This window comes from Aythya fuligula, chromosome W (assembly GCF_009819795.1).
Source record: "Aythya fuligula isolate bAytFul2 chromosome W, bAytFul2.pri, whole genome shotgun sequence".
Lineage (NCBI taxonomy): Eukaryota > Metazoa > Chordata > Aves > Anseriformes > Anatidae > Aythya > Aythya fuligula.
In genome coordinates, this window is record NC_045594.1 from 865,629 (window position 1) to 1,153,986 (window position 288,358).

The following is a 288,358-nucleotide window of genomic DNA, read 5'->3' on the forward strand; positions in this document are numbered from 1 at the left end:
TAACAAGAGCAAGTGTAGAGTCCTGCACCTGGGAAGGAACAACCCGAAGTATCAGTACAGGCTGGGGGACGACCTGCTGGAGAGGAGCTCTGAGAAGGACCTGAGGGTCCTGGTGGACGACAGGTTGACCATGAGCCAGCAGTGTGCCCTGGTGGCCAAGAGGGCCAATGGGATCCTGGCATGCATTAAAAGGGAGTGTGGCCAGCAGGTCAAGGGAGGTGATCTTCCCCCTCTACTCTGCCCTGGTCAGGCCTCACCTGGGGTACTGTGTCCAGTTCTGGGCTCCCCGGTACAGAAAAGACAGGGATCTCCTGGAAAGAGTCCAGGGGAGGGCCACAAAGATGATACAGGGCCTGGAGCATCTTCCCTATGAAGAAAGGCTGAGAGACCTGGGTCTGTTCAGCCTGGAGAAGAGAAGACTGAGATTTATTCACCAATGTGTATAAATACCTGAGGTGTGGGAGGCAGAGGGATTTGGCCAACCTCTTTTCAGTGGTTTGTGGGGACAGGACAAGGGGTAATGGCCACAAGAAGGAGCACAGGAAGTTCCGCACCAACATGCGAAAGAATGTCGTCACAGTGAGGTTGACTGGAGCACTGGAACAGGCTGCCCAGGGAGGTTGTGGAGTCTCCTTCTCTGGAGATATTTAAGGCCCATCTAGATGCCTGGGCAGCCTGTCAGCCAGTCCTGATGTTCTCATGCAAATGCTTCTCTGTCATTGACAGACTCTGTCATTGACAGATTCTGAAGGGCAGAGGAGTCCAGGAAGGCTGGGTGCTCTTCAAGAGGGAAATCTTAATGGCGCAGGAGCGGTCTGTCCCCACGTGCCCAAAGACGAGCTGGCGTGGAAGAAGTCCAGCCTGGCTCAACAGAGAGTTGCAGCTTGAGCTTAGGAGAAAAAAGAGGGTTTACAATCTTTGGAAAAAAGGGCGGGCCACTCGGGAGGACTATAAGGATGTTGCGAGGCAGTGCAGGGACAAAATTAGAAAGGCCAAAGCTCATCTGGAGCTCAATCTGGCTACTGCCGTCAAAGACAACAAAAAATCTTTTTACAAATACATCAACGCAAAATGGAGGACTAAGGAGAATCTCCAGCCTTTACTGGATGCGGGGGGGAAATTAGTTACAAAAGATGAGGAAAAGGTGGAGGTGCTTAATGCCTTCTTTGCCTCAGTCTTTAGCGGCAATACTGGTTGTTCTTTGGATACCCAGTACCCTGAGCTGGTGGAAGGGGATGGGGTGCAGAATGTGGCCCTCAGTATCCATGAGGAAATGGTTGGCGACCTGCTACGGCACTTGGATGTGCACAAGTCGATGGGGCCAGATGGGATCCACCCGAGGGTACTGAGAGAACTGGCAGAGGAGCTGGCCAAGCCGCTTACCATCATTTATCAGCAGTCCTGGCTATCGGGGGAGGTCCCAGTTGACTGGCGGCTAGCAAATGTGATGCCCATCTACAAGAAGGGCCGGAGGGCAGACCCGGGAAACTACAGGCCTGTCAGTTTGACCTCAGTGCCAGGGAAGCTCATGGAGCAGATTATCTTGAGAGTCATCATGCGGCACTTGCAGGGGAAGCAGGCGATCAGGCCCAGTCAGCATGGGTTTATGAAAGGCAGGTCCTGCTTGACGAACCTGATCTCCTTCTATGACAAAGTGACGCGCTGGGTGGATGAGGGAAAGGCTGTGGATGTGGTCTACCTTGACTTCAGCAAGGCTTTTGACACCGTTCCCCACAGCATTCTCCTCAAGAAACTGGCTGCTCATGGCTTGGACAGGCGCACGCTTCGTTATGTTAGAAACTGGCTGGATAGCCGGGCCCAAAGAGTCGTGGTAAATGGAGTCAAATCCAGTTGGAGGCCGGTCACTAGTGGCGTTCCCCAGGGCTCGGTGCTGGGGCCAGTCCTCTTTAATATCTTCATCGATGATCTGGATGAGGGCATTGAGTGCACCCTCAGTAAGTTTGCAGATGACACCAAGTTAGGTGCGTGTGTCGATCTGCTCGAGGGTAGGAAGGCTCTGCAGGAGGATCTGGATAGGCTGCACCGATGGGCTGAGGTCAACTGCATGAAGTTCAACAAGGCCAAGTGCCGGGTCCTGCCCTTGGGGCGCAGTAACCCCAAGCAGAGGTACAGGCTGGGAGAGGAATGGTTGGAAAGATGCCTGGCAGAGAAGGACCTGGGAGTATTGGTTGATAGTCGGCTGAATATGAGCCAGCAGTGTGCTCAGGTGGCCAAGAAGGCCAACAGCATCCTGGCTTGCATAAGAAGCAGTATGGCCAGCAGGGCTAGGGAAGTGATTGTCCCCCTGTACTCAGCTCTGGTGAGGCCGCACCTCGAGTACTGTGTTCAGTTTTGGGCCCCTCGCTACAAGAAGGACATGGAGGTGCTCGAGCGAGTCCAGAGAAGGGCGACGAAGCTGGTGAGGGGCCTGGAGAACAAGTCCTACGAGGAGCGGCTGAGGAATCTGGGCTTGTTCAGCCTGGAGAAAAGGAGGCTCAGGGGCGACCCTATTGCTCTGTATAGATACCTTAAAGGAGGCTGTAGCGAGGTGGGGGTTGGTGTGTTCTCCCACATGCCTGGTGACAGGGTGAGGGGGAATGGGCTAAAGTTGCACCAGGGGAGTTTTAGGTTGGATGTTAGGAAGAATTTCTTTACCGAAAGGGTTGTTAGACATTGGAACAGGCTGCCCAGGGAAGTGGTTGAGTCACCATCCCTGGAAGTCTTCAAAAGATGTTTAGATGTAGAGCTTAGGGATATGGTTTAGTGGGGACTGTTAGCGTTAGGTCAGAGGTTGGACTCGATGATCTTGAGGTCTCTTCCAAACTAGAAATTCTGTGATTCTGTGATTCTGTGGCATACACGCAGCTGCTTCTCTGCAGCTTGAGCGACAGGACAAGGGGTAATGGCCACAAGAAGGAGCACAGGAAGTTCCGCACCAACATGCGAAAGAATGTCTTCACAGTGAGGTTGACTGGAGCACTGGAACAGGCTGCCCAGGAAGGTTGTGGAGTCTCCTCCTCTGGAGATATTTAAGGCCCGTCTAGATGCCTACCTGGGCAGCCTGTCAGCCAGTCCTGATGTTCTCATGCAAATGCTTCTCTGTCATTGACATTCACGCAGCCGATTCTCTGCAGCTTGAGCGACAGCAGGATTTCCTTGTGTCTCTTCAGGGCTGGCTAATTGTGCAGTAGCCCAAGAGCACAGAGCTCAAGCAGTGCTGGAGGAATTCAGCATTGAGCACTGCTGGGCAGTTTGGCCCCCTGATATGGGGGCACACACAAATAAGCTCGAATCTCATAAAAAACTGACCTGCAGCTTGATGGCTTTGCTTCCTCTGAGGTCTGTAAATGCTTTTTGATTTCCTTTCAGTTATTCCTCTGTTATTTAGGATAGTTGCTGATAGTTGCTCTCTGTACTGCTAGGGGAACAGCTGAGCACTCCAAGGTGGATCCAGGAACTCGTGAAACCCTACTTCTGCCTTTTCACAGCTTTCCATGTCACCTGCATGGGCCATTTAAGGACAGATGGTTTAGGCAGTGAGGCACAGCATATCACTGATTGAGTAGGTACCAGTCTGCTTTGGGTCTGGAGCTTGCTCCCATAAAACCTTCATCTTCTTGTGGCTCAGTCTCCCAGGGTGCTACAGGGATGCCCCAGGCCTCTGGTACCCTTCAGGCTGTGAGGGACTTGGGTGCTGTGGCCATGAGCTATACATGCACTATCCCTGCATGCTGCTGCCCCGGGAGAGGGTCAGGGCTCTCCATAAGGAAGCTGTGGCAGTCCCCATGGGTAATGCATGCTGGCCCTAGCATATGCTGAGGTCAGCAAGAGCCTTGCACACTGCTTGTGTGCAACTTTGCAGTGCATGAGCAACGTCGTTTGTGTCCTGTGGCCATTTTGCTACACAAACCTGTGACTCATAACTTGAAGTCCACATAATCAAAAGCCTTTAGATATATATCTGTCTGGAGACCCTGCACATATCCACTTTGCACAGGAGAGTAGCTGTATGGCACAAATCCAGCTGTCTGGGAGTATTACATCACAGGTAAAAACAGTTCTAGATCCTGGACAGACATATGGCAATCTTAGACACCAGCACTTCTTGGAGAGCTAGTCCAAACAAGCCAGCAGTAGACCTAAACAGCTCAAATCTTCTGTTGTTAAACCATTTTTCTTTATTTTCAGTGAAATAACTTTTGGCTTGCATCAAAGTATGTGAAAGCTCTATGTAACAGCAGGATTGCTGAACCCCAAGGTCAAAGAGATGGGGGTTTTCTTCTTTTTGCTGCTCATGGCCATGTATCTCCAACCTTATTTTTGTTGTGTAATGTCACTTTTCGTGATCTCTATCTTTGGCAGTTGAGGGAGAAAGGAGAGACGTCAGCGTAGTTATGGGTTATTTTAAGTTGAAGTCAATTCTCAGTGCTCAGGATGAAGCGTGTTTAGTATGTGAAATGGAAACACTGGCAATTGGAGCAAGAAAATGGCCCATTTTAAGAAAATTCAATAGTACTTCTGAATTATTTCTAAAGCGCAAGTCTCATCCTGTGAGATGCTGAAGTGCTGCCTGGGGGATACTGCACATTGGCTGGGACTGGCTTTGACTTACTAGTTTCTCCTTTGAAGATCTGTATAACAAAAAAGGTTGCCCATGTTTGAAAGTGGTGTAAGGCTGTTTCTTATTGCAATGCCAGGGGTTTGGAGAGAGGCTGGGGAAAGAGCTTGGAGGATTTTTTTTGTAATCAATAACAATCAAGTCACTGAGCTAAATGTTCCTCTCCTGAAATAAATCTGTTATTTTTCCTTTCAATTTGCTGTTTTCTGGATATAACTGAAATCTGAATCTGGCCAAGCAAAATGGTTTCAGTGGTGCCTTATTTTACCCTCTTCCTTGCATTTCTCCATGGTGGCACAGTTATGTTGCTAGAACTGCTTTGTGTGAAAGCTTTGCATCATCCTCTTCCTCATGGACAGGTTATGTCTGTACTTCAGCACCCACCACCCCCTTGCAGTTTGGGCTTTCCTCCTCCACAGCCCAAGGAGTACATCATTCCCTGCCCTAGGAAATGCCTGATGCATGGGAACGAGGAGCCCTGATTCAAATCTTCAAAGGACTTGCATTTTGGGGAGATCTGTGATTGCCTGAATGTGCCCGTTCAGCTTCCACAGCTCCTCAGAGCCAGAGTCTCTGCTTTCTTCCACACCTTGCAGAAAGCTGTTTGGCACCGAGGAGTGGGTGCAGCATAGTGTTACGGCAGCCCCTCAGGCTGCTTGACTTGCTTTTCCTCCACATTTCTTTCTTTAGTTCTCCTCTGCAGATTCCTTTCCATGCACATGATTTAAATCCTCTCCAGAAATCTGGGGGATCCTTAGAAATCACCACTTCTTTATGTGAATGACAGCCCCGGAAAAAAAGGCAGAGCAAGCTCACACTAGCTGGAGCCCCGTGGGAATGCGCTGCTTTCAAAGCATACCCTTGGCAGTGCCAGTGAGGGAGGCTTTTTGGGATGCTCTGATTATCCCAGTCGTGGCTGGGTCCAAGAGCAGGCCAGCCAGCCTGCAGCCACTCCTGCAGAGGCTTTCGGTGCTCGGCCCCCTGCCGTAACTGATTACAGCTGCCTGCTGATGGGACCAGCGTGGACGCTTGTCCTGCAAGTCGTCTGAGGGTGAGCTGCTCTTTCTCTAGAGTTCCCTGACCAATTTCTGAGTGCTGGCTCTGCCGCAGAAGTTGGCCTTGAGAGAGAGCTGGGACAGTCTGGATATGCACACAGGGACATGCAGCTTCTTAAGTCCCCTCTCCAAGCAGATGATGGAGAGAGAGCCCATGCAGAAGCACCCCCGCCAAGGGGCAGGGAGGAAAACGGAGCCGTCTGCACCCCGTGACTCTCCCACTTGTTAAACCAAGGTATCAACGAGGCTTTTGGTGTTTTTCTCTAGAAGAGGTGAAAATTGAGGGGAAGGAAGTTCCTGAGGCATCCCTGGGGCTCTCTCACCCCAGCCCAGCACACCCCAGCAGAGATTTCCTTAGGCTGAGGGAGGGAAATTTGGGGTGCTGTTGTAGTTTAATCTGGCCAGCAGCTAAGCACCACACAGCCGGTTGCTCACCCTCCCCCCTCCCTCTCTGGGATGGGGGAGAGAAACAGGAAAATGGAGCCTGTGGGTTGAGATAGAGACAGTTTATTAGGACAGAAAAAAAAAATAATGATAATAGTACTACTACTAATAATGTGTACGAAACAAGTGATGCACAATGCAATTGCTCACCACCCGCTGACTGATGCCCAGCCTAACCCCGAGCAGCCGGACCCCCCTGCCCCGGTCAGCCCCTCCACATTAATTGTTTAGCATGACATCAGATGGTATGGAATATCCCTTTGGCTAGTTTGGGTCACCTGTCCTGGGTCTGTCCCGTTCCAGCTCCTGCTGCACCCCCAGCCTGCCCGCTGGCAGGACAGAGCGAGAAGCTGAGACGTCCTTGGCTTGGTGTAAGCACTGCTCTGCAACAATTAAACCATCGGGGTGTTATCAGCACTCTTCTCATCCTAAGCCAAAACATAGCACCCTACCAGCTACTAGGAGGAAAATTAACTCTGTCCTAACTGAAACCAGGACAGCTGGCTTGCTGCGGGACTGCAAGTGGCAGAGATGTGACCGCTTCCCCCTTCAGACTCTGTGCTGCCCCTGCTTGTGCCTCTGCCTGCCTTTGCATGTATCCCAGCATCCAGCGCTGACTCTCCATGGGGTGTAGCCAGGACCCTGCCAACATGGGAAGAGATGGAGCCTGATCCTAGATGAAGAAGAGGTAGTTCCAGCGTGACTCCAGGGGCTGGGCTGTGAGCAATGGTAGGAAGAGAGCCAGGGGACTGGCACAGCTGGGATGTGTTCGTGTAACAGAGCCCTGGCAGATTTGCCCCAGGGCACATAAGGAATTGGTTGAAACAGCCTTGCAGTTCTTCACCATTTGGGTGTTTGATTTGGGCTGGTACAGTAGGGAACTGTCAGAGGACAGAAGGAAGGACTTTTTGCCCATTCTCAAGATGACAACAAGGCAGGAGAGAGTAGGCTGCCTAAATTGAATGATCTATTCATAAGCACTGGAAAATCAAAGAACAGCCAGTCTAGTAAGGCTTTAGTAAGACCATATCATATAAAGCTGATCTAATACAGTTTTTGGAAGTAACAGGCCTGGTAGATCAGAGGAAGGAGACGTAATACATCTGTACAGGGTGACTTCAGGAACACTGTTGGCACAAGCCTATAAGGAAACTACAAGGCGGGTGAGAAGGTAAAAGTGGCACAATGGAAATCATTCTCAGTAGTGTGCAGCACTGCTAAGGATGCTTCAGGGACAGGGGCTGGCACTGAAACTCAGCAGTAATTGTGGTGGGACTAAGTGGGCAGGACTTAAAAGTGCTTTGGTGCCAGAACTGAAACTCTAAACGAGCTCGACAACCTCAGCAGCAATTTGCAATCAATGAGATGTGTTGAGGGATTTTTGAAACAGCAAAGACCCCATGACTTGCTGCAGCTGAGCAAACCAAGCTACCAGGACGACTATGAGAAGTTCCGATGACAGTGTATCCACATCGCCCAATTGAGGAATTTAGAAAAATATTGTTGCCAGCAGCTGGCTTCAAGGACGGGATCTACGTGACTGCTAATCACAACGGGGTTGTTTTCTTGCAGGTGGGGTTGTTTTCTTGCAGTTGTTTGTCTGAGTGCTTTTGACCAATAATCTTGTGTGAGACACTATCCGCTCCTGTTAAGTTTGCTATAAAAGTCAAGCTATTTGGGTAATAAAGGGAGAGCATGATCTGGCCATACTAGTGTCCGTCATGTTTTTGTCCGTTCTTCCTGCAACAGAGATGAAATCCAATAAAAACGCAAACCAAATGTGCAGTGGGAAATGAGCACTCACTGGGGAAGCAGCAGGACCGTAAGGCAGGCTGGGGCCAGGTCTGACCACACTGCTGTGCTCTCACCAACACCGCAGCTGTGCTTCTGAGTCAAACCCTGGCAGATGCAGGGACAGACACCCCGTAAACACGAGCAGGGCTCAGGCTGGACTTTGGATGCTGATCTTTAAGGAGGGGTCATCCCTGGTATTACAGAAGGGATTGCAGCATAGTACAGAGGTACTGGCTGTTATCAGCCTAGCATCACACGAGTTCAGTGCAGATTAGTTTTTCTGTTTGGCTTTCACTTTTCAGAAGTGATCTGAAAAGTAACAAATTAAATTTGGTATAAAACTGAAGAGCAAAAGGAGGCTTTGTGAGGAGGTGTGAGAAACATTAGCTCAGTTTGTGATTCATTCCAAAGCATGCTATTAATGTTAAAGAGAAAAAAATAAAAGAGTCATGGGCAACATGAGGAAATCATATTAGACCAAACTGAAGTGCAGACAGCTCTAGGGTAGCATATATCAGCCATTTAGCACCAGATAACAGCTTTCAGGAGTGTGCAGGACCAAGACATGAAGAAGATTACCCTAATCACTGAGACTGCCAGAGCAAATCTGGTTGGCAGGAAGTAGTGACTGACAAGAAAATTAGCTCAGATAAACAAGCACTTCCTTCCAATGTGACAGGGTTTTCTGTGGAGGTTAAATGGTCCTCAGCCTGTCTGAATGAATAACAGCTCTCCCGCATGCTGAGGCTTTGGTTTCTTACTGAATTGTGAGAATTGAGTCAAATCAGCTGAGTGTGATGCTGTTTTCCTACCATGTCAAATCATGAACGACCCAGTTCTTAGTGAACGAGGAAGAGCAGAGAGATGCAGCCCTAAAGTGAAGCCCTCCCCTCCACCCCCATGTTAAGCCAGGTGGCACAGACCTTCTCTTCCTTGCTGTGTTGCACACTTTGGAGCAGCAGGCTGCAGGGCAGAGATGCTGCAGGGCTGAGGGATGCTCTTGGTCCTCTCCTGCACCCCAGAACATGCAGCCAGCCCCGGCTGACAAAGCCCACCTGGCTGGGCCCAGCGGTGGGACTCCTGCTCATCCTCCTGAGCTCAAAGCTACCTCTGAACATGCCTGTAACAGAGCTGGAGTGAATCCTGCTTCACTAGCATGAAAGTGCAATGAACACCCATGCATTTGTAGGCCTGCCTGGTGCTGGTGTCAGGTAGCAGAGGATCAGCATTCCTGTGTCATCCTTGCAGAAACAGGGAGGCAACGAAGGTTTTCTGAGCCAGGTCCCCTTTCCTCCTGTGGAGCCCCTGCCTGCCCTGTGTGTTGGATGTCTTACAACCCATTCAAATTACACATGTAACTTGAAAATGTCCTCCTAGAGAAAATTAACTATACTGGAGCTGCTCCTCAGACTGGCCTGGCAGCAGTGGGACTGTAGCAATGGCATAAAGTAAGTCCTCCAGCACGTGGCAGCTCGGCCTCGATGCAATCTGGGGCTGCTTTACCTGCCCAGTGCCTTTAGGATGCACTGGAGCTAGACAAGGGTTCGGGGTGACCTGCCAACTTGTTAAATATATTACTTGAGAATTTGAAACGAATCATCTGTGGAGTTCACTAATGGATGAGGTATCATTATTCAGTCAAGAAAATGAGGGAAATCCATCACACAGACAGTGAAAGCCAAGCAAAGAAAGAGATGTCAGCTGGTAAAGGGCAGAACGATATTAAATCACCCCTCACCTTTTGCTCTTCCACTGATTTTATTCTTTGTTGCCAAGTTACCAGGTACATCTGCTTTGTTCTTACAAACATCCATATATTTCCCCCAGCTTTGTTTCTGGTTGCTGCCAGGTTGTTTTTGAGCATGCTGGCATTGTCCAGACCAGTGCTGGGGGATGAAGGCTTGTAAACCCAGGAGAAAAGGACAGAAAAGGCTGCATCCACTGCAGACCCAGCTTGCGTTTGAGGCATGCAGTAAAGAACAGAGTAGGTCAGGGTAGCTCTTGGGTTCTCCTCTTCATGGTCCACAAATGTCAAGTTGTTTCTTCTGCTGGCAGAGAGCTTGGTTGCTTTTGTATGGTGCTGCTTAGAGGGTGCAGCTCGCCCCTGGATCTGCTGACATTTCTTTCCCTGCTGCTGTGCTGCAGGACAGGGGGGACAGCAGAGTGTAAGGACAGAGGGCTCCAAGTCTCCTTGGAGCTGCTGGAAGCTGCTGGGCAGATGAGAGCTCGAGATGGCTTTCAGGCTGAAAATGCAGCTTGCAGAGCAGGTGGGGAAAAGTGAAGTGTTCAAAACACTGAACATGGTTTGATGCTGGAGACATGGTAATAGCCTTGGATTTGTACTATGCCAAGCTTACAGAGTGGCCATGAGGAGCCTCACTGGAGAGTCCCTGGTGTGTGATGAGAAAGTACATGTAGTGATTTGATACAAGTTTCATGCTCTTTAAGCTTTTATAGTGTACTGCTGTCAGATTTCAGATAATTCCTAGATTCAAATTGTGGGCATGGCCACAACATTGAAATAATACATCTCATCTGGCTCCTAAGTGCTGGTAAACAAGATACAGCTGGCAAGAGATATACAAGTAGTTCAGTCCTGATTTCCCCTATATTCCCACTGTATTTGTTAGCTTAAAATAATCCCTTCTTTAGCTTTTCTGAAGACAAAAAAGGGGAAAGAAACATAAAGCTGAAGGTGTGCATGATGGATTCAAGGTGTAGAGGGGGAGGATCACCTCCCTTGACCTGCTGGCCACGCTCCTTTTAATGCATGCCAGGATCCCATTGGCCCTCTTGGCCACCAGGGCACACTGCTGGCTCATGGTCAACCAGGTGTCGTGGTTTAACCCGGCCGGCAGCTAAACACCACACAGCGGTTCGCTCACCTTCCCCCCTCCCTCTCTGGGATGGGGGAGAGAAACAGAAAGTGAAGCCCGTGAGTTGAGATAAAGACAGTTTAATAAGACAGGAAAATAATAACAATAATAATAATAACAATGATGATAATAGTACTACTAATAATAATGTGTACGAAACAAGCGATGCACAATGCAATTGCTCACCACCCACAGACCGATGCCCAGACTAACCCTGAGCAGTCCGGCCCCCACCCCCCGGCTAGCCACCCCTATATATTGTTTAGCATGACGTCAGATGGTATGGAATACCCCTTTGGCTAGTTTGGGTCACCTGTCCTGGGTCTGTCCCCTCCCAGCTCTTGCTGCACCCCCAGCCTGCCTGTTGGCAGGACAGAGCAAGAAGCTGAGATGTCCTTGGCTTAGTATAAGCACTGCTCTGCAACAATTAAAACATCGGGGTGTTATCAGCACTCTTCTCATCCTAAGCCAAAACACAGCATTCTACCAGCTACTAGGAAGAAAATTAACTCTGTTCTAACTGAAACCAGGACACCAGGACACCCCCCCCTCATTCAGCAAGGGACCCACATTATCCCTAGTCTTCCTTTTACTATTTACATACTTTAAAAAAGCCTTCTTATTATCTTTTATCTCTTTTGCAAGGGAATAGCAATACGAGGCTGCAAAGCAGTGAGGTTCTGGATCAAGCACCCCCCTGTCTGTTCACATTGTCCTGCCTCAGTGCCAGCCCTGGACCTGAGCTGCACCCCACCACAGCTGGGTATAGACAGGACCAGAACAGGGTTCCTTGTCTAGAAAGCTTTGTGTGCGGTGTGTGCTTCTGGAGAGGATGAGGAGGGAGCACCCTGAGGCCCCAGGAGATAGAGATGGAGGCAGTTGATAGGGATAGGCTGAAGAAGAGATTTCAGACACTCTCCTAATGGATATTGGCTGATGTGACAAGGCACATGGCACACGCATGTGGATAGGAAGGCTCAGTCACCCCATGTGCCCTCGCCTGTCCCAGCACCTTACAGTTTTGCAAGGTGGTTTTTATCTTGGTTAAGGGTGAGCGAATTAGAAAAAGCTATTGTAAATACATTAAAGAAATAGAAAATAGGTTTGATAAGTTTGCAAAAATAGTACTCTAGAATCAAATAGCATTAGATTTATTAATAACTTTATAAAGAGGAGTGTGCACTGTAATTAATACTAGTTGCTGTGTATTTGTAGATCAAATGGGACGAATATGACTGATCTCAAAAATATTTGGGAAAGAAAAAACACAACAAGATCCTACATAGAGTAGCTCAAGATGACACTTCCTGGGGATTTAAAAACATTTGGGAGAAACTAATTTTGTGATTACCTGAACAGATTTGGCTCAAACAACTATTTGTTGGTATTATAATAATAATGGCATTGTATATCTATCATCCCCTGTGACATCCGAAGATAGAATATTGCACCTTAATGTTGGAAAAACTCAAGATTGTGGTGTATGTGAAGAGGTGCAAAAACAACAATAGGAGTAAGAAAAGAAGAGGGGAGAATTGTGAGAAACAAAGTTGTGTTTTTGCAGTAGAGAATTACTTTTCTGTATTCCAAGGTAGTTGTGTAGTCATAATAAGGAGAAATGCTAAGTAGATAAGTGGACAGTAGAAGGCCTCACTGTTCCAAAATAAGGAGGAAGCTTGAGAAAAACAGGATGAGCAGTGTAAGAACAGTAAAACAAAGATCACAGGTTTTCAAAACATAAGAAAGGAGAAATTAAAGGGTTGAAAGAAGAAAAATTGTACATATATGGTATAGAGGAGCGTTGAGTAGCTTGTGAACCTGTAGTACTCAGCCAATGAGGAAACAGGGGAGGTGATCAGGCGTCGGGTAATAGGGAATAAAAGGTTATGATTTGTTTACTAAAATATGCTCCTGATTGACAGGACGCCCGCCATTGCAATCGCGAATAAAATAGCTTCACAGAAGATCCCGTCTGAAGAAAATTATTTGAGATGTTTCTCACAGAGGCAAACTCGAAGCATTGCTCAAGTAGGATTCCCACTGGCACGGACCTCAGACCTACGGCACTAATAATCAGTGACACAGATCTGCCACATCACTAACTGCACAGTAATGCGCATTTCGCCGTGACTCCAGTGGGAAGAGTGGAAGTTATTCAAGAGAATGTGTTAACCTAACATTGTCTCCCAATAATTGCAGTTAGTTCCAGTCATTGGTAGAGCCTCCAAAGGCTAATAAAACATGACGTTTCTCTCTTCCCTGGTGCTGAAGTGAGCACTCTCCAGCATGCTGCACTCCCACCTTGAATCCATCATGCACACCTTCAGCTTTATGTTTCTTTCCCCTTTTTTGTCTTCAGAAAAGCTAAAGAAGGGATTATTTTAAGCTAACAAATACAGTGGGAATATAGGGGAAATCAGGACTGAACTACTTGTATATCTCTTGCCAGCTGTATCTTGTTTACCAGCACTTAGGAGCCAGATGAGATGTATTATTTCAATGTTGTGGCCATGCCCACAATTTGAATCTAGGAATTATCTGAAATCTGACAGCAGTACACTATAAAAGCTTAAAGAGCATGAAACTTGTATCAAATCACTACATGTACTTTCTCATCACACACCAGGGACTCTCCAGTGAGGCTCCTCATGGCCACTCTGTAAGCTTGGCATAGTACAAATCCAAGGCTATTACCATGTCTCCAGCATCAAACCATGTTCAGTGTTTTGAACACTTCACTTTTCCCCACCTGCTCTGCAAGCTGCATTTTCAGCCTGAAAGCCATCTCGAGCTCTCATCTGCCCAGCAGCTTCCAGCAGCTCCAAGGAGACTTGGAGCCCTCTGTCCTTACACTCTGCTGTCCCCCCTGTCCTGCAGCACAGCAGCAGGGAAAGAAATGTCAGCAGATCCAGGGGCGAGCTGCACCCTCTAAGCAGCACCATACAAAAGCAACCAAGCTCTCTGCCAGCAGAAGAAACAACTTGACATTTGTGGACCATGAAGAGGAGAACCCAAGAGCTACCCTGACCTACTCTGTTCTTTACTGCATGCCTCAAACGCAAGCTGGGTCTGCAGTGGATGCAGCCTTTTCTGTCCTTTTCTCCTGGGTTTACAAGCCTTCATCCCCCAGCACTGGTCTGGACAATGCCAGCATGCTCAAAAACAACCTGGCAGCAACCAGAAACAAAGCTGGGGGAAATATATGGATGTTTGTAAGAACAAAGCAGATGTACCTGGTAACTTGGCAACAAAGAATAAAATCAGTGGAAGAGCAAAAGGTGAGGGGTGATTTAATATCGTTCTGCCCTTTACCAGCTGACATCTCTTTCTTTGCTTGGCTTTCACTGTCTGTGTGATGGATTTCCCTCATTTTCTTGACTGAATAATGATACCTCATCCATTAGTGAACTCCACAGATGATTCGTTTCAAATCATAAAGTTTGTATGTGGGAAGAAGCGTTTAATCCCAGATAATTGGGACATTGGGGAAGAAGATTAGGAAAAGATAGTAAAAACCTGCAATAAAAAGGTTTGCGTGGAAATTGAAAGAAAGGACAGTAACTAGTAAGGAATAGTAATAAATAAATAAATAAAAGGGAATGGGAAATCAAGGAAATGGGTAATATCCAAAACAAAGACATTTTAAATAAAGCCTTCTTGGGTGCATATTGGCACATTGGAAGGATATTGTTAGAACTGGGGGCACAGATAGCGAGAGGACTTTCACTCAATATTGCAATCAGTGGTGGTCGCTATATAAGCTAAATGGCCACTTTATGGATCAATCGACTATAACACTATCTTGCAATTAATGTTGTTTTTGAGGAGAGAAGGAAAATGGGATGAAATGTTGTATACTGATATGTTGTTTCAGTATCTTGGAGGGAAAAGGTATGGAATTAAGTTGGCTACTGACAACAAGGAAATCCTGCTGTTGCTCAAGCTGCAGAAAAGGGGCTGCGTGAACATCAATGACAGAGAAGCATTTGCATGAGAACATCAGGACTGGCTGACAGGCTGCCCAGGTAGGCATCTAGACAGGCCTTAAATATCTCCAGAGGAGGAGACTCCACAACCTCCCTGGGCAGCCTGTTCCAGTGCTCCAGTCAACCTCACTGTGAAGACATTCTTTTGCATGTTGGTGCGGAACTTCCTGTGCTCCTTCTTGTGGCCATTACCCCATAATAACGAGAAATGCTAAGTAGATAAGTGGACAGTAGAAGGCCTCACTGTTCCAAAATAAGGAGGAAGCTTGAGAAAAACAGGATGAGCAGTTTGAGAACAGTAAAACAAAGATCACAGGTTCTCAAAACATAAGAAAGGAGAAATTAAAGGGTTGAAAGAAGAAAAATTGTATATATATGGTATAGAGGAGCGTTGAGTAGCTTGTGAACCTGTAGTACTCAGCCAATGAGGAAACAGGGGAGGTGATCAGGCGTCGGGTAATAGGGAATAAAAGGTTATGATTTGTTTACTAAAATATGCTCCTGATTGACAGGACACCCGCCATTGCATTGCCTGCCATCTATCCACCCCTTATTCCATACCATTTATGTCATGCTCAGGTTACACTCTTTCCCATACATTCTAATTAGTCACCATTTTCATCTAGGGTATATAGTAGTCATGGTAGTGATGACATACAGTATTATATAGTAATTAACATGATACAATTCAATTCATGGGCTATTCTCACCCAGTATTAAATCCCCTTGTGGTACATACTGGACTGCTCCGTTCTTTTGCATCACCCACCAAGTGTATCCAGGTCCCTGAGCAAAAGCAATTCCACGAATGGGTTTGCCTTTTCCTGAGGTTTGATTGGACAGGTCCAGCTCGGTTGGCAGATCCCCTAGTATTGACTAACCAGGTGGCCTTTGCCAAATGCATATCCCAGTTTTTGAATGTCCCAGCGCCCATTGCTTTCAATGTAGTCTTTAACAGTCCATTGTATCGTTCAGCTTTCCCGGAGGCTGGTGCATGATAGGAGATGTGATACACCCATTCAATACCATGCTCTTTGGCCCAAGTGTCTATAAGGTTGTTTCGGAAATGAGTCCCATTGTCTGACTCCATTCTTTCTGGGGTGTCATGTCACCATAGGACTTGCTTTTCAAGGCCCAGGATAGTGTTCCGGGCGGTGGCATGAGGCACAGGATATGTTTCCAGCCATCCGGTGGTTGCTTCCACCATTGTAAGTACGTGGCGCTTGCCATTGCGAGTTTGAGGGAGTGTGATATAATCAATCTGCCAGGCCTCTCCATATTTATATTTCAGCCATCGTCCTCCATACCAAAGAGGCTTTGACCGTTTGGCTTGCTTGATTGCAGCACGTTTCACAGTCATGAATAACCTGTGCTATAGCGTCCATGGTCAGGTCAACCCTTTGATCAAGAGCCCATCTGTATGTTGCATCTCTACCTCGATGGCCTGAGGTGTCATGGGCCCATCGGGCTATAAATAATTCACCTTTATGCTGCCAATCCAGGTCCACCTGAGCTACTTCAATCTTAGCAGCCTGATCCACCTGCTGGTTGTTTTGATGTTCTTCAGTAGCCCGATTCTTGGGAACATGAGCATCTATGTGGCGTACTTTCACAGCCAGGTTCTCTACCCGAGCAGCAATATCTTGCCACAATGCAGCAGCCCAGATGGCTTTGCCCCTGCGCTGCCAGTTGTTTTGCTTCCATTGCTGTAACCATCCCCACAGGGCATTTGCTACCATCCATGAATCGGTGTAGAGATAGAGAACTGGCCATTTTTCTCGTTCAGCAATGTCTAAAGCCAGCTGAATGGCCTTCACTTCTGCAAACTGACTCGATTCACCTTCTCCCTCAGCAGCTTCTGCAACTCGTCGTGTAGGACTCCATACAGCAGCCTTCCATCTCCGATGCTTCCCCACAATACGACAGGACCCATCAGTGAACAGGACATATTTCTTCTCATTCTCTGGTAACTGGTTGTACAGTGGGGCTTCTTCAGCACGACCCACCTCCTCTGATGATGATATCCCAAAGTATTTGCCTTCTGGCCAGTCCATAATCACTTCCAAGATTCCTGGGCGACTGGGGTTTCCTATTCGAGCCCGCTGAGTAATCAGTGCAACCCACTTGCTCCATGTAGCATCAGTTGCATGATGCGTAGAAGAGACCCTTCCCTTGAACATCCAGCCTAGTACCGGCAATCGGGGTGCTAGGAGGAGCTGCGCTTCAGTACCAACCACCTCCGAAGCAGATCAAAATCCTTCATATGCTGCCAATATCTCCTTTTCAGTTGGAGTATAGCGGGCCTCAGATCCTCTGTATCCCCGACTCCAAAACCCCAGGGGCCGACCTCGAGTTTCCCCAGGTTCTTTCTGCCAGAGGCTCCAGGTGGGGCCGTTCTCCCCGGCTGCAGTGTAGAGCACATTCTTTACATCTGGTCCTGTTCGAACTGGCCCAAGGGCTACTGCATGGACTATTTCCTGCTTGATTTGTTCAAAGGCTTGTCGTTGTTCAGGGCCCCATTCAAACTCATTCTTCTTACGGGTTACTTGGTAGAGCGGGTTTACAATCAGACTGTAATTTGGGATGTGCATTCTCCAAAACCCCACAACACCTAGGAAAGTCTGTGTTTCTTTTTTGTTAGTTGGTGGAGACATAGCTGTTTTTTTGTTGATCACAACCATTGGGATTTGACGACGTCCATCTTGCCATTTTATTCCTAAAAACTGGATCTCTCGTGCAGGTCCTCTGACTTTATTTTGTTTTATGGCAAAACCGGCTTTCAGAAGGATTTGGACTATTTTCTTCCCTTTCTCAAAAACTTCCTCTGCTGTGTCACCCCACACAATAATGTCATCGATGTACTGCAGGTGTTCAGGAGCTTCCCCTCGTTCCAGCGCAGACTGGATCAGTCCATGGCAGTAGGGCTGTTTCCACCCCTGGGGCAGCCGATTCCAGATTTATTGGACATCCCCCCAAGTGAAAGCAAATTGTGGCCTGCACTCTGCTGCTAGAGGGATGGAGAAAAATGCATTAGCGATATCAGTTGTGGCGTACCACTTGGCTGCCTTCGATTCAAGTTCGTACTGGAGTTCCAGCATGTCCGGCACTGCAGCACTCAGTGGTGGTGTCACTTCGTTCAGGCCACGATAGTCCACCGTTAGTCTCCACTTACCATTAGACTTTCGCACTGGCCATATGGGACTATTGAAAGGTGAATGAGTCTTGCTGATCACTCCTTGGCTCTTCAATTGACGAATTAGCTTATGGATGGGAATCAGGGAGTCTTGGTTAGTGCGATATTGCCGCCGGTGCAGAGTTGTGGTAGCGATTGGCACTTGCTGTTCTTCGACCCTCAGCAACCCCACAACAGAGGGGTCCTCTGAGAGACCAGGCAAGGTAGATAACTGTTTAATGCCTTCTGTCTCTAAGGCAGCTATACCAAAAGCCCACCGGAACCCTTTTGGGTCCTTGAAATATCCTCTTCTAAGATAGTCTATGCAAAGGATACACGGAGCATCCGGGCCAGTCACAATGTGGTGCTTTTGCCACTCATTCCCAGTCAGACTCACTTCAGCTTCCAATACAGTCAACTGCTGAGATCCCCCTGTCACTCCATAAATACAGATGGACTCTGGTCCTTTATAGCTCAATGGCATTACAGTACATTGTGCACCGGTGTCTACTAAAGCCTTATACTTCTGTGCATCTGACGTGCCAGGCCATTGAATCCACACAGTCCAATAAACTTGATTGTCCCTTTCCTCCCCCTGGCTGGAGGCAGGGCCCCCCTAACCCTGGTCAGAATCTTCTTCGTTTCTGTGTTTGAATTGATCCACTTTATGGATCAATTGACTATAACACTATCTTGCAATTAATGTTTTTGAGGAGAGAAGGAAAATGGTATGAAATGTTGTATACTGATATGTTGTTTCAGTATCTTGGAAGGAAAAGGTATGGAATTAAGTTGGCTCCTGACTGAGCCTTTGGTGCTGGTATTAGAAAAGTACAGGCTGGAGAAAGATAAAGGAAGGGTTAAAAGGGTTGCTGAAGGTGTTAAAGGTGTGGCATGTAGTATTTAACAGAGCTCTTTGAAGTTGAATGAGCAGGGAAAGAGGATGTAGGAATGGTAATAGTTCTGCCTCAATAGGAGGCTGAGATCTCAAAATCAGGGGTGTGAGCCCTCTGGGGCAGAGGGAACATGATGGGTCGGGTCAGAGAGAGTTGTCATGTTAACAGAAAAGCAGCTTACTCTTAAAACAACCTGAGTTCATGTGTGAGCTCAGAGGTCCCATTGGCAATCTCAGGGAACTTTCAAAGAGAAAATAATAATAATAATAATAAATGTATAAATAAAAAAAAATTGAACCTGGCTTCAGAAAACAAACAGAGGCAATTGATTAGCCCCTTTCTAGGGCAATCAGCCCCTGATATCAGAAAGAAATTGTCTTAGATTGCAGGATAAACTTACTTACAACAGTCAGGAATGATGGGGATGGGACCTGGGGCATCTAGCCTAGCAGGTCCACTGGTTGAAATAAAGCTAGGGAATGAAGAAGTGATGCTTGAATTTTTTGTTGGTTACGGGAGTTTCTTTCTCTGTGTTAATTAGTCTTTAAATGTAAATGTAATAGGAGCAACTGGCCAACAGGAAAAGGCTTTTTTTTTTTTTTTTTTTTTTTGCAATACTTGGTATTTAAATTGGGAAAAATGATTGGAATTACAAAATGAGAAAAACAGTTGTTAGAAATGGCTCAATCTTCAAAATAGGATTAAACTAAAAAAATAGGATTTATTAAAAGAATAGAGGTAAGCAAACAGCGCTGGGTGCACCGGGAGCCTCTGCTCCACCAGGACGCACCCCAGTTACATCAAGTAGCTGATTTTTATGCTCCTAGACTAATACATATTCATTACTACTTCTAAAAAAAATAGATTATTATAATTAGCTTCCGGGGTCCAGTCCCTCCTACTGGAGCATGCGCATCAGTCTCCGGTGGTCCCTCTGGGGGTCTCTAGGGGTCTTTCATGCTGAAGGCTCATAGTCTTCCTCTCCAAGTTTTTTTCTCGTCCTTCCCCTTTGTACTCGTTTGGCACCGTATCAAGTTTATACAGCATCCCCTGCAGGTCTTGTCTCCTAGCCATCCTTCAGCTTCTTTTTTTTCTTCTTAATCTCTTGGCCACCTGGCCAGATATCAGAGGCTTGCATAGTATCCCATAACAGTCACTAGTTGTTATCAGTTGTTCTGAAACCCCCAGACATCAAAGACTTCATACAAACACAAATAGCTTTCTTATTGACACTTCACCAGTAATTCTTCACCAGCCATTCACAGGGACAGTCACACCTATAGCAGTGTTAAGTTAATCTCGAAGAAGACAAAAAAAAAGGCTGTAACTGTTAGAAATAGAAGTCCGGAATAACAAAAGCAAACAGGTTCATAAATTTGAGGAGTATTTTCTGAAGACTTGATAAATTGACTAGAATGAGGGGGAGACTGGGACACACTGCATCTGTGGTTCAAGAATTAAATTGCCAGTGCAGGACCCAGCAGCAGACAGGACTGTTCTTTATGGACACGAATTGTTAAAACATTCCTAACACAGTCAAGTTTGGTTCATGGTACTAGATTTAAAGGATGCCTTTTTCTGCCTGCCCGTGGCAACTGAAAGCCAGAGACTCTTTGCCTTTGAATGAGAAAATAATAATAGAGGACGGAAAACTCAACTTACTTGGACAGTGTTACCACAGGGGTTCAAGAATAGCCCCACCATATTCGGGAACTGTGATTTTGAAGTTTGAAAGACCTCTTCGGGAAAAGGGGACACTGTTGCAATACGCAAATGATAGCTACTGACGAAGAAAAGGAATGTGTATAATGGACTATTAGTTCACTAACCCAGCCTCTTTCCTCAGTAACAGAGTTTCCAGATCACCCATTCATGATTGCATCAAGACCATGGACTCCAGCTGACCAGACTTAAAGGAAACACCCCTAGAAGATGCAAACGATTGTTGTATAGATGGCAGTAGCTTCGTCCACTAGGGATTTCGCCTCACAGGATATGCAGTAACAAACATCAGCCCAAAAGGTGGAAATCATCACCTTGATAAGAGCTCTTGAGCTGGCAAACATTTGGACAGATTTGAAATATGCCTTTGGTGTGGTGCACGCACACAGGGCAATTTGGAAGGAGAGAGGACTTTTATCTTCCTCAATTAAACATGCAGAAGAGGCTGATAGCAGTTATTAGGGAAGAAGGAAAAAGGAGGCCTAGACAGGAACAGCCCCGGCTAGGCAAGGAGCAATGTGCCCTATGTAAGAAATTTGGGCATTGGAAAAAGGAATGCCCAGAACGGAAAAGAAATGGAAAAGGGAACCGGAGAAAGGAGGTGGTGGTCGCACATGCAAAAGACGACCAAAGAGGACCGGGAAATCTACCCCAGCAGATCCACTGGTTATAAAAATGGAGCTGGAGAAGGAGGGAAAAGAGGTGGAACTTATGGTAGATGCAGGGACAACATATTCAGTTTTAAATAAAGCATTAGTATCAGTGGGGAATTATTACATTGTAGTGAAGGGGGCAACTGGCCAATCTGAAAGAGCATATTTCTGCAAACCATTGAAATATAAATATGGGAAACAGTGGGGCATTCACAAGTTCCTAGACATGCCCAACTCCCCGGAGTCACTCCTAGGGAGACATTTATTGCAAAGATTATAAGCAACCATTTCATTTAAAAATGGGGAGACTATTCTGGAAATAAATGATCAAAGATATGTGGAAGTGTTGAGTGATATTGACAGCTATTGAGACCAAAGAGGAAATTATGAGGAAATCCTAAGTCAAGTGTTTTCCGGAGTATGATCTTCTAATGCACCAGGGAAGGCGAAAAATGCACTTAAACAGTACCCCTTGAAAAAGGAAGATAGAGAAGGAATTAGCCCGATAATTGATTAACATGCTTAACACCAGAGCTAACTTGTTTTACCGTTTTAGACCTGAAGGATGCCTTCTTTTGCCTCCCTCTCCATGAAGCCAGCCAGAAAATCTTTGCATTTGATTGGAAAGGCCCTAAGAGTGGGCACAAAACACAGCCCACATGGACAAGGTTGCCTCAGGGCTTTAAGAACTCACCCACCTTGTTCAGAGAACAACTTACAAAGGACTTGGAGACCTGGGAAGCCCCATCAGGAGAAGAAAGGCTATTACAGTACGTAGATGACCTCTTAATAGCCACCCAGACAGAAGCATGTGTGGCCTGGATGGTAATCCTCCTAAACTTTCTGGGACTACAGGGGTACAGGGTATCGAAGAAGAAGGCTCAGGTGGTAAAGCAGAAGGTGAGTTACCTGGGTTACGAGGTTAGTGCCGGACAACAGACCTTGAGGCAAGATCGTAAAGAAGCAATATGTTAAACCCCAAAACCTGAGACAATAAAAGAACTGCGAACCTTTTTGGGAATGACAGGGTGGTGCAGATTGTGGATCTATAATTACAGATCGCTTGTAAAACTGCTGTATGTGCTCATTGCAAATGGGAACAGGGACCTCCAATAGACAAAGGAGGCCACGCAAGCTTAGGACCAACTAAAGAAGGCTCTTATGTCAGCTCCAGCTTTGGGACTTCCAGATGTGAATAAACCATTCTTCCTTTTCTCCCATGAGAAACAGGGGATTGTCCTGGGAATACTAGCACAGGACCTGGGCCCATATCGAAGGACAGTTGCTTATTTTTCTAAGCAGCTGGATGCTATCGCCAAGGGATGGCTGGGATGCCTCAGAGCGGTTGCAGTAGTGGTGCTAAATATCCAGGAAGCACGCAAGTTTACCTTAGGACAGAAGATAACTGTGCTAGTGTCTCACACAGTGTCCACAGTGCTGGAAGTGAAAGGTGGTCACTGGCTTTCCCCACAAAGGGTCCTGAAATCAGCAGAAACCAAGGGGAGCCAGTACACCATGACTGCCTGAAGACCATTTAAGCTACCTACTCCAGCCGTCCAGATCTGGAGTACACTCCTTTTGATGATGTGGAAATTTTCCCCCTGTACTCGGCTCTGGTGAGGCCGCACCTCAAGTACTGTGTTCAGTTTTGGGCCCCTTGCTACAAGGACATCGAGGTGCTTGAGCAAGTCCAGAGAAGGGCGACGAAGCTGGTGAGGGGTCTGGAGAACAAGTCCTACGAGGAGCGGCTGAGGGAGCTGGGCTTGTTCAGCCTGAAGAAAAGGAGGCTCAGGGACGACCTTATTGCTCTCTACAGGTACCTTAAAGGAGGCTGTAGCGAGGTGGGGGTTGGTCTATTCTCCCACATGCCTGGTGACAGGATGAGGGGGAATAGGCTAAAGTTGCGCCAGGGGAGTTTTAGGTTGGCTGTTAGGAAGAACTTCTTTACCGAAAGGGTTGTTAGACATTGGAACAGGCTGCCCAGGGAAGTGGTGGAGTCACCATCCCTGGAGGTCTTTAAAAGACTTTTAGATGTAGAGCTTAGGGAAATGGTTTAGTGGGGACTGTTAGTGTTAGGTCAGAGGTTGGACTCGATGATCTTGAGGTCTCTTCCAACCTAGAAATTCTGTGATTCTGTGAAATATGGGAGCAGCTACGTCATCCGTGGAAAACGACATGCTGGGTATGCAGTTACCACTTGCAAAGACATAATAGAATCTGGAAAATAAACATCTATAGGGACTAAATAATGAGATTATTGGAAGCAGTTCAGCTGCCTGAAAAGGTAGCAATCATGCACATTGAGGCACACCAGAAGGTGAGCTCAGAATTGGAGGAAGGAAATGATCTGGCGGACAGAGAGGCAAAAGAAGCAGCAGAAGGTGAAGTAGCAATTGAGGGAGCCCTGATTCCAGACAGGCTAATTCCCCTTGAAGGTAAGCTTGTATATAACAAAAAGGATAGAAAATTAATTGAAAGTCAGAAGGGAAAATATAACCAAGAGGGATGGGCTATTACCAAAGAAGGGAAGGGGAAGCTAGTCATCCCCTCCAATTTATTGTGGTCACTGGTAAAGTAGGAACACCGGAAAACACATTGGGGAATAGACGCTTTGTATAACTACCTAATTGAAAAAAATATTGACAGGAACTTAGATGCTACCATCACTCAAATAACTTAACAATGTGATCTTTGTCTCCAGACTAACCCCAAAAATGCCCCCAAACCAAAACTGTGTCAAAGTGGAAAAGGCCATGGGCCTGGGCAACAGTGGCAAATTGACCTTTCTGAACTTCCAAGAAAAGGGGGGTGTCGATATTTACTGGTGTTAACAGATATCTTTTCAGGATGGCCAGAGGCTTTCCCCACTAGGACTGCCAAAGCCTGAGAGGTAACTAAGTCTCTTGTAGAGAAAACTTTGAAACCACAGTGGGAAGGACTATATCAGGTGCTCCTTACAACCCCCACCTCAATTGAGATCAAGGAACAGAGTGCCTGGACTCACCATTCTCAAGTGAAGAAAGCTCCAGAACCCCCTGGAAAGTAACGGCAGGTGATGGTGAACTGAAACTAAAGCTCAGTCGAGTAAAATGAGGACATCATGGTCAGGAGTATTTAGTAATATAGTTAGTTAGCAGGAATTTAGTTAACAGAATTGTTTTATTTCTATGGCTTATAAGTTGTAATTGTGATTCAAGAAGGTGCCTCTATGATAATAGAGAATGGTGAGTGGCCTTGGTCCGAAGCCGTAACAACAGAGGATAGAGCATTAATGGAAAGTTAGTAGTTGTGGTTATTTGGCGAACAAATGGTGACCATTTATATACATTATAAGAATGGCAAAAATTAGGGGAAGAATGGACACACCAAAGAACTGTAGGGGACAAAATTAAAATAGGGTGCTGAATGATTAATGGAACGACCCATGAGAAAGTAACGGGGATTTTAGTAAAACCAATTTCCAAAAGTGGCCAACAAGAAGGTTGCATCTGCCCAGGTAAATCAGATTGCTGTTATAATTTTATATTAACACAGACTGAAGTAATTAGCTGTTTTTGGCTGTACTTCCTACAACAGTGGGACAAAACTAAAACAGCCCCTACAGTCATCCTTATTGGCATTGGGAACTAGCCAATGGCAAGTTTCAAAGGTGTTACCAAGATGGGAAAAGGCTGAAGACCAAGACCACAAACTAATAATAGATGCACTTAGTATGGTTCAAGATAATGTATTTTTAGCTCTTTGTTGTATACAAGCACAGTTATGGATGCAGGCAACAGCTGCCTTGATCATTAGGGAAGAAAGTGAAGGCATTTTTCCAGCTGAAGTCCAAAAGGCTGTTTGGGACAATGCCAATGATTTTGAGAAGTTCCAGTCTTGGTGGACTCTGGTAAATTTTACCTATGATCCCATTGTTAACATGGCTACTGCCTTTGTGCTTACTATAAGTAATGCCACAGTTTATGTTATCCACCCCATCATTGCACTAGGATTAAACCATGAGGAGACAGTGCTCTATCCTTCGGAGCATAAAACATGGGCACGGATGGAGAATGGGAAATGGCAGTCTGTAAATCTAGAATCATGTGTTACCCGGGAACAACAAGGATTTATTTGTGAATGCAACACAATTGATGCTCAGGATGTATGTCTTGACACGGAGCAAGGTGTCTGCCACTTTGAAATTCATCCAAATACTAGTCAATAGACTGTGCTTGTATATATTGGTCAAGGCTGTGTGTGTTTAAGAACTGCTTGTGATTTTGTAGAAGTAGATAAGGAGAACATAACTGTCCCTAGCAAAAATCATTCTAACTTTTGTATTTGTAACTTTGTTAGAATCGTCGGGTGTGATTTTCTATATTTGGCACCAGTGGTATACCACCAGTTGATCAAGTGTAACAACACAATGTATACTCTAATCACTGTCCATCATGATACAAAGGCAAAGAGTAAAACAAGACACAAATCACAACTGGTGGGATACACTCTTTGGATGGTCGCCAACTGCAACTGGGATTTTGAATACATTGTGTCACCCAATTATTGTTTTATTGATATTAGTTGGTATAAGTTTAATACTGTATTTTGTAATACTTGTTTGGAATTGGAAATTGTTACAATGAATGTCTATATTAGCTTCCTTGACAAAAGTGCATAGCCAAGGAATTGAGGGGTACATATCATAGAGACTGGGAAGAAGAATTTTTGTATTAAGTAAAAGAATTTACTAGATTTTCCAGAAAAGGGGAGACTGAATCATTGGGATTAGAAATTAGAGAATGATAGATTAAGAATGAATAGGTGCTATATTTGCAATGTACTGTGCCTGTGCTGCGCTTAGGCCTCCAGATAACAGGAGCCCCTCGGACCCCAAGAACCAGATCAAAACAACCTTATGGCCCAGATTGTGACCAAGGCCCCAGAGAGCATGTGCAAAGAGATGAGGTGAAAAGTTCAACCCTGATGAAGACATCTTACTTCATCCCCACGACCCTCAGCGCCCACCACCACAAATCACCGCGCAAGCGCAGTCAAGAGGAATTTATGGAAATGACTTCTTGTAGCTAATTTTAATACTAAGCGGGGACAGGTTATGCATATGTATAGGCATATTGGGAAACTTCATGCATATGTAACTCTTTACTGCATATAACCACGGCAAGTTGCCGCGTAGGTGCACACGACTTTGGTGGGACTACCCCCCGTGCTGCCCAGCGCTGAATAAACATACCTACTTTACAATCTTACTGATTGTGGAGTCAGCTTTCTGTGAGTCACATGCAACCTCCCTTTTTTTTTTTTTTTTTTTTTCTCAGCAGTGGGGCATTCAACATCTGATGGGTATACCTCATTCTCCCCACGGGTCAAGCAATTATTGAATGGACCTGCGGTACCCTAAACTTATGCTTCTAAAAAAAAAGGGGGGGAGTATCTAAAGCATGCTATATTCTTAAATTCTATTCTTATTCTATATTCTTAAATTTTTAAATCTGTGGACAGAGGAAGGCCCTCCAATTCACAAACATTTTAATCACAATACTTTAAACTCGGTTAAAGAAAAGACAGATCTGGGAGACAGGTTTGGGAGAAACTCAGTTAAAGAAAGGGCACAAGTCATGGCAAAAAAATTAAATCACCAATCATTGGGAAGGGCCCTACTCTCTAATAACTTGGGGCTGAGGTTATGCTTGTGTTTCAACAGGAGCCAGTCCATCCGGCTGTCTCATCATCTGCCTTAACATGATCACAGCACTCTCCTCCGCGGTATGGACTCCAGCACAAAAAAAAAACAACAAACGTATGGGAGGGTCCCGCTGGCATGCAGGACCCACAAACAAGGACTCCAGGAGTTGGAGGGGCAGCCAAAGTCCCCCCGGCTGGGCAGCACTCAGTGCCTGCCTCTCCCAGGGATGTGGTTACAAAGTTTGTCAAAGACAGAATTAGTGTGCCTGGTAGTTTTTCTGTGTTTTAGTTTGTGTTAATTGTGATTTCTTAATTTGTGTTAATCGCGCTTTTTTATGTAAATAAAGAAGGGGGAGATGTGGGAGTGTGGCCATGGGGGTCGACAAGCCCTATGGTTAGTGAAACTCCTGACTCTTAACAATGTGGCCATCAGGAATGTAAAGAGTTTAGAAGGAACAAAGAAGGGTGATTCAGGAGACACCTTGCTGTCTCTGACTGCTGGTTCTTCAGCTGTTAAGGCATGGAAGTTGCTGGGTGTTTGCTGTTGCCGGGAAAAGTTGTTGACCAAAGAATAGTTAGTGGAAAAGTACTGCTGTACAGCAAATGGTATAAGAAGGGAGCCTGTCCTCAATAAGAGAGTTGAAGTTATGTCATCAATAAAGTAGTAGCAGTTACTGATCCTGAAAGAACCCTGGTGTCCGTGTGGTCGTTACGCCACATTTAAGTATTTAAAACAGAAATCCTGCCCCCTCTGCAGTCCCAGGTCACCACAGAGAAACGCTCAGATCTATCGTCTCTGAAGCTGTTAGTCCAAACAAACATGGATAACTACAGCACCACGCTGGAAGACAAGGGCTACTAGAAATTAGCTCTGCTAGGGGAAGTGCAGGATAGGTTATCCAGCCCACAGCTATTCCTATCTTAACCCTTTTTGCAAGCCCTGTTTTGCCTGGAGGAGAGTCAGATCTTGTTTGTTTCTTTATGTTTCATAATGGCTATGTTACATATGGAGTAGTAATTCGTGTCAAGAAAATGGTTGATATTAATAAAGAAGGGGGAGATTTGGGAATGTGGCCATGGGGGTTGGAAAGCCCCGTGGTTGAGAGAACATTAGACTCTTAACGATGAGGCCATCAGGAATATAAAAGAGTTTAGAGGGAACAAAGAAGAGTGATTCAGAAGACTCCATGCAGTCTCCGGTTTCTTGTTCTCCAGATGGTTCTCTTGTTCTCCAGCCATTAAGGCATGGATGTTTCTGGGTGTTTGCTGTTGTTGTTACATTCAACGTTGTTTGACCAATGAAAAGTTGTTTTGAAAAGAACTGCTGTGGAGAGAAGGGTATAAGAGGGGAGCCTGCCCTCAAGAAGAAAAAGAAAAGAAAAAAAAAGTCAACACGATGAAGTTACATCTTCAGTAAAGAATCAGGAAAAAGAAATGAAGAGGAACAGGCTGGCAGAATGGAGACCAGAACGGGAACAGGCACTTTGATTGCCTCATAAAGATAGGCTCGGCCAAACTCAGCAAACCGCTCAAAGAAGCTCGCACAGAAAGTCACTGGAAATAGGCACACCAGAGCTAGAAAGAAGCTCAAGCTGAGAGAAGCGGACCCATGCACACAACTGCCTCTCGCTGGTAAGCAGTTGCGCATTATGGGGAATCATACGTCCTTAGGAACAAAGACTGTCCTGGTAACCTTACAGCTTATTCTCCTTATTAACAATTGGACAGTTTATGAGCCTGAAATATGGGACCAAATTGAGGTCAAGGTGTGGGACTCTGCAACTAAAAACGACAAGGTTGCAGTGGGATTGCTCGGCACCTGGTGAGCAATCTCTGAGGCCTTAAAGAGTCATGTGGGGCCACAATCACAAATGTGTGGCTTGCCAGACAGTGAGGGAGCTGCGGGCTCCTTTACTGATCCGACTGCTACGCCATGGGCCCCTCTGCTGCTACAGCCATCGAAGGCTTTTGCTGTTACGCCCCCTGTTGACCTAGATGTGCCTTTTGACCCAGGCCTATTGGCCTTGAAAAGGAGATGGATATGCTTTTCTTCGATCTGGGAAGAACAGGATACATAAGGCCTGAAGACCGAGTTGCTTGACAACTTAAAGCAAGACATATTGTTCAAAGGGAATGGAAAATGGAGACTTGTTAGTAATCAAGAAAAGGAATGGAAAATGGAGACTGTTAAGTCATGGAACTTAAAGGATTGTTTGTTACCTTTCCTGATTGTACATATGTATAGGCATACTCGGGTTTAGTATGTAAAAGCAATGTTCTTTATATTTAGAATGTTTGATGTTTGTGTGTGCATGTTGGTGGAGCGTAGACTTCCTGCACACCCAATGCTGTTTACTTGCCTTTTATACCTTTTAGAAATATTTGTTTTATAAATATTACAAAATTCAGATTGAGTTGAAACCTCATTTATAACAGCTAGATGCAACAGCTGGAGCAGAAAGTACTTCAAATGAACAGTAGAAAGCTGACCTCTGGTGTTGGGAGCAGAGGTACAGAGAGAAAACAGCAAGGAAGCCACACCGGTGCTCCTGAGCACTGCTTCACGGTCTGTGTAATTCTCCATTAAGATTCATGCACTAACATCCCTTGGGACAGTTGCATAAAACAAGCTGATGAATGAAAGCAACATGTAGCAACACGCTACAGCGCTTGGCAGTAGTATTGCTGTTTTCATTTCTGTGCTTTCATGTCAATTCTTCCTCCACAAAGCATCTAATCGGCAGATGATGTGCAGCATAAAATTAATGGGTTTGTTCATTCAGAAAGCTGCCTCATGACGCCAGACAGTACGGTGGGGTTGTTTGTAAATATTTGATTAGGAAAAGAAATCAAAATAGGCATGGAAACATGCACAAACTAATGCTTCTCCACTATCTGATCGGGATATTTATAATACAGAGGAGGAGGTGATGCCAGACAATATGAATGTTATAAATGAAGATACAACTCAATCTGAATTTAGTAGTATTTATAAAAGGCAAGTAAACAGCGCTGGGTGTGCGGGGAGTCTATGCTCTACCAACATGCAAACACTAACATCAAACTTTCTAAATATATAGAACATTACTTTTACATATTCATAAGAAACCCGAGTACGCCTATACATATGTACAATCAGAAAAGGTATCAATTGAAACATAAACATGGCAAAGTTTTCCGAATTCTGGCAAGTGTTTAACAAACCTTTAAGTCTATTACTATCAGTGTCCATGACTGGGGGAGCATAGTTGGAGTTGGAAATCCCGGTTGAAGTGCTCCTATATCTTCCATGACTTCATTAATTTTTCTCAGATCATATAACAGTCTCCATTTTACATTCCTTTTCTTGATTACAAACACCGGAGAATTCCAGGGCTAGTCGTGGGAACAATATGTCTTGCTTTAAGTTGTTAAGCAACTCAGCCTTCAGGCCTTATGTATCCTGTTCTTCCCAGATCGAAGGGAAACATATCCGTCTCCTTTTCAAGGCCAATAGGGCCTGGGTCAAAAGGCACGTCCAGGTCACCAGGGGATGTAACAGCAAAAGCCTGGGATGGCAGTAGCGATGGGGGGCCGATGGTGTAGCAGAAAGATCGGTGGACGAATCTCCAGCTCCCTTGCTATCTGGCAAACCACACGTTTCTGACTGTGGTCCCACAGGGCTCTTTAAGGCCTCAGAGATTGCTTTCCAGGTGCCAAGCAGTCCCACCACAACCTTGTTGATTTTAGTTTCGGAGTCCCACACCTTGACTTCAATTTGGTCCCATATTTCAGGCTCATAAACTGTTCAATTGTTAATAAGGAGAATAAGCTGTAAGGTTACCAGGACAGTCTTTGTTCCTAAGGACGTATGATTCCCCATAATGCACAACTGCTTACCAGTGAGAGGCAGTTGTGTGCATGGGTCCGCTTCTCTCAGCTTGAGCTTCTTTCTAGCTCTGGTGCGCCTATTTCCAGCAACTTTCTGTGCGAGCTTCTTTGAGCGGTTTGCTGAGTTTGGCTGAACCTATCTTCATGAGGCGATCAATGTCCCTGTTCCTGTCCTGGTACCTTTTATGCTAGCCTGTTCCTTTTCATTCCTTTTTCCTACTTCTTTATTGATGACATAACTTCATTATATCGTGTTATATATGGAGTGGTAATTCATGTTGAGAAAATGGTTGATAGTAATAAAGAAGGGGGAGATTTGGGAGTGTGGCCATGGGGGTTGGAAAGCCCTGTGGTTGAGATAACATTAGACTCTTAATGATGAGGCCATCAGGAATGTAAAAGAGTTTAGAGGGAACAAAGAAGGGTGATTCAGAAGACTCCATGCAGTCTCCGGTTTCTTGTTCTCCAGATGGTTCTCTTGTTCTCCAGCCATTAAGGCATGGAAGTTTCTGGGTGTTTGCTGTTGTTGTTACATTCAACGTTGTTTGACCAATGAAAAATTGTTTTGAAAATAACTGCTGTGGAGAGAAGGGTATAAGAGGGAAGCCTGCCCTCAAGATAAAAAAGGAAGGCAACGTGATGTGATGAAGTTATGTCATCAATAAAGAAGCAGGAAAAAGGAGTGAAGAGGAACAGGCTGGCAGAATGGAGACCAGGACGGGAACAGGCACATTGATCGCCTCATGAAGATAGGTTCGTCCAGACTCAGCAAACTGCTCAAAGAAGCTCATACTGAAAGTTGCTGGAAATGGGCGCACCAGAGCTAGAAAGAAGCTCAAGCTGAGAGAAGCGGACCCGCGCACACAACTGCCTCTCACTGGTAAGCAGTTGAGCATTATGAGGAATCATCGTTAAGAGTCTAATGTTATTTCAACCACGGGGCTTGCCGACCCCCATGGCCACACTCCCACATCTCCCCCTTCTTTATTAACATCAACCATCTTCTTGACATGAATTATTACTCCATATATCACATTAAGATATGTGGTATTACACCAAATCCGTTCTCCAGTGACTCTGCCTTACAAAGCCAGAATTTCTACAAATGCAGCCTGTAATCAGCTGATAGACAAGGATATATTGGGTGTTACATTCTGCTCCATCATTACACATACAAAAGGAAGAATGCAGGAACATCCCAAAGCCTTTGTGCATACCCTCAGCCTTCTCTTTGCTGATTGAAGAAGGGGACGGGGCTCAGGTTAGCAATGCTCCCTGCTTCTTCAGTACTGTGTCCTTTGAAAATTTCCCAACCAGGAGCAAAGAACACAACCGGTCATTAACCCAGGATGTTTTCTGTGGATGCTTTCTTGCAGCAGAACCCTAATTTGGAGAGGCATTACCTTGCAGGTGTCTCTCTCCAAATAAAAGAACCTAAGTAAGGTATAGTCTGTGATGAACTTAAAGACTCTGCATATACATCTACAAAAGGAATTAAAAGGTCCCTGCTGCCATAAGGAGACTCTCCTCCAGAAGGATGTGTCCTTGCCCTAACACCTGTCTAAAGTTGGAAATCCTTCATCTAGCTTCCAGTCCAAGCTCTGGTCTTTTACTTCTGAAGTTCAGATTTGGAGACAAAACAAACCCTGTGGCAAGGAGTGTCAGGTGTTATAAATGAAGTCTCAACTCAATCTGAATTTAGTAATATTCATAAAAGGAATATTCATAAAAGGTATAAAAGGTATAGAAGGCAAGTAAACAGCGGTGGGTGTGCAAGGAGTCTACGGTCCACCAACATGTACACACAAACATCAAACATTCTAAATATACAGAACATTGCTTTTACATACTAAACCCGAGTATGCCTATACATACGTACAATCAGGAAAGGTAACAAACAATCCTCTAAGTTCCATGACTTACTAAACTCGAGTATGCCTACACATATGCAGGCGTATGTCTAGGACTCTTGCTATGGAAAATTCAAGCTATGTTAATAATGTAACCTTAGTATTTAGCAAGGAGGGAAAATATAAAAATAAACAAATACTGTTTCCTGCACTTTGGCCACAATAACCCCATGCAACGCTACAGGCTTGGGGCAGAGTGGCTAGAAGACTGTGAAGAGGAAAGGGACCTGGGAGTGTTGATTGATAGTCGGATGAACATGAGCCGGCAATGTGCCCAGGTGGCCAAGAAGGCCAACGGCATCCTGGCCTGTATTAGAAATAGTGTAGCCAGCAGAAGCAGGCTTGTGATCGTCCCCCTGTACTCAGCTCTGGTGAGGCCACACCTCAAGTACAGTGTTCAGTTTTGGGCCCCTCACTACAAGAAGGACATTGAGGCCCTGGATCGTGTCCAGAGAAGGGCAACAAAACTGGTGAGGGGTCTGTAACACAAGTCTTATGAAGAGCAGCTGAGGCAACTGGGGTTGTTTAGTCTGGAGAAGAGGAGGCTCAGGGGAGACCTCATTGCACTCTACAACTTCCTGAAGGGTGGTTGTGATGAGGAGGGGGGTCAGCCTCTTCTCTCAGATAACTAATGATAGGACTTGAGAAAATGGCCACAAGTTGCGCCTGGGGAGATTTAGATTAGATATCAGGAAAAACTGTTTTCTCTCAAAGAGTGGTCAAGCACTGGAATGGCCTGCCCAAGGAGGTGGAGGTGCCATGAGATATGATTTAGTAGCTTAGTAGGTAGTACTGGTGATACGAGTATGGTTGGACTAGATGATCTTGTAGGTCCTTTCCAACCTTGTGTTTTTATGATTCATTATAACAAGTAGTTACACCAAATTAAGCATCACAGGTCTTACCTATATGCAGTGAGATTCCTTCAGTGTGAGTCCCAGTCCTTCTGCCTGAATTATCTCCTCTATTACTTAGGTCCCCTGATCTACGGAGAGGGTAAATGTCTTGTCAAAGCTGCCATCCCTTCTGTCAGGATGACTGATGAAGTAACTGTGCTGACAATGTGAGAAAAATCTCAATAATTTTCTTCAGACAGGATCTTCTGTGAAGCTATTTTATTCCCAATTGCAGTGGTGGGCGTCCTGCCAATTAGCAGCACATTTTAGTAAACAAATCATAACCATATATTCCCTATTACCCGACACCTGATCACCTCCCTTGTTTCCTCATTGGCTGAGTACTACAGGTTCACAAGCTACTCAACGCTCCTCTATACCATATATGTACACTTTTTTTTTCTTCAGCCCTTTAATTTCTCCCTTTTCCTTTTTTTTTTTTTTTCCGTTTCCTATGTTTTGAGAACTTGTGATCTTTGTTTTACTGTTCACACACTGCTCATCCTGTTTTTCTCAAGCTTCCTCCTTATTTTGGAACAGTGAGGCCTCCTACTGTCCACTTATCTACTTAGCATTTCTCCTTATTATGACTACACAACTACTTTGGAATACAGAAAAGTAATTCTCTACTGCAAAAACACAACTTTGTTTCTCACAATTCCCCCCTCTTCTTTTCTTACTCCTATTGTTGTTTTTGCACCTCTTCACATACACCACAGTCTTGAGTTTTTCCAACATTAAGGTGCAATATTCTTTGGATGTCACAGGGGATGATAGATATACAACACCATTATTATTACAATACCAACAAATAGTTGTTTGAGCCAATTCTATTCAGGTAATCACAAAATTAGTTTCTCCCAAATGTTTCTAAATCCCCCGGAAGTGTCATTTTGAGCTACTCTATGTAGGAACTTGTTTGTTTTCTTTCCCAAATATTTTTGAGATCAGTCATATTCGTCCCATTTGATCTACATATACACAGCAACTAGTATTAATTACAGTCCACGCTCCTCCTTATGAGGTTACTAATAAATCTAATACCATTCGATTCTAGAGTACGATTTTTGCAAACTTATCCCCTTTTTCTTGCTTCCAGACTGTTATTTTCTAGTTCTTCAATTATAGCTGAGATATTTACGATAGCTTTCTCTAATTCACTAACCCCTAACCAAGGTAAAAACCACCTTGCAAAACTGTGAAATGCTAGAGGATTTTACTAGAGGATTATCTGGAGTCCACTTAATTCTGTATGTGGTCTCAAGGGGGCTTTGGCTTTGTGGGTCTTCAATAATAGTTACATTTGTAATTATTGCCTCCAGGGTGCAAGCTCCCTTCCATCCTAGGGGCAACACCTTCCTGGCTTTATTGCTACATAGCCAGTGTCACCCCTTGCTGTTCAGGACAAGCCAACTCGTTACTGGATTCTCATGTTGTATCTGATGTGCATTATGTATATTAGCATTCCTGTAGCTACAATATTCGGTACAGTATAGATTATTCCCTACTTCATGGATACTATTAACACACCCAGGGTCAGTAATATTGCCCCCTGAGTTTCTATCATTGATGTTTAAAAGGCACCTTTGATAGCACAGTATATTGTAGCCAGGACTATGTGTAAGGAACTCAACTTCAAAATCTAGTACTTCTTGGGACCAAGTATGATCTGTCTTTTTTAGAAATCTAGAGAATCCAGACAGAGTTGCTGCTGGAAATAGAAATTAGGGACAAGGCCTCTTCTTTCTTTCTAGGCATCTGGTTGCAAATCCAACAATTATTTCGAGATAGAACTCGAGAGATGTTCTGGATTAATTGGAAATGCTGATTTTTCCCTCCATCCTATCATTAATCCATTGAGAATAGCTATTAGATAAAGATAAAGATAATATAAAGTTAAATTACATCATTTCTCTCTCTATATATACACCCTTACAATAATTAAGAAATAATAATTAAGAAAAACAATAAAAATCAGAAACTGATAAGGATTATTCTGTTGGGGATTGAATATCCCCCTTTCTTTTTCTCTCACTAAGGAGAAGTTAAAGGTTTACAAAATATAGTTTTAACAGTTTTAACCTTAAAAGTCTTTGTTAAGGCAGTCTCTCTGGTATCAGGGTTAACTGATGCTTTTACCCAGGAATGAGTCCACCCTTTCTCAGACGTTCTTACTGTCATCTCAGTAGTCAGGAGCACTTGGAACAGTCTGTCCCACTCAGGTTGCAGTTTCAGTTTTCTCTATGTTGGCATCAAAACACAATCTCCTGCTCAGAATAGATGGATCAGGGCTTCCAAGGGTGGGGTTTGAGCTAACAGTCCATAGGTCCTGAGAGATGACAAAGAGGACAACAGCCCAAGTATATAGTTCTTAAGAAAAGCATCTTTTGTCTCAAATTGAGGTAATTCATTCCCTTTGTCCATGTACACCAATCACCATATGAAATGTTATTTGGAAACTACCACATCTTTTCTTGGTGCAGTTTGAATTTGGAAAAGTGCCAAAGGTAAGCATTTCGTTTGGGGAAGCTGAGTTTCCAGAACATAGTCAATTGCTTCTTTACTGTCTGATCCATTCCACCCTTCCAAAAGAGGAAGGATGCCGAGGAGTGTGAAATTTCCACTTCATTCCTAGAATCCACATTAGCCCTTGAAATATTTCTGACATAAAGTGATTTCCTTGATCAGAGTCAATATTTTCAACAATTCCATACCTGGGAGTTCTTTGTTCTAGAATTACTTTAGTTACTATGTTCACAGTAGCAGATACTGAAGGGAAAGCTTCCACCCACCCTGACAAATGATTGACCAAGACCAATAAGTATTTACATCTACCTATTCTAACGGGTTCTGTAAAATCTACCTGTACATTTTGGAAGCGTTGAATTCTGTTGAGGGATTTTTGAAACAGCAAGGAGGCCATGATTTGCTGCAGCTGAGCAAACCAATCTACCAGGGCAGCTCTAAGAAGTTCCCATGACAATGTTCCCATATAGCCCGAGTGAGGAATTAAAAAATATCGTTGCCAGCAGCTGGCTTCAAGGACGAGTTCTACATGACTGCTAATCACAAGGGGGTTGTTTTCTTGCAGGTGGGGTTGTTTTCTTGCAGTTGTTTGTCTGAGTGCTTTTGACCAATAATCTTGTGTGAGACACTATCCGCCCCTGTTAAGTTTGCTCTAAAAGTCAGGCTATTTGGGTAATAAAGGGAGAGCATGATCTGACCATACTGGTGTCTGTCGTGTTTTCAGCCATTCTTTCTCCTGCTCTTTCAGGAAAGTAATGGATTTGTGAATTGACTCATTATGATCAAAAAGGTTTAAACAGTACATTCCTTTAAAGTCCTCACACCCATTCCTTTGGGCCAAAAACAAGTAGTCAATAGCAGCTTGATCCTGTAAAGCACATGTCGCAGACTATTTTGATCTGGTAACATCTCCTCAAGTATCTCTGTCGTGGCATAGGCTTGCTTCTCGGCCCAGCATACCAATTTTTCTAAATTGTTACCTGCGGCCGCAGATGCCACTCCAGGCACTAAAATTGCCAATGCCGCTCTAGCTGCAACCCCACACAATTCAACATTATCATTGCAATCCGGTGCAAGCAATGCCCATTTATGTCTGGTGATCTCACGCAACTGTAACAAGCTAGGAGCAAATACAATGAGTTTATCTAAGTAACATGGACATCTGATAGCATTTGCAGGGATACCTTGCTAGGCCCTATCCCCACAAATCAGAAAAACATCAGGAGGTAAGGCCAAAGCTGTACAATTGTTCCAAACACTGTAGTTGTTACCCCTTGTCTCCGTGCCATAAACCCCTAAACCCTGCTTAGCAGCGTCATTGTAATCACAGGTGTTATTTGTATTTCTGTACTCGTATGGCCCTTTCCAGGTTCCTGTAGCAGGATTCATCTGATAGCCACGGCTACGTTCACATTTGTAGCCACCTTTCAGGTTGATACAGATTTGACTACAGATACCAGGGTTTTGGCATTCATCGATATCTCCACAGTTTCTCTTGTCTACAAACTCAAACCCAGCTGGACAGTCACATTCATAGCCAATGTTGCATTCCTTCAGGGGCTCATCACCCCAGTCCTTGCAGTCTCTCTGCTGGTTACACACTTTATTGATATCTATGCATTCTCCACTTCTGCACTTGAATTTGCCAGGTCCAGAGCACTGAATAACATTGTTACAGTTGGCTTCATCAGTGCCATCCAGACAGTCTCTCACACCACTGCACTGCCTACTCCCATGGACACAGTAACAGTCTTCACATCTGAACTGGTCTGGCCTGCAGGTCCGAGAAGGGCAGTTAATTTCATCACTTCCATCCTTGAAATCAGGATCTCTGTCACAGTCTTTTTCACCATCACATTTCCAGGACACTGGGATACACTGAGTTGACTGAGGACCACAGCTGATTTCATTTACCCGGCATGTTCTCATATGACACAGCTCAGCACTCTCGTCAGACCCATTTTCACAGTCCGGATCCCCATCACACTGCCATCTGTTTGGCACACACTGACCACTGTTGCACACAAAGTCAGATTCAGCACACGTCTTCTTCACACAAGCACTCTCATCACTGCCATCTGAGCAGTCTTCACATTTTGCTCTAGCACCGTCGGCAGCAGTGCACAGGCCAGCGAGGGCGAGCAGCAGGCAGAGTGCCCCGCAGCGCGGCAGCGCCTGCCGCCGCCCCGCACCTGTGTCACTTATACTACTCCTATTACCCATGCTGTTAGTGTCAGTGGCATCCTCCTGGTACCATTTCTGTCTTTGTCGCCCCTTACTCTCCCCCTTTTCTTTCTGCCACTGACCATTCACCACAAATGGATGAGACACATGATTACTAGTTAGGAAAGAGAGTGTAACGTCTGCTATACGGCTGCAGGCAGTGCCGGCTGCAACCTTAGAAGCGGATTGTGAAAGAGCCTGCCGGTGGTCATTTGGCAGTGTAATCTGCGTCTCTGCACTCCTGCCCCGCAATAGAGCTAAGTCATCATTAGTAATCCATAGAATGTGGCAACCCCACGGAATGTTATCCAGAAACATAGTTATAACACCGATCTGGGGACGAATAGTCTTTTTTTGCATTGCAAGATAAACCTCTTATAAAAAGAATGCCAGAGAGAAGCAGCACAGCCGCTGCTGCCGCTGCCTCCATGGTCACGTCAGACAGGCTGCAGGGTCCTGATCTCCGCCCCTCTGCTATGTGCCGACTCGCCACACAGTGAGGGTCGGCTGCCGTTGTCCACTGACGCCTCTGGTCTCCCGTAGCAACTCGATCTCGGATGTCCCGCTTCGCACTGCGATTACTTCAATTTCCCGCGTTTTCCGCGGCTCCGTTTCCCGCGTCCCCCCGCGGTTCCGTTTCCCGCGTCCCTGCGCAGCTCCGTTGTTCAGGTCGGTGTGTAGAGTTTTTCAGCGTCTCTCAGGTGTTCCGGCGTCCGCCAGGTCTGTCCTTGTCTCTCGTAGTTGGCCGTAGCCCTGCAGCGTCAGTCAGTGCTCTCTCCGTGCGGTGGTAGGCTTGCCGTGTGCCTCAGGTCTCCCGGCGCCACTCCGATGTCCTGGCTCCGCTCCGATGTCCCGGCGCCACTGCGATCCTTCTGCCTGTGTGGGTCTCAGCCTGTGTGGGTCTCAGCCTGTGTGGGTCTCAGCCTCTTCGGGCGCCATATTTTGCTGGAAGCACGGCCGAAAGCACGACAGACACCAGTAGAGTCAGATCATGCTCCATTTTATTGCCTGAATAGCCTAACTTTTATAGTGAACTTAACAGGGGCGGATAGTGTCTCATACAAGATTATTGGTCAAAAGCACTCAGACAAACAACTTCAAGAAAACAACCCCACCTGCAAGAAAACAACCCCCTTGTGATTAGCAGTCACATAGACCTTGTCCTTGAAGCCAGCTACTGGTAACAATATTTTTCTGAATTCCTCAATTGGGCGATGTGGGAACACTGTCATGGGAACTTCTCATAGTTGCCCTGGTAGCTTGGTTTGCTCAGCTACAGCAAGCCATGGGATTTTTGCTGTTTCAAAAAATCCCTCAACACAAAACAAATAAAGGCTATGTGGAAGTGCAGAGGAAAGAAATTACTCTCTACTTCCCACAAATGAGCGATGCTTGACCACGTCCTTGAAGCAGGGCCTCAACGCACATAGCCGGTGTTCGGGAGGAGGACCGACGTTTTCACAACGAGAGCCCACCCCTCCCCTCTTCTTCCTGTTTCCACCTTTTATTGCTGAGTGTGACACCACATGGTATGGAATATCCCTTTGGTTGGTTTAGGTCAGCTGTCCTGGTGATGTTTCTTTTCTCACTTTTTGCCCACCCCCTAGGAGGGTTAGAGAGTGTCCCGATGCTGTGCCACTGCTGCTCATCAGTAGACACAGCCCTGGTGTGATAACTGCTATTCCAGCTACAAGTGCAGAGCATAGCACTATATGGGCTGCTGCAGGGAAAGTTAACGTTTAGAGGGGAGGGGTGGGCTCTCATTGTGAAAACATCGGTCCTCCTCCTGAACACCGGCTACGTGCGTTGAGGCCCTGCTTCAAGGACGTGGTCAATCATCGCTCATTTGTGGGAAGTAGAGAGTAATTTCTTTCCTCTGCACTTCCACATAGCCTTCATTTGTTTTATTTGTTTGTTTTCCTCCTTTTTTTTTTTTAATTTCCCTTCCCCCCTCCCTTTTCCCTTTTCCCTTTTCCTTTTTATTTCCCTTTAGTTAAATTGTTTAGTTCATAATAATCTTTCTTTAATTATTATTATTATTTCCCTTTAATTAAATTATCCTTATCTCAAGCCCTGAGTTGTTCTTTGCTTTACTTCTCCCCCTCCTCATCCAAGGAGGGGGAGTGAGAGAGTGGTTGTGGTGTTTAGCTGCCTAGCATGGTAAAACCACCACACTGTCAGACCCCCTACTGTTAACTAGCCAAGTGGCTTCTGGTAGATTTATGTCCCATTGTTTCCATGTCCCAGCACCCAATGCTCGTAATGTAGTCTTTGACAGTCCATTGTACCTCTCAACCTTCCCAGAGGCTTGTGGGTGATAAGGGATGTGATACACCCACTCAGTACCATGCCTCTTGGCACAGGAGGTGACAAGATTGTTTCGGAAATGACTCCCTGTCGTGGTTTAACCCGACCGGCAGCTAAACACCACGCAGCCGTTCGCTCACCCTCCCCCCTCCCTCTCTGGGACGGGGGAGAGAAATGGAAAGTGAAGCCCGTGAGTTGAGATAAAGACAGTTTAATAAGACAGGAAAAGAAGAAAAAAAATAACAAAAATAATAATAACAATAATAATAATGATGATACAATGGTGATAATACGAAAGTAATAATAGTATGTACAAACAAGTGATGCACAATGCAATTGCTCACCACCCGCTGACCGATGCCCAGCCTAACCCCGAGCAGTCCGGCCCCCTCCCCCCGGCTAGCCACCCCTATATATTGTTTAGCATGACGTCAGATGGTATGGAATACCCCTTTGGCTAGTTTGGGTCTCCTGTCCTGGGTCTGTCCCCTCCCAGCTCTTACTGCACCCCCCAGCCTGCCCGTTGGCAGGACAGAGCAAAGGCTGAGATGTCCTTGGCTTAGTATAAGCACTGCTCTGCAACAATTAAAGCATCGGGGTGTTATCAGCACTCTTCTCATTCTAAGCCAAAACACAGCATTCCACCAGCTACTAGGAAGAAAATTAATTCTGTGCTAACTGAAACCAGGACATCTATCCACCCCTTATTCCATACCATTTATGTCATGCTCAGGTTACACTCTTTTCCATACATTCTAATTAGTCACCTATAGTAATCATGGTAGTGATAACATACAGTATAATATACTATTTAACATGGTGCAATTCAGTTCATGGGCTATTCTCACCCAGTATTAAATCTCCTTGAGGTACACACCGGACCTCTCCGTTCTTTTGCATCACCCACCAAGTATATCCAGGTCCCTGAGCGAAAACAATTCCACGAATAGGTTTGCCTTTTCCTGAGGCAGGAGTAGCCCAGACTGTTTTACCCAGCATATTTCTTACATGCACTACAGGAACTTTATCCCCATCTACAGTACGTAACAGGTTTGATTGGGCAGGTCCAGCTCGGTTGGTAGATCCCCTAGTATTGACTAACCAGGTGGCCTTTGCCAAATGCGTATCCCAGTTTTTGAACATCCCAGCGCCCATTGCTTTCAAGGTAGTCTTTAACAGGCCATTGTATCGTTCAACTTTCCCGGAGGCTGGTGCATGATAGGGGATGTGATACACCCATTCAATACCATGTTCTTTGGCCCAAGTGTCTATAAGGTTGTTTCGGAAGTGAGTCCCATTGTCTGATTCTATTCTTTCTGGGGTGCCATGTCGCCATAGGACTTGCTTTTCAAGGCCCAGGATGGTGTTCCGGGCGGTAGCATGAGGCACAGGATATGTTTCCAGCCATCCGGTGGTTGCTTCCACCATTGTAAGTACGTGGCGCTTGCCATTGCGAGTTTGAGGGAGTGTGATGTAATCAATCTGCCAGGCCTCTCCATATTTATATTTCAGCCATCGTCCTCCATACCAAAGAGGCTTTGACCGTTTGGCTTGCTTGATTGCAGCACATGTTTCACAGTCATGAATAACCTGTGCTATAGCGTCCATGGTCAAGTCCACCCCTCGATCACGAGCCCATCTGTATGTTGCATCTCTACCTTGATGGCCTGAGGTGTCATGGGCCCATCGGGCTATAAATAATTCACCTTTATGCTGCCAATCCAGGTCCACCTGAGCTACTTCAATCTTAGCAGCCTGATCCACCTGCTGGTTGTTTTGATGTTCTTCAGTAGCCCGATTCTTGGGCACATGAGCATCTACGTGGCGTACTTTCACAGCCAGGTTCTCTACCCGAGCAGCAATATCTTGCCACAATGCAGCAGCCCAGATAGGTTTGCCCCTACGCTGCCAGTTGTTTTGCTTCCATTGCTGTAACCATCCCCACAGGGCATTTGCTACCATCCATGAATCGGTGTAGAGATAGAGAACTGGCCATTTTTCTCGTTCAGCAATGTCTAAAGCCAGCTGAATGGCTTTCACTTCTGCAAACTGACTCGATTCACCTTCTCCCTCAGCAGCTTCTGCAACTCGTCGCGTAGGACTCCATACAGCAGCCTTCCATCTCCGATGCTTCCCCACAATACGACAGGACCCATCAGTGAACAGGGCATATTTCTTTTCATTCTCTGGCAACTGGTTGTACAGTGGGGCTTCTTCAGCACGACCCACCTCCTCCTCTGATGATATCCCAAAGTATTTGCCTTCTGGCCAGTCCATGATCACTTCCAATATTCCTGGGCGACTGGGGTTTCCTATTCGAGCCCGCTGAGTAATCAGTGCAACCCACTTGCTCCATGTAGCATCAGTTGCATGATGCGTAGAGGGGACCCTTCCCTTGAACATCCAGCCTAGTACCGGTAATCGGGGTGCTAGGAGGAGCTGCGCTTCAGTACCGACCACCTCCGAAGCAGATCGAACTCCTTCATATGCTGCCAATATCTCCTTTTCAGTTGGAGTATAGCGGGCCTCAGATCCTCTGTATCCCCGACTCCAAAACCCCAGAGGCCGACCTCGAGTTTCCCCAGGTTCTTTCTGCCAGAGGCTCCAGGTGGGGCCGTTCTCCCCGGCTGCAGTGTAGAGCACATTCTTTACATCTGGTCCTGTTCGAACTGGCCCAAGGGCTACTGCATGGACTATTTCCTGCTTGATTTGTTCAAAGGCTTGTCGTTGTTCAGGGCCCCATTCAAACTCATTCTTCTTACGAGTTACTTGGTAGAGTGGGTTTACAATCAGACTGTAATTTGGGATGTGCATTCTCCAAAACCCCACAACACCTAGGAAAGTCTGTGTTTCTTTTTTGTTAGTTGGTGGAGACATAGCTGTTATTTTGTTGATCACATCCATTGGGATTTGACGACGTCCATCTTGCCATTTTATTCCTAAAAACTGGATCTCCCGTGCAGGTCCTTTGACTTTATTTTGTTTTATGGCAAAACCGGCTTTCAGAAGGATTTGGACTATTTTCTTCCCTTTCTCGAAAACTTCCTCTGCTGTGTCACCCCACACAATAATGTCATCGATGTACTGCAGGTGTTCAGGAGCTTCCCCCTGCTCTAGTGCAGACTGGATCAGCCCATGGCAAATGGTAGGGCTGTGTTTCCACCCCTGGGGCAGCCTATTCCAGGTATATTGGACTCCCCTCCAAGTGAAGGCAAATTGTGGCCTGCACTCTGCTGCTAGAGGGATGGAGAAAAATGCATTAGCGATATCAATTGTGGCGTACCACTTGGCTGCCTTCGATTCAAGTTCATACTGAAGTTCCAGCATGTCCGGCACTGCAGCACTCAGTGGTGGCGTGACTTCGTTCAGGCCGCGATAGTCCACTGTTAGTCTCCACTCGCCATTAGACTTTCGCACTGGCCATATGGGACTATTGAAAGGTGAATGAGTCTTGCTGATCACTCCTTGGCTCTCCAATTGACGAATTAGCTTATGGATGGGAATCAGGGAGTCTCGGTTGGTGCGATATTGCCGCCGGTGCACAGTTGTGGTAGCAATTGGCACTTGCTGTTCTTCGACCCTCAGCAACCCCACAACAGAGGGGTCCTCTGAGAGACCAGGCAAGGTAGATAATTGTTTAATGCCCTCTGTCTCTAAGGCAGCAATACCAAAAGCCCACCGGAACCCTTTTGGGTCCTTGCAGTATCCTCTTCTAAGATAGTCTATGCCAAGGATACATGGAGCATCCCGGGCCAGTCACAATGCGGTGCTTTTCCCACTCATTCCCAGTCAGACTCACTTCAGCCTCCAATACAGTCAACTGCTGAGATCCCCCTGTCACTCCACAAATATAGATGGGCTCTGGTCCTTTATAGCTCGATGGCATTATAGTACATTGTGCACCGGTGTCTACTAAAGCCTTATACTTCTGTGCGCGTGATGTGCCAGGCCATCGAATCCACACAGTCCAATAAACTCGATTGTCCCTTTCCTCCCCCTGGCTGGAGGCAGGGCCCCCCTAATCCTGGTCAGAATCTTCCTCGTTTCTGTGTTTGAAGGACTGTCTGCTGGAAGTTGGAGCAGCAAACTTTTCGGAGAATCCCTTTTTCCTGATTGTTTTCTTTTGCAACTCACGTACCCGTGCCTCTAGGGTCGCGGTAGATTTTCCATCCCACTTTCTCATGTCCTCTCCATGGTCTCGTAAGTAAAACCACAGGGTGGCACGGGGTGAGTACCCACCATATCGTCTTCCTTGTGTGGGTGAACGCCTACCCCTGACAGCTGAGACACTGCTTTGTACAGGTGCGAAGGAGAATAATCTCTCTTCAAGTTGGTGAACCTTTTCAGAAAGTTTCTCCCAAGTGTTCTCCTTTGGTCGGTGGGCACTGGTTGGTTCAGGTGGGGAGGACAATAGATTCTCTTCAAGTTGGTGAACCTTTTCAGAAAGTTTCTCCACAGCTGAGACGCAGGCCTGTAAGGAAGAGGAGAGACTTTCTTCGTACTGCCGGAGTTGTTTAGCCGCTTCACCCACTGTGGGTTCCTCATCCTCTTTCCAGGCCATTATTGCCAATGAGCTGGCATATGATGATGGTGCACTCCGTACAAACTTCCGCCACATGGGTCGTGTACACTTGACTTCATCTGGATCTGTGGATGTTTGTTTGAGGTCTGGATCCTCATAAATCACTTCCCGTACGGCTAATTCCCTCAGGTACTGGATTCCCTTCTCCATAGTGGTCCACTTGCCTGGTAGACATAAAATATCTTCCTTGAAGGGATACCTTTCCCTCACAGCTGAGAGGAGACGCCTCCAGAGGCTGGTGGGTCGTGCTCCATCTGCAATTGCTTTGTCAATGCCGGCGTCTCGAGCAAGGGATCCCAGCCGCTTGGCTTCCCTGCCGTCTAATTCCACACAATTGGCTCCAGAGTCCCAGCACCGGAGCAGCCAGGTGACAAGCTGCTCACCTATACAGCGACCAAAATCTTTTCGCACATCTCGTAGCTCGCGCTCGTTTAGGCTTCGGGTAGTTACTGTTGCTCTTTCGGCATCCTCATCTTCCTCCTCCTGAATCCTTGACGGCCCAGCGTCGTCATCATCTTCGTCATCTCTATACTTAGTTTTGGCAGAAGCCTTACCTGGATTGGCAGAAGACTCTCTGCGTTCTAAACGACTTGAATTTCTATACCATATTTTCACCTTCTCTACAGGGGCAGCTTGCACTGCTACTGCTCGTTTCTCTGACTTTGTTACAGGGTCTGCCACAGGGGTTGGAATGCCCTCTGCAGGGTCAACTTGCACTGCTACAGCTCGTTTCTCTGACACGGCCACAGGAGCTGGAGCGGCTACAGGAGCTGGAGCAGTTGCAGGAACCGGAGCTGTAGCGGCTACAGGAGCTGGAGTTGGAGCTGGAGCAGTTGCAGGAGCTGGGACTGGAGCAGCAGTAGGAGCTGGAGCTGGAGCGGCTTCAGGAGCTGGAGCTGGAGCGACTTCAGGAGCTGGGACTGGAGCAGTTGCAGGAACTGGGACTGGAGTAGCGGCCGGAGCTGGAACTGGAGCGACTGCAGGAACTGGGACTGGAGCAGCTGCAGGAGCTGGAGCTGGAGCGGCTTCAGGAGCTGGAGCTGGAGCAGCTTCAGGAGCTGGGACTGGAGCAGTTGCAGGAACTGGGACTGGAGTAGCGGCCGGAGCTGGAACTGGAGCGACTGCAGGAACTGGGACTGGAGCAGCTGCAGGAGCTGGGACTGGAGCGGCTGCAGGAGCTGGGACTGGAGCGGCTGCAGGAGCTGGAGCTGGAGCGGCTGCAGGAGCTGGGACTGGAGCGGCTGCAGGACCTGGGACTGGAGCGGCTGCAGAATCCACCGTAGGGGTCACAGTGGCCGTTGGATCTGTCACAGGGTTTGGAGTGGTCGCAGGGTCTGTCACTAAGTTGACAGCAGTATCAATGGCAGCTCGATAGGCATGAGCCAGGCCCCAGCACGTTACAATGATTTGTGTTACTTTGGAACTGCCAGAATCATTACACCTTTTTTTCAAGCATTCTGCCAGTTTTTGAGGATTTTGCCATTGTTCAGGGGTGAATTTCCAACACACTGGGGGTGCCAACTGCTCTAGATGCCTGCCCATATCCACCCATACTCCCTGCCACCCACAACTATACTGCCTCCGGGCAGATCTCCGGATGAGCTTCATAAGTAGTTGTTTAACTTTAAGCAGAATCTGAAGTGCATTCATGAGGCAGAACAACAAGACTATGGTATTCTGAGTATTCCAGAAATATTCAATATCTTGGAGAGCTATTGTGACAAGCTCAGGGGATAAGAGGGTGGTGAAGGAGGAAGGCAGAGTGACCCAGGAGGATACAGGGGTGGTGAAGGAGAAAGGGAGAGTAAGCAAGTAAGGAAAAATATCCTCCCCTTTCCCCTCCACAGATTGACTCTCTAATGGAGAAAAACAATAGGTATAATTGCTAATAGTTCCCAAGATGCTGTTTCCAAAGTACAGAGTCCACGATGTTACTGAGTATAAATACCAAGTTAGAGTCATGACCAGATATCTTATCGTCTCATAAGCCATTGCTATAACACTTAGTACCATAATGGTCTGAAACCAGGGCCCGGAGAGGAGAAACAACACTACAGAGAGCAAATACGGAAAATAATGTACTATAATACTCAATTTGGAAAACAGGCGCAGCAGAGTTGTGATTAAAGCAATCAGCATCATGACAAGTGACTATTAAGCAGGTCTAATCCTTACACCAATTTTAGTTTAACACACTCTGATCAGATCTGCCGTTATCTCAACCTTTCGGGCCCCACGTTGGGTGCCAAAAAGACTGTCGTGGTTTAACCCGACCGGCAGCTAAACACCACGCAGCCGTTCGCTCACCCTCCCCCCTCCCTCTCTGGGACGGGGGAGAGAAATGGAAAGTGAAGCCCGTGAGTTGAGATAAAGACAGTTTAATAAGACAGGAAAAGAAGAAAAAAAATAACAAAAATAATAATAACAATAATAATAATGATGATACAATGGTGATAATACGAAAGTAATAATAGTATGTACAAACAAGTGATGCACAATGCAATTGCTCACCACCCGCTGACCGATGCCCAGCCTAACCCCGAGCAGTCCGGCCCCCTCCCCCCGGCTAGCCACCCCTATATATTGTTTAGCATGACGTCAGATGGTATGGAATACCCCTTTGGCTAGTTTGGGTCACCTGTCCTGGGTCTGTCCCCTCCCAGCTCTTACTGCACCCCCCAGCCTGCCCGTTGGCAGGACAGAGCAAAGGCTGAGATGTCCTTGGCTTAGTATAAGCACTGCTCTGCAACAATTAAAGCATCGGGGTGTTATCAGCACTCTTCTCATTCTAAGCCAAAACACAGCATTCCACCAGCTACTAGGAAGAAAATTAATTCTGTGCTAACTGAAACCAGGACACTCCCATTGTCAGACTCAATTTTCTCTGGTGTACCATGTCGCCACAGCACTTGTCTTTCCAGGCCCAAGATAGTGTTTTGGGTGGTGGCATGGTTTACGGGGTATGTTTCCAGCCACCCAGTAGTTGCTTCTACCATGGTCAGTATGTACCGTTTGCCTTGGCGTGTTTGTGGGAGTGATCCGATATAGTCAATTTGCCAGGCCTCACCATATTGAAACCCTAGCCACCTCCTCCTGTTCCAGGAAGATTTTCCCTTCATGGCTTTCTTGATTGCAGCACAGGTGTCACACTCATGGGTGACCTGTATGATGGGCTCAATGGTCACATCCACCCCTCGATCACGAGCCCATCTGTATGTGGCATCCCTCCCCAGATGTCCTGATGTTTCATAGGCCCATTCAACTACAAAGCCTTACGTCCCCAGTCTAGGTCCACCTGAGACACTTCAGTTTTTGAAGCTCAATCCACTTCTTTGTTGTTCCGATGTTCTTCAGTAGCGTGACTCCTGGGCATGTGGGCATCTACATGATGTACTTTTACATCCAGGTTTTCTACCCAGGCAGCAATATCTTGCCACAGGGTAGCAGCCCAGATAGATTTACCTCTGTGCTGCCAGTTGCTCTGTTTCCATTGCTGCAGCCACCCCCACAGAGTATTTGCCACCATCCATGAATCAGTGTAGAGATACAGTACTGGCCATTTTTCTCTTTCGGCGATATCTAGGGCTAGTTGTATGGCTTTTACTTCTGCATACTGACTCAACTCGCCTTCCCCTTCCATGGCCTCCACAACTCGTCGTGTGGGACTCCACACAGCAGCTTAACATTTCCGATGGCTCCCTACCACATGGCAGGATCCGTCAGTAAACAACACATACTGCTTTCTGTCTTCTGGCAACTCATTATATGGTGGTGCCTCTTCAGCACGGGTTACCTCTGCTGTTGGCACTCCGAAATCTCTGCCTTCCGGCTAGTCCATAATCTCTTCCAGGATTCCTGGGCAATTAGGTTTTCCCATTCGAGCCCACCATGTAATTAACACTATCCACTTACTCCATGTAGCATCAGTCGCATGGTGTGTAGTGGGAATTTTCTCTTTGAACATCCAATGTAACACAGGTAGCCGTGGGGCCAAGAGGAGCTGTGCCTCTGTACCCACAACTTCTGAAGCAGCTCGAACACCCTCATATGCCATGAGTATCTCTTTTTCAGTTGGGGTGTAACTGGCTTCTGATTCTCGGTAGCCCCAGCTCCAGAAACCCAGAGGCCCAACTCGAGTTTCTTCTGGGGTTTTCTGCCAGAGGCTCCAGGTGAGGCCATGATCCCCAGCTGCAGTGCAAAGTATGTTTTGCACAGCTGGTCCGGTACGGACAGGCCCAAGGGCTACTGCACGAGCTATTTCTTGTTTGATTTGTTCAAAGGCCTGTTGTTGCTTGGGGCCCCACTCGAAATAGTTTCTCTTTCGAGTCACTCGATATAGAGGACTCACAAGCTGACTATAGCCTGGCACATGCATTCTCCAAAATCCCACAAGGCCTAGGAAAGCTTGCGTTTCTTTTTTTGCTAGTTGGAGGAGACATTGCCGTTATTTTATTGATCACATCCATCGGAATATGGCAATGTCCATCCTGCCATTTTACCTCCAAGAACTGGATTTCCTGTGCAGGCCCCTTGACCTTATTCTGTTTAATGGCAAAACCAGCTTTCAGGAGAATTTGGATTACTTTCTTCCCTTTCTCAAAAACTTCTTCTGCTGTGTTGCCCCACACGAGGATGTCATCAATGTACTGCAGGTGTTCAGGAGCTCACCCTAGTTCCAGTGCAGACTGGATCAGTCCGTGGCAAATGGTAGGGCTGTGTTTCTACCCTTGGGGCAGTCGATTCCAGGTGTATTGGATGCCCCTCCAAGTGAAAGCAAACTGCGACCTTCATGCTGCTGCCAAAGGGATGGAGAAAAATGCATTAGCAATATCAGTTGTGGCGTACCACTTGGCTGCCTTTGACTTTAGTTCGTACCGAAGTTCTAGTATGTCTGGCACTGCAGCACTCAGCGGTGGCATGACTTCATTCGCCTCGATAGTCCACTGTTAGCCTCCACTCGCCATTAGACTTTTGTACTGGCCATATAGGACTATTAAAGGGTGAGCGAGTCTTGCTGAACACTCCTTGACTCTCCAGATGGTGAACCAACTCATGGATGGGAATCAGGGAATCTCGGTTGGTGCGATATTGCCGTCGGTGCGCCGTTGTGGTAGCGATTGGTACCTGCTGTTCTTCAACCTTCAGCAATCCTACAATGGAAGGGTCTTCTGAAAGGCCAGGCAGGGTAGGCAGCTGCCTAATCTTCTCTGTACTCAAAGCAGCTAATCCAAAAGCCCACCGGAGCCCTTTTGGATCCTTGAAGTACCCTCTCTTGAGGTAGTCTATGCCAAGGATGCACAGAGCCTCTAGGCCAGTCACGATGGGGTGCTTTTGCCACTCATTCCCAGTTAGACTCACTTCAGTTTCCAGTACAGTTAGTTGTTGGGATCCCCCTGTCACTCCAGAGATACAGATGAGTTCTGTCCCTTGGTGGCCTGATGGCATTAAGGTACATTGTGCGCCAGTGTCCACTAGAGCTTTGTATTCTTGTGCTTCCGATGTACCAGGCCATTGGATCCACACAGTCCAATAAATCCGGTTATCCCTCTCCTCTACCTGGCCAGAGGCAGGGCTCCTCTAGTCCTGGTTGGAGTGTCTGCCACTTAATTCTTGCAAATGAGAAGCAGAGGTCCCTTCATCAGGGTCAAGAATAACATCAGCTCTTCTACTGCCTCTGGGGAATAGAAACTGGAGCAGCATTTTTCTTAGGAGCCCCTCTTCTTGCTGCTGTATTTCCTTTCAGTTCCCGTACCCGAGCAGCTAGGGTTGAAGTAGGTACACCATCCCATTTCCTCATATCTTCCCTGTGGTCACACAGATAAAACCACAAGGTGCCACGTGGTGTGCGTCTTGGGTACTCTCTCTCTTGAGCCGGCAAATGCTGATTCTTAGTGACTGAAGTATCACTCCGTTTAGATGAGGGGGAATATGCTCGTTCTACGAGGTAGTCAAGTCTTTCAGACAGTTTCTCCACAGCTGAGACACAGGCCTGTAGTGGAGCAGAGTTAACATTCCAGCCAGACCTAGTACAACTTTGGAAGCAAAAGGGTTGAAGATAGCCCCAGAGGAGGTTCAGCGGAAACAGCCATGGCTATACATCCCATGGCTATGGGATGGAAAATATCAGACTCTACTATTCGTCCACAGAAAGGTGATATAACTACAGTGTTACACAATTTGACAGATGAACAAATGTTCCTGGATAATATTCAGTGGGGTTGCCACATTGTACAGATTACTAATGACAACTTAGCTATATTACTACCTTTATTGCGGGGAAGGAGTGCAGAACCGCAGATTACACTGCCAAATGACCATCGGCAGGCTCTTTCACAATCCACTTCTAAGGTTGCAACCGGCACTGCTTGCAGACGTATAGCAGACATTGCACTCTCCTTCCTAATTAGCAATCATGTGTCTCATTCATTTGCGGTGATTGGTCAGTGGCAAAAAGAAAAGGGGGAGAGTAAGGGGCGACAAAGACAGAAACGGTATCAGGAGGATGCCACTGACACTAACAGCACGGGTAATAGGAGTAGTATAAGTGACACAGGTGATGGCAAGGGTGGAATGATAGGGCAGCATTTTCGAGTTCTGGAATGGATTTTCCTACCGATTCAGCCAAAAATGAGTGTTCAAACATGGGCGGAAGCTATCGCAGAGTTAGTACATGAGGGTTGCTCTCGGAGTATTGAGATCAGCGGGCAGGAACCAGGAGATATTAGTCTGCCGATGACTCAGGATCACTTGGAATGGTGTTTACAGCAATCCATATCACTACAAGAAGCTGTGTTAGATTACCCGGGATTGGTACATCCCCGAACTCCAAAGGGGCCTCTCTGGCAAGTTATAAGATCATATAAATGGCAGATAGTACCACGGCTTTCGTCCCGATCAGTGGTGGGTCACACTGTATACACTGATGCAGGTGCGGCAAGTAGGAAGGCTGTGTGTGTGTGGTACGAGAATGGAAGTTGGGAGAAATACATAATTCCGGGGGAGACAGGGGATTCATTGCAAACATTGGCATTGTCTGCAGTTGTTTGGGCTTGTCAGTGCTGGATGCATGAGCCAATTAATTTCGTCTCAGGCTCTCTGTATGTTGTCAACATGGTAAAACGGACAGAGGATGCCTTGATACGGCACACTAAGAGGGACAGATTGTTATTATTTCTGTGAGATGCCATTCAGGGGAGAACTGCACCTTACTGTGTTATCCATATACGTAGTCATCAGTTCTCAATCGGGTTAGCAGAAGGTAATTCACAAGCAGACAAATTGGTGAGTATTGATACTTTTTTTAGATTCATATGGGCAACGGCGCAGGGGGGAGGAAAAGCACACCATGTTTGTAAACATCTGATGGTGTGTGTTGCCATTATGAGAGTGCCACAGCAGATCAAGATGGACGATGGTCCAGCGTATGTTAGCAAAAGGGTTAGAAAATTTATGAAAATGTGGGGAGTAAAGCATATCACAGGTGTTCCATATTCTCCCACGGGCTAAGTGATGGTCGTACGATCACATCAGGTTTTAAAGGAACAATTAGTGAGATTAAAAGAGATCAAGAACATCGATGAGTGATTGTCCGAGGCATTGGGTGTCTTGAATCACTTATCTTTGACTAGGGACCGAGAAGACCCTCCTGCGAGTATTCATTTTCAAACAATAAATATAGCAGCACTAAATGTGTTACCACAAATAAGAATGAATTACCGAGATCCTCCTACAGGAACTTGGAAAGGGCCATGCGGGTACAGAAATACAAATAACACCTGTGATTACAATGACGCTGCTAGGCAGGGTTTGGGGCTTATGGCATGGAGGTAACAACTATAGCATTTGGAATAATCGTACAGCTATAGCCTTACCTCCTGATGTTTTTCTGATTTGCGGGGATAGGGCCTGGCTAGGTATCTGTGCTATCGGGGGTCCATGTTACTTAGATAAACTTACTATATTTGCTCCTAGCTTTTCACAGTTGTGGGAGATCACCAGACATAAATGGGCATTGCTCGCACTGCATTGCAATGATAATGTTGAATTGCTTGGTGTTGCAGCTAGAGCAGCACTGGCAAGTTTAGTGCCAGGAGTGGCATCTGCAGCCGCACGTAACAACAGCTCGGCTGCGGGGATCGGCTGCGGTGTAGACGCCCCTAGGTGCACCCTGAGCGTTTTGTTCGGAGGGGACTCCACTCTCAGCTGCTCACCGCAGGAGCAAAGATCTCCTGAAGCTGCAGACAAACAGTATGTTTTCAGCTGCTGGAGGGATACTAACTGGAGTGTTAATAATTGTGTGTGTTATTCTTAAATGTCCAGGTATTTTGTGTTGAAAGTATTTGTGTAAGGGTAAGGTTTTAAAACAAAGTGTTGCAAGTCGTTTCACGAGGAACACAATGAGAGACAATACTTGTTTGTTTGCTTATCATTCTAAATTATATTCTTGTAGTATGACTGAGGTTGTGGTATGATTGAGAGTGAGATGTGCCAGAGGCCTCTGGGTGTGCGATTGTGCTCTGTATGTGTGATTGTGCTGTGTACTGTGTGAGTGAGAGCGCGCTTTTGCCATAGTGCAGGTTATTGCCATAGTGCAGGATCCCAGGATATTGCCATAGTGCAAGCTAAAAGCATAGGAAATTGGTGCCGGCAAAAATCATAGAAAAATGGATTTATTACAGCGCTTTTTAGAAAAAACGGGGAATCGATTGTAAGCAACTAGCAGGACTAGTTGCGATCGTTCGAGCAAAATCAAGTTTCACAAGTACGGAATCATTGTTTGAAGTAGCCACTTGGAGAAATTTAAGGGAATGTACTGTTTAAACCTTTTTGATCATAATGAGTCAATTCACAAATCCATTACTTTCCTGAAAGAGCACATGAGAAAGAGTCAATATGGTATCAATCCTTTCAATCAATGGTTCACTGATTTGTTTGAAACAATGCATAGATGGTTACTGGGATTAATCAAAGAGGGATTAAGGATTCTGTTCGCTGTGGTGTCAATCATCATTGCATGTAGTATTGTGATAAATGTGGTTAAAGGGTTACTTGCAAAAATGTTATAGAGATTTTGAAGTGGTGCCAGAAACAGGTACCCAGTGGATCACTGCAAAGCGGACTGAAGTGGCTTTAGAATCTGCACACGCTGAAGACGACCAGGAAGAGGTTCCTGATAATTATTCTGACAATGACGTGGGCTGTGACACCTCAAGGACTGTCAAGAACAGCCTTCGATCACCATCAAGTGATTAGGTTTAAGTGTGTTACTATTAAGTTGTGTTACTTACTATTAAATTGTGTTACCATTAAGTGCTTACAGTAATTGTAGTGTTATTAGGGTTAAGTTGTATAGTTGTGTTATGTTATGTATTTGACATCTGATGTAAAACCAAGTACTGTTTGTACAAAAAGAAAATGGGGGAATTGTTGCGAATTGGCATACAGGACATGGACATGTGCCCGTGGAACAATTGTTCAATTTGAGCTTGCTTTAAGCAACCAGGGGTAGGCCTTAGAAAATCTCAGGGCCTGCTGTAGCTGAGCAAAACAAGCTACCAGAGTAACTGTGAGAAGCTCCCACGGCAATGTCTCCCACATCGCCCAATTAAGGAACTCAGAAATATATTGTTACCAGCAGCTGGCCTCAAGGACAAGGTCTATGTGACCGCTAATCACAAGGGGGGTTGTTTTCTTGCAGGTGGGGTTGTTTTCTTATAGTTGTTTGTCTGAGTGCTTTTGACCAATGATCTTGTGTGAGACACTGTCCGCCCCTGTCAAGTTCACTATAAAAGTTAGGCTATTCGGGCAATAAAATGGAGCAGCATGATCTGACTCAACTGGTGTCTGTCGTGCTTTCGGCCGTGCTTCGCAACATGATAGGTCCTAAACCCCCTGCAAGACACTCTTACAAAGGTAACCAAGGGCTGCAGGGAATTGCCATAAGTAAAATTCCTAGATGGGTCAGAAAAAATCAAAGACCAAGGACCAGAAGGAAGGGAGCGAAATACCAGATATACCACCAGAAAGTCCATTAGGAATAATGATTAGAAATTGGAACAATAGGGGCCCCAGAAAATGAAAGAGTAAATTAAAAATGATCCAGTATTATATGATAGAATGACCAAAAGAACCCTTAAGACCCCATGTATTTTGATTGATATTTGGGTCCACAGAGGACGGGGTTGGGTCTGTTAGGCTTCAAACATTAATGTTAATAGTAGAATACCCGTGGATCCGGAAGAGAGCAAGTATGCTGTAGCTGAAACATTGGAATTAGAAATTAGAGAGCAATTGATTAAGAATGAATGAATATGTGCTACATTTGTGATGTACTGTGCCTGTGCTGCGCTTAGACCTCCAGATAACAGGAGCCTCTCGGACCCCGAGAACCAGATCAAAAACAACCTCATGGTTCGGACTTCAATCAAGGGGTCTGAGATAAGGAGGACTGTTCACAAAGGGACAGGTTATGCATATGTATAGGAGTGTTGGGAAACTTCATGTATATGTAACTCTTTACTAGATATAACTAAAGCAAGTTGCCATGTTAGGCGTGCACGACTTTGGTGGGACTACCCGCCCCGTGCTGCCCAGAACTGAGTAAATATACCTACTTTACAATCTTACTGATTGTGGAGTCAGCTTTCTGTGAGTCATTTTGGTGAGCCAGGCAGGAGACACTCTGCTCGGCTGCGGGATCGGCTGCGGAGCGGACGCCCCTAGGTGCACCCTGAGTGTTTTGCTCGGAGGGGACTCCACTCTCAGCCGCTCACCGCAGGAGCAGACAAAGATCTCCTGAAGCTGCAGACAAACGGTATGTTTTCAGCTGCTGGAGGGATGCTAACTGGAGTGTTAATAACTGTATGTGCTATTCTTAAATGTCCAGGTATTTTGTGTTGAAAGTATTTGTGTAAGTGGAAGGGTTTGAAACAAAGTGGAATAAGTCACTCCATGAAGAACACAGTCAGAGGCAATACTTGTTTGGTTGGTTATCATTCTAAATTATATTCTTGTGGTATGAATGAGATGTGCTAGAGGCCTCTCTGTGTGATCGCGCGATTGTGCTGTGTGAGTGAGACACAAAGCGAGTGCAGAGTTCCGATCCATATTCTCCGCAAGGGGAGTGGGCGGAGATGAACGAAGTGTGTGACAGACTGAAAAGAAGTGCTGTTTTATCCAAGTTTTGAGTGGTGGTGCCTAATATATGGGCCTGACAGTGTATCTTGTGATCCTATTTTTGCTCTTAAATGCTTTCAGTGTGACAAGAAAAAGGTGGGAGCATGATCTGACTCTACTGGTGTCTGTCGTGCTTTCAGCCATGCTTCCTGCAACATATGGCGCCCGACAGGCTGAGACCCGAACAGGCTGAGGCCCGCACAGGCCGAGACCTGGACTCGCTGAGACCCGGACTCACTGAGACCCCAACAGGCCGGGAGCCCGGAGTGGCGCTGAGAGACCAGAACAGCGCCGGGATACCCGAGGCACACAGAGGGACTACTGCCGGATGGAGAGAGCTCTGAGAGACGCTGCAGAGCCACGGACGGCTCTGAGAGACACAGAGTAGACCTGACAGAAGCCGGAACACCTGAGACATTGAGAAACTCCAAGCACCGACCCGGACAAAGGACTCGTGGTGAGACACGGGGAAAAGAAAACGCAGGAGCCGCGGAAAACGCGGGATCCACGGAGGGACGTGGGAGCCGCGGAAAACGCGGGAAATTGAAGTAATCGCAGTGCGACGCGGGACATCCGAGATCGAGTTGCTATTGGAGACCAGAGGCGTCAGTGGACAACAGCAGCCGACTCTCACTGTGTGGCGAGTCGGCATATAGCAGAGTGGCGGACATCAGGACCCTGCAGCCTGTCTGACGTAACCATGGAGGCAGCAGCGGCTGTGCTGCTTCTCTCTGGCATTCTTTTTATAAGAGGTTTATCTTGCAATGCAAAAAAGACTATTCGTCCCCAGATCGGTGTTATAACTATGTTTCTGGATAACATTCCGTGGGGTTGCCACATGCTACGGATTACCAATGACGACTTAGCTCTATTGCGGGGCAGGAGTGCAGAGACGCAGATTACACTGCCAAATGACCACCGGCAGGATCTTTCACAAATAGCTTCTAAGGTTGCAGCTGGCACTGCCTGCAGCCGTATAGCAGACGTTACACTCTCTTTCCTAACTAGTAATCATGTGTCTCATCCATTTGTGGTGAATGGTCAGTGGCAAAAAGAAAAGGGGGAAGGGGGCTGACTGATTATCAAAGCAGAATGGAGAGAGTCATTTCTTTGGTGGTTCAGGCTTGAGCCCTGGGAATTTCGTAAGAAGGGGGAGAGCGAGTTTATTTAGGCATCAATACCTTTTTAACCCCCATATTGACGGATACACAGGAGTGATTCCTTGTTTTGTATAGGCTTACTAACAAAGTGCATGAGAAAAATTCGGCTTGAAATTCGGTCCTGTTGAAATGTAAATTTTTGTGAAAAAGGTGATAATGTTTGTCTAGAAGACTGAAGGCTGCGTGCTTCTTGAAACGAGCACAGAAAGCAAGGGGACTTTCACTAAGTATTGCAATCAGTGGTGGCCACTATATAAACTAAATAGCCACTTTATAGATCAATCGACTTTAACACTATCTTGCAATTAATGTTGTTTTTGAGGAGAGAAGGAAAATAGGATGAAATGTCTCATACTGATATGTTGTTTCAGCATCTTAGAGGGAAAAGGAGTGGAGTTAAGTTGGCCCCTGACTGAGCCTTTGGTGTTGGCATGGGAAAAGTACAGGCTGGAGAAAAATAAAGGAAGGGTTAAAAGAGTTGTTGAAGGTGTTAAAGGTGTGGCATGTAGTATTTAACAGAGCTGTTTGAAGTTGAATGAGCAGGGAAAGAGGATGTAGGAATAGTTCTGTAGTTAATAGTTCTGCCTCAACAGGAGGCTGTGATCCCAAAATCACCAGTGTGAGCCCTTTGGGGCAGAGGGACCATGAGGGTCAGAAAGTTGTCATGTTAACAGAAAAGCAGTTAACCCTTAAAACAACCTGAGTTTATGAGTGAGCTCAGATTGCCAATGGGACCACTCAGGGAACTGTTGACAATTGCATTCCCCTGACCGACTCCATGCTGAGACTATAGTCACCCTGGAAATAATGAACGGTAAATACCAAAATCTGGTTAAATTGGGAATGGAGAATCTGTTCCGACAAGGTCCAAAAGAAACCCCTATGGAATTTTTGACAGACTCTGAAATGCAATGGAAAACAAAACAAAACAAACAAACAAAACTGGAGAAAATAGGGGCTAAATTAGAACAAGGAAAATGGACACTGCCAGACAGGCAGGAGATATTGCCAAAAGCTTATGCGAAGCAAATATTGGGACGTTTGCATGCACAAACACATTGGGGTACAAAGGTGTTAAGTGATCATTTACTAAAACAATTTGGTTGCATTGTGTTTTTTTGTTTGTTTGTTTGTTTGTTTTGTTTTGTTTTGTTTTTTTTGTTTGTTTGTTTTTGAAATAGCAAAGCAAATTACATAACCGTTGCTTAACTTGTCAGAAGATAAAAAGAAAGTGTTTCAACAAGCAGCCACGGGAGCGAGAAACAAAACAAAACAGCTTATAGGGCTTTTCAGAAAGTACAAGTTGATTTCACTGAATTGCCCAAAGTAGAGAGGATAAAATATCTATTGGTAATAGTAGATCATTTAATACAATGGGTAGAAGCTTATCCCGTAGCATGAGCTACAGCACAAATGGTGGTAAAAATTCTATTAGAACACCTGATACCTAGATATGGGATAATCCAGTACATTGATTCTGACCAGGGCACACACTTTACTTCTAAAATAATAAAATTATTATGGCAATCATTAGGTATTCAGTGGGAATACCATACTCCGTGGCACTCACAAAGCACAGGGAAAGTAGAAAGACTGAATCAAACAATAAAACAACAATTGGCTAAATTAATGATCGAGACACAAATGCCCTGGACGAAATGCTTACCATTAGCACTTTTAAACTTAAGAACTAAACCATACAGTGAGACTGGATTATCACCATATGAAATGTTATATGATATGCCTTATTCTCAAGGGATGACTCTAGGGAACAATGTAGTTGAGGATCGTAGCATCCAGAAATATATAATTACTCTTGGAAGGAGATTACAAGAGCTGAGAAATTGGAATAATTGGAATGATGGCTCAAACACCACGTTTAGGATTTGCTATTCATAAAATACAACCAGGAGACAAGGTCTTAATAAATAAACCTGGAGGGAAGAATCACTGAACCCCTGATGTGAGGAACTGTACCTTGTTTTACTTACTACTGAAACAGCTGTGAGAACAGCAGAAAGGGACCCATGCATCCAGAATAAAAGGACCAGTAACTACTGAAACTTGGAGGGTTGAGTCCGCTCCTGGGAAACTGAAACTCAAGCTAAGGGAGAACTAATATTCTGGCAACGAGGCTCTGCATGAATTAAGGATGCTAAATAAAGGGGACAAGTCTGAAGGGAGGAAAGGGAGAAGGCAAGACCGGGGCAGGACCCTCCACTGCGGTGTGTATGGTCTACCGAGGGAGGCAACCCCTATGGGTATTGATTGCCGAGTGAGAGGGCCTTGACCGGACTTCTCCTACACTAAGGTCAGGTTGTCCCGAGAAAATAACATAAGAACCTCTTTTTTTAAACCCATATAAAATTGTGATTCGTTTTCCAGGAGCTGGATCACCCTGACAGGCCGAACGGTAACACAAGCCTGAATCGACCCTGAAAGCGGGCCCAACCCCTTGATTGAAGTTGTTTGCCTATTATGATCCAGCTACATGGGCAGAAGACGGATCCTAGGACCCCAGTATATATATATACTTAATAGAATAATTAGGTTGTTAGCTGTAATATAAATAGTTATAAATAAAACTGGAGATGCACTTGGATTAATTGCAAAGGAAAATACCAAGATGAGAACTGCTTTGTATCAAAATTGCCTAGCTTTGGATTATTTACTAGCACAAGAAGGAGAAGTCTGTGGAAAATTTAACTTTAGTAATTGCTGTTTAAAGATTGATGATAAGGGTGTTTCTTCCTAGTAGCTGGTAGAATGTTATGTTCTGGTTTAGGATGAGAAGAATGTTAATAATATGATGATGTTTTAATTGTTGCAGAGCAGTGCTTACACCAAGCCAAGGACGTTTCAGCTTCTCACTCTGTCCCGCCAGCGGGCAGGCTGGGGGTGCAAGTGCTGGGAGGAGAGCCGGACTGTTCGGGGTTAGGCTGGGCATTGGACAGCAGGTGGTGAGCAATTGCATTGTGCATCACTTGTTTCGTACACATTAGTACTAGTAGTACTATTATCATCATTATTGTTATTATTATTATTATTATTTTCTTGTTTTTATCTCAACTCACAGGCTTCACTTTCCCATTTCTCTCTCCCATCCCAGAGGAGGAAGGGGGGAGGTAAGCAAGCGGCCGTGAGTTGTTTACCTGCCCCGCTGGGTTAAACCACAACAGAAAGAAAAGCTGTAAATGAACTTGTAAAGGAAATGAAGAAAATTGCACATGTCCCAGTTCAAATTTGGAATGGAATCGATCTAAGATGATTATGGAAGGGGACTTTATGGGTGGTGATTGGTTTGCTAAAATAAGGATGGTTGTATTGGGGATATGTGGAGAACTGTTAATAATTCCATGTTTAATATTACCCCAGACTAATACACTCGGTTATAAAAGGAATGCAAATATCTGCAGTACCTGTTGACCCAGAACCAGGGAAAGAGAAAACCCATTCTCTGATGATAATAAAAACAAATAAAGTTGGAGCAGCAAACTTTTCAGAGAATCCCTTTTTCCCGATTTTCTTTTGCAACTCACGTACCCGTGCCTCTAGGGTCGCGGTAGATTTTCCATCCCATTTTCTCATGTCCTCTCCATGGTCTCGTAAGTAAAACCACAGGGTAGCACGGGGTGAGTACCCACCATATCGTCTTCCTTGTGCGGATGAACGCTTACCCCTGATAGCTGAGACACTGCTTTGTACAGATGGGGAGGAAAATAATCTCTCTTCAAGTTGGTGAACCCTTTCAGAAAGTTTCTCCCAAGTGTTCTCTTTTAGTTGGTGGACATTGGTTTGTTCAGGTGGGGAGGAAGATAAATTCTCTTTAAGTTGGTGTACCTCTTCAGAAAGTTTCTCCACAGCTGAGACGCAGGCCTGTAAGGAAGAGGAGAGACTTTCTTCGTACTGCCGGAGTTGTTTAGCCACTTCATCCACTGTGGGTTCCTCATCATCTTTACAGACCAATATTGCCAATGAGCTGGCATATGATGATGGTGCACTCCGTACAAGCTTCCGCCACATGGGTCGTGTACACCTGACTTCATCTGGATCTTTAGATGTTTGTCTGAGGTCTGGATCCTCATAAATCACCTCCTGTATGGCTAATTCCCTCAGGTACTGGATTCCCTTCTCCATGGTGGTCCACTTGCCTGGTAGACATAAAAGTTCTTCCTTGAAGGGATACCTTTCCCTCACAGCTGAGAGGAGACACCTCCAGAGGCTGTGAGATTGTGCTTCATCTGCAATTGCTTTGTCAATGCCTGCGTCTCTAGCAAGAGATCCCAGCCGCCTGGCTTCCCTGCCATCTAATTCCACGCACTTGGCTCCGGTGTCCCAGCACTGGAGCAGCCAGGTGACAAGCTGCTCACCTATGCAATGACCAAAATCTTTTCGCACATCTCGTAGGTCAGGCTGGTATAGGTTTTGGGTAGTTACTGTTGATTTTTCGGCATCCTCATCTTCCTCCTCATGAATCCCTGATGGCCCAGCATCGTTGTCTCTATACCTAGATTTGGCAGAAGACTCTCTGCGTTCTAAATGACCTGAATCTCTATACCATTTTTTCCCCTTCTCTACAGGGGCAACTTGCACTGCTACAGCTCATTTCTCTGACCCAGCCCCAGGAGCTGGAGCGGCTGCAGGAGCTGGAGCTGGAGCAGCTGCAGGAGTTGGAACTGGAGCAGCTGCAGGAGCTGGAACTGGAGCGGCTGCAGGAGCTGGAGTGGCTTTAGGGTCCATCGTAGGGGCTGGAATGGCCATTTGGCCTGTCACAGGGCTTGGAGTGGCCACAGGGTCTGTCACTAGGTTGATAGTAGTATCAATTGCAGCTCGATAGGCATGAGCCAGGCCACAGCACGTTACAATGATTTGCATCGCTTTGGAACTGCCAGAGTCATGACACCCTTTTTTCAAGCATTCTACCAATTTTTTCGGATTTTGCAGTTGTTCAGGGGTGAATTTCCCAAAACACTGGAGGTGCCCACTGCTCTAGAAACCTGCCCATATCCTCCCAGACCCTGCCAGTCACAACTAGCCTGCCTCCGGGCAGATCTCCGGATGAGATTCCTAAGTAGTTGTTTAACCTTAAACAAAACCTGAAGCGCATTCAGAAGACATAACAATATCACCATGCTAGTCTGAACATCCCAAGGATATTCAAAATCTTGGAGAACTATCGTAACAAGCTCGGAGGATAAGAGGGTGGTGAAGGAGAAAGGGAGAGTGAACAAGTAAGAAAAAATATCTTCCCCATTCCCCTACACAGATTGGCTCCTTGATGAAAAAAGGCAATAGGTGTAATTGCTAATAGGTTCCAAGATATAGTTTCCAAAGTATAGAGTCGATGACAGTGCTGACTACAAATACCAAGTCAGAGTCATGACCAGAAATTTCATCGTCTCATAAGCCACTGTTACAACACACAGTACCATAACAATCTTAAACCAGGGCCCGGAAAGGATAAACAGCACCACAGGGAGCACATACAGAAAGTAATGTGCTATAATATTTAATTTGGAAAACAGGCGCAGCAGACTCGAGATTAAAGCAATCAGCATTATGACTAGCAACTATTAAGCAGGTCTAATAGTTATACCAATTTTAGTTTAACACACTCTGGACGGATCTGTCGTTATCTTAACACTTCATGCCCCACGTTGGGCGCCAAAAAGGACCGTTGAGGTTTAACCCAGCTGGCAGCTAAACACCACGCAGCCATTCACTCACCCTCCCCCCTCCCTCTCTGGGATGGGGGAGAGAAACGAGAAAAATGAAGCCTGTGGGTTGACAGAAAATGAAATCTGTAATCTCGTTTCTGAGTCTGCAAAAACAACATTTCTATTCCCACAGTAGGGGTCAGTCAGGGCTATGCAATCATTTACAGTTCCCTGAACCATCCCACTGGTAATCTGAGCTCCCATATGAACTCAAGTTGTTTTAAGAATTAGCTGCTTTTCTGTTTCCATCATCTCCCCCAACATTAGATCAATGTCTTCCCAGTCTGGATTCTGATTTTTTTTATTTTTTTTTATTTTTTCTCCATTAAGTCCACCATTGGTTACCATACTTAATTAAGGATTTAGGATTAACATTGTGGGAATGGAAATGTTTTTGCAGAGTTACATTGTTTAGAAGGAAGGAATGTGGTATTTAGATATGCTTACAGTGATAAGAAAGCTTAGCAGGCGACCTTGTAAAATGCAGACAAACAGACTCCTTAGGACAATTAGGTGAAAATCATGGTGTCAAGTCAAGTCAGATAAGTGAAGAAACATTACCACTTCAAGCAGTAAAAATGTCAAAAGAAATTTGAAATGTAACAGGCCGGCAACTGAAGGCCATGCATTGTTTGTGAAGCATCAGATAGATTGTGAACCTGGATTACCCACTCAGTGGGGAAACAGGGGAGGGTCCTGCCATGAAAAGGTATATAAACTGTGTTTTGGAACTAGTAGATGCGCTCTCTCCTGCTTGTGGGGTGCCCACCATTGCAATCGCGAATAAATTACTACTTCACTGAGATCCTCGCCTGAGCCTAATTTATTGGCTACAGAGTGTTTCTCACAACAATTCGTCCAGGTGGCCCACCAGTGCCCTTCCAATGGGCAAAGATGCAACCCAGAGGGGTCTTTTTATAAATGGTACCCTAAATTCTTCCCATTATGGTGCCTTTTCTCAATCTCTTACTCTTTGTCCATCTCCGGCCATATTCCTCACGGAATAGCCAACTGCGGATCAAGACTCCGCACTCACTTCTCAGCGATGCTGCGTCTCATTCACACAGCACAATCACACAATCACACAAAGAGGCCCCTAGCACTTCTCATTCATACCACAATAATATATCACTTAGAACAATAACCAAACTCGTTTGTATCGTAAATCATGAACCAATAACCGTTTGCCTCAGATCCTTATCAACCATTTTAAGTCAAATCATAATATACAGTACCAGACTTTTACAACAGATGACAACACTTGGCAATGCTGCACACAACTCCTGCTATTATAGCCAAGAGAATCGAAGTTACCATGCCACAGGGTACAGCCCTTATTCTGCTACTGCCTTATTCATAGGATTCCACAGAATATACCATACACCACATATCCTGCTACTACCTTATGGGAATTCCCAACCTAGGGCAAACATCAGCGCTCTTTATCTCGTGTATGACGTCTCCTCACAATTTACAGGTATCCCTTTATTTTACAACATACCTGGTCCGTCTTTGATGGTCCTTTTCTGTCCCTGTGGTGATCTGAATGAGTAGGGAAGTCCTCCCGAGAACTCTTGGGGGTGCCCAGAGGAGTCCCATCCTCAGCAGGTCCCGCAGCCAGACAGAGAGTGTCCCACCTGGGGTGCCAATTGAGTTGTGGAAATCAGACTCTATAACCTCGGAATGGTTATAAAGCAGGTATGTTTATACAGCGCTGCACACACACGCCAGGCACAAGGGGGATAGCTCCACCTAGCTTGCACACCAAGGGTTACTGGCAGTGTGCTTATATTAGTGGGACAAATATATATTCATTTCATTTCCCATAAGTCTCTTGAAAATTCATCAGGTCTCCAAAGAATCATTAAGGTAGGTTCCTGCCACTATTCGCATGTGTACTGGAGTCCTTGGGTGGTCAACTGGCATACTCTGATGTTTTTTTTAAGAAGGCCAGAAGTCTTCCTTGCTGTTAAACTTCTGACCTTTCTTGTCTTTGACAGACTTCAGCAGTCAAGCCAGTTCTTGCTGGTTCCATTATCTATGCATACAGTCCATTACTCCTTTATCTTTGGGGTCATTAATATACAGTTGTGGTAGCTAAGACCTACGGAATCATCATCCTTTATCTTGTTCCCTGTTTCATAATGATAATAGTACTACTAATAAAAATGTGTACGAAACAAGTGATGCACAATGTAATTGCTCACCACCTGCTGACCGATGCCCAGCCTATCCCTGAGCAGCCAGTCCCCCCACCCCAGCCAGCCCCCCCATATATTGTTTAGCATGACGTCAGATGGTATGGAATACCCCTTTGGCCAGTTTGGGTCAGCTGTCCTGGGTCTGTCCCCTCCCAGATCCTGCTGCACCCCCAGCCTGCCCGCTGGCAGGACAGAGCGAGAAGCTGAGACATCCTTGGCTTGGTGTAAGCACTGCTCTGCAACAATTAAAACATCGGGGTGTTATCAGCACTCTTCTCATCCTAATCCAAAACATAGCACCCTACCAGCTACTAGGAGGAAAATTAACTCTGTCCTAACTGAAAGTAGGACAAAGGGTTTCTGTTCTCTTATTGTTGCACACATCCAGAAAGAGCTCTCACTGTCAGACTCCCTCACAGATCACTGGGTCTTGCCCCAGGACCTCAATCACAACTTCACAGCTCTGAGCCCTTGTTGAGGGATTTTTTGAAACAGCAAAAATCCCATGGCTTGCTGTAGCTGAGCAAACCAAGCTACCAGGGCAACTATGAGAAGAAAAATATTGTTACCAGTAGCTGGCTTCAAGGACAAGGTCTATGTGACTGCTAATCACAAGGGGGTTGTTTTCTTGCAGGTGGGGTTGTTTTCTTGTAGTTGTTTGTCTGAGTGCTTTTGACCAATAATCTTGTGTGAGACACTGTCCGCCCCTGTTAAGTTCACTATAAAAGTTAGGCTACTCGGGCAATAAAAGGGAGCATGATCTGACTCTACTGGTGTCTGTCGTGCTTTCGGCCGTGCTTCCTGCAACATATGGCGCCCGAACAGGCTGAGACCCACACAGGCAGAGGGATCGCAACAGCGCCTCTCATCGCATCCCTGGTATATTTGACGAATCTCTGCTAATTAGAATAGATATAATTAATCCAATCCACATTTTTATTGATTGTTACCCACCAGAACAGTGACTCAAACCCTGCAGCAATTTGACTCCTGGCTTTATGTTTATCCAGAACTCCTCTAGGTACCCCAATAGAATCTATGTATACTCTATCATCAAATGATATTCCTAAGCCTCTTTTACTTCTTCTGGGTATTTGTGATGTTTCTCTTTCAAATGCCAGGGTGAAGGGTATAGCTAATTGAACAAGTGCACAAGTGCCTTCCCAATTAAATGGTAGGGTGGACCGTAAGATCTTCACTCCACCGTACCACCAGAGATCTGCCCTGGGGATCTCTAGTCTTGAGCAGTTTCCCGTCAAGTCCTTGGTAGCACAAGGCAAATTCTCCCAGATGCCAGGTATCACTCACACCCTGCCATGAGAGGCAAGCTGTATGGTTGCCTATAGCTGTAGAGAATGCAGGGGGAACCGCAATATTGCTATCATGCAAGGAACAGCAAAGAGAGACTTACAGGCCTCATTTCCCCAGGCAGTCTTCTCTTGGTACAATGCAATCATACATCGCATCCCTTGGGAGTCTTTGGTCCACCCTGTAGTGGGTTTACGTGGCAAGGTTTTGGTAGCAGGGAGCCATAGGGGTGGTTTCTGTGAGAAAGATCTAGAAGCTGCCCCATGTTTGGGAAGGGCCCCATTGTTTTCCAGATCCGAGCCAATAAGCGATGTTGTTTTGCGCCTCTGTGAGAGCATATTTAAGACAGGGAAAAAACGCTGCGCCACACAGCAGCCGGGAGAGTCAAGGGAGTGGGAGAACAGCCTTGCACCAAGGTCAGTGTAGAAGGAGGGGGAGAGGTGCTCCAGGCGCCGGAGCAGAAGTCCCCTGCGGCCTGTGGTGAGGACCATGGTGAAGCAGGATGTCCCCCTGCAGCCCATGGAGTACCACGGTGGAGCAGGGTTCCACGCTGCAGCCCGTGGAGGAGACCACGGTGGAGCAGGTGGCCCTGCACCGACGGAGGCTGCCGCCTGTGGAAGACCCCTGCCGGAGCAGATTCCGGGCCGGACCTGTAGCCCGTGGAGAGGAGACCACGCAGGAGCAGGTGATCTGGCAGGAGCTGCTGCCCGTAGGGGAGCCAGGTTGGAGCAGTTTTCTCCTGAGGGATGGACCCCGTGGTACGGACCCATATCTGGAGCAGTTCTGGAAGAGCTGCTGCCTGTGGGAAGCCCACGCCGGATCAGTTCATCAAGGACTGCATCCCGTGGGTGGGACCCCACAGCACAGGGGACGAGAGTGACCGAGAAGGAGCGGCAGAGAAGAAGTGCTGTAGACTGACCATAACCCCCATTCCCCGTTCCCCTGCGCCGCTCGGGGGGAGGAGGTGGAAAAGGGTGGATGGGGGGGGAAGGTGCTTTTGGTTTTTTTTTCCTTTGTTTTCTCACTTCTCTCGCTTGTTAGTTGTAGGCAATAAATCTTACTATCTCCTTATGCCGAGTCTGTTTTGCCCGTTACAATAATTATTGCGTGATTTTCTCGTCCTTATCTCAATCCTTGAGCCCTTTTCACATATTTTCTCCCCATTCCTCTTTGAGGAGGGGGAGTGAGAGAGCGGCTGTGGTGGAGCTCGGCTGCCCACTCGAGCGGAACCTCGACAGTCTTTTTTGGCGCCCAACGTGGGGCTCAAGGAATTTGAGATAAGATGATAGTTAGTAGAAGTAACGGGCAAAAATATGTGCAGGATGATTGTTAGGAATGTACAAGTTGTGAAGAATTAAGAAAGCAGTAACTGTGATATGTTAGTGTGGTGAAGGGACGAGTGGTGGTGTGTGTGTAAAATGCCCACCTTGTCGGTGCTGTGATGATGTTATGTTTATTTTGGTGTGGTGAATTCTTTTTCGTTTTGATTTAAGTGAATTTCGTGAAGGTTGTTGTGATAATTGTAAAGTAAGAGTATGTTGTGAGTAGTCTTAAATATGCTTTTAACAGAGGCGAGGGGTGGAATGTAGTGGGTTTACGTGGCAAGGTTTTGGTAGCAGGGAGCCATAGGGGTGGTTTCTGTGAGAAAGATCTAGAAGCTGCCCCATGTTTGGGAAGGGCCCCATTGTTTTCCAGATCCGAGCCAATAAGCGATGTTGTTTTGCGCCTCTGTGAGAGCATATTTAAGACAGGGAAAAAACGCTGCGCCACACAGCAGCCGGGAGAGTCAAGGGAGTGGGAGAACAGCCTTGCACCAAGGTCAGTGTAGAAGGAGGGGGAGAGGTGCTCCAGGCGCCGGAGCAGAAGTCCCCTGCGGCCTGTGGTGAGGACCATGGTGAAGCAGGATGTCCCCCTGCAGCCCATGGAGTACCACGGTGGAGCAGGGTTCCACGCTGCAGCCCGTGGAGGAGACCACGGTGGAGCAGGTGGCCCTGTACCGACGGAGGCTGCCGCCTGTGGAAGACCCCTGCCGGAGCAGATTCCGGGCCGGACCTGTAGCCCGTGGAGAGGAGCCCACGCAGGAGCAGGTGATCTGGCAGGAGCTGCTGCCCGTAGGGGAGCCAGGTTGGAGCAGTTTTCTCCTGAGGGATGGACCCCGTGGTACGGACCCATATCTGGAGCAGTTCTGGAAGAGCTGCTGCCTGTGGGAAGCCCACGCCGGATCAGTTCATCAAGGACTGCATCCCGTGGGTGGGACCCCACAGCACAGGGGACGAGAGTGACCGAGAAGGAGCGGCAGAGAAGAAGTGCTGTAGACTGACCATAACCCCCATTCCCCGTTCCCCTGCGCCGCTCGGGGGGAGGAGGTGGAAAAGGGTGGATGGGGGGGGAAGGTGCTTTTGGTTTTTTTTTCCTTTGTTTTCTCACTTCTCTCGCTTGTTAGTTGTAGGCAATAAATCTTACTATCTCCTTATGCCGAGTCTGTTTTGCCCGTTACAATAATTATTGCGTGATTTTCTCGTCCTTATCTCAATCCTTGAGCCCTTTTCACATATTTTCTCCCCATTCCTCTTTGAGGAGGGGGAGTGAGAGAGCGGCTGTGGTGGAGCTCGGCTGCCCACTCGAGCGGAACCTCGACACACCCCCATGGGAAGGGCACTATCTGGGCAATCGGTCATCCCGAGGCACAAGCATAGCAGTAGCTACGGTTGAGATTCTGGACGGTATATTTGACCCATTCTATCCAGGCATTCACATCCCCATACCCTGTTTGAATCTCAAATGTTTGAACTGCCACATTTCAGAGGGCCTCCTGTTTTCTCTCCTGTTTTCCCCTTGAGTTTCTCCCTTTCTCTGATGGCAATAGAGGATTGTTTCCATACAGCTATTCTCAATCTGGCTGTTGGGTCTCTCCCAGTTATTTGTTCTCTCTGCTCAATTGTCGTTGGGCATTTAAATCTCCACAAGCTAACACCTCACAAACATCAAACGTTACAGATTGTGGTACATAACCCTCTGTCACAGTCACCCATATTTTGATGGGCTATCCCGTTTTTGCTATTATCTGGTCATGCCTTTTCCAAGTTACCAATTGACCAAGGCCTTCTCTGAGGCCTACAATCACTAAAAACAAAATTAGTAATCAATTTTTCCCTGTCATTATCTTTAAATCTTAAGTTTCCAAATAATTATCGATACAAAAAAATAAGATGTACACTACTACTATAACAACCCCCCCCTTGGGAGCACTGCAATTCGCTATAGGTCTGTCCTTTCTCTCGATCACAAGTCACACTCATTAGTTACCTGTGAAAATAAAAGGTTAGTTTACAATTGTAAGCTCTTATCCCACTCAGAGTCCACTATGAGATTTTTCTCTTTGATTTCAACTTCCAACAAGTCTTTTGTAGGAACAGCTTCCCAGGTACTAGTGTCGACGGATGCCTTCACTCGAGTATAGTGAGTCCAACCTTTTTCCGCAGTTCTTACGGCTGTTTCAGTGGTCAGTAATTGTCCTTCCCATTCAGGCCGGAGTTGACTCTTTCCAGGTCCGAATAAGGACCTGGTTTCCTGGGTGATGGTGGTGAATGGGGAATTCCAAAGGCGGGGTTTGAGCCAACAACCCACAGGTCCTGAGAGATGACAAAGAGGAGGACAACCCCAGAATACAGTTCTTAAGAAAACTCTCTTGTTTTGAATTGTGGTATCTCATCCCTTCTGCCCAGATAGGGCAATCTGAACAGCGTCTCATATGGTGAAATTCCTATATCCTTTCTTGGTGCTGTTTAAACCTGTAGGAGTAAGCATTTTACCCAAGGAAGTTGGGTTTCTAACACTAGTTTAGTTAATTGCTTCTTTAATGTCTGGTTCATTCCCTCCACCTTCCCAGAAGAGGAGGGGTGCCAGGGGTTGTGAAAATCCCACTCACTCTCTAAGGCCTGCTTTAACCCTTGTGTGGGAATAGAAATGTTGGTTTTGCAGAGTTACATTGTTTAGAAGGAGGGAATGTGGTACTGAGATATGCTTACAGTGATAAGAAAGTTTAGCAGGCGACCTTGTAAAATGCAAACAATCAGACTCCTTAGGACAATTAGGTGAAAATCATGGTGTCAAGTCAGATAAGTGAAGAAACATTACCACTTCAATCAGTAAAAATGTCAAAAGAAATTTGAAATGTAACAGGCCGGCAACTGAAGGCCATGCATTGTTTGTGAAGCATCAGATAGATTGTGAACCTGGATTACCCACTCAGTGGGGAAACAGGGGAGGGTCCTGCCATCAAAAGGTATATAAACTGTGTTTTGGAACTAGTAGATGCGCTCTCTCCTGCTTGTGGGGCACCCGCCATTGCAATCGCGAATAAATTACTACTTCACTGAGATCCTGACCTGAGCCTAAGTTATTGGCTACGGAGTGTTTCTCACACTTGCAGTAGAGCATACACCCATCTAGTCACGTGGTCAATTAGGACAAACAAGTAACTCAGTAAAGTTTACCTGTATACTTTGGAAAGGTCAAACCCCTGGCTCCTGTCCCCCTCCAGATGGGTTACAGAAGACCTTTTTATTTACCTTTTGACATATGGTACATCCTCTACATACGTGCTTCCCTAAAGTGTATATTCCTACACAGACATACTTTCTTAGCGCAACATCACACATTGCTTGCACCTCCCAATGACTCTTTTGATGTAAAACAGTTAATATTTGCCTCATTATCACTTTATTCAGCATTTGTCTCCCATCAGGGAGTATCCATTTTCCTTCAGACTTCATGGCTCCTGATTCCTTAAAAAAATCTTTCTTTTAAAACTTTTTAGTTCTTTCTTAATTTTCAACAATTCCCTGAATCGTCTCTGCATTTATTCTTTGTTTTCCTTCAGACATTAGATGCCTTAAATACCTGACTTCTCTTTCTCCATATTGTACTTTATTTTCCAATACTCCCAAGCCCTGCTTTCCCAGAAAGTTGAATAGCTTGTTAGTAGCTTTCTTCACAACTCTTTTCTCCTGTCCTGACAATAGAAAACGATCCACATATTTGTTAACATTAATACCTCCTTGGGAGGTTGTAATTGCTCCAAAAATTTTTTTAGAACTTACCCAAATAGATAGGTGGCCCTGTAAACCCCCCAAGGTAAAATTGTCCACCTATATTGTTGCTTCCGCCCCCATTTCAGGGTCTTTCCAGTCAGAGGTGAATATACATGTATGTTTGCTCTCAGGGCCTGAGAGCACTACATTAATAACACTGTTATTCCAGTCTAATAATTTACTAGTTGAATGCCCAATTTAATCATCAAATCCCTTCCCAACAAGTTAGTCTCTGCCTTGGATACATACAATAATTGCCCAGCGATCATTTTATTCCCTAGTCTTAGCTTGGTATCCCCCAAAACTGGCACTGTTAATCCAGCCCCTTCTACCCCCATCACTTTTTAGGGTTTCATTAGTTAATTTAATCCCTGATACTTTACAAGTCAGTAATGACCTAGCTACCCCAGTGTACTGGGTTTGATGGCAAGGTTTGGGGGCTGTGAGTGGGGGGGTGGGAAACTGCAGTGGCAGCCCCCGTGAGAAAAACCCAGAAGCCTCCCCGTGGCAGATAAGGGACAATTTCATCTGGCCCCAAAGGGGCCCACTGCTGCCCAGAGCCAAGCCATGAACAATACAGTCCGTGCCTCTGTGAGAGCACATCCACGAAAACAAACAAACAAAGAAACAAACAAAAACCTGCTGCTCAACAGCAGTTGGGAGAGCGAGAAACCCCCCCGCAGACACCAAAGTCAGTGCAGAAGGAGGGGGAGGAGGCGCTCCAGGCGCTGGAGCCGAAGCCCCCCTGCGGCCGCTGGAGAGGCCCCTGGTGGTGCAGGCTGTTCCCCCACCATCCCCCTCCCGGATGTTTGGGAAACTGACACCACAGCAAATATACCAAAACTTCTTAGACTGTTACTTAGATAATGCCTACATCCCCTTTCCCTGCTCATTCAACTTCAAACAGCTCTGTTAAATATTACATGCCACACCTTTAACACCTTCTGCAACCCTTTTAACACTTCCTTTATCTTTTTCCAGCCTGTACTTTTCTAATACCAGCACCAAAGGCTCAGTCAGGGTCCAACTTAATTCCATACCTTTTCCCTCCAAGATACTGAAACAACATATCAATATAGCATATTTCTTCCCATTTTCCTTCTTTCCTCCTTCTTCCACTCCAGATATTCCTATTCGAAGTGGCCAGCCTGGCCACACTTAAAACATCCCATCAAAGCCTGTCTCTGCTAGGACTCAGGCCACAACACAGGCAGCCTTCTTTGCCTGCCATTCCTTCATCTCTCTTCCTCTCCTTTCCATCCTGGCCCTGACTCCCCCTGAAGATTTTCTTCATCTTTCTCCAACCCTCTGCCTCACTACCTGCTGCACTGTCAATGCCATTAGTTTTGATCTCTTTTTTTTTCCTTCCTATCTCCCCTCCGGACACACACCTCCAGGGCCTCCCGCAGGAGGGTCCCCCAGTGACTGTTCACTACATCCCCCCACCTTCTGAAGCATTTTCTGCGTATTTTGCCAGGCTTTAATCACACAATGAACTTTCAAGAGCCCTTGGGATACTGGGTCATCAGGTCTCATCCCCAAGTACTTTCTCATTCTGACCCCAAGTCTCTCATATGATTTCTGTGTTGCACACTATTATTATTCCAGCCAGGATTGGCAAGTGGGTATTTCTGCCCTGCCGGTATTACCCCTGGTCCTGGAGGATGAGCTCTTTCCCATTCTTGTATAGCAGCTCTCCTCCTGATCATTCCCATTTCTTTCCCTGTAAACAACATACTTATAGACATAATTCCCTCCCCCAAGAGTATAAATCAGGTCGTAGGAACTGGTCTAATTGTTCAGCTAGGCTGTTGGGGTCCTCGAATAAAGACTTCCTCTCCTTCTTAAAAGTCCTAACCTCTCTGCTGGTAAGGAGGAGGGGGTAGTTCACCTAAGAGGATACACAGTTAGTGTTAGTACTATTAGTATCAGGGAAGGCAAAATTCTCAATATATCTTCTACCTTGTTCTAATTCTTGCCAGAGCCTAGAGTACGATCCTTCTCTAGGGACAGTGTTAATTACAGTCCCTATCTCCCTTCCTGGAGTGACTGCTGCTGCCACCAGTTCAATATTAAGATTATAGGGAGCATAACTTGGCTCCTTCTCCGAAAAAGGAATCTTATTGTTTACACATAAATTTAAAGCCTGAATTTTCATCAGACCCGTATTTTGGCCAAAATACTGCTGTTTCCTTAATTGGTTCTTTTGTCCGGACTGATACACAATATTTAACCTTTTTAAATTATTTTTAAATTATTTTTCTTTTACAATCCCTCTAATTTGGGGATTATGTTTCCAATTTCTTATCATTCTTCAGGAAGAACTATTAGTAGGCACTCCCCCAGGGATATCTCCCTGTCCCCTGGAACTCATATTTCCCATCTTTCCTAACCCTCGCCAGTATGTGCTACAGAATTTTCCCTTCTGCAGTGTACCACACATCAACGTACTGAAAGATGGGGGTGTACCGCAAAGCACTTCCCTGTGCCAGCGTTACCGCACACCTATGAGTTTACCAGATTCCCTGGTGTACTTCCAAGCACTTCCCCGTGCAAGGATTACCGTACACCAGATTCCCCTGGTGTAGTGCCAGCACTTCCCCGTGCAAGGGCTTACCATACACCAGATCACCCGACCCCCAAGGCAATACTTAATATTTCTTACCTTGGTCTGTGCACAGAGTTACCGGATCGATTCTTAAAAACCCGGAGTGCCTACCTTCTTCCTTTCCCCACTACTTCACGGATCCTGCCTCTTTAACCAGTCTCGGGCCCTCTGTCAGCTTTCCGCAGAACCGCCACCGTCGATGCACAGGACCGCTGAAATCAGCGGGGCATGCCTTCCTGCTGCTGCGGCGGTGGGGCTCCCCAGTAGGTGACTGGATCCCGGACGAGCCCCCAAATTGTGAGAAACACTCCATAGCCAATAACTTAGGCTCAGGTCAGGATCTCAGTGAAGTAGTAATTTATTCACGATTGCAATGGCGGGCGCCCCACAAGCAGGAGAGAGCGCATCTACTAGTTCCAAAACACAGTTTATATACCTTTTGATGGCAGGACCCTCCCCTGTTTCCCCACTGAGTGGGTAATCCAGGTTCACAATCTATCTGATGCTTCACAAACAATGCATGGCCTTCAGTTGCCGGCCTGTTACATTTCAAATTTCTTTTGACATTTTTACTGCTTGAAGTGGTAATGTTTCTTCACTTATCTGACTTGACTTGACACCGTGATTTTCACCTAATTGTCCTAAGGAGTCTGTTTGTCTGCATTCTACAAGGTCGCCTGCTAAGCTTTCTTATCACTGTAAGCATATCTCAGTACCGCATTCCCTCCTTCTAAACAAGGTAACTGCAAAAACATTTCTATTCCCACAGGGGGACGCGGGAAACAGAACCGCGGGGTGACGCGGGAAACGGAGCCGCGTAAAACGCGGGAAATTGAAGTAATCGCGGTGCGATGCGGGACATCCGAGATCAAGTTGCTATTGGAGACCAGAGGCGTCAGTGGACAACGGCAGCCGACCCTCACCGTGTGGCGAGTCGGCACATAGCAGAGGGGCGGACATCAGGACCCTGCAGCCTGTCTGACGTAACCATGGAGGCAGCAGCGGCTGTGCTGCTTCTCTCTGGCATTCTTTTTATAAGAGGTTTATCTTGCAATGCAAAAAAGACTATTCGTCCCCAGATCGGTGTTATAACTATGTTTCTGGATAAGATTCCGTGGGGTTGCCACATGCTACGGATTACTAATGATGACTTAGCTCTATTGCGGGGCAGGAGTGCAGAGACACAGATTACACTGCCAAATGACCACCGGCAGGCTCTTTCACAATCCGCTTCTAAGGTTGCAGCTGGCACTGCCTGCAGCCTTATAACAGATGTTACACTCTCTTTCCTAACTAGTAATCATGTGTCTCATCCATTTGTGGTGAATGGTCAGTGGCAAAAAGAAAAGGGGGAGAGTAAGGGGCGACAAAGACAGAAACGGTACCAGGAGGATGCCACTGACACTAACAGCATGGGTAATAGGAGTAGTATAAGTGACACAGGTGCGGGGCGGCGGTAGGCGTTGCTGCGCTGTGGGGCACTCTGCCTGCTGCTCGCCCTCGCCGGCCTGTGCACTGCTGCCGACGGTGCTAGAGCAAAATGTGAAGACTGCTCAGATGGCAGTGATGAGAGTGCTTGTGTGAAGAAGACGTGTGCTGAATCTGACTTTGTGTGCAACAGTGGTCAGTGTGTGCCAAACAGATGGCAGTGGGGATCAGTGGGGGTCAGTGGGGATCCGGACTGTGAAAATGGGTCTGATGAGAGTGCTGATCTATGTCATATGAGAACATGCCGGGTAAATGAAATCAGCTGTGGTCCTCAGTCAACTCAGTGTATCCCAGTGTCCTGGAAATGTGATGGTGAAAAAGACTGTGACAGAGATCCTGATTGCAAGGATGGAAGTGATGAAATTAACTGCCCTTCTCAGACCTGCAGGCCAGACCAGTTCAGATGTGAAGATGGGAACTGTGTCCATGGAGTAGGCAGTGCAGTGGTGTGAGAGACTGTCTGAATGGCACTGATGAAGCCAACTGTAACAATGTTATTCAGTGCTCTGGACCTGGCAAATTCAAGTGCAGAAGTGGAGAATGCATAGATATCAATAAAGTGTGTAACCAGCAGAGAGACTGCAAGGACTGGGGTGATGAGCCCCTGAAGGAATGCAACATTGGCTATGAATGTGACTGTCCAGCTGGGTTTGAGTTTGTAGACAAGAGAAACTGTGGAGATATTGATGAATGCCAAAACCCTGGTATCTGTAGTAAAATCTGTATCAACCTGAAAGGTGGCTACAAATGTGAATGTAGCTGTGGCTATCAGATGAATCCTGCTACAGGAACCTGGAAAGGGCCATACGGGTACAGAAATACAAATAACACCTGTTGTGATAAATTAGTAGGGGTTTGTTCATTGTCCTTGAGAATTTAAAGAATCTACTGAGGAGATAAGGTTTCACAACTCACGGCATTGTAACATGGGGACAAAGCAAGACATCCTGTTTTGACCCCACCTGAACACAAGCACAACGCATGATCACCGGAGGAAGAACAACGACCCCCAACAACAGACTGCGCAATCTCAGGACAGGTCTCGACAAGTCGACAGGTCTCGACAGGTCTCGACAAGTCTCGACAAGCCGGAACTTCAATGCTATAAAACAGCGACACTGGAAAGGGGAAGTTGCGTGCTGTGGTGGAGCAGAGACCCCCCAGCCGCCCAGCGCTGTTTTGCTTGTGTCTGCTTACTTGATTAATAAAATAATTTCAATAGACCAGTAAATTGTGTGGTCTAATTTATAACACCTGTGATTACAATGACGCTGCTAAGCAGGGTTTAGGGGTTTATGGCACGGAGACAAGGGGTAACAACTACAGTGTTTGGAACAATTGTACAGCTTTGGCCTTACCTCCTGATGTTTTTCTGATTTGTGGGGATAGGGCCTGGCAAGGTATCCCTGCAAATGCTATCAGATGCCCATGTTACTTAGATAAACTCACTGTATTTGCTTCTAGCTTGTTACAATTGCGTGAGATCACCAGACATAAGTGGGCATTGCTTGCACCGGATTGCAATGATAATGTTGAATTGTGTGGGGTTGCAGCTAGAGCGGCATTGGCAATTTTAGTGCCTGGAGTGGCATCTGCGGCCGCAGGTAACAATTTAGAAAAATTGGTATGCTGGGCCGAAAAGCAAGCCTATGCCACGACAGAGATACTTGAGGAGATGTTACCAGATCAAAATAGTCTGCGACATGTACTTTACAGGATCAAGCTGCTATTGACTACTTGTTTTTGGCTCAAAGGAATGGGTGTGAGGACTTTAAGGGAATGTACTGTTTAAACCTTTTTGATCATAATGAGTCAATTCACAAATCCATTACTTTCCTGAAAGAGCACATGAGAAAGATTCAATATGGTATCAATCCTTTCAATCAATGGTTCACTGATTTGTTAGAAACAATGCATAGATGGTTACTGGGATTAGTCAAAGAGGGATTAAGGATTCCGTTTGCTGTGGTGTCAATCATCATTGCATGTGGTATTGTGATAAATGTGGTTAAAGGGTTACTTGCAAAAATGTTATATTGGGCATGGTTTGCTCAAAAAAAGAAAAAAAAAAAGGGGGGAATCGTTGAGGGATTTTTTGAAACAGCAAAAATCCCATGGCTTGCTGTAGCTGAGCAAACCAAGCTACCAGGGCAACTATGAGAAGTTCCCATGACAGTGTTCCCACATCGCCCAATTGAGGAATTCAGAAAAATATTGTTACCAGTAGCTGGCTTCAAGGACAAGGTCTATGTGACTGCTAATCACAAGGGGGTTGTTTTCTTGCAGGTGGGGTTGTTTTCTTGTAGTTGTTTGTCTGAGTGCTTTTGACCAATAATCTTGTGTGAGACACTGTCCGCCCCTGTTAAGTTCACTATAAAAGTTAGGCTATTCGGGCAATAAGATGGAGCATGATCTGACTCTACTGGTGTCTGTTGTGCTTTCGGCCGTGCTTCCTGCAACAAGCCCTCATGCCTGTCCTTCTTTCTTACCTTCAGCTTTCCCTGGTCAGTTACGGTATTCTGGTATGCATTCCGGTTGTTGTTGCTTTGGGGTGCTTCTGGACCAACTATTCTAACCCCCGTCTCCCTGCACAAAGATCAAATAGTTTTACTTCCTCCTTCCTTCCTGCCCTGGTAAGGAAGCCCCCTTTGCTAAGTGCTGGCATGGCGTAAGGATGCCTGAAAGCTGGATTCTCAGGGGCTGTGAGGGCACTTCACTGTGAGGGTGACAGAGCACTGGAACAGGTTGCCCAGAGAGGTTGTGGAATTTCCTTCTCTGGAGATACTCAAAACCCACCTGGATGCCATCCTGTGCATTCTTCTCATCCTAATCCAAAACATAGTACCCTACCAGCTACTAGGAGGAATATTAACTCTATCCTAGCTGAAACCAGGACAGATCCATAGTTCCATAGCTCCGCGAGTGGCGCGGCCAGAGACGGATAAGAGAGTGTGACATAAGAAAGAGAAAGGAAGAGTCTCGAGAAATTTGGTGTACGGTACCACTTGCACGGTATAGTGCTTGGCAGTACACCCCCATTTTCCAGAATCGGAACGTTAGTGTGTGATACCCTGCAGGAGGTCAATTTCTGTAGCAGCACACTGACATGTGCTAGGAAAAATGGGAAATATGAGTTCCAAGGGGACAGGGAGATATCCCTGGGGGAGTGCCTACCAATAGTTCTTCTTGAAGAATGATAAGAAATTGGAAAAATAATCTCAAAAGAAGAGGAAATGATAAAAGAAGAAAATGAAAAAAAAAGAAAAAGAATAAAAATATTGTGTATCAGTCTGGACAAAAGAGCCAATTAAGGAAACAACAGTATTTTGGACAAAATATGGGTCTGATGAAAACTCAGGCTTTAACTTTATATGTAAACAATAAGATTCCTTTTTCGGAGAAGGAGCCAAGTTATGCTCCCTATAATCCAAATATTGCACCGGCGGCAGCAGCAGTCACTCCAGGAAGGGAGACAGGGACTGCAATTAACACTGTCCCTAGAGAAGAGCGTACTCTAGGCTCTGTTAAGAATTAGAACAAGATAGAAGAGAGATTGAGAGTTTTGCCTTCCCTGATACTAACAGTACTAACACTGTGTATCCTCTTAGGTGAACTACCCCCTCCTCCTTACTGGCAGAGAGGTGTTAGGGGTTTTAAGAAGGAGATGAAGTCTTTAATTGAGGACCCCATCAGGCTAGCTGAACTATTAGACCAGTTCCTAGGACCTAATTTATACTTTTTTTTGGGGGGGTAATGATGTCTATACTAAGTATGTTGTTTATAGGGGAAAAAAGGGGAATGATCAGGAGGAGAGCTGCTATACAAGAATGGGAAAGAGCTCATCCTCCAGGACGAGGGGTAATATCGGCAGAGCACCCACTTGCCGATCCTGGTTGGAATAATAATAATGTGCAACACAGAAATCATATGAGAGACTTGGGGTCAGAATGAGAAAGTACTTGGGGATGAGACCTGAGGACCCACTATCCCAAGGGCTCTTGAAAGTTCATTGTGTGATTAAAGCCTGGCCAGATACACAGAAAGAGCTCCAGAAGGTGGGGGGATGTAGTGAACAGTCACTGGGGGCCCACCTGAGGGAGGCCCAGAATGTGTATGTCAGGAGGGGAGATAAGAAGGAAAGACAGAGAGCGAAACTAATGGTATTCACAGTGCACCAGGCAGTGAGGCAGAGGGTTGGAGAAAGGAAGAAAATCTTCAGGGGGAGTCAGGGCCAGGATGGAAAGGAGAGGAAGAGAGATGAAGGAATGGCAGGCAAGGAAAGCTACCTGTGTTGCAGCCTGAATCCTAGCAGGGATGGGCTTTGATAAGATGTTTTAAGTGTGGTCAGGTTGGCCACTTCAAATAGGAATATCTGGAGTGGAAGAAGGAGGAAAGAAGGAAAATGGGATGAAATATGCTATATTGATATGTTGTTTCAGCATCCTGGAGGGAAAAAAAAAAAAGTATGGAATTAAGTTGGCCCCTGACGGAGCCTTTGGTGAAAATACAGGCTGGAGAAAGATAGAAAGAAGTGTTAAAAGGGTTGTTGAAGGTGTTAAAGTTGTGGTATGTAGTGTTTGACAGAGCTGTTTGAAGTTGAATGAGCAGGGAAAGAGGATGTAGGCATTATCTAAGTAACAGTCTAGACGTTTTGGTATATTTGCTGTGGTGTTTGGTCAGTTTCCCAAGGAGGTAAGGACATAACACAGCCTCCACCAAGGGCCTCTCTATGGGCTGTGGGAGGGCTTCGTCTCCGGAAACTGGAGCATGTCCTCCCGTTCCCTCTTGTTTGTTTTTTTTTTTTTTCTGACGCTGTGATGTGACAGTGACAGAGGCATAGCGGAGGTGCTGCTGATTGGGGACACGGGAATGTGGGCACGGAGCGTTAGGGATGCGGTGGTGACGTCACGGGTCCGTGTTTGGTGTCGTCTTCGCGGCGTCGCCCTGCCCCCTACCTGCCGCTGTCTGTCACCCGCCTTAGCCGGCATGGCAGTCCTCCATCCCGGCCTCCTCTCCACCGGAAGTTGACTCCAATAGCCATGGAAACGCGCCGAAAGCGCTGCAGTCGAACTATCTCCCCTTGCCGAGCTATTACGCGCTCTGGCTCCGCCCACTGCACCCCCGTTCTCATGAATATGCAAATGAAGGGGGCGACGGCGGTGGTGAGCCCGGAAGCTGCGTGGCTGTGTCACGGCGGTGATGAGGTTGCGGTGGGCGTTGGTGTGTGTGTGAGCGAGGAGTCGGGAGTTTTTGTTTTTCTGCTGTGTCCTCCTGCTCTTCCTCCCTCCCTGCCGTCACCATGATGGAGGAGATAGACCGGTTCCAGGTGCCTGCTGTGCGCGCAGAGATGCAGCTACTGGTGAGCGGCGGGCGGGGACGTAGTGGAGCTTGGCTGCTATCTCTCCTGCGGGAACGGGAGCGGGATTGGGGTTAGGGAGGGGAAAACGGTGGCGGAGGCTGGCCTCGGGGCTGTAACATAGTGGCTGTCCCCTGCTGTGTCATGGCAGAGGGTATGGGGGGGCGGTGGCCACCACAAAATGTGGTTCCCCACACCCCCGTTGTGGCTCGCCTACACTCAGTGGGTGGATGGGTGGGTGGGAAGGAGGTATGGCCAGCCCCGGGCGTTGCCAGTTGGCTGCCTGGTAGCCAATGGCTTCCTACATGTGTGTGGCTGGCCTTACTCTGGGGCCAAGGGCTTGCTTCTGGCATGTGTCCCAGCTATGTGCAAGCATTAGGGTGGGTGTCTGGCCCTACATCCTGCCTGGTAAAGGTCCTGCATCTTTCTCTCCTCCTTCCTTGCCTTCCTCTCTCCTTCCCCATTTTCCTCCCTTTCTTCCCTGCCTCCTCAAAACTCATGACCTGTTGGCATCATGGTCAAGGCAGGTGGCTTCAATGCACCAGCTCCTGTTGGCACCTGGAGGAAGCAGATCCCATCCCAGCACCTGGTTGTATGGGGTGAACTGCTTGGAGAGGTATGATGGACTTGACTGAAATGCCTGTACAGATCTCCTGGCAGCGGGAGCAAGACTGTTAGTGGCAGGTTCATGTTAGCCCTGAAGGTGCTCCTGAGGCTTGTGGTGTATTGAGCTGTTGGCTGTCTAGAGTTGGTGTGTGTACCTTGTTTTTTGTGGCAACTAATGTTTATCAGCTAAATAAAAACTGAGAACACAATAATTGGCTTGCGAACAGGAGGGCTTTACTATGCTGGTCTCCAAACTGATTACCTCCCAGTGACAAGAAAACGCTTTGGTGACAAATCATGGAAATAGTTTCAGGCTGATTCTTTCTTTCTTTTTTTTTTTTTTTTAATGGTTTGATATTTTAGTCTGTAACCTTTGTGATGGGAAGAGAACTGTCCCTACGAGATGCTGAGAACTTGCATGCTTACTGTGCGTTTTTGTTGAGCATGGTGAGGCTGGCCCTGTTATACCTGCTGGTGAAGGCAGTAGGCATAGTATTCAGACGAGCAAGTTTAGAAAAGTCATTGGCAGACCAAAAAAAACCCAGAACTCTTGAATACTTCCTAAAGCAGTTGGGATTTCTTATGCCTAATAAAATCCCGTAATAGTAGAGGGATGGAAATGGTACTTATGCAGCACATGTTTGTGGAGACACAGAGTGGGCAGAACCTGAAGAGGTGACTTAGTCCAGCCCTGCTGTCTCAGGGTAAGATGTTATATCATGCAGCAATGGTAATAAGCTTAAGAAGGCTTCCTTCCCGTCCTCAGCTGCCAAAATTATGAAAGTTTCACAGTGGAATTTCACACGTTTTTTTTTTTTGTTTGTTTGTTTAAAAAAAAAACCTCCGAACACAGCTAAAGTTTTTCTTTTTTTTTTTTTTTTTTTCCCCCCTATGATTCAGGGTTTCTGTGTTTTTTTTTTTAAACGAAGTTCATAGTGAAAATGTGTGCATGCGAGGGACTGCTGCAGCAAGTGGATGGTGGGGGATTCTTCCACGTGCCTGGAAATGCTGGCGTCAGTCTCAGGAGTAGGGCAGATCTAGTCTGGTACAGCATTTCCAGTGGCACCACCTGCTTGTAGCTCCTGGTCAGCACCTGGCACGCAGGCACTGGTGCTTGCAAGGCTCCTTGCAGTTCAGAAGCTGACTAGGGTTCGTAGCAGTTGGCTTGTGTGGCCCAATTCTGCCCCATGCTGCCTTGTTGTTCTATGGTAGCTACTGCTTGTCCCATTTTTCTTCCCCCCCCTCCCTCCTTACCCCATTTCATGTTTTTAAGTACAAAATAACCTGTGCATCTCAGGACTTTTTTTTTCCCCCCTCAGTGGAAAAGATTCAAATTCCACATGGTCCCAGGGACAGCGGTCTGTAGAATCTCGTTTTCCAGGTGTAACCTGAGAGCCAGAACTCCTAAAATTTAAGAGAGAGGTACAGCTGGTAAATGCTTAAGGAAAGCCATTCTCAGAATGTAGTCTGAAGCCTTTCTAATCCTATAAGTATCCACACCTGCCACCAATACTGGCATTATTGTTCAGTTGTCTGTCAGAGGTGACAGAGTTAATAAATAGTGAAAATGTAGGTGGTTCTTTGTTTCTGTAGCTTTTAACTCTTGTGTTGGGGGGAAAAAAAATCTATACAAGCTGATGTAGACTTGTTCTATGCCCTACTTGTATGTATAAATTGATCCACTTGCTGAGGCAATCAGCTCCAGGGCAGATGCGTTCTGCAGTGGAACGGGGGATTGAGATGGGCAGGGTTTTTATTTCCAGCATCGAGGCCACTTGAAGCAGCCAAGGTAGCTGCTAGGACCTGGCAACCCTCGTGAGGGAGGCTGACAAGGTGTAGGCAGAGCCAGCAGTGCCCCCTCCATGGCTGATCAAAAGCAGCCCCTAGGGAGCATGAGTGACCAGGGTGTGGTGTGTCAGAAGGGTGTGGTGCGTCAGTTTGTGCAGACAGGGCACCTCGCCACTCTTTCACAGCAGTCTTTCCCATCCGTACTTGTAACCTGCTTGCGAGGAACCTGGCCATGGTATCAACTAGGCAGAAAGCCATGACCTCCACATCTCTTGCGGCCTCTCCAGCCACAGTCACCGATGTGACTACTCAGATGGAGGGCTCGGGGAAACACACCACCGTTCAGGTCTTGGGCTGCAGGGTGTGCCTGAGTCTCCTGTTGGTATATGACAGCAGCAGCGAGGGGTATGCCTGTGGGAGGTGTGCCCGAGTTGAAGAGCTGCTCAGCCAGGTAGTGGAGCTTTGGGAGGAGGTGAGCAGGCTCAGGAGCCTCAGGGATTCAGAGCAGGAAATTGACTGGTGGAGGTGTACTCTACCCTCTCTGAGACAGACTCAGGAGCCTGCCGCAGCACAGGTGCCTCCTGCTACGCAGAAGACAAAAGTTCCCTCATCCCACCAGGCAGCAGGAGGAAACCTAGGTGTCGTGGTTCCGCTCGAGTGGGCAGCCAAGCTCCACCACAGCCGCTCTCTCACTCCCTGCCTCAAAGAGGAATGGGGAGAAAATATGATGAAAAGGGCTCAAAGGTTGAGATAAGGACGAGAAGATCACGCAGTAATTATTGTAACGGGCAAAACCGACTCGGCATAGGGAGACAGTAGGATTTATTGCCTATTACTAACAAGCTAGAGAAGTGAGAAACAAAGGAAAGAAACCAAAAGCACCTTCCCTCCCCATCCACCCTCTTCCACCTCCTCCCCCTGAGCGGTGCGGGGGAATGGGGATTATGGTCAGTCTACAGCGCTTCTTCTCTGCCGCTCCTTCTAGGTCACTCTCGTCCCCTGTGCTGTGGGGTCCCACACACGGGATACAGTCCTTGATGAACTGATCTGGCGTGGGCTTCCCACAGGCAGCAGCTCTTCCAGAACTGCTCCAGATATGGGTCCGTACCACGGGGTCCATCCCTCAGGAGCAAACTGCTCCAACCTGGGTCCCCCATGGGCAGCAGCTCCTGCCAGGTCACCTGCTCCTGCGTGGTCTTCTCTCCATGGTCTACAGGTCCGGCCCAGAATCTGTTCTGGCAGGGGTCTTCCACAGGCGGCAGCCTCTGTCGGTGCAGGGCCACCGTGGTCTCCTCCACGGGCTGCAGCATGGAACCCTGCTCCACCGTGGTAGTCCATGGGCTGCAGGGGGACATCCTGCTTCACCATGGTCCTCACCACAGGCCGCAGGGGACTTCTGCTCCGGCGCCTGGAGCACCTCTCCCCCTCCTTCTCCACTGACCTTGGCGCCTGCAAGGCTGTTCCTCACTCCTCTCACTCTCCCAGCTGCTGTGTGGCACAGTGTTTTTTTCCATCTTAAATATGCTCTCACAGAGGCGCAAAACAACATCGCTTATTGGCTCGGCTCTGGTCAGCAGTGGGGGCCAAGGGGGGGAATGGAGGCAGGTTCCTGTTCAGGGTGGTAGGCGAGCCCTGTCCCTGCCCACCTCACCTTCCCATCTACCCTTATGTACAGGTATGAGGCTCTAGAACACCATAGTCAGAACAACGAAGTAGATGAAAGCCTGTCCCAGTTGGAGAGGGTGCCTAAGGCAAGGCAACCTACCCCCCGCATTGCTACATCATCTGTCAAAAAAGAAAGAAGGGTTATTGTCATGGGGGACTCTGTTTTGAAAGGGACAGAGGGCCCAATATGCTGACTGGACCCAACCCACAGGGAAGTCTGTCGTCTCTCTGGGGCTCAGGTGAGTGAGAGACTTCGTTAAGAAAGTCAAGCGCCTGGTATGGCCCACCAACTACTACCCGTTACTGATCTTTCAGTCTGGTAGTGATGAGGTAGCTAGGAGAAGTCTGAGAGCATTCAAAAGGGACTTCAGGGCTTTGGGGCGACTACTTAAAGGATCAGGGGCACAGGTTGTGTTTGCCTCTGTCCTTCCGATAGGGGGCATTGCCGCTGACAGGCAGCCTCATCACATTAATGCGTGGCTTTGGGACTGGTGCAACCGGCAGAACTTTGGGTTTGTCAATCACAGGAAGGTCTAAGTGACACCAGGCCTGCTGTCACCAGATGGGATGCCCCTCTCTCAGAGAGGGGTAAGGATTTTTGCTCAGGAGCTGGCAGGGCTGCTAGATAGGGCTTTAAACTAGAGTCGAAGGGGGAAGGGGATAAAACCAGGCATGCTGGTGATGAGCTAAGGGATGGTGCACTAGAATCAGGGACTGTGTGCCAGTGAGGTCCTTCGGTCGGCTCCATAAGGTGCTGCGTGTAGGGGGGTGCATTTGAAGTGCTTCTCCACAAACGCGCGCAGTATGAGGAATAGAATGAATGAGCTAGATGTCTTGGCCCAGTCCCACAGCTATGACATCACTGGCATAAGCGAAACCTGGTGGGATGAGTCCTGTGGCTGATGTACTGCAGTAGATGGTTACAGGCTCTTCAGGAGGGACAGGCAGGGTAGGCAAGGTGACGGGGTGATGATGTATGTGAAGCATGGGCTGGACTGTGTGGAACTTCAAGTTGGGGATGGCAAAGTTGAGAGCCTCTGGGTAAGGATTAAGGGATGAACAAATAAAGGGGATGTCATTGTGGGAGCCTCTTACAGACCACATGGCCAAGATGACAACGCCGATGAATTATTCTTTGTAGAACTAAGAGATGCATCGAGATCAAGTCCCTTTGTCCTTATGGGGGACTTGAACTTGCCAGACGTCAACTGGGATCACCACACGGCCGACATGAGCAAGTCCAGGAGGTTCATAAAGTACCTCGATGATAACTTCTTGGTGCAGGTGCTAAGGGAGCCAACTAGGAAAGGTGCCCTCCTAGATCTGTTGCTAGAGAACAGAGAGGGTCTTGTGGGAGACATGGCAATTGGTGGCCATCTCAGTCATAGTGACCATGAAGTGGTTGAGTTTAGGATTTATGGTGACAAGGAAAACTGTCACCAAAACTTCAGCCCTGGATATGGGGAAAGCAGACTTCAGGCTGCTCAGGAAACTAGTCAGCAAGGTCCCCTGGGAAACTGCTTTTGAAGGCATTGGTGTCCATCAAGGCTCATCAGTCTTTAAGCACTGCCTCCTAAAAGCACAGGATCAGGCAACTCCAAAATATCAGAAGTCAGACAGGTGGGGCAGAAGGCTGGCCTGGCTGACCAGGGATCTTCTACTGGAGCTTAGGCAAAAAAAGAAAGTGTACGGCTGCTGGAAGCAGGGTCAGGCGATGAGGAAGGAATACAGGGATGCTGTTCGTGTTTGTAGGGAGAAAATTCGTGTGGCCGAAGCTCAACTAGAGTTGAAGCTGGCCATGTCTGTGGGAGACAATAAAAAAGGGTTTTTAGGTATGTGAACAGAAAAAGGAGGACCAAAGAAAACATAGGTCCACTACTTGATGGGGAAGGTCTCCTCACAGACATAGGCAAGGCAGAGACATTTAATGCCTTCTTCGCCTCTGTCTTCAACACTGATTATGAGCTTCAGGACCCAGGGTGCCCTGAGTGGGAGGACTATGACGGTGGGAATGACAAACTCCCAACCGACCCTGAACGCGTGCGGGATTTGCTGCTCCACCTGGATCCATACAAGTCCATGGGTCCGGATGGGATTCATCCCAGGGTGCTTAAAGAGCTGGCTGATGTCATCGCAGGACCTCTCTCAATTATTTTTCAACGACCTTGGGAATCTGGAGAGGTCCCAGTAGACTGGAAGGTGGCAAATGTTGTGCCAATTCTTAAGAAGGGTAAGAAAGAAGATTCTAGCAACTACAGGCCTGTCAGTCTCACGTCAGTGCCTGGTAAAATTATGGAGAAGATGATTCTTGAAGTTATTGAAGTGCACCTGCAGGACAATGCAGTCATTGGTCCCAGCCAACATGGGTTCATGAGGGGTAGGTCCTGCCTAACAAATCTGATTTCCTTGTATGATAAGATCACCCGTCTGGTTGACCAAGGGAAACCAGCTGATGTGATCTTTTTGGACTTCAGCAAGGCTTTTGACATGGTTTCCCGTAGGATCCTACTGGACAAAATGTCCAGCGTACAACTTAACAAAAATATCATCCGATGGGTGAGCAATTGGCTGACAGGCAGGGCTCAAAGGGTTGTGGTAAATGAGGCCACATCTGGCTGGTGGATGGTCACTAGTGGGGTCTCCCAAGGCTCCGTTTTAGGGCCAGTCTTCTTCAGTGTTTTTATAAATGATTTGGATGTAGGACTAGAAGGTGTCCTGAGCAAATTTGCTGATGACACCAAACTTGGAGGAGTTGTGGACTCGGATGAGGGTGGAAAGGCCTTGCAGAGAGACCTGGGCAGATTAGAGAGCTGGGCAAACACCAGCCACATGAAATTTAACAAAAGTAAGTGCCGGGTCCTGCACCTGGGACGGGGCAACTCTGGCTTTATGAGATGCTGGAGAGCAGCCCCGCAGAGAGGGATCTGGGGGTCGTGGTTGACAGCAAGTTGAATATGAGCCAGCAGTGTGCCCTGGCAGCCAGGAGGGCCAACCGTATCCTGGGATGCATCAAGCACGGCATCGCTAGTCAGTCAAGGGAAGTGATTGTCCCACTCTACTCTGCGCTGGTCCGGCCTGACCTCGAGTACTGTATGCAGTTCTGAGTACCACAGTACAAAAAGGACATTAAACTGTTGGAGAGTGTCCAGAGGAGGGTGACAAAGATGGTGAAGAGCCTAGAGGGGAAGATGTATGAGGAGCGGATGAGGTCACTTGGCCTGTTCAGCCTGGGGAAGAGGAGGCTGAGGGGGGACCTCATTGCAGTCTACAACTTCCTCGCGAGGGCGAGTGGAGAGGCAGGTGACCTATTCTTTGTAAACACCAGTGATAGGACCTGCGGGAATGGTGTTAAGCTGAGGCGGGGAAGTTTAGGCATCAGGAAAAGGTTCTTCACTGGCAGGGTGGTTGTACACTGTAACAGGCTCCCCAGTGAAGTAGTCACTGCACCAAGCCTGTCTGAATTTAAGAAGCGTTTGGACTGTTCACTTAGGCACATGGTCTAAACTTTTGGGCAGACCTGTGTGGTGCCAGGAGTTGGACTTGATGATCCTTATGGGTCCCTTCCAACTTGGGATATTCTATGATTATATTTTTGCCAAGCAGAAGCACAAGTCTACCTCCTGGGAGATGTCAAAAGCCTCCTGAGCAGCTGTCTCAGGGTGGTACTGCTTGAGCTTGAGCTGGGGCTTGGAGCAGGTGACCTCCAGAGGTTCCTGCCAACCTCAGCCTTTGTGGTGGTGCTCACAGAGTGTGCATCATGACACTAATAGTATTGTAATCACTGAGCAGGGGTAGAGTACTTGGCCCAGCTATGACTTTTTGCCCAAATCCTTAAAGTTCAAATGTGTCTGGAAGGGGAACCTTGTCTCATGTCCAGCTAAGGGTTATGTTGGTGTCTTAGTACAAGGCTAGGGGCTGCCCCTAACTGGAGTTGTGTGGAGCATCACTTGCTCTGACAAAGCCTGCTGGGATCTCTGGTTGCTGCAAGTTGCTTCCAGCTAATAATGGGGTTGGTCAGGGGTTGTGTTGCGGAGCAGATAAGCGTTTGTTGGGCTGGCCAGCTCTGTTGTGATTTCCCTACCCTTCTCATCAGTTGCAATGATGTGGAGGTAGGAAGGTGGCCAGTCATTTCCTTCTCTCTTCAGCCTGTTTGGATAAGCAACACTGAGTCAGGCAAGCTGTCTTGATTCTGCTTGACCTCTGCAAACATGGATTATGAGAACTGCTGCGTACTAATGCTGACCAAGAAAAGGTTCAGTGCAGGACTTAACGAGAGGGATTTGCTGCAGAGAAATGGACGGGATGGCCTACAGACCGTGGATCAACACTGGCAAGTCAAGGCCCAGTGTTTCACATCTCTGCAAGATGTATTATTCTGCATGTCTTGATATTATGGCACAACTCAGTACACATTCCTTCTGGAACACGTGACATCTTTCTATAATATTGGAATGGCTTTGATTCTGATTTCCTGTCTTGGATACTGGTTGTGCTTGACTTCCATCCCCAAAATACCTGCCCCTTCAAATTAATTAATATACTAATTTACCTGGGGTCTTGTTTACTCCTAATGCTTAATATCATGTCTTCCCTATCAACGTGATGCGAACTCAACTGTGGAAACTCTGTTCTGCTTAATTTCTCTTTGATCTCTGCCTGGTCACAATCCTTCTGTGCTCACAAAAAGGGATCTCTTCAGTAGCTGCTGGGCAGCAGGCTAGTTTCAGAGACAGCAAAGTTCCAATGTTGCTGGGGCATATGATGTGATGAAGCCTGAAACACTCTATTTCTGGGATGCTTATGCTCTGTGGGTAGCTGTCTTTGCTGATGTGGTTGGGATTTGATGTGTTAACTTGCAACTAGAGAAATACTGCAAGCCTTTTGTTGCATTATTGTTATGATTGATGCGGGTTTTTCTCCAACTTCTTTTTTGTGTGTATGTGTCTGGAAGGGTTCATAACACATCATTCTTGTTGCAGAGATAGGTATTAAACAGAGGGAAAAGTGGAGGGAGGGACGTTTGCCTGGTGAGGATGCCCCAGGGGAAGAGCATTAGTCCGGAATAGGAATGGGGCAGCCTGTACCTATATGTGGACCTATCGTAGCAAAAGTTCAGCACAGGAACCTCATGCTCTTCCCATGACTTACAAGTTTGTTGCGTTGGCTAAACTCTTGCAAAATCCTTCCTATTTTTGGTAGAATGGAATATACCAAGCACAGTGTGGTGGGGTTGTATCTTGAATTTTGGTGGTATGTGGAAACCCTCCTGAGCCCGGCTGGTGTATGGTGGCAAACTGACAGATGACAGTGTTGGATTGCACATCATTCCTATATGCTAACGCAGGCAGTTCCTGTTCTTAGCATGAAAATGCAAGTAGAATAGAAGTGCATTTGTCCACATGGCATCGGTACCACTTTTCCTGAGGAAAAAGTACCTGCCAAAATGCAGCAGCTTCAGAGGAGCTTTTCCACAAACTGCTGAGACTTTAGCTTGATTTCTGTAAGTGGCAGCTGGAACACAATATTTTAATTTCCCAGTTCTCCACCTGCTTGAAAAAGGGAACTCCTGTGGTGGTTTTACTCAGGTGGGCAGCCGAGCTCCACCACAACCGCTCTCTCACTCCCCCTCTCCTCAAAGAGGAAGGGGGAGAAAATACAACATAGAGAACTCGAGGTTTGAGATGAGAAAGGTTTAATTAAAGGGAAAGGGGAGAAAAAAAAAGAAACAATCAGTCCGCATGGAAGCACAGAGAGAAGGAAAAAGAATTATTCTCTACTTCCCATGAACGAGCAGTGTTCGGCCACGTCCTGGGAAGCAGGGCCTCAAAATGTGTAGTGGTTGTTCAGGAGGAACAGCCCCCTCCCCCACGAGAGCCTCCCTTTTTATTGCTGAGTGTGACATCAGGTGTTATGGAATATCCCTTTGGTTGGTTTAGGTCAGCTGCCCTGGTAATGTCCCCTTCCCATCACTTGCCCACCCCCAGCCTGCTGGCTCTTTGGGGGCTTGGAAGGAGTCCTGATGCTGTGCCAGCACTACGCAGCAATAGACCCAATGCTGGAGTGATATCAGTGCTGTTCCAGCTACGAGTGCAGAGCACAGCACTGTGTGGGTGTGGTGGTTTTACCGTGCTGGGCAGCTAAACCCCACAACTGCTCTCTCACTCCCCCTCTTTTAGATGAGGAGGGGGAGAAGTAAAGCAAAGAACAACTCACGGGTTAAGATAAGGATAATTTAATTAAAGGGAAATAATAATAATAATTAAATAAAGATGATTATTATGAACTAAACAATTTAACTAAAGGGAAATAAAAAGGGAGGGGGAAAGGGAAAAATAAAAAGAAGGGAGGAAAACAAACAAATAAAATAAATGAAGGCTATATGGAAGTGCAGAGGAAAGAAATTACTCTCTACTGATTCAAAGATTGAAGCCGAAATTCTTTTAAGTGGTATATTCTTTATTGCAGCGCTGGATGCACAGGGGATCTCTCCACCTATTGTGCATACCCAAAGTGGAGAGCAGTCTTGAATTTATACAATCAATCTATCAATATTCTACAAGCACCTATACATATGCATTACCTATCCCCGCGTTCCCTCGCTTCTCATGCTAATTAGCCTTTTGGCACCTTGCGCCTGCGTAGAGCCTCCCAAGAATTGTGGGCAGGGGTCTTTGGGAGGAAGACCCCGAGTCTTCCTCACAGTGTACTTTTCACCTTTGGTCAGGAATCAGCTGAATTGGCATGTTTCTTAATTGCAAGAGCTGGTTGTTGCTAATTCTCGTTTGTTGTATCTTTATAATGAATTCCAATGTCCAGTTTTGAGATTTATAGTCCTTACATTTGTTTCTCTGTCCGTCTGCCGCTTCCTTATCATGAGTTCCAGTGTCTTGTTTCGAGATATACAGTCCTTGTCTGGGGATTGTCCTTGCCTCCCCAATACCTCCTTAATCACTACTTCCCACAAATGAACGATGATTGACCACGTCCTTGAAGCAGGGCCTCAACGCACGTAGCTGGTGTTCGAGAGGAGGACCGACGTTTTCCCAATGAGAGCCCACCCCTCCCCTCTTCTTCCTGTTTCCACCTTTTATTGCTGAGTGTGACATCACATGGTATGGAATATCCCTTTGATTGGTTTAGGTCAGCTGCCCTAGTGATGTTGCAGGGAAAAAGTGTTATAAATTGCTCAGTCTTCAAAATAGGATTATAATCAAAGTTTACAAAGGAATAGAGGTAAGCAAACAGCACTGGGTGCACTGGGAGTCTCCGCTTGTAGTGGGTTTACGTGGCAAGGTTTTGGTAGCAGGGGGCTATAGGGGTGGTTTCTGTGAGAAAGATCTAGAAGCTGCCCCATGTTTGGGAAGGGCCCCATTGTTTTCCAGATCCGAGCCAATAAGCGATGTTGTTTGCACCTCCGTGAGAGCATATTTAAGACAGGGAAAAAACGCTGCGCCACACAGCAGCCGGGAGAGTCAAGGGAGTGGGAGAACAGCCTTGCACCAAGGTCAGTGTAGAAGGAGGGGGAGAGGTGCTCCAGGCGCCGGAGCAGAAGTCCCCTGCGGCCTGTGGTGAGGACCATGGTGAAGCAGGATGCCCCCCTGCAGCCCATGGAGTACCACGGTGGAGCAGGGTTCCATGCTGCAGCCCGTGGAGGAGACCACGGTGGAGCAGGTGGCCCTGCACCGACAGAGGCTGCCGCCTGTGGAAGACCCCTGCCGGAGCAGATTCCGGGCCGGACCTGTAGCCCGTGGAGAGGAGCCCACGCAGGAGCAGGTGATCTGGCAGGAGCTGCTGCCCGTAGGGGAGCCAGGTTGGAGCAGTTTTCTCCTGAGGGATGGACCCCGTGGTACGGACCCATATCTGGAGCAGTTCTGGAAGAGCTGCTGCCTGTGGGAAGCCCACGCCGGATCAGTTCATCAAGGACTGCATCCCGTGGGTGGGACCCCACAGCACAGGGGACGAGAGTGACCGAGAAGGAGCGGCAGAGAAGAAGTGCTGTAGACTGACCATAACCCCCATTCCCCGTTCCCCTGCACCGCTCGGGGGGAGGAGGTGGAAAAGGGTGGATGGGGGGGGAAGGTGCTTTTGGTTTTTTTTTCCTTTGTTTTCTCACTTCTCTCGCTTGTTAGTTGTAGGCAATAAATCTTACTATCTCCTTATGCCGAGTCTGTTTTGCCCGTTACAATAATTATTGCGTGATTTTCTCGTCCTTATCTCAATCCTTGAGCCCTTTTCACATATTTTCTCCCCATTCCTCTTTGAGGAGGGGGAGTGAGAGAGCGGCTGTGGTGGAGCTCGGCTGCCCACTCGAGCGGAACCACGACAGTCTTTTTTGGCGCCCAACGTGGGGCTCAAGGAATTTGAGATAAGGATGATAGTTAGTAGAAGTAACGGGCAAAAATATGTGCAGGATGATTGTTAGGAATGTACAAGTTGTGAAGAATTAAGAAAGCAGTAACTGTGATATGTTAGTGTGGTGAAGGGACGAGGGGTGGTGTGTGTGTAAAATGTCCACCTTGTCGGTGCTGTAATGATGTTATGTTTATTTTGGTGTGGTGAATTCTTTTTCGTTTTGATTTAAGTGAATTTTGTGAAGGTTGTTGTGATAATTGTAAAGTAAGAGTATGTTGTGAGTAGTCTTAAATATGCTATTAACAGAGGCGAGGGGTGGAATGTAGTGGGTTTACGTGGCAAGGTTTTGGTAGCAGGGGGCTATAGGGGTGGTTTCTGTGAGAAAGATCTAGAAGCTGCCCCATGTTTGGGAAGGGCCCCATTGTTTTCCAGATCCGAGCCAATAAGCGATGTTGTTTTGCGCCTCCGTGAGAGCATATTTAAGACAGGGAAAAAACGCTGCGCCACACAGCAGCCGGGAGAGTCAAGGGAGTGGGAGAACAGCCTTGCACCAAGGTCAGTGTAGAAGGAGGGGGAGAGGTGCTCCAGGCGCCGGAGCAGAAGTCCCCTGCGGCCTGTGGTGAGGACCATGGTGAAGCAGGATGTCCCCCTGCAGCCCATGGAGTACCACGGTGGAGCAGGGTTCCACGCTGCAGCCCGTGGAGGAGACCACGGTGGAGCAGGTGGCCCTGCACCGACGGAGGCTGCCGCCTGTGGAAGACCCCTGCCGGAGCAGATTCCGGGCCGGACCTGTAGCCCGTGGAGAGGAGACCACGCAGGAGCAGGTGATCTGGCAGGAGCTGCTGCCCGTAGGGGAGCCAGGTTGGAGCAGTTTTCTCCTGAGGGATGGACCCCGTGGTACGGACCCATATCTGGAGCAGTTCTGGAAGAGCTGCTGCCTGTGGGAAGCCCACGCCGGATCAGTTCATCAAGGACTGCATCCCGTGGGTGGGACCCCACAGCACAGGGGACGAGAGTGACCGAGAAGGAGCGGCAGAGAAGAAGTGCTGTAGACTGACCATAACCCCCATTCCCCGTTCCCCTGCGCCGCTCGGGGGGAGGAGGTGGAAAAGGGTGGATGGGGGGGGAAGGTGCTTTTGGTTTTTTTTTCCTTTGTTTTCTCACTTCTCTCGCTTGTTAGTTGTAGGCAATAAATCTTACTATCTCCTTATGCCGAGTCTGTTTTGCCCGTTACAATAATTATTGCGTGATTTTCTCGTCCTTATCTCAATCCTTGAGCCCTTTTCACATATTTTCTCCCCATTCCTCTTTGAGGAGGGGGAGTGAGAGAGCGGCTGTGGTGGAGCTCGGCTGCCCACTCGAGCGGAACCACGACACCGCTCCACCAGGACGCACACAAGTTACATCAAGTAGCTGATTTTTATGCTCCTAGGCTAATACATATTCATTACTACTTCTAAAAAAAAAAAAAAAAAAAAAAAAAAAAAAAAAAACCACGGATTATTATAATTAGCTTCTGGGATCCAGTCCCTCCTACTGGAGCATGTGCATCAGTCTCCGGTGGTCCCCCTGGGGGTCTCTGCGGGTCTTTCATGCTGAAGGCTCGTAGTCTTCCTCTCAGGTTTTTTTCTTGTCTTTCCCCTTTGTACTCCTTGGCAGCATGTCAAAAGTTTACACAGCGTCCCCTGCAAGTTTTGTCTTCTAGCCGTCCTTCAGTTTCTTTCTTTCTTCTCCTTAATCTCCTGGCCACCTGGCCAAATATCAGGGGTCCCATTCAGAAGCCATAACAGTCACTAGTTGTTAGCAGTTGTTCTGAAACCCCCAGGCATCAGAGACTTCAAAGAAAGAACATACAAATACAAATAGTTCTCTATTGACACTTCACGAGTAGTTAAAACATTCCTCACAGGCCATTCACAGGGACACTCCAGTCACATCTATAGCAGTGCTAAATCAACCACAAAGAAGGCAAAAAGGCTGTAACTGTTAGGAATAAGAGTTCGGAATAACAAAAGCAAATAGGCTCATGGATTTGAGGAATATTTCTGAAGATTTGATAAATTGACTATAATGAGGGGGAGACTGGGACACTGGGAGGAAAGGGAAGAAACCACATCTGTGGAAGAATTAAATTGCCAGTGCAGGACCCAGAGACGGACAGAACTGCTCTCTATTGACACGAATTGTTAAAATATTCCTTTGCAAGGTACAAGAACTATATACATTAACCATTCTGTTTTTCTTAGACTTGTGGTTATACAAGGGTATGTAAGAGAGAAGGTCACATTCATCATACCATGCGGCCCAAGCACTGTTCCATACTGACACGAATCAGATGAACATATATAACAAAGGTGACTCCAGTTCAGACAGACCCTACACATCTCTTTGCAGAGAAATTGGGTTAATGGCTCTTATATCTACTTCTGAAGCATTGTGGCCAGGTTGGTTCCTTTAAGAGGTTAGTACAGAGTTAATACAGGCTTCAGAGACTGAGTGGGTTTTTCCCACCTCCAGCACCCCTCCTCTTCTGGGGAGGTGGAGCAAAATGTTAAAATGGTATACCCTTAGCACACTTCCAGGTTCAAACAGCACCAAGAAAGGATATAGGAATTTCACCATATGAGATGTTGTTCGGATTGCCCTATCTGAGCAGAAGGGATGAGACACCACAATTCAAAACAAGAGAGAGTTTTCTTATGAACTGTATTCTGGGGTTATCCTCTTCTTTGTAATCTCTCTGGACCCGTGGGTTGTTGACTCAACCCCTCCCCCCCCCCCCCCCCACCATCAACCAGGAAACTGTGTCTTGATTCAGACCTGAAAGGAATCAACTCTGGCCTGAATGGGAAGGAGGACCATTCCAAGTACTACTAACCACTGAAACAGCTGTAAGAACTGCGGAAAATTGTTGGAATCACTATACTCGAGTGAAAGCATCCGTTGACTCTAGTACCTGGGAAGTTGCTTCTACAGAAGATGTGTAGATAGTTAAAATCAAAAGGAAAAATCTCATAATAGACTGTGAGCAAGATGAAAGCTTACAATTGTAAACTAACCCTTTATTTTCACAGGTAACTAATGAGTGTGACGTGTGAATGAGAGAAAGGACAGACCTATAGCGAATTGCAGTGCTCCCAAGGCGGGGGGGTGTTGTTATAGTAGTAGTGTACATCTTATTCTTTGTACTGATAATTATTTGGAAACCTAAGAGTTAAAAATGATGACGGAAAAATCAACTATTAATTTTGTTTCTAGTGATTGTAGGCCTCAGAGAAGGCCTCGGTCAATTGGCAACTTGGAAAAGGCATAACCAGACAACAGTAAGACAGGGTACCCCCATCAAAATATGTGTGTCTGTGACAGAGGGTTATGTACCACAATCCGTCACGTTTGATGCTTGTGAGGTGTTAGCTTGTGGAGATTTAAATGCCCAACAGCAAATGAGCAGAGAGAACCAATATCTCTGTCCTGAACCTAAGACTAGTGGGATGTTTGAAGGACCCCCTTGCCCATCATGGACTAATGTATGGTGGATGACCAATCATAAAGGGTGGTTGCATACACCCACCTCAACTGTTGACTTCATAAGGTTTAAAAAAAAAACAAACAACAAATTAACATATTGAAAGGAACTGTTCAGCCAAATTTTCGGCATCTATAGTGTAATCCAACAACTATAACAATAAGTCAGGCTGATTACATTACTAACCTTACTTCAGGTCACAGAGAAGATGTAACTGGGAGAGAGACCCAACAGCCAGATTGAGAATAGCTGTATGGAAACAATCCTTCATTGCCATCAGAGAAAGGGAGAAACTCAAGGAGAAAACAGGAGGCCCTCTTTGAAATGAGGCAGTTCAAACATTTGAGATTGAAACAGGTATGAGGATGTGAATGCCTGGATAGAATGGGTCAAATATACTGTCCAGAGTCTCAACCATAGCAATTGCTATGCTTGTGCCTTGGGATGACCGATTGCCCAGATAGTCTTTCACATTGGAGTGGACCAAGAGTTCCCAGGTGATGCGATGATTGCATTGTACCAAGAAAAGACTGCCTGGGGAAATGAGGCCTGTAAGTCTCTCCCTTTGCTGTTCCCTTCCTTGTGTGATAGCAATATCAGGGATCCCCCTGCATTCTCTACAGCTATAGGCAACCACACAGCCTGCCTCTCACAGCAGGGTGTGAGTGCTACCCGTCACCTGGGAGAATTTGCCTTGTGCACAAGGACCTTGAATGCTACCAAGGATTTGATGGGAAACTGCTCAAGACTTGAGATCCCCAGGGCAGATCTCTGCTGGTACTGTGGAGGGAAGATCTTATAGTCCACCCTACCATCTATTTGGGGAGACACTTGTGCACTTGTTCAATTAGCTATGCCCTTCACCCTAGCATTTGAAAGAGAAACATCACAAATACCCAGAAGAAGTAAAAGAAACTTAGGCATATCATTTGATGACAGAGTATACATAGATTTCATTGGGGTGCCTAGGGGAGTTACCTGATGAACAGAAAGCCAGGAGTCAAATTGCTGCAGGGTTTGAGTCACTGTTCTGGTGGGTAACAATCAATAAGACTGTGGATTGGATTAATTATGTCTATTATAATCAGCAGAGATTCATAAATTATACAAGGGATGCGATAAGAGGAATTGCTGAACAACTAGATGCCACCAGCAGAATGGCTTGGGAAAAGAGAATAGCATTAGATATGATGCTTGCAGAGAAATGAAGTTTGTATGATACTGAGCAACCATTGTTGCACTTTTATACCCAACAATACTGCCCCAGATGACACAGTAACTAGAGCATTGGCTTACCACCCTTGCCAGTGAATTGGCAGAAAACTTAGGAACAGGCACTTCCACCACCAGACGGTTGGAATCTTGGTTTGGTAAATGGAAAGGGGTGGTAGTGTCCATACTTACATTCTTGATTGTAGTAGCAGGAATTTTGACAGCCTTTGGTTGTTGCATTATCCCTTGTGTAAGAGGACTAGTCCAGGGGTTAATTGAAATGGCACTATTGAAACAAATAACCATGGAGCCACCACCCTACTCAGATAAGAGGATGATATTAGATGAAATGGAAAGCAAAGACAGTGAAGAGGAAGATATCTACCAAATTACACCTTAGAGAAAAGTTTTGCAAGAATCAACAATTTATAAAGAAGAAAAGGGGGGAATTGTGGGAACAAAAATGTTGTATTTGCACAGAGTTACGTTGTTTAGAGCGAAGGAATGTGGTATTGAGATATGCTTGCAGTGATTAGAAAGCTTAACAGACAACCTTATAAAATGCAGACAACAACTGGACTCCTTAGTGCAGTTAGGTGAAAGTAACGGTGTCTGAGTCAAGTCAGGTAAGTGAAGAAACATTACCACCTCAGAGTTTGTTTTTTTTTTAAAAAAAAAAAAAAAAAGAAAAGAAAAAAGAAATTTCTAAAATAACAGCCTGGCAACTGAAAGCCATGTATTATTTTTAAAGCATTGGATAGATTATGAACCTGGATTACCCAGTCAATGGGGAAACAGAGGAGGGTCCTGGTTGTTGAGAAATTAAGTACATGTATATAAACAGTACTGTGTGACTACTAGGTGAGCTCCTGCTTGTGGGACGCCCGCCATCGCAATCGTGAATAAAAATGCTACTTCACTGAGATCCTCACCTGAGCCTATGTTATTGGCTACAGAGTGTTTCTCACACCTCCCAGGAGCTTGTTATCTGTAGCTCGACTTTAATATCTACTCAGACACCAACTCATGGTACAGAAATAGCCATGTGCTCTTTCTGCTGGTAGTAATGGTAGGCCCGCAAGGAAGCAGGCAAGGTGAGCAAAATGCCAGTGCAAGAGACGAAAACAATGTGTAATTTTAATTCTGCAATTCTTCATTTAAAGTAAGCTCTGCACTCACCTGCAGGGCTGTAGGTATATGTGGCATTCCTGGAGCTGCCTCTTCCTTGCTGTCCAACTGAAGATTGAATTTGATAATAAAAGAGGAGGTGACCCTACAGCTGGCCTTGCCTGTGGGGTAGGAGGTAAGTGGGGAGCTGGCGAAAGGCACAACAGGGATTTAGTCAGTCATGATGGTGTGCCTGTTTTTTCCAGACATTTTAAGACCTTGGCTGGAGCAGTTGTCTTTCTGCTTCTATTCAGATCAATTATCTGTCACTTTCCACAGACTGCAGAAATGTCTGCTTTCACCCCATGCTTGCACGCATTGTGTATCTTCTGTGAAGCCTTGCACCATTTTGAATATAAGGTCCTGGTGGGTTATTCGGTATCTGTCACTAAAATTGACATCTTAGTGATGCAGCCACTTGCAACTAGTAAATCTGTCAGTTCCATTTCTAACCTCGTGTGGTCTTCCTGACCATTATTCTTCTTTCTGAGGTTTAAATTGTAGTCTTGTTTGGTGGATCGGCTGGACCACTTCTTTTAGACTATGCGCTGTGTGTGTGTGTAGGTAGATGAAACATTACTCATCAATGATTTGGGAACTGCTTTGCTTACACGCTTATCAAAAGTTGCTTCCAGAAAAGACTGTTGGATCTTCTCTGTCATACTTTGGTTTCCTTCTGCATTCAGGGTCCTCAGACACAAATCCTTTCTCCCTGGGTATGGTATGATGTGTCATCTCATGCTTGTGTGACACTGTTTCTCTCACTATCTCTTCAGTGTCCTTCCTGATTAATTAATACAAGCAGCTGATCTTTTGGGCTCTGCAGCATTCAGTCTAACAAATCCTGTACAGTCTCCCTTCCTAAGAACCCAGACATGGCAGTGATATTCTAATGATCATTGTTTCTCTGTCTTGTGCATTTTGCTGATTACATGCGAATGTAGGTTAATGATTTAGTACACTTGTAAGCACACAGCTTATTTGAATACTGTTGTGGTTTAACCCGGTTGGCAGCTAAACACCACACAGCTGTTTGCTCGCCCTCACATTTAGACTTTCCCACGGGCCATATGGGACTATTGAAAGGTGAATGAGTCTTGCTGATCACTCCTTGGCTCTCCAATTAATACATTGGCTTATGGATGGGAATCAGGGAGTCTCAGTTGGTGCGATATTGCCGCCGGTGCACAGTTGTGGTAGCGATTGGCATTTGCTGTTCTTCGACCCTCAGCAACCCCACAACAGAGGGGTCCTCTGAGAGACCAGGCAAGGTAGATAATTGTTTAATGCCCTCTGTCTCTAAGGCAGCTGTACCAAAAGCCCACCAGAACCCTTTTGGGTCCTTGAAATATTCTCTTCTAAGATAGTCTATGCCAAGGATACACGGAGCATCCAGGCCAGTCACAATGCGGTGCTTTTCCCACTCATTCCCAGTCAGACTCACTTCAGCCTCCAATACAGTCAACTGCTGAGATCCCCCCGTCACTCCATAAATACAGATGGTCTCTGGTCCTTTATAGCTCGATGGCATTACAGTACATTGTGCACCGGTGTCTACTAAAGCCTTATACTTCTGTGCGTCTGACGTGCCAGGCCATCGAATCCACACAGTCCAATAAACTCGATTGTCCCTTTCCTCCCCCTGGCTGGAGGCAGGGCCCCCCTAACCCTGGTCAGAATCTTCTTCATTTCTGTGTTTGAAGGACTGTCTGCTGGAAGTTGGAGCAGCAAACTTTTCAGAGAATCCCTTTTTCCTGATTGTTTTCTTTTGCAACTCACGTACCCGTGACTCTAGGGTCGCGGTAGATTTTCCATCCCATTTTCTCGTATCCTCTCCGTGGTCTCGTAAGTAAAACCACAGGGTGGAACGGGGTGAGTACCCACCATATCGTCTTCCTTGTGTGGATGAACGCCTACCCCTGATAGCTGAGACACTGCTTTGTACAGGTGGGGAGGAAAATAATCTCTCTTCAAGTTGGTGAACCTTTTCAGAAAGTTTCTCCACAGCTGAGACGCAGGCCTGTAAGGAAGAGGAGAGACTTTCTTCGTACTGCCGGAGTTGTTTAGCCACATCATCCACTGTGGGTTCCTCATCCTCTTTCCAGGCCATTATTGCCAATGAGCTGGCATATGAGCAGGCCACGTGGGTCGTGTACACCTGACTTCATCTGGATCTGTGGATGTTTGTCTGAGGTCCTCATAAATCACTTCCCATACGGCTAATTCCCTCAGGTACTGGATTCCCTTCTCCATGGTGGTCCACTTGCCTGGTAGTCATACAAGTTCTTCCTTGAAGGGATGCCTTTCCCTCACAGCTGAGAGGAGACACCTCCAGAGGCTGTGAGATTGTGCTCCATCTGCAATTGCTTTGTCAATGCCTGTGTCTCTAGCAAGGGATCCCAGCCGCCTGGCTTCCCTGCCATCTAATTCCACACAATTGGCTCTGGTGTCCCAGCATCGGAGCAGCCAGGTGACAAGCTGCTCACCTATGCAATGACCGAAATCTTCTTGCACATCTCGTAGCTCAGGCTGGTATAGGTTTTGGGTAGTTACTGTTGATTTTTCGGCATCCTCATCTTCCTCCTCCTGAATCCCTGATGGCCCAGCATCGTTGTCTCTATACCTAGATTTGGCAGAAGACTCTCTGCGTTCTAAACGACCTGAATCTCTATACCATTTTTTCCCCTTCTCTACAGGGGCAGCTTGCACTGCTACAGCTCGTTTCTCTGACCCAGCCACAGTAGCTGGAGCAGCTGCAGAGTCCATTGTAGGGGTCAGAGTGGCCTTTGGATCTGTCACAGGACTTGGAGTGGCCGCAGGGTCTGTCACTAAGTTGATAGCAGTATCAATGGCAGCTCGATAGGCATGAGCCAGGCCCCAGCACGTTACAGTGATTTGTGTCACTTTGGAACTGCTGGAGTCATGACACCCTTTTTTCAATCATTCTACCAATTTTTTAGGATTTTGCAGTTGTTCAGGGGTGAATTTCCAAAACACTGGAGGTGCCCACTGCTCTAGATGCCTGCCCATATCTTCCCACACTCCTTGCCACTCACAACTATCCTGCCTCCGGGCACATCTCTGGATGAGATTCCTAAGTAGTTGTTTAACTTAAAGCAAAACTTGAAGCACATTTAGGAGATGTAATAACAAGACCATGCTGGTCTGAGTATCCCAAGGATATTCAGTATCTCGGAGAACTATTGTAACAAGTTCAGAGGATAAGGGGGTGGTGAAGGAGAAAGGGAGAGTGAACAAGTAGGAAAAAATATCTTCCCCTTTCCCCTCCAGAGATTAACTCCCTGATGAAAAAAGGCAATAGGTGTAATTGTTAATAGTTTCCGAGATACGGTTTCCAAAGTATAGAGTCGACAACATTGCTGAGTACAAATACCAAGTCAGAGTCATGACCAGATATTTCATCGTCTCATAAGCCACTGTTATAACACACAGTACCATAATGATCTGAAACCAGGGCCCGGAGAGGATAAACAACATGACAGAGAGCACATACGGAAAATAATGTGCTATAATACTCAATTTGGAAAACAGGCGCAGCAGAGTTGAGATTAAAATAATCAGCATTATGACAAGTGACTATTAAGCAGGTCTACTACTTATACCAATTTTAGTTTAACACACTCTGGTCAGATCTGTCGTTATCTCAACCCTTCGAGCCCCACGTTGGATGCCAAAAAGGACTGTCGTGGTTTAACCCGACTGGCAGCTAAACACCACGCAGCCGTTCGCTCACCCTTCCCCCTCCATTTCTGGGTTGGGGGACAGAAACGGGAAAGTGAAGCCTGTGAGTTGAGGTAAAGACAGTTTAATAAGACAGGAAAATAATAATAATACAGTGATGATAATAGTACTACTACTAATAATGTGTACAAACAAGTGATGCACAATGCAATTGCTCACCACCTGCTGACCGATGCCCAGCCTAACCCTGAGCAGTCCGGCCCCCCTCCCCCCGGCTAGCCACCCCTATATATTGTTTAGCATGTGTGGTGGTTTTACTCAGGTGGGCAGCCGAGCTCCACCACAGCCGCTCTCTCACTCCTCCTCCTCAAAGAGGACTGGGGAGAAAATATGATGAAAAGGGCTCAAAGGTTGAGATAAGGACGAGAAGATCACTCAGTAATTATTGTAATGGGCAAAACAGACTCGGCATAAGGAGATGTCTGCGTGGTCTCCTCTCCACGGGCTACAGGTCCGGCCCGGAATCTGCTCCGGCAGGGGTCTTCCACAGGCGGCAGCCTCTGTCGGTGCAGGGCCACCGTGGTCTCCTCCACGGGCTGCAGCATGGAACCCTGCTCCACCATGGTAGTCCATGGGCTGCAGGGGGACATCCTGCTTCACCATGGTCCTCACCACAGGCCGCAGGGGACTTCTGCTCCGGCGCCTGGAGCACCTCTCCCCCTCCTTCTCCACTGACCTTGGCGCCTGCAAGGCTGTTCCTCACTCCTCTCACTCTCCCAGCTGCTGTGTGGCACAGCGTTTTTTTCCATCTTAAATATGCTCTCACAGAGGCGCAAAACAACATCGCTTATTGGCTCGGCTCTGGTCAGCAGTGGGGCCCTTACCAAACATGGGGCAGCTTCTAGATCCTTCTCACAGAAACCACCCCTATGGCCCCCTGCTACCAAAACCTTGCCATGTAAACCCACTACGTTCCACCCCTCGCCTCTGTTAAAAGCATATTTAAGATTAATCACAATATACTCTTACTTTACAATTATCACAACCTTCACAAACTTCACTTACATTAAAAAGAAAAAGAATTCACCACACCAAAATAAACATCATCACAGCACCGACAAGGTGGACATTTTACACACACACCACCCCTCGTCCCTTCACCACACTAACATCTCACAGTTACTGCTTTCTTAAATTCTTCACAACTTGTAACAATCATCCTGTCCATATTTTGCCCGTTACTTCTATCAACTATCATCCTTATCTCAAATTCCTCGAGCCCCATGTTGGGCACCAAAAAAGGACTGTGGTGGTTTTACTCGGGTGGGCAGCCGAGCTCCACCACAACCGCTCTCTCACTCCCCCTCTCCTCAAAGAGGAAGGGGGAGAAAATACAACATAGAGAACTCGAGGTTTGAGATGAGAAAGGTTTAATTAAAGGGAAAGGGAATGGGGAGGAAAAAAGAAACAAAGGAAACAATCAGTCCGCGCGGAAGCAAAGAGAGAGAGAAAAAAAATTATTCTCTACTTCCCATCAGCGAGCGGTGTTTGGCCACGTCCTGGGAAGCAGGGCCTCAAAACGCGTAGTGGTTGTTCAGGAGGAACAGCCCCCTCCCCCACGAGAGCCTCCCTTTTATTGCTGAGTGTGACATCAGGTGTTATGGAATATCCCTTTGGTTGGTTTAGGTCAGCTGCCCTGGTAATGTCCCCTTCCCATCACTTGCCCACCGCCAGCCTGCTGGCTCTTTGGGGGCTTGGAAGGAGTCCTGATGCTGTGCCAGCACTACGTAGCAATAGACACAACACTGGAGTGATATCAGTGCTGTTCCAGCTACGAGTGCAGAGCACAGCACTGTGTGGGCTGCTGCAGGGAAAAGGTGACTCCAGCTCAGACAGACCCAACACATGCTGTTTTAATGTAGCCCAGCTCTCACATGCACCCTTGCCTTCTACCAACCTAGCCGATGAGATACTCCCAAGCAGGTCCCGGAAGAGGTCAAAATTGGCTCTCTGAAAGTGCAGGGTTACAATCCTGCTTTTAGCCTTACTAAAAGCCTTACTTTTCACCAATCATAACTAAGATATGCTTGACTAGGGTCACTCAAGCTCCACCTAAAATATAGAAAATAATATAAATTTGCCCAAGAGAGAGGGGATGTTAGGAAAGATACCACCATCAGGGGAGATACCGTCCCAAGGGAATACAACATCCTTAGGACCTCCTGACTTTTGGGATCAGTCGACAGGCTGAGCCTCTCTTCCCCCCCCCATTGGGACACCTTTGGGTGAGATTTGAACACTTGGTTATAAATCTTTCTAGAATCTTTGATCCTTTTAACGCGTTTATTTCTAGGCTGCGCACCTGTAACACCTGTAACACCTGTGTATTTCATGCATGCTAGCTTGCTTTTGCAGACAGTCACTATCGCCGGCAATCCAAAGAACCTGGTTATCTGTTGCTGTAATAAATCACACTTGATTGCATTGTTATAGCTCTCATTAAGTGCAACTAGGGTAAGGGTGGTTATACGTTATTGGTGAATCTGTGACCGTGATAGTTCAGTGTTCTGAATCCAACCAGACCCCAGACGGTTAACACGTTATTGGTGAATCTGACTGGACCCCAGACGATTAATGCGTTATTGGTGAATATCCGACTGGACCCCAGATGGTTAACGCGTTATTGGTGTATCCGACTGGTTCAGTACCCTGAATCTGACCGGGCCCATAACGGTTAATCAGCTACACCCCTTAACGCGACAGTAAAATTGGTGTAGTCGGCAGGATTGCTATGGATAAACTGCTACAAAAATACAAATGTGCCCCTTCCCAGGCAGGTAAGGAGTTTTCCCAAAAGTTTTGGAAAGATGAGGAGAAAGTGGTAGAGTGCATTGAGTAGTGTCAGGCTTCATGAAAGATTGGTCAAAGAAAGGGTAAAGGTGCGATTTGTGCTGTGTTAGGAGCCTGTTTGTCTTGTGCTCAGCAGGAAGCTAAGGAAACTCCTGCTCCCAAACTGATCTCTGATGTGGAACATACAGCTTTGAAATCAGAGAATGAGGTATTGAAGTCATCATTGGCCTTTGAAAGGGAGACAGGAAAAACATTAGGAATCAGAGTGGATAAACTTGTTACTGAAAATGACAAACTTGTGAGTGAGAATAATCATCTTAAACAACTGCTGGAGAGGGTTAGTCATCTGTTAAATAAAGTACAGCCTTGCGCTACAGTCAAGCATGTTATAAATGGCTCAGGATTCAAATTAGGATTAAATAAAAAAAATAGGATTTATTGAAAGAATATAAAGGAATAGAGGTAAGCAAACAGCGCTGGGTGCACTGGGAGTCTCCGCTCCACCAGGACGCACACCAGTTACATCAAGCAGCTGATTTTTATGCTCCCAGACTAATACATATTCATTACTACTTCTAAAAAAAATAGATTATTAAAATTAGTTTCCGGGGTGCAGTCCCTCCTACTGGAGCATGCGCAGTCTCCTCTGGGGTCTCTTCTGGGGGTCTCTAGGGGTCTTTCATGCTGAAGGCTCGTAGTCTTCCTCTCCCCCTTTGTACTTACTGGGCACCATGCCAAGTTTATAGAACATCCTCTTCAAGTCTTGTCTCCCAGCCGTCCTTCAGCTTCTTTCTCCTTCCTCTTTATCTCTCGGCCCCCCCTAACCAGATACCAAAGATCCACATAGTATCCCATAACAGTCACCAGTTGTTATCAGTTGTTCTGAAACTCCCAGACACACGAGTAATTAAAACATTCTTCCCCAGCCATTCACAGACACATCTATAGCAGTGTTAGAAATAGAAGTCCGGAATAACAAAAGCAAACAGGTTCATAAATTTAAGAAGTGATAAATTGACTAGAATGAGGGGGAGACTGGGACACACTGCATCTGTGGTTCAAGAATTAAATTGCCAGTGCAGGGCCCAGAGGCAGACAGGATTCAAACAGAATTGTTCTTTATGGACACGAATTGTTAAAACATTCCTCACAATCCCTTATCTTCTTTTTAATATCAACACTTCGTGTCACTTCTGTTGTTAATAACTGGATTTCATCAGTCCGTTCTTGGAGGGTCCAATTCTTAAACATCATAATTGACATATCCCCTTCCTTTTTTAATGAAGTTATTACAAATGTACTATTTATCACCCGGTGTATTAATAACGTAAGGCAAGGTATCATACAAGGTATATACAATAACATAATTACACCACATGACAATAAAAATAACACTCTTTTAACCCATGGTCCACCAGGCAGCCATGAAAATAAATCCCATTCCATATCCTTCCAGGTTTGTGTTTCCTCGCTCACCTCCCCCCTCCTTCTCTGGGATGGGAGAGAGAAATGGGAAAGTGAAGCCTGTGAGTTGAGATAAAAACAAGAAAATAATAACAATAATAATAACAATAATGATGATAATAGTACTACTAGTAATAATGTGTACAAAACAAGTGATGCACAATGCAATTGCTCACCACCTGCTGTCCGATGCCCAACCTAACCCCAAGCAGTCCGGCCCTCCTCCCAGCCTGCCTGCTGACAGGACAGTGAGAAGCTGAATTTGGCTTGGTCCCTGGCTTGGTGTAAGCACTGCTCTGTAACAATTAAAAACAATTAAAACATCATCATATTATTAACATTCTTCTCATCCTAAACCAGAACATAACATTCTATCAGCTACTAGGAAGAAACACCCTTTTTATCAATCTTTAAACAGCAATTACTAAAGCTAAATTTTCCACAGACTTCTCCTTCTTGTGCTAGTAAATAATCCAAAGCTAGGCAATTTTGATACAAAGCAGTTCTCATCTTTATAACTCATTTAGATCAGTTCTCATCATTTATAACTATTTCTATTACAGCTAATAACCTAATTATTCTATTAAGTATATATACTGAGGTCCTATAGCCCCAGGATCTGTCTTCTGCCCACGTAGCTGGATCATAATAGGCAAACGCCTTCAGTCAAGGAGTTAGGCCCGCTTTCAGGGTCACTTCAGGCTTGTGTTACCGTTCGGCCTGTCAGGGTGATCCAGCTCCTGGAAAACGAATCACAATTTTATATAGGTTTAAAAAAAGAGTTTTTTTTTATGTTATTTTCTCGGGACAACCTGATCTTAGTGTGGGAGAAGTCCGGTCGAGGCCCTCTCACTCGGCAGTCAATACCCATAGGGGTTGCCTCCCTCGGTAGACCATACGCACCGCAGTGGAGGGTCCTGCCCCGGTCTTGCCTTCTCCCTTTTCTCCCTTTAGGCTTGTCCCCTTTATTTAGCATCCTTAATTCATGCAGAGCCTCGTTGCCAGAATATGAGTTCTTCCTTAGCTTGAGTTTCAGTTTCCCAGGAGCGGACTCAACCCTCCAAGTTTCAGTAATTACTGGTCCTTTTATTCTGGATGCATGGGTCCCTTTCTGCGGTTCTCACAGCTGTTTCAGTAGTCAGTAAAACAAGGTACAGTCCCTCACATCGGGGGTTCAGTGATTCTTTCCTCTCGTGGCTGCTTGTTGAAACACTTTCTTTTTTATCTTCTGACAAGTTAAATAACAGTTATCTAATTTGCTTTGCCGTATGGCCATTTCCAGGTTCCTGTAGCAGGATTCATCTGATAGCCTTTCAGGTTGATACAGATTTGACTACAGATACCAGGGTTTTGGCATTCATCAATACCTCCACAGTTTCCCAGCTGGACAGTCACATTCATTTATGTTGTATTCCTTCAGGGGCTCATCACCCCAGTCCTTGCAGTCTCTCTGCTGGTTACACACTTTATTGATATCTATGCATTCTCCACTTCTGCACTTGAATTTGCCAGGTCCAGAGCACTGAACAACATTGTTACAGTTTGCTTCATCAGTGCCATTCAGACAGTCTCTCACACCACTGCACTGCCTACTCCATGGACACAGTTCCCATCTTCACATCTGAACTGGTCTGGCCTGCAGGTCTGAGAAGGGCAGTTAATTTCATCACTTTGTCGTGGTTTAACCCGACCGGCAGCTAAACACCACGCAGCCGTTCGCTCACCCTCCCCCCTCCCTCTCTGGGACGGGGGAGAGAAATGGAAAGTGAAGCCCGTGAGTTGAGATAAAGACAGTTTAATAAGACAGGAAAAAAAATAACAAAATAATAACAACAATAATAATAATGATGATACAATGGTGATAATACGAAAGTAATAATAGTATGTACAAACAAGTGATGCACAATGCAATTGCTCACCACCCGCTGACCGATGCCCAGCCTAACCCCGAGCAGTCCGGCCCCCTCCCCCCGGCTAGCCACCCCTATATATTGTTTAGCATGACGTCAGATGGTATGGAATACCCCTTTGGCTAGTTTGGGTCACCTGTCCTGGGTCTGTCCCCTCCCAGCTCTTACTGCACCCCCCAGCCTGCCCGTTGGCAGGACAGAGCAAAGGCTGAGATGTCCTTGGCTTAGTATAAGCACTGCTCTGCAACAATTAAAGCATCGGGGTGTTATCAGCACTCTTCTCATTCTAAGCCAAAACACAGCATTCCACCAGCTACTAGGAAGAAAATTAATTCTGTGCTAACTGAAACCAGGACAACTTCCATCCTTGCAATCAGGATCTCTGTCACAGTCTTTTTCACCATCACATTTCCAGGACACTGGGATACACTGAGTTGACTGAGGACCACAGCTGATTTCATTTACCCGGCATGTTCTCATATGACATAGATCAGCACTCTCATCAGACCCATTTTCACAGTCCGGATCCCCACTGACCCCCACTGATCCCCACTGCCATCTGTTTGGCACACACTGACCACTGTTGCACACAAAGTCAGATTCAGCACACATCTTCTTCACACAAGCACTCTCATCACTGCCATCTGAGCAGTCTTCACATTTTACTCTAGCACCGTCGGCAGCAGTGCACAGTCAGGTGAAGGCGAGCAGCAGGCAGAGCACCCCGCACTGTCACCTGTGTCACTTATACTACTCCTATTACCCATGCTGTTAGTGTCAGTGGCATCCTCCTTTTCTTTTTTGCCACTGACCATTCACCACAACTGGATGAGACACATGATTACTAGTTAGGAAAGAGAGTGTAACGTCTACTATACGGCTGCAGGCAGTGCCAGCTGCAACCTTAGGTTTGTGAAAGAGCCTGCCGGTGGTCATTTGGCAGTGTAATCTGCGTCTCTGCACTCCTGCCCTGCAATAGAGCTAAGTCGTCATTAGTAATAGTTATAACACCGATCTGGGGGCTAACAGTCTTTTTTGCATTGCAAGATAAACCTTTTATAAAAAGAATGCTAGAGTGAAGCAGCACAGCCGCTGCTGCCGCTGCCTCCATGGTTACGTCAGACAGGCTGCAGGGTCCTGATGTCCGCCCCTCTGCTCTGTGCCAACTCTCCACACGGTGAGAGTCGACTGAGTCGACTGCCGGTGTCCACTGACGCCTCTGGTCTTCCGTAGCAACTCGATCTCAGATGTTCCGCAATTACTTCAATTTCCCCGTGTTTTGCAGCTTCTGTCAGGTCTATTCTGTGTCTCTCAGAGCCGTCCGTGGCTCTGCAGCGTCTCTCAGGGCTCTCTCCGTCCAGCGGTAGTCCCTCCGTAGTTTCTCTGGTCTCCCAGCGCCGCTCCAGTCTCTCGGCGCCGCTCCGGTCTCTCGGCCTGTTCAGGTCTCAGCGAGTCCAGGTCTCGGCCTGTGCGGGCCTCATATGTTGCAGGAAGCATGTCATATCATGCTCCTGCCTTTTTCTTGTCACAGTCAAAACATTTAAGAGCAAAAAATAGGATACACAAGATACACAAGATACACCGGGCACCACCACTCAAAACTTGGATAAAACAGCACTTCTTTTCAGTCTGTCAAGCACTTCATTCGTCTCTGCCCACTCCCCTTGCAGAGAGTACGGAACCATGGATCGGAACTCTGCACTCGCTTTGCAGCAACGCTGCGTCTCACTCACACAGCACAATCGCACACAGAGGCCTCCAGCACATCTCATTCATACCACAGGAATATAACTTAGAATGATAACCAACCAAACAAGTATTGTCTCTGACTGTGTTCTTCGTGAAGTGACTTGTAACACTTTGTTTCAAACCCTTACACTTACACAAATACTTTCAACACAAAATACATACAATATGCAAATATTACAATATACAAGATTTCAACACAAAATACAACACAAAATACATACATAAAAACACATACAATTATTAACACTCCAGTTAGTATCCCTCCAGCAGCCGAAAACATACCGTTTGTCTGCAGTTTCAGGAAATCTTTGCTCCTGCGGTGAGCAGCTGAGAGTGGAGTCCCCTCCGAGCAAAACACTCAGGGTGCACCTAGGGGTGTCCACGTGTCGTGGTTCCGCTCGAGTGGGCAGCCGAGCTCCACCACAGCCGCTCTCTCACTCCCCCTCCTCAAAGAGGAATGGGGAGAAAATATGTGAAAAGGGCTCAAGGATTGAGATAAGGACGAGAAAATCACGCAATAATTATTGTAACGGGCAAAACAGACTCGGCATAAGGAGATAGTAAGATTTATTGCCTACAACTAACAAGCGAGAGAAGTGAGAAAACAAAGGGAAAAAAAAAAAAACAAAAGCACCTTCCCCCCATCCACCCTCTTCCATCTCCTCCCCCCGAGCGGCGCAGGGGAACGGGGGAATGAGGGTTACGGTCAGTCTACAGCACTTCTTCTCTGCCGCTCCTTCTCGATCACTCTCGTCCCCTGTGCTGTGGGGTCCCACCCACGGGATGCAGTCCTTGATGAACTGATCCGGCGTGGGCTTCCCACAAGCAGCAGCTCTTTCAGAACTGCTCCAGATATGGGTCCGTACCACGGGGTCCATCCCTCAGGAGAAAACTGCTCCAACCTGGCTCCCCTACGGGCAGCAGCTCCTGCCGGGTCACCTGCTCCTGCGTGGGCTCCTCTCCACGGGCTACAGGTCCGGCCCGGAATCTGCTCCGGCAGGGGTCTTCCACAGGCGGCAGCCTCCGTCGGTGCAGGGCCACCTGCTCCACCGTGGTCTCCTCCACGGGCTGCAGCGTGGAACCCTGCTCCACCGTGGTACTCCATGGGCTGCAGGGGGACATCCTGCTTCACCATGGTCCTCACCACAGGCCGCAGGGGACTTCTGCTCCGGCGCCTGGAGCACCTCTCCCCCTCCTTCTACACTGACCTTGGTGCAAGGCTGTTCTCCCACTCCCTTGACTCTCCCGGCTGCTGTGTGGCGCAGCGTTTTTTCCCTGTCTTAAATATGCTCTCACAGAGGCGCAAAACAACATCGCTTATTGGCTCGGATCTGGAAAACAATGGGGCCCTTCCCAAACATGGGGCAGCTTCTAGATCTTTCTCACAGAAACCACCCCTATGGCTCCCTGCTACCAAAACCTTGCCACGTAAACCCACTACACCACGCTGCAGCCGATCCCACAGCCGAGCAGAGTGTCTCCTGCCTGGCTCTCCAAAATGACTCACAGAAAGCTGACTCCACAATCAGTAAGATTGTAAAGTAGGTATGTTTACTCAGTTCCATGCAGCACGGGGCAGGTAGTCCCACCAAAGTCATGCACTCCTAATGTGGCAAATTGCTTTAGTAAAGAGTTACATATACATGAACATTCCTATACATATGCATATTCCTAACCTGTCCCTTTGTGAACAGTCCTCCTTATCTCCTGGCTGTAGCAGTACAGAAAGCAGCCTGCATTCAGGTGATATATGAAAGAGATGAATTAAGGAAATCCCCGATGTTAGCTCCTATTGACCTGGTTCAATTAACCTCTTTCATCCGTGGACTCCCTGATTGTCTTAAGATGTTTGTAGAAAATACCCAGGATCACATACTAGCTGCTTGTAGGGATGATGATAGTGGTTGTAGGCGAAATCTGAACTCCCCCATTCCCACCTGGGGTGAATTGGTACAAGACATAGATAAGTACAGATGCCAAATGGGCTGGATAAGTTCAGCCAGTATTAAATCCCAAGACCACTCTCAGCGAGTCCGCCAAATCCACACTCAAAATCCCAGATACCCCAAATTCAAAGAGAGGTTCAAACCTAATAGGGAACGAGGTGAGTTGTGGTGTCAGCAAAAAAACTCCTATCCCCGGGGAGGGCAATGAGCCACCCTGCTCAGCGGGTATTAGCAATTCAATGGCTCTCTAATGAACACTCTGACCCTATCATTGCCATTCCTGTTGAACCCCCAAAAATATTGGTACATTTTCTTATTGACACCAGGACCCAAATGTCAGTAATTACACATGAGACGGCACAAACCCTGAGCATAACACCTGGTCAACGCAGGGTTAAATTCACGGGAATCAATGGTGTGGAAAAACAATGCCCCACTGCAAAAATTTCACTCTGGTTGCCAGAGGAACAAAAATTAACCAGGATAGAAGTATTAGTTGGTGCTGCATACACTAATACTTTAGAATTTGACATACTGCATGGTCATATGTGGAAACTACCTGATGGAACTGTGTGGAGTTTTGCGACACATCAAAGGGATTCAGGCACCGCGAGACTGAGCCTGTTACAAACATCCATACCCTTATCCCCTGCTAAAATCATTAATGATCAGCAATATCTGTTGTCAGCAGCAGCACTTATGGGAATTGACGGGGTGGTAGCAGAATTGGAAAAAAGAGGCATTATTAAAAGGACTCATTCACCTTACAATTCACTGGTGTGGCCAGTAAAGAAACCAACCAGGCAATGGCATTTTACAGTGGATTACAGACAGTTGAATGCTAACACTATACCTTTGACTGCCGCAGTTCCAAACATGGCAGAGATAGTGAAAGCCTTCTGTGCATCTAACAGTAGTAATGGTGCTAACTACTCCCAAATATTTCTATGCATGGGATTTTTTTTTTTTAGATTAGGTGAAAATTAGTTAGAAGGAGCAATCTATTTCACCCTCCTTCTAACACTGCCAGTTGAATACAACCGAGCATATTTTATTTTCTTTTGTGTTCACAGGAACCCTGAGCAAACTGTATATGGACAGCTGGAGGATGACAAATCAACAGTTTAGATTAATAATGCTATACTTTACCCTGACCTTGATGCAATTACAGACCTTAAAGGAAACTTAGCTACTGTGGTTGTGCATGGAGCTGAGGTGTTTCACCATGGCATCTAACCATGTATTGTCACAGTATAGCACAATCACTGGAACATCTCAAAACAGAAAGGACCTAAATCTCTCTACTTTAGTTCTACATGGAAACAATATTTTCAAAAGATGAATGGAGTTGGAATGATTCTCTAAGAATGGCTGAACTTTAAGCTACGTCTGGCCAGACAATACAAATTGGTTGCTGAATAACTAATGGATCCACTTATAATCAGCCGACTGAAATTAAGACAGTTTCCAAAATAACTGAACCAAATTTTGATTGCTGGTACAATTTTACTTTCACCAATCCTATAATTGTGTACTGTCTTTGGGGTTACAGAGGCACAAAATTACAGCAAAGGATAAGAAGCCTCTGTCCCTGCAGATATTTGAAAGTGAACCTACTCAGCCTCCCATTGGTCTAACTCCTTCCATCTTCAACACAGGTCCTTACATAATTAGAAATGTGGGACAACAACAAATTCTCTTTAACCCCAGTTGGTCCCTAAAAAGGGTAGAGCTAGCGCTGCACATTAAAATCTCCTAAATCAATTCAAAATGTACTACCTTTTTGGGCATGGTTACACGGACATTCTCTGAAACAATCTCGGTGCATGCCACGGGATGCAATTAGGTTATTTGGAACAGGATTAGGTATATTAAATAGCATTGATGCTGAGGTCCTAATGAGTAGACTAACTGCTACTACAGATGACCTAAGGAAACTGGCATCAATTAATTGTAAATGCCCTTGGAAAAACCCAAGGCAATACCTCCCTTGCCTTGAGCTGCATCTAAGCGCAGTTATAGATACAATCTGTAGCAGCAGCTATTATTAGAGAGGGAGAAGGAGGTCAACTTTACCCATTATGCAGAAAATGATAAAATTGTTGCCTTTATACTTACTATAAGTAATGCCACCGTATACAATGTATATCCAATCATTGCATTAGGACTCAATCATAATGGAACTATACTTTATCCTTAGGATAAAGCATAAAGTATGGGCCCATCAAAAGGGAGGAAAGTGGCAAACAATTGATGTAAATGCATGTATTGTGCGTGAACAAAAAGGTTTCATCTGTGAAAGTAACATGCTGGAATCCTAAGACATTTGTCTTGACACTGAGCAAAATATTTGTCACTTTGAGATACATCCTAATGAAACCCTTGAAACTGTACTTGTATATATTGGGAAAGGTTGTGTTTGCATGAGAACTCATTGTGATTCTATAGTCGTAGATAATACAATGGCAGATACCAGTAATCACTCTAATATTTGTGTTTGCAATTTTACCAAAATTCTAGGATGTGATTTTAAATATTCAGCTCCTGTCACTTCTTATCAACATCTAATTACATTCTGCTTCATGAAATGCTGCCTACTAGAGTCACTCAAGCTCCACCTAAAAGATAGAAAATAATATAAATTGGCCTAAGAGAAAGGGGATGTGAGGGAAGACACCATCGTGGGGGATACCTTTCTGACTTCCAGCATCAGTGGATGGGCAGAGCCTCTCTCCCCCCCCCCCCCGCATTGGGATGCTGTGAGGTAAGATTTGAACACTTGGTTATACCAGGTGTCTCCACAGAAACTTAGAAATCTCTAGAGTCTTTGTGCCTTTTAACATGTTAATTTCCAGGCTGCGCACCTGTGTATTTCATGAATGCTAGCTTGCTTTTGCAGACTGTAAATTATCACCAGCAATCTGAAGAACCTGTGTACCTGTTGCTGTAATAAGTTTGTTCCTAGGAAGGAACAAAACACAGCATGGTAGGGGTAGGTTTATACAGCCCTGGTTTATCCTAGAGACATCACAGGCAATGGCAGATCCTGTATTTATGCAAAAGGAAATATAGGAGGAGGAACGACTTAGGGAAACTGGTAAGTGGCTATAGTGGCTGTAAGGTTTTGTAGTTTATCTGGCTTACGGTACAAAACATTCAGGTGACAAAGCAACAGATGCTCCCCTGATTCACGAGCCAGTGGTGCAATGAAGCTGAACAAAGCCAAAACATCCCTTTCACACCACAGCACTATTGCTCAGGGTGCAGGTGAAGGAACCAGGAGCGCGAATGCATACCCTGCATTTGTCCTGTTCACAGGATAAAAGACTGTAGTGCTCAAAGATCAGCCTAGAAATAATGCAAACTCTTTCAAACAGTGAAATGTGATACTGATGACAGACACAGAGCTTAGCCTGGAGTCCCCTAGCACTAATCTGTCCAGGCTGGGGAAAGCCATATTGCAATGCAACCTAGCTGCTGCCCCCCAGCTTTTCTGGGGCCCATCCTGGATGGGATGGCAGAGGCTGTATGTCCTCAGGCTCTGACCTCTGTCCAGATGCCCTGAGCATGCTTGGCACTGCCTCTAACCATTCGCTCCCTCATCCTTCTTAAGAGAAGAGGGACCCACTTCTGAGACAGACTCATTTAGGCAGAACACCAGTTAACCGTGGGAACGAGAGGTTATCCAAATTTCCTAATCACTTCCAAGGACTACAGCTGGCTGTCACCTTCTCTCTGGGAGATCTGGAGAAAAACATGTTTTTTTTCTAAGTCTCACACGTTGAAGGAACTCTAGACTTGCACAGTGACCAGAGCAGAAGGCTCCCAGGACATCGTGGTCAGCACTTTTCATCAGCATGTGCACCTTTCATTAACTGCTTGTCTTAGCATAGCCACTTTATACCTAGGGAAAATAAGTAGCATTTTGGTGACACAGTGAGTGATGCACCAAAATACACTATGATAGCTACTGACTCAGTTTCAAAAAAGTAATAAACAACAACTGTTTATTGACATTCCACTAGCTCTGCCAATGCACCAGTTACAACACTGCTTGTTTTATTTCCTGAGCAACTGCTGAACAAATCTTATTGAATAATAACAAAGCAGGCCTGCAATACCCACTACAGGATCCAGGTTTCAAACACAATTCATTTATAAGACAAACCAGTATTCGAAGCCATTTTTTTCATCAACTGAAACCAGCAGAGTTAATATTGCTGCATGATTAAAACCTCAAGCCTAATTAATTAAATTCAGCCAGAACTGCACTGGCATTACATTCTACTGTGCACACCCACAGTAGGTAAAGCTTAATCCTCTGGCAGGTAACAAGGAGATCAGGTCTTTGCTTTGTTTAAAAGAGGTCCAGAAGAGAAATGCCAGTCTGCCTTCCTGTGCCACCGTGCTTGTTGACATGCTCCCATGAAACCCTGTAAAAGGACTGCCTGACTTCCATGTTCAAGCTGAACAAAACGCAACAAGCAGAAAGACGTAAGCTGTGGAAAGCGAACAAGAAGTTTCAAATGTCTGTTTTCCTAATCAGAAATGACATTTGCAGCACGGGGAAGAAAGTCCCTTTTTTTAGATGATGATGGACTAATCCTGGGAGTCCACAGTAACAGAGGAAGCACCAAATATGTAAGTAGACCAAATGCTTTGGGAAAGCAACTGAGGGACAAGGAAGAAAAAGGGGAGTAATTACATGATTTCTGTTAGATTTCCCTCAGAGAAGCCAGCAGCACAAGCAGCCCCTGGTCCTTTCAATCATGACAGAGTATATTTAACACTATTTCCCTCCAGACTCTTTTCACACACAAGCACCAGCCATCCCTTTTATCACATGCATTTATAGGTTTGGTATCTTGTGCTAACTTTACAGGACTTAAATTGGATCATTAACATTGCAAATTACAGAAATACCACATTGCACTCCCCACTGCCTGCAGCACTTGACAAGTGGCTGGCATGCAATAACTATTTAAAACCATCTATTAACTGAGGTATATATTCAGAATGTTTCAACATATTTCCTTCCATATAAAAGTTATATACATGAGGGCATTATACTGTTCCTTTTGTACCTCTGATTTTACATTCACAGCTCTGAGGACCAATTAGACATGATTATTTAAGGCAATAAAGCATCACAAATTCCTTGGTAGCTGTTTTTAAGAGTCAGTTCAGCAACTGGCATGTGGCCAAACCAGGACCTCAAAACCAACTAAGCAACTTTACAATTGTTTTCTAAACCTCGAATCATGAGGAAGGATATCCTCAAAATGAAAGACCCAAGGTGTGTTTGAAGGCTGGGGGCTGGAATAGGTGCCTGGGCTTCTATAGGCAAAACCTATAAAAAACTGCAGTGCTCAGCCACAGCATTGCCCCTACGGGACAACAGCAGGAACTTTTAGGGACTGAATTCATGCTTGTTGGTAAGTTTCTAGAGCTTCTTTCAAAGGTGTGCCCCATTCCTTCAAGGCTTTAAGGACACATCATCAAGAGTAAAACTATTTAAAAAAAAATGAGTTTTCCACTAGAGAGGATCTATGCTTCCATCCCATGCACAGCCCTAACACCCAGAGAAAAAAGCTGAGAACGAGAGCGCTGTTATCTTTCACATAGTGCAGCAGCCTGAGTAAGGACCAGAGCATGCCTTAAATACTGAGGTAAACCTGGCTTGGCAGGAGCTGTTTGAAATAAAGGCAAGCAGACACTATTTAACAGCATTAGAGTGCTTTTAAGGGGAGATTTGTTTCTCTCCATGTTCCCTGCAATGGAGCTTGTCTCCATCTGGCCCCAGCTTGTCTCCTCAGCCTCCTGTTGACAGTGCCAGAAAGAGATATCAGACCAGACAGCTTCTGCCCCGCTTCTCCTTTGAAGGCAGCCCCTTTATCAGCCTAAATCAAGCCATCTGTCCCCGGCCCCCTCCAAGGTGATGCAGCAGACTGCGGAGGAAACACTGCACGAGGTGGGACCAAGAGGTCAAGGAAGCTCCTCGCACGCACAAGAAGCCAAATCAGATCCTCTTCCCCCAGCGCTGGGGGGAAGCCGTTTAGCTGGGAAGGGAGATGAAAGGGTGGCCGCTACCATCAGCACTCCCAGGGACGGGCTCAGACACATGCTCACCGGCCCCTGCTGCTCAGCTCCCTCTGGGCTGCTGCTCCTTCTGCCGCGGAGACGTGGAACAGCCCCAAAGCCCTGCATGGGGCCTCCTGAAGGCTTGCTGGAAGGCAGGGTGCTGCAAGACACGCAAGGTTTTGCTTACTGAACATGACTGCCCAAATCTTTTTGTTTTTGACAGTTGTTTTTTTTTTCATTTGCCAAATGTCTATCTCTGGGACAAAATTCTGCACTCCAGATAGTTCTCAACCTCATTAAAAAATAAATATATATATATATAATGTAATAAATATAAATACACCTTTTTTTTTTTGCTGGGGTGGGGGTGCTGGGAATGTATTTTGTCATCTTCAGCCCTCCCTGCTAAGTGATAACTCCTCAGCAATTGCAGCCTGAGGGTGATGGTAGGCAGAGTCTGCTGGTAGGACTTGAGCTGGATGGGGATGGGGGAAATGGATAGGATGGCTAGCTACGAGGGGCCAAAGGATGTTCTTGGACAGGTTCAAGAAGACAAGGAAGAGTCAGGACGGGGACAGTGAGCATACCATTGCTATTACTTCCCCGGCTGTGTTAAGCTCTAAAAACCCTCCTGCACTGATAAGAAATCAGCAGGGTTTAGTAACCTTGCTTATCCCTGTGGCCTGAGCTTAGCTACAGCTAGTGACACAGAGCTGAGCACTCAGATGGCCCTGATCCCTGCTGCTGCTGCTGTGCCAGATCATGCTGGAATTCCTTTATAGGCCATTTTCCTCTGTTAAAACTGCAGGGAACTGACATTACAAGAAAAAAAAAAACAAAAAAAACAAAAAAAAACAGCAGGGCTGGTTAGCCAAGCTCTGAAATACAGCGACTGCAGCCTAATTTGAGTCCCTGCAACCTATGTGCTATAAAACAGTCTTTAATGACACACTCACGTGGCCTCTTTTCCTTGGTAATTCAGGGGACAGTACAGACCTATGCTAGAGATGAACCAGGGTTAAGCAACCAGGGAAGAGAAACCTAAGTACGTTATTTCTTGCAGAAGCTGCAAGTCATGTAGGGAGCAGGGAAACAGAGTGCACAGGAGGAAAGATGATCTTGTGGTTATACAACCCAGGGCTGTCCTAGGGAACTGGGACCTTTACTCTTGAGCTTTTATGTGAAGTGTGCCAAGCCTCTTAAATCAGATTTCCCACAAAGGGTCACTAATAAGGTCTTTGACCTGCTGTGAGCAACTAGACAGCCTGGCAGGTGCAATGAGACTACAGCAAAATACAAAAAGTGTTGCTTATGAACAGATCGAACCCTATCCATCTGAACAGAGAAATGGTCTTGTATCACAAGACCATGCACTACTCACAGTACATAAGGTATATAGTGGGGAGGAGGCTTAACTTGGCAGTTTGTAAGTAGCTCTGGGCATTCTCGGTAGCCATTAACTCTCCCCTTTTGGCAAGCAGAGCCTTGTGCCAGTGGGTCCATAAGACACAGGAATGGATTCACATCCCAGCCTCACCCCCTCACCCCAATATAACTCAGCTTTGGGATCTGTGTTGTTCAGCCTCACTAACTTCTGTTTTGGAGTAGCAGTCTGGGTACCCATGAAACCCTTGTCTCCTTTTTCTACCTCCTTGATTATTTTCCTCCTTTTAGTACGCAGATGTCTACGACATCTTTTTGAAGGTGGGTGATCAGAAACACATGCAATGTCCCAGGCACCGCGCTACTGATCTAGAACGGCTTCACAGTATCTTGTCTACTCTCTGCTCCCTGAACTTTTGTTCACCTTTTTGTTTTTGTTGCCACAAAACCTAGATAGCTTAATTCGAGTTCCCGACAGTGATGCTGAGTTCTTTCCCACGTGTCTCAGCTATCCTCCTTTTCATCTTTCAAAGCATTTTTAGAAGTGTCTGAATCATTATCCCCATTTTATATTTGGGTAAGCTGAGATACAGAGAGGTGAATCTGTTCAACACAAGAGCAGGAGAGCTGTGTCCTCCTCCCTGATTTTGTCTCTGAGATAAGAGCATTTTCATAAATGCATTTCTACTGAATCCACTTGATAGCATGCACCAGAAAGCAGTGAGTACCAATATTACTCTTCAAACTACACTGCAGGGGAAAGTGGTCAGAAGCTGCAGTTCCAGGACTATATTACAGTCCTGAAAAGTGGTTCCTTCCTACAAGTACTTGATATTAAGCAGAAAATTACATAAAAAAATCGAAAGTCTTGCAAGCCACATCATTCCCCAGACATTTTAAAGGTTGAGTTCAGTATACAGGCTTGTTTCTTTTTCTTATAATCTTCTTTTTCCAGCATTTTTTTTTTCCAGAATTGCCTTGCAAACAGCTTCATGCTCTTTGCTCATTTAATTTTCTCAGGAACTTACTCCTTTCTCATTATCATCCAAACTACTGTAATTCAGACAGAGCTCCCCAATGTGCCAATTATGTCACACATCCCCGATCAATGTAAAGAGTCACCTCTCTACCAATCTGTCACATCTGACAATTTCTGCTTCCTGTGAGTCTCATTTATATAAGGAGATCACAATTAAGAACAACACACGAGCTTAAAAAGAAAATAAAAAATGCACAACTTGCCTTAGTATATTCCCCTAAGGTACCTTCTCAATTGTAGATGTTGAAGCTAAGTCTACACTTGCATCTGCTTCTTTTGCTTTGTACAGAGAAGTGGAGACTAGAAACGAGTCAACAAAACAGAAGAATGGGATCTTTTGGAAGGGTTTCAATTTGATTTGTAAGTTGCCTATAGAATTAATGCATGGGGAAGCATTAAGAAGACCTCCTATTAACACCAAAGTCTTTTTAACTTCATGAGGATGACATAGAAAATACATCCAGATACAGGAGAGACGGTTCACAAAAACTTTCTGTAAGAAAGGTCCCTTGAGCCTGGTTCTACCTCTTTGTCTTCATGGCTTTCAATTAACACTGTGCACAGAAACACTTTCACCTCATTATTTTATTTTCAAATTGTCCTGGTTTCAGTTAGGACAGAGTTAATTTTCTTCCTAGTAGCTAGTAGGGTGCTATGTTTTGGCTTAGGATGAGAAGAGTGCTGATAACACCCCGATGTTTTAATTGTTGCAGAGCAGTGCTTATACTAAACCAAGGACGTCTCAGCTTCTTGCTCTGTCCTGCCAACGGGCAGGCTGGGGGTGCAGCAAGAGCTGGGAGGGGACAGACCCAGGACAGCTGACCCAAACTAGCCAAATGGGTATTCCATACCATCTGACATCATGCTGTGTTGGGTCTGTCTGAGCTGGAGTCACCTTTTCCCTGCAGCAGCCCACACAGTGCTGTGCTCTGCACTCGTAGCTGGAACAGCACTGATATCACTCCAGTGTTGTGTCTATTGCTACGTAGTGCTGGCACAGCATCAGGACTCCTTCCAAGCCCCCAAGAGCCAGCAGGCTGGCGGTGGGCAAGTGATGGGAAGGGGACATTACCAGGGCAGCTGACCTAAACCAACCAAAGGGATATTCCATAACACCTGATGTCACACTCAGCAATAAAAGGGAGGCTCTCGTGGGGGAGGGGGCTGTTCCTCCTGAACAACCACTACGCGTTTTGAGGCCCTGCTTCCCAGGACGTGGCCAAACACCGCTCGCTGATGGGAAGTAGAGAATAATTTTTTTCTCTCTCTCTTTGCTTCCGCGCGGACTGATTGTTTCCTTTGTTTCTTTTTTCCTCCCCATTCCCTTTCCCTTTAATTAAACCTTTCTCATCTCAAACCTCGAGTTCTCTATGTTGTATTTTCTCCCCCTTCCTCTTTGAGGAGAGGGGGAGTGAGAGAGCGGTTGTGGTGGAGCTCGGCTGCCCACCCGAGTAAAACCACCACAGTCCTTTTTTGGTGCCCAACATGGGGCTCGAGGAATTTGAGATAAGGATGATAGTTGATAGAAGTAACGGGCAAAATATGGACAGGATGATTGTTACAAGTTGTGAAGAATTTAAGAAAGCAGTAACTGTAAGATGTTAGTGTGGTGAAGGGACGAGGGGTGGTGTGTGTGTAAAATGTCCACCTTGTCGGTGCTGTGATGATGTTTATTTTGGTGTGGTGAATTCTTTTTCTTTTTAATGTAAGTGAAGTTTGTGAAGGTTGTGATAATTGTAAAGTAAGAGTATATTGTGATTAATCTTAAATATGCTTTTAACAGAGGCGAGGGGTGGAACGTAGTGGGTTTACATGGCAAGGTTTTGGTAGCAGGGGGCCATAGGGGTGGTTTCTGTGAGAAGGATCTAGAAGCTGCCCCATGTTTGGTAAGGGCCCCACTGCTGACCAGAGCCGAGCCAATAAGCGATGTTGTTTTGCGCCTCTGTGAGAGCATATTTAAGATGGAAAAAAACGCTGTGCCACACAGCAGCTGGGAGAGTGAGAGGAGTGAGGAACAGCCTTGCAGGCGCCAAGGTCAGTGGAGAAGGAGGGGGAGAGGTGCTCCAGGCGCCGGAGCAGAAGTCCCCTGCGGCCTGTGGTGAGGACCATGGTGAAGCAGGATGTCCCCCTGCAGCCCATGGACTACCATGGTGGAGCAGGGTTCCATGCTGCAGCCCGTGGAGGAGACCACGGTGGCCCTGCACCGACAGAGGCTGCCGCCTGTGGAAGACCCCTGCCGGAGCAGATTCCGGGCCGGACCTGTAGCCCGTGGAGAGGAGACCACGCAGACATCTCCTTATGCCGAGTCTGTTTTGCCCATTACAATAATTACTGAGTGATCTTCTCGTCCTTATCTCAACCTTTGAGCCCTTTTCATCATATTTTCTCCCCAGTCCTCTTTGAGGAGGAGGAGTGAGAGAGCGGCTGTGGTGGAGCTTGGCTGCCCACTCGAGCGGAACTGTGGCAGAACACTTCTTCCAAGCTCAGGATCGGTGCATCCTGAAGAGTAGGAAATCGGGGAAGGGGGCAGGAAACCTGCATGGATGAGCAAGGAGCTCATCGATAAGATCAAAAGGAAGAGGAAGGTCTATGAAATGTAGAAAAAGGGCCTGTCCTCTTGGGAGGAGTACAGAAGTGTTGTCAGGGCCTGCAGGGATGCAACGACGAAGGCTAAAGCCCACCTAGAGATGAGGCTTGCAAAAGAGATAAAAGATAATAAGAAGGGCTTTTTTTAAGTATGTTGTCCTGGTTTCAGTTAGAACAGAATTAATTTTCTTCCTAGTAGCTGGTGGAATGCTGTGTTTTGGCTTAGGATGAGAAGAGTGCTGATAACACCCTGATGGTTTAATTGTTGCAGAGCAGTGCTTATACCAAGCCAAGGACATCTCAGCCTTTTGATCTGTCCTGCCAACAGGCAGGCTGGGGGTGCAGTAAGAGCTGGGAGGGGACAGACCCAGGACAGGTGACCCGAACTAGCCAAAGGGGTATTCCATACCATCTGACGTCATGCTAAACAATATATAGGGGTGGCTAGCCGGGGGGAGGGGGCCGGACTGCTCGGGGTTAGGCTGGGCATCGGTCAGCAGGTGGTGAGCAATTGCATTGTGCATCACTTGTTTGTACATATTATTATTACTTTCCTATTATCACCATTGTATTATTATTATTATTGTTGTTATTATTATTTTGTTATTATTATTTTCCTGTCTTATTAAACTGACTTTATCTCAGCTCACGGGCTTCACTTTCCATTTCTCTCCCCCGTCCCAGAGAGGGAGGGGGGAGGGTGAGCGAACGGCTGCGTGGTGTTTAGCTGCCAGCTGGGTTAAACCACGACAGTCTTTTTGGCACCCAACGTGGGGCTCGAAAAGTTGAGATAACAGCAGATCTGACCAGAGTGTGTTAAACTAAAATTGGTGTAAGTATTAGACCTGCTTAATAGTCACTTGTCATAATGCTGATTGCTTTAATCTCAACTCTGCTGCACCTGTTTTCCAAATTGAGTATTATAGTACATTATTTTCCATATTTGCTCTCTGTCATGTTGTTTATCCTCTCCGGGCCCTGGTTTCAGACCATTATGGTACTGAGTGTTGTAGCAATGGCTTATGAGACGATGAGATATCTGGTCATGACTCTAACTTGGTATTTGTACTCAGTAACATCGTCGACTCTGTAGTTTGGAAACTGTATCTTGGAAACTATTAGCAATTATACCTATTGTTTTTTTCCATTAGGGAGTCAATCTGTGGAGGGGAAAGGGGAAGATAATTTTTCTTACTTGATTACTCTCCCTTTCTCCTTCACCACCCCTGTATCATCCTGGATCACTCTCCCTTCCTCCTTCACCACCCTCTTATCCTCCGAGCTTGTTAGAATAGCTCTCCAAGATATTGAATATTCTTGGGATACTCAGACCAGCATAGTCTTGTTGTTCTGCCTCCTGAATGCGCTTCAGATTCTGCTTAAAGTTAAACAACTACTTAGGAAGCTCATCCGGAGATCTGCCCGGAGGCAGTATAGTTGTGGGTGGCAGGGAGTATGGGAGGATATGGGCAAGCATCTAGAGCAGTTGGCACCCCCAGTGTTTTGGAAATTCACCCCTGAACAACTGCAAAATCCTCAAAAACTGGCAGAATGATTGAAAAAATGTGTCATGATTCTGGCAGTTCCAAAGTAACACAAATCATTGTAACATGCTGGGGCCTGGCTCATGCCTATCGAGCTGCCATTGATACTGCTATCAACTTAGTGACAGACCCTGCGGCCACTCCAAGCCCTGTGACAGATCCAACGGCCACTGTGACCCCTACGGTGGACTCTGCAGCCGCTCCAGTCCCAGCTCCTGCAGCCACTCCTGTTCCAGCTCCTGCAGCTGCTCCAGTTCCAACTCCTGCAGCTGCTCCAGTTCCAGCTCCTGCAACTGCTCCAGCTCCTGCAGCCGCTCCAGCTCCTGTGGCTGGGTCAGTGAAAAGAGCTGTAGCAGTGCAAGTTGACCCTGCAGAGGGTATTCCAACCTCTGTGGCAGACCCTGTAACAAGGTCAGAGAAACGAGCAGTAGCAGTGCAAGCTGCCCCTGTAGAGAAGGTGAAAAAACGGTATAGAGATTCAGGTCGTTTAGAACGCAGAGAGTCTTCTGCCAAATCTAGGTATAGAGACGACGGAGACGACGACGACACTGGGCCATCATGGATTAAGGGGAGGAAGATGAGGATGCCAAAAAATCAACAGTAACTACCCGAAGCCTAAATGAGCGTGAGTTACGAGATGTGCGAAAAGATTTTGGTCGCTGTATAGGTGAGCAGCTTGTCACCTGGCTGCTCCGATGCTGGGATACTGGAGCCAATTGTGTGGAATTAGAGGGCAGGGAAGCCAAGCGACTGGGATCCCTTGCTAGAGACACAGGCATTGACAAAGCAATTGCAGATGGAGCACAATCTCACAGCCTCTGGAGGCGTCTCCTCTCAGCTGTGAGGGAAAGGTATCCCTTCAAGGAAGAACTTGTATGACTACCAGGCAAGTGGACCACTATGGAGAAGGGAATCCAGTACCTGAGGGAATTAGCCGTACGGGAGGTGATTTATGACGATCCAGACCTCAGACAAACATCCAAAGATCCAGATGAAGTCAGGTGTACACGACCCATGTGGCGGAAGTTTGTACGGAGTGCACCATCATCATATGCCAGCTCATTGGCAATAATGCCTGGAAAGAGGATGAGGAACCCACAGTGGATGATGTGGCTAAACAACTCCGGCAGTACGAAGAAAGTCTCTCTTCTTCCTTACAGGCCTGCGTCTCAGCTGTGGAGAAACTTTCTGAAAAGGTTCACCAACTTGAAGAAAGATTATTTTCCTCCTCACCTGTACAAAGCAGTGTCTCAGCTATCAGGGGTAGGCGTTCATCCACACAAGGAAGACGATATTGTGGGTACTCACCCCGTGCTACCCTGTGGTTTTACTTACGAGACCACGGAGAGGACATGAGAAAATGGGATGGAAAATCTACCGCGACCCTAGAGTCACGGGTACGTGAGTTGCAAAAGAAAACAATCAGGAAAAAGGGATTCTCTGAAAAGTTTGCTGCTCCAACTTCCAGCAGACAGTCCTTCAAACACAGAAACGAAGAAGATTCTGACCAGGGTTAGGGGGGCCCTGCCTCCAGCCAGGGGGAGGAAAGGGACAATCGAGTTTATTGGACTGTGTGAATTCGATGGCCTGGCACGTCAGACGCACAGAAGTATAAGGCTTTAGTAGACACCGGTGCACAATGTACTGTAATGCCATCGAGCTATAAAGGTCCAGAGCCCATCTGTATTTGTGGAGTGACAGGGGGATCTCAGCAGTTGACTGTATTGGAGGCTGAAGTGAGTCTGACTGGGAATGAGTGGGAAAAGCACCGCATTGTGACTGGCCCGGGATGCTCCATGTATCCTTGGCATAGACTATCTTAGAAGAGGATATTTCAAGGACCCAAAAGGGTTCCGGTGGGCTTTTGGTACAGCTGCCTTAGAGACAGAGGGCATTAAACAATTATCTACCTTGCCTGGTCTCTCAGAGGACCCCTCTGTTGTGGGGTTGCTGAGGGTCGAAGAACAGCAAGTGCCAATCGCTACCACAACTGTGCACCGGCGGCAATATCGCACTAACCGAGACTCCCTGATTCCCATCCATAAGCTAATTCGTCAATTGGAGAGCCAAGGAGTGATCAGCAAGACTCATTCACCTTTCAATAGTCCCATATGGCTAGTGCGAATGTCTAATGGCGAGTGGAGACTAACAGTGGACTATCGTGGCCTGAACGAAGTGACGCCACCACTGAGCGCTGCAGTGCCGGACATGCTGGAACTTCAGTACGAACTTGAATCGAAGGCAGCCAAGTGGTACGCCACAACTGATATCGCTAATGCATTTTTCTCCATCCCTCTAGCAGCAGAGTGCAGGCCACAATTTGCCTTCACTTGGAGGGGAGTCCAATATATTTGGAATCGGCTGCCCCAGGGGTGGAAACACAGCCCTACCATTTGCCATGGGCTTATCCAGTCTGCGCTAGAGCAGGGGGAAGCTCCTGAACACCTGCGGTACATCGATGACATTATTGTGTGGGGTGACACAGCAGAGGAAGTTTTCGAGAAAGGGAAGAAAATAGTCCAAATCCTTCTGAAAGCCGGTTTTGCCATAAAAAAAAATAAAGTCAGAGGACCTGCACGAGAGATCCAGTTTTTAGGAATAAAATGGCAAGATGGACGTCGTCAAATCCCAATGGATGTGATCAACAAAATAACAGCTATGTCTCCACCAACTAACAAAAAAGAAACACAGACTTTCCTAGGTGTTGTGGGGTTTTGGAGAATGCACATCCCAAATTACAGTCTGATTGTAAACCCGCTCTACCAAGTAACCCGTAAGAAGAATGAGTTTGAATGGGGCCCTGAACAACGACAAGCCTTTGAACAAATCAAGCAGGAAATAGTCCATGCAGTAGCCCTTGGGCCAGTTCGAACAGGACCAGATGTAAAGAATGTGCTCTACACTGCAGCCGGGGAGAACGGCCCCACCTGGAGCCTCTGGCAGAAAGAACCTGGGGAAACTCGAGGTCGGCCCCTGGGGTTTTGGAGTCGGGGATACAGAGGATCTGAGGCCCACTATACTCCAACTGAAAAGGAGATATTGGCAGCATATGAAGGATTTTGATCTGCTTCGGAGGTGGTCGGTACTGAAGCGCAGCTCCTCCTAGCACCCCAACTGCCGGTACTAGGCTGGATGTTCAAGGGAAGGGTCTCTTCTACGCATCATGCAACTGATGCTACATGGAGCAAGTGGGTTGCACTGATTACTCAGCGGGCTCGAATAGGAAACCCCAGCCGCCCAGGAATCTTGGAAGTGATTATGGACTGGCCAGAAGGCAAATACTTTGGGATATCATCATCAGAGGAGGTGGGTCGTGCTGAAGAAGCCCCACTGTACAACCAGTTACCAGAAAATGAGAAGAAATATGCCCTGTTCACTGATGGGTCCTGTCGTATTGTGGGGAAGCATCGGAGATGGAAGGCTGCTGTATGGAGCCCTACACGACAAGTTGCAGAAGCTGCTGAGGGAGAAGGTGAATCGAGTCAGTTTGCAGAAGTGAAGGCCATTCAGCTGGCTTTAGACATTGCTGAACGAGAAAAATGGCCAGTTCTCTATCTCTACACCGATTCATGGATGGTAGCAAATGCCCTGTGGGGATGGTTACAGCAATGGAAGCAAAACAACTGGCAGCGTAGGGGCAAACCCATCTGGGCTGCTGCATTGTGGCAAGATATTGCTGCTCGGGTAGAGAACCTGGCTGTGAAAGTACGCCACATAGATGCTCATGTGCCCAAGAATGGGGCTACTGAAGAACATCAAAACAACCAGCAGGTGGATCAGGCTGCTAAGATTGAAGTAGCTCAGGTGGACCTGGATTGGCAGCATAAAGGTGAATTATTTATAGCCCGATGGGCCCATGACACCTCAGGCCATCAAGGTAGAGATGCAACATACAGATGGACTCGTGATCGAGGGGTGGACCTGACCATGGACGCTATAGCACAGGTTATTCATGACTGTGAAACATGCGCTGCAATCAAGCAAGCCAAACGGTCAAAGCCTCTTTGGTATGGAGGACGATGGCTGAAATATAAATATGGAGAGGCCTGGCAGATTGATTACATCACATTCCCTCAAACTCGCAATGGCAAGCGCCACGTACTTACAATGGTGGAAGCAACCACCGGATGGCTGGAAACATATCCTGTGCCTCATGCCACCGCCCGGAACACTATCCTGGGCCTTGAAAAGCAAGTCCTATGGCGACATGGTACCCCAGAAAGAATAGAGTCAGACAATGGAACTCATTTCCGAAACAACCTTATAGACACTTGGGCCAAAGAACATGGTATTGAGTGGGTGTATCACATCCCCTATCATGCACCAGCCTCCGGGAAAGTTGAACGATACAACGGACTGTTAAAGACTACATTGAAAGCAATGGGCGCTGGGACATTCAAAAATCGGGATACGCATTTCGCAAAGGCCACCTGGTTAGTCAATACTAGGGGATCTGCCAACCGAGCTGGACCTGCCCAATCAAACCTGTTACGTACTGTAGATGGGGATAAAGTTCCTGTAGTGCATGTAAGAAATATGCTGGGGAAAACAGTCTGGGCTACTCCTGCCTCAGGAAAAGGCAAACCCATTTGTGGAATTGTTTTCGCTCAGGGACCTGGATACACTTGGTGGGTGATGCAAAAGAACGGAGAGGTCCGGTGTGTACCTCAAGGAGATTTAATACTGGGTGAGAATAGCCCATGAACTGAAATGTACCATGTTAATTACTATATAATACTATATGTTATCACTACCATGACTACTATAGGTGACTAATTAGAATGTATGGAAAAGAGTGTAACCTGAGCATGACATAAATGGTATGGAATAAGGGGTGGATAGATGTCCTGGTTTCAGTTAGAACAGAATTAATTTTCTTCCTGGTAGCTGGTGGAATGCTGTGTTTTGGCTTAGGATGAGAAGAGTGCTGATAACACCCCGATGGTTTAATTGTTGCAGAGCAGTGCTTATACCAAGCCAAGGACACCTCAGCTTCTTGCTCTGTCCTGCCAACAGGCAGGCTGGGGGTGCAGTAAGAGCTGGGAGGGGACAGACCCAGGACAGGTGACCCGAACTAGCCAAAGGGGTATTCCATACCATCTGACGTCATGCTAAACAATACATAGGGGTGGCTAGCCGGGGGAGGGGGCCGGACTGCTCGGGGTTAGGCTGGGCATCGGTCAGCGGGTGGTAAGCAATTGCATTGTGCATCACTTGTTTGTACATATTATTATTACTTTCCTATTATCACCATTGTATTATTATTATTATTGTTATTATTATTTTGTTATTATTATTTTCCTGTCTTATTAAACTGTCTTTATCTCAACTCACGGGCTTCACTTTCCATTTCTCTCCCCCGTCCCAGAGAGGGAGGGGGGAGGGTGAGCGAATGGCTGTGTGGTATTTAGCTGCCGGCTGGGTTAAACCACGACATATGTAAACAGTAAAAGGAAGACTAGGGATAATGTAGGTCCTTTGCTGAACAAGGGGGGTATCCTGGTAATGGGAGACATTGAGAAGGCTGAGATACTGAGTGCTTTCTTTGCCTCAGTCTTTGTTTCAAGGACCCCCCCCCCGGGACTCCTTGACCCTGGAGGAAGGAGAAAGAGTCTGGGAAGTGGAGATCTCCCCCCTTGTTGACAAGGGAGTGGTTCGGGAGCGTCTGAGTGGGCTCAAAGCACACAAATCCATGGGTCCCGATGGGATGCATCCACGTGTGCTGAAGATGTTGGGAGAGGTGATTGCCGAATTGCTCTCTATCATCTTTGAAAGGTCCTGGAGAACAGGAGAGGTTCCTTAAGACTGGAGGATAGCCAATGTCATTCCAGTCGTCCAGAAGGGCAAGAAGGAGGATCCGGGAAACTACAGGCCAGTCAGTCTCACCTCTGTTCCTGGAAAGGTGTTGGAACAGCTTGTTCTGGATGCCATCTCCAAGCAAGTGGAAGAGAAGAAGGTTATGAGGAGTAGTCCGCATGGATTCACCAAGGGGAAGTCGTGCTCGACCGACCTCGTTGCTTTCTATGATGGCATCACCAGCTGGGTAGATGGGGGAAGAGCAGTGGATGTCATCTACCTTGACTTTAGCAAGGCTTTCAATACTGTCTCTCATGACATCCTGATAGCAAAGCTGAGAAAGTGTGGGATAGAGGAGTGGACAGTGAGGTGGGTTGAGAACTGGCTGACTGGCCGAGCTCAGAGGGTGGTGATCGGCAGCGCAGAGTCTGGCTGGAGACCTATGACTAGCGGTGTTCCCCAGGGGTCGGTGCTGGGTCCGGTCTTGTTCAACATCTTCATCGACGACCTTGATGAGGGAATAGTGTCTGCCCTCAGCAAGTACGCCGATGACACAAAGCTGGGAGGAGTGGCTGACACCACAGAAGGCTGTGCTGCCATTCAGCGAGACCTGGACAGGCTGGAGAGCTGGTCAGGAAGAAACCAAATGAGGCTTAACAAGAGCAAGTGTAGAGTCCTGCACCTGGGAAGGAACAATCACATCTATCAGTACAGGCTGGGGGACGACCTGCTGGAGAGGAGCTCTGAGGAGAAGGACCTGGGGGTCCTGGTGGACGACAGGTTGACCATGAGCCAGCAGTGTGCCCTGGTGGCCAAGAGGGCCAATGAGATCCTGGCATGCATTAAAAGGAGTGTGGCCAGCAGGTCAAGGGAGGTGATCCTCCCCCTCTACTCTGCCCTGGTCAGGCCTCACCTGGGGTACTGTGTCCAGTTCTGGGCTCCCCAGTACAAAAAAGAGGGATCTTCTGGAAAGAGTCCAGCAGAGGGCCAGAAAGATGATACGGGGCCTGGAGCATCTTCCCTATGAGGAAAGGCTGAGAGACCTGGGTCTGTTCAGCCTGGAGAAAAGAAGACTGAGAGGGGATCTCATCAATGTGTATAAATACCTGAGGTGTGGGAGACAGAGGGATTTGGCCAACCTCTTTTCAGTGGTCTGTGGGGACAGGACAAGGGGTAATGGTCACAAGATAGAGCACAGGAAGTTCTGCACCAACATGCGAAAGAACTTCTTCACAGTGAGGTTGACTGGAGCACTGGAACAGGCTGCCCAGGGAGGTTGTGGAGTCTCCTTCTCTGGAGATATTCAAGGCCTGTCTGGACGCCTACCTGGACAGCCTGCTCCAGGGAACCTGCTTTGGCAGGGGGGTTGGACCCAATGATCTTTTGAGGTCCCTTCCAAACCCTTCAGTTCTGTGATTCTGTGAAAAGTTTTCTGGTCTTTATTTAAAGGTATAGGCTCTGAGAAAGGTATTTAAAGGTATAGGCTCCAAGGAGGATCTGGATAGGCTGCACCGATGGGCTGAGGTCAACTGCATGAAGTTCAACAAGGCCAAGTGCCGGGTCCTGCACCTGGGGCGCAATAACCCCAAGCAGAGCTACAGACTGGGAGAGGAATGGTTGGAGAGCTGCCAGGCAGAGAAGGACCTGGGAGTGATGGTGGATAGTCGGCTGAATATGAGCCAGCAGTGTGCTCAGGTGGCCAAGAAGGCCAACGGCATCCTGGCTTGTATCAGGAACAGTGTGACCAGCAGGGCTAGGGAGGTGATCGTCCCCCTGTACTCAGCTCTGGTGAGGCCGCACCTCGAGTACTGTGTTCAGTTTTGGGCCCCTCGCTACAAGAAGGACATGGAGATGCTTGAGCGGGTTCAGAGAAGGGCGACGAAGCTGGTGAGGGGCCTGGAGAACAAGTCCTACGAGGAGCGGCTGAGGGAGCTGGGCTTGTTCAGCCTGGAGAAGAGGAGGCTCAGGGGCGACCTTATCGCTCTCTATGGGTACCTCAAAGGAGGCTGTAGCGAGGTGGGGGTTGGCCTGTTCTCCCACGTGCCTGGTGACAGGACGAGGGGGAATGGGCTTAAGTTGAGCCAGGGGAGTTTTAGGTTAGATGTTAGGAAGAACTTCTTCACTGAAAGGGTTGTGAGGCACTGGAACAGGCTGCCCAGGGAAGTGGTGGAGTCACCATCCCTGGAAGTCTTCAAAAGACGTTTAGATGTAGAGCTTAGGGAAATGGTTTAGTGGGGACTGTTAGTGTTAGGTCAGAGGTTGGACTCGATGATCTTGAGGTCTCTTCCAACCTAGAAAATTCTGTGAAATTCTGTGATTCTGTGAAATTCAGGGCGCGTGCTCAGTGAGGGGTGGTCACACCTTGGAGGCGGGTAGCTTTTGGGATGGAGGTGTGTTTTTTTGTATTATAATGATATTATAATGAGAAAAAGTTCACTAGAGTACAGCATTTTGTCAAAAACATGACAGGTCATCGGCTCAGGGTAACAAATGTGCAGCTTTCGGTCCCGGTGTGCACCAGAACAGTCGAGTCCCCCTCTTGTCACAGAGCCTAGCCGCGGTGTCTCCGCTCCGCTCTACGCTCTGTACTGTTTCATAGAGTCAGCACACCAGGTTCCCCTAGTGTGGTAACATCTAAGATTGGAAGCCTAGGGAATGCTCAGGTAATGCAGCTACACCCTACCCTGAAAGCCTCTTCAATGCTGTACATTTTCTTTAAAATGTGAATAGTAGTTTAAGTTTCCTAGTCACTTTAGGCAATTACTCCACAACATCTTACTTGAAATAATGGGCTCCAAAACAGAATGTTTAAGCTGAAGCCCAAGGGATAGAGAGGAGAGCATGAGAGACTCTTTCATGAGGTTTGCAGGTTACATTCCTGCCGTACATCCCTCTGTGACACTTCCCTTTCTCTTCCAGAATATGCCGTTACTGACCATTGTTCGGCCTGACTCAGTATAAATCTCACATCCTTTATCCCTCTACTTTTATGCTTTCTCACATAGATCACACAAATCTGTGCACATCTTGTACATCTCAGTTCCCAGTGTTTTTTTTGTTTGTTTGTTTGTTTTATACTCTATGCTTATAGATATTTCATGTTTATATTGTAGTGGTACCTAGAGGCTTCAGGTCTGTTGTCTAAAATACTGTGAGTCTGTGCTTTTACATACCTACCTATGCACATCAGAGTCCCTTCTCCGCAAGCATGCCATCCACAGCTACATTCATCAGGACAACCTTGTGTGTCACAGCTTGAGGCAGAGCCAATCTGCAAGTATCATATTGTAATAAATGACTGAGTCCCAAATAGGATTGCAATTAAAGTTTACAATTTATTAAACGAATGGAGGCAAGCAAACAGTGCTGGGTGCGCCGGGAGTCTCCGCTCCACCAAGACACACACAAGTTTCATCAGGCGGCTGGTTTTTATGCTCCTAGGCTAATACATATTCATCACCACTTTTGGAAAAGGCAGGGTTATTATAATTAGTTTCCCGGGACCCGAACCATCCCATGGACGCATGCGTATCAGTCTCCGGTGGTCCCTCTGGGGGTCGCTGATACTGAAGGCTCGTAGTCTTCCTCCCAGGCTTTGTCCTTTGGTTGTTCTTCAGCTTCCCCCCTCTCCTTATTTAGTAGTCTCTGGGCTGGATGTCAGAAAGTTGTCTCGTGCAATAGGCAGCAGTTATCTCAAAAAACTCACCCCTATTCTCTTATCTTCCAGACCCGAGTCTCAAGGTTTACCTTTCAAACCCTCTATCAACATGAACTGCTAGACCATTCTTTTGCCAGATACAAGAACTATATACACTAACCACTCTGTTTCTCTTGGACTTGTGGTTATACAAGGTGATGTAAGACAGAAGGTCACATTTCATCATGAGGCCCTAGCATTGTTCCACATTGGCATGAATCAGATTAATATATTTCACAATATGATTTCTGTTCCCAGGGCAGAGAGACTGAAGATGTGAATACCTATTAGTGGGAGCAACGTTCTAGCCCAGGAGCCTGGGATGACAACATGGGAATGATAGAAACTTCTCAGTGACCCAAATGTATACCCTGCATTTGGGGTGCATGAGTTTCTCACTTGTTTTTGTGCTAAGTCAGTTTCTCATGCACAGAACATCTATCACATTTTCAAGCTCATTGTTTTATGTGGGGAAAAAAAAAAAAAAAAAGCAAAACACTTGGGCTTGTCCTTTCCATGGCCCTTTCTATGTGATCCACATGGGCAGCTTCAGAAAGCAGGAGTCTGCTGGGCTGCAAGTGCTTGCTGTAGGCCGTAACGCACACATTGGTACCAGGACTTCCAGCATCTTTAAGTTGGACAGAAGACAGAACACACATCAGCAGCCTGTATTGGAGAGAGACAAAGCTAACTGGATGATATTCTTGAGCAGCCAGATCATAATGATTTAGCTGCTGATAATCAGACCGATGCCTCTGAACTGAGGAGAGAAGTGATGGGTACAGCCTTGTATGTTGGGTCTTTCCGTGAGATCAGAGGGTGAGAATGTTGTCTGTAGGCACTCTTCCCCCTCTGCTTTATTAAAAAGCAGAGCTGCTTTAATGATCACAGAATTCCCCACGGAGAGCAGAGTGGAGAATGTCTTCTAGTGACTGCAAGAATGACTGATCTTGAGGGTTGGAAGGGTGGGCAAGTAGAGGCATCTCAGTTACCAGCCCTGTTCTTAAGGGGCAGCTGAAGGCCACAAAAACTGCATGCCCATTCCCTTCCACGTGCACTAGGGTCCCAGAGGAGTCATGGTGCAGGCTTGTTAAGCTCACAAGATGTCAGAGGTGTTGACTGTGAAGGATGTGAAAGGAAGCTGCTTTTCCAAAGGTGCTTCAAGGGTGTATTTGCACCCAGCTCCATTGCTCAGGGTGTAACACTGCAGTTTGGTGGCTGTTTGGGGTTATTCTTCCCCATAGTCAGTGTGGGCTACTGGGAGAGGCAGGCAGTAAGAGTAAAAAGACTGTTGACCTGGAAAGGGGAAGAAGAGTGGAACAGAGAAAGAACAAAAACCCTACTCGGCACCCCCTGATTTAAGTTTAAAGTGGTTTCAGCTCCTCTCCATGCTCCTGCATACCAAGGATTCACACTGATGCTGTACCATGAAGGTTCATTGGAACTAATTTCTGATGTTCAGACACGGCACGTTGTACTCACTGCAGGACGTGGCTGTACCTAGCAGGAGGCAGAGTTTTCATGGTCTGTTGTGTTGAGCCCAGAAGAAGAAAAAAATGATAAGGAAATGCCCCACCATTCAAATGCTACTGTTACCTATGCCCAATTAAGCTGTGAGCATGTGGGGAGAAAACTTTGATTAAACTCTGGCCCCAGCCAAATGTTCATGCAGCAGTCTGATTGAATGTTTTTGTTTTTTTTTTTTTTCCCTAGGAGGCATAAAGAGGTCTCAGGAACAGCCAAAAAAAACCCAAACAATCAAAAAAAAACCCCTAAAATGTATTAATTTCTCAGAGCCATTTTGGAGCCACTGCAGCCACTTGCCTTTTTATTGGGAGTGTTATTTGCCTCCCAGGGAGCAGAGAAATCACATCACCTGGCCTGGGACAGGTCACACCGCATAGCTGTGGCCCTGATGCTGGGGTCCAAGCTGAATGCATTGTCTAAGGAAGGCTTGTAAAAAAGGATAAAGCCACAAGTGAATTCCAGTAGCAAAAGCACATGGTGAATCTCGGTCTGCTTGTAGGCATCCACAAACAAAGGACTAATTAGTCGAGTAAATGTTTCTCTGGGTAGATTTACTATAGAGAGAAATGTGTGCATTCAGTATGCACGGAGGCAAGGGGGCAGCTCCAGCTGAGCCACAAGAATGCTGTCGTGCTCGTGCTCATGCGGAGCCCTGCGCATTGCTGCAGAACCAGGGTTATGCCAGTGCCACAGACAAGGCTCGCTCATGCTGGGGACGCTGTCTCTGGCCCAGATCAGTGTCCTTTTGGTTCAGTTTTGCAATTCAGAGGGAGCAGGCCTGGCCCGTGCACCACAGCGGTGGTTGCTCGGTAGTCAGTGGTGGGGGAAGGAGCGAGCTCTCCAGGGACTGATTCATCAGCTGGGCATTTGAGAGATAGATCACATATTGCAAGGAAATCAGAGGAGCTATTCTGAAGTTGAGACCATAAAATAGCTTCTGACACAAAAAATAAGGATGACTATTCCGAGTCCGATTAAAGGCCTCACCTACCCCTTCATCGTGTCCCTGTAAGAATGAGAACTGGGTGAGCCCTGCCTCCCTGGTTCACTCCCTCCAGTGATCTGTGCCTCTAGGGCTGCCTAAGCTGGCAGCAGTTCTTTAGTATTTGATAGTCCTGATGGATATCCCTTCCATGCATTTATCTCACCCTTTCCTGAGCCCCTTTTAGCATCCACAGTAGCCTGTCACCTGTAGTATGTAGAAGTACCGAGTTTGTTTCCAGCTGTTGCATGTTAACATTTGATAGCCCTTTGTTGTAGAAAATAAAGGCTGGCTGATCCCTATTCGCCTTCTCATCCCATTCAGGATCATTTAAACTTGTAGTTTAAAGTAGAAGAATGCTGTTACCCTTCTACTCTTCATTGCTGATTCACCTTCAACTTGGTGTCCTTGGTGTCCTGTCAACTTGACTCCTCGGTCCTTTTCTTCAGAACTTACTGACTGAAGGAGAACTCACTGAGCTCACAGACTGATTTCTTTCTGTGACAGAAGAGCAACAGTCCCTTGCTTTGAAACTCACTGACTGTCTTGCATTGCATAGAATCACAGAATCATAGAATATCCCGAGTTGGAAGGGACCCATAAGGATCATCAAGTCCAACTCCTGGCACCACACAGGTCTGCCCAAAAGTTTAGACCATGTGCCTAAGTGAACAGTCCAAACGCTTCTTAAATTCAGACAGGCTTGGTGCAGTGACTACTTCACTGGGGAGCCTGTTCCAGTGTACAACCACCCTCTCGGTGAAGAACCTCTTCCTGATGTCCAGCCTAAACTTCCCCTGCCTCAGCTTAACACCATTCCCGCGGGTCCTATCACTGGTGTTTACAGAGGATAGGTCACCTGCCTCTCTACTCCCTCTCATGAGGAAGTTGTAGACCGCGATGAGGTCCCCCCTCAGCCTCCTCTTCTCCAGGCTGAACAGGCCCAGTGACCTCATCCGCTCCTCATATGTCTTCCCCTCTAGGCCCTTCACCATCTTCGTCACCCTCCTCTGGACACTCTTCAACAGTTTTACATCCTTTTTGTACTGTGGTGCTGTGGTGGTTCCTCTCGAGTGGGCAGCCAAGCTCCACCACAACCGCTCTCTCAATCCCCCTCCTCAAAGAGGAACAGGGAGAAAATACGATGAAAAGGGCTCAAAGGTTGAGATAAGGAGATCACGCAGCAATTATTGTGACAGGCAAAACAGACTCGGCATAGGGAGACAGTAGGATTTATTGCTAATTACTAACAAGCTAGAGAAGTGAGAAACAAAGGAAAGAAACCAAAAGCACCTTCCCTCCCCATCCACCCTCTTCCACCTCCTCCCCCCGAGCGGCGCAGGGGAACGGGGGAATGGGGGTTATGGTCAGTCTACAGCGCTTCTTCTCTGCCGCTCCTTCTAGGTCACTCTCATCCCCTGTGCTGTGGGGTCCCTCCCATGGGATGCAGTCCTTGGTGAACTGATCCGGCGTGGGCTTCCCACAGGCAGCAGCTCTTCCAGAACTGCTCCAGATATGGGTCCGTACCACGTGGTCCATCCCTCAGGAGCAAAATGCTCCAACCGTGTTTTCTTATCATAAAAGGAAATCAAATCTGTTAGGCAGGACCTACCCCTCATGAACCCATGTTGGCTGGGACCAATGACTGCATTGTCCCGCAGGTGCGCTTCAATAACTTGCATTGCATACAGGTGTCAGCGCCAAATCATAGGTTGCATTTTTACTAGAAAATCTGTAGAAATCTCCAGAAACTGAGAGATGGACAATATTATTAGCTACTTTGGAGTGGTATTTATCGATATTTAGTTTCTCACGATTTGTTCTATTTCTACAAAGTGATGGTTTCGTCAGATATTGGACTTAATGCTGGATGTTTTTCCCTGTGCAGGTGTACCTATTATAAATCAGAATTCATATACCCATATTTGTATATATACATATGCATGTTCAATTTAGTTTCTAGCTGGGAAGAAGCAAACACATTGGAAAATCAGTGGTGCTAAATAGATATAGGTCCAACAGGTTTGAAATTTGACATGAAAGGATTTTAAATACTTTCATCAGTGCTGGAGCCAAGTGAATTGGTAGCTTATCTCTGTGTGAATGCTCTGATGCACTGTAACACTGAATACAGCACTACCTGGATTAGGTTGTCTGCAAGTGTATACGATGGAGCAGATATAAGTTTTGGGAGCTTTTGTTTTAGGGGGATTCCAGTGAAAATTTCTGTGCTGACAGATACTAAAATTAAATCTTCCCATTTTGCCACAAAATAGGTCCAGTATGGGAAATACAGGCTTCTTCAGTCTTCTCCAAGATGAACCGGAGATTGAATTCACCTTTTCATTTGGTCTTAATTCCTTTTGAGCCAGACTTACACAGCTGGTCACGAACTTTTTAGTTTTAATCACGAGGTTGACTGATCCACTTAGAACTCAGTTGAAACTGTAGTGTGTTTCATATGACACACCAAAGAGTCATCATATGAAAATGGCTTGGGACTATTGCCAGCCCGGGCTGAATTTGATCTGGTGACCCACCCTCCATATTATATTCCCAATATCATCTATCATGTGTCTGATGTTGAAATCTGGCATTTCCAGAAATACTTTAAACATACTAAACATACTTCCAGAGTTATGTGATTTTCCCCTAGGTTTCAGCCATTTGAAACACCAGCATACTCTCTGCTCCCTCTGAACGTGTGTGGGGATGGACTAGCCTAATAGTCAGTTAGAGAAGTGACTGCATAACTTTTAGCTAAACCGTTCTGTTCTGTTTCATTTTCTATCTCCACAGGATCCAACAGCTGCATCTATTTCGGACAGAGATTGTGATACGAGAGAGGGAGAGACTGTAGCCATGAACTATAAGCCTCCCCCACTCCAAGTGAAATTAGGTGAGTCTTTGCTGATGAAGAATGAGAAGGCTGAATCTAGGGTCTGTAATATGTTGAGGTGCTAGTGGGATCATAAGCAGATCTCCATTTATATGACTGAATGTGCCAGCTCAGCTCAGAAATCTCACAGAGCAATTTATCAGTGTGATTCCACTGCTCAGGGAACTGACCTACGAACGTTGAAGGACGCTTTGTCTTGGGCTGTGGTAGAGGTCTTCTTCAAAAGGAAGGCTTAGCTTTTTAAACTCACAGATTTTCATCAAGCTAAGATTAAGGCTTGGCCAGAAAAAGAATGAAGATAATATAGAAGGACTGTAAAAAGAAGAGGCCAGGATGACTGCAAACAAAAGGGAGAGGAACAGAGACTTGGACCATTACCAGGAAAAGACAGAGTTGTGTTGTTGTGAGGTGGAGGGACTGTGGGTTTGTAATGGTTCACAAAGAAATGCTCATGCTATTTCTGAGCAGTATTTCTGAAGTTCTGGAAGCAGCAGCATGTATTAGCACAATACACTGCTTCCTCATAAAGCTGATGCTTACAAGAGGACAGCAATCCACACATTGCCATCCTGCTTCCAAAACCTGAGCCGCTGTTGTGCCATACAGACTCAAGACCCTGACAAAGGACATGTCAAAGGAATAGTGTGCTTTTTGCTTAGAGCATGGGTAAAAAATGGTCTGGAAAATTTCCAGATAGGAGCAGAAAGCAGTCCCTAGTTGTCCTTCACATTAGAATAAATGACATTGATGAGATACTGCTAGAGATGATTGAGGTTGACTGTGCCATGTCAGGGAAGGCTCTGAAAAAAAGTGGATGCCCAGATGTTCAGTGGCATAGCTCCGGACACTACCAAATAAGTGACAGGGAAGTTCAGCAGACAGCTAAAGTCTGAACAAGATTTGGGAAAGTGTGAGCATTGTTATGTGGTTATGAAGAGATCTTGTCAATAGGTAGGTTTAACTCAAGGACCTACAGTACTACTGCAAAGAGTGGTGTTGGCTTCATTGGTAAGAGAAGCCTTAAAGAAACACTCAGAAAAGGCTGGAAGCACTTGTGCATTCTCAAGGCTCTGATGGAGTATATGGGAGATTGAATAATAGACAAATCTGGTCATTGCAGTGCATAAAGGAATTTTGTAGACTAGGTCCATGGACAGCAAAGTGAAAAAGTAGTTGAATAATGATCTTGAAGAAAGAGTGACTAGGGAGGAAAAGACAAAGTTGTATGTGCAAATGCAGCAAGGTTATGCAGCAAAGTGGAAGACCTTGAACTATTGATAGAGGATATGACCAAGTGCATTGGGACAGTAGATCTGTCCTGCAACAGCAATCATAAGTACTCTAAAACTGGCAGCTGCTTTTCAGGAATAGGCAGAAAGCAGTGTTAATGACAACTCAACTCAGTTTGGTAAAAGATAATCACTGCCCGCATTCCATATGCCATCAGGTTCCTTTTTCACTACCTAAAGAGTTCTGTAATGTTATTAGAGAGGTAATTGCTACTGCAGTAGCTGTTTTGGATAATTTAACATCAGGAATTAGGTTGGAGAGCAATTGATACTATTATTGGTAGATCCAAGACATTCTTGCATTTCTAGACAATAAAGATATCCTCCAGAGATTCACTAATGTGACAGAAAATGGTGCTATTCTATACTTGGCTTTGGTAACACATGAGGACATTATAGAAGAGCTGATCATCAGAAATAGATTTGGATTCAGAGATAATAAGTTCAATTCATGCAAATTAAATGTAAAGGTAATTTAAAATAGATCTATAACTGTCCTGGTTTCAGTTAGAACAGAATTAATTTTCTTCCTGGTAGCTGGTGGAATGCTGTGTTTTGGCTTAGGATGAGAAGAGTGCTGATAACACCCCGATGGTTTAATTGTTGCAGAGCAGTGCTTATACCAAGCCAAGGACACCTCAGCCTTTTGCTCTGTCCTGCCAACAGGCAGGCTGGGGGTGCAGTAAGAGCTGGGAGGGGACAGACCCAGGACAGGTGACCCAAACTAGCCAAAGGGGTATTCCATACCATCTGACGTCATGCTAAACAATATATAGGGGTGGCTAGCCAGGGGGAGGGGGCCGGACTGCTCGGGGTTAGGCTGGGCATCGGTCAGCGGGTGGTGAGCAATTGCATTGTGCATCACTTGTTTGTACATATTATTAGTAGTAGTACTATTATCATCATTGTATTATTATTATTATTATTATTATTATTATTATTATTATTATTATTATTATTATTATTATTATTATTATTATTTTCCTGTCTTATTAAACTGTCTTTATCTCAACTCACAGGCTTCATTTTCCATTTCTCTCCCCCGTCCCAGAGAGGGAGGGGGGAGGGTGAGCGAACAGCTGCGTGGTGTTTAGCTGCCGGCCGGGTTAAACCACGACAGTCCTTTTGGCGCCCAACGTGGGGCTCGAAGGGTTGAGATAACGACAGATCTGACCAGAGTGTGTTAAACTAAAATTGGTATAAGTATTAGACCTGCTTAATAGTCACTTGTCATAATGCTGATTGCTTTAATCTCAACTCTGCTGCGCCTGTTTACCAAATTGAGTATTATTGCACGTTATTTTCTGTATGTGCTCTCTGTCATGTTGTTTATCCTCTCCGGGCCCTGGTTTCAGACCATTATGGTACTGTGTGTTGTATCAGTGGCTTATGAGATGATGAAATATCTGGCCATGACTCTAACCTGGTATTTGTACTCAGTAACATCTTTGATTCTATACTTTGGAAACTTTTTTTTGGAAACTATTAGCAATTATATCTGTTGCCTTTTCTCATTAGGGAGTCAATCTGTGGAGGGGAAAGGGGAAGATAATTTTTCTTACTTGATTACTCTCCCTTTCTCCTTCACCACCCCTGTATGCTCCTGGATCATTCTTCCTTCCTCCTTCACCACCCTCTTATCCTCCGAGTTTATTACAATAGCTCTCCAAGATATTGAATATCCTTGGGATACTCAGACCAGCATAGTCTTGTTGTTCTGCCTCCTGAAAGCACTTCAGATTCTGCTTAAAGTTAAACAACTACTTAGGAAGCTCATCCGGAGATCTGCCCGGAGGCAGTATAGTTGTGGGTGGCAGGGAGTATGGGAGGATATGGGCAGGCATCTAGAGCAGTTGGCACCCCCAGTGTTTTGGAAATTCACCCCTGAACAATTGCAAAATCCTCAAAAACTGGCAGAATGCTTGAAAAAAAGGTGTAATGATTCTGGCAGTTCCAAAGTAACACAAATTATTGTAACATGCTGGGGCCTGGCTCATGCCTATCGAGCTGCCATTGATACTGCTATCAATTTAGTAACAGACCCTGCGGCCACTCCAAGCCCTGTGACAGATCCAACGGCCACTGTGACCCCTACGGTGGACTCTGCAGCCGCTCCAGTCCCAGCTCCTGCAGATGCTCCAATCCCAGCTCCTGCAGCCACTCCAGCTCCAGTTCCTGCAGCCGCTCCAGCTCCGGTTCCTGCAGCTGCTCCAGTCCCAGCTCCTGCAGCCGCTCCACTTCCAGCTCCTGCAGCCACTCCAGCTCCGGTTCCTGCAGCCGCTCCAGTTCCAGCTCCTGCAGCCGCACCAGTTCCAGCTCCTGCAGCTGCTCCAGCTCCGGTTCCTGCAGCTGCTCCAGCTCCTGCAGCCGCTCCAGCTCCTGTGGCTGGGTCAGAGAAAAGAGCTGTAGCAGTGCAAGTTGACCCTGCAGAGGGTATTCCAACCTCTGTGGCAGACCCTGTAACAAGGTCAGAGAAACGAGCAGTAGCAGTGCAAGCTGCCCCTGTAGAGAAGGTGAAAAAATGGTATAGAGATTCAGGTCGTTTAGAACGCAGAGAGTCTTCTGCCAAATCTAGGTATAGAGACGACGGAGACGACGACGACACTGGGCCATCATGGATTAAGGGGAGGAAGATGAGGATGCCAAAAAATCAACAGTAACTACCCGAAGCCTAAATGAGCGTGAGTTACGAGATGTGCGAAAAGATTTTGGTCGCTGTATAGGTGAGCAGATTGTCACCTGGCTGCTGCGATGCTGGGACACTGGAGCCAATTGTGTGGAATTAGAGGGCAGGGAAGCCAAGCGACTGGGATCCCTTGCTAGAGACACAGGCATTGACAAAGCAATTGCAGATGGAGCACAATCTCACAGCCTCTGGAGGCGTCTCCTCTCAGCTGTGAGGGAAAGGTATCCTTTCAAGGAAGAACTTGTATGACTACCAGGCAAGTGGACCACTATGGAGAAGGGAATCCAGTACCTGAGGGAATTAGCCGTACGGGAGGTGATTTATGACAATCCAGACCTCAGACAAACATCCAAAGATCCAGATGAAGTCAGGTGTACGCGACCCATGTGGCGGAAGTATGTACGGAGTGCACCATCATCATATGCCAGCTCATTGGCAATAATGCCTGGAAAGAGGATGAGGAACCCACAGTGGATGAAGTGGCTAAACAACTCCGGCAGTACGAAGAAAGTCTCTCTTCTTCCTTACAGGCCTGCGTCTCAGCTGTGGAGAAACTTTCTGAAAAGGTTCACCAACTTGAAGAAAGATTATTTTCCTCCTCACCTGTACAAAGCAGTGTCTCAGCTATCAGGGGTAGGCGTTCATCCACACAAGGAAGACGATATTGTGGGTACTCACCCCGTGCTACCCTGTGGTTTTACTTACGAGACCACGGAGAGGACATGAGAAAATGGGATGGAAAATCTACCGCGACCCTAGAGTCATGGGTACGTGAGTTGCAAAAGAAAACAATCAGGAAAAAGGGATTCTCTGAAAAGTTTGCTGCTCCAACTTCCAGCAGACAGTCCTTCAAACACAGAAACGAAGAAGATTCTGACCAGGGTTAGGGGGGCCCTGCCTCCAGCCAGGGGGAGGAAAGGGACAATCGAGTTTATTGGACTGTGTGGATTCGATGGCCTGGCACGTCAGACGCACAGAAGTATAAGGCTTTAGTAGACACCGGTGCACAATGTACTGTAATGCCATCGAGCTATAAAGGTCCAGAGCCCATCTGTATTTGTGGAGTGACAGGGGGATCTCAGCAGTTGACTGTATTGGAGGCTGAAGTGAGTCTGACTGGGAATGAGTGGGAAAAGCACCGCATTGTGACTGGCCCGGGATGCTCCATGTATCCTTGGCATAGACTATCTTAGAAGAGGATATTTCAAGGACCCAAAAGGGTTCCGGTGGGCTTTTGGTACAGCTGCCTTAGAGACAGAGGGCATTAAACAATTATCTACCTTGCCTGGTCTCTCAGAGGACCCCTCTGTTGTGGGGTTGCTGAGGGTCGAAGAACAGCAAGTGCCAATCGCTACCACAACTGTGCACCGGCGGCAATATCGCACTAACCGAGACTCCCTGATTCCCATCCATAAGCTAATTCGTCAATTGGAGAGCCAAGGAGTGATCAGCAAGACTCATTCACCTTTCAATAGTCCCATATGGCTAGTGCGAAAGTCTAATGGCGAGTGGAGACTAACAGTGGACTATCGTGGCCTGAACGAAGTGACGCCACCACTGAGCGCTGCAGTGCCGGACATGCTGGAACTTCAGTACGAACTTGAATCGAAGGCAGCCAAGTGGTACGCCACAACTGATATCGCTAATGCATTTTTCTCCATCCCTCTAGCAGCAGAGTGCAGGCCACAATTTGCCTTCACTTGGAGGGGAGTCCAATATATTTGGAATCGGCTGCCCCAGGGGTGGAAACACAGCCCTACCATTTGCCATGGGCTTATCCAGTCTGCGCTAGAGCAGGGGGAAGCTCCTGAACACCTGCGGTACATCGATGACATTATTGTGTGGGGTGACACAGCAGAGGAAGTTTTCGAGAAAGGGAAGAAAATAGTCCAAATCCTTCTGAAAGCTGGTTTTGCCATAAAAAAAAATAAAGTCAGAGGACCTGCACGAGAGATCCAGTTTTTAGGAATAAAATGGCAAGATGGACGTCGTCAAATCCCAATGGATGTGATCAACAAAATAACAGCTATGTCTCCACCAACTAACAAAAAAGAAACACAGACTTTCCTAGGTGTTGTGGGGTTTTGGAGAATGCACATCCCAAATTACAGTCTGATTGTAAACCCGCTCTACCAAGTAACCCGTAAGAAGAATGAGTTTGAATGGGGCCCTGAACAACGACAAGCCTTTGAACAAATCAAGCAGGAAATAGTCCATGCAGTAGCCCTTGGGCCAGTTCGAACAGGACCAGATGTAAAGAATGTGCTCTACACTGCAGCCGGGGAGAACGGCCCCACCTGGAGCCTCTGGCAGAAAGAACCTGGGGAAACTCGAGGTCGGCCCCTGGGGTTTTGGAGTCGGGGATACAGAGGATCTGAGGCCCACTATACTCCAACTGAAAAGGAGATATTGGCAGCATATGAAGGATTTTGATCTGCTTCGGAGGTGGTCGGTACTGAAGCGCAGCTCTTCCTAGCACCCCAACTGCCGGTACTAGGCTGGATGTTCAAGGGAAGGGTCTCTTCTACGCATCATGCAACTGATGCTACATGGAGCAAGTGGGTTGCACTGATTACTCAGCGGGCTCGAATAGGAAACCCCAGCCGCCCAGGAATCTTGGAAGTGATTATGGACTGGCCAGAAGGCAAATACTTTGGGATATCATCATCAGAGGAGGTGGGTCGTGCTGAAGAAGCCCCACTGTACAACCAGTTACCAGAAAATGAGAAGAAATATGCCCTGTTCACTGATGGGTCCTGTCGTATTGTGGGGAAGCATCGGAGATGGAAGGCTGCTGTATGGAGTCCTACACGACAAGTTGCAGAAGCTGCTGAGGGAGAAGGTGAATCGAGTCAGTTTGCAGAAGTGAAGGCCATTCAGCTGGCTTTAGACATTGCTGAACGAGAAAAATGGCCAGTTCTCTATCTCTACACCGATTCATGGATGGTAGCAAATGCCCTGTGGGGATGGTTACAGCAATGGAAGCAAAACAACTGGCAGCGTAGGGGCAAACCCATCTGGGCTGCTGCATTGTGGCAAGATATTGCTGCTCGGGTAGAGAACCTGGCTGTGAAAGTACGCCACATAGATGCTCATGTGCCCAAGAATGGGGCTACTGAAGAACATCAAAACAACCAGCAGGTGGATCAGGCTGCTAAGATTGAAGTAGCTCAGGTGGACCTGGATTGGCAGCATAAAGGTGAATTATTTATAGCCCGATGGGCCCATGACACCTCAGGCCATCAAGGTAGAGATGCAACATACAGATGGACTCGTGATCGAGGGGTGGACCTGACCATGGACGCTATAGCACAGGTTATTCATGACTGTGAAACATGCGCTGCAATCAAGCAAGCCAAACGGTCAAAGCCTCTTTGGTATGGAGGACGATGGCTGAAATATAAATATGGAGAGGCCTGGCAGATTGATTACATCACATTCCCTCAAACTCGCAATGGCAAGCGCCACGTACTTACAATGGTGGAAGCAACCACCGGATGGCTGGAAACATATCCTGTGCCTCATGCCACCGCCCGGAACACTATCCTGGGCCTTGAAAAGCAAGTCCTATGGCGACATGGTACCCCAGAAAGAATAGAGTCAGACAATGGAACTCATTTCCGAAACAACCTTATAGACACTTGGGCCAAAGAACATGGTATTGAGTGGGTGTATCACATCCCCTATCATGCACCAGCCTCCGGGAAAGTTGAACGATACAACGGACTGTTAAAGACTACATTGAAAGCAATGGGCGCTGGGACATTCAAAAATCGGGATACGCATTTCGCAAAGGCCACCTGGTTAGTCAATACTAGGGGATCTGCCAACCGAGCTGGACCTGCCCAATCAAACCTGTTACGTACTGTAGATGGGGATAAAGTTCCTGTAGTGCATGTAAGAAATATGCTGGGGAAAACAGTCTGGGCTACTCCTGCCTCAGGAAAAGGCAAACCCATTTGTGGAATTGTTTTCGCTCAGGGACCTGGATACACTTGGTGGGTGATGCAAAAGAACGGAGAGGTCCGGTGTGTACCTCAAGGAGATTTAATACTGGGTGAGAATAGCCCATGAACTGAAATGTACCATGTTAATTACTATATAATACTATATGTTATCACTACCATGACTACTATAGGTGACTAATTAGAATGTATGGAAAAGAGTGTAACCTGAGCATGACATAAATGGTATGGAATAAGGGGTGGATAGATGTCCTGGTTTCAGTTAGAACAGAATTAATTTTCTTCCTGGTAGCTGGTGGAATGCTGTGTTTTGGCTTAGGATGAGAAGAGTGCTGATAACACCCCGATGGTTTAATTGTTGCAGAGCAGTGCTTATACCAAGCCAAGGACACCTCAGCTTCTTGCTCTGTCCTGCCAACAGGCAGGCTGGGGGTGCAGTAAGAGCTGGGAGGGGACAGACCCAGGACAGGTGACCCGAACTAGCCAAAGGGGTATTCCATACCATCTGACGTCATGCTAAACAATATATAGGGGTGGCTAGCCGGGGGAGGGGGCCGGACTGCTCGGGGTTAGGCTGGGCATCGGTCAGCAGGTGGTGAGCAATTGCATTGTGCATCACTTGTTTGTACACATTATTAGTAGTAGTACTATTATCATCATTGTAGTATTATTATTATTATTTTTATTATTATTATTATTATTATTATTTTCCTGTCTTATTAAACTGTCTTTATCTCAACTCACGGGCTTCACTTTCCATTTCTCTCCCCCATCCCAGAGAGGGAGGGGGGAGGGTGAGCGAATGGCTGCGTGGTGTTTAGCTGCCGGCCGGGTTAAACCACGACAATAACAAATTTCAGTTTTATAAAGTGAGTGCATAAGCAGGGGCAATGAATTGAGAACCCTGGGAACTACATTAGGTAGTGGTGAAGGAGAAACTGTCAGAAGAAAGGAGATTGTTAATGGACTTGTCCAATAGTCATTTATTTTTGAAGTTCATTAATGACAAAGGGACAAAAAGCAGGAGGGAGTTGGCTAAGAAAGGAGGGAGACATCAGTACAACAAAGGCTCAGAAATGCCACAGAGGAAAGGCATGAAAACTAAAATAATAGAAATGAGAAAAATATGACAGGAGCAACTCAATCTGCTGTATATTGAAGTTTACCAACTGGAAGTGACTAAGGAAGATGAAGCCTGATATGATTGCAAGATAAGTAATTATTAAAATGGACTAATACATAAAAATATGCCATAGTCATACCTTTGCAGTTTCCCAGCTTTTTTCCAAACATACAGATACAGCAGAATGATTAGTTCTTCTGCCAAAACTTCTGCTTTATCATGTAGGGAAAATTTTATTCCATTTGGCCACTGCTGAATTATATTATCCACCATTAAAGTGGGAAAGGTAGATATTAGAAGAGTCGGTATCACTTTTTCCAGTAGATAAAGGTGTATCATTGCTATTGTGAAAGGCCAGGGTAAGATGTTTGCAATGCAGTATAACAATCTCATCTCTTCAGTTCCACCAATAAGAATTTAGTGTGGGCTAGGCGTAGATGAGAACTACATAAGACATGGGATTTGAAAGCCTGTCATATAACAGAAAACTAAAAGAGGTTGGCAGATTGAACCTGGTAAAACCAGTATGGAGAAAGGATTTGCTTGCCATGTATAAATCTTTCAGGAACAAAAAAAGAAATATTTGATGTAATAAATGGTGTCAACATTGGAAAAGTTAAGCATAAATTGTGAGGGGTATATTACATTTGGAAATTAAAGCATGCTTAACCATGAAAGCAGGGACAGGCTCAACTGGCATCTTCTGGGAATAACAGAAAACATCCAAAACTTGTATTATGTTAGAGCTCCACAGAGTTATAGAAGAACGCAGCCTCCAGGACCTGCTAGTGCTCCTGTCTAGTGAATGCTCAGTGCTGACCACACTGTGCTTATGAAGATCATAGTTGGTGAAATCTACCTGCTTAAGAGGAATTGTCCAACAATGCTGACAAGCATGTTCCTGCCTGGGCTCTAGAGAAAAGTCTGCTCAAAAACCTCCTCTCCCTGTGGATACAGTGTGTCTCTTTAATTAGGTGAACTCATATCTAGCGGTATTTGGATCGACTCTCTACTCTTAGTCATACTCTGATGAGTGCTAGGTTACCTGGGCCAAAATGAGACTGATGGTATTGTCTGCAGCCAGTGTAACATGCTTTTAATCCACATCAATCAGCTCCTGCTGCTGTCATTCTTAAAATCTGCCTGACCTTTGAAATTTTCAAGCAGCTTAATGTCTCACATCTCCCAGCTCTGGCTCCTTTTCTTCCAACTCAATCTTTAGTCTCTTCTGCATTAAACTCATCAGGATTTGGATTACTTTTTAATCCCTTTAAGCCTAGACAAAGTTAAGGTAGTACATAAATGTTTAATAGTTTACCTGGCAGAGCCATTGTTGGGGATGGTAGTGACTAGGGTTTTAATCCTATTGCAAATTTTCTGTACGGATAGTGGCATTTTTCACTGTTAAATCAGAATCAATTGTTCAAATATCAAATACTCTGTTGGAAGGTTGATAAATGTCATTTTATACTCTGTGAAGATTCATATATAAATCTGTCATATGTGCTTGCTGGAAGCTTAGTTTAAATGAGCTCAATTAAATACCAACCCAGCATGCATACAAGTTTTGCTTCCAGAACCCACAGTGATTGAAGATGACAGAAAGTGTGCTGTGCTGCATGCTCCAAACTCAGATTTATCCTGCTGCTTGAATGTCCTTTCTATGGTTGTTTCTCTGTCCCATAAGTAAATACATGGCATTACCACATGTTTGTTTGGGGGTCAGTTAAATACAAGAAAATCTTCACAGGTGGCTTTTATTTCTAGTAAGTTCCTAAAGATTACACCTGGTTTATAAGTGGAATAGTAAAGTATTTAGTTTGTTGCTGGTACCACATCTAAAAAGAGACAAACTTCACATCAAGGGAAAGTAACCTCTTCTGCTTCATGTAATTCATCATCTTAAGACTTACAGATATTCTAACCATATTAATTATGTATTTCTTACTTTCCTGACACTCCCACTTTGTCTTTCTCTTGAAATTTCAGGACTCAGCCATGCTTCTTTCTTGCCTGCAAATCACTTGATAAGGAGGCTCCCGACAGCACTGGGGGGGTTGGGTGTCCATTAGTGCTGGGAGATGTCTCCAGCACATCCTTATTAGGAGGCATATCCAGATGGAGCACATACCACAAGCCTTTGGAAAACAGAAGAGAGTTGTGATAAGGAGGAAGGAACAGAATAATCCCTAAATGTAAATCTCAGGGGCTCCATATCCATTGGAAGGTAACAGATCCCCATGGGGTCCCCACAAGATGACATATTATTTTAATGAAGTTTATGCCATCTGTTTTTCTATTTTGCATTTTTAATTTCACTTCTTTGCACTGAAATCCCCATCCAGACAGTCTGTCTGTCTTACCTAGCAGTCAGTGATGTGACAGTTTGCGTTAAAACAAAATAGGCAGTGTGGCAATGGGTTGCAGCACAGGCTACAGTGGTGATGAGGGACTGTGGCAGTGGCATCTTTATCAACACATCCACCACTCCAGGAGCTTGGCAGTAAATCCCCCACATCCTTGTCTGCAAGATGAGCATACGAGAGAAAGGCAGACAGAGCGACTCATAGCAGCATCCCTCTGAGACCTACTTCCTTTTCTTACTCAGCGTCCATGACAAGCATGCAGGCTGGCTTCAACGCAGGCTTTCATGCAATCTCAACTGTTGTAGAGGGAAGGAAAATTGCAGTGTCCAAGGCATGACACCTGGCCAGTACACTTAATGTGCTGGAGGGAGATATTCCACCCCAGAAGGGGCTCGCTGACTGTAACTGGCTTCAGGCAAGCAAAGTAACAAGGGCTGATGATGGGTATCAAAAATCAAGCTGCCATTAGGGAGTTTTGATTGTTTTTGTGGAAAATTAGAGAGGCTCTCCTTGGACGTGGGTTCTTGAAAAAGGATAAATCTTCTCCATTTATGAAAATGCATGCTTTATAGGCTATATTCAGAAGCAGCTCAAATGTTGCAGCTAATACCTTTCTTCCCAGCCTTTTGACCTCCTAATTATTCTCTGTGGACTCTTTCTTCTAGATATCCATCAGGGATGCAGTGCATCTGTCAGCGCTTCCTTGCTGTCTTTAGTTTAGCTAGGTTCTGGAGCAGTTTCTTAACTGCTTCTTTATAAAGTTGCCAGTCAGCTAATGGGGAAAGGTAGGTATTTTTGGAGGGCTCTGGTGGGATCTTGTCTGCTTAGATGTAAGCACCTTCTCTCTTTGAACTAGGTAGAGAAATATGGCACTACTTTTGGAAGATTGCTCAGTGGGGTGCCTAACTGTATGTGATCAGCAAATGTCTAATCTAGCACACTGGATCCCTCTTTAGGACCGAGTGAGCTACATGCAGATGAAGTCCCAAAAGGAAGCCTATTTCATATTGATGCTGGCTTGAAAATATTTGTGGTTTTTATTTTAGATTTTGTTTGCAAAGCTTCTTGGAAAAAGTGACCTGAATTGCAAATGTAGCAGATAATTTTCCCACTTTCCTAGCTACAGTTTTGTTCCTCTCCCAGCTTAGATCTCATGCTGGTATTTATCTAAGTACCAAAAAAAACACAGTGGCTGGTACTAGTCAGCCCCATAAGGAGAAGCGCATGTCACAAAGTTGCCTTTAATGTAAGTTGCTGTTGCTCAATTATATAATCTGCCAGCCTAACCAGAAACTTCCTGTGCTTCAAGAGGCAGGAAGCTGTCCTACAGCTAACAGAGCAGAGCTATTTCATGAATTAATAGGGTACTAACACTTTGCTGGGGCCAGCTGCATTGTAGGATGTTGCTTTTTTTCTCCAGGAGACACTGCAAAGATCAGTCTTAGAGCAGGTCAGCCACAGTCCCGTTATTGTGGGGGAGGAAATTATGCTCTCCTGGAACCTGGACCTATTGCTAGGGTGAGCATAAAAGCATCTTGAATCATCCCAGCCTGGCCTTTTGGCTTTCTGTATGACAAGAAGGAGATAAGAGCAACCGAGCAGCCATAGGGGAGGCCTGAGTCAAGCAGGGTGAGGTGAAGGAAGGAGAAAAAGCTGTGCTCTGACACATAACCATATTGCTCTCCCTCCAAGGAGAGATGAGATCTCAGATTAGACCACTGAGGCTTTCTGTCTGCTTCTGTTTCTCTCTTTATCAGTCCCACCTCTCTATGGTGTCGTTTATTTAAAAAAAAAAAAAGTGCTGAAGTTAAAAAAAGCATATTTAAAGGATACATCAAATGTCCTGAAAGATACAAGAATTTATGAGTAAAATTTTCACTTTTTTGCTCTATTATACATAGCATACAGAATATGCTGTATACCATATCTCCTTTTAAGCTCAAAGCACTCTGCAGATATCCAATTAAGTTTTATATCACCCTGTTGTATGGTATAATCTTATAACACCTGTCAAATCCAGTGATAAGTATACAAAGCATATTTGGATAATGAGGAAGAGACAGCAGGAAATAAAATATGTTTTCATCTATGCTGGAATAGAATAGAATAGTTCTGTTGGAAGGGAGCTTCAAAGATCTTGTCCAACTGCCTGACTACTTCAGGGCTAACCAAAAGTTAAAGCCTTTTAATGAGGGCATTATCCAAATACCTTTTGAGGCAAATGCCACACTAGGAGTTGACCAGGATTATCCTTGAATTTTGCAAGAGGCTGTTGCAGATCTTGCTTAAGCTAAGGTGCTTGCTGAGAGGATTGCTAAAAGGGAACCCAGTGGTATCCAGCACTGGAGTGTGACATACGGAGACGTAACCAGGCTGTGAGGGAATGGACCCATCGCTCCATCACTGAACTTCTCCATGTACAAACATCCTAAGATTTTACCTGATGGCAGGAGAGGATTTCATATCTCTGGCTTTCGCAGTCTCTAGCTGGGGACAGGGATTCTGCATAGAGACACCAATCACGTGTGTCCACTTCCAAGCACCAAATTACTTCTCCTGTGCTATTGTATTAATTCCTGCTTGTTAACAACATTCTCTGAAACCTCAGTCACTTAACTTGAATGATGTTCACTTACAGCAAGCAACTCTGGTAAGGGTGAAACGGCAACAGAAATCCTGTTCCAAGGAAATTCAGCATGTTGTTCCCTGGTGTGCTTGCGTTGGAAAAAAATAAGGATCTAATTTATGGCTGGGCCCCATCTTAGTGGAAACTGGAGTGAACAAAGGAGTAATCCACTTGGGGACAGAGGCTAACAGCACAAGCTTTGGTGTTGGCTCCTGCCTTCCAGCCTGCTGCTGTGCATTCGTGACAGATATTAAATTGCCATACTGTCAGGGAGGAGTAGTACTGGGAATATCAGTCAATGAGCTAAGAACTACAAAGCCCTCAGGGTTCAACATAACAAAATTCATGTATTTCTGGTTGAAACTTTACAGATGGTCTCTATCCCAGTAAATAACAGACTGCCTTTAACTCTCCATGTTGCTTCTGAAACTGATCTTTCAATGTGTAGTTATTTAACTCATGTGTAGCTATTGAACCACTCTCATAAGGTTGTGTATGGGTTCAGAACTTGTTTTAAAGCAGATCCACTGAAGAGACACAAAATGAACAGTGGAGTAACCTGTCCCAGTACTGTTCAAAAGGATGCCTCACTCAGAAACCCCCTGCCAGTGCTGCTTTTGCCAGAGGTTAAGATGAAAAAGTGGCTCTGGGAGATGCCATCCCAAAGGGAGCAGGTATCAAGCTTCTTGTGCAATCTGAATGGGTTGGTACCTGTCTGCATCCTTGGCTTCTTTTCTGCATCATTTCTTCCCAGTCTACTTCACAGCTTGTGACTTCTAAGTGTTTAAATACAGAAAGTAGAATAATAAGGGAAGGTTGTAGTAGACTGGACAAATCAATGTCATTAGTGTATCCTTATGTCAGTACCTCAAGTACTGTACTATTCCCAGTTGCTCTTCTGTAACAAGGCGATTAGCAGCTGTTGTTCCTGGGAAGAAACTCTGTAGGTAAATTAGGGAAACATTTTATAAAAAAGCTGTATCTCTTTAGCTAGGTCCCCAGGTTCCAGCTCTATTGACAAAACTGCAGATTTCTGTATCCATAACTGTTTGCTTGGTGACCTCAAATGACATCATTACCTTAAGTGCACAAAGCCATTTTCCTTCCTTGGGAGCATACATTTCCTTGAACACAGTCTGTACGTTGCTGGGGGGGGGAGTAATGTGGAAGCCAGAGTGCAGTGGCAATATAGCACTGCTATTGATTTTCTTCATGAAGACAGAAGTGCAGCCTACCACTCGGAGGTCTCCTGGGGCTGGGAGGAATTTATTTAAACATTATTTCATGTTATTACTCTTACCATTTGTAAGAGAAATTGTGTACACAGATTTATTGCAGCATCCTACCTTTAGGATATCTCCAGGCTGTTTGGAAGGGAATAAGAGAGTGAACAACTGCATCACATTAAGGGCAGTAGGGCTGTCTGCAGACAGAGTGGCAAAAACGAGGGCAGAAAAACAGTTGTGACAGGCATGTTATTGCAGATTAGATAGAGGAGAAATAGAGGGGCAGAAAGGAAGAGGTGTGTGAGATGCTGTAGCTGACACAGGCACCAGTAAAGAGTAAAGCCATTAAGAGAAACTGGAATAGAGCAACCCAGTGGGGTTCAGCAGAGATCTCTGGGCAGGAGGATGTGTGTAGGTGGATGAGACAGAGGGAAGGGAAGTACCAGTCAGCAAAGCCAGGAGCAAAGCACAGTGTGGACAAATAAATACAAGCACGATGTGGCATGATTTACATTTACACAAAATGATCCTAGTCTTTCTGTCACTGCTGTTCAATTTGTTATGCCAGCCCATCAGGGTCTTACTGCTCCTCCCAGCCCTCCTCCATCATACGTGCACCTCTCCTGTGACAAGTCACTGCGTACCCACCTGCCTCACCAGACGATAGACACATGTGCATTCACATCTTGTATCACACACAACAGTCTTAACTAACATGGCTTTAGATAAAAGGTTGTGTAGGAGGAGGCTATGAGCTAGCTGTATTATTCTGATGGGCAGTATCTGGCCATCCTCTGGCCTCGGAGTTTTTACAGTATAAATATATGTGGTAGTCCAGGAAAGTGAGCTAATCCTGGAGATCTACTTCTACACAAGTTATTTCACTTTGTAATCAGAATGTGCCAAAGCATCTGAATGGAGGTTTTGTGCTTGAAGCAGAAGACCAGAGCTGCAAATTACAAGTTCTCTTTTTTTGCACTGCCCTGACTTGCCATAATCTGTCACAAATGTAAGAAGTAGCTCAGATCATGTCCTGCTTATTTCACTAGCAGTAGGTTGTGAGGTAAACAAATTAAGCAAATTACTGACAGTCTCTGATAGAAGGAGGGAAAAACACAGTAATTGAAGTAGTGATTAGAATAAAAACTACCCTGGCAGAACCTAACCACAGCAGTCAATACCCCAGCAGTGATAAGCCCATGGTCTGTTCAGAGGTCTCACTACATGCTGCATATTGCTCTCATCACTGCTTTCTTTGAGGCAAATAGAGACCCCATTTAAAAGTGTGTTCACCCCCTGTGGTGGTTTTACTCAGGTGGGCAGCCGAGCTCCACCACAACCGCTCTCTCACTCCCCCTCTCCTCAAAGAAGAAGGGGGAGAAAATACAACACAGAGAACTCGAGGTTTGAGATGAGAAAGGTTTAATTAAAGGGAAAGGGAATGGGGAGGAAAAACAGAAACAGAAGAAACAATCAGTCCGCGCGGAAGCACAGAGAGAGAAAAAAAATTATTCTCTACTTCCCATCAGCGAGCGGTGTTCGGCCACGTCCTGGGAAGCAGGGCCTCAAACGCGTAGTGGTTGTTCAGGAGGAACAGCCCCCTCCCCCACGAGAGCCCCCCCTTTTATTGCTGAGTGTGACATCAGGTGTTATGGAATATCCCTTTGGTCGGTTTAGGTCAGCTGCCCCGGCAATGTCCCCTCCCCATCACTTGCCCACCCCCAGCCTGCTGGCTCTTGGGGGCTTGGAAGGAGTCCTGATGCTGTGCCAGCACTACGCAGCAATAGACACAACACTGGAGTGATATCAGTGCTGTTCCAGCTACGAGTGCAGAGCACAGCACTGTGTGGGCTGCTGCAGGGAAAAGGTGACTCCAGCTCAGACAGACCCAACACAACTTCCACCCCTTATTCCATAACATTTGTGTCACAATCAGATACAGTTTAGTATATAGATGTTCTCATCACCATTGTTTTCTGTCCATTGAAGCATTTTTATGTCTGTACTTCTCTTTATTCTATAGGTCTTTTCCCAAAATGCTCATAAAAACTGTTGATGGTTTCAGCTTCATCTGTCAAAGTGGTCACTCAGGGCAGGCGAAGTTGGTTTTCTTGACACCAGCACCAGCTTAGCTCACATCACTGTTGCGCTTGCCCGGTTCCTTGCAAAGTTGACCTGTCATTGGTTCTGCAGTGTCCTCCTACAACACATAACTTGGATGACAGATTAATTTTCTCCCAGTGTTCCTCCACAGCAGGACCAGGATGGCCTTCAGACCCCCTGTTGTTAACTAGCCAAGTGGCCTCTGGTAGATTTATATCCCAATGTTTCCACGTCCCAGCACCCAATGCTCGCAGCATAGTTTTTAACAGTCCATTGTACCTCTCAACCTTCCCAGAGGCTTGTGGGTGATAAGGGATGTGATACACCCATTCAATGCCATGTCTCTTGGCCCAGGAAGTGACCAAATTATTTCAGAAGTGACTCCCACTGTCGGACTCAATTCTTTCTGGTGTACCATGTCGCCACAGCACTTGTCTTTCCAGGCCCAAGATAGTGTTTCGGGCCGTGGCATGGTTTACTGGATATGTTTCCAGCCACCCAGTAGTTGCTTCTACCATGGTGAGTATGTAACGTTTACCTTGGCGGGTTTGTGGAAGTGGTACGATGTAGTCAATCTGCCAGGCCTCACTATATTGAAATCCAAGCCATCTCCCCCTATTCCAGGGAGACTTTACCCTCATGGCTCGTTTGATTGCAGCACAGGTCTCACACTGATGGGTAACCTGTGTGATGGCCTCAATGGTCAGGTCCACCCCTCGATCACGAGCCCATCTGTATGTGGCATCCCTCCCCAGATGTCCTGATGTTTCATGGGCCCATCGAGCTACAAACAGCTCACCCTTACGTCCCCAGTCCAGGTCCACCTGAGCTATTTCAATTTTTGAAGCTCAATCTACTTCTTCATTGTTCTGATGTTCTTCGGTAACACGATTCTTAGGCATATGGGCATCTACATGACGTACTTTTACAGCCAGGTTTTCTACCCAGGCAGCAATATCTTGCCACAGGGTAGCAGCCCAGATAGATTTACCTCTGTGCTGCCAGTTGTTCTGTTTCCATTGTCGCAGCCACCCCCACAGAGCATTTGCCACCATCCATGAGTCAATGTAGAGATACAGTACCGTCCACTTTTCTCTTTCAGCAATTTCTAGGGCCAGTTGTATAGCTTTCACTTCTGCATACTGATTCTACTCACCTTCCCCTTCCATGGCCTCCACAACTTGTCGTGTGGGACTCCACACAGCAGCTTTCCACTTCCGATGGCTCCCTACCACACGGCAGAGATCGCTCTTTATAAGTACATTAAAGGAGGCTGTAGCAAGGTGGGGGTTGGTCTATTCTCCCATGTGCCTGGTGACAGGACAGGGGGGAACGGACTAAAGTTGCGCCAGGGGTGTTTTAGGTTGGATATTAGGAAGAACTTCTTTACCGAGAGGGTTGTGAGGCATTGGAATGGGCTGCCCAGGGAAGTGGTGGAGTCACCATCCCTGGAGGTCTTTAAAAGACGTTTAGATGTTGAACTTAGTGATATGGTTTAGTGGAGGACTTGTTAGTGTTAGGTCAGAGGTTGGACTCGATGATCTTGAGGTCTCTTCCAACCTAGACAATTCTGTTATTCTGTGATATTTGTGTCCTGGCAATAGCAGGGTCCTTGTTAGGTGAGGGTACCCTGGTGGTCTTGGAAATGGACCTGAGCTGAACATTAATGGAGGAACATTCAAGGAGCCCTTCTGCCCTGAACCTGGGGACAGTCTGTCTTGTCTCCACTTACATCAGCCAGTGTTGCACTGTGGTGGTTTTACCGTGCTGGGCAGCTAAACCCCACAACCGCTCTCTCACTCCCCCTCCTTTAGATGAGGAGGGGGAGAAGTAAAGCAAAGAACAACTCACGGGTTGAGATAAGGATAATTTAATTAAAGGGAAATAATTATAATAATTAAATAAAGACTACCATGAACTAAACAATTTAACTAAGGGGAAGTAAAAGGGAAAAGGGGGAAAAAGGGAGGAAAACAAACAAACAAAATAAATGAAAGCTATATGGAAGTGCAGAGGAAAGAAATTACTCTCTACTTCCCACAAATGAGCGATGATTGACCACGTCCTTGAAGCAAGGCCTCAACGCACGCAGCCGGTGTTCGAGAGGAGGACCGACGTCTTCTCAACGAGAGCCCACCCCTCCCCTCTTCTTCCTGTTTCCACCTTTTATTGCTGAGTGTGACACCACATGGTATGGAATATCCCTTTGATTGGTTTAGGTCAGCTGCCCTAGTGATGTTTCTCTCCTCACTTTTTGCCCACCCCCTAGGAGGGTTAGAGAAAGGCCCAATGCTGTGCCACTGCTGCTCAGCAGTAGACACAACACTGGTGTGATAACACTGCTGTTCCAGCTACAAGTACAGAGTACTGATTAAGGAGGTATTGGGGAGGCATTGGGGAGGCATTGGGGAGGCAAGGACAATCCCCAGACATGGACTGTATATCTCGAAACAAGACACTGAAACTCATGATAAGGAAGCGGCAGACGGACAGAGAAACAAACGTAAGGACTATAAATCTCAAAACTGGACATTGGAATTCATTATAAAGATACAACAAACGGAAGAATTGGCAACAACCAGCTCTCGCAATTAAGAAACCTGCCAATTCAGCAGATTCCTGACCAAAGGTGAAAAGTACACTGTGAGGAAGACTCGGGGTCTTCCTCCCAAAGACCCCTGCCCACGTCCCAAAGACCCCTGCCCACAATTCTTGGAAGGCTCTGCGCAGGCGCAAGGTGCCAAAAGACTAATTAGCATGAGAAGCGAGGGAAGGCGGGGATAGGTAATGCATATGTATAGGTGCTTGTAGAATATTGATAGATTGATTGTATAAATTCAAGACTGCTTTCTGCTTTGAGTATGCACGATAGGTGGAGAGATCCCCCGTGCATCCAGCGCTGCAATAAAGAATATACCACTTAAAGGAATTTCGGCTTCGATCTTTGAATCAATCTGGCACCCCAGATGGGACGACCTCTCTGCCGGACCGCAGGACCCGCTGGGGACAGGACTCCCTAGGGTACCCCCGGGATTTCCCGGAGGGACTCCTCGACTCACCGGATCACTGCGGAGGCAGACAAGGACCCCATCATTGTAAGTGAGTATATTCTTTATTCTGGTTTGGTTTTCTGGTAGACCGGTCATCTGGGACTGTCCAGTAAGTCGGAAGGTGACTTCTGCAGGACAGTATTTGGTATATACTTTGTGGTTAGTACCACAAGTATATCTGGGGACCTTGGGGTCCATCTGTATCTGGAACTGTCTGTAAGTCAGAAGGTGATCTTCTGCGAGGCAGTGTTTGGTATATACTTTGTGGTAAGCACCATAAGTATATTTGGGGACCTTAAGGAAGGAGCTCGCTTTAAGGTCCATCTGGAATTGTGTTGTCTATTTCGGTTTTCTGACTCATGGAGTATGGTATTTAACTCTGGTTATTGTTACTGCGATTTTGGCTATTTTCCTGGTGGTAATAGTAGGTTCGTGGCATTGTTGTAAGAAAGATATCGTTACGGTGTTACACAGTTTGGTTTTCTGACTTATCGCATGTGGAATTTGACTCTCACTATTGTTATTGTGATTTTGGCAATATTGCTGGTAATAGTAGTTTTGTGACATCTCTACTGAAAGATATTGCGTGCCCGTATTTTTGTGAGTGATACGTTTTGTGATACGCTTTTGTAAGTAACATGTGTATTCTGAAAGTGTAAACTGGAAACTGGGGGGGCAAACAAGCAGTGAAATTTTAAAGAAAAGTGTGTTAGGATGTGTTTTAAGTCACTGGAAGGATATTGGAGGATCTGCCGGTGGAAGTGTGAACAGGAAAACATTGATAAAATATCGTAATCAGTGGTGGCCGCTTTATAAGCTGGAATGTGGAGAAAAGTGGCCCCTAAATGGAACTTTAAACTATAATATTTTGCTACAGTTAATGTTGTTTTTTGAGAAGCAGAACAGGATGAAATGTTGTATACTGATGTTTCAGCATCTTGGTGGGAAAAGGTACGGAATTAAGTTGGCCCCTGACTGAGCCTTTGATGATGGCATTAGAGAAGTACAGGCTGGAGAAAGATAAAGGAAGTGTTAAAAGGGTTGTTGAAAGTGTTAAAGGTGTTTGAAGTTGAATGAGCAGGGAAAGAGGATGTAGGAATGTTAATAGTTCTGCCTCTGCCCGAGGCAGAGATCTTAAAATCCCGGGTGTTAGCCCTTTAGGGCAAAGGGACCATGATGGGTCCGAGAGAGTTGTCACAGAAACAGAAAACCAGTTAACTCTTAAAACAACCTGAGTTCATGTGCGAGCTCAGATTGCCGATGAGACCGCTCAGGGAACTGTGGACAATTGCATTCCCCTGACCGACCCCCACTAAGACCCGAATCATCCTGAAAATTATGAACGGTTAAGTAAATACTAAAATCTGGATGAATTGGGAATTGAGAATATGCTTCCAACAAGGTCTAAAAGAAACCCCTATGGAATTTTTGGACCAACTCTGAAATGTAATGAAAATAAATAAATAAATAAATAAATAAATAAATAAAACAAAACGGTTTGGACCTGGCTTTGGAGGACAAATTGACTAGCCTTTTCCTAGGATAATAGACCCCTGATTTCAACAGGAATAACGGGGACCTGGGGAATCTACCCTAGTACCTCCGCTGGTTATAATGAAGCTAGGGGAGGAATGGAAGTGAAATTTCTTATTGATATGGGGCAACGTATTCAGTTCTAAATCAAGCATTAATGCCTTCACAGAATTATTATGTTAGGGTAAAAGATGTGTCGTGGTTTAACCCGGCCGGCAGCTAAACACCACGCAGCCGTTTGCTCACCCTCCCCCTCCCTCTCTGGTACGGGGGAGAGAGGTGGAAAGTGAGGCCCGTGAGTTGAGATAAAGACAGTTTAATAAGACAAAATAATAATAATAATAATAATACAATTATGATAATAGTACCACTACTAATAATGTGTACAAACAAGTGGTGCACAGTGCGGTTGCTCACCACCCGCTGACTGATGCCCGGCCTGGCCCCGAGTGGTCCGGCCCCCTCCCCCCGGCTGGCCACCCCTATGTATTGTTTGGCCTGATGTCAGATGGTATGGAATACCCCTTTGGCTAGTTTGGGTCACCTGTCCTGGGTCTGTCCCCTCCCAGCTCTTACTGCACCCCCAGCCTGCCTGTTGGCAGGACAGAGCAAGAAGCTGAGATGTCCTTGGCTTGGTATAAGCACTGCTCTTTAACAATTAAAACATCGGGGTGTTATCAGCACTCTTCTCATCCTAAGCCAAAACACAGCATTGTACCAGCTACTAGGAAGAAAATTAACTCTGTTCTAACTGAAACCAGGACAAGGTGTAACTGAAAAGGCTTATTTTTGTGAACCTTTGAAGTACAAGTTACGGAAAAAATGGGGCATACACAGATTTTTATATATGCCTAGCTCCTCATGGGCACTCTTAGGTAGAGATTTATTAGAGCAAGTAGGAGCAGAAATTGTTTTTGAAAAAAGGGAAAATGGAATTAAGTATAGGAGAAGAACAACTAACAAATGTGTTAAGTTTGGCACTAATACAAACTGACCCTAAAAGTGAAATACCTTTAGAGATCACAGATCAAGTATGTCCAGGAGTTTGGGCTACTGAAACCCCTGAAAGAGGTAAAAATGTGACCTTAATAATTATTAAATTAAAGCCAGGAGAGAAACCCGTTAAGGTTAAGTAATATCCTTTGAGGATAGAAGATAGGAAAGGAATTAAAGAGATAATTAATAATTTTTTACAGTATGGATTATTGATTGAATGCGAATCAGAATAAAATACACCCATATTGCCAATTAAAAAGGCAGATGAAAAAGCTATAGGCTAGTTCAGGATTTGAGGGCCATAAATAAAATCACTGAGGATATACATCCAGTAGTGGCAAACCCTTATACTTTGCTGACTAAATTAAAGAATAGTCAAGTCTGGTTTACCGTACTGGATTTAAAAGACGCCTTCTTCTGCCTAGGCTTAGCCACAGAAAGCCAAAACCTATTCGCCTTTGAATGGGAAAATCCCGATTCAGGCAGAAAGACGCAGCTTACGTAGACATTACTACCTCAAGGATTCAAGAATAGCCCCACTATTTTTGGAAACCAATTAGCAAGGAAACTCGAAACATGGATGCCTCCGGACACTGAAGGTGCTTTGTTACAATATGTACATGATCTCTTAATAGCTACTGAGACTAAAGGGAGTTGTATTCAATGGACTATAAGTCGTCTTAATTTTCTGGGTTTAAATGGATATCAAGTCTCTTGACAGAAAGTCCAGCTGGCTCAACAAAGTGTGACCTATCTGGGATTTGAAATTTCGGAAGGACAACGAGAACTAGGAACTGAACATAAGGAAGTCATTTGCCAGACTCCAGAACCTCAAATGGTAAAGGAGCTACAAACCTTTTTAAGAATGACAGGTTGGTGTCGCCTTTGGATTTATAATCATGGACTATTGGTAAAGCCTCTATGTGAATTGATAAAGATTAACCAGTCAAAGTTAGTCTGGACTGGAGAAGCACAAAAAGTCTTTAAACAACTTAAACAAGAATTGATGATTTTGAAATATCAAGCAATATTGGTAGAACAGGACAACGTGGAAATTGTGATAACTAATATTGTGAATCTAGCCTCTTTTCTTAGTGATGCTCCAGCACAACCTGTGATTCACGATTGTTTAGAAACTATAGAGACTGTGTATTCCAGCCGACCAGACCTTAAGGAGGAGCCCATGGAAGATGCGGAAGAAACTTGGTTCACGGATGGGAGCAGTTTTGTTATGCAAAGACAACATAAAGCTGGATATGCTATAACAACTACTCAGCAGGTAATCGAGTCTAAGCCTTTACCCCCTGGAACATCAGCTCAAAAGGCGGAGATAGTTGCTCTCATGAGAGCATTGGAACTGGCAGCGGGAAAAAGGGTAAATATTTGGACAGATTCTAAATATACATTCGGCGTGGTACCTGCTCATGGAGCAATTTGGAAAGAACATGGATTGCTGACCGCTCAGTGAAAACACAAAGTATGCTGAAGAAATTTTAAAATTGTTAGAGGCTGTAAAACAACCAGAAAAGGTAGCTATCATGCATTGTCAGGGACACCAAAAGGGGAACACCGATTTTGAAATTGGAAATCGATTGGCAGAGGCTAAGCAGGCAGCTGAAATAACTGAGGTGAAGGCATTGTCTTTGATACCAGACGGTAAAATCCAAACTATATCCAAATTATACAAAAGAAGACTTCAAATTAATTGAAGATTTGAAAGGTAAAATGAAACCAGATGGATGAGTATATTTAAAAGATAACCACATAGTAATACCCTCTAGTTTGACATGGCCCATAGTTCTTACAGAACACAATAAAACGTATTGGGGAGCTGGCACACTGCATAAGAGCCTGCGTCAGACATTAGTGGGACGATATGATAAAACAAGTAACTCAACAATGTAGCATTTGCTTACACAATAACCCCAATACCAAGAATAGAATAAAATTTGGAATAATCGGTAAAGGAAATTATTCGGGGCAACAGTGGCAAATTGATTTTTCAGAACTCCCTAGAAAAGGGGGGTATCATTATTTACTGGTTCTGACTGACACGTTTTCAGGAAGGCCTGAAGCCTTTCCCTGTCGAACAAACAAAGCAAGAGAAGTGGTTAAAGTCTTGTTAAATGAAATAATACCATGCTTTGGGATTCTAGTAGCAATGTCTTCTGATAGAGGTTCACATTTTTGTGCTCAAGTGGTAGAACAGATAAGTAAGATTCTAAAGATAGATTGGCAACTGCATACTCCTTATAGACCACAGGCAAGTGGACAGGTAGAAAAAATGAACCATTTAATTAAACAATAAATAGCTAAAATTGGATAAGAAGCTAATTTGTCATGGCCTCAATCCCTCCCTTTAGCATTACTTGGAATTAGAGTTAAACCTAGAATAAAAGGGAATTTGAGTCCCTTCAAAATCTTATATGGAAGGCCATAGCAATTTCTATTTAGTGGAGAGGACCTAACGCAGTTAGGATCAGAATATTTATATGCTTATATAACTGAACTTCAGAAACAATTAAATAAAGTACATAAATTTGTTTTAGGGACCAGGGCTAGAGGGTTGGATCAACCAATCCACCCCTTTAAGCTCGGGAATTATATATATATATAAAGACTTTTTCAGGACAACCCCTACAGGAAAAATGGAAGGAAAGTGGATGGGACCATACCAAGTATTACTGACAACACACACCGCCATTAAGATTAAGAAGCAAGCAGCTTGGATCCACAATTCAAGGGTGAAGAAGGTCCCGGCGAGGATATAGACCACCACTCCAATTGGACCAACAAAATTACGGTTTTCCAGATCCTAATGATTGCAGGGGTGCGGTTCTCGGATTCGGGGTGGGCAACTTGGGATGAGAACTTACACCTGACCTTAATACAAACAATTTCTCAAGTAACTAATAAGACGAACTGTTGGGTATGCACCCATCTGCCACAGCATGGGAATAAGGGTGTATCGTTAATCGGGATTCCCTCGCCTGCAAACTTATCTTGGACTAATTTGTGGGAAGACACATCTTGGGGTCGAAAATATTAAGAAGTTTTGGAACTAGAAGTTAGTAGCTTCGTGCCGTTGGAATCTTACTATGTATGTGTACAAAGGTGTAACCTGCCTAAGGGTATGGGAAAACAGCATTGTATAAATACGGATACTACTTATGTGGGAAATCAGACATCTTGTAATTGAACAATTGATATTAGTACGACTAGCGGCTGGGCAAATTCAACCAGCTGGACGGTTCCAGAAGGAAAAGGGTGGTATTGGCTATGCAATGATACAGCCCGTAAGGTCTTGCCTGAGAATTGGAAGGGAACTTGCACTCTTGGAGCGGTAGTCCCCAATATGACAGTACATGATGTAGTGCCTCGAGGTTACTTGAGAAATCATATGCGGAGAATCAGACAAAAAATTAACAATCCATTGACAGAGAGACACACCGCTTTTCATAGTTTTGTTTGATGGTTTATCCCATGGTTAGGAGTGAGTGAATTGGAAAAGGCAATAGTTAATATTTCTGCAATTATAGAGAAGTTAGAAAACAAAACTCTGGATGCTATAAAGGCTCAACAAGAAGAGATATCTAGTTTATCACAGGTAGTATTACAAAATCGGATGGCCCTAGACTTGTTACTGGCCGCTCAAGGGGGAGTCTGTACAGTAATAAACACAAGTTGTTGTGTGTATGTAGATCAGAGTGGAAGGATCTCTACCGACCTGGAAGAAATATGGAAGCAGACAAGGGTCCTACATATCAGTAAAGATGATCTTTCGTGGAGTTTTAGTGAAATATGGAATAAGTTAACCTCCTGGTTGCCCAATTTTCAATGGTTGAAACAAGTGTTCATTGCTCTAATCGCATTAGTAGTATTAGGAATATTTGTGTGCATGTTGTTTAGATGCCTGCTTTGTTGTGTTGCTGTAAATAATGAAAGTATCTGATGCAAAAGAATTTGCATGGGAAAAGAAAAGGGGGGATTGATTAAGGAGGTATTGGGGAGGCATTGGGGAGGCATTGGGGAGGCAAGGACAATCCCCAGACATGGACTGTATATCTCGAAACAAGACACTGAAACTCATGATAAGGAAGCGGCAGACGGACAGAGAAACAAACGTAAGGACTATAAATCTCAAAACTGGACATTGGAATTCATTATAAAGATACAACAAACGGAAGAATTGGCAACAACCAGCTCTCGCAATTAAGAAACCTGCCAATTCAGCAGATTCCTGACCAAAGGTGAAAAGTACACTGTGAGGAAGACTCGGGGTCTTCCTCCCAAAGACCCCTGCCCACGTCCCAAAGACCCCTGCCCACAATTCTTGGAAGGCTCTGCGCAGGCGCAAGGTGCCAAAAGACTAATTAGCATGAGAAGCGAGGGAAGGCGGGGATAGGTAATGCATATGTATAGGTGCTTGTAGAATATTGATAGATTGATTGTATAAATTCAAGACTGCTTTCTGCTTTGAGTATGCACGATAGGTGGAGAGATCCCCCGTGCATCCAGCGCTGCAATAAAGAATATACCACTTAAAGGAATTTCGGCTTCGATCTTTGAATCAGTACGGCACTGAATGGGCTGCTGCCGGGAAAGTTAACATTCCAGCCAGACCCAGTACATGCACCAAGCTGTGCACAGCAGAGCCCCAGCATGCCAGGCACAGTACAGCAGTGCAGCTAAGCACCACCCGTGTGCCCAGGCTATTATAGTGTCAGTGAGGAAGACGTACCAAATGATGGACAAGAGGTAGGATTGGAGCAACAGCAGCAAACTAAACATGTTTTTTTTTGCTCAGTTAGCAACTGTTGGACTTCATCGTGTCCATCAGTTTCAGCTCAGAGTGCTGGGGAGAAGAGCTTCCCCAAAGTGGGGGAATCAACATGTTTCTTTCACAGTGCTTCATGGAAAGGAATAGGGCTGGTTGAAGCAGGTCACGGAGCACGTTGCTCTGTGGGCCTATAGTAGGCACACACAAAGGAGGCTGTTGCCTAGGTTAGCAGACCAATGGAAGTGATTCTACAGCATCTCCATCTGTTCTCAGGATCCAAGCTTGGGGTCAGAGATCCCTCCCACCTCTTACAGCAACACCTTTATGGAGAACTTTTAGAAACAGAAATGAGGCTGCAGTGCAGACAGTGGGGCCAGTTGTGCAACGAGGCTTCTGGATCTTGCAAGCCCTGGCTGGGACTGAGAGGGAGCTTCGCCTGTACCCTGACAGCCGCTTCACCCCTGGAAGTAATGAGGCAGGTGGCCTCTTCAGGAAGGACCACAGCCTGTACCAGTTGCAGTCTTTCTGCTCTGCTGCATGCAGAAACCCCTCTGGCACCTCTCCTCCTTTTCTCTCAAACCTCAAGCTTTTGGCACAGCTCTTTTTTTGTTCTACTTGGCAGCTATTCTCTATAAAGCAGGTCTCACTGAAGAAAAATAAAGCTGTTTTTATAGATGCCACATACTTACCAAGATAAGTTTTTATTTAAAAAGTTGTAAAGTCACAGCAGTAATTGGACAGTCTGATCCCATTTCGCCAGTTGTTAAACATAGCTATAATTTAAAGAGCTTTAATTACTGACAGAATCATTGCAGAAAAGCTTGTGCTGAGGGTAGGCATTTATTGCACCATTCACGGAAACGAGGCATCACAGTCGGGTACTGTGCAAAACAGTCATAGTCCCCTTTGTGAAACCTCTTCCAGAAGGAGAAACAGAATTTGTTCATCAGATTTTAAAACATGAGTATTCCTCAAACCGTTTTTCTAAATTAACCTGTAGAAAAAGCATGTCCCACAGACAATGTGTTCCTTTCTCCAGACCTGAATAAGAGGGGAGAGGAAGGATAGCAAACACATTCTTGCCAGGTAGATCCAGCTTGCTGGATTCATTTGCTTAGAGTCATCTCCAATTTCTCCTTTATAATCCCTGTGATCTGCTCCTCCCTGCCTCCAGCCTTGGCCAGTAATAGTGCTGGACTCCTGTTCTCTCCCTTCTGCTTTGCAAACTGCTCCTCCCCCAGGCTTTGTCCTGCTTTCTCTCTCAGTGAAACAGTTTATCCTCATGTTTCATGACTGCACACCTCAGCCACTGCCTCTCCCCAGCTCCTGCCTTCCACTCCATGTCCCTCTTGCCTGTGGACTCTGCCCAAATCTTTTTCTTTCATCTCTGTCCTCTGCTCTGGTACTTAACTCTGTGCCCTTTTCTTCCCTCAGTTCTTACCCTGAGAAGAGCTTGAATTGACCCAGCCTAAGCCTCTGGGGATGGGGAACTATTTCAATTCCATCTTTAAAGTAACACTTTTTTATACCACAATAAAATAAATCTACAGGGTGTTAAGGCAATTCTATTGTAAACCCAAAGTCATCATGTTAAGTTTACTGTAACTGATTTTTTCTACCTTTTGCTCTACACGCAAGACAATCCCTTCTTTTTCCAAACAACCTACACACATACCCACATTTTTGCTCCCTGCTATGAAATGGTACAATGTCCTTCTCCATGGTGGTCCACTTGCCTGGTAGACATACAGGTTCTTCCTTGAAGGGATGCCTTTCCCTCACAGCTGAGAGGAGACGCCTCCAGAGGCTGTGAGATTGTGCTCCATCTGCAATTGCTTTGTCAATGCCTGTGTCTCTAGCAAGGGATCCCAGTCGCTTGGCTTCCCTGCCCTCTAATTCCACACAATTGGCTCTGGTGTCCCAGCACCGGAGCAGCCAGGTGACAAGCTGCTCACCTATGCAATGACCAAAATCTTTTCGCACATCTCGTAGCTCACGCTTGTATAGGTTTCGGGTAGTTACTGTTGATTTTTCAGCATCCTCATCTTCCTCCTCCTGAATCCCTAATGGCCCAGCATCGTCTCTATACCTAGATTTGGCAGAAGACTCTCTGCGTTCTAGACGACCTGAATCTCTATACCATTTTTTCACCTTCTCTACAGGGGCAACTTGCACTGCTACAGCTCGTTTCTCTGACCCCGTTACAGGGTCTGCCACAGAGGTTGGAATACCCTCTGCAGGGTCAACTTGCACTGCTACAGCTCGTTTCTCTGACCCAGCCACTGGAGCTGGAGTGGCTGCAGGATCTGGAACTGGAGCGGCTGCAGGAACTGGAGCTGGAGCGGCTGGAGGAACTGGAGCAGCTGCAGGAACTGGAGCGGCTGCAGGAATTGGAGCGGCTGTAGGAACTGGAGCTGGAGCGGCTGCAGAGTCCATCATAGGGGTCGGAGTGTCCGTTGGATCTGTCACAGGACTTGGAGTGGCCGCAGGGTCTGTCACTAGGTTGATAGTAGTATCAATTGCAGCTCGATAGGCATGAGCCAGGCCCCAGCATGTTACAATGATTTGTGTCACTTTGGAACTGCCAGAGTCATGACACCCTTTTTTCAAGCATTCTACCAGTTTTTTGGGATTTTGCAGTTGTTCAGGGGTGAATTTCCAAAACACTGGAGGTGCCCACTGCTCTAGATGCCTGCCCATATCCTCCCATACTCCCTGCCACTCACAACTATCCTGCCTCCGGGCAGATCTATGAATGAGATTCCTAAGTAGAGTCTGAGTATCCCAAGGATATTCAGTATCTCGGAGAACTATTGTAACAAGTTCAGAGGATAAGGGGGTGGTGAAGGAGAAAGGGAGAGTGAACAAGTAGGAAAAAATATCTTCCCCTTTCCCCTCCAGAGATTGACTCCCTGATGAAAAAAGGCAATAGGTGTAATTGTTAATAGTTTCCGAGATACGGTTTCCAAAGTATAGAGTCGACAACATTGCTGAGTACAAATACCAGGTTAGTGTCTTGACCAGAAATGTCATCGTCTCATAAGCCACTGTTACAACACACAGTACCATAATGATCTTAAACCAGGGCCCAGAGAGGATAAACAACATGACTGAGAGCACATACGGAAAATAACGTGCTATAATACTCAATTTGGAAAACAGGCACAGCAGAGTTGAGATTAAAGCAATCAGCATTATGACAAGTAACTATTAAGCAGGTCTACTACTTATACCAATTTTAGTTTAACACACTCTGGTCAGATCTGTCGTTATCTCAACCCTTCGAGCCCCACGTTGGATGCCAAAAAGGACTGTCGTGGTTTAACCCGGCCGGCAGCTAAACACCACGCAGCCGTTTGCTCACCCTCCCCCTGTCGCATTAAGGGGTGTATCTGATTAACTGTTATGGATCCGGTCGGATTCAGGGTACTGAACCAGTCGGATACACCAATAGCACGTTAACCATTTGGGGTCCGGTCGGATATTCACCAATAACGCATTAACCGTCTGGGGTCTGGTCACAATCACAGATTTCACCAATAACACATTAATCGTCTGGGGTCCGGTCAGATAATCACCAATAACGTGTTAACCATCTGGGGTCTGGTTGGATTCAGAACACTGAACTATCATGGTCACAGATTCACCAATAACGTATAACCACCCTTACCCTAGTTGCACTTAATGAGAGCTATAACAATGCAATCAAGTGTGATTTATTACAGCAACAGATAACCAGGTTCTTTGGATTGCCGGTGATAGTGACTGTCTGCAAAAGCAAGCTAGCATGCATGAAATACACAGGTGTTACAGGTGCGCAGCCTAGAAATAAATGCGTTAAAAAGATCAAAGACTCTAGAGAGATTTATAAGCAAGTATTCAGATCTCACCCAAAGGCGTCCCAATGGAGGGGGAAGAGAGGCTCAGCCCGTCGACTGATCCCAGGAGTCAGGAGGTCCTAAGGATGTTGTATTTCCTCGGGATGGTATCTCCCCTGATGGTGGTATCTTCCCTAACATCCCCTCTCTCTTGGGCCAATTTATATTATTTTCTATCTTTTAGGTGGAGCTTGAGTGACTCTAGTCAAGCATATCTTACTTATGATTGGTGAAAAGTTCTCCCGTCTCCGTTTAAAGTAATAGGCCCTGAGAAATTCAGAGCGCATGCTCGGTGAGGAGTGGTCGCACCTTGGAGGCAGGTAGCTTTTGGGATGGAGGTGTGTTTTGGTATTATAATGATATTATAATGAGCAAAATACACTAGGGTACAGCATTTGTCAAAACATGACAGGTCCTTGGCTCAGGGTGGCAAAAAGTGCAGCTTATCGGTCTCGGTGTGCACAAGAACAATAGAGTCCCCACCTGGTACAGATCCTAGCCGTGGTGTCTCCACTCCACTCTACGCTCCATGCTGTTCCTTAGAGCTAGCACACCAAGTTTCCCCAGCGCGATAGCATCTAAGGTTGGAAGCCTAGGGAACGCTCAGGTAATGTAGCTATGCCCTACCCTGAAAGCCTCTTCAATGCTGTACATTTTCTTTAAGTTTTATTTTCCTAGTTGCTTCAGGCAATTACACCACACCCCCCTCCCTCTCTGTAATGGGGGAGAGAAACAGGAAAGTAAAGCCCGTGAGTTGAGATAAAGACAGTTTATTAAGACAGGAAAATAATAATAACAATAATAATAATAACAACGATGATAATAGTACTACTACTAATAATGTGTACAAACAAGTGATGCACAATGCAAGTGCTCACCACCTGCTGACCGATGCCCAGCCTAACCCTGAGCAGTCCAGCCCCCCTCCCCCAGCTAGCCACCCCTATATATTGTTTAACTTGACGTCAGATGGTATGGAATACCCCTTTGGCTAGTTTGGGTCACCTGTCCTGGGTCTGTCCCCTCCCAGCTCTTGCTGCACCCCCAGCCTGCCTGTTGGCAGGACAGAGCAAGAAGCTGAGACGTCCTTGTCTTGGTGTAAGCACTGCTCTGGAACAGTTAAAACATCAGGGTGTTATCAGCACTCTTCTCATCCTAAGCCAAAACATAGCATTCTACTAGCTATTAGGAAGAAAATTAACTCTGTTCTAACTGAAACCAGGACATAAAATCAAGTCAGAAGGTGTTGATGTCTTTTGGAGGAACAGTGCACTCTCCCATCTAGCTCAGCAGGCTGAAGTTCAGGAGCTTAAAAGTGCTTTCTGCCATGAGTAAACCGTGAGCTGGCTATGAGAAGAGAGTTTGATCACAGCATTTGTTTCAGAGCTGCTAGCAGTTCCTTCACTGCAATGGAGCTCCCAGGAAACATCGTGCCAGAAAACAGCCCCTCTCGGTCTGCCTCCACTACCGAGTCCAAAATAAAAGCAGGTTTTCAAAAAAAAGACAGATTTGCTTTGATTTATTTAAAATACTAGTTGTAAGACTAGCAATTTGGGAGAGGAGGTGAAGATTACAATGGAGCCAATTGTACTTTGTATAAGTTGATCTGACAAGCAGTATTTGACATATTAAATGACACAGTGTTAAAAATAGATCCTGAGCAAGGCTAGCATATTTAATATTTAAAGTGATGCTGTCAGGCATGGGTAGTTTGAGTCCAGAACAGAGGCCGCTCTTTAAAATTAGGATTTTCAGGTTTTGTTTAAAATTTTTAAAGAAGAAAAAACAGGTATTTTGGGCTTAAAGTCTTCAATAAACCCTAGCACTATTATTTTTGTACATTCACTGAAAGAATATGTACTTGCTCATTCCGAAAGTATTCACAAATCTGGGTCTAATTTGCAAGGTGTTTCTGGCTAGAAAAAAATGGGAGGCTCCAGACACAAAACATCTTTGCCCTGTTTAGCTAATAGAGACTTTCAGTCAGAACATGGAAGATTCAAGTTCTTTTTCTGCCTGAATGCTTTAACTACCACGCTGAAATGTGGCTTTACTCAGCTTCTGATCTTTGGGGCAGGACGACGTAAAGCAATTGCAAAATGTAGAAACAAAACCTTGACATAGATATTTCAGTGCAGGCAGATGCTATGTTCTTAATGCCTCATATAACTGACTCACTTCTACCTGTGTGCAGAAGAGCTAAGGTACAGGATAGTCCTTGGATTTGGCTTTATAAAGTGTTTTGCTACCCTTCATTGAAAGGGGATGATCAGCCACACAAGGAGGTGATCTCCTGTCCTTTGCTGACAATGATGTTCTTCTTTGTGCCTGTGTCCTGGTTTCAGTTAGAACAGAGTTAATTTTCTTCCTAGTAGCTGGTAGAATGCTATGTTTTGGCTTAGGATGAGAAGAGTGCTGATAACACCCCGATGGTTTAATTGTTGCAGAGCAGTGCTTACACCAAGACAAGGACTTTTCAGCTTCTTGCTCTGTCCTGCCAACAGGCAGGCTGGGAGTGCAGCAAGAGCTGGGAGGGGACAGACCCAGGACAGGTGACCCAAACTAGCCAAAGGGGTATTCCATACCATCTGACGTCATGCTAAACAATATATAGGGGTGGCTAGCTGGGGGAGGGGGCCGGACTGCTCGGGGTTAGGCTGGGCATCGGTCAGCAGGTGGTGAGCACTTGCATTGTGCATCACTTGTTTGTATACATTATTAGTAGTAGTACTATTATCATCATTGTTGTTATTATTATTATTGTTATTATTATTATTGTTATTATTATTTTCCTGTCTTATTAAACTGTCTTTATCTCAACTCACGGGCTTCACTTTCCATTTCTCTCCCCCATCCCAGTGAGGGAGGGGGGAGGGTGAGCGAACGACTGTGGTGTTTAGCTGCTGGCCAGGTTAAACCACAACAGTCTTTTTGGAGCCTAACGTGGGGCCCGAAAGGTTGAGATAACGGCAGATCTGACCAGAGTGTGTTAAACTAAAATTGGTATAAGTATTAGACTTGCTTAATAGTTACTTGTCATAATGCTGATTGCTTTAATCTCAAGTCTGCAACAAAACTGTCATAGCAATGCAGGAGTTTCCACCTTCCTAGAAAGTGGTGTTATGAACACATTATGGCTGTACCCTCTGCCTCAGGGTAGGGCAGAGAAAGAGGAAAGGGCAGGAATAAAGGGGGAAAAACTGTCTGCATTTACTTGGTTATGACCATCAGATGGAGGATGACAGGATAATCTGGAGAGTTGTAAAAGGAGTGGAAAGACATTGTAAGAAACTTCCTTTGTGGCAGTGAGGAGTGATACCAACATGGCCAAGTTGGCAATCAATTGACTGCAGCATCTGATGGGTACTTCGTTCCCAGCCTGTTTCTTTTCACACCTTAATCGCAATTAAGGAAAACCTTTTTCACCACAAGAAGAGTCAAGCACAGAAAACCTTTTCCCAGGGAGAATGTGTCACCTCCATCCTTGGAGGTTTTCAAAACCTGACTGAATAAAGCTCTGAGCAGCCCAGTCTGATCCAGTTGGTGATCCTGTTTTGAGCAAGGCACTGGGCTAGAAACCTCCTGAGGTGCCTTCCAACCTTCCTATGATCCCATTCCTGGTTTGACCTCCAGTTATTTTTTTCAGATGTCATATCCTTTCTAAGTCCTATCTCGTTATTCTCTTGGGATCCCAACACAAACCCAGCAGGATTTGCAGAGGTTGACTTAAGTAACTTGAGTGCACTGGCACAGAGCAGTCCTCATTCATAAACATGAGGTCCACTGGTAAACAAGAGAAACCCAATTGCTGCTTCATTTTCACTCTGTTACAAATGTTTTTATTTCTATTTTTTATTGCTCTATTCTTTCTCTTTAATCCAGCAAACCTCCCCAATTGTACAGTGATTACATTTCAGAATATATTAAAATTATTTTTCTCCTTTGCTTTTACCTCTGACTGACTCCAGTGCACAGACAGGGTAATTTGTTCTTTTACAGATGTGTCTCCTGACTGGCATTTTATCCATGTTTCTCAATGTCGAGTAATCTTTTAATACCAGCAAGCAGCCTGATTTCTTGCACTCACTGTGTCCTAGCAGAACAAGGGCATTCACAAAGGGTAGCAATGGAATATTACGAAGCAGAAACAAATTCAAGATGGTTGTGCAAGTTTTCATGTGAGGTGCAGCACAGATGACAAACAAGCACCTGCTAATGCAGCTGTACAACAGCTCCACTTCTTAGACCAGTTTGGGCTATTCTTAGCATTGCTGATGTCTCCAGCAGCCATTGGGAAAGGCAGTTCAGTCTCAACTTGGCAGAAGGATTTTTTCCCACTGTAATTTGGGTTTTTAAGAGGACTTTGCAAGAAAAGATCATGACCCATCACATGTAGATCCCTACATGTTGCTTGCCACAAATGATTAAGAGAAAGAAAAGAAAAAAAAATAAAAAGTGGATGAATACTCCCATTCTGTGTTCTTTCCTGTTTATATCTCATGTATTTTTTTTCTGAAGAATGGGGGGAGCGTTTTTTAAGCAGAAGTTAAAATTCATCCTGAAGAATGAGGTCTGATATTTTGATGACTTAAAAAACACTGTTTTGATCTTCTTAGAGGAATTTAGGGCAGGAGTGGAGGCAGTGGGAACAGACACAGAGGATGAAAAAATTCCAGTTTGAGTTGTTTTTCTGGCTCTCATCAGTTTTTGTCCTTACGTGCACCAAGTAAGGGCGAGTCTCCCTGCGTAGTTGGCTTTGCTGGGTTATGTGTTGGTGATCGGAAAATGCACACACTGCTCAGGGAGAGAACCTCTTGAAGAGAGATTGGCACATCCCAGTGCCCCCAAATTTTTGCTTAAGTGCTATCCCTGTAAAGGACAAGGCTGTCAATCCAAGGGCTTCCTCCACATCTCTGCTGGTGCTGACCAGAGAGAAGTCGAAGACTTTTTATTCCCCGAACCGTGGTGTTGCCCTTCTGATCACCTCGCAAGTGCAGCTGTTAGCTTAGCAGCCACAAGGGCTCGTTGAAAGCAGTGTTTTCTGTCACCCTTTCCCTCTACTCACAGCTTTTCCCCATCTTCCTTGAGCACTGCGCATGCCAGAATCAGTGTGGCGGAGAGACTATCAGGAAATCTGAGCATTACAGCTATTTCTGTTTGGGTCTTGGCAAAAGCCAGGCTCTTTCCAGCATCTTATGTGTGAGAAAGATTCTAGGTTTGAGAGTTATTGAACAGGTTGTGGGTGTGGGTGTGTATGTACACCATGGCTGCTTTATCCTCCCTGCACTCACTTGAACTTTTTGCCTTGGGGGAACTGGTTCCTTTCCCTGTTCCAGTTTGTGCATTCAGAGAGTTTCACACTGAAGTTGTCTCCAGGACAGCCAGTCCCATCTCCCATCACTCCTACTTTCTGTCCCTGGGGTAATTTGACATGCAGTGTGACTTTGAGCTGCTGAATCTTCCATAGAGGGAAATAATGAGACATAAAAGACAATTGCTGCTTACCCTGCACACAGTTGGTTTGCAACGGAAATCTGTGTTCTTGATTCAAAACAGATTATGAACAGGCAGATTAGTTTCTTTAAAAAATGCATACCAAAAAGAAAAAACAAAACAGTCTTGTGTTTTTGCAAAGGCTTTCTGAAATACCACCATGCCTTATGACAACTCCTTACATCTTCTGCTCTAGATTGTAGTCTGTAGCTTTGTTCCTTGCACATCCCGCTGCCAAATCCCCTTCCTTCCCCTTCACCCCTTCCTGTCCACCCGGCAGCACCGCCTGGCTGAAGGTCATTTTTATAAAGTCATTTGAAAGGACTGGAATTAACACCAACTGGTGGAGTTCAGTGTTTTTGTCAGGAAAAAAAAAAGCTGACCCTCCTCACTCTACTTTTTCATCATTAGCTTCAACCCACTTTTGCTGTGTTTAAGAATCTGTGGGTAGAAGTTAAAGCCTGTTGTAAATCTTAATTATTTAAAGATAATTCAAACAGAAGTTGGAACCTAGAGGAGCTGTACATCACTGAAACACCTACCATTTTAGCTGCCTGTACTGCTTACACACATTCTGTTTTCTGTCTTAATTTCCTCAGGCATGGAACTATGTCTTATATACACATTCTCTAGTCCCATAGTGCTACTGCACTAAAATCTCACTTGCTGAGACCCTCAGGCTGTTTCCTTCCTTTCTTCTACTCTTACAATTCTTCTGTTCCTTTTATCCCAGCTCCAACTCCAGTCAGGCAGCCAAACCTGTAACTATACAGCAATAAATCTCATGCTTATATGCAGTAGGAGATTTTAGCTCACCAGAATGTATTTGCCAAGTGAAGCTGAATATACACACACCATGGCCCAGCACAAACCTGACCCACGCATGCAATGAGAACAGAAATTATAATAATTCCCATATTGCTTTTGCTTGCCTCCTATCCTTTGTTTAGAAATGCTGTAGAAAATCCTTAGCTAATGGTCTTTTGATAAGCAAATCCAAGCTGGTATTTTTCCTCCCCTCGGTGAGTACAGCTGCCCATCAGGGAGGGAGGTAGAAGTGTCAGCCTGACACCATTTCTGCCTCACTGGATCACTGAGGAGAGCGGGTTGGTGTCAAGGTCTCTGCAGCTGCAGCCTGGGGAAAAATCTCATTTAGTGCTGTGGTGGAGAGAGCAGGCAGCTGAGAGGCAGAGGCAAAAACCTCCCTTGCCGGCTGTTAGGGGGAGGCAGATGTGCTTGCCAGTTGATGGGATCACATCAGGCCTTTCGGTGTGGCAAGACAGAAAAGTCTGACTCTTTGCAAGAGGACTGGGAACATGCGGAGCTCTGAAACACAGGGTCTGACACTCAGAGTCTAGTTTGTACCTGCCTCCCCTTCACCTAGACTCCTTTTTACAGCCCCCAGAAAGCAGTGTGAAACCTCACTCAGGCCAGCAGTGCTTTAACACCTGACCTCTGTGGCTGTGAATGACAGCTGCACTGGGGTGGCCAAAAGAGTGATATTGGGATGGCACTGCTATACCGCAGCTTTGGATGGGCTTGACATCAGGGTTTTATATTAAGAACTGTCCTCATCTCTACCTGTACGTTGCTGTTATCTCCAGCATGAGCTCCTTTGAACTCTGCCTGCAGCCAGAACTGCTGCTCCTTAGACAAAGGCCTCAGCTCAACGGTGCACGTACCTGATTGCCAGGCTCTGTGTTTTGGGAAGACATCTCTAATCCTCCAGCCCTGCTTCCCCTCCTGCAGCACTCAAAGCAGCTGCAGCCAGCAGTCTTTGGCCCAGAAGGCCCCTTTTGGCTTGTCTTTCAAACCCTTTTCTCAGGGGTTTCAGTGAGGTTGTGTTTTCTCTGGCCAGTCCTGTTTCCCTCTGTCTTTTGAGGCAGCTTCCAAACCCTCAGCCCTCCTCCCCATCCTGAAAGGAGGACACTAAGCAGCGTAAAACAGTTGATAACAGCAGCCTGCCATCCCCTCCATCATACTCTATTAACTAATGCTGCCACATTATAGCCATTCCTGATAAAAGAGACAAGAGATGCCTTGAGGATAGGAAAAGGGTTAATCATTTGTAATAGTTTGGGACTAATTGCCAAGCCCAGCTTTGATTTCTCTGCCAAAGCAGGATCAGGGCTGGAATAGGAGGGTGGCAGCCTGCTGACCCCTCTGTTGGGGCACCCTACAAGGATGTGAGGGATCACAGCACTGGCTGGCCCCATCCTTCAGAGCACTCAGAAGAGGACATAAAATCCAGGGAAGAAGCCATGAGCTTTCTCTGAGCCCTCTGCAAGGAAGAAGAGGAAAGCAGCTCATCCGTTGGGCTGGACCAGACACCCAAATCTGGAGGAAAGCAATGTGGATATCAAAATGCTAGGCTAGGCTTTTTGAAACTGCACTTCTGAGGTCTGTGGCTGCCCTGGATAAACTGCAGCTGCCTCTCTCCACGCCACCCGGTGAGACATCAAAAGAGAGGAGTGGGAGCCTTTTAGCTGCACCCAGTGCAAAGACCAGGCTGCTGTGCTGAGCTGTCCCCATGGGCCACCATGCTCCAAGGAGCAGCCCTAGATGCCATCCAGCTTTTGCAGGTACTCCTGCTGCAAAAGAAGAATGGCAGTGTGCCGCACACGGAGATCGCACAGACATCCCCACCCTGCTCCAAGAGGGAGCATATTAAATTAGAGGCCAGCATCCCTCTGAAATAGAACTCCTGCCAACCTAATTAACAAAAGCTTAATCAGCAGATTGGTTAATCATAAACTTATTAAATAACTAATTGAGCTCTAAGGCTCTTTATCAATTTCCAGACAACGGAAATCTCACTGAGGGAGAGATCAGGTCAGTAATCCGGCTAAGGGAGCGGGTTTGCTGTGCAGGGGGGCTCTCCAGCAGAGCTGATGCTGTTCCAAACAGACAGGACTCGGGCTGACAAACTGAATATCAGGAAGAGGTTGTACGTATCCTGTTCTCCTACAAAGATTCACAGTAACCAGGAAATTCATCTAGTGAAAAAATACCTGAAAGTCCTCATCTAGCAAGAAGAATATATGTAGGGCGGTGTGCTAAGTTAGTAACACTCTCCCTTTCCCAGGGAAGAAAACAATAGGTACTGTTTTCAGAAAAGAGCAGGCATTTCTCAAAGCATGATGGAGTGAGGAGTACCCATCCACTCAGTGTGTTAACCAGCCCCCTTGCCTTATTCTTTTTAATTTTGTTAGGTAGAAAATATATAGTTTTGTTTGAAATACCTAGGGTTGCAGAAACCCAGTGCAGCAAATGATAAAACAAAGTGGATCAAATATTTGACATTTTGCTGCTAAATCAAGGCCAGAAACACGACTGGGACTGTCAGCTGCAGTCCAGTCCTGGGAACAGGAAAAATACAAAGGCCTTTTCTAAGCACGATGCTGGAGTCAGTGAGCTGAGAGTCCCTTCCAATCCCACGTGCTGCCTATGGCATTAGCACTTCTGTCCTTATTTGTTTTGGTTTCTGGATGGGAACCCAACAAGTCATTCCAACCCATGGTATCCGCCAGCCAGTGAAAGCTTTCCCAATTACAACATATTAAAAATAAATTCAATCTGTAGTTTATATAGGCTATAAAACACACGCTCCCTAACATAGACCTATCATTTAGTGTGTATTTTAGACTCACACAAGCACGGAAACTTGATTAAGTTTGTATGCAGTTCAAGCCTACTTCTGTCAGGCTCTGTTCAAGTGTTTTTTATACAAATATGTACTGTACAATGATCTCTGTAACTGAAGACCATGAGTATTCAGCTAAGCAAATTTGTACTGTCTGTTACTCTCCCAAATACACACTACACTTACTGCATGCATCAGTGACCTCAATGCTTCTTCACAGAACTTCAGGACCATAACAAATGTGATGTGGGCACTAAGATTGATTGTTTCTCTGGTAGATTATTGCTGTGCCTTTAGCATAAGTGATGCTTTAAATGAACATGGCTATAACCAATAAGAATTAAACTGCATTTAATAGACTACTTTTTTATTATTTTTTTTTAAAATCTAATGTGCTGTGCAACAGACTCAGGACAAGCAAATGACTTTGTCTTAAACCTGTATTCATCTGAGTAGAAATGATGTTGGAGGGAACATTTGCAGAAGTCTTTCTGGATGAAATAATTTTCTTTGTCCCTTTAAAATATGTAAAGGGAGAGAGTAACTCAAATTTATGGTTTATATTTTTTAGAGTTCATTTTATAAACTGAAACTTTTTAGCTGGGCTTGTCAGGTTGCGAGCACTTCCCCAGATATATAACTTTGTTCTTTTGGCTGGTAGGAAAACTATTCTTGGAAAAATAGTTGAAAATACCAAAAAAATATATTTCTGAAGGTAAATGTGCAAGAAGAAAAAAATACATTTAAATAAAACTGATGCTGTTCATACATTCCAGTTTTGACAGTGATGGATGAAATCTTTATATTCAGTATTTTGCAGCCATTAGGAATAAAAGTCTCAATCTTTAATAAATGAAAAAGCACTAGCTGAATCACAACAAAATGCCCTTGTGAGCTGGGAGCTGCGACAACAGATGCATTTGAAATAAGCCCAGATAGATGTTCAAAGCTGAAGAGAGATCAGTTGCTGTCTGCTGCTACATAGTCATAAGATGGCTGTAGAGACTGAGCAGGGGGAGGACTGGGAGCCAGGAGTCCCCATTTTCTGCTTCCCTGCTGCCACAGATGCTTTACATGGCTTAAAGGTAAAGCAGTTAAATAGTTTCTCCCATTAGTAAAATATAGCTTACTGCTTCACAAAGGTCATTCATGATTATACTGTGCCATGAAGAGGTAAAATGGGCTGTATTCTGATTCAAAGATCGAAGCCGAAATTCCTTTAAGTGGTATATTCTTTATTGCAGCGCTGGATGCACGGGGGATCTCTCCACCTATCGTGCATACCCAAAGCAAAAAGCAGTCTTGAATTTATACAATCAATCTATCAATATTCTACAAGCACCTATACATATGCATTACCTATCCCCGCCTTCCCTCGCTTCTCATGCTAATTAGCCTTTTGGCACCTTGCGCCTGCGTAGAGCCTTCCAAGAATTGTGGGCAGGGGTCTTTGGGACGTGGGCAGGGGTCTCTGGGAGGAAGACCCCGAGTCTTCCTCACAGTGTACTTTTCACCTTTGGTCAGGAATCTGCTGAATTGGCATGTTTCTTAATTGCGAGAGCTGGTTGTTGCCAATTCTTCCGTTTGTTGTATCTTTATAATGAATTCCAATGTCCAGTTTTGAGATTTATAGTCCTTACGTTTGTTTCTCTGTCCGTCTGCCGCTTCCTTATCATGAGTTCCAGTGTCTTGTTTCGAGATATACAGTCCATGTCTGGGGATTGTCCTTGCCTCCCCAATACCTCCCCAATACCTCCTTAATCAATCCCCCCTTTTCTTTTCCCATGCAAATTCTTTTGCATCAGATACTTTCATTATTTACAGTAACACAACAAAGCAGGCATCTAAACAACATGCACACAAATATTCCTAATACTACTAATGCGATTAGAGCAATGAACACTTGTTTCAACCATTGAAAATTGGGCAACCAGGAGGTTAACTTATTCCATATTTCACTAAAACTCCACGAAAGATCATCTTTACTGATATCATGTAGGACCCTTGTCTGCTTCCATATTTCTTCCAGGTCGGTAGAGATCCTTCCACTCTGATCTACATACACACAACAACTTGTGTTTATTACTGTACAGACTCCCCCTTGAGCGGCCAGTAACAAGTCTAGGGCCATCCGATTTTGTAATACTACCTGTGATAAACTAGATATCTCTTCTTGTTGAGCCTTTATAGCATCCAGAGTTTTGTTTTCTAACTTCTCTATAATTGCAGAAATATTAACTATTGCCTTTTCCAATTCACTCACTCCTAACCATGGGATAAACCATCGAACAAAACTATGAAAAGCGGTGTGTCTCTCTATCAATGGATTGTTAATTTTTTTCGTCTGATTCTCCGCATATGATTTCTCAAGTAACCTCGAGGCACTACATCATGTACTGTCATATTGGGGACTACCGCTCCAAGAGTGCAAGTTCCCTTCCAATTCTCAGGCAAGACCTTAGGGGCTGTATCGTTGCATAGCCAATACCACCCTTTTCCTTCTGGAACCGTCCAGCTGGTTGAATTTGCCCAGCCGCTAGTCGTACTAATATCAATTGTTCAATTACAAGATGTCTGATTTCCCACATAAGTAGTATCCGTATTTATACAATGCTGTTTTCCTATACCCTTAGGCGGGTTACACCTTTGTACACATACATAATAGGATTCTAACGGCATGAAGCTACTCACTTCTAGTTCCAAAACTTCTTAATATTTTCGACCCCAAGATGTGTTTTCCCACAAATTAGTCCAAGATAAGTTTGCAGGCAACGGAATCCCGATTAACGATACACCCTTATTCCCATGCTGTGGCAGATGGGTGCATACCCAACAGTTCGTCTTATTAGTTACTTGAGAAATTGTTTGTATTAAGGTCAGGTGTAAGTTCTCATCCCAAGTTGCCCACCCCGAATCCGAGAACCGCACCCCTGCAATCATTAGGATCTGGAAAACCGTAATTTTGTTGGTCCAATTGGAGTGGTGGTCTATATCCTCGCCGGGACCTTCTTCACCTTTGAATTGTGGATCCAAGCTGCTTGCTTCTTAATCTTAATGGCGGTGTGTGTTGTCAGTAATACTTGGTATGGTCCCATCCACTTTCCTTCCATTTTTCCTGTAGGGGTTGTCCTGAAAAAGTCTTTATATATATATATAATTCCCGAGCTTAAAGGGGTGGATTGGTTGATCCAACCCTCTAGCCCTGGTCCCTAAAACAAATGTATGTACTTTATTTAATTGTTTCTGAAGTTCAGTTATATAAGCATATAAATATTCTGATCCTAACTGCGTTAGGTCCTCTCCACTAAATAGAAATTGCTATGGCCTTCCATATAAGATTTTGAAGGGACTCAAATTCCCTTTTATTCTAGGTTTAACTCTAATTCCAAGTAATGCTAAAGGGAGGGATTGAGGCCATGACAAATTAGCTTCTTATCCAATTTTAGCTATTTATTGTTTAATTAAATGGTTCATTTTTTCTACCTGTCCACTTGCCTGTGGTCTATAAGGGGTATGCAGTTGCCAATCTATCTTTAGAATCTTACTTATCTGTTGTACCACTTGTGCACAAAAATGTGAACCTCTATCAGAAGACATTGCTACTAGAATCCCAAAGCATGGTATTATTTCATTTAACAAGACTTTAACCACTTCTCTTGCTTTGTTTGTTCGACAGGGAAAGGCTTCAGGCCTTCCTGAAAATGTGTCAGTCAGAACCAGTAATAATGATACCCCCCTTTTCTAGGGAGTTCTGAAAAATCAATTTGCCACTGTTGCCCCGAATAATTTCCTTTACCGATTATTCCAAATTTTATTCTATTCTTGGTATTGGGGTTATTGTGTAAGCAAATGCTACATTGTTGAGTTACTTGTTTTATCATATCGTCCCACTAATGTCTGACTCAGGCTCTTATGCAGTGTGCCAGCTCCCCAATGCGTTTTATTGTGTTCTGTAAGAACTATGGGCCATGTCAAACTAGAGGGTATTACTATGTGGTTATCTTTTAAATATACTCATCCATCTGGCTTCATTTTACCTTTCAAATCTTCAATTAATTTTAAGTCTTCTTTTGTATAATTTGGATATAGTTTGGATTTTACCGTCTGGTATCAAAGACAATGCCTTCACCTCAGTTATTTCAGCTGCCTGCTTAGCCTCTGCCAATCGATTTCCAATTTCAAAATCGGTGTTCCCCTTTTGGTGTCCCTGACAATGCATGATAGCTACCTTTTCTGGTTGTTTTACAGCCTCTAACAATTTTAAAATTTCTTCAGCATACTTTGTGTTTTCACTGAGCGGTCAGCAATCCATGTTCTTTCCAAATTGCTCCATGAGCATGTACCACGCCGAATGTATATTTAGAATCTGTCCAAATATTTACCCTTTTTCCCGCTGCCAGTTCCAATGCTCTCGTGAGAGCAACTATCTCCGCCTTTTGAGCTGATGTTCCAGGGGGTAAAGGCTTAGACTCGATTACCTGCTGAGTAGTTGTTATAGCATATCCAGCTTTACGTTGTCTTTGCATAACAAAACTGCTCCCATCCGTGAACCAAGTTTCTTCTGCATCTTCCATGGGCTCCTCCTTAAGGTCTGGTCGGCTGGAATACACAGTCTCTATAATTTCTAAACAATCGTGAATCACAGGTTGTGCCGGAGCATCACTAAGAAAAGAGGCTAGATTCACAATATTAGTTATCACAATTTCCACGTTGTCCTGTTCTACCAATATTGCTTGATATTTCATAATCATCAATTCTTGTTTAAGTTGTTTAAAGACTTTTTGTGCTTCTCCAGTCCAGACTAACTTTGACTGGTTAATCTTTATCAATTCACATAGAGGCTTTACCAATAGTCCATAATTATAAATCCAAAGGCGACACCAACCTGTCATTCCTAAAAAGGTTTGTAGCTCCTTTACCATTTGAGGTTCTGGAGTCTGGCAAATGACTTCCTTATGTTCAGTTCCTAGTTCTCGTTGTCCTTCCGAAATTTCAAATCCCAGATAGGTCACACTTTGTTGAGCCAGCTGGACTTTCTGTCAAGAGACTTGATATCCATTTAAACCCAGAAAATTAAGACGACTTATAGTCCATTGAATACAACTCCCTTTAGTCTCGGTAGCTATTAAGAGATCATCTACATATTGTAACAAAGCACCTTCAGTGTCCGGAGGCATCCATGTTTCGAGTTTCCTTGCTAATTGGTTTCCAAAAATAGTGGGGCTATTCTTGAATCCTTGAGGTAGTAATGTCCACGTAAGCTGCGTCTTTCTGCCTGAATCGGGATTTTCCCATTCAAAGGCGAATAGGTTTTGGCTTTCTGTGGCTAAGCCTAGGCAGAAGAAGGCGTCTTTTAAATCCAGTACGGTAAACCAGACTTGACTATTCTTTAATTTAGTCAGCAAAGTATAAGGGTTTGCCACTACTGGATGTATATCCTCAGTGATTTTATTTATGGCCCTCAAATCCTGAACTAGCCTATAGCTTTTTCATCTGCCTTTTTAATTGGCAATATGGGTGTATTGTATTCTGATTCGCATTCAATCAATAATCCATACTGTAAAAATTTATTAATTATCTCTTTAATTCCTTTCCTATCTTCTATCCTCAAAGGATATTACTTAACCTTAACGGGTTTCTGTCCTGGCTTTAATTTAATAATTATTAAGGTCACATTTTTAGCTCTTTCAGGGGTTTCAGTAGCCCAAACTCCTGGACATACTTGATCTGTGATCTCTAAAGGTATTTCACTTTTAGGGTCAGTTTGTATTAGTGCCAAGCTTAACACATTTGTTAGTTGTTCTTCTCCTATTCTTAATTCCATTTTCCCTTTTTCAAAGACAATTTCTGCTCCTACTTGCTCTAATAAATCTCTACCTAAGAGTGCCCATGAGGAGTTAGGCATATATAAAAATCTGTGTATGCCCCATTGTTTCCCTAACTTGTACTTCAAAGGATCACAAAAATAAGCCTTTTCAGTTACACCTTGTCCTGGTTTCAGTTAGAACAGAGTTAATTTTCTTCCTAGTAGCTGGTACAATGCTGTGTTTTGGCTTAGGATGAGAAGAGTGCTGATAACACCCCGATGTTTTAATTGTTAAAGAGCAGTGCTTATACCAAGCCAAGGACATCTCATCCTTTTGCCCTGTCCTGCCAACAGGCAGGCTGGGGGTGCAGTAAGAGCTGGGAGGGGACAGACCCAGGACAGGTGACCCAAACCAGCCAGAGGGGTATTCCATACCATCTGACGTCAGGCTAAACAATACATAGGGGTGGCTAGCCGGGGGGAGGGGGCCGGACTGCTCGGGGTTAGGCTGGGCATCGGTCAGCGGGTGGTGAGCAATTGCATTGTGCATCACTTGTTTGTACACATTATTAGTAGTGGTACTATTATCATCATTGTATTATTATTATTATTATTATTATTATTATTATTATTATTATTATTATTATTATTATTATTTTGTCTTATTAAACTGTCTTTATCTCAACTCACGGGCTTCACTTTCCATTTCTCTCCCCCGTCCCAGAGAGGGAGGGGGAGGGTGAGCGAACGGCTGTGTGGTGTTTAGCTGCCGGCCGGGTTAAACCACGACACATCTTTTACCCTAACATAATAATTCTGTGAAGGCATTAATGCTTGATTTAGAACTGAATATGTTGCCCCATATCAATATGAAATTTCAGTTCCATTCCTCCCCTAGCTTCATTATAACCAGTGGAGGATCCGCTAGGGTAGATTCCCCAAGTCCTCATTATTCCTGTTGAAATCAGGGGTCGATTACCCTAGGAAAAGGCTAGTCAATTTGTCCTCCGAAGCCAGGTCCAAACCGTTTTGTTTTATTTATTTATTTATTTATTTATTTATTTTCATTACATTTCAGAGTTGGTCCAAAAATTCCATAGGGGTTTCTTTTAGACCTTGTTGGAAGCATATTCTCAATTCCCAATTCATCCAGGTTTTAGTATTTACTTAACCGTTCATAATTTTCAGGATGATTCGGGTCTTAGTGGGGGTCGGTCAGGGGAATGCAATTGTCCACAGTTCCCTGAGCGGTCCCATCGGCAATCTGAGCTCGCACATGAACTCAGGTTGTTTTAAGAGTTAACTGCTTTTCTGTTTCTGTGACAACTCTCTCAGACCCATTGTGGTCCCTTTGCCCTAAAGGGCTAACACCCGGGATTTTAAGATCTCTGCCTCGGGCAGAGGCAGAACTATTAACATTCCTACATCCTCTTTCCCTGCTCATTCAACTTCAAACACCTTTAACACTTTCAACAACCCTTTTAACACTTCCTTTATCTTTCTCCAGCCTGTACTTCTCTAATGCCATCATCAAAGGCTCAGTCAGGGGCCAACTTAATTCCGTACCTTTTCCCACCAAGATGCTGAAACATCAGTATACAACATTTCATCCTGTTCTGCTTCTCAAAAAAACAACATTAACTGTAGCAAAATATTATAGTTTAAAGTTCCATTTAGGGGCCACTTTTCTCCACATTCCAGCTTATAAAGCGGCCACCACTGATTACGATATTTTATCAATGTTTTCCTGTTCACACTTCCACCGGCAGATCCTCCAATATCCTTCCAGTGACTTAAAACACATCCTAACACACTTTTCTTTAAAATTTCACTGCTTGTTTGCCCCCCCATTTTCCAGTTTACACTTTCAGAATACACATGTTACTTACAAAAGCGTATCACAAAATGTATCACTCACAAAAATACGGGCACGCAATATCTTTCAGTAGAGATGTCACAAAACTACTATTACCAGCAATATTGCCAAAATCACAATAACAATAGTCAGAGTCAAATTCCACATGCGATAAGTCAGAAAACCGAACTGTGTAACACCGTAACGATATCTTTCTTACAACAATGCCATGAACCTACTATTACCACCAGGAAAATAGCCAAAATCGCAGTAACAATAACCAGAGTTAAATACCATGCTCCATGAGTCAGAAAACCGAAATAGACAACACAATTCCAGATGGACCTTAAAGCGAGCTCTTTCCTTAAGGTCCCCAAATATACTTATGGTGCTTACCACAAAGTATATACCAAACACTGCCTCGCAGAAGATCACCTTCTGACTTACAGACAGTTCCAGATACAGATGGACCCCAAGGTCCCCAGATATACTTGTGGTACTAACCACAAAGTATATACCAAATACTGTCCTGCAGAAGTCACCTTCCGACTTACTGGACAGTCCCAGATGACCGGTCTACCAGAAAACCAAACCAGAATAAAGAATATACTCACTTACAATGATGGGGTCCTTGTCTGCCTCCGCAGTGATCCGGTGAGTCGAGGAGTCCCTCCGGGAAATCCCGGGGGTACCCTAGGGAGTCCTGTCCCCAGCGGGTCCTGCGGTCCGGCAGAGAGGTCGTCCCATCTGGGGTGCCAGATTGATTCAAAGATCGAAGCCGAAATTCCTTTAAGTGGTATATTCTTTATTGCAGCACTGGATGCACAGGGGATCTCTCCACCTATCGTGCATACCCAAAGCAGAAAGCAGTCTTGAATTTATACAATCAATCTATCAATATTCTACAAGCACCTATACATATGCATTACCTATCCCCGCCTTCCCTCGCTTCTCATGCTAATTAGCCTTTTGGCACCTTGCGCCTGCGTAGAGCCTTCCAAGAATTGTGGGCAGGGGTCTTTGGGACGTGGGCAGGGGTCTCTGGGAGGAAGACCCCGAGTCTTCCTCACAGTGTACTTTTCACCTTTGGTCAGGAATCTGCTGAATTGGCATGTTTCTTAATTGCGAGAGCTGGTTGTTGCCAATTCTTCCGTTTGTTGTATCTTTATAATGAATTCCAATGTCCAGTTTTGAGATTTATAGTCCTTACGTTTGTTTCTCTGTCCGTCTGCCGCTTCCTTATCATGAGTTTCAGTGTCTTGTTTCGAGATATACAGTCCATGTCTGGGGATTGTCCTTGCCTCCCCAATGCCTCCCCAATGCCTCCCCAATACCTCCTTAATCAATTCAAAACAGTAAATTATTTCCCTAATATTTACAGCTATAAGGTTTCATTTGCTAGATAGCTAGTTGCACTGGATACCCAGCTCTCCTTCATGTCAGAGCCCAATAATGGATATAAACAGAGAAGTCATTCTTTCCTATAATCACGTGAAGGTCAGATAAATGAGCTTTGGGGCTGGGACAATGCGTCTAGTGTACAGGGGCATGCTATTGGAACATAAAGCCAATTTTGGAAACGCTTGTGGTGTGAGTGGATTCTAGCTTTGGTCGGGACTGGAGCAGCCATTTACCTGTCCTCCTGTGTGCTCAGTGTTATATATGGAGTGGTAATTCATGTCGAGAAAATGGTTGATATTAATAAAGAAGGGGGAGATGTGGGAATGTGGCCATGGGGGTTGGAAAGCCCTGTGGTTGAGATAACATTAGACTCTTAATGATGAGGCCATCAGGAATATAAAAGAGTTTAGAGGGAGCAAAGAAGGGTGATTCAGGAGACTCCATGCAGTCTCAGGGTTTCTTGTTCTCCAGCTGGTCTCTTGTTCTCCAGCAGGATTAAGGCATGGAAGTTTCTGGGTGTTTGCTGTTGTTGTTACATTCAAAGTTGTTTGACCAATGAAAAGTTGTTTTGAAAAGGACTGCTGTGGAGAGAAGGGTATAAGAGGGGAGCCTGCCCTCAAGATAAAAAAAAAAAAAGAAAAAAGGAAGGCAACACGATGAAGTTACATCATCAATAAAGAAGCAGGAAAAAAGAAGTGAAGAAGAACAGGCTGGCAGAATGGAGACCAGGATGGGAACAGGCACTTTCATTACCTCATGAAGATAGGTTCGGCCAGACTCAGCAAACTGCTCAAAGAAGCTCATACTGAAAGTCGCTGGAAATAGGCACGCTGGAGCTGGAGAGAAGCGGACCTGTGCACACAACTGCCCCTCGCTGGTAAGCAGTTGTGCATTATGGGGAATCATACGTCCTTAGGAACAAAGACTGTCCTGGTAACCTTACAGCTTATTCTCCTTTTTAACAATCAGACAGTTTATGATCCTGAAATATGGGACCAAACTGCGGTCAAGGTGTGGGACTCTGCAACTAAAAACGACGAGGTTGCAGTGGGTTTGCTCGGCACCTGGCAAGCAGTCTCTGAGGCCTTAAAGAGCCATGTGGGGTGATTCAAAGATCGAAGCCGAAATTCCTTTAAGTGGTATATTCTTTATTGCAGCGCTGGATGCACGGGGGATCTCTCCACCTATCGGGCATATCCAAAGCAGAAAGCAGTCTTGAATTTATACAATCAATCTATCAATATTCTACAAGCACCTATACATATTCATTACCTATCCCCGCCTTCCCTCGCTTCTCATGCTAATTAGCCTTTTGGCACCTTGCGCCTGCGTAGAGCCTCCCAAGAATTGTGGGCAGGGGTCTTTGGGAGGAAGACCCCGAGTCTTCCTCACAGTGTACTTTTCACCTTTGGTCAGGAATCTGCTGAATTGGCATGTTTCTTAATTGCAAGAGCTGGTTGTTGCTAATTCTTCCATTTGCTGTATCTTTATAATGAATTCCAATGTCCAGTTTTGAGATTTATAGTCCTTACATTTGTTTCTCTGTCCGTCTGCCGCTTCCTTATCATGAGTTCCAGTGTCTTATTTCGAGATATACAGTCCTTGTCTGGGGATTGTCCTTGCCTCCCCAATGCCTCCTCAATACCTCCTTAATCAGGGGGCACAATCACAAATGTGTGGCTTGCCAGACAGTGAGGGAGCTGTGGGCTCCTTTACTGATCCGACTGCTACGCCATGGGCCCCTCTGCTGCTACAGCCATCGAAGGCTTTTGCTGTTATGCCCCCTGCTGACCTGGATGTGCCTTTTGACCCAGATCCTATTGGCCTTGAAAAGGAGATGGATATGCTTTTCTTCGATCCGGGAAGAACGGGATACATAAGGCCTGAAGACCAAGTTGCTTGACAACTAAGCGAGACATATTGTTCAAAAGGAATGGAAAATGGAGACTGTTAAGTCATGGAACTTAAAGGATTGTTTGTTACCTTTCCTGCTTGTACATATGTATAGGCATACTCGGGTTTAGTATGCAAAGCAATGTTCTGTATATTTAGAATGTTTGATGTTTGTATGTGCATGTTGGTGGAGTGTAGACTCCCCGCACACCCAGCGCTGTTTACTTGCCTTTTATACCTTTAATAAATATTTGTTTTATAAATATTACAAAATTCAGATTGAGTTGAGACCTCATTTGTAACATAAGGAAAAGCATGGCACTTAGTTTAGTGTGTGTTTTCTGAAGGGAAATGCAAATAGGAACATCAGCCTGGCCAAACAGAAACCTCTTGTCGCATTAAGGGGTATAGCCGATTAACCGTTATGGGTCCGGTCGTATTCAGGGTACTGAACTACCACGGTCATGGATTCACCAATAACGTATAACCACCCTTACTCTAGTCACGTTCAATGAGAACTATCACGGCTAGGAACAATGCACAATTTATTACAGCAACAAGTGCACAGGTTCTTTGGATTGCCAGCGATAGTGACTGTCTGCAAAAGCAAGCTAGTATGCATGAAATACACAGGTGCGCAGCCTGGAAATTAATGTGTTAAAAGGCACAAAGACTCTATAGAGATTTCTAAGTTTCCATGGTGACATACAGTATACCCAAGTGTTCAAATCTCACCCAAAGGTGTCCCAATGGGGGGGGGAAGAGAAGCTCAGCCCGTCGACTGATCCCAGGAGTCAGGAGGTCCTAAGGATGTTGTATTCCCTTGGGACGGTATCTCCCCTGACGGTGGTATCTTCCCTCACATCCCCTCTCTCTTGGGCCAATTTATATTATTTTCTATCTTTTAGGTGGAGCTTGAGTGACTCTAGTCAAGCATATCTTAGTTATGATTGGTGAAAAGTTTTCTGGTCTCCATTTAAAGGTATAGGCTCTGCAAAATTCAGAGCGCATGCTCAGTGAGGGGTGGTCGCACCTTGGAGGCAGGTAGCTTTTGGGATGGAGGTGTGTTTTGGTATTATAATGATATTATAATGAGCAAAATACACTAGGGTACAGCATTTGTCAAAACATGACAGGTCCTTGGCTCAGGGTGGCAAAAAGTGCAGCTTATCGGTCTCGGTGTGCACAAGAACAATAGAGTCCCCACCTGGTTACAGATCCTAGCCATGGTGTCTCCTCTCCACTCTATGCTCCGTACTGTTCCTTAGAGCTAGCACACCAAGTTTCCCCAGCACGATAGCATCTAAGGTTGGAAGCCTAGGGAACGCTCAGGTAATGCAGCTATGCCCTACCCTGAAAGCCTCTTCAATGTTGTACATTTTATTTAAAATGTGAATGTTAGTTTTATTTTCCTAGTTACTTTAGGCAATTGCACCACACCTCTCTAACTTGTGGAGCCAGCACTTCAGGAGAGCATTCCCCAGGAGTCAGTGTGAGAAAAATCTCAATAATTTTCTTCAGAAAGGACCTTCTGTGAAGCTATTTTATTTGCGATTGCAATGGCAGGTGTCCTGAAAGCAGGAACACACAGTAAAAGTTTATCATAACCTTTTATTCCCCATTACCTGACGCCTGATCACCTCCCCTGTTTCCTCATTGGCTGAGTACTACAGGTTCACAAGCTACTCGACACACTTCTATACCATATATGTACAATTTGATTTGACCAACCATTAATTTCTCCTTTTCCTTTTTTTTCCTTCTCCTCTCGTGACTAGAGGGCCTGTGATTTTTGTTTTTACTGATTTTGCACTGCTCATCCTTTTTTTCTTAGCTAACCTCCTTATTTTGGGACAGTGGGACTTTCCCCTTTTCTGCTTAACATACTCCACACTGCTATGCCACACAATCACTTTTGAATATGCAAGGTTAGTGGAATTTTCCAAAGCAAAAACACCTTCTATTGCAAAAACACAACTTTGTTTCTCACATTAACCCTGCATTGCTGTGCAGGCAGTGCACTGACTGCTTGTTGTAGGAGCTTCTATGTTAAAAGTTAAATGCTGCATCCTCGGAAAAGAGACACAAACATCGTGTCTGTACTGTACTGCATACCACTTCTGTCTCTGGTCAGGCCTTCAGGGGAGCTTAAAACCACTGCCTCGCAGGGTTTGTGCCAGGTCTCAATCATGCCAAAGAGACAGAGCAGCACCCAGAGCAGCAAAACAGAAGAAAATGCAGCTACATGGGTGCTTAAAACCTGGTCCTGGAGGGACCTTGGAGGACAGATTTGTATGCCCACTCTTATTGAGAGTTCTCACAATTAGACGTACCTTGCTAATCTCCACAAATTTGGCTGGGTCAGCAAAAATTAGGTGCTTTGGGTAAATATATTGTCATGCACAACTCTCCCAAGTTGGGAGCTGGATGACTTAGCTATCTGACCCCTATTTATGTGAAGAGTCTTTTCTTTGTATCGTATTTTCTCCCCTTTTCCCTTGGAGGAGGGGGAGTGAGAGACTGGCCGTGGTGGAACTTGGCTGCCCACATGAGTAAAACTACCACTCACACACATGTGCTCCAAATCTCCCCAGGGAGCACAGCCCTTGTCGGCATCGGCATAGCCACAGCACACAATCTACCTCCCTTTCTATACAGCACTCCTCAGCATGCAGGCAAAGACCCTACCAAAGAGCGCCCTGAAATCTCTCCAAGGGGAGGCACGCTCCCAGCTGCCAAATGCTCTCTGTCAGAGGTGTAAGTTCGGGACAGTTTCAGTGTTAAATAGATGTATGCCGATGTCCCAGAGCTGAATGATGCTCTGAGCTGTGTTCAGGACTTGGTCTTGTTATATATGGAGTGGTAATTCGTGTCGAGAAAATGGTTGATATTAATAAAGAAGGGGGAGATGTGGGAATGTGGCCATGGGAGTCGGCAAGCCCCGTGGTTGATATAACATTAGACTCTTAATGATGAGGCCATCAGGAATGTAAAAGAGTTTAGAGGGAACAAAGAAGGGTGATTCAGGAAGACTCCATGCAGTCTCAGGGTTGCTTGTTCTCCAGCCCTTAAGGCATGGAAGTTTCTGGGGGTTTGCCGTTGCTGTTATATACAAAGTTGTTTGACCAATGAAAAGTTGTTTTGAAAAGGACTGCTGTGGAGAGAAGGGTATAAGAGGGGATCCTGTCTTCGAAAAAAAAAAAAAAAGGGCAACACGATGAAGTTATGTCATCAATAAAGAAGTAGAAAGAAGGAGTGAAGAGGAACAGGATGGCAGAACGGAGACCAGGACAGGAACAGGCATATTGATCACCTCATGAAGATAGGTTAGGCCAGACTCAGCAAACTGCTCAAAAAGCTCGTACAGAAAGTCACTGGAAATAGGCGCACCGGAGCTGGAAAGAAGCTCGAGCTGAGAGAAGCAGACCCGTGCACACAACTGCCCCTCTGCAGGAGACCAAAATATATGCTATTTTTTAATGTTTCTGGTTAGGATAGAGTGTAGACAAAAATAATGCCACACATAGCAATGTGTACCAAAAAGCTGCTCAGAATTCCATTTAAAAACAAAAAATGGGAAATTGTAATTAAAACTGGTTATGATTTTCTTAAATACTGGATCCAGAGGTATGATTGTAATGCTTTATTCAGCTCTGATGTTTTACATAGACACATTCATGTAAGTTCATTCTGCTTCACATGCTTACAAGCTTACAGCTTGTTGTCCTTTTTAACAATCAGACAAGGTTGCAGTGGGATTGCTCGGCACCTGGTGAGCAATCTCTGAGGCCTTAAAGAGCCATGTGGGGCCACAATCACAAACGTGTGGCTTGCCAGACAGTGAGAGAGCTGTGGCCATGGGCCCCTCTGCTGCTACAGCCATCGAAAGCTTTTGCTGTTACGCCCCCTGTTGACCTGGATGTGCCTTTTGACCCAGACCCTATTGGCCTTGAAAAGGAGATGGATATGCTTTTCTTCGATCCGGGAAGAACGGGATACATAAGGCCTGAAGACCGAGTTGCTTGACAACTTAAAGCATGACATATTGTTCAAAAGGAATGGAAAATGGAGACTTGTGTGTAGTCAAGAAAAGGAATGGAAAATGGAGAAACTTAAAGGATTGTTTGTTACCTTTTCTGATTGCACATATGTATAGACGTACTCGGGTTTAATATGTAAAAGCGATGTTCTATATGTTTAGAATGTTTGATGTCCATGTGTGCGTGTTGGTGGAGCGTAGACTCCCCGCGCACCCAGCACTGTTTACTTGTCTTTTATACTTTTTATGAATATTTCTTTTATAAATATTACTAAATTCAGATTGAGTTGAGACTTCATTTATAACACTATTTTCCCTTGTCACAAAGGAACCAGACACATCCAGCCAGTTGAACAGGTAACAATTCTACATTGCACCTCCTGCTATTCAGAGGTGTATATGGGTATTGAAAGGATCCTGGACCCCTCCCCACATACACACACACGCACAGACGTGTGTGTCACTCCACACTTTCCTCTTCCAACACAATGTCCAGGATTGGCTTACAAGGAAGTGGTGCAGCCACAATCCCCAGTGCATCAGGCTGAACGCATAGATGCCTGTGCTCTCCAAGCTCTCCACTGAAACAAAAGTTTGCTCCACTCGAGCGTGAAGCTAGGTAGATTACCCAACACAACAGCCGTACTAATGATCAGACAGGACCTTCAGACTCCTAATTGAGCATGCTTTTTAATGTTAAAGGCACATACCGGCTGCTTCATACCCTCCCAGCCTCCTATGTTCTGTCGTGCACAGGAAGCATCTGTCTGGAAAATTAGTGAAAAGCCAGCAGGAACTCAGATTTGGTTGAAGCTGTCTCACCTCCATTTCTACTAGCCTTGCTGGTATGAAGATAAGTTCGGCCAAACTCAGCAAACCGCTCAAAGAAGCTTGTACAGAAAGTCGCTGGAAATAGGCACACCAGGGCTGGAAAGAAGCTCAAGCTGAGAGAAGCGGACCTGTGCACAAAACCGCCCCTCGCTGGTAAGCAGTTGCGCATTATGGGGAATCATATGTCCTTAGAAACAAAGACTGTCCTGGTAACCTTACAGCTTATTCCCTTTATTAACAATCAGATAGTTTATGATCCTGAAATATGGGACCAAATTGAGGTCAAGGTGTGGGACTCTGCAACTAAAAATGACAAGGTTGCAGTGGGTTTGCTCGGCACCTGGCGAGCAATCTCTGAGGCCTTAAAGAGCCATGTGGAGCCACAATCACAAACGTGTGGCTTGCCAGACAGTGAGGGAGCTGTGGGCTCCTTTACTGATCCGACTGCTACGCCATGGGCCCCTCTGCTGCTACAGCCATCGAAGGCTTTTGCTGTTACAACCCCCTGGTGACCTGGACGTGCCTTTTGACCCAGACCCTATTGGCCTTGAAAAGGAGATGGATATGCTTTTCTTCGATCCGGGAAGAACGGGATACATAAGGCCTGAAGACCGAGTTGCTTGACAACTTAAAGCGAGACATATTGTTCAAAAGGAATGGAAAATGGAGACTTGTGTGTAGTCAAGAAAAGGAATGGAAAATGGAGACTGTTAAGTCATGGAACTTAAAGGATTGTTTATTACCTTTTCTGATTGTACTTATGTATAGGTGTACTTGGGTTTAGTATGTAAAAGCAATGTTTTATATATTTAGAAAGTTTAATGTTTGTGTGTGCATGTTGGTGGAGCGTAGACTCCCCGCGCACCCAGCGCTGTTTACTTGCCTTTTAGATATATTTGTTTTATAAATATTACAAAATTCAGATTAAGTTGAGTCTTCATTTATAACACTTACCATTTGGAGCTCTGGCCTTAAAACAAATATCTGGAAGCTAAAATTAAATGAGCTGGAAAAGAGCTCGCTACCTATAAATGGAGTTCACCAACTTTACCTGCTAGGCCAGAAGGAAACACCAAGCAGAAAATGGGCACTGAAAGCCCACCATTCTCATGGACCTCATGGTTGGTGTGCAAGGCTGCTCAGAATTACTTCAGGAGACTGGTACCCAAACAGCTCCTTTGGTTGATGGTGGACATAGCAGCAGTTCATAATACTTTTAAGACTTGGTTACTGTTTTTCCTTGCCTCCAAGCCTGAAATGACTTATACACATCTCTACCATCTTCCAGGAGCTTGTCCTGTCACCCCAGAGCTGGATAGAGCTCCTGTTCTCCCTCCCATTTTTTGCTTTTTGGCCACCAGGGACTCAGGATTCATAGCATCCAAGAGGGAGCTGAACTGTTGATTCATGATTAAGAAATTTGTCTGGGGACACAGGCATGGATGTGACAATGACACTGTATTCCTGCAGTGCTATTGCTTTAGGAATATTTGCTCCAAGCCACTAAGTAAGTGAAAGAAGGGGTTAAATAGGAGAAGTCTTATCATCCAACCTCACACATTGAATTATCACTCAGTAAGAGCAGAAAAATAGTCATGGGGAGACCTACTGAAGGAAGAAGACTTTGCTAAAGCCCATATTCATCAACTGAACGAGTAATCTGAATTGGAAAACAGCATTTAGTGCTTGTAGTGAGTAATCAATAGGAATCAGAGAGCAGCAGTACATTTAAAAGGCTCAGGCAAGCCTGAAGTGTCTTGACAGAAAATGAAATCTGTAACCTTGTTTCTGAGTCAGGTGCTTTTTGTGAATTATACAGCATCTTGAAGTACTGGCAACTTGTATAACTTGCATATTGTAACAGCACTGCATATTTGTGGTCAGCCACTAGAGCTCCTGGTGTAGATGGGTGGAAGCTGTTTTGTATTTAGGGTTGTAAATCTTTGCCTCCATAAAACCCCACTTTATTCCTCTATGTTTGAATAGCACCATTCACATGGCCTGCAAAATACCAGCCTTTTATTTATTTATTTATTTATTTATTTTCTGGAGACAAGGATAGCCACAACATTTGCAAGTTCCAGTCATGAGAAATTACTGTGATTTAAGATTTTGACTTTGACACTGTATCAGTCTCTTCGTTGCTCATGTTGTGAGAAACACTCCATAGCCAATAACTTAGGCTACAGTGAAGTAGCGATTGCAATGGTGGGCCTCCCACAAGTAGGAGCGCGCCAACTAGTCACACAGTACGGTTTATATACTTCATTTCTCGATGACCGGGACCCTCCCCTGTTTCCCCACTGAATGGGTAATCCAGGTTCACAACCTATCTGATGCTTCACAGACAATGCATGGCCTTCAGTTGCCGGCCTGTTAAATTTCAGATTTCTTTTGACATTTTTACTGCTTGAAGTGGTAATGTTTCTTCACTTATCTGACTTGACTTGACACTGTGATTTTCTCCTAATTGTTCTAAGGAGTCTGGTTGTCTGCATTTTACAAGGTTGTCTGTTAAGCTTTCTTATCACTGCAAGCATATCTCAATACCAGGTTCCTTATCTTTAAACAATGTAACTGCAAAAATAACATTTTTATTCCCACAATGCCAAAGAGAGTTATAGGTCTGGTCCTTCCCCTGCCAACTTCAATGAGCTTTTATTTACCTCTGCTGTCATCAGGAGCAGCGCTGGGCATGGTTTGTATGAGTATAAACTCTTCTCTGCAGGTTCCTCAGCCACACGCATTACCACAGTATCTAGGCATCTCTGCTGCTGTCAGAAAAGGCGGCCTTGGACACATCTCCTTGCTCTTACCCCTGCAGTAAGGACAGAGTTGGCCCATATCACACTTGCACACCTGGGTAGGCACATAGCTTTCCCACAACAAGCAACAGGTGCTTTTGTCTCCAAGGGGAATAAAATCTGCAAGAGAAAAATATATCGGCACATTTCACACACCCCAGGGGAAGCAGAAGCAAAACGAATTCATTATTCAGGTTCCCCAGCCAGCAGTCTGGTAAACCCCTATTATTCAGTCATGTCACAAAAGTAGTTTCCAGCATTTTCTCACATTCCTGAGAATGTTTTTAACTAGGCCTTTTCCTACCTTGCTGGTCTCTCACTTTGCTTTTCCTTACCAGACTTGCCTGGCATTATAGGATGAGTTTGGGGAAGTTAGCTCAGCTTTTTTGGCCAATTGCTAACTGATTGCTTTGAATCAGAAAATTAAATATCAGTTTATATGACAGCCCATCATAGATGGGCTCCTATCCTTCCTATCCTGGAGGAAGGGATGATTTAATACAGCACAAATGCTGCATTCCTGCAGAAGGCTTAGCTTTTGGACCTGAACTCTGGTTATGATCCTGTGGTGAGAAGTTATTAAGAAGAGAAATAGCCTCTCCTAAACGAGAAGCTAATTTTAATCCCCTCTTGCAATGAATATACAAAGAAAGCCCCATGTACTGTCAGAGCATTAAGGTACATTTCAGCAGCAAATAGAACATGCTTTGAAACTAAAGCAAACAATAGCCTGTTTAAAAATACAATTGCACAATGTGAGAAACACTCCGTAGCCAATAACTTAGGCTCAGGTGAGGATCTCAGTGAAGTAGCAATTTATTTGCGATTGCAGTGGTGGGCGCCCCACAAGCAGGAGAGTGCGCATCTACTAGTTCCAAAACACAGTTTATATACTTTTTGATGACAGGACCCTCCCCTGTTTCCCCACTGAGTGCGTAATCCAGGTTCACAATCTATCCAATGCTTCACAATCAATGCATGGCCTTCAGTTGCTGGCCTGTTAAATTTCAGATTTCTTTTGACCTTTTTACTGCTTGAAGTGGTAATGTTTCTTCACTTATCTGACTTGATTTAACACTGTGATTTTCACCTAATTGTCCTAAGGAGCCTGTTTGTCTGCATTTTACAAGGTCGCCTGCTAAGCTTTCTTATCACTGTAAGCATATCTCAGTACCACATTACTTTCCCCCAAACAGTGTAACTCTACAAAAACAACATTTCTATTCCCACAATTCCCCCCTTTTCTTCTTTATAAACTGTTGATTTTTGCAAAAGTTTTCTCTAAGGTATAATTTGGTAGATATCTTCTTCTTCTTCACTTTCTTTGCTTTCCATCCCCTCATTATCACCTTATCTGAGTAAGGTGGTGGCTCCATGGTCATTTGTTTCAATAGTTCGATTTCAGTTAACCACTGTACTAGTCCTTTTACACAGTGGATAATGCAGCAACCAATGGCTGTCAAAACTCCTACAACTACAATCAAGGATGTAAATATGCCTACTTTTTCTGCCAATTCACTGGCAAGGGTGGTAAGCCCTTGCAATGCTCTAGTTACTGAGCCATCTGGGGCAGTATTGTTGGGTATAAAAGTGCAACAATGGTCCCCAGTATCACACACACACCTCCTTCCGCCACAAGCATCATATCTAATCATATCTGCTGATTATAATACATACAATTAATCCAATCCACATTCTTATTGATTGTTACCCACCAGAACAGTGACTCAAACCCTGCAGTAATTTGATTCCTGGCTTTCTGTTCATCGGGAAATCCTCTAGGTACCCCAATAGAATCTATGTATACTCTGTCACTGAATGATACTCCTAAGCTTCTTTTCCTTCTTCTAGGTATTAGTGATGTTTCTTTTTTAAATGCCAGGTTGAAGTGTATAGCTAATTGAACAAGTGCACAAGTGCCTCCCCAATTAGATGGTAGGGTGGACCGTAAGATCTTCCCTCCACAGTACCAGCAGAGATCTGCCCTGGGGATCTCAAGTCTTGAGCAGTTTCCCATCAAGTCCTTGGTAGCACAAGGCAAATTTTCCCAGATTCTGGGTAGCACTCACACCCTGCCGTGAGAGGCAAGATGTATGGTTACCTATAACTGTAGAGAATGCAGGGGGAACCGCAATATTGCTATCATGCAAGGAACAGCAAAGAGAGAGACTTACAGGCCTCATTTCCCCAGGCAGTCTTTTCTTGGTACAATGCAATCATACATCACATCCCCTGGGAATCCTTGGTCCACCCCTATGGGAAGGGCACTATCTGAGCAATCGGTCTTCCCGAGGCACAAGCACAGCAATTGCTATGGTTGAGACTCTGGAAAGAGTATTTGACCCAGTCTATCCAGGCATTCACATCCCCATACCCTGTTTCAATCTCAGATGTTTGAACTGCCACATTTCAGAGGGCCTCCTGTTTTCTCTCCTGTTTTCTCCTTGAGTTTTCTCCCTTTCTCTGATGGCAATGAAGGATTGTTTCCATAGAGCCATTCTCAATCTAGCTGTTCGGTCTCTCCTAGCTATTTGTTCTCTCTGCTCAGTTGCCATGGGGAATTTAAATCTCCCCAAGCTAACACCTCACAATCATCAAACATGACAGCTTGTGGTACATAACCCCCTATCACAGTCACCCATATTTTGATGGGGTATCCCGTTTTTGCTATTATCTGGTCATGCCTTTTCCAAGTTGCCAATTGACCGAGGCCTTCTCTGAGGCCTAGAATCACTAAAAACAAAATTAGTAATCAATTTTTCCCTGTCATTATCTTTAAATCTTAGGTTTCCAAATTATTATCAATACAAAGAATAAGATGTGCACTACTACTATAACAACCCCCCCCTTGGGAGCACTGCAATTCGCTATAGGTCTGTCCTTTCTCTCAATCACAAGCCACACACATTAGTTACCTGTGAAAATATAAGGTTAGTTTACAGTTGTAAGCTTTTATCCCACTCAGAGTCCACTATGAGATTTTTCTCTTTGATTTCAACTTCCAACAAGTCTTCTGTAGGAACAGCTTCCCAGGTACTAGGGTCGACGGATGCCTTCACTCGAGTATAGTGAGTCCAACCTTTTTCCGCAGTTCTTACGGCTGTTTCAGTGGTCAGTAATTGTCCTTCCCATTCAGGCCGGAGTTAACTCTTTCCAGGTCCGAATCAGGACCCGGTTTCCTGGGTGATGGTGGTGAATGGGGAATTCCAAAGGTGGGGTTTGAGCCAACAACCCACAGGTCCTGAGAGATGACAAAGAAGAGGACAACCCCAGCATACAGTTCGTAAGAAAACTCTCTTGTTTTGAATTGTGGTATCTCATCCCTTCTGCCCAGATAGGGCAATCCGAACAGCATCTCATATGGTAATATTCCTATATCCTTTCTTGGTGCTGTTTGAACCTATAGGAGTAAGCATTTTACCCAAGGAAGTTGGGTTTCTAACACTAATTTAGTTAATTGCTTCTTTAATGTCTGGTTCATTCGCTCCACCTTCCCAGAAGAGGACGGGTGCCAGGGGCTGTGAAAATCCCACTCACTCTCTAAGGCCTGCTTTAACCCTTGCAGTAAAGCCAGTCACGTGGTCAGTTAGGACAAACAAATAACTCAGTGAAATCTACCTGTATACTTTGGAAAAAGTCGAATCCCTGGCTCCCATCCCCCTCTGGGTGGGTTACGGATGACCTTTTAATTTACCTTTTGACATATGGTACATCCTCTGCATATGTGCTTCACTGAAGTGTATATTCCTACACAGACATACTTTCTTAGCGCAACATCACACATTGCTTGCACCTCCCGATGACTCTTGATGTAAAACAATTAATATTTGCCTCATTGGTGCTTTATTCAGCATTTCTCTCCCATCAGGGAGTATCCATTTTCCTTCAGACTTTGTGGCTCCTGATTCCTTAAAAAAAATCTTTCTTTTAAAACTGTTTAATTCTTTCTTAGTTTTCAACAATTCCCTGAATCCTCTCTGCATTTATTCTTTGTTTTCCTTCAGACATTAGAAGCCTTAAATACCTGACTTCTCTTTCTCCATATTGTACTTTATTTTCCAATACTCCCAAGCCCTGCTTTCCCAGAAAGTTGGATAGCTTGTTAGTAGCTTCCTTCACAACTGTTTTCTCCTGTCCTGACAATAAAAGATCATCCACGTATTTGTAACAGTAACACCTCCTCGGGAGCTTGGAATTGCTCCAAAATCTGTTCTAGAACTTGCCCAAATAAATTGGTGGCCCTGTAAACCCCTGAGGTAAAACCGTCCATCTGTATTGTTGCTTCCGCCCCCATTTCAGGGTCTTTCCAGTCAGAGGTGAGTATATGTTTGCTCTCGGGGCCTGAGAGCACTCCATTAATAATTACTCCATTAACTGTTATTCCAGTCTAACAATTTACTAGTTGAATGCCCAATTTCATCATCAAATCCCTTCCCAACAAGTTAGTCCCTGCCTTGGGTACATACAATAATTGCCCAGTGATCATTTTATCCCCTAATCTCAGTTTAGAATCCGCCAAAATTGGCACTGTTATCCCAGCCCCTTCTACCTCCATCACTTTTTAGGGTTTCATTAGTTAATTTAATCCCTGATACTTTACAGGCCAGTAATGACCTAGCTGCCTCAGTGTATTGGGTTCGGGGGCAAAGTTGGGGGGAGGGGGGGCTGCAGTGGCAACCCCTGCGAAAAAAATCCAGAAGCCACCCCGTGGCAGATAAGGGATAATTTCAGCCGGCCCCAAAGGGGCCCACCAGTGCCCAGAGCCAAGCCATGAGCAACACAGACCCTGCCTCTGTGAGAGCACATCCATGAAAACAAAGAAAGAAAGAAACAAACAAAAACCTGCTGCTCAACAGCAGCTGGGAGAGTGAGGAGTGAGAAACCTCCCTGCAGACACCAAAGTTGGAGCAGAAGGAGGGGGAGGAGGCTCTCCAGGTGCTGGAGCTGAAGCCCCCCTGTGGCCTCTGGAGAGGCCCCTGGTGGAGCAGGCTGTCCCCCTGTCCCCCCCTTCCCGATACTTGGGAAACTGACCAAACACCACAGCAAATATACTAAAACTTCTAGACTGTTACTTAGATATTGCCTGCATCCTCTTTCCCTGCTCATTCAACTTCAAACAGCTCTGTCAAACACTACATACCACAACTTTAACACCTTCAGGAACCCTTTTTAACACTTCTTTTTATCTTTCTCCAGCCTGTACTTTCACCAAAGGCTCAGTCATTGGCCAGCTTAATTCTGTATCTTTCTCCCTCCAGGATGCTGAAACAACATATCAGTATAACATATTTCATCCCATTTTCCTTTTTTTCCTCCTCCTTCCACTCCGGATATTCCTACAAGAAGTGGCCAGCCTGGCCACACAAAACATCTTATCAAAGCCTGTCTTTGCTATGATTCAGGCCACAACACAGGCAGCCTTCTTTGCCTGCCATTCCTTCATCTCTCTTCCTCTCCTTTCCATCCTGGCCCTGACTCCCCCTGAAGATTTTCTTCCTTTCTCCAACCCTCTGCCTCACTACCTGCTGCACTGTCAATACCATTAGTTTCACTCTCTGCTTTTCCTTCTCATCTCCCCTCCTGACATACACATTCTGGGCCTCCCGCAGGAGGGTCCCCCAGTGACTGTTCACTACATCCCCCCACCTTCTGGAGCTTTTTCTGTGTATCTTGCCAGGCTTTAATCACACAGTGAACTTTCAAGAGCCCTTGGGATACCGGATCCTCGGGATTCATCCCCGAGTACTTTCTCATTCTGACCCCAAGTCTCTCATATGATTTCTGTGTTGCACACTATTATTATTCCAGCCAGGATTGGCAAGTGGGTATTTCTGCCCTGCCGATATTACCCCTCGTCCTGGAGGATGAGCTATTTCCCATTTTTGTATAGCAGCTCTCCTCCTGATCATTCCCCTTTCTTCCCCTGTAAACAACATACTTATAGATATAATTCCCCCCCCCCAAAAAAGTATAAGTTAGGTCCTAGGAACTGGTCTAATAGTTCAACTAGCCTGATGGGGTCCTCAGTTAATGACTTAATCTCCTTAAAACTCCTAACCTCTTTGCTGGTATGGAGGGGGGGAGTTCACCTAAGAGGATACACAGTTAGTGTTAGTACTGTTAGTATCAGGGAAGGCAAAACTCTCAATATCTCCTCTACCTTGTCCTAATTCTTGCCAGAGCCTAGAGTACACTCTCTAGGGACAGTGTTAATTGCAGTCCCTGTCTCCCTTCCTGGAGTGACTGCTGCTGCCGCCAGTGCAATATTAGGATTATAGGGAGCATAACTTGATTCCTCCTCTGAAAAAGGAATCTTATAGTTTGCATATAAATTTAAAGCCTGAATTTTCATCAGACCTGTATTTTGGCTGAAGTGGTAATGTTTCTTCACTTATCTGACTTGACTTAACACCGCGATTTTCACCTAATTGTCCTAAGGAGTCTGTCTGCATTTTACAAGGTCACCTGATAAGCTTTCTTATCACTGTAAGCATATCTCAGTACCACATTCCTTCCCTCTAAACAATGTAAATGCAAAAACAACATTTCTATTCCCAGAACAAGGTGCAACTTCTTTATTTTACTTAAATAAAGAAATAAAGCTCTCAAGATTCAATGTGAGATAAAAGAGGAAGATACACTGGGGATATCACTGGCTGTCAGGAGGAGAAGGAGAGGCAGCAACATTTTCTGCTGTAGGGTGTGTTAGTCCATTGAGTTGCCAGCCAGGGAAGTAGTAATAACTCAGGCATGGTGTCAAACTAGGCTGGACTTGATTCAAAGCCTCTTGTATATTGATAACAACAGCTGCAACAGCTCGAAGGCATCCAGGCCATCCTTTACTTACTTCATCTAATTGTTTAGAGAAGTAAGCTACTGCTCGTTTATAGGGACCCAATCGTTGTGCTAGTACTCCCAAAGCTATCCCTTGTCTCTCATGAGAGAACAACCAAAAGGGTTTCGAGAGATCCGGTAATCCCAAAGCCGGAGCTTGCATCAATTCTTGTTTAAGTTGTTTAAAGGCTTTTCATGCTTCTCCAGTCCAGACTAACTTTGACTGATTAATCTTTATCAATTCATATAGAGGCTTTACCATTAGTCCATAATTATAAATCCAAAGGCGACACCAACCTGTCGTTCCTAAAAAGGTTCGTAGCTCCCTTAACGTTTGGGGTTCTGGAGTCCGGCAAATGACTTCCTTATGTTCAGTTCCTAGTTCTCGTTGGCCTCCCGAAATTTCAAATCCCAAATAGGTTATGCATTGTTGAACCAGCTGGGCTTTCTGTTGAGAGACTCGATATCCCTTTAAACCCAGAAAATTAAGGAGACTTATAGTCCATTGAATACAACTCTCTTTGGTCTCAGTAGCTATTAAGAGATCATCTATATACTGTAACAAAGCCCCTTCAGTGTCCGGAGGTATCCAAGTCTCGAGTTCCCTTACTAATTGGTTTCCAAAAATAGTGGGACTATTCTTGAATCCTTGAGGTAGCACTGTCCACGTAAGCTGTGTCTTTCTGCCTGAGTCAGGGTTTTCTCATTCAAAGGGAGATAGGTTTTGGCTTTCTGTGGCTAAGCCTAGGCAGAAGAAGGCGTCTTTTAAATCCAGTACGGTAAACCAGACTTGACTATTCTTTAATTTAGTCAGCAAAGTATAAGGGTTTGCCACTACTGGATGTATATCCTCAGTGATTTTATTTATGGCCCTCAAATCCTGAACTAGCCTATAGCTTTTTCCATCTGCCTTTTTAATCGGCAATATGGGTGTATTGTATTCTGATTCGCATTCAATCAATAATCCATACTGTAGAAATTTATCAATTATGTCTTTAATTCCTTTCCTATCTTCTATCCTCAAAGGATATTACTTAACCTTAACGGGTTTCTCTCCTGGCTTTAATTTAATAATTATTAGGGTCACATTTTTAACTCTTCCAGGGACTTCGGTGGCCCAAACTCCTGGATATACTTGATCTGTGATCTCTAAAGGTGTTTCACTTTTAGGGTCAGTTTGTATTAGTGCCAAGCTCAACACATTTATTAGTTGTTCTTCTCCTATCCTTAATTCCATTTTCCCTTTTTCAAAGACAATTTCTGCTCCTAATTGCTCTAATAAATCTCTACCTAAGAGTGCCCATGGGGAGTTAGGCATATATAAAAATCTGTGTATGCCCCATTGTTTCCCTAACTTGTACTTCAAAGGTTCGCAAAAATAAGCCTTTTTGGTTGCACCTTTTACCCTAACATAATCATTCCGTAAAGGCATTAATGCTTGATTTAGAACCGAATATGTTGTCCCCATATTAATAAGAAATTTCACGTCCGTTCCTCCCCTAACTTCATTATAACCAGTGGAGGATCCACTAGGGTAGATTACCCAAGTCCCTGTTATTCCTGTTGAAATCAGGGGCCGATGATTACCCTAGGAAAAGGCTTGTCAATTTGTCCTCCGAAGCCAGGTCCAAATCTTTTTTTTTTTTTTTTTTTTTCCATAACATTTCAGAGTTGGTCCAAAAATTCCATAGGGATTTCTTTTGGACCTTGTTGGAAGCATATTCTCAATTCCCAATTCATCCAGGTTTTAGTATTTACTTAACCGTTCATAATTTTCAGGATGATTCGGGTCTTAGTGGGGGTCGGTCAGGGGAATGCAATTGTCCACAGTTCCCTGAGCGGTCCCATCGGCAATCTGAGCTCGCACATGAACTCAGGTTGTTTTAAGAGTTAACTGCTTTTCTGTTTCTGTGACAACTCTCTCAGACCCATTGTGGTCCCTTTGCCCTAAAGGGCTAACACCCGGGATTTTAAGATCTCTGCCTCGGGCAGAGGCAGAACTATTAACATTCCTACATCCTCTTTCCCTGCTCATTCAACTTCAAACACCTTTAACACTTTCAACAACCCTTTTAACACTTCCTTTATCTTTCTCCAGCCTGTACTTCTCTAATGCCATCATCAAAGGCTCAGTCAGGGGCCAACTTAATTCCGTACCTTTTCCCACCAAGATGCTGAAACAACAGCAGTATACAACATTTCATCCTGTTCTGCTTCTCAAAAAACAACATTAACTGTAGCAAAATATTATAGTTTAAAGTTCCATTTAGGGGCCACTTTTCTCCACATTCCAGCTTATAAAGCGGCCACCACTGATTACGATATTTTATCAATGTTTTCCTGTTCACACTTCCACCGGCATATCCTCCAATATCCTTCCAATGACTCAAAACACATCCTAAAGGGCTTTTCTTTAAAATCCCACCAGTTTGCCTTCCTCCCATTTTCCCAGTTCACACTTTCAGAATACACTTATCACTTACAAAATGCAGCACGCAGGTATCTTTCTATAGCAACGCCAAGAACCTACTATTATTACCAAGAATATAGCCAAAATCACAATAGCAATAATCAGAGTCAAATTCCACATGCAATAAGTCAGAAAACCGAAATAAGTAACACTGTACCAAATGAACCTTATTAGCAAACTTGCCAGGTTCCAAACGGCAATTAAATGCCAACAAAATCAAACATATACTTAAGGTGCTAGCCACAAAAGTATACACCACCCTGCAGAACTTTTATTTTCTGACTTATGGGCCGTTTCAAATGACCAGTCTACCAAACAAACAAACTAACTAAAACCAAAATAAAGAATACTGTCACTTACAGCGATGGGGTCCTTGTCTGCCTCTGCAGTGATCCGTTGAGTCAAGGAGTCCCTCCAGGAAATCCCGGGAGTACCCTAGGGAGTCCTATTCCCAGCGGGTCCTGCAGCCCGGCAGAGAGGGTGTCCCATCTGGGTCGCCAGATTAATTCAAAGATCGAAGCCGAAATTTCTAAGTGACGAAGTATCCTTTATTGTCAGCGCTGGATGCACGGGGGATCCTTCCACCTAACGTGCATATTCAAAGTGACAAACTATCTCATATTTATACAGCAAAACAATGAATATTCTATTAACACCTATACATATTCGATACCTAAACCCGCCTACTCTCGCTTCGTATGTTAATTAGCTTATCAGTCCTCACGCTTGCGCAAAGCCTCCCAAGAATTGTGGGCCGGGGTCTTCAGGACGTGGGCAGTGGTCTTTGGGAGGAAGACCATAGGTCTTCCTCATGATGTACTTTTCACCTTTTGCTAAAGAATGCCAAGTTGGCTGAATCAGTTGTTTTCCAAGCTGCAGGAATGCCGAGTTGGCTCAAGTTATCTCAAGTTTCAGCCTAACTGAGGGTCAACAGATAACGGGGTGTTTCAGTTAACAAGATGCTTCAACATAACAGAAGGTCGACAGATAACAAGATGTCGTATATTTTGTTCTCATTAATTTTTAACCACAAGATTTATTCTATCCTAAAGTGAGTTTATACAATATCAACTAACACTAAATGATGGTGCTACATTGATGGAAGCTCTTTTCTGTCCCAGCTGGGCCCCTCAGTGGCAGCCTGAATAGGAGAAAATGTAAAAGGAGAAATTCCCTTGCCCAGCATACAGTGCAGTCTCAGAGCCCATAGCTGCACAGAGGCAGGGGTTCTGCCCTTCTTCAGCCCCAGCAGGACAGTCTCGGCCTGCATCCAGAAGCTCCATGGCCGTCGTTGTGTGGCCTGGTCAGCAGGATGCTGCAAGGCAGGGCATATGAACTTTAGCCCCTAGGGACCTTGGAGGCAATGGGACACAGCTCTTCTGGCCTCTGCTGTGTCTGCTTGGGAGATGGAGTGCTCATGTCCTGTGCTATTAATTCTGCAATCCCTTTTGCTGCAATCAAATCTGGGTTTCTGTAGCTGTATGGTGACCTGCCAGGCTGGTGCCCTAATTTTGCTTTTCCCCCTTTGTATCCCATATGCAGAGAAGCAGAGGGAGCTGGCTCGGAAGGGCTCCCTGAAGAACGGCAACATGGGCAGCCCAGTTAATCAGCAGCCCAAGAAGAACAACGTGATGGCACGGACAAGGTAAAGGACTGGAAAACTCAGCTGTGCTCTAAGCTGAAATCCCTAATGGCCTTAAGATGACAAGAACAACATTCATTGCCATTCCCCTACAAATACACAGTAAGAGCAGTGATGGCCTTTCCCAAACACTCTGTGCTGTGTTGCATCCTGTCCCATGGGGGAACATGGGGACAGCTGGGCCCAGGACAAGTGACAATACAGCCTTCAGGAGGCAGAGGGAGCCCGGCCTGGAGAACGGCTTTTACCTGGGCAGGTAGTGATAGGACAAGGGGGAACAGTTTTAAACTAAATGAAGAGAATTTAGATGAGATGTTAGGAGAAAATTCTTTACTATAAGGATGGTGAGGCACTGACACAGGCTGCCTAGAGAAGCTGTGGATGCCCCATCCCTGGCAGTGCTCAAGGCCAGGCTGGATGGGGCTTTGGGCAACCTGGGCTGGGGGGAGGTGTCCTGCCCATGACAGAGGGGTTGGAATGGGTGATCTTTAAGGTCCCTTCCAACCCAAACCTTTCTGTGATTCGATCATTCTGTGAAAATTAGAGGTTTTATATGTTTGTCTCGAATGCTCTGGGCATCCTCATGTAACGTTGTAATCCTACCAGCGGGAGAGCGTACAGTGCTGCTTCGTGTAACAGCAAACTGTTTTAGAGCTTAGTTCTGACTTGGCTGCTTTTATCCCAATAGTTCCCCTGCTTCTTTTTGAAAATGCCCTCTTCCCCATACTGATTAACTTAATGAAGGCTGGTGTCTAATTCATCTCTGCGTGCTTTGCTATACACCTCCTCCACACTGCAAACAGCATGGTCATACTTTGCTGGGGCTGCTTTGGCTCATCTCTGTATGACAGTATCGGACAGTGCTACAAACCTCTGTAAACAAAGACGTTCTTACCTGAATACTTTCTTTCAGAGTATTTCTGTGTTTTTGTTGTTGTTGTTGTTGTTTTTTGTTTGTTTTTCTTTTTTCTTTTTTTTTCCATGCAGGCATCAGTACAATTGTGTATTGTGTGCCTAAATTCAGGGGCAGGAACCCACTGAGTCAACAGGATTGCACTCTTTGCATGCTATGAGAAAGGTGGCATTTTTTATTGGAGGATCTTATTTAAAATGACAGCAGAGTCTGCATTAAAGCCGTGTTTTTGTTGATGAATTAGAAACTTGCATGGATTACCATATATTAAGTAGAACAGGAGCTGTAGGTGAGAGCCTCTCTCTGTGCAACACATCCAACAGATGAGGTTCTTTGTTTCAAATTAGTTCCCAAAACCCACAACAGCAGTCATAAATCATGCCAGGACTTTGTCAAGTTTTATTTGTAAGCACCTGCGATGTTGGCGAAATATGCTACACTGCTCACTGCTCCAAATTTGGTTGTTGAGACCATGTAAATGTGCCAGGCCCTTATTGGCAGTAAGAAATTCTGCAAATGCCCAGCTGGGTTTTCTGTTCCCACTGCTCCTCTTTGTATCCTAAATGCAAGCTGGGAAGACTTGGATTCTTTTGGCATTAGGCTGCACAATAGCTTCCCAAGAGGAATAGTAGCAGATTTGCTGCTTTAGAGATTTAGAAACACTGAAATTAGTGGGGGAAGATAGTAAGGGAGAGAGGATAAGTGCTGATGCCCACCTGTAAAATTAGTTACGTCTGCCTGGAGGGGCTGCTGTTTCAGAGGTGCCAGTGGAAGGAAGAGTGATTTGGTTTGGGAAGGGTAGAGCACTGACAACCATTGACAAAAGCTTTAGAACAGCCAGCTCAGTTTTATTCCATCCATGGACATCTGAGCAGTGTTCAGGAATGTGGAGAACCCTGCACAGACAAGATAAGCCTGCTGGCAATAGACTCACATCTCTTAGTTACTTTTCACACAGCTTTTAGAAGCTTCCTTTGGGATCTGAAAAACACAGGTTTGCAGCAACTGCTTTAGTAGCAGATGTAGCCAAGCTCCATTGCTCCCATATGGAGAGCTGGGAGATGCCTGGCACAGGCTCTTGCTGGCCTGTGATTCCTCATCCCCCAGCTCCCTTGGCTTTCTGGGAACCAAGCAGCAGTCTGGGCACAGCCCTCACGGTACCTCAGAATGGTTTGCTCTGTCCTGCCATAGACAGGGCAACCCCAGGAAGGCAGAAATGTCACAATCTTGTTCACAAGGCTGCAGTACAATGAGAGACTCCAGTGGGATACACTGCAAAACATCCAGGTTCTAGTTGCTCTATGTCTGAACTGTTGGCTTCTTCCAGGCTCTATAGAAGAAGCTAAAGCCATTTCCCCTTTTTTGCTCTTCTCCTCATCAAATATGTTTTCCTTCTTTCATTCAAAGTGTATTTCTTCTCTTTGTCCCTGCCCCACTTCCTCCTCCTTCCCCAAGGCCGTTGTTCTTCAGTATTTCTGAAATCCAGCCTCTAATATCAGGTTCCGTTCACCATTGAGTCTTCTTCTGAGGCAGGGGCGCAGCCAGCCTTAGAGGTGAAAGAATCTGGATCCATAACATGCTCAGCCTCCCTAAGAGCAAATACAATGTGAACAAAGTTGATGTGATGTTGCCAATCCCCACTGGAAACACAGGCAGAGCCCACAACACCATCTGCACTACTTCTACGCATCCAGATATTGTAGTCCACTCTAAAGATAAACTAAACACAGATGTTGTAAAGTATTCCATGTTAAGCAACCAAAACCACCAAGACAAAAAGCTCATACCTGCAGATGAAAGCAGGTACAACTTAAACCCAGCTTTGTTCCAAGGACACTGGGAAGCAAGAAAATAAAAGGCAATCAGGATGTGAGAAAAAGCTTAAATCAGGGACAAAAACATTATCAGTTTTAGTCTGTGGCAGAAAAGTTGAAGTTCCATTGCTAAGAAAAAAAAACACAAAACATTTCTCAACAAAAAGATGTAGTGATTTGTTTTAATCAAGTAAATAGCACCACAAAGGACTGTTCTCCTTGATCCCCTGATAGTGCTTTGTTCACTCACAATGTAGAAACAATTGTCAGTGAGTGTATGTGGAGCAGTGACTTGAAAAATGGAGAGCAGGCATGGAAGTGAGTGCTTCTGGTATCTGGATAGGCAAGCTGCTGCTGCCAGATCACAGCTTCTGTTTTAGTTCCAGACATCTTTGCTTCTTGACTTCCTTCCTACATGGTTTGTAGGGAGCAGAAGGAACCTCTGGAGGATATGGGAAGGGGTTTTGCATTTTGCAAGTGGATCCCATTTTCTGCAGTACCCTGATGCAGCAGCCTGGAAATTCTGCATCAATTAATTTCTTTAGCCTTGCATTTCAATGAATGCAGTAAGAAAATGCAACTAGTTATGAGCCTATACATCTGCTTCATTAGAACATTTGATATATTTTGCTTTCCCTGAGCCTTGCCCATCTTCAGTGCCTTTACATTACTAAAATTGTAATGACTTTCTGATTTTTTTTGAGCAGAAGAGCATTGCAGCTGGTTAAAGAGCAATTAGAGCATGGATGAGATGGATTATCATTTGTAGATCTTCCCAAACTCTTAGTGAAGCCCTGCTGCATCATTGTATTGTTAAAGACCAATCATTTTTTTGGGAGAGAATCTGATTTAACCCACTGAATAAGATTTCCATGATAATCTTGCAGTTCCCACCTGCTGAACATAGTACCTTGCTCCATTTGCTCTGTCTGGTTGATCTTATTTTAAATATGAACCCAAGTCTTTGTGCAATTTTGTGGATGAAATAACTGTTGTGAGCTGGATACCATTGAATATTTTCCTTATCCTAGAGGCTCTGAAGTCTATATCCCATTCCACAGACTCCCTCAGGCAATTAAAGGTGCAAAGTCATCATCAGCCATTGTAACACTTCGGATGAACTGAAAGTCTTTATAGAATAATGGGATTTTAAAAGTGCAAGTCAGACAGGGCTCTTATGCTACACCCACCAGCTCTTACTTCTCATATTACTGAAGTTAGGGGTGAGACTTCACAAGTTCTGTGTTATGGGGGCTGGGTAGGGACACAGGCAGAAAGACCAAATCCCTGATTTCCAATCCTATAGTACCTTCCCTTAGCTAGAATACCTTCTCCTGCTTGCTTATTGCAAGTGCCACATACTCATTGCTAGGAAAAAAAAACAACACAGAAGTCTGATAAGGCAAGCACTGCAAACTGAACAGTTTCATCAGAATGAAGCCCAGAGCGTCCCAATCATTTTGTCTTTCAGGGAGGAGTGTGTTCCCAAGGCATGTCCAGCATCTGTCCCTGTAAATCTGCTCTGAGCTACCCAGAGACACAGCCTGCCTCCTCTGAATTGCACCTATTTAAATGTCTTCACTAGTAAGGGAGGACTTGCAAAGAAGTGAAATGGGGAAAGCCTAACTATCATGTGACTTTGATACGACTATGTGTGGTACTGAGCTTTACTGTGTGGTTAATGGAGAACATTTAATTATTTCAGGCTCGTCGTTCCCAATAAGGGCTATTCGTCATTAGATCAGAATCCAGATGAAAAGCCACTGGTAGCCCTGGATACGGACAGGTATGCAAAGTGATAATAAGATGATATATGTTAAGGCGCAAGCAAGTTTTTCATGACAAAGCACAGCACTGGAACTAACTCCTGCTGAAACCATTCTTGCAGACCACTTGCAGCCTTCCTTGCTGTGCCCTTTGGCATATGCCGTAATTGGTCTGTGCATGTAAACAAGCAGGAAGAGACAAGAGTAAAGAGCACTTTCATGGAAATGTCTGAGGTTCACAGATGAAAGTTGTTCTCTAGGCTGCCTTGATGTAAATTCTCTGTGCCTAAAGGACAGCTTCACAGCACAAGAAGGATAGGATTAAGCAGGGAATTCAGGTCTCTTTAACTGTTTCCTTCTTTGCTGTCTTGTCCTTCCCTGCAGTGATGATGACTTCGATATGTCCAGATATTCCTCCTCGGGATACTCATCAGCTGAGGTGAGTTACACTCTCTCTTCCCAGCCATGAATGCTGGTAGCAGAGCATCCAGAGATGCCTTAGAGTGGCCTTTTGCAGCCAGAAACAGCTACACAAGGAATTTACCAGTGGTGTAAACTCTGTGAATCTGTAAGGGGCCGTGGCAGAAATTGTGTCATGTTTCTTTCTTCCCTAGTGATCTAGTTGGCTCCGTCCCCACACTGCCACAGCACAGAGATTTGCCCGTCAGCTTCACTGAAGCTTTTCCCAGTTCTGCTCAGTCCTGCAGTGCCCATGTGGTGCAAAAGCATCAACTTGTCTGTCGTGGCAGCTCAGCAACTGTCCGCTTGCCAAGACACAAATAAAGGAGCTGAGGGTGTGCTGTCATTTCCAGTTTTAGCAGGGGTCAGGGTCACCTGGAAGGTGTTTACTTGGAGCAAGCAGAAATTCCAAAGAGGACTTACAGATATGAACTCTTGCCCTTTCAAAGAGAAATGGCAGGAAGTTCATGTTTGCTAATCCCTTGCATTGTTTCTGAATGTATTCCCAAGATCTCCAGTTAATTAGTTGCTCGGCCTCTGGGTGCTGCTTCTGTAGGATCTGATTTACAGTCAGGGTGCTGAGCAGCCATTCTGCACGCAAGCTGCTGGAAACTGTTCCCCCTTGTATCTCTTCCTAGGGCAAAATCCCTCTGAAGTGTGGAGAAACAGCCAAGAGCAGGGACCAGGTCAAATGATCTGGGCCATCTGTGGGCCCTGACTTGAAGGGTTTTTCACCCAGAGCTAGCTAGGCAGCAATCTGAGATTACAAAGAACCAAGTGGCTTTACCACCACCTTTCAACTGCTGTAGTGCCCCAGATTGAGTGGAGGGACTACACAGCTCCCAGTTGGTTTATTATCATTATTTCCCATTTTAAATATCATATATATTTCCCATATCGTATGTGGGATATATATTCCAGAATAAGGGACCTCCTTCCTCTTCCGACCTGTCAGAAGCAAGAAGTCTCAAGTGTTTGACTGTTTGTCTCTTTGTCTGTAGCAGATCAACCAAGACTTGAACATCCAGCTGCTAAAGGATGGGTACCGGTTAGATGAGATCCCAGATGACGAGGACCTCGACCTAATCCCCCCTAAATCGGTCAACCCTACCTGCATGTGTTGCCAAGCCACCTCCTCCACCGCCTGTCACATCCAGTAGTGAGGCCGGCAGGCTGTGATCAGTGCTTTCCACTATAACTGTAAAACTTAACCGCCATTGCTTCCTCCTATGGTAGGATGTGCACCTCTTTGTGTTCATGGAGCCAGGAGAAACCAAAAAATTCATTTTATGATTGGTTGATAAGTTATTTTAAACTATGATTAAACAAAAGAGTTAAACTCAAAGTGCTAGGCAGTGCCTGGCAGAACTGACTGGTCCGGAGAGCAGATGCAGAATGGCTCAGAGATACTTCTGGGTTTGTGTAGACACCAGAGATGTTTTGTAAGGTGTCAGGTCCAGAATGGGAAGGATCAGATGGGGCTGCAGTTAATCCTACCCTCTAAAAACAATCCATTTGCAAGATCAGGGGTGTCTGAGGTGTCGGGGGGGTTTACCTGAGGTCAGTTCATAATTAGTTCACTAAGCCTCATTTGCCTGTGTAACCAAAATTACACCATGATCAGGGCACAGGAATGGCAACAGAGCAGGGCATCCTTTCTTATGGCAAGTCTAGGCAGGATCAACATGACACAATTCATTCACTTGCAAAGAGAGCAAGATGGTGGCATTTCTCTGTGAGTCAGTAGTAGCTGGAGCTGCTGTGTCACATACCCAATGCAATCTACCCTTAGCACCACATTAAATTATCACCAAACACATCAGATTTGATCTGCAGTCCATCCATACTTTCAGTAGATTCAGTCCTTGCCTGAGAATACCATAATCATGAGTTCAGTTCAGTTGGATACACTGACTTCAGCTTCTACTTAAGTCCTGTGAGAGCCATCTGCTTCCAAAAATCTTGAACTCTGTTCAACTAAGAAAAAATGAGTCCTGCATAAGACAGGACTTGAGCTATACAGTCTGAAGGTCAGTGCTGAAAAAGCTAGTTGAAGAAAGTATATTTTTTGGAGCTCAGCTGTTGGTACTCTTGACAGTGCATCTCTTGGTGCCTATGGGAGACATTAGTTAACGTGGTGGTGTCAGACTTTAGGGGAGTTTTCAGCAACAGAGGGATTATGAGCAGATTCAGCTGAAAAAAAGCCATGAGAGGGAACTACTGTTTATTGCATCTCCGCCCCCTTGTGAACCAAGCTTTGTCTGTTAGAGCAGTCCCACATCAGGAACAATTATGTTTATTTGATGCTGGAATAGTCAGGAAACCTGGCATTACATTAGATTTCTGGGCTGAATTGCCAGTTCACCAACAGATTGTTTTAAATGTAAAATCATTTCTGGATTTAGGAAATATGTCCTCTCCTTGTTCAGTCTTACACTGCTGGCTTCAGAAGACATGGGATTCAGGTGATGGATGGGCTGGCATCTTTCTCTGAGGTGAAATCTTTTGACACAGCCACAACTGTGTCTTTCCCTGCTCAGACAGGAAGAAAGACTGCCTGCCTTATGTCAGCGCTCTCTTTAGAGCCTGGTGGAGGGAAAAAGCGAAGGCAATTCTAAGTTTCCCATCAGAATTCCCCTGAGCCACGAGAAAGAGCCTGATCTCCACACTGAATTACAGATACCCTGTATGAAATTTGCACATCATGAGCTGACTCTTTAAGTTCTCTTAGTGATGAGGAGGACACTTATTTAACATCACACGTTTTCATTCTGTGCAGCGCAAGGCATGATGTCATCCGCAGCATGAGCAAAAGAGCAGGCATACAAGGCTCCTGGGCTTTATTATTCAGCAGCTACCTGCAGGCAACCATGAAAACTGTGTTTGCCCCCTTCCCTGAAACAGGGACTGTTGCCCTATCTGCCAGGGAACAGAAAGAGGATGGAGAAGACTTGTTTACTGAGCATCTCTGCCTCCTTGTGCAGAAGTGCTGGTTAACTTGCCAACTCCTCTAGGGAGAGAGCGTTCCTCTATTGAATTCCTCTCACTTTCTCATAATGTGGCAGTGCCAAGGGGGAATATTTCAAAAATGTTTCTAAAGAAGCACAAAGCTTCAATTCCTTGCTTCTTCTTTCGTGTGCCAGCCTTCCTCTCTAGTGCTAGCTCAGGTGTGAGATTAGCAAGTTGTCTGCAGTGGGGAGAAGAGCTCTAACAGCACTATGTGGGAAGAGAAGTTAAAAGGGAGGAAAAGCTCAGGAGTATTTTTTTCAGATGGGGAATGTAGTCAAAACAGAAAACAGAAACCACATGGTCAAACTAAATCCTGTAGGACATGGCCAAGTCTCTTTAAACATTCACACTTTTAAAGCAGGAGTTTGCAGTTCAGCATTGGTACCATGCAACATCTCCATTGCACTTATCCTCCTGGGTCAGTGTCTGTGCCTTTCAGGCAGGCTGCACACACGCAGCCTTTCCCACAGCCTTTGCTCAGGAGCTTGGGGTATTTTGGTGAGCCTGCTCAAGCAATGAGGTGTCTATTTCCGTTGGTTAACCATGGCAGACTGCACATCGCACAGTTCTCCATCAAACCACCTTTGTCTTAGGACAAAGATGGAAGTAGATGTCTGAGATTGTGTCTCCCAGAACTTTAACTTCCCCTCTGAAGGACAGACCTTCCCTGTAACCACTGCCCCATGGCACCACTGCTAAGTCCTTTTATTGCCCCAATTTCTGTTTTTTGCCTGCCATGTGCTCTGAGGCATTCCCCAACCCCACAACCCTGCAACCGCCCTCCACCCTTTGCATTGTGTTATGTACACCTGCTTCCACCATAACCCCTTAAAGTCACAGAATCACAGAATTGTAGGGTTTGGAAGGGACCTCGAAAGATCATCAGGTCCAAACCCCTGCCAAAGCAGGTTCCTTAGAGCAGGCTGCCCAGGTAGGTGTCCAGACGGGCCTTAAATATCTCCAGAGAAGGAGACTCCACAACCTCCCTTGGCAGCCTGTTCCAGTGCTCCGTCACCCTCACCATGAAAAAATTCTTTTGCATGTTGATGCGGAACTTCCTGTGCTCTATCTTGTGACCATTACTCCTTGTCCTGTCCCCACAAACCACTGAGAAGAGGTTGGCCAAATCCCTCTGTCTCCCACACCTCAGGTATTTATACACATTGATGAGATCCCCTCTCAGTCTTCTTTTCTCCAGGCTGAGCAGACCCAGGTCTCTCAGCCTTTCCTCATAGGGAAGATGCTCCAGGCCCCGTATCATCTTTGTGGCCCTCCGCTGGACTCTTTCCAGGAGATCCCTGTCTTTTTTGTACTGGGGAGCCCAGAACTGGACACAGTACCCCAGGTGAGGCCTGACCAGGGCAGAGTAGAGGGGGAGGATCACCTCCCTTGACCTGCTGGCCACACTCCTTTTAATGCACGACAGGATCCCATTGGCCTTCTTGGCCACCAGGGCACACTGCTGGCTCATGGTCAACCTGTCGTCCACCAGGACCCCCAGGTCCTTCTCCTCAGAGCTCCTCTCCAGCAGGTCGTCCCCCAGCCTGTACTGATAGATGCGATTGTTCCTTCCCAGGTGCAGGACTCTACACTTGCTCTTGTTAAACCTCATTTGGTTTCTTCCTGCCCATCTCTCCAGCCTGTCCAGGTCTTGCTGAATGGCAACACAGCCTTCTGGCATGTCAGACACTCCTCCCAGCTTTGTATCATCAGTCCCTGGGAGGACACTACTCATTTTCACATGTGAGGGGGGAAGATGAATTTAAACGTGAACTAGGCCAGTTATTCCTCCAAATATAGACAGAAGCACAAGCCAAGTGTTTTTCCCTGCTCACAGAAGGAGCTGGTTGCACAAATAGTTGATTTGGCATGACAGTACAGGACCATAAAATGGCAATTTTTTGGCTTCTCCTCTCTGTGCTTTGTGTTCATATATTTTATTAGGGGAATAAAGTAGAAAGGGTGGGGAAAAGTAGTTACCTGTGTAGGGTCATTATCAGGAAGGCTGAATGGATTAAGGCAATGCACGTGTGGCTATCATAGAAAACCGACCACTAACCCTTCTGAACTGCAGCCCTTTAGTCAGGTTATGACCATAGGGCATGTCTGTTGGCTCATTACAAAATCTGATGGACAGCCCAGCAGTGTGTGTTAACAGCAAATTGGCTTGGCTCTCCCTGTCTGGTCTTGTGTTCAGACCTTTGTGTTTTGGCCAGAAGGTTTTCCTTGTGCCCTCACTGGAGGTTGTGGGGGCTTCCCAGGAAGGAGTATAGATACATGGTTGTTCTGTCACTGCTCTCCTTACACCAGCAGTATATCTGCTGTCATGGACCAGAGAAGACAAAAGCAAACAGCACAGTCCCTGGCTCTTTGTTGCAGCATTAGAAAGCCCTAAAATCTGCAGAACTACTGGGTAATCTCCAAACTGCAGGTTACTTGCAAGAAAGCGAATCATTCCTTGTTCTAGTCTTTGCACCAAACCATATGGTTTTCTCAGGCCCTATTTTCAGTCTGAAGTGTACAGAATACCAGGGGGAGGAGTGCCGTGGAGTATGAAAAGCTGCATTACTGTCCATCTAAATTACCATGCAAATAGGATAGCTTCCTTATAGTGATGCTGGCACCTCTAACAAAGGAATTTGCATTTGATGCCTCCTAAAGCCAGATTGGTTTTTTTTTGGCTAGGATTTTAAGTAATTTTAGTCACCAAATTACCTGAGTTTAGGCAAATAATTTCTTCTTATCAGATGTTAGTTCATCCCTTTCATGTGAGCTTTGGACTACAAGGTCTCAGCACTCAATTCTTGTCTCTCCAGTCAGTCTGCAAACACCCCATTTCCAGATGTCCGTGTGAGGGGAAGTATCCTCCCAGTGTCAAGGAAGGGTCCTAGATAGCATGGTCTAGTCTGCTTTTCCTGTGGTTGTGTAAATAATCTTTGGTTGAAGGAAGGCTGATGTCCAGGTGACCATCCCAGAGGCTCATTTGATGTCCTATCAGGCATATCTTAAAGCCAACCTTTGGAAGAGCCACTGGATCATATCTGATGTTGCTGCATGTCTACCCCCAGTGCGTATATTTGGCTGTCAAGTCTACTCTGCTCTTCTGGCTGTCCTGCTTGTAGATGCCTTGCAATTGCAAAAGCAAGCAGCCAAGCCTGCTTCACAGAGGGGCTTGAGGATGCTGTGCTCACCCACAGACAGGACAGACTCAACTGCTTCTGGTTTGTCTCTCCGTCTCCTTTCCCAAAAGGAGACAGCTGCTCTGCTCAGCTGTGTGCTGGCTGACACATTGATCTGAGATCCTGAGCAGAAACCTTCCCTCTCCATGAAGAGTCTGTCCTCAGGCTGGCCTGCAAGCTGTACAACGGCATGCAGGAAGCTTGAAAAGTGCAGCTCCTTGTATGTGACTCAACAGAAACATGAAGATGCTTTTGAAGGAAGGAAAGACCCAGATGGGCACCAGATGGAACAAGAGAAGAAAAACAAGCAATAACTAGAAAGGTTGCCAAGTGCTGCCTTGGCCTAGGGAAAATCCCAGTTGTCCAAACTAATCTATCGCAATACAGTGCTGATACCAAGCTAAGCATGTTTTCAGATGCATACACCAGAAACACCATGTCCCTGAGCTAGCACTGCAGCCAAATACTACTGCAGAGAGTCTGCTGGACCATCAGAGCACAGAAATGAGATCTGGGATCCCTCGCTGCTTTTGGCATGTGTGTTTGCTCCAACCTCAGGCAGGTCACATCTCCTCTTGACACCTCCTTCTGCAGCGCAGAGGATAAACCTGCCTTCCCCGGATGCTACCACCACCCCGCATGGATGTTGCCAAGTGTGTGGCAGGCACCATTGATAGGACAGATCTGTAAGCAGGGTGGAAAAAGTATGCTATAAAAGTTTTACACATATTTTCAAAGTTCTGCAGAGAACAGCAACACAACTCTACTTTCCTTCTGTTTACCAGCTTCTGATGTTGCTTGCATGTGCCAGAAGGCTGCAGGGTGATCTTAGTAGAGAGATTAAACAGCTTTGGGGGCAGATGTTTGGCAAGGGGATGTTTCCCAGTTATTTGGCTGTTGGCTCATGCACAGCTGGCTACTTAATATGCACGGTGACACAGGGAACATGTAAGAATTGGTGGTTCAACAGCACCATCCCCTGCTAGCAGACTTAAGGAATTTAGGAGTGCAGGTGGATTTCCAACTCAGACAGTGAATTTTAATTGGGTGGAAGAGATCACCGAAGGGTTTATTTGAGATATTCCCAGGGAAGTGTCATGCTTTTATATTTAGCATTTATGTAATGATCTGAGGCACTTGTTTCTGGGCTCTTCCTTTATTTTTCCATTCTTCCTTGACATACTCACACAGTATGGCCACTCTTACCTAGAACAGAACAGACTTTGTCACCTGGCTGCTCAGCAAGCACAGGCTGCATGTACTACCCTGAACATACCCTGGCTTTGGCCTCTGGCACCCTTCAGAGCTGTCTCTTCACAACCCACTTCTCTTTCTAGTTCTCATGTCTCAAAAACATCTGCAGAGATGGGCAGAGTGCTACAGGGGAAGCTGGACTAGGCTGAGCCTGAGGGACAGGCACGGGAAGGTCTTCATTTTAAGGTGCTTTTCACCTCAAGGAGGACAAGGCATCCTTGTCATTTCTTGTCAAGACCTTCTTGTGCAAGAGGTTGCTCCAGACTTGAACTGCACCTCACCAGATGAACGTGCCTGTTACAGAGCCACACAAATCCTGCAGAAGGGCCAGAGACAGAGGAAGAGATTGGGACCTGGGATTACATACAGAGGATTAATGACAGACTAACCAGATGCAGGTTTCTCACAGGGACTCACATCCCAATTTTCACTCCCTGTGTTGTGCAACTGAGTTGTTGCATTGCTTCCCAAAAATTACAACTACATACCGTCCTTCAGCCCCCTTGACATTGGTGGCAATCCCAGGATCACAGCAGCCTGGCTGAGTGCTCCTTCGACAGATTGCTTGGAAGGTTAGGGCCAGGGGCTAATGGAGATTACATGGAGCAGAGCACTGTGACCCACGCAAGCGTTCAGGAAGCCACGGCACGGAGCAGGACATCACTGACTTTCCCTGGCGCCTGCAGCGAACAGGTCTTCCCATTGCTTTCCAGACCCAGTTGCCAGCAGAAACTGGGGCTGAGGCTTTCTTTTTCTGTAAAAAGCTGCTTCAGCAAAACATGGATTTGCTCCTGGAAGGAGCTCTCCTGGCTGATTGTGCCTGGTCTGTGAGGCAGCCATTTCCATAGTAACAAGTGGCGATAGAGGTGGGGGGATTACATCAGGGAGTGAAGGTACAAAAGAAGCCTTGTTTAAATGTGACTGTCTTGGGCATGGCACTGGAAACCAGCACAGTAGGCACCAGGAAAAGAAAAGGCTACTAAAAGGCCATGCTGATATAAGTCCCATTACATGCTGAGATGTTTGCCCTCCCAGAGCATCATTTCTCCCCGAGCTGTCTATTCAGCTGCCCCAGGTCAGGTCTTCAGAAAGCACTGCTCTGCCCGGGCTGCCTTCTCATTTCTGCACTGGTCCCAAAAAAGCTGCATCTTCATTTGTTACTCATCTTCCTCAAGGCCGCATGATCTGGGAAAGGAAAAGTTTATCAGGAAATGTGATATAGATCAATGGGGAGCTGGAAAATTTGGACAAGCTCTCTTTACGGCAGCCTTTCTGTTTTTTGTCACTTCTGCCTCCTTCCCCAGCTGAGATTTCTCTGCTCTGTTTCTTTGTGTGGGGAAGCTGGCTGGGATAGCAGATATATTCAGCTTGTTGCTGCCTCTGTCCGGTGACAAACCCAAGGCAAACATCAGACCAGAAGGATACCTAAGAGGCATAATGGTGGGTGAGCCAGCGAGCTGGATGGGATTTCTCTTCACCCACCCGAGTGGCCAGGGGAAGGCTGTGGAGCTGAGGGTCACCCAAGCGAGTTTAAAACCTTGGTGTGAGCCACCAAGCCCAGGTGGGTGCCATCACCCTTACAGCTGTGGGCACACTGGGACCAGAGATCCCGGTCCAAGACCTGCCTGAGCCCGAGACCCATAGGGAGGCACAGGTGGAAGTCTGTCAGTGGTCCCCTTCTCAGCTGTGAAACACATGGGTAGGGCTGTAGTTCTGCAGGGAGAAGAACTCTTGCAGAGGATGAAGTCCTTGCAGGGGAGAAAATTCAAGAAGATATTCCTCCCCTCCCTCCCTTTTTGCACATTTTAACTCCTTCCACATGGGTTATTGGACCCTTAGTAAAGAAGGAAACAAAACAGCATTAAATACTTTCTAAAGGGTTCTGAAAGCAGGTGCTGCTTGCATGCAGAGCTGGTCTGTGTCTACCATGTAACTTCCAGACCTCATGGCACATCCTGTAGCTGAGTCACCTGGAGCCCCATGCGGGATCTAGGTTGGGAGAACCAACACTGACCATCATGTCAACAGCTACAGCTTCCCAAACTAGAGAAGGGTCAGATAAGGGAAGGGGGGAAAGCAGCAGCAATGACAGTATATCTAGTTGTCACAGGTAAACTTCAGTATCTGTATCCAGTGGTTAGTTCTAGAATCTCAGGCCTTGTTATATTGCACATGTCCTCCTTTCACTCCTCTTTTCTCAAAGCAGCCATCATCTTTTTTTCCCCCCTTGAACTAGTGATGAGCAACAGAGGCAGTTGCACCAAAACGACTTTCAGCCCAGTTCTCCCACCCAAACCCAAGGCAGTCCGGACAGCTGTTGGCCATCACAATTCTTAATTTTTAGTAACTCCACTTGGATTTCTTTCCTCATGTACCATGGCTTCCTCCACAAGCACCCCAGCAGGGCAGCACAGGAGGCTCTGACCATGTCCCAGGAAGCTTCTTTGCCCCTGGCAGCACCTTGCAGACATGCATCTTACCAGGAACGTACTGGGTCAATGCTGGTGAGATCCAGCACTGCCAATCTTGCGTACGTGACAGCTGATGGGAATCTGGCAGGAAGTGGCTACTGTCCCTTTTTGATTTTGATTTTGATTTTGAGGAAGAGGGGGATTTTTTTGGCATTAAAATTTTTGTCCACCTTCCAGTGGCCAAGTTCTGGGCTGCATTAATAATTGGGGTTGATTGGCTGTCTGGGCAGATATGGAGCTTCACACCAGCTTTGATAGCAAACATCACAGCTGCATCCAGAGCCTGGCTACAGGCTGGGTTTCTCCTGTGCTGGCAACGAGCAGGCTGCGCTTCCAGCAGGCTCCAGATAACCTGGCAGGTGGGGGGACAGCCCTCTTCTGATCAAGTCCGAATTTCCATTTCATGTCCTCAGCTTGAAAGAAACTAAACCCAAGCAAATGCTACCAAGGTCTCCTTCCACTGTGTGGTGCCTGGCGCCCAAGAGAGGGGGTGGCAGGAGGTATTTGTGGGTCACTGCAGATGGGATCCTTCTGGGATATAGTTAATGGAAATGCCTTTCATGAGAGACCTCCCGACCTTTGCGTTAATCTCAGAGCACGAGATTAATTTCTGGCTGTCCTTGCATATAGTAAAACATAGCTGAAACAGCCAAATGCAAAGTAGAGTTAAATGTAGGGTTTGACCTGAATAACCTTTTAATTAGGAAGATAAACTTGTTGTAGCTTGACCTTAGTCCATGTTAGGAACCTGCTAATCATTTGGCATGCAGAGTGTAGTAATGCTGCACTTGGCCATTCGTTTTATTATCTGGTTTGGGGAGTTTTTTACTCCTGAAGCATCAATCTGTATCTTGTATGGATTATTTTTCTTTCTTCCTGTTCAGAACATGTAGCACACTGTTGTACTTCTGTTCCCGACCGCATAGAGTATTGCCTTAAACAGATCAGTTGTGTTGTGGTTTGTTTTGGGTTTTCTTTTTTCTACCATCAGTTTTATGCATTAATTTATTTTAAAAGTATGATTTTTTGAAAAAAAAAACCATGAAGTGTATAATATTTTTTTTTAACATTTCCATTGCAGTATTTATCATTGTTACTGTTTGTGTGTAGTGTAACAATTAATGATATTAAAAAGCATACATATGAAAACCAGCCTGCCAGCCTTTTCACTGGAGCGAGACGGACAGCAGGGTGGGAGGACACGAACGACACCATCTCCTCTGCAGCCCCAGCCCTTGCTGAGGCTGAAACCACGGGTGGACAAGTGGATGGGGAACAGGAGGTTTTGTACTGATATACCCTTGCTTGGCCTCCTGCTCAAGGAAAACAGGAGCTCTCCTGGGAACAGATGGGTGCTCTGTAGTGGGGTAGCCGCTGGGAGCCCTCTCCAAGGATGAGGGGATTTAGGAAGCCAGCCCTGGCCTTCTCCATGAGGAAGCATCTCAGAAGACTGCTCCTCTCCCAGTAACACCTTGGCTGATGGGTTGTATCTGCAGAGGCAGAGTGGGTTGTATTTGCTGTGGTGTTTGGTCAGTTTCCCAAGTATCGGGAAGGGGGGGAGAGGGAGACAGCCTGCTCCACCAGGGGCCTCTCCAGAGGCCACAGGGGGGCTTCAGCTCCAGCACCTGGAGAGCCTCCTCCCCCTCCTTCTGCTCCAACTTTGGTGTCTGCAGGGAGGTTTCTCACTCCTCACTCTCCCAGCTGCTGTTGAGCAGCAGGTTTTTGTTTGTTTCTTTCTTTCTTTGTTTTCATGGATGTGCTCTCACAGAGGCAGGGTCTGTGTTGCTCATGGCTTGGCTCTGGGCACTGGTGGGCCCCTTTGGGGCCGGCTGAAATTATCCCTTATCTGCCACGGGGTGGCTTCTGGATTTTTTTCGCAGGGGTTGCCACTGCAGCCCCCCATCCCCCCAACTTTGCCCCCGAACCCAATACACTGAGGCAGCTAGGTCATTACTGGCCTGTAAAGTATCAGGGATTAAATTAACTAATGAAACCCTAAAAAGTGATGGAGGTAGAAGGGGCTGGGATAACAGTGCCAATTTTGGCGGATTCTAAACTGAGATTAGGGGATAAAATGATCACTGGGCAATTATTGTATGTACCCAAGGCAGGGACTAACTTGTTGGGAAGGGATTTGATGATGAAATTGGGCATTCAACTAGTAAATTGTTAGACTGGAATAACAGTTAATGGAGTAATTATTAATGGAGTGCTCTCAGGCCCCGAGAGCAAACATATACTCACCTCTGACTGGAAAGACCCTGAAATGGGGGTGGAAGCAACAATACAGATGGACGGTTTTACCTCAGGGGTTTACAGGGCCACCAATTTATTTGGGCAAGTTCTAGAACAGATTTTGGAGCAATTCCAAGCTCCCGAGGAGGTGTTACTGTTACAAATACGTGGATGATCTTTTATTGTCAGGACAGGAGAAAACAGTTGTGAAGGAAGCTACTAACAAGCTATCCAACTTTCTGGGAAAGCAGGGCTTGGGAGTATTGGAAAATAAAGTACAATATGGAGAAAGAGAAGTCAGGTATTTAAGGCTTCTAATGTCTGAAGGAAAACAAAGAATAAATGCAGAGAGGATTCAGGGAATTGTTGAAAACTAAGAAAGAATTAAACAGTTTTAAAAGAAAGATTTTTTTTAAGGAATCAGGAGCCACAAAGTCTGAAGGAAAATGGATACTCCCTGATGGGAGAGAAATGCTGAATAAAGCACCAATGAGGCAAATATTAATTGTTTTACATCAAGAGTCATCGGGAGGTGCAAGCAATGTGTGATGTTGCGCTAAGAAAGTATGTCTGTGTAGGAATATACACTTCAGTGAAGCACATATGCAGAGGATGTACCATATGTCAAAAGGTAAATTAAAAGGTCATCCGTAACCCACCCAGAGGGGGATGGGAGCCAGGGATTCGACTTTTTCCAAAGTATACAGGTAGATTTCACTGAGTTATTTGTTTGTCCTAACTGACCACGTGACTGGCTTTACTGCAAGGGTTAAAGCAGGCCTTAGAGAGTGAGTGGGATTTTCACAGCCCCTGGCACCCGTCCTCTTCTGGGAAGGTGGAGCGAATGAACCAGACATTAAAGAAGCAATTAACTAAATTAGTGTTAGAAACCCAACTTCCTTGGGTAAAATGCTTACTCCTATAGGTTCAAACAGCACCAAGAAAGGATATAGGAATATTACCATATGAGATGCTGTTCGGATTGCCCTATCTGGGCAGAAGGGATGAGATACCACAATTCAAAACAAGAGAGTTTTCTTACGAACTGTATGCTGGGGTTGTCCTCTTCTTTGTCATCTCTCAGGACCTGTGGGTTGTTGGCTCAAACCCCACCTTTGGAATTCCCCATTCACCACCATCACCCAGGAAACCGGGTCCTGATTCGGACCTGGAAAGAGTTAACTCCGGCCTGAATGGGAAGGACAATTACTGACCACTGAAACAGCCGTAAGAACTGCGGAAAAAGGTTGGACTCACTATACTCGAGTGAAGGCATCCGTCGACCCTAGTACCTGGGAAGCTGTTCCTACAGAAGACTTGTTGGAAGTTGAAATCAAAGAGAAAAATCTCATAGTGGACTCTGAGTGGGATAAAAGCTTACAACTGTAAACTAACCTTATATTTTCACAGGTAACTAATGTGTGTGGCTTGTGATTGAGAGAAAGGACAGACCTATAGCGAATTGCAGTGCTCCCAAGGGGGGGGTTGTTATAGTAGTAGTGCACATCTTATTCTTTGTATTGATAATAATTTGGAAACCTAAGATTTAAAGATAATGACAGGGAAAAATTGATTACTAATTTTGTTTTTAGTGATTCTAGGCCTCAGAGAAGGCCTCGGTCAATTGGCAACTTGGAAAAGGCATGACCAGATAATAGCAAAAACGGGATACCCCATCAAAATATGGGTGACTGTGATAGGGGGTTATGTACCACAAGCTGTCATGTTTGATGATTGTGAGGTGTTAGCTTGGGGAGATTTAAATTCCCCATGGCAACTGAGCAGAGAGAACAAATAGCTAGGAGAGACCGAACAGCTAGATTGAGAATGGCTCTATGGAAACAATCCTTCATTGCCATCAGAGAAAGGGAGAAACTCAAGGAGAAAACAGGAGAGAAAACAGGAGGCCCTCTGAAATGTGGCAGTTCAAACATCTGAGATTGAAACAGGGTATGGGGATGTGAATGCCTGGATAGACTGGGTCAAATACTCTTTCCAGAGTCTCAACCATAGCAATTGCTGTGCTTGTGCCTCGGGAAGACCGATTGCTCAGATAGTGCCCTTCCCATAGGGGTGGACCAAGGATTCCCAGGGGATGTGATGTATGATTGCATTGTACCAAGAAAAGACTGCCTGGGGAAATGAGGCCTGTAAGTCTCTCTCTTTGCTGTTCCTTGCATGATAGCAATATTGCGGTTCCCCCTGCATTCTCTACAGTTATAGGTAACCATACATCTTGCCTCTCACGGCAGGGTGTGAGTGCTACCCAGAATCTGGGAAAATTTGCCTTGTGCTACCAAGGACTTGATGGGAAACTGCTCAAGACTTGAGATCCCCAGGGCAGATCTCTGCTGGTACTGTGGAGGGAAGATCTTACGGTCCACCCTACCATCTAATTGGGGAGGCACTTGTGCACTTGTTCAATTAGCTATACACTTGCATTTGGAAGGAAAACATCACTAATACCCATGTTATAAATGAGGTCTGAATTCAATCTGAATTTTGTAATATTTATAAAACAAATATTTCTAAAAGGTATAAAAGCTATAAAAGGTATAAAAGGCAAGTAAACAGCGCTGGGTGTGCAGGGAGTCTATGCTCCACCAACATGCCCACACAAACATCAAACATTCTAAATACATGTATACAGAACATTGCTTTACATACTAACCCGAGTATGCCTATACATATGTACAAATGATTGAGAGGATTGATATATTGCATCTTTCTCATGTGCTCTTTCAGGAAAGTAATGGATTTGTGAATTGACTCATTATGATCAGAAAGGTTTAAACAGCACATTCCCTCAAAATCCTCACACCCATGCCCTTGAACCAAAACCAAGAAGTCAATAGCAGCTAGATCCTGTAAGAGCGCATGGCGCAGACTATTTTGATCTGGTAACATCTCCTCAAGTATCTCTGTCGTGGCATGGGCTTGCTTCTCGGCCCAGCATACCAATTTTTCTAAGTTGTTAAGTGAGGCCACAGCTGCTGCTCCTGGAACGAAAATTGCCAATGCTGCTCTAGCTGCAACACCAAGCAATTCAACATTATCATTGCAATGCAGTGCGAGCAATGCCCATTTATGTCTGGTGATCTCCCACAACTGTGAAAAGCTAGGAGCAAACATAGTAAGTTTACCTAAGTAACATGGACCTCCGATAGCATTCGCAGGGATACCTTGCCAGGCCCTATCCCCACAAATCAGAAAAACATCAGGAGGTAAGGCTATAGCTGTACGATTGTTCCAAATGCTATAGTTGTTACCCCTTGTCTCCGTACCATAAGCCCCTAAACCCTGCCTAGCAGTGTCATTGTAACCACAGGTGTTACTTGTATTTCTGTACCCGCATGGCCCTTTCCAAGTTCCTGTAGGAGGATCTCAGTAATTCATTCTTATTTGTGGTAACACATTTGGTGCTGCTATATTTATTGTTTGAAAATGAATACTCGCAGGAGGGTCTTCTCGGTCCCTAGTCAAAGATAAGTGATTCAAGACACCCAATGCCTCGGACAATCACTCATCGATGTTCTTGATCTCTTTTAATCTCACTAATTGTTCCTTTAAAACCTGATGTGATCGTTCAACCATCACTTGGCCCGTGGGAGAAAATGGAACACTCGTTTTAGGCTGAATCTGTAGGAAAATCCATTCCAGAGCTCGAAAATGCTGCCCTATCATTCCACCCTTGCCATCACCTGTGTCACTTATACTATTCCTATTACCCATGCTGTTAGTGTCAGTGGCATCCTCCTGTTTCTGTCTTTGTCACCCCTTACTCTCCCCCTTTCTTTTTGCCACTGACCAATCACTGCAAATGGATGAGACACACGATTGCTAATTAGGAAGGAGAGTGCAATGTCTGCTATAGGTCTGCAAGCAGTGCCGGTTGCAACCTTAGAAGCTGTTTGTGAAAGAGCCTGCCGGTGGTCATTTGGCAGTGTAATCTGCGGCTCTGCACTCCTGCACTGCAATAAAGGTAGTAATATAGCTAAGTCATCATTAGTAATCCGTACAATGTGGCAACCCCACTGAATATTATGCAGGAACATTTGTACATTTATCAAATTATGTAACACCATAGTTATAACACCCATCTGGGGACGAATAGTCTTTTTTGCATTGCAAGATATGCCTCTCATAGTGAGAATGCTAGAGAGAAGCAGCACAGCCGCCGCTGCCTCCATGGTTACGTCAGACAGGCTGCAGGGTCCTGATGTCCGCCCCTCTGCTATGTGCCAACTCGCCACATGGTGGCGGTCGTCTGCCGTTGTCCACTGACGCCTCTGGTCTCCCGTAGCAACTCGATCCCGGATGTCCCGCGTCGCACCGTGATGACGTCAATTTCCTGCGTCCTACCGTGAGTCCTTTGTCCGGGTCGGTGCTTGGAGTTTCTCAATGTCTCTCAGGTGTTCCGGCTTCTGTCAGGGCTCTCCGTGTCTCTCAGAGCCATCCGTGGCTCTGAAGCGTCTCTCAGGGCTCTCTCCGTGCGGCTGTAGTGTCTCCGTGTGCCTCGGATCTCTCGGCGCCTCTCGGGTCGTTTCTCTCAGCGTCTCCCCGTCTGGCAGCCTGTTCGGGTCTCAGCCTGTTCAGGCGCCATATGTTGCAGGAAGCACAGCCAAACGCACAACAGACACTAGTATGGTCAGATCATGCTCCATTTTATTGCCCGAAAAGCCTAGCTTTTATAGTGAACTTAACAGGGGCGGATAGTGTCTCACACAAGATTATTGGTCAAAAGCACTCAGACAAACAACTGCAAGAAAACAACCCCACCTGCAAGAAAACAACCCCCTTGTGATTAGCAGTCACGTAGACCTTGTCCTTGAAGCCAGCTGCTGGTAACAATATTTTTCTAAATTCCTCAATTGGGCGATGTGGGAACACTGTCATGGGAACTTCTCATAGTTGCCCTGGTAGCTTGGTTTGCTCAGCTGCAGCAAGCCATGGGATTTTTGCTGTTTCAAAAAATCCCTCAACAGGTTTGTAGGTGTAATCGGCTCTCACATATTAACCTTGTCAATCAGTAGGTTTCAGAGTTCCCACTGATGAAGGGGAAACTGAGGCAGTGGCAGGGCGTCACCCAGGGCCATGAGATGACACGGTGGTGATGGGGGACAGATAGGGAAGCTCTGGGAGCTGCCCCAGCACACAGCCCCAGGGCTCCAGCTGGGAGCCCTCCGTGCCAGCGGGACCACATGGAGGCCAGGAGGAGCCCTGAGCATGGCAAAACCTCTCCCAGCCCTGCTCCTGGAGGGGGACTGTCCTGGTTTCAGTTAGGACAGAGTTAATTTTCTTCCTAGTAGCTGGTAGAATGCTATGTTTTGGTTTAGGATGAGAAGAGTGCTGATAACACCCCGATATTTTAATTGTTGCAGAGCAGTGCTTACACCAAGACAAGGACTTTTCAGCTTCTCGCTCTGTCCTGCCAGCGGGCAGGCTGGGGGTGCAGCAAGAGCTAGGAGGGGACAGACCCAGGACAGCTGACCCAAACTAGCCAAAGGGGGTATTCCATACCATCTGACGTCATGCTAAACAATATATAGGGGTGGCTAACTGGGTGCAGGAGGGCCTGGCTGCTTGGGGTTAGGCTGGGCATCGGTCAGCAGGTGGTGAGCAATTGCATTGTGCATCACTTGTTTCGTACACATTAGTAGTAGTAGTACTATTATCATCATTATTGTTATTATTATTATTGTTATTATTATTTTCCTGTCTTAATAAACTGTCTTTATCTCAACTCATGGGCTTTACTTTCCTGTTTCTCTCCCCCATCCCAGAGAGGGAGGGGGGAGGGTGAGCAAACGGCTGTGTGGTGTTTAGCTACCGGCCGGGTTAAACCACAACAGGGATGGATCCCTGAGCCGTGGCCTTGCTGCAGCAGGGTCCATGTGTGGCATTGCCATGCAGCTCTCACCACACAGCCCAACAAGCAGGCAGACTCTGATGCAAACCACACCACAAACTGACTCATCTCTTGCAGCCTTGTTAGCATGTGCATTGTAATTAGAGAGCCAGCAGAGGACATGGAGAAGAATGTCACTGCGGTGCAGGGACAGAACAGACTCATACATGCTGGGAGACCACAGCCCTCTTGGTCTTTGCCAGCTGTAGGGGACTGGCTTTCTCTCATAACTCCCTTCCCTACTACTGCTGGCCCCATACACGGTGGTCCTGGTGCACCCACCCCAATCTTTGCTTTACTGCAAGCCCCAATGTGAGAAACTAAGTTATGTTTTTGCAGTAGAGAACTAATTTTCTGTATTCAGAGGTAGTTGTGTAGTCATAACAAGGAGAAATGCTAAGTAGATAAGTGGACAGTAGAAGGCCTCACTGTTCCAAAATAAGGTGGAAGCTTGAGAAAAACAGGATGAGAACAGTGTGAGAACAGGAAAAAAAACAAAGATCACAAGTTCTCAAAACATAAGAAATGAGGAAAAAAAGGGGGGGAAAAGGGGCAAATTATAGGGTTAAAGAAAAAAATTATACATATATGGTATAGAGGAGCATCGAGTAGCTTGTGAACCTATAGTACTCAGCCAATGAGAAAACAGGGGAGGTGATCAGGTGTCGAGTAATAGGGAATAAAAGGTTATGATACGTTTACTATAATGCGCTCCTGATTGGCAGGACGCCCGCCATTGCAATTGTGAATAAAATAGCTTCACAGAAGATCCTGCCTGAAGAAAATTATTTGAGATTTTTTCTCACAATTTGGGGGCTCATCCGGGATCTTGTCACCTACCGAAGAGTTCTTGCAGGTCATTACTGGCCTGTAAAGTATCAGGGCTTAAATTAACTAATTAACTTAAATTAACTAATGAACACCTAAATGTGGTAGGGGTAGAAGGAGCTGGGATGACAGTGCCATTTTTGGGGGACACCAAGCTGAGACTAGGGATAGAATGATCACTGGGCAATTATTGTATGCACCCGAGGCAGGGACTAACTTGTTGGGAAGGGATTTGACGATGAAATTGGGCATTCAAATAGTAAATTTCACAGAATTTCTAGGTTGGAAGAGACCTCAAGATCATCGAGTCCAACCTCTGACCTAACACTAGCAGTCCCCACTAAACCATATCCCTAAGCTCTACATCTAAACGTCTTTTGAAGACTTCCAGGGATGGTGACTCCACCACTTCCCTGAGCAGCCTGTTCCAATGCCTCACAACCCTTTCAGTAAAGAAGTTCTTCCTAACATCTAACCTAAAACTCCCCTGGTGCAACTTAAGCCCATTCCCCCTCGTCCTGTCACCAGGCACGTGGGAGAATAGACCAACCCCCACCTCGCTACAGCCTCCCTTGAGGTACCCATAGAGAGCGATAAGGTCGCCCCTGAGCCTCCTCTTCTCCAGGCTGAACAAGCCCAGCTCCCTCAGCCGCTCCTCGTAGGACTTGTTCTCCAGGCCCCTCACCAGCTTCGTCGCCCTTCTCTGGACCCGCTCAAGCACCTCGATGTCCTTCTTGTAGCGAGGGGCCCAAAACTGAACACAGTACTCGAGGTGCGGCCTCACCAGAGCTGAGTACAGGGGGACGATCACCTCCCTAGCCCTGCTGGTCACACTGTTCCTGATACAAGCCAGGATGCTGTTGGCCTTCTTGGTCACCTGAGCACACTGCTGGCTCATATTCAGCCGACTATCCACCATCACTCCCAGGTCCTTCTCTGCCTGGCAGCTCTCCAACCATTCCTCTCCCAGCCTGTAGCTCTGCTTGGGGTTATTGCGCCCCAGGTGGAGGACCCGGCACTTGGCCTTGTTGAACTTCATGCAGTTGACCTCAGCCCATCGGTGCAGCCTATCCAGATCCTCCTGCAGAGCTTTCCTACCCTCAAGCAGATCGACACATACGCATAGCTTGGTGTCATCTGCAAACTTACTGAGGGTGCACTCAATGCCCTCGTCCAGATCATCGATGAAGATATTAAAGAGGACCGGCCCCAGCACCAAGCCCTGGGGAACGCCACTAGTGACTGGCCTCCAACTGGACTTGACTCCATTCACCACGACTCTTTGGGCCCGGCTATCCAGCCAGTTTCTAACCCAACGGAGCGTGCGCCAGTCCAAGCCAAGAGCAGCCAGTTTCTTGAGGAGAATGCTGTGGGAGACGGTGTCAAAAGCCTTGCTGAAGTCAAGGTAGACCACATCCACAGCCTTTCCCTCATCCACCCAGCGCGTCACTTTGTCATAGAAGGAGATCAGGTTCGTCAAGCAGGATCTGCCTTTCATAAACCCATGCTGACTAGGCCTGATCGCCTGCTTGCCCTGCAAGTGCTGCGTGATGACTCTCAGGAGGATCTATTCCATGAGCTTCCCTGGCACTGAGGTCAAACTGACAGGCCTGTAGTTTCCCGGGTCTGCCCTCCGGCCCTTCTTGTAGATGGGCATCACATTTGCTAGCTGCCAGTCAACTGGGACCTCCCCCGATAGCCAGGACTGCTGATAAATGATGGACAGTGGCTTGGTTACCTCCTCTGCCAGTTCTCTCAGTACCCTTGGGTGGATCCCATCCGGCCCCATCGACTTGTGCACATCCAAGTGCCGCAGCAGGTCACCAACCAGTTCTTCGTGGATAGTGAGGGCCACATCCTGCTCCCCATCCCCTTCCACCAGCTCAGGGTACTGAGTATCCAGAGAACAACCGGTATTGCCGCTAAAGACTGAGGTTAAAGAAGGCATTGAGCACCTCCACCTTTTCCTCATCTCTTGTAACTAAGTTTCCCCCTGCATCCAGTAAAGGATGGAGATTCTCCTTAGTCCTCCTTTTTGTGTTGATGTATTTATAGAAACGTTTTTTGTTATCTTTAACGGCAGTAGCCAGATTGAGCTCCAGATGAGCTTTGGCCTTCCTAATTTTGTCCCTGCACAGCCTCGCTACATCCTTAAAGTCCTCCCTAGTGGCCTGCCCACTTTTCCAAAGATTATAAACCCTCTTTTTTCTCCTAAGATCAAGCCACAATTCTCTGTTGAGCCAGGCTGGTCTTCTTCCCCGCCAGCTCGTCTTTGGGCACATGGGGACAGACCGTTCCTGCACCATTAAGATTTCCCTCTTGAAGAGCGCCCAGCCTTCCTGGACTCCTCTGCCCTTCAGAACCGCCTCCCAAGGGACTCCACCAACTAGTGTCCTGAGCAGCTCAAAGTCAGCCCTCCGAAAGTCTAATACAGCGGTTTTACTGGTTCCCTTCCTGGCCTCGCCAAGAATAGTGAACTCCACCATTTCGTGGTCACTCTGCCCAAGACAGCTCCCGACAATCACATCCTCCACCAGTCCTTCTCTGTTTGTGAAGAGAAGGTCTAGCGGGGCACCACCCCTGGTAAGTTCACTAACCAGCTGCATCAGGAAGCTATCTTCCACGCTCTCCAGAAACCTCCTAGACTGCTTTCTCAGGGCTGTGTTGTGCTTCCAGGATATGTCAGGGAAGTTGAAGTCCCCCACGAGTACAAGAGCTGACGATTTCGCAACTTCTGTCAGCTGCCTGTAGAACTCCTCATCCGTCTCCTCATCCTGGTTCGGCGGTCTATAGCAGACCCCGACCAGGACACTAGCCTTGTTGTCCCTGCCGATCCTAACCCAAAGGGACTCGACCTTGTCATTCCTAGCCTCGAGTTCTACAACCTCAAAAGACTCTCTAATATAGAGAGCCACACCACAACCCCTTCTGTGCTGCCTGTCCCTTCTAAAGAGCTTATAGCCAGGCATTGCAGTACTCCAGTCATGAGACTGGTCCCACCACGTCTCCGTGATGGCAACCAAGTCGTAGCCTGCCTGCTGCACGATGGCTTCCAGCTCCTCCTGTTTGTTACCCATGCTGCGTGCATTGGTGTAGATGCACTTCAGCTGGGCCATTGCCTTATCCTCCGGCCTTGCCATTGTTCCCCCTGGCACAGCCCCAACAATCCTAGCCTCAGCCCCATCCCCCTTCCTACCTAGTTTAAAGCCCTCTCAATGAGCCCTGCCAGTTCCTGGCCCAGGATCCTTTTTCCCCTAAAAGATAGGGACCCGTCTGCAGCCATCAGGCCAGGTGCTGAGTAAAGTGCCCCATGATCGAAAAACCCAAGATTTCTGCGTTGGCACCAGCCCCGGAGCCACGTGTTTAAATTGTTAGACTGGAATAACGGTGTTATTAATAGGTTGCTCTCAGACCCTGGGAGCAAAGATATATTTACCTTTGAGTGGAAAGACCCTGAAATGGGGCGGAAGCAGCAGCGCAGATGGACAATTTTACCTCAGGGCTTTACAGGGCCACCAATTTATTTGGACACGTTCTAGAAGAAATTTTGGAGCAATTCCAACCTCCAAAGGAGGTGTTACTGTTACAGTATGTGGATGATCTTTTAATGTCAGGACAGGAGAAAACAGTTGTGAAGGAAGCCACTAACAAGCTATTCAACTTTCTGGCAAAACAGGGATTGAAAGGATTGGAAAATAAACTAAAATTCGTATTAAGAGAAATCAGGTATTTAGGGCATCTAGTGTTTGAGGGAGAATAAAGAATAAATCCAGAGAGGATTCAGGGAATTGTTGAGCTACCTCTACCCAAACCTAAAAAGGGGTAAAATGAGGGGAAGGAATTCACAGGTAGCCTTGCGTTGTTTGACACATCCCTGAACTAGGGATAATAAGGAAGTAAGCGGTAGAAACAGGAACTTGAGCCAAGTCCAGATAAACAACTTAGCTGCAATGTTGAAGATAAGTTTTGCGCAATGGCCAGTTGCTGGCTAGCTTGAGGCACATTCCTAAGGCTCTCTGACCAATTGTATGACAGATACGAGTGCATGAACAGTGTATGGGGCTACCGGAAAAGTATATAGTGTGGAAGAAAATTGCAATAAAGGTCTCCTGTTCAGTAGCCATCAGGAGTCTGTGTTGCTAATCCCTTCAAATGGTGACCCCGACGTGATCGGAAGAGAGCATTGCTGAGAGAAGCGTCCAGAGGGACCCCAGCCGAACGACTCAAGCTCGTGGCGAGACCGCGGCTTTAATCTTGGGACATCACCTCAAGAAGCAGGTGAGCGACTGGGGCACTAACTATGGGAGCTAATCTATCGGCTGAGGAGGAGGTGATAGTTAAGTTATTGATTCAACTCCTGATAAAAAGAGGAGTGAATTATGACCCGTATAAAGTGAAATTACTGCTAAAGTTCTTACAGAAGAATGGGGCCCCGTCGACAGTTTTGGTGGTGTTTGATGTAAAAACTTGGGAAAACGCAGGGACAACTACATGGGACGCTGCCTTGAGGGGAGATACAACAGCTGCTGAGGTGATTGTAGTGGGTTTACGTGGCAAGGTTTTGGTAGCAGGGAGCCATAGGGGTGGTTTCTGTGAGAAAGATCTAGAAGCTGCCCCATGTTTGGGAAGGGCCCCATTGTTTTCCAGATCTGAGCCAATAAGCGATGTTGTTTGCGCCTCTGTGAGAGCATATTTAAGACAGGGAAAAAAATGCTGCGCCAGACAGCAGCCGGGAGTGAGAGAACAGCCTTGCAGGTGCCAAGGTCAGTGTAGAGGGAGGGGGAGAGGTGCTCCAGGTGCCGGAGCAGAAGTCCCCTGCGGCCTGTGGTGAGGACCATGGTGAAGCAGGATGTCCCCCTGCAGCCCATGGAGTACCACGGTGGAGCAGGGTTCCACGCTGCAGCCCGTGGAGGAGACCACAGTGGAGCAGGTGGCCCTGCACCGACGGAGGCTGCCGCCTGTGGAAGACCCCTGCCCGAGCAGATTCCGGGCCGGACCTGTAGCCCGTGGAGAGGAGCCCACGCAGGAGCAGGTGACCCGGCAGGAGCTGCTGCCCGTAGGGGAGCCAGGTTGGAGCAGTTTTCTCCTGAGGGATGGACCCTGTGGTACAGACCCATATCTGGAGCAGTTCTGAAAGAGCTGCTGCCTGTGGGAAGCCCACACCGGATCAGTTCATCAAGGACTGCATCCCATGGGTGGGACCCCACAGCACAGGGGACAAGAGTGACTGAGAAGGAGCGGCAGAGAAGAAGTGCTGTAGACTGACCATAACCCCCATTCCCCCGTTCCCCTGCGCCGCTCGGGGGGGAGGAGGTGGAAGAGGGTGGATGGGGGAGAAAGTGCTTTTGTTTTTTTTTTCCTTTGTTTTCTCACTTCTCTCACTTGTTAGTAAAAGGCAATAAATCTTACTATCTCCTTATGCCGAGTCTGTTTTGCCCGTTACAATAATTATTGCGTGATTTTCTCGTCCTTATCTCAACCCTTGAGCCCTTTTCACATATTTTCTCCCCATTCCTCTTTGAGGAGGGGGAGTGAGAGAGCGGCTGTGGTGGAGCTCGGCTGCCCAATCGAGTGGAACCACGACAGTGATGACGACCTGGCACTTAGTAACTGAAACATTGAGGTCATGGCAAGTGGAAAAACTGGTACAGACAGCGGCCACTCAGGCTACACAGGCAGGTGAAATAAAAAGCGGTGACTGCGTACCACCAGAGAAAGCAAACCTGGATAGACTTGGGAACAGAGGCAGACATGATACCCCCAACCCATGGCGGCCACTCCGCGCTCGATGCCATTGCGATCATCAGCGTCGCCATCACTGCCGCCCACAAGGCCAGCGGCGCTGCCTGTGGGAGATCCTTTTGACCCCTGAGACCGTTGGGAACATCTTCAGAGAGAAGCAATAAAGAATGGGGAGCCACAGGGCTTGTTTTTCCAGTGCAAATGGATCACGGGCCAAATGACTGGAACCCCTTCCAGTGGGACCTTATTAAAGAACTGCGGTGTTGAGGGATTTTTTGAAACAGCAAAAATCCCATGGCTTGCTGCAGCTGAGCAAGCCAAGCTACCAGGGCAACTATGAGAAGTTCCCATGACAGTGTTTCCACATCGCCCAATTGAGGAATTTAGAAAAATATTGTTACCAGCAGCTGTAATAAAGAAATATAATAAAGAAAACCTAATAAAGAAAGGACATGAGAGAATAGTTGAATTAACGGGAGAAGAGCCCAATCTCATTGTATTTCCCGTAGTAAAAGACTATTTCAACTGGTGTTTGCAGAATAGTTTAGAGCTCCAAATAGCGTTGGCGAAATTCAACGGACATGTTGATACCCACCATTCGCCTCATAAAATGTTCTCCTTTTATAATGATAGAAAGATTGAAGAGCGACCATTGTGCCAACGGCAACCAGTGAATGGGTGGACGGTCTTTACAGATGGGTCTGGAAAAACAGGCAAAGCTGTAGTAACCTGGGAAGAAGGTGGAAAGTGGCAACACCAAATTGAGCAGATCCAAGATTCCCCACAGATAGCTAAATTACACGCTATTATAATGGCTTTTAAGTGCTGGCCAACAGTACCTTTGAATATTGTATTGGACTCGCAATATGCTGTAGGTGTCGCTCAGCACATTGAGAGGGCACATTTGAGACATATCCCAAAGGAAAACTTGTTTCTAAAATTTAAGGAGCTGTTATTTTTGGTAGAGCAGCGAGTGCACCCATATTGTATTATTCACATGCGGAGCCACACCATGTTACCCGGTATTTTTGCAGAGGGTAATGCACGCACTGACCAGCTAGCTAATGTGACCATAACTGCCCCGGTGCCTAAGGTGCTGGAGCAAGCACGGTTATCCCATGCCTTTTTCCATCAATCCGCCAAAGTCAATTCGCTATAACGATTACTGACAACAAATTGATTGTCCAAAGATGACCTGACTGTCAACAATTTGTTTCAACCATATCTTTAACAGTAAACTCTAGAGGTCTACGGTCCCTACAGTTATGGCAGGCTGAAGTAACTCATATTCCATAATTTGGTCGCTTGAAATATGTTCACGTATCAGTAGATACTTTCTCTCATTCTATTTGGGCAACAGCTGCAGCGGGAGAAACTAGTCGCCATGTCCAGGCTCACTTCTGTGTTGCTTTCGCAGAGCTAGGCATCCCAAAGGAAATAAAACCCAACAATGGCCCTGCCTATACTAGTCAAACCTTTTTTCAAAGTTGGGGTATCCAACATATCACAGGAATTCCTCATTCCCCCACGGGCCAAGCCATTGTAGAGTGCACACATCGCACCTTGAAAGCACTGCTAAATAAACAAAAAGGGGGAGACACCCAGGAAACACCACAGAACAGGTTGGGAAAGGCACTTTACGTAATGAATCACCTATCATTACCCTTTCCTCACAAAGAGGTGCCACCCATAGTAAAACATTACAGAAGTATGAATTCTGCCCTGTCACAGGTGCCACAATCAGAGCAGGCCTTAGTAATGGTAAAAAAATATATATAAATACAGGTCTTTGGGAGGGACTCCATCCACTAATAACTTGGGGTTGAGGGTATGCTTGTGTCTCCACAGGTCATGGACCAAGATAGGTACCAGCAAGGGGAGTAAGGCTGTGGTTGGCCTCCTCCTCACAATTGCCGCTGTCATCAGTTATTTCCAGCCCTGGGTCTCCATCCAATCACGCCGCAACATCTGGGTCACACTCGCCAACATGACAGGACAAGAAGCGATGTGCCTGTCCCTGGTTAGTGCTAAGAACCTGTTTACGACATGTCTGGTGGGGGATCCCAGCAGATAACAAAGATTGGACTGAAATAAGCAGCCAGATGAGCAGCGGACAATTGGCAATAAAGAATGGAAGCTCCGTGGTAGACAGCTGGGATGGATGGACTGTCCAATTACCACAAGCACCCCTAGAGCCTCAGGAATTAGATATCCTGGGAAGTGTAACAGCAACAGCATGTATAAGGTTCAATTACATGGGCAAAAACCAAACCATGAAACAAATCGTCAACGCCACACTCGCTCCTTATCATAATGTATCTCCTTGGGTTGAGATGGGATGGGTAGGGTGGGACGAGTTGGGTTGGGGTGGGATGGGGTGGGATGGACACGACCGCCCTCGTCCACAAGGCCACCAAATATCCTGCCTCCATTGCCTCTTGCAGGAGCATCCCATGCTGCAATTACAGCCCCACAGCGATGCTTTGTGCACCTTCACATCACCCCCAGCCATCGTACCCATACATGAGCCCTAGGTATGGATGGGTTTGGTGAGGGACTGCTCCAAGCAAGGGCAGAGTGCCCTGGGGTAAAGCTGTTATTTTTTCCTAACACCAGCCAGCCACTAGGTCTCTTTTCATTAGGGTGTGATGCAAAATTGCTTAGAGGATTGTTCTGGGGGTGATGGTGCTGCCTGCACGTGGCTTAGCATCTCCCAGATTTTGGGGCCACATTAGTGTTGTCTGTGCTGCTCTTGTGTTTTCTGTCATTGTCACTTGCACTTCTTGGGACACAGTCACTGGTCCTGCTGCCCTTTACACAGTAATCAGCCCGGTCCTTCACCTGCTGCAGGTCTGGCAGCACCTTTTAATCCCCGTGTGTTCCCTTTTGGGATCTCTCCATTGCAGAGGCGGCTCTTACCCTGGAACAGCCCTCGGGAAGAAGCAAAGGGAGAGGGGAGGCTGTTTATCTAGCTTAGTCATCCCTGTGCTATTACATCAACTCTCCATGGTCCAAAATTAGGAGTTAGGCTCGTAGAAAACGTGTGATGGGCTTTACATTTCTGAGAGCAGAAACTGAAAACAAACAGGACAAACGAACAGCGGGTGCTGAGTTCCCCACAGTTGTCCCCATGCCCGAGCCCTGGTGAGATGTTTCTTGGGTCTTCTCTGCTGAGAAAGAGGCAGATTTTCTTGTACTTGCATGGCTCTGGAAATGAAAGTTTGAAGGAAATAACAGAGCTTCAGTCCCTCTGCCCAGCCTTGGCTTTGACCTCACCACCCAAAGACACCTCCAGAGGAGATGGTGGTGGCTTCACGCATGCCATTTGCCCCTTATCAGTGCCAGCAGCCAGCAGTGGGGCTTCTGCTCCTTCCTCACTGGAGTTTCATCCTCCCTGTGGCTGACAGCACCATGTATGTTCCCCCAGGTGGGACATGAGCCACTTCAAGAGGATGGGAGGAGTCCAGCGAGGCAGCTACACCATCCACCCCGAGTTTTTCTTGGAGGCTTACTTTGCCCAGGAGTGCTGGTGAAGAGCAAAGGCGGGCTTTCATTAAAACCGCTTTGGGCAAACCGCTCCCGTCAGCTCCTTTCCTATTGCCTTGGGACAGTCACTGGAGAGGGAAGACGGGATGAAATCCAAGTCTGTGCACTCTGTGCTGCTGCCTTGGAGTGCACGGGAACAAATCTCGGGGACCGGTGCCCAAACCAAAGCATGCGGGGATGTCCTGGTTTCAGTTAGAACAGAATTAATTTTCTTCCTGGTAGCTGGTGGAATGCTGTGTTTTGGCTTAGGATGAGAAGAGTGCTGATAACACCCTGATGTTTTAATTGTTGCAGAGCAGTGCTTATACCAAGCCAAGGACACCTCAGCCTTTTGCTCTGTCCTGCCAACAGGCAGGCTGGGGGTGCAGTAAGAGCTAGGAGGGGACAGACCCAGGACAGGTCTGTCCACCAACTTAAAGAGAATCTATCTTCATCCCCACCTGAACCAACCAGTGTCCACCGACCAAAACAGAACACTGTGGAGAAACTTTCTGAAAAGGTTCACCAACTTGAAGAGAGATTATTCTCCTCCGCACCTGTACAGAGCAGTGTCTCAGCTATCAGGAGTAGGCGTTCATCCACACAAGGAAGACGATATGGTGGGTACTCACCCCGTGCCACCCTGTGGTTTTACTTACGAGACCATGGAGAGGACATGAGAAAATGGGATGGAAAATCTACCGCGACCCTAGAGGCACGGGTACGTAAGTTGCAAAAGAAAACAATCAGGAAAAAGGGATTCTCTGAAAAGTTTGCTGCTCCAACTTCCAGCAGACAGTCCTCCAAACACAGAAACGAAGAAGATTCTGACCAGGATTAGGGAGGCCCTGCCTCCAGCCAGGGGGAGGAAAGGGATAATCGAGTTTATTGGACTGTGTGGATTCGATGGCCTGGCACATCAGACGCACAGAAGTATAAGGCTTTAGTAGACACTGGTGCACAATGCACTATAATGCCATCGAGCTATAAAGGACCAGAGCCCATCTATATTTGTGGAGTGACAGGGGGATCTCAGCAGTTGACTGTATTGGAGGTTGAAGTGAGTCTGACTGGGAATGAGTGGGAAAAGCACCGTATTGTGACTGGCCCGGATGTTCCATGTATCCTTGGCATAGACTATCTTAGAAGAGGATATTGCAAGGACCCAAAAGGGTTCCGGTGGGCTTTTGGTATAGCTGCCTTAGGGACAGAGGGCATTAAACAATTATCTACCTTGCCTGGTCTCTCAGAGGACCCCTCTGTTGTGGGGCTGCTGAGGGTCGAAGAACAGCAAGTGCCAATCGCTACCACAACTGTGCACCGGCGGCAATATCGCACTAACCGAGACTCCCTGATTCCCATCCATAAGCTAATTCGTCAATTGGAGAGCCAAGGAGTGATCAGCAAGACTCATTCACCTTTCAATAGTCCCATATGGCCAGTGCGAAAGTCTAATGGCAAGTGGAGACTAACAGTGGACTATCGTGGCCTGAACGAAGTGACGCCACCACTGAGTGCTGCAGTGCCGGACATGCTGGAACTTCAGTACGAACTTGAATCGAAGGCAGCCAAGTGGTACGCCACAATTGATATCGCTAATGCATTTTTCTCTATCCCTCTAGCAGCAGAGTGCAGGCCACAGTTTGCTTTCACTTGGAGGGGAGTCCAATATACTTGGAATCGGCTGCCCCAGGGGTGGAAACATAGCCCTACCATTTGCCATGGGCTGATCCAGTCTGCGCTAGAGCAGGGGGAAGCTCCTGAACACCTGCAGTACATCGATGACATTATTGTGTGGGGTGACACAGCAGAGGAAGTTTTTGAGAAAGGGAAGAAAATAGTCCAAATCCTTCTGAAAGCCGGTTTTGCCATAAAACAAAATAAAGTCAAAGGACCTGCACGAGAGATCCAGTTTTTAGGAATAAAATGGCAAGATGGACGTCGTCAAATCCCAATGGATGTGATCAACAAAATAACAGCTATGTCTCCACCAACTAGCAAAAAAGAAACACAGACTTTCCTAGGTGTTGTGGGGTTTTGGAGAATGCACATCCCAAATTACAGTCTGATTGTAAACCCGCTCTACCAAGTAACCCGTAAGAAGAATGAGTTTGAATGGGGCCCTGAACAACGACAAGCCTTTGAACAAATCAAGCAGGAAATAGTCCATGCAGTAGCCCTTGGGCCAGTTCGAACAGGACCAGATGTAAAGAATGTGCTCTACACTGCAGCCGGGGAGAACGGCCCCACCTGGAGCCTCTGGCAGAAAGAACCTGGGGAAACTCGAGGTCGGCCCCTGGGGTTTTGGAGTCGGGGATACAGAGGATCTGAGGCCCGCTATACTCCAACTGAAAAGGAGATATTGGCAGCATATGAAGGATTTTGATCTGCTTCGGAGGTGGTCGGTACTGAAGCGCAGCTCCTCCTAGCACCCCGATTGCCGGTACTAGGCTGGATGTTCAAGGGAAGGGTCTCTTCTATGCATCATGCAACTCATGCTACATTGTAGTGGGTTTACGTGGCAAGGTTTTGGTAGCAGGGAGCCATAGGGGTGGTTTCTGTGAGAAAGATCTAGAAGCTGCCCCATGTTTGGGAAGGGCCCCATTGTTTTCCAGATCCGAGCCAATAAGCGATGTTGTTTTGCGCCTCTGTGAGAGCATATTTAAGACAGGGAAAAAACGCTGCGCCACACAGCAGCCGGGAGAGTCAAGGGAGTGGGAGAACAGCCTTGCACCAAGGTCAGTGTAGAAGGAGGGGGAGAGGTGCTCCAGGCGCCGGAGCAGAAGTCCCCTGCGGCCTGTGGTGAGGACCATGGTGAAGCAGGATGTCCCCCTGCAGCCCATGGAGTACCACGGTGGAGCAGGGTTCCACGCTGCAGCCCGTGGAGGAGACCACGGTGGAGCAGGTGGCCCTGCACCGACGGAGGCTGCCGCCTGTGGAAGACCCCTGCCGGAGCAGATTCCGGGCCGGACCTGTAGCCCGTGGAGAGGAGCCCACGCAGGAGCAGGTGACCCGGCAGGAGCTGCTGCCCGTAGGGGAGCCAGGTTGGAGCAGTTTTCTCCTGAGGGATGGACCCCGTGGTACGGACCCATATCTGGAGCAGTTCTGGAAGAGCTGCTGCCTGTGGGAAGCCCACGCCGGATCAGTTCATCAAGGACTGCATCCCGTGGGTGGGACCCCACAGCACAGGGGACGAGAGTGACCGAGAAGGAGCGGCAGAGAAGAAGTGCTGTAGACAGACCATAACCCCCATTCCCCGTTCCCCTGCGCCGCTCGGGGGGAGGAGGTGGAAAAGGGTGGATGGGGGGGGAAGGTGCTTTTGGTTTTTTTTTTCCTTTGTTTTCTCACTTCTCTCGCTTGTTAGTTGTAGGCAATAAATCTTACTATCTCCTTATGCCGAGTCTGTTTTGCCCGTTACAATAATTATTGCGTGATTTTCTCGTCCTTATCTCAATCCTTGAGCCCTTTTCACATATTTTCTCCCCATTCCTCTTTGAGGAGGGGGAGTGAGAGAGCGGCTGTGGTGGAGCTCGGCTGCCCACTCGAGCGGAACCACGACATGGAGCAAGTGGGTTGCACTGATTACTCAGCGGGCTTGAATAGGAAACCCCAGCCGCCCAGGAATCTTGGAAGTGATTATGGACTGGCCAGAAGGCAAATACTTTGGGATATCATCAGAGGAGGAGGTGGGTCGTGCTGAAGAAGCCCCACTGTACAACCAGTTACCAGAAAATGAAAAGAGATATGCCCTGTTCACTGATGGGTCCTGTCGTATTGTGGGGAAGCATCGGAGATGGAAGGCTGCTGTATGGAGTCCTACACGACGAGTTGCAGAAGCTGCTGAGGGAGAAGGTGAATCGAGTCAGTTTGCAGAAGTGAAGGCCATTCAGCTGGCTTTAGACATTGCTGAACGAGAAAAATGGCCAGTTCTCTATCTCTACACCGATTCATGGATGGTAGCAAATGCCCTGTGGGGATGGTTACAGCAATGGAAGCAAAACAACTGGCAGCATAGGGGCAAAGCCATCTGGGCTGCTGCACTGTGGCAAGACATTGCTGCTCGGGTAGAGAACCTGGCTGTGAAAGTACGTCACGTAGATGCTCATGTTCCCAAGAATCGGGCTACTGAAGAACATCAGAACAACCAACAGGTGGATCAGGCTGCTAAGATTGAAGTAGCTCAGGTGGACCTGGATTGGCAGCATAAAGGTGAATTATTTATAGCCCGATGGGCCCATGACACCTCAGGCCATCAAGGTAGAGATGCAACATACAGATGGGCTCGTGATCGAGGGGTGGACCTGACCATGGACGCTATAGCACAGGTTATTCATGACTGTGAAATATGCACTGCAATCAAGCAAGCCAAACGGTCAAAGCCTCTTTGGTATGGAGGACGATGGCTGAAATATAAATATGGAGAGGCCTGGCAGATTGATTACATCACACTCCCTCAAACTCGCAATGGCAAGCGCCATGTACTTACAATGGTGGAAGCAACCACCGGATGGCTGGAAAGATATCCTGTGCCTCATGCCACTGCCCGGAACACTATCCTGGGCCTTGAAAAGCAAGTCCTATGTGTTGCCTTCAGGGGGCAGTGGCGACCTGGTTCAGGAACGGCATGGCGACCAACCCCAGGCCGCTCGGTCCATCGGCTCACAGACAGCAATGTGGTGGATGGCAAATGGCGTTTATTGTCGAGTCACATGGCGTTATATACCCGAGGCCCATAGCGTCATTTCCGCTTGCTTACATCACAGACCACATGCTACTGTCCATCAAGGGACGGGCTCCACCTTTCCGTACAGCGCGACATCTTCCGGCCGCCAGACCCTAACTACCCACACCTATGGCGACATGGTACCCCAGAAAGAATAGAGTCAGACAATGGAACTCATTTCCGAAACAACCTTATAGACACTTGGGCCAAAGAACATGGTATTGAGTGGGTGTATCACATCCCCTATCATGCACCAGCCTCCGGGCAAGTTGAACGATACAATGGACTGTTAAAGACTACATTGAAAGCAATGGGCGCTGGGACATTCAAAAATTGGGATACGCATTTGGCAAAGGCCACCTGGTTAGTCAATACTAGGGGATCTGCCAACCGAGCTGGACCTGCCTAATCAAACCTGTTACGTACTGTAGATGGGGATAAAGTTCCTGTAGTGCATGTAAGAAATATGCTGGGGAAAACAGTCTGGGCTACTCCTGCCTCAGGAAAAGGCAAACCCATTTGTGGAATTGTTTTCACTCAGGGACCTGGATACACTTGGTGGGTGATGCAAAAGAACGGAGAGGTCCGGTGTGTACCTCAAGGAGATTTAATACTGGGTGAGAATAGCCCATGAACTGAATTGTACCATGTTAATTACTATATAATACTATATGTTATCACTACCATGACTACTATAGGTGACTAATTAGAATGTATGGAAAAGAGTGTAACCTGAGCATGACATAAATGGTATGGAATAAGGGGTGGATAGATGTCCTGGTTTCAGTTAGAACAGAATTAATTTTCTTCCTGGTAGCTGGTGGAATGCTGTGTTTTGGCTTAGGATGAGAAGAGTGCTGATAACACCCCGATGTTTTAATTGTTGCAGAGCAGTGCTTATACCAAGCCAAGGACACCTCAGCCTTTTGCTCTGTCCTGCCAACAGGCAGGCTGGGGGTGCAGTAAGAGCTGGGAGGGGACAGACCCAGGACAGGTGACCCAAACTAGCCAAAGGGGTATTCCATACCATCTGACGTCATGCTAAACAATATATAGGGGTGGCTAGCCGGGGGAGGAGGCCGGACTGCTCGGGGTTAGGCTGGGCATCGGTCAGCGGGTGGTGAGCAATTGCATTGTGCATCACTTGTTTGTACATATTATTAGTAGTAGTACTATTATCATCATTGTATTATTATTATTATTATTATTATTATTATTATTATTATTATTATTATTATTATTTTCCTGTCTTATTAAACTGTCTTTATCTCAACTCACGGGCTTCATTTTCCATTTCTCTCCCCCGTCCCAGAGAGGGAGGGGGGAGGGTGAGCGAACGGCTGCGTGGTGTTTAGCTGCCGGCCGGGTTAAACCACGACAGGGGAGAAGCTCTGGGAGCACAGTGACTGCCAGAAGGAGAAGCAGCAGCCGTACAAGGGTCTTGGACATGTTTGCTTTCACCAAACTATTCCCACACAGCCACTGGACCACCAGGACCCCTGGCACAGGATTAAGCGAGGAGGGGGATATGCAAGTGGTGTGTCAGTGATGATTGCGCATTGTTAATGAAGTCATGCAGTCAATTAGCGAAGACCTGGGAGCCCTGCTCTGGCACCCCCTGGCCCACAGGCACCCGCTGGGCCCCAGCCAGGCCGGGGGCAACCGGGAGCGACCGGGGGCGACTGGAGGGGACCGGTGGTGACCGGGGAGGGCCAGGGGGGACCGAGGAGGGCCAGGGTGGAGCAAGCTCCCTGGTTCCACCCAGCCCCTGAACTGCTGCGGGAGGCGGGTGTGCTCAGTGGCTGGAGCCCGGCCATGGCCCGGCACTGTGGATAAGTGCCCCGGCCCCTTGGGGGGGGCACTTACTTACTTGGGGGGGGGTTCCGGGGCTGGGGGGTTTGGGGGTGCCCCCTGGGTGGGTTTGGTGCACGCACCCCCAGGCAGCGGAGTGGCCCTTGTCGGTTAGTTGTTAGTGACTATTTCTAAACCAGAGACCTCATTATGAAGGTAATGAAGGTGACTGTCTGCTTCCATGGAATGGGAAGAAAAAGCTTTGGTTTTGGGTCAGCTGGGAAGCTTCATTGCATCAAGCTGCAAGCACGCTGCTTGGTTTTGCCACCCTCTCTGCCCGTTTTCTTTTTTTTAGAGGAGCTAGAGGTCACCACAGTGTCACCTTGGAGCAAAATAAGAAGTTTGCATTCCAAAATATGTTGAAACAGCTGTGGCATGTGCAGGCAATTCTCCGTGTGCAAGGTGGCAGGCATTATCTCGGGGGATCGTAGAAGACTTAACTTTGGTCTGGGACAGGGACAGGTCATGGGATGGTGAGCTACAAATTTTGTTAACAAAGCAAAACCAAGGAGGTGTTGGGCCAGCTGCAGAGTGAGGTCCTGCTTGGTACAGTCCTGCTGACCCCCGGCTGCAAACTTTTCTCAGCCTGCTTTGCAGAGCTGTGCCTGAGGAGGTGACGTCTAGACCTCAAGGTCCATTCTGGAGGAGGTGACATCTGGCATGACCCATAAGCTCCATGCACCAAAAGGGAATGGATCCTGGCTCGGCCATGCTCTAGGCTGTCCCACCCCATGGACAGTTGCCGCATTTGCAGGGTTTGTGCTGCTGAAGCTCTCCCTGTGACTCAGCAAGTTTGCTTCCACCATGAGCATTTAGTGCCTGAAACGATACTGATGGATGCTCTGTTGCAGCCTGCACCAGCGCTTGAGGTCTTGTACTGGGTCTGGCTGGAATGTTAACTTTTCCGGCAGCAGCCCATACAGTGCCGTACTCTGCACTTGTAGCTGGAACAGCAGTGTTATCACACCAGTGTTGTGTCTACTGCTGAGCAGCAGTGGCACAGCATTGGGCCTTTCTCTAACCCTCCTAGGGGGTGGGCAAAAAGTGAGGAGAGAAACATCACTAGGGCAGCTGACCTAAACCAATCAAAGGGATATTCCATACCATGTGGTGTCACACTCAGCAATAAAAGGTGGAAACAGGAAGAAGAGGGGAGGGGTGGGCTCTCGTTGAGAAGACGTCGGTCCTCCTCTCGAACACCGGCTGCGTGCGTTGAGGCCTTGCTTCAAGGACGTGGTCAATCATCGCTCATTTGTGGGAAGTAGAGAGTAATTTCTTTCCTCTGCACTTCCATATAGCTTTCATTTATTTTGTTTGTTTGTTTTCCTCCCTTTTTCCCCCTTTTCCCTTTTACTTCCCCTTAGTTAAATTGTTTAGTTCATGGTAGTCTTTATTTAATTATTATAATTATTTCCCTTTAATTAAATTATCCTTATCTCAACCCGTGAGTTGTTCTTTGCTTTACTTCTCCCCCTCCTCATCTAAAGGAGGGGGAGTGAGAGAGCGGTTGTGGGGTTTAGCTGCCCAGCACGGTAAAACCACCACAGGTCTGTGCACCTTTACATGGTGCTGTGCTGCATTTTTGGGTGCTGCTGATTGTACGTGTTGGTGAATACCATCCTCTGTGGTGGGATGGTGCAGGATGGTGCTCTGCCTCCATGCAGGGCTGCCTGCGCCCTTCCTCTGCTAAGCCGCAGAGGTTGGCTGAGCCCCAGCATCCATCGCATTCCCGTTTGGGTGCACCTGACCCACAGACAGCCTGGATGCATGGACTGGGTTAAATCTGCTGGCTCGGACACCTGGGCTGCGAACTGCTCCAAGGCAGACTGGGGGAGAAAACCTTTCCTACAAACTGCATTGGTTCACTCCTGAGTGGTATCAGGTAGAAAACCATGCATTAGGCAGGGCTCAAAAATACATCCAGGGTTGTGCACGGCATGGGGAGGAGTGTTCATGACCAAGTCCAGACCCAGAGAGGCTACGGCCAAAGCCCAATGCATTTCAAACCAGGTTGCAGAGGTGTCCACGGGTGCCAGCGGGGCAGTGACTGCTGAGCCATGGGATCCTGGCTGGGAGTGGGTTCAGCCCTGCCTGAGATCACAGTTTTTATTAAAAGTAAGGTGAAAAAAAAGGCAAAAAACAGCACATGTCTGGGAAGAGCCATGGTGAAAGGACAAGCTGACAGCTACAAATCCCCTTCAGGTAGGCAGCCAGTCTAGCAACCTTAGGGAAAAACAACCTCTTCCATCACAGACAGTCCTGGAGTCCAGGAAAGCCATAATGCTGGGCTGGGCCATGCAAAATCCCAAAATCCCACAGCTGAATAGAGAAAGGCAGGGACTGTTTTTTGTTTGTTTGCTTTTAATACTTTTTTTTTTTTTTTTTTTTTTTTTCCGCCAGTGGAGATGGGTGTTTTGTAGCTCAGTGATCATCAAAGATTAAGGGTAATAACCACCCCCCTCCAAAAAACATAAAGGCAGCCTGGAGTGAGTGATGTTCACACGTCACCAGCCCCTCCAGCAAGCACAGTGCTTGCTCAGAGCTGGGAGTGCTAAAAAACAACCATGACTAAAGCTCACCAAGGCAAACCAGATGTTCCTCCAGCAGCATGCAGCCCCACCAGGGAGAGGCAGAGGGGGAGAGAGCAGGCAGGGACAGAGATTTGGGAAGGAATTTTTGCAGCCACATGGACTTGACCTCTCCTTTCCCCAGGGGGAGCTGCTAGGATTGGGCAGCCCGTATCATCCCCAGTGGGTGCAGAAGGTCTTGGAGATGCATTTTCCCCCCCAGCCTGTGATGCAAGAGGGCAGCAGAGCCATGGCCATGCACACAGATTATGGGGCAGAGATGCTGCATGATGGGGCTGGAGACTGGCTCCCCACCACAACCAGCCTGGGCACCAGCAGGCTTTGGGCGAGCACCACAGGCAGCCTCATCTTTTCAGAAAGCTTTTTTCCTGCTGAAACAACAGCCAAGGAGCTTTGCTGGGGCCCACTGGGACCTTTCAGTCCCCAGAGCCCATGGGAGGAAATCAAAGATGCTGAACATCACCATGACACTGAACAGTGGTTCCCTTTCACATCCCTGGATTGAGGGAGATTTGGTGGGCTGTCCCTCCCCATCGCCACACCGCCAACTTTACTGGGGCCGAGGCTGCTTTCTCACCTTGCTTTCAGGGGCATCTAGAAACCATCCTGGCTCATCCCCTCTTGTGCAGCTGTGACCACGTAAGATCTTTGTGGCATAATGGACCCTCTGGTGGGACTGCGTAGACTGAGCACCAAACCAGCTCTGGAGTGACCATGATGCTCTCAAGTCTCCAAATGCTTCCTTCACTAAACAAATGAAAGTTATAAATATCTCAGTAGATCGGCTGCAGTACAACTGGGTAACAATGGAGTCCATGTAATTATATTTAAAAAAAAAAACAACACAGAAGTGTGCATGGCATTTCTTGATGGGAAAAGATTAGGAGTGGAGAATCTGTTTCTATATTTTGTATTAGTTATACTACAAGAACCAAGACATTCATTCAATACATTTTAGTAAGTTATTTTACAGCAATCACCACACTAGAGGTCACAGTATTTTCTTTGAGTTAATGCTAATGTATTTATACTTCAAAAGCTATAAAAATTCCCAGGTCAATAAAGTAATGGGTTTATTTACCTCTGGCACCATGGCAAAGCTGATGGTGGAGATTGTTATGAAACCCAGAGGAAATAGGTGACTTCATCCAAGTCAGTGGGATAGTCCGTGAGCAGCACTGGTATCTTCCAACTTAACAACTTCCCCTTGTAGCTGCACCACTTGCCCGCTGACAGGTAGACGTTGCACTCCTGCTTGCCCATCTCTAGGACGGGTGCCACCATGAGGGTGTCCCCGATGAGGAACTGCAAGTCAATCCCGTGGGTGGCCTCATTGCAAGGTGAGATCCACCAGAAGGGCCGGATGATGGGGTAGCCCGTGTGTTGTCCGTAGGTTCGTGCCTGGTGCACCGCACCAATAAGCACGCAGAGTCGGAATCCACCCAAACTCAACTTCAAAATTCCCAACTTCTCGGGACTGAGTATAATTTGCTGTGTTTGGAAAATTGGAGAATCCAGATATAGTTGTTGTTGGTAATGGAATAGCAATTAGGGACAAGGCCTTCTCAGTGTTTTTAGGCATTTGGGAACAAATCCAACAATTATTCCAATAGAGAACTCAAGAGAGATTCTGAATTAATTGGAAATGTTGATTTTCCCCCCATCCTATCGCTACTCTATTAAGAGTAGAGAATACTAAAATAAATTTAAAATACATCATTTCTATATATATAAAAATAATTAATATAGATAATAAAAGATCACACACTAAAGTGGTTTTTTTTTTTAAAAGGAAAGAAAAAAAAAATACCTCCTCCCCCCGTTAACTATTAATTCTATTAACAGCATCACACATTGCTTGAACTCCCCAATGACTTCCTTGGTGTAAAACAGTTAATATCTGCCTCATTATTGCCTTGTTCAGCATTTCTCTTCCATCAGGGAGCATCCATTTTCCTTCAGACTCCGTGGCTCCTAATTCCTTGAAACAATCTTTTTCTTTATCACTAAATATTTGTTTTTCGGGTGGAGAGGGTACCTCAGGTATAAGACAATTTATAGTGGATTCCAATTGTAAGGCTGCCTCCCAAGCCTTTTCATCTGCCACCTGGTTTCCTCGTGCAGTGACGGAGTTCTTTTTCTGATGTCCTTTTATGTGCACTCTTGCAATTTCAATAGGTAGTAACAAATTATCTAGGACTTGTTTTACAAGTTCAATATGGACCAGTTCCTTTCCCTTACTATTGATCAATCCACATTCCTCCCAGGTTTTACCAAACGTGTGAACCACTCCATATGCATATTTGGAATCAGTATAAATAGTTCCCTTTTTCTCTTTAAGCAGTATAAGTGCCTGATTTAAGGCATATAATTCACATGTTTGGGCTGACCAGTTATTAGGTAATCGGCCCATCTCTTTTACTTCCTCAGTAAATCCATCAATCACAGCATATACATTATACCTTTTTCCATGTACTACCCTTGAGGATCCATCAATAAACAGAATATCTCCTTCCTCTAGAGGAACATCTTGTAAATCAGATCACATTCTAGTTTGATATTCAATTAAATCCAGACAGCTATGTTCTATATTCTATGTTCTATATTCTCTCCAGAACTTTCCCCTTTCCATAGGAAAGTAGCTGGATTCAGGCATGCTTTTGTAGTTAACAAGAAGTCATCCTTTTCAATATTATATTATCCTTTTCAATAAAATCCTCATATTTTAAAATTCTGGAATCAGTCAGCCAGTGTCCAGATTTCTGAGTTAGGATCATTTTAACCTGGTGTGGAGTAGTAACTACCAGACGACCCCCAAAAGTTAATTTCCTACTTTCCTCTACCAAGATAGGAGTCGCAGCCACAGCTTGAACACATTCAGGCCATCCTCTAGAAACTGGGTCCAGCAACCACTGGTTGACGCTTATCCCCCCACTCCTGAGCCACTCCTGAGCCAATACTCCCAGTGCTGCTCCCTGATCCACGGTAACAAAAAGATAAAAAGGTTTATGTAATGCGAGTAGAGCTAAAACTGGTGCCGTAATTAAGCTCTGTTTCAGATTTTCTATTAACTCATTTTCTTTTTCTGTCCATTTAAGTATATTAAACAGCCCCCTCCCCCACGAGAGCCCCCCCTTTTATTGCTGAGTGTGACATCAGGTGTTATGGAATATCCCTTTGGTTGGTTTAGGTCAGCTGCCCCGGCAATGTCCCCTCCCCATCACTTGCCCACCCCCAGCCTGCTGGCTCTTGGGGGCTTGGAAGGAGTCCTGATGCTGTGCCAGCACTACGCAGCAATAGACACAACACTGGAGTGATATCAGTGCTGTTCCAGCTACGAGTGCAGAGCACAGCACTGTGTGGGCTGCTGCAGGGAAAAGGTGACTCCAGCTCAGACAGACCCAACACAACTTCCACCCCTTATTCCATAACATTTGTGTCACAATCAGGTACAGTTTAGTATATAGATGTTCTCATCACCATTGTTTTCTGTCCATTGAAGCATTTATATGTCTGTACTTCTCTTTATTCTATAGGTCTTTTCCCAAAATGCTCATAAAAACTGTTGATGGTTTCAGCTTCATCTGTCAAAGTGGTCACTCAGGGCAGGCGAAGTTGGTTTGCTTGACACCAGCACCAGCTTAGCTCATATCACTGTTGCACTTGCCCAGTTCCTTGCAAAGTTGACCTGTCATTGGTTCTGCAGTGTCCTCCTACAACACATAACTTGGATGACAGATTAATTTTCTCCCAGTGTTAAATCTCCTTGAGGCACACACTTGATATCCCCATCTTTCTGCATTACCCACCAGGTATACCCTGGTCCTTGGGCAAAGACAATCCCACGAGTGGGTTTGCCTTTTCCCATGGCAGGGGCAACCCACACTGCCTTCCCCATCCACTTTCCCACATGCACTACAGGGACTTTAGCTTCTCCCACAGTGTGTAGGGGTTTTGTTTCAGCAGGACCAGGACGGCTTTCAGACCCCCTGTTGTTAACTAGCCAAGTGGCTTCTGGTAGACTTATGTCCCATTGTTTCCATGTCCCAGCACCCAATGCTCGCAGCATAGTTTTTAACAGTCCATTGTACCTCTCAACCTTCCCAGAGGCTTGTGGGTGATAAGGGATGTGATACACCCATTCAATGCCATGTCTCTTGGCCCAGGAAGTGACCAAATTGTTTCAGAAGTGACTCCCACTGTCGGACTCAATTCTTTCTGGTGTACCATGTCGCCACAGCACTTGTCTTTCCAGGCCTAAGGTAGCGTTTCGGGCCGTGGCATGGTTTACTGGATATGTTTCCAGCCACCCAGTAGTTGCTTCTACCATGGTGAGTATGTAACGTTTACCTTGGCGGGTTTGTGGAAGTGGTACGATGTAGTCAATCTGCCAGGCCTCACTATATCGAAATCCAAGCCATCTCCCCCTATTCCAGGGAGACTTTACCCTCATGGCTCGTTTGATTGCAGCACAGGTCTCACACTCATGGGTAACCTGTGTGATGGCCTCAATGGTCAGGTCCACCCCTCGATCACGAGCCCATCTGTATGTGGCATCCCTCCCCAGATGTCCTGATGTTTCATGGGCCCATCGAGCTACAAACAGCTCACCCTTACGTCCCCAGTCCAGGTCCACCTGAGCTACTTCAATTTTCGAAGCTCGTTCTACTTCATTGTTCTGATGTTCTTCGTAGCACGATTCTTAGGCATATGGGCATCTACATGACGTACTTTTACATCCAGGTTTTCTACCCAGGCAGCAATATCTTGCCACAGGGTAGCAGCCCAGATAGGTTTACCTCTGTGCTGCCAGTTGTTCTGTTTCCATTGTCGCAGCCACCCCCACAGCGCATTTGCCACCATCCATGAGTCAGTGTAGAGATACAGTACCGGCCACTTTTCTCTTTCAGCAATTTCTAGGGCCAGTTGTATAGCTTTCACTTCTGCATACTGACTCTACTCACCTTCCCCTTCCATGGCCTCCACAACTTGTCGTGTGGGACTCCACACAGCAGCTTTCCACTTCCGATGGCTCCCTACCACACAGCAGGATCCGTCAGTGAACAACACATACTGCTTTCTGTCTTCTGGCAACTCATTGTATGGTGGTGCCTCTTCAGCACAAGTTACTTCTTCTGTCGGTGCTCCGAAATCCCTGCCCTCTGGCCAGTCCATAATCTCTTCCAGGATTCCCGGGCGGTTGGGTTTCCCCATTCGAGCCCGCTGTGTAATTAACGCTACCCATTTACTCCACGTAGCGTCGGTTGCATGATGTGTAGTGGGGATTTTCTCTTTGAACATCCAATGTAACACAGGTAGCCGTGGGGCCAAGAGAAGTTGTGCTTCTGTACCAACAACTTCTGAAGCGGCTCGAATCCCCTCATATGCTGTTAATATTTCCTTTTCAGTTGGGGTGTAATTGGCTTCTGATCCTCGATAGCCCCGGCTCCAGAACCCCAGAGGTCGGCCTCGAGTTTCTCCTGGGGTCTTCTGTCAGAGGCTCCAGGTGAGCCCATGCTCCCCAGCTGCAGTGTACAGTATGTTTTGCACAGCTGGTCCAGTACGGACAGGCCCAAGGGCTACTGCACGAGCTATTTCTTGTTTGAGTTGTTCAAAGGCCTGTTGTTGCTCGGGGCCCCACTCGAAAGAGTCCTCTTTCGAGTCACTCGATATAGAGGACTCACAAGCTGACTATAGCCTGGCACATGCATTCTCCAAAATCCCACAAGGCCTAGGAAAGCTTGTGTTTCGTTTTTGCTAGTTGGCGGAGACATAACTGTTATTTTGTTGATCACATCCGTCGGAATGTGGCGACGTCCATCCTGCCATTTTACCCCCAAGAACTGGATTTCCTGTGCAGGTCCCTTGACCTTATTCTGTTTAATGGCAAAGCCAGCTTTCAGGAGAATTTGAATTATTTTCTTCCCTTTCTCAAAAACTTATTCTGCTGTGTTACCCCATACGATGATATCATCGATGTACTGCAGGTGTTCAGGAGCGTTCCCCTGTTCCAGTGTTGTCTGGATCAGTCCATGGCAAATGGTAGGGCTGTGTTTCCACCCCTGGGGCAGTCGATTCCAAGTATACTGAATGCCCCTCCAAGTGAAAGCAAATGGTGGCCTGCATGCTGCTGCTAGAGGGATAGAGAAAAATGCATTAGCAATATCGATTGTAGCATACCAGTTGGCTGCCTTTGACTCTAGTTCATACTGGAGTTCTAGCATGTCTGGCACTGCTGCACTTAGTGGTGGTGTGACTTCATTCAGGCCCCGATAGTCCACTGTTAGCCTCCACTCGCCATTAGACTTTCGCACTGGCCATATAGGTCTGTTAAAAGGTGAATGAGTCTTGCTGATCACTCCTTGGCTCTCCAGATGGTGAACTAACTCATGGATAGGAATCAGGGAGTCTCGGTTGGTGCGATATTGCCGCCGGTGCACAGTTGTAGTCGCAATTGGCACTTGCTGTTCTTCAATCCTCAGCAATCCTACAGCAGAAGGGTCTTGTGAGAGACCAGGCAGTGTAGACAGCTGCTTAATCTTCTCTGTGCTCAAGGCAGCTATGCCAAAAGCCCACCGGTACCCTTTTGGATCCTTGAAGTACCCTTTCTTGAGGTAGTCTATGCCGAGGATGCACGGAGCCTCTGGGCCAGTCACGATGGGGTGCTTTTGCCACTCATTCCCAGTTAGACTCACTTCAGCTTCCAATACGGTTAGCTCTTGGGATCCCCCCGTCACTCCGGAGATAGAGATGGGTTCTGCCCCTTGGTGGCCTGACGGCATTAGGGTACACTGTGCGCCTGTGTCCACTAAAGCTTTATATTTTTGCGGTTCCGGTGTGCCAGGCCATCGAATCCACACAGTCCAGTAAATCCGGTTGTCCCTCTCCTCTACCTGGCCAGAGGCAGGGCCCCACTAGTCCTGGTCGGAGTATCTATCAATTAATTCTTCCAAATGTGAAGCAGAAGTCTCTTCGTCAGGGTCAGGAGTAATACTATCCCTTCTACTGCCTCTGGGGGACTGCCCAACAGAAACTGGGGCAGCAATCCTCCTAGGGGCCCTCTTTGTTGCTGCTGTATCTTTCCGTAGGTCACGTACCCGAGCAGCTAGGGCCGAGGTCGGTTCACCGTCCCACTTCCTCATATCTTCCCCGTGGTCACATAAATAAAACCACAAGGACCACAAGGCTTCATTGCCTTCTAGCTGTTGGGTATTGGCCCCACTATCCCAGCATCGAAGCAGCCAAGTGAGGATGTGCTCACCTGGATGACGACTGAAGTCTTTTCGTATTTCTCGCAGCTCACTCAAGGATAGAGACCGAATAGTTTCTGATTCATCTGTGATTTCAGTCTCTTCTCCGTGATGTTGCCGGGATTACGCTGCTTTAGAGCTGCCTGCCTTTTCCTCTTCTCCCTCATCCGTAGGAGGAGCTTCTTCCCTTACTAAACGACCTGATCTCCGTTTCCACTGTTTTGTCTTTACTATAGGGGCGACTGATACCATAGATGGTTGGTCCTCTGGGGTGGTCACAGTGCGTGCTGTCTCATCATCAAATTCAGGAACCTCCCTATCCCCTTGAGGGTGCTGGGCAATGTTAATTGACATCTGATAGGCGTAAGCCAGACCCCAGCAGAGCGCAGCAAGCTGGTGGAGTTCTCTAGTATTGTCAGGGTCAGGGCATACGTCTTTCAAACATTCTACCAGTTTTCTTGGATTTTGTACTTGTTCAGGGGTGAAATTTAGAACCATTGGAGGAGAAAACCGTGATAGGTACCTGCCCAAATCCCCCCACACACCTTGCCACCCACAACTACTTTGTCTGGGGACAGGTCCTTGGATAATATTCTTAATAAATTGCTTTACCTTGGGGAGGAAGACAAACACTAGACCTAGTAATAGGAGGATAATATCTGACCAAGGGTATCCAAGATACTGAAAGGCTGCTGTAATTAGCCCACAGGGAGAAAAGTAGAAGGCACCACCCCCGATATTATTCACTGATTGACTGCTAGGGGCAAAAAAGAAGGCTCTGTAATTCTTAATATTTTCAATAAGATAATCTCCATGAGACCAGGAGGATAACAATGCCGGGCCTGAATACCAAACAAAACTGAAGGCCAGTATGTTACAGCACAACATGATAAAAAAACAAGCACAGACTTCAACACTTTCTCTGATCGGATGTAAAGGAAAAAAGAAAACAGAGAGTGGACTACATACAACATAGCCACACAGAAAAGTATTACCAGAAAACAGAACATTATGACTACCAATATGTTAGTTGTAAATCCTTCAATCAATGCTATTGTTATCTCAACCCTCGAGCCCCACGTTGGGCGCCTAAAAGGACTGTGGTGGTTTTACTCAGGTGGGCAGCCAAGCTCCACCACAACCGCTCTCTCACTCCCCCTCTCCTCAAAGAGGAAGGGGGAGAAAATACAACACAGAGAACTCGAGGTTTGAGATGAGAAAGGTTTAATTAAAGGGAAAGGGAATGGGGAGGGAAAAAAGAAACAAGAGAAACAATCAGTCCGCGTGGAAGCACAGAGAGAGGGGAAAAAAAATTATTCTCTACTTCCCATCAATGAGCGGTGTTCGGCCACGTCCTGGGAAGCAGGGCCTCAAAACGTGTAGTGGTTGTTCAGGAGGAACAGCCCCCTCCCCCATGAGGGCCCCCCTTTTATTGCTGAGTGTGACATCAGGTGTTATGGAATATCCCTTTGGTTGGTTTAGGTCAGCTGCCCCGGCAATGTCCCCTCCCCATCACTTGCCCACCCCCAGCCTGCTGGCTCTTGGGGGCTTGGAAGGAGTCCTGATGCTGTGCCAGCACTACGCAGCAATAGACACAACACTGGAGTGATATCAGTGCTGTTCCAGCTACGAGTGCAGAGCACAGCACTGTGTGGGCTGCTGCAGGGAAAAGGTGACTCCAGCTCAGACAGACCCAACACAGGCTCTTCATCTAATAACTTGAGATACAATCCTTTTGTCTTCTGAGCATATGCCTCTATCCATAATTGACAGTACCTGATCACCCCTAAAAATTTCCTTATCTCTCTTTTATTTTTAGGTAGGGGTAATTCAACAATTCCCTGGATCCTCTCTGGATTTATTCTTCGTCTTCCTTCAGACACTAGATGGCCTAGATACTTGACCTCCCTTTCCACATATTGTAATTTATGTTTTGATACTCTCAAGTCCTGCTTTCCTAGGAAGTTTAACAACTCATTAGTGGCTTCTCACTAATCATTGAGAATGATCATTTATCAGCAGTCCTGGCTATCGGGGGAGGTCCCAGTTGACTGGCGGCTAGCAAACGTGACGCCCATCTACAAGAAGGGCCGGAGGGCAGACCCGGGAAACTACAGGCCTGTCAGTTTGACCTCAGTACCAGGGAAGCTCATGGAGCAGATCCTCCTGAGAGTCATCACGCAGCACTTGCAGGGCAAGCAGGCGATCAGGCCCAGTCAGCATGGCTTTATGAAAGGCAGGTCCTGCTTGACGAACCTGATCTCCTTCTATGACAAAGTGACGCGCTGGGTGGATGAGGGAAAGGCTGTGGATGTGGTCTACCTTGACTTCAGCAAGGCTTTTGACACCGTCTCCCACAGCATTCTCTTCAAGAAACTGGCTGCTCTTGGCTTGGACTGGCGCACGCTTCGTTGGGTTAGAAACTGGCTGGATAGCCGGGCCCAAAGAGTCGTGGTGAATGGAGTCAAGTCCAGTTGGAGGCCAGTCACTAGTGGCGTTCCCCAGGGCTCGGTGCTGGGGCCGGTCCTCTTTAATATCTTCATCGATGATCTGGACGAGGGCATTGAGTGCACCCTCAGTAAGTTTGCAGATGACACCAAGCTATGCGCGTGTGTCGATTTGCTTGAGGGTAGGAAAGCTCTGCAGGAGGATCTGGATAGGCTGCACCGATGGGCTGAGGTCAACTGCATGAAGTTCAACAAGGCCAAGTGCCGGGTCCTCCACCTGGGGCGCAATAACCCCAAGCAGAGCTACAGGCTGGGAGATGAGTGGTTGGAGAGCTGCCAGGCAGAGAAGGACCTGGGAGTGATGGTTGATAGTCGGCTGAATATGAGCCAGCAGTGTGCTCAGGTGACCAAGAAGGCCAACAGCATCCTGGCTTGTATCAGGAACAGTGTGACCAGCAGGGCTAGGGAGGTGATCGTCCCCCTGTACTCGGCTCTGGTGAGGCTGCACCTCGAGTACTGTGTTCAGTTTTGGGCCCCTCGCTACAAGAAGGACATTGAGGTGCTTGGAGAAAAGGAGGCTCAGGGGCGACCTTATTGCTCTTTACAGATACCTTAAAGGAGGCTGTAGCGAGGTGGGGGTTGGTCTATTCTCCCACGTGCCTGGTGACAGGACGAGGGGGAATGGGCTAAAGTTGCGCCAGGGGAGTTTTAGGTTGGATGTTAGGAAGAACTTCTTTACCGAAAGGGTTGTTAGGCATTGGAACAGGCTGCTCAGGGAAGTGGTGGAGTCACCATCCCTGGAAGTCTTTAAAAGACGTTTAGATGTAGAGCTTAGGGATATGGTTTAGTGGGGACTGTTAGCGTTAGGTCAGAGGTTGGACTCAATGATCTTGAGGTCTCTTCCAACCTAGAAATTCTGTGATTCTGTGATTCTGTGATTCTCGCACCACTGTTCTCTCTGATCCAGATAATAAAAGATCATCCACATATTGCAGTAGCAACACCCCTTCTGGAGGTTGGAATTTTTCCAAGATCTGTTCTAAAGCTTGGCCAAATAGATTTGGTGATTCTGTAAACCCCTGAGGCAAGACTTTCCATGTATATTGTTGTTTTCGCCCTGTTACAGGGTCTTTCCACTCAAAGGCAAAAATATTCCTGCTCACAGGGTCCAGTGGACAGGCCCAAAAAGCATCTTTCAAATCTATTACACTGAACCGCTTATGTTCATGTGGGATCTTGCTCATCAAAGTGTATGGGTTGGGAACCACAGAGTGGCGCTTTCGCACTATCTCATTAATTTTTCTTAGATCCTGCACCAATTGGTAAGAACCATCAGCCTTTCTCACCGGCAAAATGGGGGTATTAAAAGGAGACATGTATGGTTCTAATAATCCATCCTTAATCGATTCTTTTATTACTGATTTAAGACCGTTTCGTCCTTCAGTCGAAATAGGGTATTGCTTCTGCTTTATTGTCTCATATCCTTCCTGCATATCTATCTTCAGGGGGGTAATATTAATTCTTCCTCTATTTCCCTCCTTGACCCACACTATAGGGTCTATTTCTTTCTCATCATCTTCTGTCAATAACCTCATTGATACTGTTATCCCTGTCTGATCAGTTATTATTTGTATACCCAATTTCATCATTAGGTCCCTCCCCAGCAAATTAGTCCCTGCCTCAGGTACATATAATAATTGCCCAGTAATTATTTTATCCCCCAATCTCAGTTTGTTTTCCCCAAAAAGTGGTACTGTTATTCACATCCCTTCCATCCCGTTACCCTTAGGGTCTCATCAGTTAATTTAAGCCCTGATACCTTATGGGCTAGTGATGATCTAGCTGCTCCAGTATCTACTAAAAATACAACTTCTTTTTCATTAGGTCCCATCACTATATTTATCAAGGGCTCTCGGTGGGACCAAATTTCTGAGAACCCCTGACTCCCCTATTCTTAATTTATAACACCAATCAATCTCTCCTCCTTTTTCCATTCAGGGCAATCCCGTCTGAGGTGACCGTCTCGACCACGCTTGAAACACTGTTTCCTGTCGCAATTTAGACTGTGACATAGATAGATTTCTCTGCCTGTTGTTCTTTCGTTTCTCTTCCTCCATCTGCTCTAGCCCCTCCTGAAAATGTCTTCCTCTATCACTAATTTTCTGTTTCATTATCTGATTCACTGTAGATACCATTAGTTTTGCTTTTTTTTCCTCTTTTTCCTCCCCTCTCCTGACATATACTTTTTGAGTCTCCCGCAGGAGGGTTTCTATTGGCTGTTCACTCCATCCTTCTATCTTTTGGAGCTTTTTATGTATATCTGGCCAGGCTTTGGTCACAAAATATACTTTCAAAAGCCCTTGGGCCAGAGGGTCATCAGGATTCATCCCCAAATACCTACTCATTCTATCCCTCAGTTTTTGCAAAAAGTCATTAGGGGATTCATCCTTTTGTTGTTGAATGTCAAATGCTTTAGTAAAATTCTGGGACTTTGGTACTGCCTCCCTAATCCCCATTACTATTATGTCCCTTAGATCTTTCATATGGGTCCTGTATTGATGGTTATTATTATCCCAATTGGGGTCAGCTAGTGGATATTTTTGCTCTACTGGAATTACTCCCGGCCCGGGAGGGTTAGCTCTTTCCCATTCTCGCATAGCCGCCCTCCTGATCAATCCCCACTCTTCCCCAGTAAATAACATACTCAGGATCGACATCATCTCCCCCCAGGAATACAAATTAGGTCCCAAAAACTGATTGAATTGTTCTGCTAGTCCTATAGGATCCTCAATTAAAGATTTAATCTCCTTCTTAAAATTCCTAACCTCCCCACTAGTGAGTGGAGCGTTCACGTAACCGATGTGCCCTGGCCCCATCGGGACCTCCCTAAGAGGGTACATAGACGTACCAGCACTATTGTCGTTAGGGAAGGGAAGATTTTTAATGTCCTTTTTACATTGCTCTAACTCCCGTAGGAGCCTAGAGTGCACTTTCCTTTTAGGGACCGCCCCCCCTTCCAGGGCAGTTGCAATGTCAGCTCCTGCTGCTGCCGGTTTGATATTAGGATTAAAGGGAGGGGGTAAATTTTCAAAGGGTTCCCATTGACTGACCCCACCCCCTTCCTCTAATTCCTTTTCCTCCTCTTTCTTTTGATCCTGACCCTTTCTCAGTAAAAGCTAATTTGCTTCCTGCATCCAGCAGGCAGCATAATTTGACTCCTCCTCCGACTCCTCCTCTGACTCAATATCCACAATATCTAACCACTGTTTGTTTTTGTTTTTGTTTTTGTTTTTGTTTTTGTTTTCCACTAGTTTTGGGATTCTCCTCCCAATTCCTTATCATTCTTCCCAAAGGACTATCTTTAGGCACAATCCCGGGGTCTCCACCCCAACCCTGCTGACTCTTGGAACCCTTAATCCCCATCTCTTCCTGACATGCTGCTGTGGACTTCACCACCCACAGGGTACCACACGCCTTCACCTAGGATTAGGAGAGAGGTGGGGTGTACTGCCGAGCACCTCACCTCACTGTGCTCGGGGTACTGTACACCTAAGGGCCCAATCCCCCGAGACTCACTTTCACTCCTCTCCTCTCTCTTTTGTTTCGTCCCTCTCCAGCCAAGGGTCCCCTCACAGGACCACCGAGCCTCACGGATCGGGACTTCACATTCACTCCGCACTAAAAGTGCGTCTCATTCACACTCACACTCATTCACACCAGAGTCTCTCCAAACCCAACTCGAGGCAAGATACAGTAAAGTTTCCTTTACCTCGGTCCGTGCACGGCTTCCCAGTCCAGGTTATCAGCAGTAATCCCTGTGCCTGTTCCCGATCTGGGCTGGACTACCTCTGGGCTGTGTCTGTGGTATGTCAGTGCTGGCCTCCCTTCTCCGCAGAGCTTCGCAGAGCCTGTCTTCAGATTAACAGTCTCGGTCCTTTGCTGGCCATACCGAGACAACACACCACCCCCAACGGGACCGCTGAAATCAGCAGGGTGCACCTTCCTGTCTGTGGTGGCAAGAAATCTTCGGTAGGTGACAAGATCCCGGACGAGCCCCCAAATTGTGAGAAAAATCTCAAATAATTTTCTTCAGACAGGATCTTCTGTGAAGCTATTTTATTCGCGATTGCAATGGCGGGCGTCCTGTCAATCAGGAGCGCATTTTAGTAAACAAATCATAACCTTTTATTCCCTATTACCCGACACCTGATCACCTCCCCTGTTTCCTCATTGGCTGAGTACTACAGGTTCACAAGCTACTCAACGCTCCTCTATACCATATATGTACAATTTTTCTTCTTTTTTCAACCCTTTAATTTCTCCGTTATGTTTTGAGAACTTGTGATCTTTGTTTTACTGTTCTCACACAGCTCATCCTGTTTTTCTCAAGCTTCTACCTTGTTTTGGAACTGTGAGGCCTCCTACTGTCCACTTATCTATCTACTTAACATTTCTCCTTATTATGACTTCACAACTACCTTGGACTACAGAAAAATAATTCTCTACTGCAAAAACACAACTTAGTTTCTCACAGGTGTGCACAAGAACAATCGAGTCCCCACCTGGTCACAGAGCCTAGCCGTGGTGTCTCCACTCCACTCTACGCTCCGTACTGCTCCTTATAACCAGCACATCAGGTTCCCCCAGCGCGATAGCATCTAAGGTTGGAAGCCTAGGGAACGCTCAGGTAATGCAGCTATGCCCTACCCTGAAAGCCTCTTCAATGCTGTACATTTTCTTTAAAATGTGGATGTTAGTTTTATTTTCCTAGTTACTTTAGGCAATTGCACCACATGGGAATCTTGGAGGGCTTGTTGAAGTACCTGCACACCATGTACTTGGGGATAGAGGTGACATCGGAGCCCACACACACACGGTAGCTCAGCTCGGGGAAGGGCTGCTGGCCTGGCAGGGGTTTGTAGGGCGAGTCCCTGCAGCAGGCCTGGAAGAAGAGGGTGCACTCGGTGGCATTGAAGCCCAGGTGGAAGGGCACCATTGGAAGGGCAGTCGTTGATCTTGATGGCTGCTGCTTTGGAGGCTTTAGTGGCTTTACCAGCGTGCAGTTTTTGGGCAAATGGCTTTCTTTGACATCCCCCTTTTGAGCATTTCCATGTTTTTCTGCCCGGTGGGTAATCTGACTTTCCATGACTCCTTGGTAATGTCACCATCTAGTTAGAAATTTTGCTGCTTATTTTTTTTTCCAACTTGTTCAAAGAAAAGCCCAGATACTGTGTGAAAGTGGCCAACTCTTCTTTCCAAAGCCTGGTCACTCATACCTGCAGAGTTGTTTTATGAAACAGAGGGTTATAATCAGTGAAAAAAAGCAATTAAATCTTCCTAACAGCCCTAGATCCTTCTGGATCTCTGTGAGAAACAAAGTTGTGTTTTATCAATAGAAGGTGTTTTTGCTTTGGAAAATTCCAATAATCTTGAATATTCAAAAGTGATTGTGCAGCATAGCAGTGGGGAGTATGTTAAGCAGATAAGGGGAAGGTCCCACTGTCCCAAAATTAGGAGGACTGGTAAGGGAAACAAGATGAGCAGTACGAAATCAGTAAAAACAAAAATCGCAGGCCTTCTAGTCATGAGAGGAGAAGGAAAAAAAAAGGAAAAGGAGAAATTAATGGTTGGTCAAATCAAATTGTACATATATGGTATAGAAGTGTGTCGAGTTGCTTGTGAACCTGTAGTACTCAGTCAATGAGGAAACGGGAGAAATCAGGTGTTGGATAATAGGGAATATAAGTTTAATAGTCCCATATGGGACTATTAAAAGGTGAATGAGTCTTGCTGATCACTCCTTGGCTCTCCAATTGACGAATTAGCTTATGGATGGGAATCAGGGAATCTCAGTTGGTGCGATATTGCCGCCCGTGCACAGTTGTGGTAGCGATTGGCACTTGCTGTTCTTCGACCCGCAGCAACCCCACAACAGACGGGTCCTCCAAGAGACCAAGTGTGAAATGTGTTCATCTAATTTGTGTCTATATGGAACAATGCTAGGGCCGCATGATATGATGAATGTGACCTCCAGTAGGAGGGTTTGGATTCCGGAAACTAATTATAATAACTGCCTAGGATGCACAGAGCATCCGGGCCAGTCACAATACGGTGCTTTTGCCACTCAATCCCAGTTAGACTCACTTCAGCCTCCAATACAGTCAACTGCTGGGATCCCCCCGTCACTCCATAAATACAGATGGGCTCTGGCCCTTTATAGCTTGATGGCATTAGAGTGAGTACATTGTGCACCGGTGTCTACTAAAGCCTTATACTTCTGTGCGTCTGACATGCCAGGCCATCGAATCCACACAGTCCAATAAACTCGATTGTCCCTTTCCTCCCCCTGGCTGGAGGCAGGGCCCCTCTAGTCCTGGCCAGAATCTTCTTCGTTTCTGTGTTTAAAGGACTGCCTGCTGGAAGTTGGAGCAGCAAACTTTTCAGAGAACCCCTTTTTTCCAAATGTTTTCTTTTGCAACTCACGCACCTGTGCCTCTAGCGTCAAGGTAGATTTTCCATCCCATTTTCTCATGTCCTCTCCGTGGTCACGTAGGTAAAACCACAGGGTGGCATGGGGTGTTTACCCACCATATTGTCTTCCTCGCACGGAACGACACTTAACCCCTGATAGCTGAGACACCAGTTTGTACAGGTGGGGAGGAAAATAATCTCTTTTCAAGTTGGTGGAACTTTTCAGAAAGTTTCTCCCAAGTGTTCTCTTTTAGTTGGTGGACACTGGTTTGTTCAGGTGGGGAGGAAGATAAATTCTCTTTAAGTTGGTGGAACTCTTCAGAAAGTTTCTCCACAGCCGAGATGCAGGCCTGTAAGGAAGAGGAGAGACTTTCTTCACACTGCCGGAGTTGTTTAGCCACTTCATCCACTGTGGGTTCCTCATCCTCTTTCCAGGCCATTATTGCCAATGAGCTGGCATATGATGATGGTGCATTCCGTACAAACTTCCGCCACATGCATTGTGTACACCTGACTTCATCTGGATCTTTGGATGTTTGTCTGAGGTCTGGGTCCTCATAAATCACCTCCCGTATGGCTAATTCCCTCAGGTACTGGATTTCCTTCTCCATGGTGGTCCACTTGCCTGGTAGTCATACAAGTTCTTCCTTGAAGGGATACCTTTCCTTCACAGCTGACAGGAGCCGCCTCCAGAGGCTGTGAGGTCTTGCTCCATCTCCAATTGCTTTGTCAATGCCTGCATCTCTAGCAAGGGATCCCAGCTGCCTGGCTTCCTTGCCCTCTAATTCCACACAATTGGCTCCGGTGTCTTAGCACTGGAGCAGCTGCAGGGGCTGGAACGCCTGCAGGGACTGGAACGCCTGCAGGGGCTGGAATGCCTGCAGGGGCTGGGGCTGCAGGGGCTGGAGCGGCTGCAGGGGCTGGAATGCCTGCAGGGGCTGGAACAGCTGCAGGAGATGGAACAACTGTGGGAGCCCGGAGCGGCTGCGGGAGCTGGAGAGCCTGCAGGGTCCATCGTAGGGGTTGGAGTGGCCATTGGGCCTGGCACAGGACTTGGAGTGCCTGCAGGGTCTGTCACTAGGTTGATAGTAGCATCAATTGCAGCTCAATAGGCATAAGCCAGACCCCCAGCACGCTACAGTGATTTGTGTCTCTTTGGAACTGCCAGAGTCATGACACCCTTTTTTCAAGCATTCTACCAGTTTTTTAGGATTTTGCAGTTGTTCAGGGGTGAATTTCCAAAACACTGGAGGTGCCCACTGCTCTAGATGCCTGCCCATATCCTCCCACACTCCTTGCCACTCACAACTATCCCGCCTCCGGGCAGATCTCTGGATGAGATTCCTAAGTAGTTGTTTAACCTTAAACAAAACCTGAAGCGCATTCAGGAGACATAACAATATCACCATGCTAGTCTGAACATCCCAAGGATATTCAAAATCTTGGAGAACTATTGTAACAAGCTCGGAGGATAAGAGGGTGGTGAAGGAGAAAGGGAGAGTGAACAAGTAGGAAAAAATATCTCCCCCTTTCCCCTCCACAGATCGGCTCCCTTATGCAAAAAGGCAATAGGTGTAATTGCTAATAGGTTCCAAGATATAGTTTCCAAAGTATAGAGTCGACGACAGTGCTGAGTACAAATACCAGGTTAGAGTCATGACCAGAAATTTCATCATATCATAAGCCACTGTTACAACACACAGTACCATAATGATCTTAAACCAGGGCCCAGAAAGGATAAACAGCCTGACAGAGAGCACATACAGAAAGTAACATGCAATAAAACTCAATTTGGAAAACAGGCACAGCAGACTTGAGATTAAAGCAATCAGCACTGTGACTAGCAACTATTAAGCAGGTCTAATATTTATACCAGTTTTTGGTTTAACACACTCTGGTCAGATCTGTCATTATCTCAACCCTTCGTGCCCCATGTTGGGCGCCAAAAAGGACTGTTGTGGTTTAACCCGGTCGGCAGCTAAACACCACGCAGCTGTTCGCTCACCCTCCCCCCTCCCTCTCTGGGATGGGGGAGAGAAACGGGAAAGTGAAGCCTGTGAGTTGAGATAAAGACAGTTTATTAAGACAGGAAAATAATAATAATTATAATGATAATAGTGCTACTACTAATAATGTGTACAAAGGAAGTGATGCACAATGCAATTGCTCACCACCCGCTGACCGATGCCCAGCCTATCTCCAAGCAGCCGGCCCCCCCACCCCAGCTAACCACCCCTATATATTGTTTAGCATGACGTCAGATGGTATGGAATACCCCTTTGGCCAGTTTGGGTCAGCTGTCCTGGGTCTGTCCCCTCCCAGCTCCTGCTGCACCCAAAGCCTGCCCATTGGCAGGACAAAGCAAGAAGCTGAGACATCCTTGTCTTGGTGTAAGCACTGCTCTGCAACAATTAAAACATCGGGGTGTTATCAGCACTCTTCTCATCCTAATACAAAACATAGCATTCTACCAGCTACTAGGAAGAAAATTAACTCTGTCCTAACTGAAACCAGGACACCACTTTGACAGATGAATCTGAAACCATCAACGGTTTTTATGAACATTTTGGGGAAAGGCCTATGGAATGAAAAGAAGTACAGACATATAAATATTTTAATGGACAGGGAACAATGGTGATGAGAATATCTATATACTAAACTATGCGGGACCTGAGTGTGACACAAATGTCATGGAATAAGAGGTGAAGGTTGTGCTGGGTCTGTCTGGGATGGAGTCACCTTTCCCTGCAGCAGCCCACACAGTGCTGTGCTCTGCACTCGTAGCTGGAACAGCACTGATATCACTCCAGCATTGGGTCTATTGCTGCATAGTACTGGCACAGCATCAGGACTCCCTCCAAGCCCCCAAGAGCCAGCAGGCTGGGGGTGGGCAAGTGATGGGGAGGGGACATTGCCGGGGCAGCTGACCTAAACCAACCAAAGGGATATTCCATAACACCTTATGTCACACTCAGCAATAAACAGGGGAGCTCTCGTGGGGGAGGGGGCTGTTCCTCCTGAACAACCACTACGCGTTTTGAGGCCCTGCTTCCCAGGACGTGGCTGAACATTGCTCATTGATGAGAAGTAGAGAATAACTTTTTTTCCCTTCCTCTCTGTGCTTCCGCGTGGCCTTGTTTTTGTTTTTGTTTTCCCTATTCCCTTTCCCTTTAATTAAATCATTCTCATCTCAAACCTCGAGCTCTTTGTGTTGTATTTTCTCCCCGTTCCTCTTTGAGGAGAGGGGGGAGTGAGAGTGCGGTTGTGGTGGAACTCGGCTGCCCACCTGAGTAAAACCACCACAAGAGCACATCCAAGGAAAGGAAAAATAACTGCTGCACAACAGCACCTGGGAGAGTGAGGAGTGAGAAACCTCCCTGCAGACACCAAGGTCAGTGCAGAAGGAGGGGGAGGATGCAATCCAGGTGCTGGAGCCTCCCTGCGGCCAACAGGTGGGGCCCCCCCTGTGGCCCTGGTGGAGCAGGCTGATTATCCCCGCAGTCCATGGTGTACCAGGATGGAGCAGATCTCCACGCTGCAGCCCATGGAGAGGAGCCCATGCAGGAGCAGGTGATTCAGGGTAGGGGGCAGGGACCGAGCCAGACCAACCCGCTCCTGACGAATAGATCCCACAGCAGACCCACACCTGGAGCAGCTCCAAAAGAGCTGCTGCCCATGGAGAAACCCACACAGGACCAGGAAAGTCAGCACCCCACGAGAGGGACCCCACACCTGAGCAAGGGGGAGAGCGACTGTGAAGGAGTGGTGGGAACAAAGTACCATGGGCTGACTGCAGCCCCGACTCCTGCCCCCCCCCACGCCACTCAGGGCAGGGAAGAGGTGGAAAAGAGTGGTTGGGGAAGGTGCCCCCAGCTTGTTTCTTTGTTTCTCACCGCTTCAGCCTGTCAGCAAGTGGTAATAAATTTTATTAATCTTCCTATGCTAAGTCTGTTTTGCCCGCAATGATAATTGTAGAGCGATCCCCATATCCTTATCTGAACCCTTGAGGTACACTTTTTCATTTATCAGGGAACTAGCTTTCTGAGAAGACCCGACTCCCGTATTCTGAATTTATAACTGCAATCTCTCTTCGTTATTCCACTCTGGGTACTCCTATTTGAAGTGGCCGGCCTGGCCACATCTCCTCGAAGCCTGTCCCTGCTAGGATTTAGGCTGCAACACAGGTAGCTTTCCTTGTCTGCCATTCCTTCATCTCTCTTCCTCTCCTTTCCAGCCTGGGCCTGACTCCTCCCGAAAGTCCCTGTATCTCCAACCCACTGCCTCACTACCTGGTACACTGTGAATACCACTAGTTTCGCTCTCTGCTTTTCCTTCTCATCTCCCCTCCTGACATACACTTTCATACTACCTGCACTGTTCACTCCATCTTCCCACCTTCTAGAGCTTTTTCTGTGTATCTGGCCAGGCTTTTATCACAAAATGAACTTTCAAGAGCCCTTGGGCTACTGGGTCCTCGGGATTCATCCCCGAGTGCTTTCTTATTCTGACTCCAAGTCTCTCATATGATATCTGTGCTGTGGGTTGTTATCACAGTTGAATAAGCGGATATTTCTGTTCTATCAGAATTCCTGTCTGGGTGTGTGTGGGGGGTTGGGGGTGGGGGCAGATAGTTCTTCCACGCTCTCCAGAAACCTCCTAGACTGCTTTCTCTGGGCTGTGTTGTGCTTCCAGGATATATCTGGGAAGTTGAAGTCCCCCACGAGAACAAGCGCTGACGATTTCGCAACTTCTGCCAGCTGCCTGTAGAACTCCTCATCCGTCTCCTCATCCTGGTTCGGCGGTCTATAACAGACCCCCACCAGGATGCTTCCCTTGTTGGCCTTCCCGCTGATCCTAACCCATAGGGACTCAACCTTATCATTCCCAGCCTTGAGTTCCACGACATCAAAACACTCTCTGATATAGAGAGCCATACCACCACCCCTTCCGTGCTGCCTGTCCCTTCTGAAGAGCCTATAGCCAGACATTGCAACACTCCAGTCATGAGAATGGTCCCACCACATTTCCATGATGGCAACCAAGTCATAGCCTGCCTTTCGCACGAATGGCTTCCAGCTCCTGCACTGTTAGCCTTGGCGGGTTTGTGGGAGTGGTACGATGTAGTCAATCTGCCAGGCCTCACCGTATTGAAATCCAAGCCACCTCCCCCTGTTCCAGGGAGACTTTACCTTCATGGCTTTCTTGATTGCAGCACAGGTCTCACACTGATGGGTAACCTGTGCTATGGCCTCAATGATCAGGTCCACCCCTCGATCACGAGCCCATCTGCATGTGGCATCCCTCCCTAGATATCCTGATGTTTCATGGGCCCATCGACCTACAAACAGCTTACCCTTATGTCCCCAGTCCAGGTCCACCTGAGCCACTTCAATTTTCAAAGCTCGATTCACCTCTGTGTTATTCTGATGCTCTTTGGTAGAAGACAGAGACAGCACAGCTCTCACAGAGGCACAAATGTTGCTCGTGGCTTGGCTCTGGGCAGCAGTGGGCCCTTTTGGAGCTGGCTGAAACTGGCCCTTACCTAACATGGGGCAGCTGCTGGATCCTTCTCACAGGGGCTACCACTGCAGCACACCCCGCTACCAGAACCTTGCTATGTAAACCCAATACACTAAGGCAGCTAGGTTATTACTGGCCTGTAAAGTACCAGGGCTTAAATTAACTAATGAAACCCTAAATGTGATAGGGGTAGAAGGAGCTGGGATAACAGTGCCACTTTCTGGGGACACCAAGCTGAGACTAGGGATAGAATGATCACTGGGCAATAATTGTATGCACCCAAGGCAGGGACTAACTTTTTGGGAAGGGATTTGACGATGAAATTGGGCATTCAAATAGTAAATTGTTAGACTGGAATAACGGTGTTATTAATAGGTTGCTCTCAGACCCTGGGAGCAAAGATATATTTACCTTTGAGTGGAAAGACCCTGAAATGGGGCGGAAGCAGCAGTGCAGATGGACAATTTTACCTCAGGGCTTTACAGGGCCACCAATTTATTTGGGCACGTTCTAGAAGAAATTTTGGAGCAATTCCAACCTCCAAAGGAGGTGTTACTGTTACAATATGTGGATGATTTTTATTGTCAGGACAAGAGAAAATAGTTGTGAAGGAAGCCTATAACGAGCTACTAAACTTTCTGGTAAAACAGGGCTTGAAAGGATTGAAAATAAACTAAAATTTGTAGAAAGAGAAGTCAAGTATTTAGGGCATCTACTGTCTGAGGGAGAATGAAGAATAAATGCAGAGAGGATTCAGGCAATTGTTGAGCTACCCCTACCCAAAAGTACCAAAATTCAAGCAATGTGTGATGCTGTGCTATGGAAATATGTATGCGTAGGAATATATATATATACTCTGGTTGAACAAGTATGCAGGAGTTGTGTAGTATGTCAAAAGGTAAATAGGAAAATTATCCACAATCAGCCCAAGGGGGGGGGGCGAGAATCATGAATTCACCGCTTCCAAAATGTACAGGTAGATTTTACAGAGCTCCTTAGAGTAGGTAGATGAAAATACTTATTAGTCTTGGTCGATCATTTGTCAGGGTGGGTGGAAGCTTTCCCTTTAGTATCTGCTACTGTGAACATAGTAACTAAAGTAATTCTAGAACAAATAACTCCCAGGTATGGAATTGTTGAAAATATTGACTCTGATCAAGGAAATCACTTTATGCCAGAAATATTGCAAGGGCTAATGTGGACTCTAGGAATCAAGTGGAAATTTCACACTCCTTGGCATCCTTCCTCTTCTAGAAGGGTGGAGAGGATCAGACAGTAAAGAAGCAATTGACTATGTTCTGGAAACTCGGCTTCCCCAAACAAAATGCTTACCTTTGGCACTTCTCCGAATTCAAACTGCACCAAGAAAAGATGTGGGAGTTTCACCATATGAAATACTATTTGGATTGCTGTACCTGGGCAAAGGGAATGTGTTGAGGGATTTTTGAAACAGCAAGGAGTCCGTGACTTGCTGCAGCTGAGCAAACCAAGCTACCAGGACGACTACGAGAAGTTCCCATGACAATGTTCCCATATTGCCTGAGTGAGGAATTAAAAAATATTGTTGCCAGCAGCTGGCTTCAAGGACAAGATCTACGTGACTGCTAATGACAAGGGGGTTGTTTTCTTGCAGGTGGGGTTGTTTTCTTGCAGTTGTTTATCTGAGTGCTTTTGACCAATAATCTTGTGTGAGACACTATCCACCCCTGTTAAGTTCACTATAAAAGTCAGGCTATTCGGGTAATAAAGAGAGAGCATGATCTGACCATACTGGTGTCTGTCGTGTTTTCGGCCGTTCTTCCTGCAACAGGAATGAATTACCTCAATTTGAGACAAAAGATGCTTTTCTTAAGAACTATATACTCGGGCTGTCATCCTTTTTGTCATCTCTCAGGACCCATGGATCATTAGCTCAAACCCCACCCTTGGAAGTCCTGATTGATCCTGAGGGATGCATTCCAAACAGGAGATTGGGATCTGATGCGAACATGGAGAGAATCGAAGCTGCAACCTGAGTGGAACGGACTGTTCCAAGTGCTCCTGACTACTGAGACGACAGTAAGAACGGCTGAGAGAGGGTGGACTCATTCCTGGGTAAAAGCATCAGTTAACCCTGATGCCTGAGAGACTGCCTTAACAAAGACTTTTAAGGTTAAAACTGTTAAAAACTATCTATTGTAAACCTTTAACTTCTCCTTAGAAGAATTCTTAATGAAATAATGAGTAAAAGGGATTGAATTACACAGAATTGGAGTGTTTCCAGGGAACACTCCCCGGAAGTGGGAGAAGGTGGGGCATTTAATCCCCACCAGAAGAATCCTTATCAGTTTGTGATTTTTATTGTTTTTCTTAATTATTATTTCTTAATTATTATAGGGGTGTATATATACATATAGAAATGATGTATTTCAAGTTTATTTTAGTAATACCTATTCTCGATGGATTAGTGATAGGATGGAGGGAAAAATCGGCATTTCCAATTAATCCAGAACATCTCTCGAGTTCTGTCACAGAATCACAAAATTGTCTAGGTTGGAAGAGACCTCAAGATCATTGAATCCAACCTCTGACCTAACACTAACAAGTCCTCCACTAAACCATATCCCTAAGCTCTACATCGAAACGTCTTTTAAAGACCTCCAGGCATGGTGACTCCACCACTTCCCTGGGCAGCCCATTCCAATGCCTAACAACCCTCTCGGTAAAGAAGTTCTTCCTAATATCCAACCTAAAACAGAGGGGAACGCTCTGCCCTGCCTGCTCGCCCTGCCTGAGCTAAGTGCCGCACCACTCCCTTCTGATGCGCCACGCCCTGTTTGCCCGTCCTGTTCGCCGCGCTCCTGGTCCCTAGGGGCAGCTTTTGAACGGCCGGGGAGGGGGCGCTGCTGGCTCCGCCTACGCCTCGTTCTCGCCTTGTTCACCTTCCTCTCGCAGGCTGCCGGGTCCTGGCGGCTCCCTCGAGTGGGCTCGGTGCCGGAAAAATTAGCCCTGCCTGTTCGATCCCCTGCTCCGCTGCAGAACGTGTCTGCCCCGGAGCCGATCGCCTCGGCAAGAGGCGATCTCGAAATAATTGTTGGATTTGCACCCAGATGCCTAGAAAGACTGAAAAGGCCTTGTCCCTGATTGCTATTTCCAGCAGCAGCTGTGTCTGGATTCTCTAGATTTCTAAAAATGACAGATCGTACTCAGTCCTGGGAAGGAATAGATTTTGGAGTTGAGCTCCCTACTCATAGTCCTGGCTACAACATACTGTGTTATCAAAGGTGCCTTTTAAACAACATTGATAGAAACTCAGGGGGCAATATTACTGACCCTGGGTGTGTTAATATTATCCATGAAGTAGTAATGTACCGAATATGGTAGCCACGGGAATGCTAATATACGTAATGCACACCAGGTACAACATGAGAATCCTGTAAGCGGATGACCTTTCCCAAATGGCAAGGGGTGGTGCTGACTATGTAGCAATAAATTCAGGAAGGTGTTGCCCCTAGTATGGAAGGGAGCTTGCACCCTGGGGGTAATAATTCCAAAATAACTATTATTGAAGACCCACAAAGCCAAAGCCCCCTTGAGACCACATACAGAATTAAGCGGACTCCAGATAATCCTATAGTAAAATCCTCTAGCATTTCACAGTTTTGCAAGGTGGTTTTTATCTTGTTTAGGGGTGAGTGAATTAGAAAAAGTTATTGTAAATATCTCAGCTATAATTGAAGAACTAGAAAATTACACTCTGGATGCAGTCCAGGAACTATAAAAGGAGTTAACAAGTTTGTAAAAATAGTACTCCAGAATAGAATGGTATTAGATTTATTAATAACCTCACAAGGAGGAGCGTGCACTGTCCTTAATGCTAGTTGGTGTATATATGGGATGAATTTGACTGACCTCAAAAATATTTGAAAAAAAAATTAGGCCCAAGATGACACTTCCTGGGGATTTAGAAACATTTGGGAGAAATTATCTTTGTGATTACCTGAATAGAATTGGCTCAAACAACTATTTGTTGGCATTGTTATAATAATGGCATTGTGTATCTGTTATCCCCCGTGACATCCAAAGAAGAATATTGCGCCTTAATGTTGGAAAAACTCAAGAGTGCAGTATGTGAAGAGGTACAAAAACAACAATAGGAGTAAGAAAAGAAGAGGGGGGAATTGTGAGAAACAAAGTTGTGTTTTTGCAATAGAAGGTGTTTTTTGCAGTGGAAAATTCCACTAACCTTGCATATTCAGAAGTGATTGTGTGTAATAGCAGTGGGGAGTATGTTAAGCAGATAAGGGGAAAGTCCCACTGTCCCAAAATAAGGAGGGTAGCTAAGAAAAACTGGACGAGCAGTACGAAATCAGTAAAAACAAAAGTCTTCTTTAATCCAACTGCCCTGCCAGGGTCAGAAGTCCTGAGCAGGTTGTCTCACACTTGCCCCCGTGGGACTTCTTGTGGGCACCACTGCACCCACAGGGGGAGATGAGGCTCTCAGGCAGGCTGAAGACATCTGCTCTGGGCTCCCTGCAGCCTCAGCATGCTGCTTACATAGGAGCAGGTCTGCGGGGATCACCAAAACTCAGCCTGGCCCTGCACAAGCAACTTCCCTGAGATTTTAAGATATTTCCCAGCAGGGTTGAAGTTAATTTTTCACAAGAACTTTGGACCAGTCACCCAGACAGACGTGATTATCACTTCACCCTGATTAACGCTACCATGAGCTGCAAAATGAAGAGGAAAATGCAAAGCACCCAACAAACTGGTGATGGAGCCAAGAACAAGGCTGTTCCAGGGGACACAGGTCAGTGAAGACTAACAGGACATTGAAATTATGTGACTGGGAGCCAGCAGTTTTAGGACTATCCTGCTCCGTGTGGGAGAGACCACCGCTGAAAAGTCACTTGCTCCCTTCTAGGGCAGCCTAAGAAAAGCTGTGAAAATGATTCGGAGAAGCATCCCTATGCAAGAGGCAAAGCCATGCCATCAGCCATCCAATGCACTGCGGAAGAATAGGCTCTGGAGCTATAGTGTGATTTTATATGCAAATACTTTCCTGCATGTATAAGAAATAAGGCCAAAGTGGTGTCTGGGTTTTGTGAAAGGACGTGAGCTTTTAAAATACACTGGAGCAGAATGATGCTGTTTTCCACGTGAGTTTGTTTGACAGGGAGAAGAATGATCTGCTTTACTGAGACCCAGAAGATCTCAGTGGCTGATGTTAAGCTGGCTTATTTTGGTCTGTACTGGCATATGTGCATTTAGACTGGCAACTTTCTGCAGAGCTCACAAATACCGTGGGTTTCTGGGTTAGACTCTCCTCAATCCAGCGCTAGACAAACTAAGTGAATTCAGCTGCTTTCTGGGGGGGGGCTACCAAGGGGCCATGGTGGGGGTACAGTAGATGCACAGCAACATTTTGGACAAGCATTGGCACAGGCTGCCCAGGGAGGTGCTGGAGTCCCCATCCCTGGAGGTATTTAAGAGCTGTGTGGACATGGCACTAAGGGATGTGGTTTATTGACGGGACTCAATAAGTCAGGCTGATGGTTGGACTTGGTGATCTTGAAGGTCTTTTCCAACTTAGATGACTCTGTGATTCTATTATTTGTGAAGTTTGCAGGGGCTAGTTGAGGCACTGCAAAGCTGAACACACTGGGACTGGGAAATCCTGAGCTGAAAATGGCAGAAAAAGAGTAGGACACATGCATGCTGTTTGCTTAATTTTCCATCAACAGCCACTCTGAGTCCTCACTGGACTCAGACTTGGGGACTGCCCCAGCATGGTCCTAACTACGTTAAAGCTACATGCATGGCAGAAGGACACCTTCCTGGTATGGATCAGGAAAGGCTTTCTGGGTGTTAGAAAGCAACAGTGATCCAGTGGGCTGGGAAAAATCTGGGATTCAGGAGCTCAGAGACAGACTTCTTGGCTTTGTGAAGACCACAGCCACTCCGTGCCTCAGTTTCCTTGTGTAAAATAGACTAAAGAGCCAGGAGGAGAAAACCAGGTGAAATACCTGTTCCAGGGGAAGGAGTGGTAACATGATCTGTGGTAGAAAAGGCAGCAGCATCTCCTCCAGGACATTTGATGTAATGCTCTCCATCTGTCTGGGGGAACCTTCCATCTGCTCCTCCTGCGGGAGAGACACTGTAGTGGGTTTACGTGGCAAGGTTTTGGTAGCAGGGAGCCATAGGGGTGGTTTCTGTGAGAAAGATCTAGAAGCTGCCCCATGTTTGGGAAGGGCCCCATTGTTTTCCAGATCCGAGCCAATAAGCAATGTTGTTTGCGCCTCTGTGAGAGCATATTTAAGACAGGGAAAAAAATGCTGCGCCACACAGCAGCCGGGAGTGAGAGAACAGCCTTGCAGGTGCCAAGGTCAGTGTAGAGGGAGGGGGAGAGGTGCTCCAGGTGCCGGAGCAGAAGTCCCCTGCGGCCTGTGGTGAGGACCATGGTGAAGCAGGATGTCCCCCTGCAGCCCATGGAGTACCACGGTGGAGCAGGGTTCCACGCTGCAGCCCGTGGAGGAGACCACAGTGGAGCAGGTGGCCCTGCACCGACGGAGGCTGCCGCCTGTGGAAGACCCCTGCCCGAGCAGATTCCGGGCCAGACCTGTAGCCCGTGGAGAGGAGACCACGCAGGAGCAGGTGACCCGGCAGGAGCTGCTGCCCGTAGGGGAGCCAGGTTGGAGCAGTTTTCTCCTGAGGGATGGACCCTGTGGTACAGACCCATATCTGGAGCAGTTCTGAAAGAGCTGCTGCCTGTGGGAAGCCCACGCCGGATCAGTTCATCAAGGACTGCATCCCGTGGGTGGGACCCCACAGCACAGGGGACAAGAGTGACCGAGAAGGAGCGGCAGAGAAGAAGTGCTGTAGACTGACCATAACCCCCATTCCCCCGTTCCCCTGCGCCGCTCGGGGGGAGGAGGTGGAAGAGGGTGGATGGGGGGGAAAGTGCTTTTGTTTTTTTTTTTCCTTTGTTTTCTCACTTCTCTCGCTTGTTAGTAATAGGCAATAAATCTTACTATCTCCTTATGCCGAGTCTGTTTTGCCCGTTACAATAATTATTGCGTGATTTTCTTGTCCTTATCTCAACCCTTGAGCCCTTTTCACATATTTTCTCCCCATTCTTCTTTGAGGAGGGGGAGTGAGAGAGCGGCTGTGGTGGAGCTCGGCTGCCCACTCGAGCGGAACCACGACAGACACATTTAGCAAATGCAGTGGAGAGCGTTCATATTTTCAACCCCAGAAGCAAAGCAGTAATGTGGATGAGAGTTTAACATATCACAGAATCACAGAATTTTCTAGGTTGGAAGAGACCTCAAGGTCATCGAGTCCAACCTCCAACCTAACGCTAACAGCCCTCCACTAAACCATATCCCTAAGCTCTACATCTAAACGTCTTTTGAAGACTTCCAGGGATGGTGACTCCACCACTTCCCTGGGCAGCCTGTTCCAGTGCCTCACAACCCTTTCAGTGAAGAAGTTCTTCCTAACATCTAACCTAAAACTCCCCTGGTGCAACTTAAGCCCATTCCCCCTCGTCCTGTCACCAGGCACGTGGGAGAACAGGCCAACCCCCACCTCGCTACAGCCTCCCTTGAGGTACCTAAAAAGAGCGATAAGGTCACCCCTGAGCCTCCTCTTCTCCAGGCTGAACAAGCCCAGCTCCCTCAGCCGCTCCTCGTAGGACTTGTTCTCCAGGCCCCTCACCAGCTTCGTCGCCCTTCTCTGCACCCGCTCAAGCACCTCGATGTCCTTCTTGTAGTGAGGGGCCCAAAACTGAACACAGTACTCGAGGTGCGGCCTCACCAGAGCTGAGTACAGGGGGACGATCACCTCCCTAGCCCTGCTGGTCACGCTGTTCCTGATACAAGCCAGGATGCCGTTGGCCTTCTTGGTCACCTGAGCACACTGCTGGCTCATATTCAGCCGACTATCAACCATCACTCCCAGGTCCTTCTCTGCCTGGCAGCTCTCCAACCACTCATCTCCCAGCCTGTAGCTCTGCTTGGGGTTATTGCGCCCCAGGTGCAGGACCCGGCACTTGGCCTTGTTAAACTTCATGCAGTTGACCTCAGCCCATCGGTGCAGCCTATCCAGATCCTCCTGCAGAGCTTTCCTACCCTCAAGCAGATCGACACACGCACCTAACTTGGTGTCATCTGCAAACTTACTGAGGGTGCACTCGATGCCCTCGTCCAGATCATCGATGAAGATATTAAAGAGGACCGGCCCCAGCACCGAGCCCTGGGGAACGCCACTAGTGACTGGCCTCCAACTGGACTTGGCTCCATTCACCACGACTCTTTGGGCCCGGCTATCCAGCCAGTTTCTAACCCAACGAAGCGTGCGCCAGTCCAAGCCAAGAGCAGCCAGTTTCTTGAGGAGAATGCTGTGGGAGACGGTGTCAAAAGCCTTGCTGAAGTCAAGGTAGACCACATCCACAGCCTTTCCCTCATCCACCCAGCGCGTCACTCTGTCATAGAAGGAGATCAGGTTCGTCAGGCAGGATCTGCCTTTCATAAAGCCATGCTGACTGGGCCTGATCGCCTGCTTCCCCTGCAAGTGCTGCATGATGGCTCTCAGGAGGATCTGCTCCATGAACTTTCCTGGCACTGAGGTCAAACTGACAGGCCTGTAGTTTCCCGGGTCTGCCCTCCGGCCCTTCTTGTAGATGGGCGTCACATTTGCTAGCCGCCAGTCGATTGGGACCTCCCCTGATAGCCAGGACTGTTGATAAATGATGGATAGTGGCTTGGCCAGCTCCTCTGCCAGTTCCCTCAGTACCCTTGGGTGGATCCCATCCGGCCCCATCGACTTGTGCACATCTAAGTGCCGTAGCAGGTCACCAACCAGTTCTTCATGGATAATGAGGGCCACATCCTGCTCCCCATCCCCTTCCACCAGCTCAGGGTACTGAGTATCCAGAGAACAACCGGTATTGCCGCTAAAGACTGAGGCAAAGAAGGCATTGAGCACCTCCGCCTTTTCCTCATCTCTTGTAACTAAGTTTCCCCCCGCATCCAGTAAAGGATGGAGATTCTCCTTAGTCCTCCTTTTTGTGTTGATGTATTTATAGAAACGTTTTTTGTTATCTTTAACGGCAGTAGCCAGATTGAGCTCCAGATGAGCTTTGGCCTTCCTAATTTTGTCCCTGCACAGCCTCGCTACTTCTTTAAAGTCCTCCTTAGTGGCCTGCCCACTTTTCCAAAGCTTATAAACCCTCTTTTTCCTCCTAAGATCAAGCCACAATTCTCTGTTGAGCCAGGCCGGTCTTCTTCCCCGCCAGCTCGTCTTTGGGCACGTGGGGACAGACCGTTCCTGCGCCATTAAGACTTCCCTCTTGAAGAGCGCCCAGCCTTCCTGGACCCCTCTGCCCTTCAGAACCACCTCCCAAGGGACTCCACCAACTAGTGTCCTGAGCAGCTCAAAGTCAGCCCTCCGAAAGTCCAATACAGCGGTTTTACTGGTCCCCTTCCTGGCCTCGCCAAGAATAGTGAACTCCACCATTGCGTGGTCACTCTGCCCAAGACAGCTCCCGACGATCACGTCCTCCACCAGTCCTTCTCTGTTTGTGAAGAGAAGGTCTAGCGGGGCACCACCCCTGGTAGGTTCACTAACCAGCTGTGTCAGGAAGCTATCTTCCACGCTCTCCAGAAACCTCCTAGACTGCTTTCTCAGGGCTGTGTTGTGCTTCCAGGATATGTCAGGGAAGTTGAAGTCCCCCACGAGTACAAGAGCTGATGATTTTGCAACCTCTGTCAGCTGCCTGTAGAATTCCTCATCCGTCTCCTCATCCTGGTTCGGCGGTCTATAGCAGACCCCGACCAGGACACTAGCCTTGTTGTCCCTGCCGATCCTAACCCAAAGGGACTCGACCTTGTCATTCCCAACCTCGAGTTCTACAACCTCGAAAGACTCTCTAATATAGAGAGCCACACCACAACCCCTTCTATGCTGCCTGTCCCTTCTATAGAGCTTATAGCCAGGCATTGCAGCACTCCAGTCATGAGACTGGTCCCACCACGTCTCCGTGATGGCAACCAAGTCGTAGCCTGCCTGCCGCACGATGGCTTCCAGCTCCTCCTGTTTGTTACCCATGCTGCGTGCATTGGTGTAGATGCACTTCAGCTGGGCCATTGCCTTCTCTCCCAGCCTTGCCATTGTTCCCCCTGGCACAGCCCCAACAATCCTAGCCTCAGCCCCATCCCCCTTCCTACCTAGTTTAAAGCCCTCTCAATGAGCCCTGCCAGCTCCTGGCCCAGGATCCTTTTTCCCCTAAAAGATAGGGACCCGTCTGCGGCCATCAGGCCAGGTGCTGAGTAAAGTGCCCCATGATCAAAAAATCCAAGATTTCTGCGTTGGCACCAGTCCCGGAGCCACGTGTTTAACAGGTGGGCTTTCCGTGTCCTCTCTGAACCCCTCCCTGCCACCATAGGGATGGACGAAAACACCACCTGCACTCCCGCTCCATCCACTAACCGACCCAGTCCCCTAAAGTCCCTTTTGATAGCCTTGAGGCTTCTCTCTTCGATGTTATCACTGCCCGCCTGGACTATCAAAAGGGGGTAATAGTCAGAGGGGCGTACCAGGTTAGGAAGCTTCCTGGCAACGTCCCTGACCCTGGCCCCAGGGAGACAGCAGACTTCCCTACGGGTAGGGTCAGGCCGACAAATAGGGCCCTCTGTTCCCCTAAGAATCGAGTCACCAACAACAATAACCCTCCTGTCTTTCTTGGTGGAGGCAGTCCTGAGGCGCGGAGTTGACCTCCTCGCCCCAGGCATCCTCCTGGGAACATTTGCTACCTCTTCCTCACACACCGGCCTCTCAATCTCTAGGGCCTCAAACCTGTTGCGTAAGGGCACCTGGGAAGGTGGGGCCGGAAGGGGAGAGCATCGCCTGCGATGTCGAGCAGGGACCTGTTTCCATTCCTCCTCAGCTCCCAGATCCCCTCCCTCTGCCCGACGGGGACAGGGCAGGGTGTCTGCCCCCATTTGAGGAGTCTCACCTCGGCACCTCCCCTTGAGGCCCTGCAGGGAGTTACTCCAGAAGTCTATCTCCCGCTCCCACTCCCTGATGGCCCTCAACCTCTCCACCTCCTCCTTGAGCTCCGCCACCATGCGGACCAGATCATCCACCTGCTCGCACCTCACGCACACAGTTTCTCTGCCTCCCGCCGATGGCAGCAACAGGCTCAGACACTCCTTGCATCCGGTGACCTGAACTGCTGCATTTTTTAACGGGTAGTCGGTCTGCGTGTGTACCGACTTTCTGGAGAGCGCGCCGTGCCTGGTGGCGACCATTATCGCCTAGTTAAGGCTGTTGTTAACGAGGTGTTGTTTGTGTGTAGGGGGAGCTCTCTGCCCTTCCTGCGCGCCCTGCCTGTGCGAACTGCCGCGCTAACTGCCGCGCCACTCCCTTCTGACGCGCCACGCCCTGTTTGCCCGCCCTGGTCGCCGTGCTCCTGGTCGCTCGCGCTCCCTAGGGGCAGCTTTTGAATGGCTGGGGAGGGGGCGCTGCTGGCTCCGCCTTCGCCTCGTCAGCCTCCCTCACGAGGGCTGCCGGGTCCTGGCGGCTCCCTCAAGTAGGCTCGATGCCGGAAAAAATTAGCCCTGCCTGGCCCGATCCCCCGCTCCGCTGCAGAACGCGTCTGCCCCGGAGCCGATCGCCTCGGCAAAAATATGCACTTTTTTAAACTAAAAATGTCTGGTATTTAGTGCAACTTGGTACATTGTCATTTTGAAGTCCAGTAATCCCGTTTCTGCAGCACCTTCCTTGAGTGCAGTGCTATGGCCAGGCAGGAGCAGCTCTCCAAGTGACTCCTGGTCTCATGGGCAGAGCTGGGAGATCTGATGCTGGTGCCATCCTGGACTGTACCCTAAAACAGGAAATGTGAAGACATCATTTCTATGTGTTTTTATGCAAGAGGCAGCTCCGGGGTTAATGACAGATCCAGCTGGGAAAGACCTCAGCAGGCAGGTGGGACAGTCAAGCGCGAGAGGATGTGGCTGAGTGAGAGCATCTCACTAGCAAAATTATTTCTCAGGCCTCCCTTGCTGCTCTTTCACCCAACAGCCTTCGCTACTGCCCCTCGGGGAGGAATGTGGGGTTTTCGCACTGTGCAGAGCCCATACTGATGCGTGCAAAAAATTATCCCTGAAGACATGACGACCCAGTGACAGCCACCGCCCCAGCACAGGGTTTGGGCAGATGAATCCCACGCTCCTCCGAACTTTGCCTTTCCTCACTGGGCAAGCCCTGCATTCTCCCTCAGTCCCAGCCCCGCAGAGGCAGCCCAATAGCCTCCTTAGCATGTGGTGCTTGTTGCCAGGGAGCGCTAAGGAACCAAGGTCAGCGGCTGTGAGCACGTTGGCCCAGCATTTGCGCCAGCCCAGCTCACTATGGGATCGTTCCTAAGGTATAACCTCCAAGGGGGCTGCATCTGCACACCGATCCTTTGCTGATAAACCCACTGCCAAGTCTCCAGCACGAGGACAAAAGAGGAGTTTTTGCTTCTGTCGTGTTAAGGGGTGTAGCTGATTAACCGTTACGGGCCTGGTCAGATTCAGAGTACTGAACCAGTCAGACATTCACCAAAAACACGTTAACCGTCTGGGGCTCCCGTCAGATATTCACCATCAACACATTAACGGTCTGGGGGTCTGTTCAGACATCCACCAAAAATGCATTAACCATCTGGGGGTCTGGTTAGATTCAGAACACTGAACTATCACGGATAACCACCCTCACCCTAGTTGCACTTAATGAGAGCTATCACAATGCAATCAATCATGGTTTTATTACAGCAACAGATAATCAGGTTCTTTTGGATTGCCAGCGATAGTGACTGTCTGCAAAAGCAAGCTAGTATGCGTGAAATACACAGGTGTTATAGATGTTACAGATGTTACAGGTGTTTACAGGTGTCACAGGTGTCACAGGTGTCACAGGTGTGCAGCCTAGAAATAAACGCGTTAAAAGGATCAAAGACTCTATAGAGATTTATAAGCAAGTATTCAGATCTCACCCAAAGGCATCCCAATGGGGGGGGGGGGAAAGAGGCTCAGCCCGTCGACTGATCCCAGGAGTCAGGAGGTCCTAAGGATGTTGTATTTCCTCGGGATGGTATCTCCCCTGACGGTGGTATCTTCCCTCACATCCCCTCTCTCTTGGGCCAATTTATATTATTTTCTATCTTTTAGGTGGAGCTTGAGTGGCTCTAGTCAAGCATATCTTAGTTATGATTGGTGTAAAGTTTTCCCGTCTCCGTTTAAAGTAATAGGCTCCGAGAAA

The 288,358-nt window shown here is 46.3% G+C and overlaps 1 protein-coding gene across 2 annotated transcripts; it reads left to right on the forward strand.

Annotated features, from left to right (window-relative positions):
* Positions 1 to 81,108: 81,108 nt before the first annotated feature.
* On the forward strand, positions 81,109 to 219,963 carry LOC116501254 (protein FAM219A-like). 2 transcript variants are annotated; one of them, XM_032206775.1, is made up of 6 exons: positions 81,109 to 81,324; positions 140,693 to 140,792; positions 211,025 to 211,127; positions 215,557 to 215,637; positions 216,002 to 216,056; positions 217,078 to 219,963. In XM_032206775.1, exons 1-6 carry the CDS (start codon positions 81,265 to 81,267, stop codon positions 217,234 to 217,236), a joined length of 558 nt encoding a protein of 185 aa, XP_032062666.1. In that variant the 5' UTR covers positions 81,109 to 81,264; the 3' UTR covers positions 217,237 to 219,963. The 2 variants fall into 2 exon arrangements, with proteins under 2 accessions (XP_032062666.1, XP_032062667.1); XM_032206776.1 differs by having other exon boundaries at positions 217,081 to 219,963.
* Positions 219,964 to 288,358: the final 68,395 nt, after the last annotated feature.

Excerpts from the sequence above, each read along its gene's own strand:
- LOC116501254 (XM_032206775.1), top strand. The coding sequence starts at position 81,265 with ATGATGGAGGAGATAGACCGGTTCCAGGTGCCTGCTGTGCGCGCAGAG. Across the intron at positions 140,793-211,024 it reads CCCACTCCAAGTGAAATTAG|AGAAGCAGAGGGAGCTGGCT; the intron begins GTGAGTCTTTGC and ends TCCCATATGCAG. Across the intron at positions 216,057-217,077 it reads CGGGATACTCATCAGCTGAG|CAGATCAACCAAGACTTGAA; the intron begins GTGAGTTACACT and ends CTTTGTCTGTAG.